Here is a 207,569-nt window from a genome sequence, read left to right as displayed (position 1 = left end):
GTGTGTGTGTGTGTGTGTGTGGTTTTGTTTTGTTTTGTTTTGTTTTTGGTTTTTCCAGACAGGGTTTCTCTGTTTAGCCTTGGCTGCCCTAGACTCACTTTGTAGACCAGGCTGGCCTCGAACTCACAGCAATCCGCCTGCCTCTGCCTCCCAAGTGCTGGGATTAAAGGCGTGCGCCACCACCGCCCGGCTTGTTTTATGTTTTTTAAGACAGGGTTTCTCTGTGTAGCCCTGGCTGTCCTGGAACTCACTCTGAAGCCCAGGCTGGCCTCAAACTCAGCGTTCCACCTGCCTCTGCCTCCAGAGTGCTGTCCTGCCACACCTGGCTCTGTACATTTTTTCCCCTAAAGAAACAAAGGAGCAGGCTGGGCGTGGTGGCGCACTCCTTTAATCCCAGCACTCCGGAGGCAGAGGCGAGCGGATTGCTGTGAGTTCGAGGCCAGCCTGGTCTACAAAGTGAGTCCAGGACAGCCCAGGCTGACACAGAGAGACCTTGTCTCAAAAAACCAAAAAAAAAAAAAAAAAAAAAAAAAAAGAAACAAAGGAGCTAAAGTATGTGATTATAATATTTTGATACTTGATTTTATTTTAAAGTTTAAAATTTTTTAAAATCTAGAATATGGACCCGGCTTCTGACCAAATGCAAAAAAAAAATTCCTGGCTAAATATTAATAAATAATTTTGGGAAGAATCACTGCTGTTCCTAAACACACTCAGGAATTCTGATCATGTGAAAGCAGAGCAGAGACTCAGAGTACGCCAGGTGAGAAAGCTCCTACTGTAAGACATAAGACATATAACACATAGTAGGTCACATGGCAACCATACAGTTCACGTAGAGGACAAAAAGCCCTGGGCTCACACCAGAGGAGCCTGCTCGGATATAGGTTTAAGCCAACAGAAAGTTTCTGTTCGCTGTTCAGTGATGGCATTGGGTGTTAGGATCCCAATACAGCACCGAGCCTTTCTCAGGATGGGCTTTTAACCAGGAAAACCGTGTCCTGGGCTGGCACACTTCAGTTAACAAAAACTGTTAGCCAGGAGTGGAACTGCAGAAGCTAAAAAGCAAGGTTAGTAGATTTAGAGACCTTTCCAGAACTATGAGCTTTGATGGATTGGACCTTTGTTTTAGTTTTGGCCAGTGGTGCTGTCTATGTGCTGAGTTTTACAGCCCGAATGGTGCCTCCATCATGGAGTCAGTTATGCTCAGGTCTGGGGCCCTGTTACATAAGGAAACCAGGAATGCTAAACACTCAGGCTTGTCTGCCCAGAAGGTCAGGAATGGGTGTGGTTACCAGCCTGGTGAACTCTGCATCACCTGTCTGGCCAGGCCACACTTGGCTCCCTGAGGATTTTACTAACTGGACTGGAGGTGGTTAATGGCTTGGTGGCCTTTGTGCTCTCTGTATGACCGAGACCACACCAGATCCTCCCCAGGTCCTCAAGGTGACACACGTAGTCTATTTATAGAACTCTTTAAGGAAGAGGTGACATGTACTTGGAAGAAAAATTCAGTGTAATTATGCCTTAAGCTTTATTGTACACACAGGATTGTGTTACACCAGGAAACTTTCTTCCAAATTGTAATGTACTTAAATGTGCCTAAAATAAACTGCACAGTGTCAGACTTTAGAAGTTTGAACCAACACTGGCTCCTGAGTCATGTTGAACCAGACTTCCTTCTGGCCTTACATGGATTGTTACTCTGCCAACCCTGGTGTTTGCAGAGACGCAGAGGCTCACACAATTGAGAAATCCACTAGCATTGGGAAAAATAAGAAAAGGAACGCCTAGAATCTGTAGGCTCAATTTTCTTAACCAATATATTTTATTAACAACTTAGTGACCAAGCATACATCACTTATGACCCGACTAACCAATGAGGATTAATGGACACAATAACAAAACCTTAAGGACATTAGTTCCGAGGAACGATTCTCCAGGCATTAGCTGCAGGATTTCTTCTGCTGGAACCTGGGGTAACCAGAACCCAGAACCTCAGCAGGAGCTGGAGCCCCGAAACCTTCCCTCGAGCAGTTCTCTCTAGGAGCGTCTTGAAGTGCAGCGATGAACAGCCAAATCTATCCCAAGTCTCCAAAACGCCCCTGCCTCCAGTTCTGGGCTCATTTACATATCTCCTCCCAGAGTCTGTTCACGGGATCTTTTCAGCTGGCACCAATTAAGCCCTGCACGAGGTGGTTGCTCTTCTAGTGAATTAACCTCGCCTGTTCTCTCAGGGGACCGTTCCGATCCCACACTTGGAATCCTAAACAACAGGTTTCTCTCTCCTTCAAGAATCAGTCAAGCTTCCCCTACAGTCTGATGCAGGTTTTCAACAATGATGCCACTGAGGACTAGCATGATCACAGATTTCTGCTTCCTTTAAACACTTGTGACTTGGTTTTGCATTTCTACAGGCTCACTGGCGTGGATGATAAAATACAGAGTCACCAACTTTAGTTAGCTTGTCCATCTCTGTAACAAATGGCTGAGGAAAGCAACTTTAGAAATATTGATTCAGGCTCAGTCCTTCCTGGCTGAGAGGGCTTCACAGAGCACAGTAGGTCTGGAAGTAGAAGGCAACAGTGACCATGGGAGGGAGCCTCCCCTTCCTCCCCTCCCTCCCCCCCATTCCTTTCCAGCCCCAGCCTAAAGCTACCTGCTCCCCACCCCCCTTCTTTAAAAGCACACGCACAGAATGCTCAGGGGTGTGCTTTGCTTCTCACCCTCATCAGATTGACAGTCAACACTATCACCTTGGACCAGCAAAGGAGGCTCGGCAGGTGAAGGCATTTGGTTCATAATCCTGGAAACCCAAGTTCAAGCCCTGGAACTCTCTCGCATGCGCACACCCACCACTGATTAGCCATCACACCAAACAGATGCTGGTTTCTTCTTCCTCTCCACGAGGTTGTTGGGACCAGCAGTGACCAGAGCTCCATATTGCCTTACTGGGCTTTAAAACGGAGAAGTTCTCAGTCTCCACTTAACAATCAGCAATCCTGTGCTTCTTGAAAACCAGACTGTGCTTCAGGACAAACGTCCACCTTGAAATAACCACAGTATCTGGTGAACTGGCCGTTATTTTTTTTTAATTCATATTACTTCTCAATTGTTAGCCCTTCCCTTGTTTCCTCCTATTCCTCCCTCCCTCCCACTTCCCTCCTTCTCCCCTCCCCTATGTCTGTGATTGAGGGAAACCTCCTCCCCCTATATATGCTCTTAGAATATCAAGTCTCTTCTTGGTAACTTGCTATCCTTCCTCTGAGTGCCACCAGGCCTCTCCATCCAGGGGACGTGGTCAGAAAAGGGGCACCTGAGTTCGTGTGAGAGTCAGATCTCACTCTCCACTCAACGGTGGAGAATATCCTGTTTGTCGGCTAGGTCTGGGTAGGGGTTCGAAGTTTACTGCCTATATTCTCCTTGGCTGCTGCCTTACTTTGAGGAGGACCCCAGGACCCAGATCTGCCTGTCATAAAGTTCTTCCTGTAGGTTTCCAGGACCCTGTGGATCCTACTATTTCCCCATTCTTCCATGCTACTCTCACCTAAAGTCTCAATAGGATGTTCTCCCCTCTGACCCATTTTCCTGGTAAGTAAAGTTTTTCTTTTCTTTTCTTTTTTCTTTTTCTTTTTCTTTCTTTCTTTCTTTTTTTTTTTTTTTTTTTTTTTTTTTTTTTTTTTGGTTTTTCGAGACAGGGTTTCTCTGTGTAGCCTTGGCTGTCCTGGACTCACTTTGTAGACCAGGCTGGCCTTGAACTCACAACGATCCGCCTGCCTCTGCCTCCCGAGAGCTGGGATTAAAGGCGTGCGCCACCACGCCCAGCTAAATAAAGTTTTTCATAGGAAGTATCCCTTGGACTAGTGTCTCGATATAAGTGAGTATATACCGTTTGTCTCTTTTTGCTTCTGGGTGAACTCACTCATTATGATAATTTCTAGTTCAATCCATATGGCTGTTAACAATGTATAAAATGATTTGGAAAATGCACAGACAACAGATAAGGAATTGTGGGATGGAAAGATGGGATGGCAAGATGGCTCTGTGGGTATAAAGTGCCTGCTATGCAAATGTGAGGACCTAGGTCCAGGACTCACAAAAAGCCAGATTCAATAGCTCATGTTTGTAACCAGAAGCCCATGGCCAGCCAGCCTGCAAACAAGAGGCCCAGTCTTAAACAAGGTGGAAGATGCGGGAGGGAGTGGCACCCACGGTCCTCTGACCCACACATACACACGCAGGGGGAGTGGCACCCGCGGTCCTCTGACCCACACATACACACGCAGGGGGGAGTGGCACCCACGGTCCTCTGACCCACACAGACACACGCAGGGGGAGTGGCACCCACGGTCCTCTGACCCACACATACACACGCAGGGGGGAGTGGCACCCACGGTCCTCTGACCCACACATACACACGCAGGGGGAGTGGCACCCACGGTCCTCTGACCCACCCATACACACGCAGGGGGAGTGGCACTCGAGGTCCTCTGACCCACACATACACACGCAGGGGGAGTGGCACCCACGGTCCTCTGACCCACACATACACACGCAGGGGGAGTGGCACGCGAGGTCCTCTGACCCACATATACACACGCAGGGGGAGCGGCACCCGCGGTCCTCTGACCCACATATACACACGCAGGGGGAGCGGCACCCGCGGTCCTCTGACCCACATATACACACGCAGGGGGAGCGGCACCCGCGGTCCTCTGACCCACACAGACACACGCAGGGGGAGTGGCACCCGCGGTCCTCTGACCCACACATACACACGCAGGGGGGAGTGGCACCCGCGGTCCTCTGACCCACACATACACACGCAGGGGGAGCGGCACCCGCGGTCCTCTGACCCACACAGACACACGCAGGGGGAGCGGCACCCGCGGTCCTCTGACCCACACAGACACACGCAGGGGGAGCGGCACCCGCGGTCCTCTGACCCACACAGACACACGTAGGGGGGAGTGGCACCCGCGGTCCTCTGACCCACACAGACACACGCAGGGGGAGTGGCACCCGCGGTCCTCTGACCCACACAGACACACGCAGGGGGAGTGGCCCTCTGTCCTCTAACCTACCAGATCCCCTGCCACACACAAAGAATTAGTGACCCGTAATCCCTAAGTGAAATTGATTGTTGAAGTATATCACCCAAGCAAAGCCTACATACATCATCTCTGGAGTCAAGATAAACATAAAAGTGTTGTTCCTGGAAGTTGTTGTAGGAGTTACGTTTCAGAGCTGAATTATCCTTATGACGACAATTTCTGTCTGGGAGACCTTGCCTGGGGTTAATGGTTGGTGTCTGTTGAGAGTTTCCTCCCCAGGGCTCCTTCAGGAAGGAAACAGATCTAGTCAATCCTTCCTTACCTCCTCCTTATGCAGCCTGTTCTCTCTTACAGGCCCTGCCTGTAGAACTGTAGAAACTACTAGAATAAAGACTCAAACAAACCAAGACAGGCATTAGCAGTAGAGTGATGATACATCTTGCCAGAGTTGTTGACCCTTCGAAAGCTCTGTTATTCTGCTCACAAAGCAAACAAACCGAAGAAAACCTAAAGAAAATCTAAGCTTGCTGGTCTGGCGTTCAAATGATAAGCTGTTGTGTATGAGACTGATCTTCTGCACATGTGAAAAAATTAACTGCTTCCTTAGACCTTTGAGACTAAAGTGGACCTCAGTAATTTACTTCTGATAGTGTATCAGTAATGCCAAAATTTTTTTCTTTCTTTCTTTCTTTTTTTTTTTTTTTTTTTGGTTTTTCGAGACAGGGTCTCTCTGTGTAGCCTTGGCTGTCCTGGACTCGCTTTGTAGTCCAGGCTGGCCTCGAACTCACAACGATCCACCTGCCTCTGCCTCCCGAGTGCTGGGATTAAAGGCGTGCGCCACCACGCCCGGTTTATGCCAAAAAAATTTTTTTTGGTTAGAAGTAAAGTAGGAGGTACTTTGATTAAACAATGCATCCCAGAGTTTTCATTCTCAAACGTTTTTAAAATAGACTTATTTATGTGGCTGTGCGCATATCTGCTTGTGTCCATGTGTGGAGGTCAGAGGACAATCTGTGAGTTTCTTCTCTCCTTTTACCTTGTGGATACCAGGAATAAATGCAAGTCGTTAAGTTTGGAAGCAAGTACTTCTACACATTGAAATAGCTCATCAGCCCCTCAAACGTTCCTAGCAATTAGTTTTTATGGGAGCATAAATGGAGAATTCCTGAAAGATAGTAGAAACAGAAACATACTTCTGAGACAAACTAAGTACTCCTTAGTGAACAGTTAAATATCAATATGTCTTATGACTATAGATAAAAAAAACTCTGTAAATAAACATAGCAAAAGGATGCTAAAGTCATGACTCAGTAAGGCACTTTCCTAACACAGACGAGGCCAAAAGTTCAATCTCTACTGTGAATAGAAAAACTGGAAGTGGCAAAACAAACCTATAATTCCAGAACTCAGGACTGGCAGGAGGATCAGGCGTTCCAGACCATCCTCAGTGAGTTTGGATATGAGGCCCATATCTCACTTTGTGTCTCGCGCAAGCACGCACACACACACACACACACACACACACACACACACACACACACACACACACACAACCTCCGGGTGCACTTGTAGTGTTTGCATTTTTTTTTTTTTTTTTTTTTTTTTTTTTGGTTTTTCAAGACAAGGTCTCTCTGTGTTAGCCTTGGCTGTCCTGGACTCACTTTGTAGACCAGGCTGGCCTCGAACTCACAGCGATCCGCCTGCCTCTGCCTCCCGAGTGCTGGGATTACAGGTGTGCGCCACCACGCCCGGCTTTGTGTTTGCATTTTTTAAAGGGCTGTGTATAATTTTTATTCTAGGTGGAAAGAATAAACAATGAAGGGTCCTTGAGGTGACTCAGCAGGAAAAGGTGCCTGACCTACACACGTCTGCTGTGACACATCCACCAGGCCTGGCCTCTACACATCCGCTGTGACACATCCACCAGGCCTGGCCTCCACACATCCGCTGTGACACATCCACCAGGCCTGGCCTCCACAGGTCTGCTGTAACTCCTTTGAGTGCCCACCACAATATATGTGTGTATATAATATTAAACCAACAACAAAAGAACCATAGTCCAGCTGTGCAGTGGTGCACTCAGGAGACAGAGGCCGGTGGCGCTCTGAGTTGGAGGCCAGGCTGTTCTATAGAGCACGTCCCAGGACAGCCAGGTGACACAGAGAAACCTGTCTGGGGTGGGGGAGGTGCAGGGTTGGGTGGGGAGGCAGGTCCATGCTCTCACCCTTTCTCATCTTGTTCCCTAGGTGCTAGGAACAGTGGTGCCGAGCGGAAGGCCTGAGGGTAAAAGTGTACACAGGAAATAGTCATTAAAGCAAACACTGCAGGCTGGAGAGATGGCTCAGCAGCTAAACACTTGCTGTGCAAGCGCGAGGCCTGGAGTTCGGCTCTCCAGCAGCCCACAGAAACGCCAGCGGGCATGGCGGCCCACTGCAGTTCCAGTTGTGGAAGGCAACAGAGGCTCTGCTGATGACTGACAGGAAACGTTAACACACCTGACAAGGCCACAAAAGCCCCACGGATAGTCTAATGTTGAACACAGTAAATGAGCTGTGCTTGCTCAGGGTCAGAATTTAACCTTGACTCTCTCCTCCCCAAGCCTGCTGCACAGGGTACCTCACAAAACCACCGGGTAACCTCATTTGCAAAAGGAAACAATTAAAGATGAGAAATAAACAAACCAGCTCATGTATGTTTGTTACTTAATTTTTAAAAAATATTTATTATTATGTATACAGTGCTCTCCCTGCATGTACATCTGCAGTCCAGAAGAGGGTGTCAGATCACATTACAGATGGTTGTGAGCCACCATGTGGATGCTGGGATTGAACTCAGGACCTCTGGAAGAGCAGACAGTGCTCTTAACCGCTGAGCCATCTCTACAGCCCCTGTTACTTAGTTTTTAAATGCTACTTAAAAATTTAAACTTTTCCCAATTTTTAACCCTTATGGGAGATTACAGGCTTTGAGCAATGTAATTTAAGAAGACACAGAATCGGGCTGGAGAGAAACACTCAATAGGCCTTTGTTTCCTAGCTCTGCATTCTTTGTGATGCATCATCTGGGGCCTTGAGCTAGCAAACCTGCTGACCTGCACTCTTACCTACTTGGGCTTATGAGTCAGAGAGCTCTGCTGTTCTGGTTGCTTTAATGCTAATTAAAAAATTTTAGCCGGGCGTGGTGGCGCACACTTTTAATCCCAGCACTTGGGAGGCAGAGGCAGGCGGATCGCTGTGAGTTTGAGGCCAGCCTGGTCTACAAAGTGAGTCCAGGACAGCCAAGGCTACACAGAGAAACCCTGTCTCGAAAAACAAAAACAAACAAACAAAATTTTCTCTCTCATTACCAGCACTCTAGAGGCAGAGGCAGGTGGATCTCTGTGAGTTCCAGCCTGGACTATAAAGTGAGTCCAGGACAGCCAGGGCTCTGTTACACAGAGAAACCCTCTCTCAACAAACAAACAAACAAACAAACAAACAAACAGAAATGTCCAGTGGGTGGCCTAGGATCCACTCTGGCAGGCTGGTCTGAGGCACTGCTTGCTTCCAGACAAGAACAGATGGACCTCTCAAGCTCAAAGGTCCCAAAGTCCTGCTTCCAGATGGGGCGACTCAGATTGCTCAGGGCGAGGCCAGGTTTCGAGGGTCTTACTGGAGGAGGTGGAAAATGAGTTTTCACCGAGTGTTATAGTTTAGCACTTTTAGGATGAGATTGCAGGTCTCCAGAAGGCAGTGGAGCCCCCAAGGCTGTGATGATACCAGTGTTACAGCCCTTTGTGCTGTGCTAAGCACGGCAGAGGAAGTGGGTAGAGGTTCGAGACCAGCGGGAAGGCAGGTCCTGAGGGTGCTTCAGCAGCAGTCTTGCCGGGATGGAGGAGGCTTCATGGCTGCCTTGACCAGCAGTCAAGCCCCAATGGCCAGCAGCAATTTTTCCTTATAATAAATGGGATCTCAGATGGTCATGGTGCAGGAACAGCGGGAGCACTCAGAGCCAGGCAACCTTTATAAACCTTGGGCAGTGGGGAGGGATTTGTGGGTGAATGTGTCTGATTTGATGGGGCTAGGGGTATCAGGACACTTAATCTATATGCAAAGTACCTCACTGACATGCAGTAGCATGGAGTCCTATCACAAGAAGAAACACAGTACTTAATTATCCTATGGTGGTGGTGGGGAACTTCTACATACTGTAAAAGGCCATTTGCTTAAGACTAGGATGTCCTTAGCATCGGGTGGGGTACTCTGGGAATCCCCAGGTGCTTGCTAAACTGGTTTCTTATCAGGAGGAAGTCTATCATAATGGATGGCACTCAGTTGGCTATCTGGATATGCCAGACTTCGACCTCCCCAGCAGTGCCCCACAAAGAGAGGAAAGAAAGAAAGAAAGAAAAAGGCACCTGTGTTTGAAAGTGCCATCTAATTGAGGCAGACAAAATCAACGCACCCAGAGAAAGATTTGACAGAATGAGTCAGGATCGGACACACCCAACTCTTACCAGAAGAGACAGGAAAAAGAGGACTCAGGAGAGCACGGTAGAGAGGGGGTGGGGGAGAGGCAGTTTTAGTGGGAGAGCTTTACAGAGACAGGTTGAAGAAAGAACAGGGTAGACACAGGTGAAGACAGAAGGAGCCAGAGAACAAGGAGCCAGAAGATTAGTGAAAGATCAGAGTTGGAATAGGCAAACTCACCTGACAGACAGCACCTAAGACTTGAAATTAGACAGGTGGGGGGCTGGAGAGATGGCTCAGTGGTTAAGAGCACTGCCTGCTCCTCCAAAGGTCCTGAGTTCAATTCCCAGCACCCACATGGCAGATCACAACTGTCTGTAATTCCAAGATCTGACACCCTCACACCAATGCACATAAATTAAAAACTAAATAAAAAAAATTAAAAAAAAAAAGAAAGTAGACAGGTGACTTAATGCATTCAAAAGGTGTGCCAGGGCAAGTTTTGGCCAGCCACCCTGGGTCAGCCATTCCCACCGCAGTCCAGCCATCCCACAGCTGCCAGAAATATCTATCTGCTAAGCAAACTACAACCATTACACTGGTTTAACATTGGAATCTTAGCGCTTGCTATTTCTTTTTGCCACAACTAGCTTTGAGTTCCCTCTCTCTCTCTCTCTCTCTCTCTCTCTCTCTCTCTCTCTCTCTCTCTCTCTCTCTCATCTGAACAAGCCCTCAAAGCTCATATGTTATATGTTAAAGCAACAGGTGGCCAGCTGGAGAAGCAATATAATTTTTAAACCGAGTTACTTTATTTCTACGTGCCTGTTTCATTTTCAGTAAAACTGAGGTAAGGATAGCGCTCCTCAAGATCATTTTGGGATTACAACGCTGACTAGTGCTTGGATATAGTGCCACACAATGCGGATGCTTGTCCAGCCACTTTATGAGTTTCTCAACAAAATAACCACAAATTTTATTGTGCCAGCCGGGCGTGGTGGCACACGCCTTTAATCCCAGCACTCGGGAGGCAGAGGCAGGCGGATCTCTGTGAGTTGGAGTCCAGCCTGGGCTACAGACCGAGTCGAGGCCAGGCAAGGCTACACAGATAAGCCCTGCCTCAAAAAACAAAACCAGAAATAAACCTCAAATCTTATTATGCCATCTTATTTTCTGCTCAGTGTTATCCACATATTTAGTAGTTTTTCCTCACTCCACACGTGTCCCCAAAGGACAACTGCACCAACCGCAATTTGTATCAATAGTCCTTTTCCCTCTTTAAACCTGCCAGTTTCGGCTCCCGAATCCGTTCCAGTTTCGAATTACCCCGGGAAATAATGAACAGAGACAGCCTGGCTTGAGCGTTCGGAGGCCTGGATTAATTGGATTCGGTCACTGGGAGGAAGGAACCGGAAGGCGAGCGATGCTTGCACGGGGAGAACCAGCTCGAGGAGCCAAACCCAACCCTCTCACAGGTGCCAGGACCGGGTCAACACAAACCCCTGCCAGCCGACCTTTGACCCCAAGGGACAGAGACAGGAAGTACGGCCCTCCCGGGGGACGAGCGGCCAATCAGAAGCGAGAGCTCCAGCGTAAAGGGCGGAAGAGAAGCGATTTAGTTCCGGCCGCGGCCGCCGCCGCCGCCATCTGTCACATCATCTCCGGCACCGGCAGCGGGTTGCCTGTGTCCCGCACGTCGCTTCGGCGGAGCCCGCTCCTCGTCCTGCCATCTCTCGGCTCCGTTCTCGTCTCTGCCTTCTTCCCGGAATGGATCTGGTCGGAGTGTCTTCACCTGAGCCCGGACCCGCTGCCGCCTGGGGACCCAGTAAGGTGAGCGGCGGTCGCGGCCGGCACACCTGCGCTGCTCACGCTGGATGCTGGTCTCCGACGCCAGGAGAGGTGACACGGGCGAGCCTGGGGGCGGGACCCTGACAGCTTCGCCTCGCCTGGTCCCGGGTCTGCGTCCTGCCTTCTCCCATCGCTGCCCGATGTGAGCGGAATGCTCTACACCCGACGCTGAGACTTGAGGGCGAGCAGCCGGCTCTTGTTTTTTTCATCTGCCAAGCGGGTCCGCCCATCCCCGAGAAAGCAAGCTTAGACAGCAAATCGCTTTAGGGAGCGGTTGCCTTCAAACGAATGCGGTTATCCCAAATTGGTTACTTCTTGTTTTTGAAATGGTAAAGATAAAAACATAGGCGCGCCTAACCCCGCTCCAGCTAATTATACTAAAGTGGACAGTAAGACTGTGGAATGAGCCGGGCGTGGTGGCGCATGCCTTTAATCCCAGCTCTTGGGAGGCAGAGGCAGGCGGATCGCTGTGAGTTCGAGGCCAGCCTGGTCTACAAAGTGGGTCCAGGACAGCCAAGGCTAAGACTAGGATTCTTTTCTGTTCATGTCTGAGTTTGAGCCTGTTCTTTTTCATATTAGGATGAAAAGACCGCTGACACTTGCTGAGAGTAATTGTGCTTCCTTTGGAGTTTGTATTTCTAAGGCCGTAAAGGAGTCCCACCTTTTAAAACCTCATAGTTTTTGCGTGCTAACACAGAACATTTACTTTGCTTATTAATTCAATTATGAATCATATTGGACCATGTTTTTTACAGAAAGGTAGATAATTAACTGTTAAATTTGGGGCTTTTTGTGGGGAAGGGCATTGGTTTTTTCAAGACAGGTTTGTCTGTGTAGCCCTGGCTATCCTGGAACTTGTGTAGTAGACCAGGCTGCCCTTTAGATCCATCTGGCTTTGACACTCTCTGGGACTAAAAACATGCACCACCACTGCCTGGCTCAACTGTTAAGTTTTTGAAAAGCTGGTTTTATAAGTTTATAAACCTGTAGAAAGGGTCAAATATTCTACTGGTAAATGTGGCTAAATCTTCATGTCCTTTTATCCATTTTGTGTGAGACCCTAACTTTGTTGATGATGTCAAGATTAACAGACATAAAAGGACAAAATTAGAGACCATAAAAATACAGGCCATATTCTTTCAATTTCCCCAGTTAAACACCCACATAGGTTATAGGAAAGGTCAATGAAAGCATTGCACCCTCAGAACATGTTTCACATCCTAAATTTGTTGTAATTTTTTGATTGAAGTTTATGGGGAAAATCCACCCCACAGATGCATAGACATAATAATTATAATTGAAGTAGACAGCAGAACACAGTAGGGGGAAATAAAATGGAGTTAGCCTCTAACTAATTCTAGTAAAGACACACATTTACATCCTAAACTTGCTACCTTAGAGTGTTTTGAAAAGCATGACTGTGCAAGCACACATCCAATCAGCTGGCAGAGTGATGATGTCATCAGATCTGATGTAGACTTTGGAAAACTCTATACTTGGGAGAATGAGAATTAAAAAGACAAAGCACCTCTTAGTAATGTTGAAATAAGTTTGCCCTCACAGTTCTTCTGATAGGGTCCCCGTGACCTGCTCTCCCGGGGTACAAGTAACAGAGTGCCATACTGCTTTAACAGGCAAAAGTTATAGGCCACAGCCCAAGAAAGAAGCGGAGAGGTCTCTAGCTCTGACAGGGAGTTGTCATAGAACTGCCACGGACACTAAGGAGGCAGAGAAACTCAAAACCAAGAGGAGCCTACGAAGACAATCTCGTGACAAATCTAGTGTGGTGTTTGGATATAATTGTACAACAGAAAAAGGGCATTAGAGGAAAACGTAAGGAAGTATTAATAATTAAGTATGGACCTCAGTTGTAACATATTGCCAGACATGACAGTGTGTGCTGTAGTACCAAGGCTGAGTACAAGATAATCAGGAGTTCAAAGCCAGCCTGGGCTACCCAGTGAGAGCCAGTCTCAAAAGCAGTATCTGTCAGGATTGGCTCACTAGCTGTGCCTGATGGTGCATGCTGTCATCCCAGCACTGTGGAAGCTGAGCAGGACCGAGGGCAGGTGGGGGGTGAAGTTTCAAGACCACAGTTGGCTATATACTCTGCCATGGTTTGCATATGTATCTGGGGACCAGAAGACCATTTCGTGGAGATGTTCTCTTCTCCAGCTCCACACTTGCTCTGCAGGTGACAATCAGCTGAGCCATCTCACTGGCTCACCGCCTCTTAACTACTCAGTAAAGAGTCTGATTTACTATAGAGTCACAAGAGATTGTCAGCAGACGTTCCACTGTCTATCCCTGGTGCTCGTTCATAGAGAAGCCTCCAGTATATTTAAGGACCCCTTCAGCAGGATGAGCCTTTGTGGAGTGTTCTTTCCCCAGAGCTGTCCCTCACAGAGCCCAGGAGAATTTACGAAAGACTTTTTACTAGCTTCTCTTAAGTGTTGGAATTTGATTTTAAACTGTGGGAGTCTGGAATTGTGACTGACTTAGCTGAGGAAGTGGCCTCAGTGTGAGGCAGCTGAGCTGGTTGGCAGAGAGAGAGGAAGTATAGCTGTAGTGTGAGGTTCTACAGGACACAGTCATTGTGAGTGGGCACTTCCTCTGTGGTTTACATCTATGCTCTGCGGTTTTGGATTTATCTTTTGGAAACAGGGATATTGCCACCTCAAAGTGACAGAATTACTGCCTGACATTGTTGGGTCTTCTGAGAAGTTTGTCAGTTAATAATTTGTATTTAGTGCCTTTTAAAATCTGGTGGTGACAGTAAACCATGAGCCTCAGAAATAGGCAAGCAAGGTGGAAGAAGGGACTTGAGATCAGTTTGAGGAGCTGAAAGTCACCAGCCCATGCAGCCTCCGTCTACATTTGGTTGTCTTTGCGGTGTTTCCGTGGCGTGTGTCATTCTATAATTACCTGAATCTTACTGTGTCTGGAGCTCTGTGCCGAGTCCTAAGGATGAGAGGGCTCTGCCCATCGGGGGCTCTGAGAGCGCTCTGTCCTGGCTGATGATAAACCTTAGTTGGTGAGGGTTCTGTACCAATGGAGCCTTGCTTTGTCTCCGTTTCTGAGTCTTTAAAATGTAGGCGCTATGGCCAGGTGGAGTGGCTCATGCCTTTAACCCAGCACGTGCGAGGCAGAGCCTGCTCTACATAGTGTCAGGACCGAGCTACCAAGTAGAGACCTGAATGAAAATGAGGACATGACCACTCCAAGGTACAGTGGAGGAGAAGGGCTTTATTACAGCTATGAACGAAAGTACAGCCAGGGGTGTCTGGAAGGGTTCTGACTGAACCAGGCCGTGGATGGGAAGAAGAGAGAGAGGCAAGAGAAGGGAGCGGGCAAGCGGGCTGAGAGGGGAGCCATGGACCACACGACCAACAGAGAGAGCGCATGGCCAAAAGGGCTGGATCAGACTGCAGTCAGAAGCTGGGGAAGGGAAGCCCCTGGGCTGAGAGGCTTAGAGGGGAGAGCTGTGGGAGGAGCCCTGTGTGCTGCGTGAGACTGACCAGACCAGCCAACCAATAAATAAAATAGAGCCACTCAGTTGTGGCATGATTTAAGTAGCCTAGGTACATTTTGTATACTTAGTTAGCTAAGTGTATTTCCTATATTTAAGGAATACATTTTTATTATATTTAAATATAGGAAGTACTGAAACGTTATCTGTTGGACTGGGAATGTAGCTCATGGTAGAGTAATTGCCTGAAACCGTGAGACCTTGGTTTCAGCCTCCACCACTGCAGAGGAAGAGGCAGGAGGCGCTTATTCTTGCTGCTTAGTCCTTGTCAGTTGTGGGGAGAGCCATGACGGGGAGGATATAGTCATCTGCTTTTGGAGCTTGCAGTTTGGAATTGATCAGATCAAAAATTTCTTTCAGTGATCTTATTTTTACTTCACATGCATTGGTGTTTTTGCCTGCATGTATGACTGTATGAGGGCGTTGAATCCCCTAGAAATGGAATTACAGACAACTGTGATCCTGTGTGTGGGTGCTGGGAATGGAACCTGGGTCCTCTGGAGGAGCAGCCAGTGCTCTTAACATTTCTAGGTTAAAGAGCAGAAGGCCAAAGGAAACCACGTCCTATACATTAGAGAGAGCTCAGTCAACACTCAGGAAGTCTCTGGTCTTGCTAGGCGGGCCCTTCTGTGAGGATGGCCCACTCCACAATGGCAAGTGGACGGGGGTGCAAGGGGCCGTGTGCTCCTCTGTCTCAGGCTGTGGACAGGGGTGCAAGGGGCCGTGTGCTCCTCCTCTGTCTCAGGCTGTGAACGGGGGTGCAAGGGGCCATGTGCTCCTCCTCTGTTTCAGGCTGTGGATGGGGGTGCAAGGGGCCGTGTGCTCCTCCTCTGCCTCAGGCTGTGTCCACACAAAGCTTGCTCCACTTCCCTCAGGCATAAATAGTGTCATTGTTGGTCACCCCAGGCTCCACCCAGGTCGGTTCTGACCCTCTCCACAGTGCGTCTCCTGCCCCGTTGCCTCACCTTGCTTAAACAGTTTTGTTAAGTCTCTAGAAGACACTCATTAAAAGGATGAGCTCAGACTTTATACCTAGGCAGGGAAAGGAGCACAGAGTTTAACTAAGGGAAAATAACTAGTAAAATCTACATATTGGTAACAACACTGTATTGTGGGAAATGGAATCAAGACAAGGAGGAGATGATGAGTTAGATGTTTTAGGAAAATGAGAAATAAGCCTAGAATCTGTCTAAGAAAGCTGAGACTGTGGCGCCAGTGAGGGGCTGGTGCTGACGAAGAGTCTCAAGGAGCATTACTCTTTTGTAATTTCACTTTGTCAGTCTGATTCTTAGATCCTGAAGTTGGAAAAACATTTTATGGCTGGTTCTGGGTTCAGTTTTAGCCTATACTTAGACATTTTAAGGATAATTGACATTTTTTTGTTTTTTGTTTGTTTGAGCCAGGGTTTCTCTGTGTAGCCCTGGCTGTCCTGAAGCGCACTCATTAGACCAGGCTGGCCTCAAACTCGCAGAGATCCTCCTGCCTCTGCCTCCTGAGTGCTGGGATTAAAGGTGTGCGCCACCATGCCCAGCTGGCTTGACACTTTATAATGAGCAACAATTTTATGCTTAGATTGGAATTAGGCGTAATTTATGATTGGGATTTGAATTGTATTAGTTGGTAGAATTCATTTATTTTTCTTTTCTGAGACAGTCTTGCTTTGGTGGCTCGGGCTGACCTCAGCCCCACAGCAGTCCTGCTCCTTCAGTCTCCTAAGCACTGGAGCGATAGGAGTAAACCATGCGTGTCATGACTTAGCCTAGTACCATAGGAAACTCTACCAGGGAAGTGAAGTCATCAGCAGAGAAGTGAGTGGGAACAAAGGGAACCCTTGAACTCCTTGTCTCCTGGGTGATGCTGTGTAATAATCTGGTACTCTTTTTTTTGTTTGTTTGGGGTTTTTTGTTTTTTTGTTGTTTTTTTGTTTCTTGAGATAGGGTTTCTCTTGTAGTCCTGGCTTTGTAGACCAGGCTGGCCTCGAACTCACAGTAATCTGCCTGCTTCTGCCTCCCAAGTGCTGGGATTACAGGTGTGTGCCACCACCCCTGGCAGTCACCTGGCACTCTTTCAGCCCTGAAAGCACACCTACCAGAAGGCCAGGTGCAGCTGTCTGAGTTTACTTCCCCTCCGCGGCTTGCACTGGGATGGTAGAAGGGGAACCTCACTCCCACGCATTGTCCTTTACCTAGCATGAATGGTGGTGCTTATTTACAAAAGTAAGTAAGTGGAAATTCAATTAAAAAAAAAGATTTGTGCTGAGAGATGCTTCCTTTAAGGTGAATTTTGTAAATAGCTAATCACTCATTTTGTTAGTTTTAACTAGTTTAATTCTCAAAAGATAACCTCATTTTTGAGTTATTTTGTTACTATTATAAAACTTCTTCTCTTTTGTTTAAATAGTGCCCGTGGGCTACTCCTCCAAACACAGTGTCCTGTTCACTGACTGAGGTGATGAGCGAAGAGTTGGCTAAAGAGCTACAGTTGGAAGAAGAAGCGGCTGCCTTCCCTGAAGTTGTGTATGTGACACAGCGCTTGCTGTGACAAAGCTTTAAAGTCTGAACTGGGGACTGTCTTTACAGATGAGTAAGAGCACATTCAGAAAGTGCTGCGGGAGAAAGAGCACTGCACTGAGTTCCTTCCTGATTCTCAGGGCAGATTGAATATCTCCTAAAGTTCTGGACATTCAAAAAGCACTCAGAAAATTTCAGATTTTAGAGTATTTCAAATTATAATAATTTTTTCAGGCCAGGAATCAGATCAGCTTAGGCTATGTAAATCATCCCAAAGTCTGAAAACTTCAAAATCCTAAGTACTTTTGGTCCCAAGCAATTCAGACAAGAGCTTCTGAGTTTGTATTTTCTTGGACAAATTACTGTTTCTCTGGGTTTTGTTCCTGTTAATGCAACAGTTGAACTATTGAGGTATAGTTTTCTAGTGTTTGTTATCTGTCTCTTCATTAGTTTTCTCTCAACTTTGGCTAGACCACAGATGAAAAGCATTCTGGGTCTCCATATGAATTTCCCGACTGACCCCTTAGGTGTCTCTCCCAGCCCTCTCAGTCCTAGCTGCGGCTCTGTGTCAGAGTTGGCCCTGGGTCTAAACAGGACATGGTAAATGCTTTGGTAAATTCTTGCCCCTCCTTCAGTGCGATTTTAGCATTGCAAAGATGCTTTCTACTCTCTAAGTCAGTAGCTGTTCGCACAGCACATCAGATCCGCTTATATCACCTTATTTTGCATAGTGTTGCTGAAGGACCATTTATTTCTGGAGAAAACGTTGACACTTCCAGTGACCTAATGCTGGCTCAGATGCTACAGATGGAGTTTGACAGAGAATATGACGCACAGCTTAGGCGTGAAGAAAAAAAGTTCAATGGTGATAGCAAAGGTACTGTGACCTTATTGTGACATTGCCAGGGGGAGGCAGGAGATACTTGTGTGTACGCCTAATCAACTGTCAACCATTTTTACCTTTAAGTTTCCATTTCATTTGAAAACTATCGGAAAGTGCATCCTTTTGAAGACAGCGACAGCTCTGAGGAGGAGGTTGACTGGCAGGACACCCGCGCAGACCCCTACAGGCCAGGTGCTTCTTGTCTCAGGGCACAGCTGAGGAGGGTAGACCCCTACAGGCCAGGTCCTTCTTGTCTCAGGGTACAGCTGAGGAGGGCAGACCCCTACAGGCCAGGTGCTTCTTGTTTCAGGGTACAGCTGAGGAGGGCAGACCCCTACAGGCCAGGTGCTTCTTGTTTCAGGGCACAGCTGAGGAGGGCAGACCCCTACAGGCCAGGTGCTTCTTGTTTCAGGGCACAGCTGAGGAGGGTAGACCCCTACAGGCCAGTGCTTCTTGTCTCAGGGCACAGCTGAGGAGGGCAGACCCCTACAGGCCAGGTGCTTCTTGTTTCAGGGCACAGCTGAGGAGGGTAGACCCCTACAGGCCAGGTGCTTCTTGTTTCAGGGTACAGCTGAGGAGGGCAGACCCCTACAGGCCAGGTGCTTCTTGTTTCAGGGCACAGCTGAGGAGGGCAGACCCCTACAGGCCAGGTGCTTCTTGTTTCAGGGCACAGCTGAGGAGGGCAGACCCCTACAGGCCAGGTGCTTCTTGTCTCAGGGTACAGCTGAGGAGGGTAGACCCCTACAGGCCAGGTGCTTCTTGTTTCAGGGTACAGCTGAGGAGGGCAGACCCCTACAGGCCAGGTGCTTCTTGTTTCAGGGTACAGCTGAGGAGGGCAGACCCCTACAGGCCAGGTGCTTCTTGTCTCAGGGTACAGCTGAGGAGGGCAACCCCTACAGGCCAGGTGCTTCTTGTCTCAGGGTACAGCTGAGGAGGGCAGACCCCTACAGGCCAGGTGCTTCTTGTTTCAGGGTACAGCTGAGGAGGGCAGACCCCTACAGGCCAGGTGCTTCTTGTCTCAGGGTACAGCTGAGGAGGGCAACCCCTACAGGCCAGGTGCTTCTTGTTTCAGGGTACAGCTGAGGAGGGTAGACCCCTACAGGCCAGGTGCTTCTTGTTTCAGGGTACAGCTGAGGAGGGCAGACCCCTACAGGCCAGGTGCTTCTTGTTTCAGGGTACAGCTGAGGAGGGTAGACCCCTACAGGCCAGGTGCTTCTTGTCTCAGGGCACAGCTGAGGAGGGTAGACCCCTACAGGCCAGGTGCTTCTTGTTTCAGGGTACAGCTGAGGAGGGCAGACCCCTACAGGCCAGGTGCTTCTTGTCTCAGGGTACAGCTGAGGAGAGCAACCCCTACAGGCCAGGTGCTTCTTGTCTCAGGGTACAGCTGAGGAGGGCAACCCCTACAGGCCAGGTGCTTCTTGTCTCAGGGTAGAGCTGAGGAAGGTAGATCCCTACAGGCCAGGTGCTTCTTGTCTCAGGGCACAGCTGAGGAGGGTAGAGGAAGACGGTGTTTCCCGTGAACTCGTTCAGACTTGTGTTGATATTTGAATCTTGTTTGGTAATTCACTCTGTTAGAGTCAAGTGTCTCTCCAGGCAGTGCTGAATGTAAGACTTTACTCTTTACTCTTTTTATATTCTTGGCTTTTCTTAATTGCTTTTAGCAAAGCCAGTTCCTACTCCCAAAAAGGGTTTTATTGGAAAAGGAAAAGACATCACCACTAAGCACGATGAAGTAGTGTGTGGAAGAAAGAACACAGCAAGAATGGAAAATGTAAGTTATAGAAAGTACTGTTTTCAACCAAGATGCTAAATAGATCTGTAAAGTAGCATTCTAGTCCAGGTAGTGGGAGCATGCCTATAGTCCCAACACTTGGGCAGCAGACCCCTGTGATCCATCTACATAGTGAGTTACAGGCCAGCCAGGGATATGGAGTGAGACCCTTTCTTAAAACACAGAGCAAACCAGCCTACAGCGTTCTAGATACAGTACAACATATTTCTAAAACTTGATTTATTTCTATGGCCTCATGCATAGTTCAGGCTGGCCTCAAGCTCATGATCCTCTTCCGCCCCTCTGCGCTGGTGGTGTTCAGCACTCGAGCTGCCAGGCGCTTTAGATGGCAGGATTACTGTCAAAAGCTCGGTCACGAAACACAATATAAAGAACCTAGAATAAAACCCTATGATGATATTTTCAAAACTAACTTGATTTACAAGATTCTAAAATTAAGAAATAAAGCTGAGCAGCTGGTTGGTGGTGGCAGCGCACACCTTTAATCCCAGCACTGGGGAGGCAGAGGCAGGGGGATCACTGTGAGTTTGAGGCCAGCCTGGTCTACAAATTGAGTTCTAGGACAGCCAGGGCTACACAGAGAAACCCCGTGTATAAACACCCCACTCCCCAGAAAAGAAAGGGAGTCAAGCATGGGTGGCCTATGCCTGCACTCTAGAACTTGGGCGGTAGAGGAAGGAGGACCAGGAAGCAAAGGGCATCCTCCGCTTCATAGTGATTTCAAGGCCAGCATGGGCACATTAGACCATGGGTGTGTGTGTGTGTGTGTGTGTGTTTGTACTTGGGAGGCAGAGGCAGGCAGATCTCTGTGAGTTCAAGGCCAGCCTGGTCTACAGAGTGAGTCCAGGACAGCCAGAGCTGTTACACAGAGACCCTGTCTCCGGGGGTGGGGGTGGGGGGGGTTGGGGGGGGGTTGGGGTGGGAGTAAAGAATGAATGAATTCTTAGTCCTTAGGGTTTTGTTTTTAAATACAGAATAGCATTTCTTAGGACACAGCAATGGTGATGGCACAAGAAATAGAAGGAAGAAATGCTTATACTTTTTAGACTTTGTTCCTTTGTGGTACTGGTCTTGTGTATGCTGAGTAAGCCACTGAGCTCCACTCCCAGCCCCATGCTTTTGGAAATTTAAAAAAAAAAAATTATGCCTGAAGTAACTCTGTAAAACTAAAAATAAAACATCATTTTTAGAAATGTATTTCTCAGGGGCTGCAGATATGGGACAGTGGTTCAGAGCACAGAATACTTGTCAGTTTTCCAGAGGATCTGAGTTTGATTCCCAGCACCCACATCAGGAGGATCCTGGAGATCTGACACCTCTGGCCTCCATGGGCACTCACATGTGCATGTGCATGTGCATGCACACCTACGCACAGTTAAGAACTGAGCAGCCAGGGGCCTGGAGGGACGGCTCAGCAGTGAAGAATGCTTGCCCCTCCTGCAGAGGGCTTGGGAGTTGTTTCCCAGCACACACATGGTGGCTCACAACCACCTTAGCTCTAGCTCCAGAGGATATATGTTCTTTTTAGTTTCCATGGGAAATAGGCTCGTGCGCGTGCGCATGTGCGCGCGCGCATGCACACACACACACACACACACACACACACACACACACACACACACACGTGTATATGAAAGACAGAGACAGACGAAAGTCAGACAGGTGTTCAGGTGCTGGTGGAGGCCGGAAGAGGGTGTTGGATCTCCTGGCACTGAAGTTAATACTGTGAACCTGTTGACCTGGGTGGTAGGAACTGACTCAGGTTCTCTGGAAGAACAGGTGTTCTTAACTGGGATGCCATTTCTCCAGTCCCAAAGACATACATTTTTTAGAAAGTATTCAGTAAGAGTGCAGACCTGAGTACACAAATGCATGCCAAGTAACTATCTCACTGAGTGTGGTTGTGTTGTATTCGGGCTGGAAATGTTCTGCGTGGCTCTGGAGCAGTGCTTCAGCAAAACTTAGTTTTGAGGGAAAAATCACCTAACCCTGTCTTCTGACATGGTAGCTGTCTTTGCTGTTGAGCACTTAAAATTGGTGCAACTAAGGAAGTAAATTTTAATCAACTCAGATTTAAGTATCCAGAGGGGGGGGCTAGCAGCTACGTAAGTGGACTGTGCAACCCTGTAATTGCCATGGACATGACTGGTATAGTTTGCTGTAGCGACTTAGTCTTCAGAAAGAATGGTGAAGTTGTATGTCTTTAGTAAGGTTCGGGGTTGGCTTTATATTGCATAAAATAAGGCACCAAGCAAATGCTGAGGCAATCACCTTTGATATGGTGAGGTGTTTTTTCTGCATAGATATTGCCTTCCTTTGGGCTGCAGTTTCTTCGGTGTTGCTCCTCTGTGTCAGGGAGCTCTGCCCCCTGGAGACCCTGTGGGTTCTGTTTCTGCATAAGGTCATCTGTTCAGTATGAAATCAGCTTCAAGACTGACTTCTCACTGCTGTTTTCAACATTGTCCACAGATGAGACATTTAACTGCTGATTTTCTGTCTTTGTCAGTTTGCACCTGGCTTTCAGGTAGGGGATGGAATTGGGATGGATTTAAAACTATCCAACAACGTGTTCAATGCTTTAAAACAACATGCCTACTCGGAAGAGCGTCGAAGTGCCCGTCTCCATGAGAAGAAGGAACATTCTACCACTGTAAGCATTTTTAGCATCTCCCCTACTTTGATGGAAAAGTCATTTAGAAACTTAATGTTTGAGGGAAAAAGAATAAAACAAAACTTCATGATTACTCCCCATCCCCTCCTCCTGAAACTGGTTTTCCAAATCAGTGCTACTGAAGTGACTTTGCTTTTTGGCATTTTAAAATTTAACAGAACAGGGGGCTGGAGAGGTGGCTCAGTGGTTAAGAGCACTGTCTGCTCTTCCCGAGGTCCTGAGTTCAATTCCCAGCAACCTCATGGTAGCTCACAACCACCTATACTGGGATGTGACGCTCTCTTCTGTCAAGCAAGCATACATGCAAATGGAGCACTCATACACATAAATAAATCTCTTTTTAAAAAAATTTAACAGAATAGCTAATCAGTTATTCAAAACCCACATTATGGAGTTTTCAGTTTCTAGAAGTAGTGCTGCTAGGCACTTAGGATTTGGTGTAGAAGGTGAAGGCACTCTCCCTGTGTGGCCCCTCACAGGAAAGCAGTGCTCAGGACAGCACCCATAGCTTAACCTCCAGCAGCGGCCACTGTCTACAGTTGGCTCACCTGTGGTTGTGTTCCAGGAGCCAGATGTGATGGCCCAGGTGGCAACTGGTGGTTTGGCTGCGGGATGCACTGTTAAACATACCGCAGGCCAGGCTGGCACCCAAGGCTTCAGTGGGGTAGTAATATTGCACCTTCAAGCCCTGGATTTGTCTACCAGGGCCTTTAAGGAACCTAACTGGCTAAGCAGAAGCAGCTGGTGGCCCTTGATTTCATGAGGTTTAACAAGTTTCAGTGTGTCCAGAACCTGTATGAGGTTAAGCCCCGCTAGTGTTTTAGTAAAGTGGAAACATTTCAAACCTGCTGGGGACTGGCTGGTCAAGGAGTTCAGATTGAGCTGAGGTGGCCCATGTCTATAGTCCCAACACTTTGGAATTGGAGGCAAATGTACAGCTATTGCCATGAGTTTGAGGTTAGCGTGAGCTTCACAGTGATTTCCTGGCTAGCCTGGACTAGTAAAATCTTACCTTAAAAAATTAGTTACACATTAGTTGCTTTATGGGGTAATGCAGTTGAAGAGATGTTTGAAAATTGTTTATAAAGGCTGGAGAGATGGCTCAGATGTTAAGAGTATTGGCTGCTCTTCCAGAGGTGGAGTTCAAGCCCCAGCAACCACATGTTGGCTTACAACCATCTATAGTGAGATATGGTGCCCTCTTCTGGTGGTGTGCAGGTACACATGCAGGCAGAACATTGTATACATAATAAATAAATAAGTCTAAAAAAAAGAAAAGGAAAGGAAAAAGAACTGTTAGCTCAGTTGATAAAGTGCTTGCCTAGCTACAGGCAAAGCCAACCTAAAATATATGAGACACAGTCAAATAAAAAAATAAATAGAAAATTGTTTATGAAAGTATAATGTGTAAACTGAGTTAAACTCTGGTGAAACTTGCTTGGTAGACCAGGCTGGCCTTGAACTCAGGGATCTGCCTGCCTCTACCTCCCAAGTGCTGGAACAAATATCGTGTGCTACTATGTCCAGCTATTTTTTTTTTTTAGTAATAATCTTATTGCTTCAGAATGTCATGTCTATAGAGAGGCTCACTGAGATAACAGAAAATTTGTGGCTGAGAAAATGGTTATGGCTTCCTTAAGCCATCTGAGTGATGATATTTGTGAATTAATTAGAATGAAGGTTTTTCCCCCAAAAGGTTATGTTTTAGCAACAATGACTTAGAGTGTATACTATACATTTAGTTAAATATTTCAGATGTTTAAAGATCTACATAATGTTTTGTGTATGAGAATTTTGCCTGTGTGTGTGTGTGTGTGTCTTTGTACCATGTGAGCACCTGATGCCCTTAGGTCCCCTGGGACTGGAGTTAGAGACGGTTGCAAACTGCCATGTGGGTGCTGGGAAGTGAGCTCAGGTCCCCAGAAGAGCAGCCAGTGCTCTTAACTGTTGAGGCATGTCTCCAGCGCAAATGTTCCAGTTTTTTTAAAAAAAGATTTATTTATTTTTATTAATTGTGCAGTGTCTCTCCTGTTATGCATGCCTGCAGGCCAGAAGCAGGCACCATATCTCATTATAAATGGTTGTGAGCCACCAGCTGAACTCACGACCTTTGGAAAAGCAAGCAGTACTCTTAACCTCTGAGCCATCTCTCTAGTCCCATGCCAGATTTTTAAAAGAACAGGTTTTGCCTATTACATTGACACTTACAACTTCTTGTAATTTAATAGTCTCTAATGTTTTACATTAATGAAGATAATATCTATTTTGAAAATAACAAAATGACTAGAGTCTTTAAACACTAGTCTTCTATTAATGAAGATAATATGTGCTATTCTGACAGTAAGTGAATGTACTGAACCCTTAGAAAAGCTATATGAGTGCTGGAGACACAGCTCAGTGTAATGTAAGAACGTGTATTTTTTTGCAGAGGCTTAGAATTCAATTACCAGCACCCTCATCAGGCAGCTCCAGAGGATGCCTTAGAAATATACAGATACACATAAATAAAAATAATATATTAAAAAAAAAACTCTGTCCAGGACAGCCAAGGCTACACATAGAAACCCTGTCTCGAAAAACTAAAAAAACAAAACAAAACAAAACAAAAACCAAAAAACCAAAAACCAACCAACCAACCAACCAACCAAAAGCAAAAAAATAAAATAAAAAAACCTCTAAGACTACCCAGAGACTTATTTAAACTTTGTTGGTAAAATAAGATTTTGATTAAGCCAGTGTTTGATTTGTTTTAACTTCCAATTTTTTGTTTTTGTTGTTGTTTGTTTGTTTGGTAGGTTGTTTAAGATAGGGCTTCTCTGTGTAGCCTTGGCTGTCTTAGACTTGGCTTTATAGACCAGGCTGGCCTTGAACTCACAGAGATTGGCCTGCCTGCCTCCCCTTAGTGCTGGGATTAAAGGTGTGTACCACCACGCCTAGCGGCCAGTTTATATTAAGGGCAGAATGAGGAATTTATAGCCAAAGAGCTCCCTTTCAAGGCCCAGGAGGCAGGGAACCACCTAGGGTACACAGGGCAAGATGGCACAAGTTTGATTCTGGCTCTGACTGAAAGGGAGAAGTTGTTGTCTTATAGCCTCAAACTATCTCTGGAGGTATTTATGAATTCTACATTCATAAACAAGAGACCTGGGTCCCTATTGGAGGGTACCTAGCTAAGTAGAGAAGATGCTACAGGTTAATCAAGAAAGCTCAGGGGTTAGGGAAGGAGAAGGACTTTGTGAATTAAGTCTAGAGATTTACCATCCTTACACATCTGCCTGGCACCCCAGTTGTATCACTTACCACCTGTGTTCACTGCCCCAATCCATGTTTGCTGTAATCTTGGCTTCTGTCTAAAGCACAGTTTGGGGGAGGAGCACATTGCTGTAACAGGAAGGAGACAGCAGGCAATGTGACCCCTCACTCCTCGGGTCCCTTCTCATGCTCTGTCTCTGGAGGGGAGCTGTGCTGATGCCTCCTACTCAATTTTCTCTGGGGCTGCTTGTTTATTTTGGGGGTTACCAGAGGTCAGGGGAACGCTCCAGTGGACAGAGTCCTGAACACTGGGTCTGTGGCCTCTGAGTTTAATATGAAACATTGCTGAAGCCATGGAGCCACCGAGGACCCATCACTGTCTCTGTTCCTTGTCTACTTCAGTGTCCTCCCTCGGAGGAGGGGAAGGAATGGAGGATGAATGTAAACGTGTGGTGCCGGACTCAAGGTTTGGCTTTCCCTGAGGAGACTCCTCCTTGAAGAGACCCACATCATCTTTCACCAAGCAGGGGACTAGAGCCATGAAGCCAAGAGTGCTGTGAGAGGGGAGGTGCAGCCCTTGGCCAAAACAGATGTTCTTTGGGAGGCTAGTTCTCCTGGTGCATCAGGACACCTCTGCATGTGCAGACTCATGGGGAAACTGGAGGAGAATGGGCTCATTTCTCCCTGAGGTCAGTGTGGAGGAGGCACAGCGGAGGAGTGCTCATCTGCAGATGCTTCCACAGCAGGTTATGGCGGGGCCAGAGTCACTGACACACGGTCTTTGCCTGTGTCCACGCTCAGAAACACTCATCTCATCGGCTCCATGTCCCCATCTTGGGCAGTGTTCTTCATTGGTTCACCCGAGCTTTGGCCATGTGTTCCTATGGCTAAGCTGTCAGCACTTGAAGACCCTTTGGGGCTATTTCTCAAAAAGCTCTGACCCTTGAGGTTGTCTGCCTCTATGGTCCAGACTTGGGACTGTCACCAAGCCCATGTCTTTAGCTTATGACACTGGAGTTGAAATCCAGGGGCCCCTGAGGAAGAAGTGCGTCTCAGTCATGCTTGTTCAAGCGCCTGCTTTGCATATACCCTTTAAAAAGAGACTCTTCTGTGATGATCATTTTCACTTATAGTACTTTATCTCTTACAGGAAAAAGCAGTTGATCCTAAGACACGCTTACTTCTGTATAAAATGGTCAACTCTGGACTGTTGGAGACAATCACTGGCTGTGTTAGTACAGGGAAGGAATCTGTTGTCTTTCATGCATATGGAGGGAGGTAAATAAACCACCACCACCACGGAGTGAACAAACACCTTCTCCTCAGGACTGATGGATTACATACGACCAAGTTTCATGCTGCACAGCAAGTAGAGTCATGTAGAAACCATTATTGTAGAAAGTTTAGACATTGCTTTTTATATTGTACGTAAAAGATTTAAATGCCTGTTGATCAAGTCTTTGCCTTTAGTTTTCTTAATTATCTTTACACACGCACTCATCACACACACGTCATATTGAATTGGATTGTTAAGTTCTGGCAAAGAAAAGAATAGAAAGTTATACTGCGCCAGGGGATGTAGTGTGGGAGCACATGCTTAGCATAAGTAAGACCCTGGGTTCAATCAAAAGGGAAGTGTGGGAAGGGGTTTGCATTTTTCAGCCTCTGAACAAGTTACACTTATCCCCTTACTTCATGGGATTTTGTAGGGCTCAAGGGGATCATAATTCTTGGCATTAATTTTAGTAAACATTTATGTCTTCCTTTATGTTTGTTTATAAATTTCAACCCAGGCTTCCTTGAAACTAGACAGATATGACATAATATGCAAATTATTGTAAGAAAAAACAAAACAGTGTTGACAGCCAAATGCTAGTTGAAGAAATACATAGCACACCATCTGCATCTGCTTATCCAGATGGATATTCCATGTGTGTTTGCGAGAGTCCTTTAAAGGAACAGCAAAGGTTGTGGTTAAGAATTACACACATGTACACATACATATGTATATATTTTAAATGGGGGGAGGCTGATTTATTTGAGTGGCTCAAAAGCTGTGTTCTGTTAGTCCAACAATGCTTGTCTCCTGATGAAAAGGACAAGAAACTGATAGTTGTTCAGTCCAGGAGACTGGGTGACCCAGGCGTCCCCATCTGGTGCTGGAGTCCCTGGGAAATCTGAGGAGCTGCTAGTCTTCAGTCTGCATTGGAATCATGAAGAAGTAGGTTCTCATCCCGGTGAGGGGACACCTCAGCAGCGGGACAGATGAACGTGCCATTGAGAGAGGGCAAGCAAGCCTTCTTGTCTCTTTATGTGAGCTGCTACCAGAAGAACGTGCAGCCAGGGTTAGGGTGGATCTTCCTCCTAAATGATCTGATCAAGAGTAATGCCTCAGCCAGGCAGTGGTGGCACGCTTGGAATCCCAGCACTCGGGAGGCAGAGGCAGGTGGATGTCTTTGAGTTTGAGGCCAGCCTGGTCTATAGAATGAGTTCAAGGGCTACATACCTAGTGAGACCCTGTTTGGGGGCGGGGGGTGGGGGGGCGGGGAAGGAGAAGCAGCAGCAGCGCTCACAGCATGCCAGCTGTTTGGGTTTGGGTTTCAAGTACTACGAAATCGACAGCCAAGATTAGTCATCACTCTACGGGTCTTTAACTCTAGATGTGCAGCACTATGCACTATGTGTGTTGTTGCCCTGGGTGAGGTGGGAGGGAAGGAGGGAGTCTGTTTCAGGTTTGCAGTCAAAGCTTTAGCTCTATCTGTAATTTTAGTACATATTTCAGTTTTGTGCTAATCAACAAATTTGTGCTTTTACCTGACAATAAGTTTAGAGATACAGGGAATAACATGGTATTAACAGAGAAGATGTGGTTAGGAAGGGCTTTAAGCTGGCAACGGAAGCCAGACCAGATGCACATAGGTAGTCATAGCCTTCTGGGAGTGTAGAGCCTACGGTACCACGGAGAGAAGGAGCTGGGTGTGTTGGTGCACACCATAATAATCTCAGCACTCGGAGGAGGCAAAGGGACTGGGATTCCAAGCTCATCCTCAGCCTCGCAGTAGAAGTGGGACAATCCTTTGCTGAGTTCCTGTCTCAGAAATAAAGACCAGAAACTTAGAGGAAAATGTGATTTGCCTAAGGGATTTGGACATGTTTTGCTTGGAGAATGATGGGATGGATTGTTGAATTGGACTCTGATTTTTGTTTAAAATAAGGTTTTGTTTACTATGTGGGTAAACTGCCCAATGGTGGAAAGCTCGTCTCAAGTCAGCCTGTTCTGTGTGTAACAGATTTAGGGTGTTGGGGACATTTCTGTGTACACTTTAATCTCTTCCTGACACCTGCCTCATGCACGTGCCAGTATTTGAGCAGCTTCCATGTGCTGGCTGCTGTAGGTCCTGCACAGTACACTGCCCATCGCCGATGCCTTCGAGGTTATGATAGGCAGACAACACCAGACTGCTATGCAAAGTTTAAGCAGGACAGTGTCATGGGATTGATGAGTAGAACAGGGCTGTCTGATGAAGGGACACTTGAGGGACATCTAGGACACAGGGAAGACCAGGTTGAACTCATTGCAGACTAGAGAGGAGGCCAGGAAGTGGGAGCTAGGACAGGAAGGACTGCGAGCCTGGAAGCGGTCGGTATCTAAGCACAGCGGGAGCCGAAGGTGGGATTTTTCTTTTCTTTTTTTCCTTTTTCTTTCTTTCTTTTTTTTTTTTTAAGATGTATTTATTATTATGCATACAGTAATCTGCCTGAATGCACACCTGCAGGCCAGAAGAGGGCATTAGATCACATTATAGATGGTTGGGAGCTACCATGTGGTTGCTGGAAATTGAACTCAGGGCCTCTGGAAGAGCAGCCAGAACTCTTAACCTCTGAGCCATCTCTCCAGCCCTTGGAATGATAGTTAAAAAAAAAAAATCTTAGCTGTGGATATAGTTCAGCACCGACGCGGTGTGCAGAGTCCTGGTTGAACCCCTCGAATCATGAAGTTGTACAGTCATGCTTTTGTCTCTGTGGTAGTGAAGTAAAGAGTAGGAAGCTACGCTTAGCAAGCGTAGTCAGCAGTCTGCTGTGGGATTGGCTGTGGGGTGCTCTGAGCCAGCGTAGCCTGCTACTATCTCCTGAGGGGAGAGCCTAGGAAAAGTAGGCCTAGGAAGCTGCCATTTGGTTTTGGTTTTGGCATGGAAAGTTGAAGACACCTGCTAGACATCCCAGCAAACCAAGTATGGGCCCGACGTTCTAGAGAAGATGAGGACCAGGTAGAGAAAGGTGAGTGTTCTCCATAGATAGAGGGCATGGCACCAGAAGGAAGGGGCCTGCTGAAGGACTCTGAGCTTTTGAGGCCGGATGGAGAAGTAGCCAGGAGAGTGCAGGATTCTGTGCTCTGGATGCACTTTTCCCTCCAGCTTAGCATGTCTGCAGGTATTTACAAGTAAGTGCTGCTGTAGTTCCATCCGTGTTCCTTCCTTCCCACTTAGCACCATGATTCAAACCTCTGGGGACAGCCCCAGCCTCTGCCTCCCTTACTCCCCCTGTTCTAACAGTCTGGCCCCTCGATCTTCACGAAGCGTGTCGTGAGAGTACCATGCTTACAAGCCTCTTGACTCCTGCTGCCTGTGGAGGAGTGGCCAAGCTCTTTGCAGTCTGTCTCCCTCTTGTCCTGTCAGTCATCTCTCCCTTTAGTTTTCTCTCTCTAGCCAAGGCTTACCTGCAGTGTGTCACATCCTCAGACAGGCCCTGTGTCTTTGTTAGTACTGCTCAGAGTCTGCCCGTGGACCTGGTTCTGTTTGCAGCGCTCCTCACCTTGTCCAGCCTCGCTTGCTCCCTGTCCGCCATGTGCTTCTTCTGCACCTCCTGCCTCTTGCACTAGCAAGGCAGGACCCCATTACTCACCCTTACGCATCTGCCAAGGAAGAAGCAATTATGTTTAAAAGGCCGCTCTATGTGTCAATTTTGTGGAGTTTTGCTCCCAAATCATCCACAGTCATAGTAGTTTGTTTTAAGAAGTATGTTTTCTCATACTTGTCAGGACTGATTCTATAGTTGTAAATACAGAACACATTAAAGGTTGATGAAAAGTATCTAACAGTTCCTTTGAAAGTATGTTTTAGTAAAAGAAACAAAACTAGGAGCAATAGTGTATGTCTCTAGTTCTAGATCCTGGGGAAGCTGAGGCAGGAGGATCACTTGGGTCAAGGAATTCCAGGCCATTCTGGGATACATAGCAAGACCCCTAAAACCTAATCTTTTATTAAGATATACAACTTGACTTTTTTGTAAAAGTGAAACAGATGACACTTTGAAACAAAGTAGGCCTACTTGAGTGGGCTAGAGTATTTTGAAATGGTCTGACTGTGAGCTGGCAACTTACATTGACTATGCTCTTCTTTCTTCTTCCCTTTAGCATGGAGGATGAAAAGGAAGATGGTAAAGCTATACCCACAGAATGTGCCATTAAGGTATTTAAAACAACCCTTAATGAGTTTAAGAATCGTGACAAATACATTAAAGATGATTTCAGGTTTAAAGATCGCTTCAGTAAACTAAATCCACGTAAGATCATCCGCATGTGGGCAGAGAAAGAAATGCACAATCTCACAAGGTAAAGAAAACAGTCAGCTGCAGGTGACCTTGGGAATTGCGCTTTGTACCAGGACTGCTAGCTAGGCCAAGATCCATGCTGTCCTCCAAGCTGATTACAGAGAGCAGAAGGCTTTGACTTTCTAATGCTTCATGAGGCTTTTTGTCAGAAAATATTTCCATGTTTTGAACCAGAATTCATGCTCTGTGAATGAAATCCCCTTTTCTTTCTTCATTGACACTTAAGGGAAACTAAGGCATCGTCTCCCTGTTGTATCATATATATGCAACAGACTTTCTGAAGAGTCACAGTGCACGCAGGGTGCCTGCACACCTATGCCACCCTTTACATGATGTCATTGTTCCTGTCAGGTTTCCCTTCAGGGCTACAGCTTACAGTTCTGTGTAGAACATAGTACCAGGGCCACAGGCCCTAGTTAGGTGTTTGTTGAATTAATGGCATATTTCCTCCTTCTGATCTTTATATTCTTAATTATTTCTTTCTATACAGGATGCAGAAGGCTGGAATTCCTTGTCCAACAGTTGTACTGCTTAAGAAGCACATTTTAGTTATGTCTTTCATTGGCCATGATCAAGTTCCAGCCCCTAAATTAAAAGAAGTAAAGCTTAGTGATGAAGAAATGCGAGTCGCCTACTGTCAGACTCTTCATGTAAGTAACGCCTTCAGAGCGTGTGCGTGGTGACTGTGGACACTGTGCCTTAGACCCAGCTGCGCGAGCCTGTCTCAGTAATGATGATAATCTTTTTAAAATCACAGAATCACCTTGTGAAGGTAGCATGAGAAGGATAAACAGAATCTTGTGAAGGACTCTTGCCGTTGAAGCTTTCTTTAGCCAGGCATGGTGGTGCGCACCTGTGCTCTTGAGAAGGCAGGGACAGGAGGAGAGCCACAGATTTGAAGCCAGGCTTGTCCATATACTAAGTTTCAGTCAAGCAGATACATAGTAAGACCCTGTCTGAGGGGGTGAGTGGGGAGTTGACTTAGGGACTGTGAGCATTTACTGCTCTGTAGAGGATAGGTTCAGTTCCCAGCGTGTTAGGTGGGTCATAGCCACTGCAGTGCTAGTCCAGAGGATCTGATGCCCACACAGCGCATACAGGAGCTCACACACACACACACACAAAGTAAAGATAAATAAGCCTTTAAAAAAAAATTAAAGCTGCCTGTAATCCTGCAATTTGGGCAGCTTTGGCTGAAGGGTCTTAAGCTCAAGACCAGCTTGAACTCCTTGGTGAAAGCCTATCTCAACAAAAAGAATGGCCTTTGTGTCAATCTGTTTGTGTGCTGGCTTTATTTATTTATTTATTTATTTTTACTTTATTACTTTTTTAGTATCTATCTTTTTTTAAATTTGTTAATTTATTCATATTACATCTCAATTGTTATCCCATCCCTGTATCCTCCCATTCCTCCCTCCCTCCCTCCCATTTTCCCCTTACTCCCCTCCCCTGTGACTGTGACTGAGGGGGACCTCCTCCCCTGTATATGCTCATAGGGTATCAAGTCTCTTCTTGGTAGTATGTGTTGGTTTTAGAAGAGATTGATGGAGCTAGAGAAAGCTTCATTCGTAGCATTAATGACTTAGAATAGGAAATCATTTTCGTTGGACTTCAGCCAAATTTAGCAGATGGGCTCCCACTGTGTCTGACTCCTTAAAAGTTAGGGTTCTTGAGCAGTAAAGAAATGGCCCATAGCTACTGTTGGGAGATCAGAGAGAAGCAGCTTGGTGGCATGGCAAAATGACAAAGAAAATGAAGATGGTAAGGAGTGACAATAGCAGAGGGTACAGGTGCTAGATTAGAGCGCCCGTGTCAAGAACCTTGACAGTTACTTTTGTTTGGGTATGACAACTAAGTTACACCTGAGGCCTCCAGCTTAAGAAAATGTCCCTGATGCTGTCATTACCCCTCAGCAGTGTTGTCAGTGAAACTGGAGAAACTTCTGTGCATGCTGCACTGTGTGGATGGAGCCTCTGTGTCCTACAGCAGCTGGTGTTAAGCCAGGCCTCTCTGATTATATCTGAAGTGGTGCAGGATCCACAGCCCTGGTCTCATCACAGTGCTTCTGGTCCCGGATGCAAACAGGGAACTTGGGGCAGGGAGTGGACCTAAAGCCAGTATACCTCTGTGCAAACCCAAGGCCGAGTTTGCAGCCCTAGGATCCCTGTAAAAAGCCTGGTACTACAGTATGTGCCTATAATCCCAGCCCTGGGGAGAAAACAGGAGCTGCCAGGGGCTTGCTGGCCAGCCAGGCTAGCTGGAGCCACAAGCTCTAGGTTTACAGGGAGACGTCGTTTTAAGGAGTAATGCACCCAACATGGACCTCTGGCGTCCACATGCATGCATATCCACACCCCATATGCGTACATTCATGAATACCTACACACAAACAGGAGACACAGTTAAAGAGGTAAACCACCCACTGCCAAGAGAAGAACAGTGAAAATAAAAGAAACCCTTTTCTGTCTGCTTTGGGCAATGAGGTGACTGGGGAGGAGATGAAGCGATGAACTTTTGTTATTTAGTTCTGTTAGGGGTTGCAAACAAATGGTTTCAAGAATAAAGTTAGGGGCTATCACCAATGATGAGTGTGTAGTGCTACTTAAGTTAAAGGGCTGTTAGCCACATGTGCTACACACCAGTAATAGGCAGTCTAAGGCAGAAAGTTCATGAGTTCAAGGCCACTCTGTGCTACATACTAAGACACTGGTTCACAAACAAGAACATCTCTCCACTGTGACTGGCAGGAAATATTTTTCACTTGGAATTGTGAATGCTCCATGGAGGTCAAAGTGAGACACTTGTCCTTTACAGAGCGACATGACTTGCTTTGGTCCCCTGCTTAGGCAACAGATGCAATTGGGATCTGACCCTTGTCCTCATATTGTTGTCACACCAAGGAAGTAGCATGTGACACTATTTCTCTGACAGTTTACTCTGACAGTTTACCTTCTGAGTAACACTAATAGCAGCGAAAAGGAAGGAAGATTTGCTTTGAGGCTATAACTCAGTTGTAGAGTGTGTATGTGAGTCAGTCCTTGGGCTCAATTCATTAATGTGATAAAACAAAAATAAATAAGAAAGAAAATGAGTTTTGAATTTGTTTTTCTGGGAAGTATTTGTTGAGGTGTTTATTTTAATCAGTAATTTAACTCATTTAGTAGAGGTAAGTTAGAACTGTGCCCTCGTTTCCTGAATGTTCGCCTCCCTTTTCACAGTTGATGCAGCAGCTATACAACGAATGTGCTCTTGTGCACGCTGACCTCAGCGAGTATAACATGTTGTGGCACGCTGGAAAGGTAAGTGGCACATCCAGTTAACATTGAGAGTACACGTCCTGATGTAAACAAAGAGTGCAAACACTTCACTCTGCGCTTTATGTTATCCAGGTCTGGTTGATTGACGTGAGTCAGTCAGTAGAACCAACCCATCCCCATGGCCTGGAGTTCCTCTTCCGCGACTGTAGGAATGTTTCTCAGGTAGGTGGGCATAGTGATGACTACTACAGGACCTGATGGGTTCCAATGTTTTCCTCACTCCTAAGAGGAGCGTAGTTTTAGAAATTGAAGGAAGGGCTACTGGCTACCTTCAGGATAAGGAGGTAAAGGAGAGTTTTCAGAATTCACTCCTTAGGGACTCTTGAGTCCACGGCTCACTGGCCTCCATGTCTAAGAGACGAAATTTCTGGCTTGGCTCCTGCATCCACTTAGTGCATGCGTAGTGCATTAGCCAGAGCTGGAAACACGAGAGGCTGCATGCTTCCTCCCACTGTGGTCCCTATGAGAAGGAGGACAGCCTTTGCAGTGGAACAGTGGCTGCTCACTGCCACCTTGAAACCCACTCCTTCAGGGCAGAGTTGGGTCGCCTCTGGTCCCCATGTCTAAGGGAGAGGATGCTAGCAACAGATCCAAGTGAGAGAATAACTTTGTACCGGAGGTAACCTGTGGGCCTGCTAGAAAATTGTAACTGTCCGTGTGTGGTGGCACACACCTTTAGTCCCAGCACTCAGGAGGCAGAGGCAGGCGGATCATTGTGAGTTCAAGGCCAGCCTGGTCTACAAAGGGAGTCTAGGACAGTGGGGCTATACAGAGAGACCCTGTCTTAGGGGGAAAATTGTAACTCATGGGATTCAGTGAAGGTATTGCATCTTTATATAAAGTAGGACCAAAGTAATTGTACACAGGGCACTGCATTTATCACTGAAGATGAGCTACCAGGAAGCAGATCAGCTGCTAATGACGGGCAATACCAATAGAGCGTGGGCTAGTTAACCTTGAGAAGGAGCCCGGATTAGGGCTGCAAAGTGGTGAAGGGGTTTAGTGGCACCTTGTGCGGGCTGGTTTCTGAAATCTTTGCTGGTGTCTCTGACGGTGTGCGTGCCATTGCTAGTTTTTCCAGAAAGGAGGAGTAAAGGAGGCGCTTAACGAGTGGGAGCTGTTCAATGCTGTTTCTGGCCTGAACATTTCAGCAGACAATGAAGCTGATTTTTTAGCAGAGGTGAGTGGCACACAGCTCTTTGCCTTGCTGCTGCTGGGGAGCTGCCCAGAGCAATGCTACACACACACACACACACACACACACACACACACACACACACACACACACACACACACACTTCACAGAGTTCACTGTGTTTAAAATAAGTAACAACAGCTGGGTGTGGCGCATGTCTTTTTTCTTTTCTTTCTTTTTTTGTTTTTGTTTTTCAAGGCAGGGTTTCTGTGTAGCCCTGGCTGTCCTGGACTTGCTTTGTAGACTGGGCTGGCCTCGAACTGTTAGTGATCCACCTTCCTCTGCCTCCCTGAGTGCTGGGATTAAAGGCGTGCACTGCCATGCGCCGCTTGTGGCACACATCTTTAATCCCAGCACTCAGAAAGCAGAGGCAGGAAGATGCCTGTGAGTTCTAGGGCAGCGTGGTCTACATAGTTTATTCCATGCCTGGGGTCTCAAAAGAAGAGATGGGTGACACAGTCCCAGCATAGCTTTATTTCTTCCCTTTGAAGAAGGGGGACGTTGGGTAATGTGAAAACAGTACCTCATGGAAACTACCTATCTGCCCTCAGAAAATGTTAGGACACCACATACAGAAATATTCCTTCGTTATAGAACCAGAGCCACAGGCACAAAGAGACAGAAAGCCAGATTCCTTCAGAGAGCTCGTGAAACCTTAGGACAGAAGCTAAACAGCAAACCACAGCTAGCTGTGGAGCATCCTTTGATCCCAGCTTCCAGGAGGCAGAGGGTAGTGGAGCTCTGTGAGGCTGAGGCCAGCCTTGTCCACAGAGAGAGGTGATATCTGTAAAAAAGGCAGGATGACCAGCATTTTACCTGCAAAACAGAGTGGTTAGTCTATTCTGGAGTTTTCATGTGAAGCTTGGTGTTTGGCCAAGCTCTGGGAGAGTCTAAAGCCAGGCAGGAAGTGGCAGAAAGCTGGGAGCTCAATCTGCTGATGACTGGACGCTTTGTAGAGCACAAAGCAAGCCTGACCTGATTCTAGTTGCTGGCTTCATGGAGATACTCAGGACTGACTTTGGTAATATCAAGTAAGAACTACAGGTGTATGTGCACACGTCACACACAGCGCAGAGGGTGTGGGGAGGGGGAGGGAGATGAGAGAAAGATTCTAACTCAAGATGAGCAACATAAGGACCGGCGAGGTGTCAGAGAGGAGTATGCACCTCGGCCAGGTCCGTTCCTATAAAGGCAGAACTTGATGGGGGGACTCGCTGTATTGGTTTTGTAGATAGAAGCTTTGGAGAAAATGAATGAAGACCATGTTCAGAAGAATGGAAGGAAAGCAGCCTCGTTTCTGAAAGATGATGGAGAGCCCCCTGTGCCGACTGCAGAATAGCACCAGCCCGCTGCTCTCCGCCAGCACGGCAGTGACTGCCTGCTGACACAGCCAACAAGTGTGGGTGACTTGAAAACCAAAGCAGGAGTGGACAGTGTTGCTTCTGTACTTCCCACTTGTAAACCCACGTGCCAGATGTGTGGAATTTTTAACTCGGCATTGAAAGAATAAAATGTCACTACCTCTCATCATACAGAAAAGATAATATAATTCTTTAACAGGTATTGATGTGTAGCCGAAGGAGTCTGGATTTTACACAACTCATGATCTGAAATGTCTGGATGAGGATTTTTAATAGGCAGAGTTTCCCAGCATGGGAGGGCAGGGGAGGCTTGACGGCTGCACTGTGCTCCCTCCTGCTTTCTCTGGTGTCTTTCTGCAGTTGTCATCATTCTCAGTTAGCCCTATTCTTGCAGACCGTGACTGGGATCCTGGAGACGCTAGTGGGTGTTAGAGATTGGCTTCTGACTGGATGGTGGGAATGCACATAAGCAATGTGCCGATGCGTATCATCAAACTGCATGGAACTCTACGTTTCCATCTCACCAGGAAAGATGACATAGGTCTCTGAAAGAGAAGTATAGAAGGGTCTCCTAACTAACTAAAATTTAAATTTTAACTTTTAGGTTTTCTTCATTTAGGTTAAGTGGTTGAGATTTAACTCATCTACATTTATAATGAAAATGCAAAGTATCTGGGTGGGAAGAATGTAAGAAGCATATTTGATACATTTTTAAAAAGCAGTGAAACAAATTTCAGTTTACATTTCCCTAAAATTGCTCATATATTGATTGCTAATCCTTTGGAGAAAAGTAGAGCAAAGTAACTGGAGCTATTAAGTAAGTGGAAGAGAAAGCCTATACACAGAATGACTCAAGCAAGGAGCTGACCAACACCTTAGCCATCTGGTCTCTTTACCAGTCTTTACACTTGGCTGGACTCCAAAAAGGTGAGCAGTGTCCTGGAAACCGTTGGCTGCTTGCTCTCACTTCATTGCCCCCATTCTGGGAGGCAGATTGGACCCTAAATAGCATAACTTTCTGTCTGGTTACAAAGAATAATCTAAATGTAATTTATATTACAAAGATTTTTAACATTATTTTAAAATGCCAAATATGTTCTTTCTAGGATTATTTATTTTTGTTTCTGTTATTCTGCTTATAGTTGCATTTCAGAAGCGTGTGGCTTTACCTGGCTCATCCCACTTCTGAGATGTTTGCTACTCTGCAACAAAGATTTAAATGATGACCAATTATTGGCTGTAAAGAAATTCCAGAGAACTCATTTGAAACAATCATTTAAAACTTTGTTTTCTTTCTTGACATATTCTTTCTCAAACTATTGCTTGGAGTGTGCTGTGAACTTGCCTTTCTAGAAATTAAAAATGAAGAGATCATTTTAGAATTGTTTCATTGTGTGGTTTATTCCTATTCCATATTGTAGTGTCCTGGCAGCCTTTCTATAGCAAAGTAAGCAGGGCTATTTTACACACAGCGCTTGCGTGCGTGCGTGCGTGCGTGCGTGCGTGTGTGCGTGTGTGTGTGTAGTTTCTCTGTGTAGCCCTGGCTGTCCTGGACTCGCTTTGTAGACCAGGCTGGCCTCCAACTCACAATGATTGCCTCCTCTGCCTCCCTGAGTGCTGGGCTTAAAGGTGTGCACTGCACTACCACATCTAGCTCATACATGACTTGTTTGAGTTTTACTTACAAAATACTTTACAGACAAGTTTTTTTCCTTCTACCTGGAAAATGATATAGGAGATACTAGTTTGATAAGTAATCCAGTAGAGTGTATATGTGTATGTAATAGGAATAAAATGTGCCTCATTTTATTGACAGTGAAACATAGATATGATTAGAGAGAGTTTCTATTTCAATAAGATATTCATTACCAGATCCCATCACTTGGGAGGCAGAGACAGACAGATCTCGGTCAGGTTGAGGCCATCCTAGTGTACTTAATGAATTTCAGGCCATCCAAGGATACATAGTTAGACCAAGTCTCCAAAGCAAACAAACATCCTAAAAACTTAAAATCTCAGCACTGTGGGGATGAGGCATGGAGTAAGGCAGGAGGATTGCTACAAGTTTGAGGCCAGCCATAGACTCTACCTAAGAAAACAAAACAAAATGCATAGACAAGGAAAATGAAGTCAGGCAGCTGATGGGGAGATGCTAAGTAAGGCTGACTCCTTTAGGAAGATGGTGACTATAGTGATTTGGATGAGAAGGGCCCCCAAAGGCTCATATATTTGAATACTTGGTCCAAAGTTGGTGGAACTCTTTGGGAAGGACTAGGGGGTGTGGCCTTGTTGGAGAATGTGTTGTCACTGGAGGTAGGCTCTCCAGACGGGCCGTTAGGAAAAAATGCTGTCTGCACATGGGGAAGTCCCAACATTTCTAGCACTTGAGATGTATGAAGACACTCAGATGAGACACTCATCTGATTATATTTTCAGGCCTTAGTTTATGGAGGTATATTTTTTAATTGGATTTTTGTAGGTTTTACATTAATATTTAGTAAGTATTCAAGATTTGGAGCTACAGAAATGGCTCAGTTGGTAAAGGCATTTGCCACCAAGCCTAATGACCTGAATTTGCTCTCTGAGATTCACATGGGTCTTCTAGAGTACAGCCAAACGAAGAGATAATAGTGCAACCGGAGTGTGGCCAAGTGTGGAGATAACGGCACACATTACGACACTATTGTGTCATAGTAAAATATAAGGTGAACTTGACCTTCTGGGAAGGCTTGTTAGGTCAGCTATGAGTAGCTTGTTCTAGGAAGGAAGTTAAAAATTTTTTAACTTAATTTTACCTTATGAACAAAGATGGATACTGAATAAAAATATGGCTTCAGCTATGTTACAAACAGGCCTGCTGGGCATAGTGGCGCAGTGTGCCTTTAATCCCAGCACTCAGGAAGGCAGAGGCAGGCAGATGCCGGTGAATTTGAGGCCACCCTGGTCTACAAAGCGGGGAGCCCAGGACAGACACGGCTACACAGAGAAGCCTTGTCTTGAAAAGAAACACACACACACACACACACACACACACACACACAGGAGAGCAGGCACAGGGTCCTACCTGAGTACCGTTATAATGTGGCAGCTGGTTTTCCCTAGAGCAGTGGAATACAGGACAGTAAGGAGTCACAAAGGTTTAAACAAAAATGTTTGCGATCTTAATATAATAACATCCTTGTCCCCCTTCCCTTTCCCCTCTCCAAAGCCTCTCACACTCCTCCTTGCTGTCTTTCATTACTGTGTCCTCTAGGGATGCCTCACAAACATGGTTACCCAAACACTAGCTGAACAAGTCATCAATAGATGTGCTAACGTGCACGGGGTAAAGTCTTTCCCCACTGAACTGAATTCAGTTAGTCACAGAGCTGAACAGAACATCTGTGTGCAGAGGTTGGACTGTTCTAGAAGCGGAGCCTTCTTACACTCCATCTTGGCCTGTCTTTAGCCCTCTCAGTAGCTGCTCTTAGTTTCTACCAATCAAAACCCAAGGATGTCATCAGACAGCAGCTGGGAGACTTAGCAGGGCTTCCCTCTCTTTTAGTCCACCTTCCTAATGCTTCCACCAGTATATTTTTAGAGTGTCTTAATTCTTGATTTTCTTTGCTGTTAACTACAAAAATGTAATGAAACTGCTTTCACATTGGAAAATGGAATTTGAGGTAAGCTACAACTGTTCCTGTACCATGGTCACTCATATTTGGGTTCAGAGTAAATGTTCTCATCCTACTAGAAGTTAGAGTTTTGTGAGTATGGCGTGTGTGTGTGTGTGTGTGTGTGTGTGTGTGTGTGTGTGTGTGTGTGAGAGAGAGAGAGAGTGTGTGTTCCCTATTAATGTCACCTATACTCCGAAGTTGCATTTTATCATGTACTATCCTCTTGGTTCATGAGTCAGCCTTGTGCAGCTTGGAAGTCCCTGTTTCCCAGGACTGCCAAGGCCGTAAGTGTCAAGAAGCAGACGGCACTGAAGGTGGTGTTGGATGCTGGCCATGGTGATAGCGTAGCTACCATTCCCTCACTCCCTCTCCTTGCCCTGATCTGTCTTTCCTGAGAACTTGGTTTTTTTCAAACCCACTGTCCTCATATGTTTATACATATTACACATTAACTGTCATGAGATAGTTACCTACTTACTTCACTGCTGTTTCAAGCATCATGACAGCTTGGAACATTTAGGCAGATGCTCAGTTATACTTTAAGTGTATGAAAGTTTGATCATAACTGTGTGGTTCAAAGGCGAACAAAACAACAAAGAAGATGAACCAGGGAGGACATGATAGGGAGCCATCTTTCTGTGTGTGTTTTGTTTTTGTTTTTTTATTTAATTAATTTAATTCAGATTACATTTTAATTGTTATCCCATCCCTGGTATCCTCCTGTTCCTCCCTCCCGCTTTCACCCTATTCCCCTGCCCTATGTCTGTGACCGAGGGGGGCCTCCTCCCCCACTATATGGTCATAGGCTATCAAGTCTCATCTTGGTAGCCTGCTTATCCTTTCTCTGAGTGCCACTAGGCCTCCCCACCAAGAGGAAGTGGTCAAATATGGAGCACCAGGGTTCATGTCAGAGTCAGTCCCCGCTCTCGACTCAACTGTGGAGAGTGTCCTGTCCATTGGCTGGATATGGCTAGGGGTTCGATGTTTACTGCATGTATTGACCTTGGTTGATCAGTAGTTTGAGCAGAACCCCTGGGCCCAGATCTGCCCATCATGGTGATGTTCTTGTAGGTTTTTAGGACCCTCTGGATCCTTCTGTTTCCCCATTCTTCCATACTTCTCTCATCTAGAGTCCCAATAGGATGTATTCACAACTATTCCAATCTCCTGGTAAGTGAAGACTTTCATGTGACATGCCTCCTGGGCTAGTGTCCAACTATAAGTGAGTGTATACCATGTGAATCTTTGTGCTTCTGGGTTAAATCACTCAGTATGACCATCTCTAGTCCCATCCATTTGTCCACACATTTTGGGATTTCCTTGTTTTTAATAGCTGAGTAGTATTCCATAGTGTAAATGCACCACAGTTTCTTTATCCATTCTTCAACTGAGGGACACTTAGGCTGTTTCCATGTTCTGGCTATTATGAATAAGGCAGCTATGAACATGGTTGAGCATATGTCCTTGTTGTGTGGTGGAGCATCTTTTGGGTATGTTCCAAGGAATGGAATAGCTGGGTCTTGAGGAAGCTTTAGTCTTAGTTTTCTGAGATAGTTTGGTTTTGGTTTTTTTGTGTGTGTTTTGTTTGCTTTTTGTTTGTTTGTTTTTGTTATTTTGGTTTTTCGAGACAGGGTTTCTCTATGTATCCTTGGCTGTCTTGGACTCTTTGGAGACCAGGCTAGCCTCAAACTCAGGTCTGTCTGCCTTTGCCTTCCCCGAGCTGGTGGGATTAAAAGCAAGTGATACCACACCCTGCTCCAGGGAATCGTCTTTTTTTTTGCTAACTGTCCTAGAAGAGAAAACAGTCAGAAGCAGGACTGAATTCCCTAGCTGACTTACAAATATAGGAACCGGAAGATGTTGAGGTGAGTTTGTTGTACACACACACACACACACAAAAGGTTGCCTGGGCCAGTTAGTCTTTGTAGATCTCTCTGTCTTCCTTCACCTCTCCATCCTCTCAGAGGCCCTGCTGAGTCCAGGAACTGATTTTCTTTCTATAAAGATTTATTTTTATTATTTTTATGTCTGCCAAAATTAGTGCAAGTGCCTACAGGAGCCAGTGTGTGAGCCCTGAGCTGGATTTGCAGGCAGGTGTGAGCCATTCATCATGGGAACTGAACTTGGGTTTCCTGAAAGAGCAGCAAATGTTCTTAACGTCTATTGCTTTGACCCCCAGGAATTAATTTAGCATGCAGTAGAAGAATAGGAAGAAAGCATACAAAGTTATATGTTTTTCATAGCCCAGGAGCTTGAATGTAAGTGAAGTCTCAAAAAGGCAATTAAGAGTTTGTTACTGAGCTGGGCTTGGTGGTGCATTCCTTTAATCCAAACACTCTGGGAGGCGAATCTCTGTGAGTTCAAGAGCAGCCTGGTCTACAAAGTGTGTCCAGGACAGCCAGGGCTGTTACACAGAAACCTTGTCTCAAAAAACAAACAAACAAAAAAGAGTTTGTTACTAAATCAGGCATGGTGACTCACACCTTTAATCCCAGTACTTGGGAGGCAGAGGTAGGCTGATTTCTGAGTTCAAGGCCAGCCTGGTCTACAGAGTGAGTTCCAGGAGAGCAGGGGCCACACAGAGAAACCCATCTCAAAACCTATCTTAAAAAGCAAAACAAAACAAAAACAAGAGTATGTTGCTGATATACTGAATTGGACAAAGAATAGTCCAAGAAGCAATTTAATTATGCAAAAACACTTAAAACATAATGGGGTTTTCTTTAGTTGTTGTTTTGTGGGTGAGGAGACAAGAGATGGCTCAATGGTTAAGAGAGTGTTCTAGCTGGACATGGTAGCCCACACCTTTAATCCTAGCACTCGGGAGGCAGAGGCATGTGGATCTCTGAGTTCGAGGCCAGCCTGGTCTATGAAGTAAGTTCAGAACAGCCAAGGCTACACAGAGAAACCTTGTTTCAAAAAAACAAAACTGTCGCACAGTCTGACAAAGAATATGCAACCAAAATCAAGACAAAGAAGAAAACAGCAACAGGAAAGCATGTGTGCTACTTTTAGGCTCCATAAAGTGTCAGAAGCACTAGGGTCCTTGGACAAGCATGTACAGCTTATCTCGCAGGTCCTGAGTGAAAGAACGGAAAGTACATAACCACCCAGGGAACCTCTCCCTCCCGCTCCCCTGGGGTGTCTGTCTCCCCACGAATCTGAGCTCACCTATTCCTAGGGAGGGACTCCCCCAGGGTCCTCATTAGAAAGCCTGACGCTTGCCAGCTTAGCTGGATAACAACTTAGCTTGTTTTGTTGCTGTCGTTGTTGGTTTAGTTTGTTTTTTAAAAAAGAAAACTCTTTGAGCCCTGTGTGTTTTGCTCAGCCCTTCAAATTCTTATCTTTCCCCTTCTGCTCTGTGCCTCAGCCCCTCACTTATCACTTCCAAAGCAGCACAGCCACGTGGAGCAAAGTGGCAGCCAGTGTCTAGCCCTCACTGCACGATCCTGGCCTCACACGTTCTGGCTGCCTTGGCTGCTCTCCAGGGTCTTCATGAGAGGTAAAAAGACTTTTACAATGAACGCAAGCTAAGATTTTAGATTGCTAAATTTTGTTCCATGTTCCAATACTTTAAGCTTCCAAACGAAACAAGAGTTGTTTGAAGTGTTTTGTAATCACAGGGTTTCTTTGTTTGTTTGTGTTTCTTTGAGACAGAGTTTCTCTGTGTAGCCCTTGTCTGTCCTGGACTCCCTGCTTTGTAGACCAGGCTGGCCTGGAACTCACAGTGATCCGCCTGCCTCTGCCTCCCAAGTGCTGGGATTTAAGGCATGCGCCACCACCCCTGGCTGCCAGGTCCTGTTTGTAAGCCTAGTTCTTGAGAAGTGGGTGGTAGAGTGCTTGCCTAGAACACACTCAGAGGCCCTCTTCTGGCCTCAAGGGGGACATACCCACCAACACATACACACACACACACACACACACACACACATACACACACACACACAATGCACAAGCACACATACACACACATACATGTGCAATCTCCTCTTTAGAAAAAAATCAATCTTTAAAAAAAATGAAAGAGAAAAAAAAGATATTTTCCTAAGTAGCAAATAAAATCCATAGACCTTCTGAAAACAGAAATACACGTTAGGCCAGAAGGAAGCAACCACAACCAAGGCAAGGCTCCTCAAATTCAGGTCATAGTCGGTGGTAAATGTCTTTACTTATAGAGCCATCTCACTGGACCAGGGATGTTTCTTCTGGGCTTCTCTGGTTTGTAGATGGCCACTTGGTTGGCTGGGAATTTAATGCCCTAATCTCTCTTTTTCTCTTCCTTAAATAAAGACACCAGTCACATTGGTGTAGGGATGACTTCGGTTTACCTTAATTACATCTTTGAAACTCCAAATGGTGGCATATTCTGAGATACTGGGGCGAAAACTTCAACGCATAAACTTTGGGGGAGGGGCAAAATTTAGTTCTTAACATCCTAGCAGATTACATGGCTAAGACAGAATGCGCAAAAACCAGTTTCTGCGCTGGACACAGAACCCCGTGAAGACAGTGAGTGAGGTCCTGGCTCGTAGGTCTTCTCTGTGACACGCTTACAGCCAGACTCTCCAGCCTAATCTCTCTAAACTGACTAAGCTGGCAGAGGAAGGAAGCCTGGGCGCAGGCGACGCAGACGCTGTCACCAACTGAAAGCAAGTTACAGAGCTACCTAGCCCAGCCATCCGCTGGCTTCCGGGTCACGTGACTCGCCGTCGCCCCGCCCTCCTGGGAGGGGGCGTGGCTTCGGAGGCGGGCCCCTCCTCGGCCCACTGAAGCGCCGAGGGACGCGGGTCACGTGAGAGCGGGGCGGAGCCTAAGGGCACCGGCCTGAGCTGCAACCGGGATCGTGGACCGCATCTCTGCTGCCGAGCTCCCGCCGGTCCCAGCCATGGGCGGCGAGGACTACTACCTGGAGCTGTGCGAGCGGCCGGTGCAGTTCGAGAAGGCGAACCCGGTCAACTGCGTGTTCTTCGACGAGGCCAACAAGCAGGTGAGCGGCGCCCGCTGCGACAGGGCCGGCGCCCTGACTCCTTAGCGTCGCCTTCCCGGCGGTGCCCGGTGATTTCTACGGGAGCCGAGACGAGTGTGCAAGTGCATGCGCGGTGCCTTTCAGATAGTCAGTCTCAGGGTCTGGCCTGCTCTTGCACCGTGTCCTATTTGCACACCTTTTGAAAATTCGTCTAAGCACCTACCTATGAGTGTGCCCTGCTAGTTTGTTCAAGGGTGTGGTACAGTTGACATGATTCTTGAAAGGTCCTTACAAACCTGTGGCCATTAACTTTGCCTCTTCTTCCTCAGGTTTTTGCTGTTCGGTCGGGTGGAGCTACAGGAGTGGTCGTTAAAGGCCCAGATGATAGGAATCCCATCTCTTTTAGGTAATTTGCTCTTTTCAGAATAATATCCACATGGAAAAACTAACAATTTTCTGATTCAGAAAGTTGAATCATTTTTTTCTCGGCCTCATCTGAGTGTCTTGTCGTGTGTGTGTGTGTGTGTGTGTGTGTGTGTGTGTGTGTGTGTGTGTAATCCTGTCTGTAGGAAAAAGTGGACACTTGGCTGGTGCAGTCTGGGTACAGAACAGAACAACGATTAGGGTGCTAGTTCATGGGGAACCAGCGTCTCCCAGGGCACCTACTTCCTGGTCCTTGAAGTCACTGAGTCCACCATGTATTTGTGTATTCGTTCCTGCTGTGCTGGTCCCTCAGCTCATTTGCTCATTTATCCCAGGTCTTCTAGAGTTTTTGCTGGGTAGAGGAAAATCCAGTGTTCCTTTGTGTAATGGAGAACAATCAGGTCTTCCAGCGAGGTTAAAGTGACAGATGATAGGTTGTCCCAGCTTACGTAAACTGAGTGAGAGTGAGTGACAGTAGCAATCCCTTTCACTTTCACTATTCCCTCAGGCTGGGTGATAAACAGCCCAATCAATTCTTAACTCTTTTGATTGTAGTGGCCAAGAGGTCTTAGGATGTAAGACCTCAATCCAGCAATGGCACTTTGGGAAGCTAAGGCAGGTAGTTTGCAGGTTATTGGCTAATCTGAGCAGCAAGCAGGACCCTTCTTCAAAACAAAAGAACAACAGAAACAACTCAAAAAAACGCATTGCTGTTTGAAGTAAAAAACAGCCAACTTCAGTTTTTTTTAAAAATTTTTTCCTTTTTTCGAGATAGGGGTTCTCAGTAGAAACCTTGGAATTCACTCTGTAGTCCAGGCTGGCCTTGAATTCAGAGATCTGCCTGTCTCTGCCTCCCAAGTGCTGGGATTATAGGCCTGTGCACCACCACTGCCCGGCTTGTTTTCTGTCATTGGGTCTTGTTCAGCACACACTGACAGCAGCAAACCAGAAGCTTTTGAGTTAGGCTGGCCCACTTCGGGGAAGGGAGAGGGGAGATCAGCAAATCCCATTTGCCATGTTAAGCTCTATGTTAGAGCCTTGTTCAGGCTGTGGGAGCACCTAAGGATGCAGCCGTGCCTCACTACGGGGCTGGCAAGGCTAAGGTATGAAGGGAGTGGTTTCTGGGTGGAGATGAGGTGTGTACGCACCCCCAGGAGCAAAGGCATCGTGTTGTGGGGACTCTGGGTCAAGGTATTTGTGTAGGGAAGGGGACATAGGGAAGGTGTGGCGCTTTTCCTTGGTGGTGAAGAACTGTCAGGTCAGATATGGTGAAGGTGCCTCCGCTGGGTTGTCTCTCAGACAGTGTTAGTTGAGCTATGTGTTGCCAACGCCACAGGGCTCTGAGGTGCAAACTGCCTTCCTGTGGGCAACCGATATAGGAAGAGGAAATTAGTGGGTGAGATGTGCCAAGGAGAAGTGGAAAAATGAGGGAGCTGCCTCCCTAAGCTACATTTCAGCATTCTGAGGAGCGCGAAGTATTGGAGGCAGACAGCATTTAACGGATATCGTGTGACTGTCTTTCCTTCTTTTTTTTTAAACACATTTATTTATTTATTTATTATTATGTATACAGTGCTCTGCTTGTATGTACACCTGCAGGTTAGACGAGGGCATCAGATCACATTATAGATGGTTTTGAGGCACCATGTGGTTGCTGGGAATTGAACTCAGGACCTCTGGAAGAGTAGACAGTGCCCTTAACCTCTGAGCCATCTCTCCAGCCCCTCCTTCTTGTATTTGAGACACCGTCTCATTGTCACACCACACGGCAAGTGATCTTAGGTGCCTCCTTGTCTGTGTCTCTGCAGTACTGGACGTACAAGTGCATGCCACAGTTTAGAGATTTTTTAAAAATAAGATTTATTTATTATTACATACATAGTGCTTTGCCTGCATATACACCTGCACACCAGAAGAGGGCATCAGATCACATTGTAGATGGTTGTGAGCCACCATGTGGGTGCTGGGAATAGAACTCAGGACCTCTGGAAGAGCAGCCAGTGCTCTTAACCTCTGAGCCACCTCTCCAGCCCCTGAAGTTTTTTGTTTTTTGTTTTTGTTTTTTTTTACATGCTTCACACTCTAGCAATCACACTCAGGTCTCTTTGAGCCAACTGAACCCTGCCTTTTTTTGTTTGTTTGTATTTTTTGAGACAGTTTGCCAGTGTAGGCCTGGCTGTCTGGACTGGCTTATGTAGACCAACCTGGCCTCGAACTCACAGAGACCCACCTGCCTCCGCCTACTGAGTGCCGGGATCAAAGGTGTGTGCAATCACGCCCAGCTAACTTTGTCAAAACATCTTTATTGAGTTATAATTGGCTCACAAAACATTGCACACTTACTATGATTGTGGTAATGAGTGCCTTTCTATCCTGCAAGGTGTTCGTAGTTCTCAGGTGACGTGTGTGACACTCTAGTTCTCCAACCACTTGGCCTTGTCCTCTGTCCTCTTCACTAGCAAGTGGTTGCCGCTAGGTCTCTGTTCACAGCTTTAGAAGGGCGATTCTAACATTAGGCCGGGCTGGCTGCTTCCCATAGGGTTACCTGGCTTTTTGTCGGCGGCAGTAAGAGCTAGAGTCCAGGGCAGTTTCTCTCTTAACATGGTCTTTCCTTTTTTCAGAATGGACGATAGAGGAGAAGTGAAGTGCATTAAGTTTTCTTTAGAAAATAAGATACTGGCTGTACAGAGGACCGCGAAGGCCGTGGTAAGTCACAGCTTAGAACAGCATCGAGAGGGAACCTGAGACATGTGCTTGGGAGAGGCAGAGCTGCCGGATTCTGCTTGTTTCCTTGCCGCCCTCAGAGGTTCAGTGCCGTGGGGCTGTTGAGAGCCTCCGCAGACGAGTAGACACAGGGGCTCAGCATCAGTCTTACCGTAAAAAACAGCATATGTTGACCATGATGAGTTTCATTAGGACATTTTTTAATTTTTTTAAGATTATTTATTTATTATTTATAAGGTGTTTTGTCTGGATGTACACCTGCAGACTAGACGATCTCATTATATGTGGTTGTGAGCCATCATGTGGTTGCTGGGGATTGAACTCAGGACCTTTGGAAGAGCAGCCAGTGCTCCTTACCTCTGAGCCACCTCTCCAGCCCGTATCATGCATCTTTATTTTGCTTGCTAACTGGCAACATGGATTATGTGGGGGTATATTTGTGACTGTGTGGTGAATTAATCTCACTCAAGTCACTTCGTCAGCTGCTGTTTCTCATGTCTGCAAGCTGCAGGGCTAGGAACAGGTGGATGGATGGACATGGTCGGAGCGGCTTGCTGACACTCCATCTCTTGGAAGTCACCCCCACTGCTGGCCTTGGCATGGGGTGCAGTGGGGTGCAGTGGTGTGCAGTGGTGACATTAGTCTGGCATGCAGGAGGTCCTGGGTTTGCTCCTACCGTCACTTTAATCAGTTAACCAGTCGTCAGGCAGTTACTCATGCAACACACTGTTGTGGAGAGGGAGCCGTCGGGAAGACAGGCAGACTCCTGTGTTTGCTGCTTCTTTCATGTTGTTGAATTTCCAGGAAGCCTGGGCCTAGTGAGCACATTCCCCCCACCCTCCTGAGGAGTCTCTCCCTTCTCTCTTCCCCATCCCCTTCCCCCTCTCCCTCTCCTTCCCCCTCCCCCCTCCTTCCCCCTCCCTCCCCCTCTCCCTTCCCCTCTCCCTCCCCCTCTCCTTCCCCATCCCCCTCTTCCTCCCCACTCCCTCCCCCTCCCCTCTTTCCTCTCTCCCCCCTCCTTCCCCTCCCCTTCCCCTCCCCCTCTGCCTACCCTCTCTCCCTCTCCTTCCCTCTGATCCTCCTTTCTTCTTTCTCCCTCTCCTGTTCTCTCTCCAACAGGGTCTCCTTTTATGACCCAGGTTGACCTAGAACTTACTACATAGCCCAAGTTGGTGTTGCACTTAGAGTAATCCTCCAGTCTCCGCTTCTTGAGTGCTGATTTCCTAGGCATGAGCTGCCATACCTGGCTTGAGGAATGAACTCTTAAAAGTCTGTTCATGAGCTCCAGCTGAGTATTTGGATGGACTGTTTTTAGTTGCTGATAAAGTTGGTGTCATTTGACAGGTGACCCTAATTGGCCTTTATGTCTTTTCTGTCTGTGGGTGTTTATCCAGCTATTTTCTAATCATTGTAAAAATCTGTTCATCTGGCATAGGGACGCACACCTTTAATCCCCCCAAGCATTCAGAAGGCAGAGGCTGACAGATCTCTGCGAGTTCCAGGCCAGACAGTGCTACCTAGTGAGACTATCTCAAACCAAAACTGTCCATTTCATTTCATAATAGGCTGTTTTATCTGAAATTTTCCCTTTGTGTGTTTTCTTTTTGTCTTTCAGGACTTTTGTAACTTTATCCCAGATAACTCTCAGCTGGAATATACACAAGAATGCAAGGTACAAGGGGGTGGTACGGATGGTGGCGCCTCGTCCTCACCTGCACCTTCCACCGTTGTCCTGTGTTGTGGCCACTTGTGGGAATTTATGTGAATGTTGGGGATTCGAACTTAAGTCCTCATGCTGTGCAGCAAGTGCTCTTACCCACAGAGGCATCTCCTTAGCCACTTGCTTTTTATTAATTAATTAATTAATTTATTTATTTTTGGAGATATGGAGTCTCATATAGTCCAGACTGAACTTGAAATGTAGCCATGGATGGCCTTGAATTCCCAGATGTTCCGCCTTAGCCGCCTGGGTGCTGGGGTTGTTGTAGTGTTGCAACCTCAGCCAACCAGAAACAGCTTTTCTGTAATTCTTCCAGACCAAGAATGCCAACATACTAGGATTCTGCTGGACCAGTTCTACTGAAATCGTCTTTATAATGGATCAAGGCATCGAATTTTACCAGGTATTCTACCGGTTATTAGGCTTGCTGGAGAAAGCAAAGGCAGTTTGGCAGCCTGTGTTGTACCAAGAAGGTCCTGGAAACAGCCTTGTTTTGAGGAGACATTATACAGAAAGCAAAGTTGCAACAGTCCCTGAGAGTGACTGCCAGCAGCGGTTTGCACACTGTCACACTTTTCCTCTGTGCACACGCATTAATTATTACCATCTTTTACCAAGGGGGGACTCTTGTGTAGGAACGTCGGCACCAAAGCAGTGTGCTTGGCTGCTGCCCAGACTCTGTTCTGAGAACAGCTCTGTTCTGTGGGTGAGCTGCCATCTCTCTCGCCACTTCCTCTTACAAGCTGTCTAGCTGGATTTCAGTTTTTTATTACAAAGTTCGGCGAGCGGCTCACATGCTTCTTCATGTTCATGGTGAGGCAGCCCTTGGAATTGCATAGATACGAGCAGACGTCATGACGTTTTCCAGAAGTCTGCACTTTCAGTAGCAGTGTGGGAATCTCTTGTCTGCACTGTTGCTGGGCCTGGACCTCAGTGGTCTGTAGACAGATGCCTCCTCGGAGGGAGAAAGTCTCACTTTCCTGCTAGGACGGAGGTTCTCACCTGGGGGTCTTTGACCCCTTCAGGGGTCGGACAGCCTTTTGACAGGGGTCTGTCTCCTAAGACCATCGGGAAACACAGATATTATGATTCATAACAGTTGCAAAATTACAGTTAGGAAGTGGCAATGAAAATAATGTTATGGTTGGGGTCACCACGCATGAGGGTCGCAGCGTCAGGGAGGTTGAGAAGCACTGCTCTAGGGAGAGCGGTCGTCGCGTTGGAATGTCTTCGTTTGCGTTTCCCTTCCTGGGACCGCCTCATCTTTCTTTGGCTTTGGAGAAAGTGTACAGTTGATGGCGTTAAGTGTCTTGTCCCAGAACCTAAGCTCTTCAGCCGTCACACAGCTCCTTCTGTCCTTCCCCAGCCCACGGCAGCAGTCCTCTGTCTTCCAGTAAGCTTCACTGTGCTGCTCGCCCCGTGATTGTGCTGTCATTTTGCATTGCTGTCAAGGTTCCTCCTTGTTGTAGCTTGTGTGCAGCTGGGATGCGGTCACTGGAGCGGATGCTTGTCTGATGCCTGGCCTTTGATAACTTCTCCTCCTGCTTTTGTGAGTCATATAGCTGGAATCCTGGGTGTGCAGATACATTTTCACAATGTTGTTTTCTCCTGTTTTAGATGTGTATTTTCCACAGTGGGATTGCTGACTTTTTTGTTGTTGTTTTTTTGTTTTTTTTCGAGACAGGGTCTCTCTGTGAAGTCTTGGCTGTCCTGGACTCCCTTTGTAGACCAGACTGGCCTTGAACTCACGGAGATCGCCTGCCTCAGCTGGGGCTACAGGCGTGTGCCACCGTGCCTGGCTGTGATTGGTGACTCTTACTGTAGTTCTGTTTGAAATTGTTTTTGGCTGCTAGACTCTCCCACGGTGGCTCATCATTCTGTAATTGCTGCAGAAGTGCGCAGGGTTCTAGTTTGCCCACATCCTCGCCAGCACTTGTTTTCGTGGTTCTGAGGATCTCACCATGTCCTTACACATGCTAGTGAACTCATGGCAATCCTCCTGCCCCAGCCTCCCAGCTGCTGGATTAGAGCTATCCCGGTGCCCTGGCAATCTGTGTTTGTAATGTCTGTTCTAATGGACATGAGGTACTCTCGCTGTGCCTTTGCCTTCTACTTGTCTGACAGTAATGTGGAACTCCCCTACTACCCACGGGTGCTAGAGTTCAAGTCCAAGGCCTGGCACTTGGTAAGGCTTCTGTCCGAGCCTGGGGCATCTTTTTTTTTTTTTAAACTGAATTATTTGCTTTTGATGTGTTAAGCTATAGTTGTTTGTATATTCTAGAACATCAAATATATGATTGATAAGTGTATCTTTCCAGTCTTTGTGGTTCTTCTTACTGTTGATAGCATCCTTTGATGTGCCTCCCTGGTCATCCCTAATATGTCCTGTGGCCTATTGAGCCTATAGAGGCTGCTGCCTCTGAGCCCTTAACTAGAACCAATGTAGAAGGTATTCGGATCTTTCAGGCTGTCAGCTTATTGATGTAATGAATGCAGTGTAAGTTAGAACTGATGGAGAAAATGTGGCTAATGTAAGTGACAGATGAGATGCCATGGCCTTTGCCCTCGGGCTGCTGTCAGTCATGTGGTGGCCATCACGAGGAGCACTATAAAGTGCAGATCCATCCATGCAGAGGGGAACCCTGTACACAGGTGACAGCGGCTCCCTGCAGTCATCTCAGTGCTTAAGGACTCTTGTCACGGGGCTGGAGAGGTGGCTCAGTGGGTAAGAACGCTCTCTGCTCTTCTGGAGGACCCAGGTTCAGTTCCCAGTACCCACATGGCAGCTCACAAATGTCTGTAACTCCAGTTAGTTCCAGGGGATCTGACACCCTCACACCTAGGCACATAGAATAAAATAATTCTTTTTATTTTTTTGATTTATCAAGACAGGGTTTCTCTGTGTAATAACCCTGGCTGTCCTGGAATTCTCTTTGTAGACCTTGAACTCGCAGTGATCCTCCTGCCTCTGCCTTCTGAGTGCTGAGATTAAAGGTGTATGGCACTGTGCCCAGCTGAATGAAATAAAATTTAAAAAAAAGAAGAAAAAAATCACTTGCTGCTCCTACAAGAACATAATGGGTCACAGGCATCTATAACTTTAGTGCCAAGGTATTCAAAACCCTCTTCTGACTTTCACAGGCGCCAAACATGCACATGGTCCATACATATGCATGTAAGCAAAACATTTGTACACATAAAAGAAAATAACTCAGAAAAAACCAAAACCAAACCAAACCCTTTCTCTCCAGAGAAAAAGTGCACCATAGACCTTTGGGTCCCCAAATCACAGGCCTGAAGATCTGAGCTCCATCCCCGGAACCCATCACGTAAGGAGAGAGCCGCCTCCCACAGTTGTGCTCTGCCGTCCACGTGCACCGTGTCATACCCTTGTCTACATGCACACAGTAACAGAAAAGAGATGGGTTAAAAAGAAGGAACTCTGGCGTGCTCCTGTGGTTCTCAATGTGTACGCTTGTGCCACTGTGCACACGTATGGAGATCAGGAACAACTCTGTGGAGGCATTTCCTTCTGTCTTTTTGTGGGTTCTGGAATCAAATTTAGGTCAGGCGGCAGGTGCCTTTACCTGCCGAGCAGTCTTCTGCCCCGTACACACTCTTCCTTTGTGAGGTGTGGGTGACAGGTTCATGCTCTGGGCTGTTGATTTCCACCAGGGTTCTTCGTCGCGTTGCTGAGGGAGCGTCAGTGTTCTTAGTGTGTCACAATATGGAGATGTGCCGCCCTTGCAAGCAGTCCTGTGAACAGTGGGCTTAGGAAAAGGGAGCCCGAGTCGGTCCAGTGCCAGCTGGAGTACAGAGGGGCTGGCGCCTAGGAGGGGTGGCTGACTTAATGCCTGGGCCCCGGCAGTGCTTTCCTTTGACTGTTCTCTGCTTGGTGAGAACTTCCTTGCTCTTTGATGCGTGGTGCCTGAGCATATGGAGGCTCAGCCACGGGTATAATGGCCATCCCCCTGCTCCCAGCCTCTGCCAGCCTCAGTTTCCTATCTGCTTGTTGTGCTGTCTCTCAGAGTGTAGGCGGTGCGGAAAGCACTCGGGACACGGTGCCATAGTAAGTGCAAATGGCCGTTACCTGTGTAACCCGTGGGCTGTTTGGGTTTCTGGGAGAGTTGGGGAATGAATTGGAGCCTCATGCGTGCTATTCAACCTCTCTACCACTTGGGTCCATCCCCATACCTCAGTGGACATTTGTGTTCTTTATTTACCTAATTTGTTTTGGCAGTCTTTTAATGTGAAGATCCTTTTTCTGGACCTTGGTCCTAGGTGTTACCTGAGAAACGAAGTCTCAAACTCCTGAAAAGCCACAACATCAATGTGAACTGGTACATGTACTGTCCCGAGAGCGCTGTGATCCTGCTGTCCACTACAGTCCTTGAGAATGTTCTGCAGCCTTTTTATTTTAGGGTAAGAGCAAGCCTCGGGCCCTTTTTCCCTGCCCAGCTCTGAAGCACAGTGAGTCACATGAACCCTGCGCATCAGACCACTAGAGGGCGCACATCACCAGCCCACCAGCTCCAAGAAGGCTACGGGAGGCTGCTTCTCAGGGAAGAAGCAAAGACAACACCATCATTGATTTAAGGTAGGCTAAACACAGAAGGAACGCCTAAACTTGCCTAAACTTTCCTCCTAAACAGGCTGGCACCATGTCAAAGCTTCCCAAGTTTGAGATTGAATTACCAGCCGCACCGAAGTCAACGAAACTTAGCCTTTCAGAACGGGATATTGCCATGGCGACCATGTAAGTCTGTCTTCAGAAGGTTCCTGTTTGTAATTGCCTTTAGTGACAGAAGCAATGGGGCGTGCTAACAGCTCAGAGTAAAAGGACCCTTAGGGGAAATAACAAGGACTTCCATATTTTGTTTTGTACTTGGCACTTTTATAAAAAGACTTATTTATTTTTATATGTATGTTTTATCTGTATGTATGTGGGTGCACCATGTCTGTGAAGTACCCTAAGTGGCCAAAAGAGGGCCGTCAGGTCCCCTGGAAGTGCAGTTACAGCTGGTTGTTAGCTTCCAAGTGGGTACTGGGAATTGAACCCGGGTCTTCTGGAAAAATGCAAGTGCGCTTAACTTCTTAACTACTGCACCATCTTTCTAGCCCTGGCATTTTCTTTTCTTTCTTTTTTTTTCCCCCCAAGGCAGGGTTTCTCTGTGTAGCCGTGGCTGTCCTGGGCTTGCTTTGTAGACCAGGCTAGCCTAGAACTCATATCGATCCGCCTCCCTCTGCCTCCCAAGTGCTGGGATTAAAGGCATGTGCTAACACACCTGGCCCTTTTTCTTTTGATTGTACTAGTTTGCTACTTTTTTTAAAAAAAACTCTCTTGTCTGACACAATGAGGACATTGAACCAATTTATCTTAGCATTGTCTTAGAATTAAAAAAATTCTGTTGGCTGAAGATTAGCAACAATTTTTCCTTTTTTTTTTTTTTTTTTTGTTGTTTTGGAAACAGGGTTTCTCTGTGTAACAGCTCTGGCTGTCCTGAAACTTGCTCTCTAGACCAGGCTGGCCTGGAACTCACAGAGATCCACTTGCCTCTGCCTCCCGAGTGCTGGGATTAAAGGCGTGCACCACTCCCCAACCCCTGCTCCCCATCCAACAAGGATTTTTCAAACTATATATACAAATGTTAGAATAAAGGCAATTATATAATCAGCTGGAAATACAGATATCCAAAATTTTAAGTTTCATACTGAAGATTTCAGAAACAAAATGAAATCTATACAAAGAAACAGCTTCGCTCCCTGTGTCTCTGATTCAGCAGTGTCTCCTCTGAGGATGTGACATAGCAGCAGAGTAATTAGCTAGATTTTGAGATTTTTCTTCCCGCAGTACCAAAAATCAAGCTTCTAAATTGTTTCCAGTTGTTCTCTGAGTTGTTTGTTTTCAGTAGTATGTACTTCTCTTCTTTCATTTTGGTCCTCTGTTCTGAGCGTGGCAATCCAGTTCAGAGAGCAGGGAAGGGAGTCAGGCCTGGTGCAGTGGGTGCGCACTGGCAGCCCCAGGGCAGATCGTTGCTGCGCCCGAAACTCACAGCAGCTCCCAGGAGGTAGCATCTCACGTGAGAAGCGACTGTCCCGCCGTGCTGCAGCCTCCAACCCAGAGCATCATGCAGTTAGGCAAGCCTCACTCTGCCAGCACAGCTGCCCCCCCAGCAGGGCATGGAGGGCTTGAGTGGCCAGCTCTGACTTGTGTATCCTCTCTCTGACTAGATACGGGCAGCTTTACGTCCTCTTCCTGCGGCATCATTCTCGGACCTCCAACAGTACAGGAGCAGAGGTGGTATTGTACCATCTCCCACGGTGTGTGCCGCTCTCCTTTGTTTGGCTTTAATTTGAACTGAGGCCTGCTGACCTCCTCCTCTGACCTCTGTGTTGCCTTGCAGAGAGGGCGCGTGTAAAAAGATGCACATTCTGAAGTTAAATAGGACGGGAAAGTTTGCCCTAAACGTAGTGGACAACCTGGTGGTTGTTCACCATCAGGACACAGAGGTACAGCCACGTGGGGGAAGCTGCGGGGACAGAGCTTAAGCTCCGGGAGTTACACAGGTGATGTGATTCCCTCACAGTTTATAAAAACTTTCAGTTTGGGGGCACAGCTTGAGTGTAGAGTGCTTGCCTGGTGTGTTCCGTCCCCAGCACGGTGCACACCGGTTACCCAGCACGTGGATCGGAGGCCCAGGCTTCCTCAGCTCTACAGTAGGTTTGAGGACAGCGTGGGCTGCATGAGACGCTGTCTCAAAAAAACCAGAGAAGGAAAAATTTTGAGAAAATATCATTCTATCTGTTGTTTGGAACCCTTACTCCGTTGAGCTCTGAGTGGGGACTCTGGTGCAGCTGCACACTGTCACTTGAGTCTGTGACCTTTGGTTCATGTGTGGGTACAGATAACAGTGCTGACTGTCATGCTCTGATGCTGTTGGGCCCGTCAGTCTGCGACAGGTCTTGCTTTTCCAAATGGTTAACTGAGCGTCTGGTAGTAGGAAGCCACTCCCTTGCTATCTTTGGGGTCTCACGGCTATGTCTCTGGCTAACGAAGATGTTTCAGGTTTGAGTTAAAAAGATCCACCTATATCTCTTTGCAGTCTTATGGGGAAGCAGGCCATAAGTGCAGGAGGTATTTGGGAAAGCGATAAGAATGGAACCGAGGGCTGTAACGTGAAGAGCAGTGCACCCCGTGACTGGGAGCCTGACTGGGAGCCGGGCTGTGGGTGGGGTACAAGCAGAGGCTTCCAAACTGGCAGCATTTGATGCGTTTCCCCTACTCCACAGACATCAGTGATATTTGACATCAAGTTACGGGGAGAGTCCGACGGCACGGTCACTTTCCATCATCCCGTGCTTCCAGCCCGATCAATTCAGCCTTATCAGATCCCCTTGGCAGGTAAGAGATTCCAGGAAGTGGCAGTGCTCTCTTTTCCCAGCAGGACCATATTCTTTCTTTTTTTAATTAATTGATTTATTTGTTCACTTTACATCCTAATCATAGGCCCTCCCTCCTCTCCTTCCTGTCCCACCCTCTCTCCATCTTCCCCCTCAGAAAAGGTACCCCAGCACATCAAGTTATGTCAGGACTGAGGGCATTCTTTCCATGGTGACTTGGTAAGGCTGCCCCACCAGCGGAAAGTGATGGAAAAGCAGGCAACAGAGTCCAGCCTCTGCTCCCCTTACTAGGGGACCCCATAGAGACCAACCTGCCCATCGGGTACATCTGTGTAGACGGCCTAGGTGCAGTCCATGCATGGTCCTTGGTTGGTGCTTCAGTCTCTGCAAGCTCCGTGGGCCCTGGCTACTTGGCTCTGTTGGTCTTACGGAGCTCCTGTTCCCTCCGGGTCCTTCTGTCCTTCTTGTCACTCTTCCACAAGGGCCTGTGCTCAGCCTAGTGTTTGGCTGTGAGTCTCAGCATCTGTTTCAATCCATTGCTGGGTGAAGCCTCTCAGGGGACAGCTATGCTAGGCTCCTGTCTGCAAGTATAGCAGAGTGTCCTTAATAGTGTCCGGTTGGCTCTCTTTCACGGTGTGGCCAGGGATTGGTTGGATCTTCCCTCAATCTCTGCTGTATCTTTATCCCTGCACATCTTGTGGGCAGAGAAAATGTTGAGTCGAACTTTTTGTAGGTGGGTTTGTGTTCTCCTCCCTCCACTAGGAGTCCTGTCTGGTTAGAGGGTGTCCTCTTCAGTCACCATGTCCCCTGCTACGAGGGGTCCCAGCTAGAGTCACCTCTGTAGGTCTCCAGCTTGTCTCAGAGATGCCCCCCCCAGTTCTCTTCTCTCCGTAAGCCTCTGTCCTCCTGCCCCCATCCCCACATCTGGCCTCCGCCCTCTTTTCCCTCAGCACACCCTCTTCTAGCCTGTTCCCTTTCTTCAAGCACGTCCTCTGTCTGTTCTATTTCCTCCGCTAGAGAGATTCATGCATCCTCCCTTGGGCCCTACTGGTCACTTAGCTTCCTTGGGTCTGTGCACTGTAGCATGGTTACCCTGTACAAACGGCTGATATTTGCGTTTAAGTGAGTACATATCATGTGTGCCTTTCTGGGTTACCTTACTCAGGATGGTCTTTTTCTGGTTTAGGGCCATATTCTTGCTGCAATCTTCTGGGGTCAGAATGGGACAAGGAAAATGAAATCCCAGATCTTCATTTTGCAGAGGGACATTTCTTTTATTTTCAGATGCTGGGGGTTGAACTTGGGATATAACATTTTCTGTTTCCCTGTTGCAGTAATCCTAGAATTGAATCCTGATTGTGGCTGTTATTTTATGGGGTAACATGCCCCTGCATTTTTCACATTCTGTATTAGTTATTTTTTTTAGATTTGCTTTTTATTTATGTGTGTTGTATGTGTGAGCATGTGTGTGCACACGTGTATATGGGTGCTGTCAGAAACCAGAGAGGGTATTGGATTCCCTGGAGCTGAGATATAGGTGGTTATGACAGGATACAGGATGCTAGGGACTGAATTCAGGACCTCTGTCAGAGCAGCAAGGGCTTTTAACCACTGAGCCATCTTGTCAGACCCTTGTGTTTGGCTATAGCAGATATGGTCGGTTACAGTGACAGCTTACAGGTATCGTTCTTGAGTTTATTCTAGATCATTCCTCCTACTAAGGTGGGGAAGGAAATCCAGAGAGTAGAAGGTCAGGAATTCAGAAAAGAAACAGTCCCATTCAGAACAGCCCCTCCAATAATATTGTGTTGCCGTAATTTTAAAGATACTACATTCCGGTTAGTTGATGCAGTGCTCGAGTCATCCATAGTTTGGATCTGTGGTAGCTATGTTGTACACTCGGCAGCTGACTTATGGCAGTTGCTCTCAGCCTGTCACTTCCAGTGCATTGTGCAAGGACAGTTGAAAGCCAAGCTCTAAGTGGTGGAGCAATTAGCAAGCGTTCAGCCTTTGGGCAGCTGCCACATCTTATTAGCTTAGCCAAAGGCACAGAGGAAACAAGCAGCTGGTACTCAGGTGTCTGATGGCTCAACTGCCCTCTGTTCCTTCTGGCATCTGGCTTGCCATGGGTGATAGCATCTGCAATAAGGAACAGATGACGGCAAATGATCGACATGGGTAAAACCACTGTAAACACGTAAACCCTCAACTCTGATCCAGTAATAAAGGATCAATAAAGGGGCTGGTTGTTTGATCAAGGTGCTAATTGAAGTGGGTTGGATTAGTCCAGGAGAAGACTGATAGGAAGAGGAGAATTCCATGGATTCCTGGTGTCCTAGGGAGTCTAGGCAGGTAACTGGGCATGCCTTTTTTCGTCATGTTTCCTGCTGGACCCGAGCCCCTGGAAAAACCTGAGACTGTACTGGCCACCTGGTACTGACACTGGCGAGTACGTACTCGGGAGCTGATTTTGAGTTATGGCTTGGTTTGCCACAGGCCGTGGCGTGTTCATCATTAGCCCAATGTGCAGTTGCTTTGTCTGAAACTTGTCTGCCTGCCCAGTCTGGGTGGGGCGCGTTCAGACGATTGTCTTACTCTGTAGCTTAGTAACACTGCCTTCTGATTGCATCTAGACGACACAGAATTGGGACAGAACTGGGAACCCTGTTTAGCTTGAAGAGTGTTCCCCATTGCCCCAGAGTGCATGGCACACAGGCAGCAGAACTGGTCGGGATGGGTCCCTGTCCTGTGAAGGTGGGGCAGCTGTTTAGGCAAGCCCTCCTATGCCTAGGCCTGTCCAGTGCAGTGCAGTGGGTAATGGCGCTCACTCACATGCCTTCATATGAACCATCGGTGAATTTGGGTGTTCCTTTTGAGCCATCCAGGTCAGTTTCTTAGGGCTCATGTACGTGTTTAAATGGTAACGCATTGTTTCTGGTTCAAAACACCCCAGGGCCTGGAGGCATAGCTCACTGGTTAAGAGCGCTTGCTGCACCTGTAGAGGTCCTGGCTTTGGTCTCAGCCGCAGGTGGTGGTGGGCAGCTGCCTATAGCTCCAGTTTCAGGGGATCCAGCATCCTTTTCTGGCCTCTTCAGGCACCAGACACGCATGTGGTGCACACACGTACATTTAGGCAAACCTCTCAACCCATGAAACACTTAAAAAGTGAACCTTAAGATCAAGGGCAGTGAGGGAAGCCTTGACAACACTTCCTCTTTTTAGGGACACGTTTTTGTGGGCTGCAGCTCACACCCTCCCCCCTCTTGCCCAGGTGTGTTACTAGTGAGACAGGATAGTCCACCTCCTCCTCACCTGAGTCGTGTCTGCTGGCGCATCTGTGCGAGTTCCGGCAGATTCCTGACTTCGTCATCACACCTGCATTCTCTATTTTAGGTCCTCCTGCCGTGACCAGCCAGTCTCCAGTCCCCTGTAAGCTCTGTATCCTCACAAAGGTGGTGGCACTATGAAGGGGAATGTGTCCCCAGCCCACAGCACATAGCCCTGGGAGCTGCTCCAGGGGGCGCAGTCCTTACGTGACCTCAACATTGGGCAAGTGCTAAGTGAAACGGGGCTTGCCTTTTATTACCTTATTTTCCCGGCTTGGAATTTCCTTTAACATTCAGATTCATCGTCATGGATCGTCTTTCAACCGGACATCATCATCAGCGCGAGCCAAGGTAGGGCTGAGGCCAGAGTCGCTTCAGTGCGAGCCTTTAAGATGACCCCTCCCCTCAGCCTTGAGAATGGGATTGCATCTCACCCTGTGCTCTCCTCTGTAGGGTTTTCCCCCATGAACATGTGTGATTCCTATACTAAAGTGACTAGGAATGTCCAATCTCCATTTTATTCCCATGGCCTGCATTCTCATCCCTGAACCCCACTCCTCATGCACCTCTGCATGAGACACCCAGCCCTCATCTCATCTCGCTGGTGACGCCTCCTTCTGCCTGCTGTCTCCTCTTAGGGATCGTCTGTGGCTTTGCATTTGAGAACTTTGTGCTCTTTAGTTATTTTGTGTGTTCCAGTCTCACCCTCTAGGGCTCTTAGGGGAGGAGTTACCCCAATGTCATAGGCACCCACTGCATTAGGCGAGTGCACTTCTCTTCCATACCTGGACAGTAGTGCCAGGTAACTGGAAGCTGAGGAGGCGGTCACTGCAGGTACTGTCCATGTGGCATGTCTTTCTCTATGAACCAACAAGTGTGGCCCCAGCCTGCCTGTAGTGTGCACATAGGCTGATGAGGGCATGGAGATTTCACTGACAGTGTGTGAGCCTCCCTGTTGCACCCTGAGTCAGTGCAGGAGAAACTAAAGTCCGTGGTACAGAGCCGATGAGGAGGCTAGGCACGCGGGAGGGGAAGGGCCATTTGGGATTGCGCTGCGGTCCTCCATGGAGACAAGCACTGGTGTGATTCTAAGTGCAGTTCATCACCTTTTGTTAGGAATCAGCCATGTTTCCTGAGATAGCCTGACTGTCAGTTCTTCCACAGTCAGCCACTTTCTGGATGTCCTGGCTCTATGTTGGTCCAGAAAGAAGCGCCACTAGCTGCATTTGCAGTCCTTCACCTGAAGGGGTGGGGGCGCTCTTCGCTGGCTGTGGTTCTGGCTTGCAGGACATTGCTGGACACGCTGCCTCTTACCATCCAGGTTACCTCTGGAACCTCCAGGTGAAACTTGAGCCCATAGTGAACCTCTTGCCAGATAAAGGGAGACTGATGGACTTTCTTCTCCAGAGGAAGGAGTGCAAGGCGGTCGTTCTGTCTGTCTGTTCACAGAGTAAGTGGACTGACATTTTCCACAGGTCTGTGGCCCCCACAGCCATCTTCTAATTACACCTGTGTGCGTCTGTGGACGGGCACATGCCGTGTACATGCCTGGAACTCAGAGATCTGCTCTCTTCTTCCCTCCTGTGAGTCCTGAGACAGCGCTTAGGCAGCCAGGCCTGCTGGCCAGTGCTCACTACCTGCTGAGCCACCTCACCACGGTGCCCCACCCCCACTGTCCATCTGGAAACTGACCATGTCCTTTGCACTCAGGGCTACATGCTTCAAGGAGGGGTTACTTAACCCATAGGGAAGGCTGGGAAATACACACATGACTTGTAGAGTTGGTGGAAACCAGCCAGTAGGCAGGGGGCTCCAGTGACGCCAGCTACACAGCCAGTGTCCTCCAGTGACACTGCCTCGCCTGTCTCCTCTTGTCACTGAAAGGGATCCTGACTGATTTTGAGGTGTCTTTCATGGGAATGTTTGTACTGGTCACCCCTTGAGATGGCCTTGTCGCTTCCATATTGAGATTCTGATTCCAGTGGGTCTGACCACGTGTTATGTCCTTTCCAGTGCTGAGTGAGTCAGACAGAGCCACGCTGCCAGTGATAGCCACCGTTTTTGATAAGCTCAACCATGAGTATAAAAAGTACTTGGATGCCGAGCAGAGCTACGCAATGGTGAGTTAGGCTGCGGTGGAGGAGCAGCTGAGTGATGTCAGGTTTGAGGCGTGGCAGAGGGCAAGGTGATGGTCGTATACCCAGTCCCCGAGTGCTGCTGGCTGGAGGCTTCAGCCTGACGTCATCACTGTTTCTACTTTTTAAGATCTGCTTGAATAGCCAGGCATGGTGGCGCACACCTTTAATCCCAGCACTCGGGAGGCAGAAGCAGGCGGATCGCTGTGAGTTCGAGGCCAGCCTGGTCTACAAAGAAAGACCAGGACAACCAAGGCTACACAGAGAAACCCTGTCTCGAAAAGCAAAAAAAAAAAAAAGATTGATTTGATCGTACATGTGGAATGTTCTTGGTCTATTTTGTAGAAAGAAAACTGGCCACGGCTTTCGCCAGAACTTAGCGCATTAGATGGGTGGTTTCCGCTACGGGCTGCACCTTCCACCTTTCACTTCAGCTAATAACTACAAACATAACTTACCTACAGAGAAGTTGGGCAAGGTGTGTTCTACATGTAACATGTACTTGTTGAAGACTTAAAAAGTAACTTTTATAAAGTTTGTCTTTAGCTGGCATGGTGGCACAACCCTTTAATCCCAGCAATTGGGAGGCAGAGGCAGGGGGATCACTGAGTTTGAGGCCAGCCTGGTCTACATAGTGAGTCCAGAACAGCCAAGGCTACACAGAGAAACCCTGTCTCGAAAAACAAACAAAACAAGAAAGTTTATCTTTATTTGGAAAAAAAATTTTTTCCCTTTTATTTTCTTTTTGGCTATGCTGTCTGTCCAGGCTGGTCTTGAATTTACACATCCACCTCCCTCTGCCTCCCACATGCTGGGCTAAAAGGCATTTGCCACTGCCACCCGATTTTCTTCCTTTTTCTTTTTAAAGATAGGGTCTCACTATTTACCTCTGGCTGGCCTGGAACTCAGCTATGTGGACTAGGTCAGCCTTAAACTCAGAGATCCACCTGCTTCCCAGGTGCTAGGGTTAAAGGTATGCGCACCACAGCTGGCTTTCCCAGGTGCTGGGGTTAAAGGTATGCGCACCACAGCTGGCCTTCCCAGGTGCTAGGGTTACAGGCATGTGCACCACAGCTGGCCTTCCCAGGTGCTAGGGTTACAGGCATGCGCACCACAGCTGGCCTTCCCAGGTGCTAGGGTTACAGGCATGCGCACCACAGCTGGCCTTCCCAGGTGCTAGGGTTACAGGCATGTGCACCACAGCTGGCCTTCCCAGGTGCTAGGGTTACAGGCATGCGCACCACAGCTGGCCTTCCCAGGTGCTAGGGTTACAGGCATGCGCACCACAGCTGGCCTTCCCAGGTGCTAGGGTTACAGGCATGTGCACCACAGCTGGCCTTCCCCACCCCTGGTCACTCCCTCCTCCCTACAAGCCTTCTTCCTATCTTGAGGGCTTTGTTTTGTGGCCCACTGATTTTAATGAGGGCTGTGTGTGAGCCTGGTGGGCAGGCCGTGACTGTCTGCCCTCAGATCCCATCAGAGGTTCAGCAGGGAGGTTTAGGTCCCTCGAGGCCCTCCCAGATTCCTGACTGACTGCTCTCAGGCCCAGTGCCTCCCTCGCAGCTGTTGTGAGGTCATGTTTGTGATGGCTGTGCCATGCTTTGTAGATAGTACTTTGCACCCTTCCTGTCTTCTGGCTTTTACATTCTTTCTGCTGCCTCTTCTACTGCGTTCTCTGAGTCTCAGAAAGGGCCGAGCATTCAACAGTCAGCTCTCCTCAGCATCTTGAGCAGTTGTACACCTTTCCATTCACCGCTATTTGCTGGCAGGCGCATCCTTAGAAACAATGGATATCCCAGGATCCTGTCGCCATGGTTACATACCAGCACTGTGCATTTTCATTAACAGACATCACATGTTCAGTGGAAGGTGGGGGTAATTCCTGTGGCTCATTACGCAGTATAGCACTTAGTACTTCTGGGTCTCTAAAGCAAGAAAGAGTCTGGGGCAAGTGGGAGAAATTATTTCACTTCAGGGATGTGATTAGCAACAGTGGGCATTGTTTTAAACAACCCCCTTTGCTTTGGCTATTTGAGGACAGTGGGGCTGATGGCAGCTGAAGACCAGGCTGCCTACATCATTTCTGTCCCATTGTTCTGTGTCAGCCCTGTCTGGTTGTCCCTCTGGTGGTGTCCTGGGCTATGGGAGTCAGTGGATTTGAGCCACCCTGTGATCATTAGATGTCATGAGGAAGCCACCTGCACTGAAGTTGAGCCTGCTCAGGAGGGATGCACCCAGCTGGCGCTCCCAGCTCAGTTGTATTTGGAGAGCTCTGGCTTACCCCTGATTAATCCCTGTTACACTGGGCTGTGGCTGTGACTTGGTGGTAGAACTGCTGAGATGGGTGAGGCCCTGAATCCCATTTCAGAGACTCCCAACATAGATCCAGTGTGTTCTGGCCTGTCTGGTAGAGCTTTATAAATGAGGATGCAGCTGGCCGAGCGTCAACAGAAAATCGGGTCAGTTACAAGTCATCAGAGCTTAGAGAAAGTGACTATGACTTGGTTATTTAATTCCAGTCTCCCATGAACCCTGGAGTGTTTGCCAGGGACCAGCACTGCCACGGGAAGAGGTTTGTCTTGGTAGTGTTAAGTTTGTGCCTAGGAATTCAAGTTAAAGGCAGCGGGTACTGTGTCTGTGGAAGGTGACACTAAGGTCATGATTGTCCCGCTTCAGGCAGTAGAAGCAGGGCAAAGCCGGAGCAACCCACCTCTCAAAAGGCCAGTGCGGACGCACGCAGTGGTGGATCAGTCTGATGTGTACACACACGTGCTGTCACCATTCGTGGAAAACAAGGTATGTTATGGTTTCTGGCCTCCTGAATGGATTCTTGTGGGCAGCAGCAGGATTAAACCAGTGGTACTTTCTTGGGAGCGGACCTGGGCTGTCAGGTTGGCTCCTGGTAGACTTGAGACCTGACCTGATCACGTGAGCACTTGCCTAACACCAGCAGGGCAGATCACTGGACAAAGTGGATGGGGATCAGTGGGCTGCCTGCCACTCTTTACAGCTGAAGGTACAGGCCCCTCTTCTTCTCCACAGGAGATGCCGCACAAGTTTGTGATAGCTGTGCTGATGGAATATATCCGTTCTCTGAACCAGTTTCAGATTCCAGTGCAGGTACCTATAGCGGGTATTTGCCAACCTAAGTTACAGGAAGGAGAGCGGAAGAGATGGCTGATTCATATGCTGCTAGAGTCGGCAGACCCAGTGCAGAACTCTGGGTGACTTTAACATGCCAGTTCTTGGGGGGAAATTTGGTTGAGAACACTTGAAGTGGATTATGGGAATCTGGACTGCTGAGGACCTGAGCCGGCCATGGCCCAGTGACTTACAGTGCTATTTACCTTTCTCCTGTGTTCGCAGCATTACTTACACGAACTTGTCATCAAGACGCTTGTCCAGCACAACCTCTTTTACATGCTGCACCAGTTCCTGCAGTACCACGTGCTCAGCGACTCCAAGCCTCTGGTCTGTGCCTCTGATTGCCACTTTTATGCTCACTGAAACCTTCCGGTGGGAGCCTCCCGACTGAACCTGGGTGAATCTTGTCTTTCAGGCCTGCCTGCTGCTGTCCCTCGAGAGCTTTTACCCCCCCGCCCACCAGCTGTCTCTGGACATGCTGAAGGTAACGGCCGCAGCACAGCCCCAGGTGTCGCCAGCACCCTTCCTGGCCTTGCCCTGACCGCCACCTCTCCCCCTTCCAGAGACTTTCCACAGCCAACGATGAGATAGTAGAAGTCCTCCTGTCTAAACACCAGGTGTTGGCCGCCCTCAGGTTCATCCGGGGCATTGGTGGCCATGACAACATTTCTGCACGCAAATTCTTAGATGCCGCCAAGCAGACCGATGACGTCATGCTCTTCTATACCATATTCCGCTTCTTTGAACAGCGAAACCAGCGTTTGCGAGGGAACCCTAACTTCACACCCGGTAAGGGAAGGCCCAGGGTGACCACAAACAGGAACACAGCCCTCGTGGGGACAGCCCATCCTCCCCTCAGGCTGGGGTCTGTGATGGAGCTGACTGCCATGCTGGTGGATCTAAACACTTTGAGTCTCAGTAGAGGAGTGTTCAGGATGGAAATCAGACATCTAGGATAGGAGTGCTAAGGGTGGCTAGAGAGCTTTAAATGGCTTGGGCTTGAATGCTTCAGTTTTGAGCAAGAAGCGAGTAGTGAGCAAATAGGGTGCAAGGGAGGATGAGGGCTTCTGCTGTACAGAGCAGGGTGTCAGCTGTGGCTGCTGAGGGACAGGCTCTGCAACAGAAAGAGTGACTTGAAAAGGTAGGAGGGTGAGGTATTTTATTAAAGAAAAATAAGTTAAAATTCAGTATACAACCCGAAAGCTTTATCTGCATGTCCGTCTCCCCATGCCCTTGGTGACGAAAGCTGCATTTCCCCTGCAGGAGAACACTGTGAAGAACACGTTGCCTTTTTCAAGCAGGTTTTTGGCGAACAAGCTCTAATGAGGCCTACAACGTTCTGAAGTCCCTCGATAGTTTTTTTTTTTTAATATAAAAATGTACAAAGTTAATTTATTGCATTAATAAAGCTCTTTAAACTACAAAACGTTGTAATAAAGTACCTACAACATCCTCAAATGTTGCTAAAAATAGGCTATAGAATGTGTGTGTGTGGTAGCTAACTCCCGAAAAAAGGAGACAGCATTGGCTTTTTTTTTAAAAGTGATCAGGTCATATTTGCAGCCATCCACCCTTGCTCTCGCCCAAGATGAGGTTTCTCTGTGACTGTTGCCTTCAGCTGTCATAATACTGCTCCACCAGTCACGGTTGTGGTCCTGAGTTCAGAAGCCTGGGTGGAGCTGCTCCTGGCACAGCCTAAGGCCTGGAACAGCAGCATGCAGCTCAGCCTTGACATGAACTTGACCTATCCGCAGACACACAATCACCAAGGCCGCTACAAGGCTAAAAATTGAGGAGCCGCTCTCGCTCTGTCCCTCTGTATCGCTCCTGAGTGCTCTGTCTTTTAGCTGTATTTACCGACGGTCCTATGTGAGGCAAAAGAAAAATTTAAACAATCTTTTAGGTATGGGAAAATGCCCTTGGTTTTATTGATTTTTCTATTTTATTTTGTATGTGGGTGTTTTGTCTGCAGTGCTCCAGAGCCCAGAAGAGCGTGTCAGATTTTCTCAAGAGTAGAGTCACACATAGTTGTGAGCTGCTCTGGGGTGCTGGGACAGACCTTGGTCCTGTGGAGCCTGCCAGTGTACTCTGTTAACTACTCAGCCTTTCTCCAGCCTCCCATTTTCTACATAATGCTTCGACTTAGTAACAAAGCTGTAAAGCAAGTCAGTCCTGTCTCCTTTTCACCCAGGAGCCATTTGAGGTGGAGTCACCACAGATGCACAAGCAAGCGTGCGGCCAGGGCAACAACAGCATCTTGCTGGTTCCCTGTTTGTCTCACTACAACTGCAGAGAGCCCAGGCCTGTCTCATGGAAGGCTTTGATGCCTCCAGAACCACAGGGCAGTGACTTAAGGAAATGATCTAACATGAGGCCCAGGGACGGCTACCCTTTTCTTTTAAAATTCTGTATGCAGTATGAATTATTAGGTGCCCATCAGTACAAGTTCATACTCCAAAGGAATGGTCAGGATTAAAATGTTCTCTCTGTGTGAGCCTCAAGCTCACTGGATGACCGTGACCTTTGGGGCCTTCCTGCTCCCCCCTTCCGAGCGCTGGGCTTCTGGGCTTGGGACACCATGCCAGCTAATGAAGGGTTCTTATGATAATGCTCTTCCTCCCACGTTTCTGAAAAAGAAGAACTCTTACCTATGTAGCTGAGTAACACGGGAAGAAATATGAGTCCGTGAGTGGCTCCGAGCAAGACCATTGCTAAGTACATCCTGAAGTAAAAGATCTCAAATATTTGAGATTTGGCGAAGGCCAACACCACAATCCCTCCAAATTTTGTAAGTGTGATTCCACTGAATACCTGGAAAAGTAGAAGTGACTTGTTAGCCTGTTTTAAATGAGCATCCAATGTCACACAAGCCTGCCTTAGCAGTCATTGTCCCAAGGGCTGTGGGGCAGCTGCAGGACGCAAGGCAGGATGCAAGGACGTTAGGCTGTCTGCCTAACATGTTTAGCCCACTGCTCTACGAGCCTGCATGTGTCCATCCAAGGATGTTCGAGTGCAGCTGAGTGGGCGCCAGGGGTAGCTTTCTCAGTGGCTCCCCCACCTTGTGTTCTGACCTTGTGTTCTGAGACAGTCTCAGTGAAACGAGCTCACACAGCTACTCTGCTGGCCACTGAACCCCAGGGGTCTACCCCTCTGTCCACTGGAGCTGGTGTTACAGGCGTGCACTGCTGGTGCACCGCTGTGCCCCCCTCCTCCTCTGTGTGCCAAGGACTCATGCGCAGGACCCCATGCTTAGGCGGCAGGCACCTCACTAGCTGAACCCTCTTAGGCCCAGAAGGAAAATCTTAGGAAAGGTCAGAAGGCAGCTGGAGGGTAAGAATGATGTGTTTTCCCAGAAAACTCTTCTGCTTCTGGGCTTCTTGGGTAAAGTCAGCAGCATCTGAACCAAGACGGGGTCTTACATGGAAACTTTCAAAACTATAAAATGGTTACTGTGTGTGCATGGGTATGCAACACACATGTTGTCAGAGACAGCTCTGGAGCTGCCATTTAAAGAATGGATCCAAATTGTTTTACCCATGGAATTTGTGTTTCTTCTGAGAAGCAGCCAGTCACTGGAGAAGCCCCGCCCATCCTGGGGCCAAGGATACTCACAGAACTACCCATGTGGGCCAGCGCCTCTTCTGCCCGGCTCACTCGGCTTCCCTTGGTGCTCATTGTGAATGCTCTTGTTATGTGGCTGCAGAACTCCACAGAAATGCCGCAGCTCTGGAACAGAGCATCCGAGAGAACAGGGCTTTTCAGCTAGGCAGTACCTGGTGCTCAGCTTTTCACAGCAGCTTGGCTTGGACTAGGGGGATTTCTGGAAACTTATCCCCCCTCCCCCACCGAGCCAGCATGCTGCCAGCCCTTCCTGCGGGCCTCGCTGTCACTCTGAAGGTTCCTTTACATCTTCAACACACTCTCTCCTTCTCTCGGGTTTTTCGAGGCAGGGTTTCCCTGTGTAGTCCTGGCTACCCTGGAACTCCCGCTGTAGATCTGCCTGCCTCTGCCCCCCCACCCCACCCCCAGGGCTGAGATGAAAGGTGTGCACCGCTGTGGCTGTGCCCGGCTGTCCCTTCAGTAGCTGTAGCTGGCGACTGTATGAGACACCTACTGAATAACCTGCTTAGTAACACTTGGGTGTCTTAATGTCATTAGGCTACATGGTTTTTTGTTTTCAGGCAGAATGTCACTTAGTTTTAACTGATCTAGGGATGACCCTGAACTTCTCGTCCTCTTACTGGGCCCCACTCCCACCCTCTCACCCCCACCCCTGTGCTGGGACTACAGGGTGCACCCCCAGAGTGCACGGTTTGCAGGGGACTACAGGGTGCACCCCCAGAGTGCACGGTTTGCAGGGGACTACAGGGTGCACCCCCAGAGTGCACAGTTTGCAGGGGACTACAGGGTGCACCCCCAGAGTGCACGGTTTGCAGGGGACTACAGGGTGCACCCCCAGAGTGCACGGTTTGCAGGGGACTACAGGGTGCACCCCCAGAGTGCACGGTTTGCAGGGGACTACAGGGTGCACCCCCAGAGTACACGGTTTGCAGGGGACTGAACTGAGGATTCATGCATCCTATGGAAGCACTCTAACAACTAGGTGAGCTACCCTAGCCATTGTTTTTGGTTTTGATTTGGGGACAGGATCTTAACTTGTAGTGTAGGCTGGTCTGGACTCAAGTGGCCTCTAACTTGCAGGGTCCTCCTAACTCCACACTGACTGCTGAGGTTATATGCATATGCCATTGCTGGGTCACGTGGCTTTGTAGTACTTTCTGAGCAACAGAGACAGCACACTCAAGCTAGACCACGGAACATCTCCACATCGAAGCCCTGTGAAGCACACTGTTCGCTTCAGCTGCCAAAGGAGTTAAGGACGCAGCCGTGAGCACACACCCCTGCCTCGGCCACCTGAGCGCTGGGGTTACAGGGCTGTGCTGCATGTCCAACTTCAGAGACTGCCAGTGTGCTTCTGCTTCCAGACACTCTCCAGCTCCCTGGGCCACCCAACTAGCACCACCCTGGTTTTCCCTGCGCACTAAGAGCAAAAAGCAGCTTCGTGCTTCAGGCCACTTTAGAACTTAAATGAAATCTACGGAACAACTCATGCAAGAGGCACAGGGGCTGGGGACAAAGCGAGGGTAGACCAGCACTCACCATCACCAAGTTGACCAAGGAAACAGCATTGAGACTGATGCCCCACAGCCACATAACACCGAACATGTTGACCAGGATCATGGCTATAGTGACACACATGATGACCGCAGACCACAACTCACAGCCCAGAACCACCAAGGTCACCAGAAATATGGAGCCCAGAGACACACTGAGGTTAAAGATGGTGTCGTCAATAATGGTCAGGTACTGTTCATAGAAGACGTAGAACACACTGGGGAGGAGAGAGTGTGTTAGCGCTTGTCCTCTGCTGCCCCTCCTCACCCAGCACTCTGCAGAGTTGGGAGAGTGCTGAGGTAAGACACCCCAGAAAACCACCCGAGCCCGGCACAATGTGCCTAGAGAAACCCAACTGTCTTTGATAGTCACTGACATTCAAAGAATGGCAGGACAGTAACCCCAGATGTGTGTTTACATAGACTTTCTACTTGTAAGTCCAATTCTTGACACTTATAAATAATCACTTCCAAAAAATTACATAGGGTATTAGAAAAAGAAAGAAACCATCCAGGGTGCTCTGGGACCTACCCTGCATTGTTTCCAGTTGTGCCTGGGAATTGATACCTACTCAGAACATCTGCACTGAGAGAGGCTGCGGTGCCACATCCGAGATCACACTTACACTTTGAGAAAAGCAATCATTTGCTTGCTCTGCCTTATTTTCCAAGGAAAAAGCAGCAGCAGCAGCAGCACTAAAGACCTCTAACCCCAGCAAATGAAAAATGTTCCTCAGAGCTCTGTCCCAAGTAATGAGCAGGCTGGCTCCCTGCTGGGGCTGACTGCAGGGCTGGCACAGCCTCGCACAAAGCCTGCTTTCCTGGGTTACCTCCCCATGTGTCTCTCTGGGCTGGGACAGCACACCGAGTTCTGTGTCTAGTCCTCAGAGCAGAGCAGAGCCCCAAGCTTCTGACCCTGATACCTTAAACACTGCTCATAAGCCAGCCCTGCCTAAGGAGAAGGCAGACTCAGAGCGAGCGCCCTCTTTACCTGTACGGGAACACGTGGCAGCTGCTCCCTTTAGAGCGTATGGTTTCCGTGATGTTGCTGGCTAGAAGCCGGGCTTTTTTCATGGCATCAATATAGTCAGCAGAGGTCTTAAGTACAGTGTGGTAGGTCATGAAGTAAGTGGCCCCAACGTAAGTGTCATCTCCCATAATGTTAACAGCTGAACCGTAAGCAGCATGCCCCCTGAGGAAGAGGCAGTGGCGTGAGAAAGGCTATGGCTTAGAGAAGATGGGTAGAGTATGAACATTCTGGGTGAAGTCATCTGACCTGGCTCCGAGGCCGCATGGGTGAAGGAGGCCCCGCGCGAAGGGCCCATGGAAGGCTTTGCCTTAGCTTCCTGCTGTGGTCTGTCTGGTGCACCGCTGCTATTGTTTCTCCTGCTGTGTGACAAGGTGAGACACGCCAAGGACCTGGCCCCAAGCCCAGGCCTCCCTGGCAGTGCCCTCACCTTAGCCCCAGCAAGGCCTCTGTGAATGGGCATGCTACCACAGCCACCTGCAGCCGGGGAGTGCTAATGCGGTGAGGCCAGAGAGGTGTCTGGCATGACACTGCACAGTGCTTCCTAACAACTGAACTCCCACGCTTTCACAGTGAAAAGGCCAGAACAGGCCCCAGTGTTCACAGGCAAAGCAAGCCCTCTATCTATTCTCACGCTCAGAGGTAGTCTTCATCAGAACTAGCAGAAGTCTCAGGACACAGACCCGACACACACACAGGTAATAAGACCGTTCATATGTGTATTGTGTTTCAAGACAGGGTTCCTCTGTGTGCCCCTGGCTATCCTGGAACTCACTCGGTAGACCTGGCTGTCCTGGCACTCAGAGATCCACCCGCCTTTGCCCCAGAGTGCTGAGATTTAAGGCGTGCGTCATCACTGCCTGGCTTAGATGTGGCTTCTTACTAAAGTACATACATGTGAGTTACATCATACACACGTGGTATGCAACTTCCCCCTACAAAAGCCTATAAATCAATTCTCTTACCTCTACTACTTCTGGGCCAGACCTTCTGCTCCTGTCCATGTGGGCAATGGGGGGCCTGGCTAGCTGGGGACATAGAGGCCAAGCCTAAGCCTCCAACTGTGGTAACAGCACCAAAGCAGAGATGCCCCCTAAGCCTGCTGGGACTGCCCAGCCTCTCTGCAGCGTGCCCCCTTTCCTCTGCTCCTTCATGATACGCGCAGGCGTGCCTCCATCCACATGCCCGAGGTACGGGACAGGAAGCACAGCGTGGGAAGCGAGTGTGCAGTGAGGGCTGGGCTGATGAGAGCTGGGGAGCTGTCTTGAAATGGTGCCTCTACTTTACAGACCTAAGACAACTTCCATCCCAGCCTTGCTTCTCACGTCAAGTTACAGCTGCAGTGGCTGCTTCGCTGACAGCTCTGCTGCACTTACCCTTTGCCACACTTGGGGTTGGGATTATCGGAAAGGAACATGGGCAGGAATTTCATGAATTCTTTGCCCTGAGGCCTCTGTTTGCCCTCTGAGGTCAGAGGTCTACAGCGGACACAGGTTGGGTCAATCACTGGCAAAAGAAAAGAGCCAATCATTAGGAAAACGGGCCTCAAGATTTAAACAGAAACAGCAGCAACAAGGAGACTTAAGGTGTTGTCTCGCATCATTCCCTCATCCAGAGGCTTCAGCTTGTGAGCTCACGGTTCACAGCCGTATAGCACATCCTCCTGCAAGCAGGTGCCGGGCTCTGAGGAACACCTAAGAGCCCAGGACTCTCGTATGTTCATGAACATCCTCAGCACTTACAAAAGGGTTGCTCACCAGTTGGCACGCTTGACAGAAGCAATGCACGTGGTCTGGACAGGGTGAGGTGTGTGACTGGGGAGCCAATCCCCTGATAAGCAGTCCTGAGACAGGGAAATGTGTGTGCATGACTGAGGAGAGGACAGTGACAAAGGGGAGGAGACTGACAACCAGGTAAAGTGGAATGGCTAAGCAGTGCTACCATCTTTCTTTCTCTTTTTGGTTTTTGGTTTCTCTGGGTAGCCCTTAGTGTCCTGGACTCATTTTGTAGGCCAGGCTGGCCTTGAGCTCAGAGATCTGCCTGCCTCTGCCTCCCGAGTGCTGGGATTAAAGGTGTGCGCCACCACGGGGGTTGGGGGGAGGGGGGAGAGGATCTAGAAAAGGAGATGAAAGTACCAGAAGCGTTGCAGAACTGGTGAGTGACATTGTAGAGTCTACAGCAGGAGGATTGCGGAGAGACCCAGTCAAAGTAATCATCGATCCAGGACGAGGGCGCAAAGCCTATGTGGGTACTGGAGAAAAGGAGAGGAAGTGACTGACTTGCTCAGCAACGCCTGCAAACTTCAGCTCCTCTTCTCTGTTTGACACTGATGCTGAGCGTGACTCACGCAAACCTTCACCATGAGCCCACCTTGCTCACATGAAACTTAGCCTGACAGACTTTTTGAAACAACAACAACAAAAACAACCTTCCCAAAAGACTATCTTGGCCTAAGCTGACTCTGGCCAAGAGACCCTCCTCCTGCCAAGCACGGTGAGGCAAACTGGTCTGTAATCCTAACACCCAAGAGGCTGGGACAGGCCGAGCTCCAAGCGCTAGACTGGCTTGGGCTACACAGGGAGACTGAATCTCAATAAACACATAATAGAAAAAAGAAGTACAAATGACAAGACAGTCCTGATACTGACTAGGTGTCCAGTTCAGCTGCGTAAAATATCTGCTGTACCAGGGAGTCATTGTCACAGCCCATGCCGCCGCACACCATGTTCTGCCCTTGCCGGGTGGTGTAGTCATGGCCTTCCTCCAGGACGAAGTAGACGGGCGGCCCTGAGTGCAGGTACTCACTCAGTGATTTGAAATAGTCAATCACGTAGGAATCCTGCAAGAAAGACCAAAGGAAAGAAAAGGATGGTTTGATGGGAACTGAAGGAGAAGAGACTGCCCTGGGAACCCGAGCTGCCAATCTAGAGGCACGGTTCTCTCCCAGCGTGCACCGGTTACTAAACCCCAGCCAGAAGGGACGCACAAGGTGACCTCAGGAGACTGGCTGTTTACGGCTTAGGCTGTGTCGTGAAGAGCAGTGGAATTCACAGGGCCGGCGGCCGACTCCTGTGGCAGGTCACTGTTGCCTCTTGCATGATTTGTATTTGAAGGTAAACTTAACACCTACACACGTGTGGTGAACACTATATTCATCACCGGCTAAGAAAGTTAAAGAAAAGAAAGCACCTCACATTTGGCATTGAAAGAGATTGATCCAACCCGATTTCTACTTTATTCACGACTGCGATACTGAATGACAGAACACCCACGAATACAGCTATCTGGAAGGAAAAGCAAATGACAAGACACCAATTGGTAAAGTAATAAATTGAAGATGAGATATAAAATCTAGCACACAAAAGACATGATCTCATTTTATTCTTTAGTTTTGGTAGTATCAGAGGGTGAGCCCCGTGCCTTGCCTAGGGCTAGGCAAGCCCTCTCCTGCTGACCTACACTCCCAGTCCAAAGCCAGACTGTGCTACAATAAAGGCACAAGAAAATCGAGGACTGCCCAGAGTTTAGGACAGCTGTGACAGTAACTGTGGGGCTTGGCCACCGCCTCTGGCTGTGAGCAGACACTAATGTCTGTTCTTTTAGTGGAGTGCTGCTGTGAAACCTCCTGTGGTTGCCAGGAGCAGGGGAGGGCGGCAGTGGGACAACCATGCATCTTTTGTTATAGGGATCTGTATATATAGTAAAAACAAAGACTCTCACATAGCACCAGCATCAAATTTCTCCTTCTGAGGTGGCAGGTATTACTCAGAAGGCCAGAGTGTTAAATGTGATGTGTTCTCACACACACACACACACACACACACACACACACACACACACACACATGCCACACAAACAAGCCTGAACTATAACTCTGTGTACATACTTATTATAATTGGGTGTGTGAGACACAGTACACCACTAGAAGATACTGGGTGAGAGAAACTGGGGTTCCACCTGCTAACTTTGCAGCATTCGGCAAAATTATAATTAATTCAAAGCAAAAACTTACAGTTTGGGCACAAAAACAAAAACAAAAATTCTAAACTCAAATCCAATGTTCCCAAAACTCTTGCCAATACCTGGGCGAGGTGTCGTGCACCTGTGATCCCAGCACTCGGGAGGCAGAGGCAGGCAGATCTCTGTGGGTTCAAGACCAGCCTGGTCTACAAAGTGAGTCCAGGACAGCCAGGGCTACACAGAGAAACCCTGTCTCAAAAAACCAGAACCAACAACCAAGCCACCAACCAACCAAGCTCTAGAACAGGACCGTGCTACTGCATATGTGTTTCCCCTGCGTTCTGCACTGTATTAGCTAGTTGGCATTGCTCTCCCAGGCAAGTGACACATCCGCGTGGGGAGGGGAGACAGACACCACAGAAGAGTCCGTACCACAATGGGTCGCAGCCAGTCCTTCAGCAGAAGTGGAGCAAAGGAGTTCTTGAAGAAGCGGAACAGGCAGCTTTCGGAGGCCTGGGTACCTCCTCCACTGTCTGCGCCTCTGACACAACACAGTATGTCCAGCCGGTTTTTCTGATGATGCAGAAAGGGAGAGATTGTGAAAACTCTCTGGTGTAATCTAGACTCTGAACTCAAATAGATTCTGGTTCTTACCTCTTGCCTCTTAATGTCTAACCCCAAGACGCTCACAAAGCAGGTAATCTGAAGGATGAAGTCAATGAAGACCGCCATCCCCGCAAACAGAGAGAAGGTGTGGACAGCAGGCATTGAGGACAGCGCCCCTACAGGGAGAGAAAAGGACTGTCACACCACTTACAGGGCTGCAAGTCTCCCAGTTATGTTGCCATAAACATATACCATTTCCTCTTAATGCACATTATGTTGATCCATTTTAGGAGGAAAAAAAAATATATATATTAAGATGTATTTCTTTATTATGTATACAATGTTCTGCCTGTATGTACAACTGCAAGCCAGAAGAGGGCACCAGATCTCATTATAGATGTTTGTGAGCCACCATTGGTTGCTAGGAAATGAACTCAGGACCTTTGGAAGAACAACCAGTGCTTTTAACCTCTGAGCCATCTCTCTAGGCCCTGCAAAAATATTTTTAATAAGTTTTCAGCATTTAATATGGAATAAGGTTTAATCAAAAATCAAGATTCACCATATTACTTGGCGCGCGTGCACACGTGTGTGTGTGTGTGTGTGTGTGTGTGTGTGTGTGTGTGTGTGTGTGTCTATGATGCTGAGCCACATGATCCTGTCTTTAGATGGGGCACGTGCAGTCCTGAGGATGTCACAGCATCCTGCCTCCAAGTTTGGTAAAGTTAGTTTTCCCCTGAAGCACAATGTTGGCTACTGTTATCAACATACTTGCATGGTTTTCTTAGAAAAAAGCTAAAAAGTATACTACTGCCCCTGTACCTGGGCCTATCTAGGGCACAATAAACACCACAGGTTTTAAAATCATGTCACTCCGTAGAAACAAAGAGTGACAAGATGCCAGCATGGCACCACTGAAAGCTTGTCACCTAAACCCAGCCTATGCTGGCCTGGGTAAAAAGCTGGTGGTCTCGTGGGCACTGCAGCCTATGACTCCAACAATGAGACGGCTGTTTTCTCTGCACAGATTCCCAGCCTCGCTCAGCCTCTAGGACATTTTACAATTAGGAAGGACTGGGCGGGTAGCATCACAACTCAGTGATGGCTCTGCACAAAAGAATCCCTGAGGACTTTTGTTCTAGCTCATTCTGGCTCCTAGTCCTGCGGCATGCACTACAACAAGCTCTGCTCACTAATGAGCCCGTTTCCCCTGGGAGCTTGCAGTCAGGGTAGGAGAGCACCCTGCAAGCCAACCTACATGGCACTGCTGAGGGGAGTGCCATTTTCAAATACTAATACTTGCCACAGGCACAAGAAGGGGAGGTGGCCGCGGAGCTCGAGGCTCTGTCATCCTGCATCCCAGCATCAGCACCATCCTGGGACATACAGGGTAGAGAACACTTGCAAACTCACTCCGGAGGCAATGTCGGTTAGCCAAGACATTGTGGTCCAGGAAGGGACACTCCAACCGCGAGACACAGCTCACCAAAGCGAGCAACAGGGGGGAGAAGGGAGGAGGCAGGGGCGGGGCTGGGGATAGGCAGATACCCAGCAAGCCATGGTTTACAGCAAAATTACCGAAGAAAAATGCTGAGGTCTCAGAAAAGGACGAGAGGAACATGGTGGGGGCCACTTCCCCAAGGATCCGGCCCAGCTGCTGATCCAGCGTCTCTTCCTGAAGACGCTCATCTCTCTTAAAGAAAAAAAAATGCACTATTAAATTTTCTTAGCAACAGAGCCATCTGGGTCCTGTCTTGTGTTAACTCGGGGGTAAAGGAAGTGGTAACTGGACGGAGGAGGCGCAGCAGCCAAGCCTGTGCCCGGCTGAGGCAGTTAACGCCGCCGGCAGTACAGTCAGACTGCTGACCTGGGCACCAGACAAGAAACTCAGCAGAGCTGAGTCATTCTATCAGATAACTGCTTGGTACACGGGATGCAGGGGGATGGACCCCAAAACAACACTTGTGTGTCACTGAGTCTCCACTCAGACAAGGATTTCAGGCAACTGAGGCCACATCCTACAATGGCAGAAAGTGTGTTGCCAGTGTGCCTTTAGCAGTGCCTCAGAACACACCGAATCCATATGTGTCTGTAGGGTGCTGGAAATAATTTTAATGCCATTCCTACCTGAGCCAATTCCCCTAAGTGTGTGAATTCTTATTGCACACTTGTGAAAATAAGGTTTAATACTAAATTCTCATCTTGTATCTAATCAAAGAGAAGGCTAAAATCCTTTTTTTCATGTAAAACTATTTATTCATAAATATTTTCCAAAATGAAAATAGGTTTACCAAAAAATGTCCCTCACTGGGGAGGGGAGGAGGGGGCAGCCACTGCCCCCAGGTCCCCAGGTAGGGCAGAGAGGAAGAAAAAACCTCCCTGCCCCTTCCCTGCTTGGGAGGAGGGGGTAGGCACCGCTCCCAGGCCCCCAGGGTAGGGCAGAGAGGAAGAAAAAACCTCCCTGCCCCTTCCCTGCTTGGGGGGCGGGGGCGGGAGGGTGCCCCATGACCTAAGGCTAAAATTCTTGGTCCCAAAATGTGTCAAACCAATCAAGATGCAAATGAGGCATGGAGGAAAAGGATGTGGAGCTGCTGTGTCTACAAAGGCAGCACTGAGCAGCCATTTACAAACCTGAGGGCTTGGAAAGATGCTGAGCTCCCTGAGAAGAGGAGGATTTACCTGGTAGGTCTGCACGAGAATGAAGATGTTGTCCACCCCTACAGCCAGCACCAGGAACGGGATGACCTCAATGACGATGAGGGTCAGCGGCATCCCAGCGTAGCTGAAGATGCCCAGCGAGCAGGCTACCGAGCTCAGCACAATCAGGATCCCTGCGATGCCCAGGGAGATTTTAGAATCCACCTGATGTGGGGCAAAGGCATGGGTCAGCAGAGCTTTCTGTCCTACCGCCACAGAGCTCTATCTCACAGAAGCATTAAGTGTACAATTCACCATTTAGGAGAAAACAGAAAAACTTCTAGATTTGTCCCTAGCAGAAGTTCATGCACTTACAGGTAGTGGTATGAACAAAAGAGGGAAAAAGTAGTTTATGTGAAGCAATCCTTAGGTATAAAGTAGACTAAAAAGCTGGAAGTGAAGAAAGTAGACACAGAAAACAGACAAGTTAATTAACATGGTGTTCACTGAAGGAACAACACACTTGAGGCAGCTTTGGGAAGAACGAATTAATAGGGAGAGGAAAAAAGCCCCATCAGTGGGCACTGTCACTTCTGACACCCTCCCTGTGAGCCTGTCACACTCACCAGAAGCCTGCTACAGCTCTGGATGTGTCCCAAGGCAAGGGAGATGTACAGAAACATCACAGCGTAGCTGATGACGACAGTGAACACGTCACTGTTACTTTCCCGGTTGAGCTCATCTTCAATGCTTCGCTCAGCAACGAAAGAAATGGTCAGATTTGGATTCTTGTAGTTTTTCACAAAATTAATAAACCTAAGGGGTAAGCAAATTTTTATATTTTTAATTAAAAACCACCTGACAGATGAGTGTCTCAACACGTATGACACAAAGGCCATCTCGCTTAACCTCTGTCCTGAGACATCACAGGCTACTCCCGCTAGGCTGACTGCTCCGCCGTTAGTGCTGGCGCTCGGGGTCAAACACAGGACCCTGGGCACCCCACGGTGGGCCCACTACCACTGAGCCATAACCCTAGCCCTGACTGTACTGCTCAGAACGTGTTTAAAGTTGATTCATGCTGTTTTCTTCTTTCAGTGACATGTCACTATGTGCCCCAGCTGGCCTAGAACTCTGAGCTAAGGTGGCCCTTCTGCCTCTTGCGTGCCGGCCACCGGCACACACTGCCGTGCTAGCCTTAAGTGGAGCATGTGCTAAGGAGTTCATTACTCACGGAACAACATTTTAAAAGTGGATATATATATAAATCCAACATAATCTCCCAGACCCTACCTGCGTTCTTTACAGGAAATGATGAGCTGCTTCTAGAACTCACACACAACTGCCAGGCCTCAAGCACACTCACCAGGCCTGAGGGGAACAAAGCATGACCCCTGTTCTAATTCCAAATGTATCACAGTAATCCAGAAAGTGTGGCTCTGGCACGAGGACACAGAAAAAGTGCAGAGGAGCCAAAGACACAGTGTGTCTGAGCGAGGTCATTTCCGGTAAGGGTACTACGACCACTTTACAATGGAGAGAAAAAAAATCATTTCAGTAAATGGTTAAAGACAGATGGATAGCCGGACCCTTACCTCATACTATACACAAAACTTAATAGGCTGAGGGGTAGCATAGGGCTGTTGAAGGCTGGCAAGACCTGGTTTCAAAAAACCAAGGGCCAGGTATACAGCTCCATGGCAGAGCATTTGCCTAGCAGGCTAGGGGCCTGGGTTTGAAAGATTTAAATGGATCAGAGGCCAAAAGAGGAATTAAAATTATAAAACTCTCAGAAGAAAACACAAGAATAAATGTTCTGTCATTGTGTCAGGTCACAGATACATCAAATGTACATTACAAGCAATAAAAAAAAAGGAAAGAAAAAGACTTTTGTGCTTCAAAAGTTCAAAGAGGAGGACTATAGAAATGGAGAAAAAAAATCTTGAAATTACATATATTTGATAAGGGACTTCTGTCTTTTAATCATCAGGAAAACGCAAATCCCAAGGTGAGGGATGCCCTCCCATGACGGAGCATGTGCTGAGTATACACCACACCTTAGGGTCTGTCCCAGCACTGCAGGAAACAGGCATGGAACCCTAGTACTTGGTAGAGGCAAGAGGATCAGAAGTTCCAGGCCATCCTCTGCTACAAAGCAAGTTCAAGGCGAGCCTGGGCCACACGGGACTGTTGCCAGGACGCACGGAATGGAAAGGTCAGGTAAAGCCTACAAGCACAGATGCGCATCATCACTCGGATCTTCTAAGACCCAGTGACTCTATTCCTATAGATATATATGTCTTCACAGGAAATGAAAACCCGTCTCATAGAAGTATGAACACAAATAGGTCCAGAGCCCTTCTTTTATAACAGCCAAAAGACAGATGCAGCCCAGACGTGTGCAAGGGACAAACTGCATGAATAAAGTGTGCCACACAGCGGAGTGTCTGGTCAGAACGAGAAACAAAGCGCTGACATGCCACACGTGGACAGCCCTGAACACATTATGGTACGCAGCGGAAGCCAGACATGAGAGTCCATATATGCAAAACCGTATTCATATAACATTCATGGCAGAAAAAAAGCTGTGAGGACAAAAAGCAGATTTGTGGTTGTCTAGTGCTGTGGGTGGGCAGGGCTGCCAAAGGGAACTGTGTTTATTCTAACATAATCAATGTTCTATTGGCTGAGGCCTTAAGTGAAATACTCAATATAAGTGATTGTACAAGGTGAACGACGCACAAGTAACTGTTTAAACTGTCTGCTTCTAGTAAATCTGTTCCAGGACCTCTTAGCCTAGCTACTACCAAGAGAAACAGCCCCGTAACTTAGATCTGCGGCAACTGAGTGAGGTCCGGGTACACGCACTGCCCAGTCCAGCCCCATGACAGACTCACTCTTTTTCCCAGGCCCAGGCCCTCTGGAGCTTCTCTGTGTCGTTATAGTAATTATAGACAGGGAAGGTAATCACAAGCGCGGTGGCATTATTGTAGTTCTGATCTAGAAAGCAAAAACATGACATCAAAAAGCGGAGTACTAGCACACACAGTCAGATAAACATGAGTCACCACGGTCCATGCCAACTCTGGCTGCCCGCTAGAGCGCTCTCTGTGAGCAGTGGGCACAGAGCTCATCTCTGCTAGCTCAGCTGGCAATAGCAAAGGGTTCTGACATCCATCAGCCAGGAAAAATAACCTTTCCATTGAAAAAAGAAACAACCACCTCCAAAAAACCCCCCATAAGCATAAACTCTTGTTTATTTTCCTCTTATATAATATTTTTCATTAATTATATATGACAACTTTCACTTTACTATTTTCATACATGTATATAATATATTTCATCACATGCACTCCTAGTCACCTCTTTGCCCCCCACCCCCACTCCTGCCGATCCTCATCCTCTTACCCTCTTCTCTTCTGGGGCCTCTTGTATTTTCTGGTCTTGTTTTGTTTTGTTTTGTTTTTTTGAGACAGGGTCTCTCTATAGCCCTGGCTGTCCAGGAACTTGCTCTGCAGACAATATGGTCTCCAACTCATAAAGATCTACTTGCCTCTGCCTCCTGAGTGCTGGAATCAGAGGCATGTGCCATCACGCTGGCCAATGACTGTTCTTACTGACACAGTGTGTGCATTATAAAATTTCAAACTTTTCGCTCTAGTCCTATTTCTCCTCCAGCTGTAACGGCCAGTTATTTCAGGGGCAACCAAGCAAACACACACAGCCAGTTGTGTCAAGGGCACACCAAGCAAACACACACAGCTAGTTGTGTCAGGGGCACACCAAGCAAACACACACAGCCAGTTGTGTCAGGGGCACAACAAACAAACACACACAGCCAGCTGTTTCAGGGGCACACCAAGCAAACACACCCAGCCAGTTGTGTCAGGGGCACACCAAGCAAACACACACAGCCAGTTGTGTCAGGGGCACACCAAGCAAACACACACAGCCAGTTGTGTCAGGGGTACACCAAGCAAACACACACAGCCAGTTGTGTCAGGGGCACACCAAGCAAACACACACAGCCAGCTGTGTCAGGGGCACACCAAGCAAACACACACAGCCAGCTGTGTCAGGGGCACACCAAGCAAACACACACAGCCAGTTGTGTCAGGGGCACAACAAACAAACACACACAGCCAGCTGTTTCAGGGGCACACCAAGCAAACACACCCAGCCAGTTGTGTCAGGGGCACACCAAGCAAACACACACAGCCAGCTGTGTCAGGGGCACACCAAGCAAACACACACAGCCAGTTGTGTCAGGGGTACACCAAGCAAACACACACAGCCAGTTGTGTCAGGGGCACACCAAGCAAACACACACAGCCAGCTGTGTCAGGGGCACACCAAGCAAACACACACAGCCAGCTGTGTCAGGGGCACACCAAGCAAACACACATAGCCAGCTGTGTCAGGGGCACACCAAGCAAACACACACAGCCAGCTGTGTCAGGGGCACACCAAGCAAACACACACAGCCAGTTGTGTCAGGGGCACACCAAGCAAACACACACAGCCAGTTGTTTCAGGGGTACACCAAGCAAACACACACAGCCAGCTGTTTCAGGGGCACACCAAGCAAACACACACAGCCAGTTGTTTCAGGGGCACACCAAGCAAACACACACAGCCAGTTGTTTCAACCAAGCAAACACACAAGTGCACTGTTCCTTTTCCTCCTTTCGCAAACAAAAACACAGAGCCTACTGTGGCTCACATCTCAGAACTCTGGAGAGTGAGGAAGCTAAGATTGCTAAGGGCCACCTGGCCAAGCTCTAGGCCACCTTGAAGCTAGAAAACAAAGTCTTGTCTCCAAACACAAACCAAAGCTCAAAACAAAAAAATGTGTGGCTTAGAAGATTGCTCCATTTCAGTATATAAAGACAAAATGCTTCCTTATTCTTTTGTGTAATACAATCTATCATAATATAATTTAACCGGACCCCATTGGGGAATATCTTTGCAATTTTTAAAAATCATAAACAAAGTTACTCAAAAAGATAGCTACAAATACTTTAATACATAAAGTTCATATTTGTAGACTCAGTTTTTGGGGTTTTTTTTTGAGACAGGGTTTCTCTGTGTGGTCTTGGCTGTCCCAGAACTCACTCTGTAGACCAGCTTGGTCTCAAAATCACAGAGATCTGCTGCTTGACTCTGTCTCCTCGAGTGCTGGGATTACAAGTATGCATCATCACAGCCGGCTTAAAATAGAATCAATTTTTACCTGTCAACTTTGAGTCAAAACTAAGGGCATTTCTAATTTTGGGTAAGTTCTCTCAAACTTTCCTCCAAATTTTTGATCCTGTATTTAACAGAATATTAACTAAGACCTACCTTGGGCCAGGTTACATTTTATGTGTTGTAGGTAACACCAGGAAGCAAAAGACAGAAAAGGCTGTTCCTGCCTGGGGACAGCTTATCCTAGTAACTAGCACACACTTGCCACATTCTCACCCACACAGGGCTTTCTCAATCCTCTGGCTTTTGCCAGTTTGTTAGGTACAAAGACCGAAGGGAGATGTACTTCACAATACGAGTAAACTGAGTGTTCCCTCAATGTAACTAAAGTCATTTGTGCGACTGCAGAGCACTTGGCAGGTAGGACACACTTGCTGTGCAAACATGCAGGCCTGAGCGTGGACCCTGGCACACAGTGAGAAGGCAGCCTGTTCCACCTGTTCCCCCAGCACGGCGTGGGGCAGGAGGGTCTCTACGGCTTGCTGGCCACCAGCCTAGTTCCAGGTTCCCTGCCTCAAAGTAATGAAGTTAAGAGGGATAGAGCCAGATGCCTGAGGTCTGCCTCTGGCCTCTGGATACACAGACCAGCACCTTGTCCCCACCCCTGCCATGTGAGCTACACACACACACACACACACACACACACACACACACACACACACGCACACGCACGCACACACGAAAGTCACCTACATTGCTTCCTTCAGCTTTCAACTACTAGGCCTGATCCTCCTTCCCCACCACATAGCTCCTTTTATTAATAGGAGAACGCTGTCTGTCATGAGTAGTAACGGGTGTGTGTGCGTGCGTGCGTTTCTTGCCTTTTACTTTTAAATAATTTTTTTGAAAGACAAGCAAACTTTATTGATAATAGCTCCCTGTAACCAGGAAGGTACTAAAAATGAATTTTCTTCTTGTCTTAAAACAAACAAACTAAAAAAAAAAAAATCCACTTTCAATAAAAACTAAAATTATAAAAAAAACCCAAACAAACTATATAATCTCTTTCACACATGACTTTAAAATTCTTTTTTTTCAAGATTTTTTTATTATGTATATAGTAATCTGCCCAAATGTATGCCTGCACACCAGAAGATGGGGCCAGATCTCATTAGAGATGGTTGTGAGCCATCATGTGGTTGCTGGGAACTGAACTGAGGACCTTTGGAAGAGCAGACAGTGCTCTCAACCTCTGAATCATCTCACCAGTCCCAACTTTAATATTCTTATGCAATCAAATTCAGTCTTTCCTTTTGTTTGTTTGTTTGCTGCTGTTGTTGCTTATGAATGTGTAATCCATTATAAAAATTACTTTAAAAACTTCCTCCTATATTTCCTTCCAGCTCTTGCTTTTCCCACACCCATCTTTGATCTCCTGGAGTTTATTCTGATGAAAGGAGTAAGAAACCAGACCAGATTTGTGTCCCCTGTAGAAAGGGAGGCCAGTTGCTGACTCCATCCTTTTCCACCATAAGAAAGGGCTCCCCACCCCCACAACAAACAGGGTTTCTCTGTGTAGCCCTGGCTGTCTTAAAACTTGCTGGCCTAGATAGAACTCACAGATCCTCCTGCCTCTGCCTCTCAAGTGTTAGGATTAGAGGTGCGCACCCCCATCGTCCAGCAAGAGTGAGCTTTTAGACACGAGGCAGAACACATCTCAAATACAGACCACAATTTCTCCCCTGCCTGGGAGTGAGGGAACAAAAGCTATCTGACCTCTTTAGCGAGTGGTCACTGTCCCGACAACAAAACAGTCCACTGGGGCTAGGAGAGGGCTCTGTGGTTAGAGCACTGGCTTCTTTTCCATAGGACCCAGGTTCAATCCCAGCCCCAACATGGTAGCTCTCAACTGTCTGAAACTCCAGTTCCAGATCTGACACCCTCACGCAGGCATGGATATAGGTAAAGCACCAATGCACATAAAATTTTAAAAAATTACCACCCACCCCCCCACAAAGCCATCAGCCCATTTCTTTTTGCTTTCTCGTTTTGTGGAGACAGGATCTCACTAAGTAGCCTAGGCCCGTCCCAACGCACAGTCCTTCTGTGTCTACCTCCTAAGTGCCGGGATTTTTTTTTAAGGTATGTACCTCCAAACCTGGCTCACTTCTTTTAAATCCAGAATAAAATTAAAATCCAAAGCTAAAGGAGATATTCTGGGGATTCAATAGGTGGGGAATTAAGGCTGCCTATCCTCCCAAGCTCTGCAGACACCCTTGTCGGCTGAGGACAGACGCAGAACAGCTGAGGACCAGGAACTTCTTACCATCATAGCCGCCCAGCACAAGCCACGGGAACACAGGGCCTCCAAATGTACCCAGGCAAGGACCGTGGAGCAGACTCGTATCATTCAGAGAGGCGGGAGCCCTGCCGAAAGTTCAGAAAAACTCACAATTAGAACCTCCAAGGCGTCATGCCAACCTAAAGACTTCGATGGCAGTGTCTGCCTTTTAAGTTCCTTAGCTGAACAGTACACTTGTCACCCACCTCTAGGAAACCAAGTCACTGGGCACCAGCCAGGAGAAGCTACCACCCCAGTGAGACCAGCGACACGGCACTGCGTGCATACAGGGATGAAGGGTGCTTTCGAGTGGGTGAAGGAGGTGGCTTACATGACAGCCTCTTCTCTGTGGGTGTGGGTCCACATGAGATCAAATAAATGTGGGGCTCACAAAAAAACCTGTCAACAATAGAAGTTTCTGGATGTTCGACATCTAAAAGTTATTAAGAAACCAAAGACGTAAAGAATCCAAGGTGTTTCTGGCGGTGTTCTCACATTGCATTGTGGGATTTGAATGCAACCTTGGCTCTAGACACATGTGTGGTTTGCACAGTGCATGCCATCACACCATACACCAACAAATGCAGCCAGATTCAAGACTACTGCATGTTATGTGGTGTTTTGCTGTGCACATACCACTTTCTGCTGTTCTATGGGAAACAAAACCTTTCAAGATTTCCCTCCAGAACATTCCCCAGCATGAATCAAATTATAATAGTATATATTTGGACTATATTGTGTTAGAATGGTTTGATTTTCAAAACTAATGGTGAGAAGTTTCATAAAATGTGTTGAAAGAATTATGGCTTAGGATTAAGTCAGAATTTCCAACAATTTCTAAATTGCCCTTCGGGGAGGAAGGCTAGATAAGAGGCTGTGGCGCAGGGAGCGTGAACCTTATCTCGGAGCAGGTGGTGTGCACAAAGCCAGCCTCCCAGGAGAGGAGGCGGGGCTGCAAAGGATGAGAATCCAGCTGTGAGGAAACACGGGTTCAGTGGCACCAGGCTGGGCACACACAGAACTCTCAAGATGCACTGATGAGCTCTGTGCAAAATAGCAGAAAGTGACCCAGACACAGGAAGCAGGCCAGCCAGCCATTTCAGGACAGTCACCAGCCAGAACTTAGCTGGGTGTTTGGGGGTGAGGGCAGGGGCTCAGATAACACTGTCCTTCAGGGCTGCCAAGATGAGCCCTGGAGGCAGGGAGCAGTCCTCCGCCTCCCAGCCTGACTGCAAGGGGCGAGGAGAGGCCCAGCCCAGGTTAAATTACACAGCACAACCATCACTTAAGGAAGGTGCCAACTGCGGACAGGCTCCAAGATCATGAAGTGAACTACAAACTAAGCCTACCCGTGGCTCACAGGGGAGCCATCACAGGGCGCCTCAGAGCCCAAGCCTCAGCTCTGACACTTGTGTATCTCTCATGGCTTTGAGTTTTGGTTTATAACAGAAAAAGTTTTACCTCCAAATAAAGAGAGGTCATATTACTGAATGTTGTCTCAGTCACCAACGGCTTTCCCGCCATCTCACAGGGAGGCATGCGGGCTTGGGACATGAGAACAACTTCGTTCAGCAGTGGTGTCACTGTGGTAGACTGAGCACAGCCCAGCCACTGCATGCACCAACCACAGACAGAACTTAAGGTCACGACAGTCCTGTCAGAGTGCCCTGCTCTGAAGATGGTTAGCTGCGTGGCATACGCAACGGAGACCTAGCCATTTCTGTTTCCATGGTGAACCATGAGGGGCTGCCGCTGTTCACAGCTGGACCCAGCCCAGGTCAAGAGCATTCAGGTACGATAGGCCCACCAGAAGTTATGACAAGCCTAAGGCTCCCGCACAGATGACTAATGCCAATTACAAAGATGCCCCAACTGGTTAGACGCACAGCCTCCAAAAGGGAAGCAGCTTCAGGGCCCTCCGACGGGAACTGAGTGCCAGTTCCCATTACACATGGATGTATTAACACTTACTAAGCACGACGACAGAGGGTTCTATTTGAAGAACAAGAAATAGCAAAATTGACCCTTCACTCTCAGGAGGAAGGTCGGAGCCCTGAGCTGCTGATGTACGCCATGTCAAGATTGAGAGGTACCTCCTGTTCCCATGGACGGACGGAGAAAGCTCCTGCCCTAGGGCCTTTGTGTTTCCCACCCATGCTGCTTGAAGACTTTGCTGATATCCACAGGCTGCCCCCTTTCCTTTCCCTCTGTGCAGCTCTCCACTCCAAAGCAGCACAAACCCCAGCCCTTTTCTGCTTAACCTTCGCTCTCTCCTCACGGCCCCCACCCCTCCCTGACATTACCAGCATATGCAGTCATGTATCAGGCAGCAGTTCCTTCCGCTGGCAGAGCAGATACAGAAGGTCCCATGGCATAATACTGCTTAATGACATCACAGTGTCATGTCTGTACTAATTTAACAACGTTTTCAGGATGTGCTCCACAGGGAAGCGCTGCTGGTCTCCCTCCGCTAGGACGTGAGCTTTGCAGTGCGCATCTTGCTCTATCTACCAAGTCTCTAGTTCTGTGACCAGAGTAAGCAACAGAGGTTCTCAAACGCTGACAGGGTACAGGAACGGCTGCTGCCCCTTACCGTACACAGTACAGGAAGTGTGTGTGGTAGTCCGCGTATACGAAGAAGGCGTCGCCTACTTGGCTGTCCAGCACTGAATGGCTGTTCTGGAAGTAATTTAGCACGCTCATAATGGTGCAGTTCTTGTTGTAAGGAGAGAGCGGAGCCACACAGATGTCTTCAAGTGTCACGGTCTTATTGTCGTAAGAAGCAGTGATGCTTTCAATGGCGATCTGTAAGTCAAGGACCTGAAAGACGTTGAAGAACTCAGTCAGCAGTGTCTGGTAAGGACACGTCACTTCCATCCCAGATCTCAACAGGACACCACACCGTCCTGCACCTTCTTCCAGCGCCCACCAACACGGCTCCATTTTGGGAGCATACTGGCAGAGGACTGTCTTTAATTGTTAATTGATGTAGCATGGTCTAGCCCACCATGGGCAGCACCATTCCCTAGACAGGTGGTCCTGAACTTTATACTAAGAAAGCTGGCTGAGCATAAGCCTGCCTGAATTAGCAAGTAGCACCCTCCTTGACTCCTGCTGTACTTTGGCTGTGAGGCGAGTTCCTTGACTGGGAGTCATGCTGTGTGGAACAGCAGGCAGGCTACCTCAAGCTCCTGACTTGTGCTCCTGCTTGACTTCCCTGAGTGATGAACTGTGTGATCTGAAACTGTAAGCCACATAAGCCCTTTTTTCCCCTATGTGGCTTGGGGTCAGGGTGTTATCACAGCAACAGAAATGAACTAGGGCAAGTACAGTCTCCTTGGGTAAATAGGTGACTGCAAGTGGCAGGTTACCTGGTGCAGAATCTCTTTGTTCAGGGGAGGCCCAAAGGGCACGTTGGATCCTGAGGGGTACGGCTCATAGATATGGACACTGGTGTTGGGGGCCTGGATAATAAGTTGCTCCGTGCGAAAGAAAGGCCCAAAGTGCTTGTCAAAGTACTCCTTCTCCAGGCGGGCCTGACTGTGAGGGGCTGACCAGAGCTCCACGGGATTGGTGGTGACCCGGACAAACACCAGGCCAGAAGAGCATGCAGCAATGAAGACCAATGAGAAGAAAATGACGCAAGTGGGATTGCGGACACAAAAAGCCCCCCACTTTGTGAACATGCGCCTCAGACAGTCATCAAATGCTGCACCAAGGGGGTCACAGCATGAGGCCTCTCCTGGAAGAGTGGGGGGGGGGTAAAGGAGACAGTTAAATTACCAATCAAGCTATTCCCAAAGGTGGGGATGGGGAAATTATTAACTGCTACAGCAGGTGCAGGGAACCTGGTCCCACGCCTGCTCCGTGCTCACAGGCCCCATAGGCCTCTAGTGACCTCATGCCACTCAACTCTGCCCTCAGGGCAGAGGCTCCTCCCTCAGCCCATGATTCTGTCACTGCTATTAATTACTTGGTTCTCAGGTGCCACGCTGATGCTCAGTCACTGCCACAGGGCAAGGGCTACGCCTGCCTTCATTATGGCTGTGTCCTCAGCAATAGTACCCTGCCTCCATAAAGACAGGGCTCTCAGCCCAACATAATCCGACCCCTTGCCCTCACACATATGCCTACCTTTGTCACTGGTGTTCACAGAAAAGGCTATATTGGTGTCAATGGGAGTGTACTCAGACACGAGATGACGCCTTCTGAAACAGAGGCATAGAAGTGGTGTTAGTGGGCTTCATTACGACGCAAAGCTCTCTTCCTCACCCTGTGTCCTGCTCCCTGTTGTCAACTTTCCCAGCAACACATGCGCAGCGGCAGGCTTGGTGATGCACACGTGTAATCCCAGCAACACGTGGTAAGCTCTGGGCCAGGAGAGACCTTGTGTCAAAACACAAGATGGAGGGCAACCGAGCAAACCTCACCTCTGTGCACACAAACACACACAGACATACTGCCTTAAAACAAGGTATGAATACAGGACTGCAGTACTGCACACAACTAGATGTTGATCAGATATGGTTTACACAGACCACCTGGGTCACTGTGAGGTAATCACACATCACTTTGAATAAATCAGTAAAACAAACTTCAAATGAGCCATCCAGGGGATAGTACCCATGTAGGTATTTACTTCCTGCCTGGATTAACTAATGTTACTGAGAGTTAGAGGTGCCGAAGGGGCTTTTTTTTTTCTCTTTTTGTCTTGAAGAAAACAAACAAACCTGCTTACCTGTGGCACCACAATGCCAAAAGTCCTCCAAAAAATACAAACAGAAATGCCATGTAGGTGACCCACATGATGACATACATGGCATCCAAGCCCAAGATCCTCCAGGGCACAGGGGGTGGAGGGGGCTGGGGCTTGGGACCACAGACGATGGAGCAATCCTGGCAGCTACACGGCCCCGTGACCTCATCTACAGACTCGTTGCAGCCTTTGGTGGCATTTCTCATGGGCTCCATCCCAAGGACTGAAAGGTCTACAAGAAGAAATTATAGGTTAGGACCTCACGAGACGATGTCTTGTGTTTGATTATATTTAAACCCAGTAGAAGGCGCACAGGAGTCCAGTGCGATACAGCTGAAGATGAAGAACGGAAGGCTGCTGCACGTGGAATGGCGCAGTATGCTCTGATGCTCGGTTTTTTTGGGGTGGGGGGGAGCGTGGATGGGACTGGTCACTGATGTGACCTTCCGCAGGCCAAGTTGGCCTGGAGTATACGTAGCTGAGCATAACTCTGAGCTTGTGATTCTGCCTTCGGACTCCGCCTCTATCTCCTGCGTGCAGGTGTGCGTGCATTGCCAGCCCCTGTTTTACTCGGGGCTGAACCCTGACGGCTCCTAGACAGGCACTCTCAGTTACAGCCCCGCACCTTAGTCTGCTGTGATGCCAGCAGCCCTGTGCACGGTGTGTGCTCTGACCTTCCAGTGCACCCGTGAGAGGTGGATCCTCAGTGTGCCTGGCTCCCATGCTGGACAGCGGGGCTAATACCACAGCATTCACTCCTCAGCCTTCACAAACAGACACAGACACAGACACAGACACACAGACACAGACACACAGAGACACAGACACAAGACACACATACACACACAGCCTGGTTCATTCTTTCACTTACACTCCTGGGTTTTAAGGCAAAATAATAACCTCAGCAAACTTGAGAGCTGCCATCCCTACCTGAGAAAATGGGAGTGATGGTAAATGGCACCTGTCCATTGTCTTTACTGAACATGTACTCAATCCAGTTGGTGGCATTGCAGGCGCTGGCTTCCCTTCCACACAGGAGCCCTAAGGCCTTCTCGTTGCTGGAAGGGGCCTCCACGTCACGGCAGGCATTGTACATTGCTAGGAAGAAGAATCCCGAGGGAAAAGATGAGACATTACGCTTGCTTTAAGTCACCTCTCAAGATCTAACTGAAGCCTCCGAATGGGAGCACGGGACTTCAGATGCACTGTGACCGCACGGCAGCCAGCAGGTTAGAAGCTGGGCCGCTGCGCACAGGAGGGAAGGCCACTCAGAACAGGAAAGGGTAAGAGCACTCCATCTGCTCTCCCCACAGCTTCGAGAAATCCCACCTAGGGCAGAGCTTTAAAAACAAAATCACAAAGCAACTCAGAGCCAGGAGCCAATTTTGAGACTGTCTCAAAAACACACAAAACACAAAACTCCCATCAAAACAAAAAACAAACAAACAAACCCTCCCAAATAAACAAAACCAAATCTCATTAAAATGTAATTACATATCCCATGATTATATCCACTTGAAAAGCATGCTGCTGGGTCACGTGACAAGCAGATGTTCAGTCTCACAAGAACCACCAAACATGTCTACACCATTTAAGATACCCACTCACAGTGGGTGGCGTTCCCGCTGCTGTGTGCCCTCCCAGCACCTCCTGCAGTTATTTTAATTTGAACTTCCCAGGAGCATCCCTTGGGTGCACCTCTCATACATTTTCATATATGCTTTGGTGAAGTATCTGTTCAGACTTCTTGACCATTTCTTAATACACGCTGCTCACTTTTGTAACCAGTCTTAGCAGCTCTCTGTTTTCTCTAGGTAACAGGTCCTAACCAGATCTGTCTTCTGCAAACGTCCCCTGCCAGGCCACGACTGGCTGTCTCTTCTCTAAATGTCTCCACTCTTTGACATCAGTGACTTTCTTATCTGTGTGTCCCTGCACACGTGCATGGAGGCTTTCTGTAGGGAGGCTCTACTTGCTCACACACACATGGCTTCTGGGGGCGGGGCTCCTCTTTGCTCACACACGCATATGTTCAGTTTCTATAGGGTCTCCCTGTTCACATGTGTTCATGGTTTCTGTAGGGTCTCCCTGCTCACACTGGTCACAATTCCTGTAAGGGAGGGCTTCTACACACAGAATCTCTGAGGTAAGGTGTGTTTGCTTTCAGCTTCATCCGGCATTGCAAAATTGTTTTTCAGATGGCTTCAAGCCTTTGCGGTGGCCTGAAGGGCAGCCAGGGTATTGCTCCATTCATGTCCTTACAAACTGCTGGAACCGACAAACTTAACTTGTGCCAGGCAGATAGGACACGAAGAGGAATGCACTGTTTTCATCTGTAGTCCACGGACTGAGTGTCAACTGCTCTTGGTTTCTGCCTATATTCTCTTGTCAAGAAATATTTTCTTACCTTAAAGTTATTTTTTAAAAATCCTATGTTTATTTGTACAAGTTTCCAAGTACTTTTAATCTACACAACTTTTTTGTTTTGTTTTGTTTTTTGAGACAGGGTTTCTCTTGTCTAGGCTTTCCTAGACTTACTTTGTAGACCAGGTTGGCCTCGAACTCACAGCAATCCACCTGTCTCTGCCTCCCGAGTGCTGGGATTAAAGGCATGCGCCACCACCGCCTGGCATCTACACAACTTTTATTATACATGCTAAAAGATAGATGAATATCAGTTTCATTGTCCCATTTATCAACACCACTCCCTTCTCTCAGTGGTTTGCAAAGATACAGCTGTAGGGCTCAATTTTGAACATGTGGTTGTGTCAGGCCAGAACACTGTCTCATTAGGCTGTTAGGGCACATCTTCTGGGAGATCCATCCTATCACCTGATATGATGTATCTAAGTCCAGGTTGTCCTCCATGTCAGGACCCTGTTGCCTCAGCCCTCCCTGTGCTAAGAGTAAAGGTGCCTAAGACCACATCCGGCTGTGTTACTTTTTAAATTGGTCATTATAATGACCAACTTTGCTGACCTTATCGACCCTCCTACATTTACACACTGTTTATTAAACTCACAGATGGAGAACTACATATCATTATGACATTTTCTTTTTTTTAAAAAAAAGATTTATTTATTTATTATTATGTATACAGTGCTCTGCTTGCATGTACTCCTGCAAGCCAGAAGAGGGCGCCATATCACATTACAGATGGTTGTGAGCCACCATGTGGTTGCTGGGAATTTTGAACCTTTGGAAGAGCAGGCAGCGCTCTTAACCACTGAGGGATCTCTGCAGCCCCATTACATTTTCAAACACAGTGTGCTTTAGTGTACCATCCTCCCCGTCCTTGCTCCCGACCTCTGCTGCTGCACTGGAAGCTCCCGCCCTCCCCCCTCCCCCCCCCCCCCCCCCCCCCCGGTTTTTGTCAGCCGTGTCCGTTCCCTGGGCCCCTCTTCAGCACCTCTTTTCAGCCTCTCATGGTTCCCATTCCAGCTTAAGTCTGTACTGACATTTGTACGTGTGCATGTGTGTGTGTGTGTGCACGCGCGCGCGCGTGTGTGTGTGTGTGTGTTTTACAAGCTAGGATCTGCATAGGTGACATAACATGCAATTTTCACCTTTTAGGTTTGGGTCATGTCGATTAATAGTCTATTTCCAGATCCAATCATTTTCTTGCAAATTTCATTTTTCTTTACACTGAACAAATCCCGCTGTGTGCATGTGACCCATTTTCTTTACCCACTCATCTGTTGATGGGCCTCAAGGCTGCTTCCAAGCTCTCGCTAGTGTGAACAGCGCAGCAACGAACTGAGATGGACTCAGGACCTCTGAGGACACGGACTCTGCTGAATCCTATTACGTTTTAGACTGCTCTTAGACAGGTCTTGCTCAGCCAGGGCTACTTTGCTACCTTTTTAAAAGCCCATTTCAATGACTACTCTGTTTTAAGATTCTATTGCTTCTATTTGTAAATTGTTTGTTTTCTTTTTCAAAAAGATTTACTTATTTATTATTTATACAGTACTCCACCTGCATGTGAGCCAGCAGGCCAGCAGAGGGCGCCAGATCTCATTATAGATGGTTATGAACCCCCATGTAGTTGCTGAGAATTGAACTCAGGATCTTTGGAAGAATAGCCAGTGCTACTAACTTTTGAGCCATCTCTCCAAACCTGTTTGTTACATTTCTATTTCCTTTTTCTTAAATAAAATAGCATTTTATTCTTTTCAGGATTCTTTCATTTCAGAAATTTTCTAGCAAATAGATGGCTCTCTTTATCGTGGTCTCCAGTGACTGATGTGTGGCACTTCTCTCAGGATGGGGACACTCCTGATGTATGAGGGTGCTCCTCATGCTATACGGGGACACTCCTGATGTATGCGGGTGCTCCTCATGCTGTACGGGGACACTCCTGATGTATGCGGGTGCTCCTCATGCTGTACGGGGACACTCCTGATGTATGCGGGTGCTCCTCATGCTGTATGGGGACACTCCTGATGTATGCGGGTGCTCCTCATGCTGTATGGGGACACTCCTGATGTATGCGGGGTGCTCCTCATGCTGTATGGGGACACTCCTGATGCATGCGGGTGCTCCTCATGCTGTATGGGGACACTCCTGATGCATGCGGGTGCTCCTCATGCTATACGGGGACACTCCTGATGTATGCGGGGTGCTCCTCATGCTGTATGGGGACACTCCTGATGTATGAGGGTGCTCCTCATGCTGTATGGGGACACTCCTGATGTATGAGGGTGCTCCTCATGCTATACGGGGACACTCCTGATGTATGCGGGTGCTCCTCATGCTATACGGGGACACTCCTGATGTATGCGGGTGCTCCTCATGCTGTATGGGGACCCTCCTGATGTATGCAGGTGCTCCTCATGCTGTATGGGGACACTCCTGATGCATGCGGGTGCTCCTCATGCTGTATGGGGACACTCCTGATGTATGAGGGTGCTCCTCATGCTATATGGGGACACTCCTGATGTATGCGGGTGCTCCTCATGCTGTACGGGGACACTCCTGATGTATGAGGGTGCTCCTCATGCTATACGGGGACACTCCTGATGTATGCGGGTGCTCCTCATGCTGTACGGAGACACTCCTGATGTATGCGGGTGCTCCTCATGCTATACGGGGACACTCCTGATGTATGCGGGTGCTCCTCATGCTGTATGGGGACACTCCTGATGTATGCGGGTGCTCCTCATGCTGTACGGGGACACTCCTGATAAATTACCATACAATAATGTACAATAAAGATTTTCTAAGATGTTTACTTCTTTCTTGAGATTTTATCTTTCTTTCATGTGTATAGGTATTTTTAGCGGCATGTATGCACGTGCATCACACGTGTGTCTAGTGCCTGCTGAGGCCAGAACAGGCATCAGCCAAAACCGGGATTGGTGTTATAGGTGGTTGTGAGCTGTGCACTCCTACCACGTGGATGCTGGGAATTGTACCAGGCCCTCTGGAAAAGCAGCCAGCTGAGTAGCTCATCAGCCCCAAGACTTTTATTATTAAAAGTGTGTGTGTGAGTGTGTGTGCGCACACGTGCGTGCATGTGAGTGATTTTAATGGTTGCCATAGCTCAAGGCTCAAGACAGAGCAAGACAATGACCAATGTACTAAAACTGACTTTCCACACAGTTGCCAGGATAACAACAAAAAGTATATAACCCAATGCAGTGTCCTGATAGCAGCTTTTTAAAAGGAAGAATAATTATGTTTACTTACCATTCGCAAAGCTCTGTCCTATATAGTACTCTAATTCCTTGACATTTGTTTTATTCTCCCGTGTCTCAGGATCAACATAATCTTCAGTTGCCGTCACATTCAGAAACTGACTCTGGTGAGGGCTACATGCTAGCTCACAAAACAGTGTCATCAGGTTATTAAAACACGATGGGCATCTAAACAAAAAGTAGGTTCTATGTTATGACTTCAGATAGATGAGCAAGAATAAAAGGTGTAATTTTAAATATTTAAAATATATTGAAAGGAGACAAATAAGTTATCATGAAAACATAGTAGGCTCAGAAAAATGTAAACACCCTTTCTTCCCAGACCAACAGATTCTTTTTATTTTATTTATCTTTATTTTATGTGCATGGTGCTTTGACTGTCTGTCTGTCTTTGTGAGCGTGTCAGATCTGGACTTACAGCTACAGAACTAGAGTTACAGACAATTGTGAGTTTGGAGTTGAACCCAGGTGCTCTAGTAGAGCAGCCAGCTTTTAATCACTGAGCAATCTCTCCAGCCACAGACTCACAAATCTTTAAAACCTTAGAGGAACATAAAGAAATAGCTTTTAAATTTGCTTTGATATTACATTTAATTTATTGAAAAATAATTTAAAAACAAAAAAAGGTTTTTCTGAATTCTGTGCTTTGTATTAAGAGATTTCAATCTTTATTCCAAAAATGTCACATTTCTGATTAAGAGAATAAGGGGTTGAAGTGTGTGTGTGTGTGTGTGTGTGTGTGTGTGTGTGTGTGTGTGTGTGTAGAAGGACCACTATAGGATTTATACCTTCAGCTTTCTTCTGAGAGCCAGATAACTCTGGCTTCTCCTGAAACATAGGAGGACTTCTGAAGATTAAATGAAAGGAGCCATCACTTTGTGAGGCTTCTGACCAGAGCCTGAGACAGGAAAAGGTAAGAAACAGAAGTGCCATGGCAGCGCCTGCTGTGTGCACTGTAGCAACACAGGAGTTTCCAAGAAGACCGCAGCTGACTGCTGCCCTTTGGGTTCAAAGTTGAAGCTCCTAATGTTGACTTTGTGTGTGTGGCAAAAGTGTCTCTCTTTCCCTTTTGGTCCACAGTTAGCTCACTGTTCCATGGAGTTCTAGAAACAGGGGCGACTGAGAGTTCTGTCTAGTCTGAACCAGTCCCACTGACCAGGCACGGCAGAGAAAATGAGGATGTGTCCTCAAGGCCTCCGCCCCACAAGAGGGGACACAGAGCTACAGTGGCTCTTCAGGCCTTGGCTGTGACTAGGTCCTCTCTAAGGTCAGTATGCGCTCTTTATTGTTGAGATACCTCTCCTGGCCAACATTAGAGGAATTTTAAATCAAAGACTTTAAAAAGACTCCTTTAATGGTTGTAGCTCCAGTCCTAGAGTACAGCATGCAGTAAAAAAGTCAGGAAGTACAGCTGCAGTGCTCTGGCAGGAATCACTCCAGGGATGCGCTGCTTTCCAGTGAGTTACAAATGTTCCTCCATGTTAGGTCACTTCTCTTGTTAGTGTAACGTGACCCCTGATGATATGGTGGGGGAGGGGGCTGACTAAGGTCAATGTTTTTATCCACAGCCCATCATTTGGAGTGGGTGGGAAATAAATGTGCTCTGACTAAGCGCCAAAGCTCTGATCTGGCTCCGTCAGTGCCAGCAGTGTAGCGCGGCCTGAGTAGATCTCAGTTTCTGACCTACTGTTACGTTCTGTGACATCTGCCAGAACAACTTAGCAGTGCCTTTCCACCCTGTACCCCACCCCCCCTTCTCCTAAGGAGCAGTGCCTTGAGCAGGCAGGAGCAGGGCAGCATCCTGCGGCCCACAGCGGCGCCTGCAGAGAGCATCTTGCCCTCTTCACTTCCATCCTCATCCACCTTTAACTGGTGTGCTAAAGTCAGGATAATTTACAGACAACAAAATCCGCTGCTCTAAAGACCACCACCAACTTGCTAGCATGCTGTTTCAGGACAGAGAGACAAGAAGGACAGCGGGACGCTGCCAGGCTTGATGACCTGGGTTTGGTCCTTGGGCCCCACATGGTGGAAGGAGAGAACCCCCAGAAGCTGTCCTCTGATTTCTGTGTGCATGCGCTTATGCCCACACAATGAGTATACATGGTGCACACATACAAACAATGAGTAAATAACTCGAACAAAAACTTAGAAAAAATGACAGGCAAAGCAGGCAACAAGGAACAAGAGAGAAGCAACTCAGGGATCCACACAGATGAAGGACCAGGGTCCTGAGCAGGACACCAGGGACCATGCGTCACCACTGTGCACAGAGGCTCCACTCTGAGAGGCCCTTGCAGGCGGGACACTGTGAAGGAAACCAAGTCTTCACTCTGAACACAACTAGGAAGAGAACTGAGCGGACCATATGACTTCGTTTTTCCCTCTAACATGCCTGGAGTGCCTTCTCGCAGTACAACACAGCAAAAACCCGGTGCCGCGAGTCTAGAAATGCACTGGCTGTTTGCCGGGGGTCAGCCTACCTGGACAGAAACTGCAGAGGCAGCTGCAGGTTGCTCTTCAGTGTCTGCAGCTGTTGAACATCACAGCAGAGACTGACATCGCCAAAGAAGAGGCCTGGACAGAGTTCCTGTGAGGAGAGAGAGAGAGGCTCGGGGAGCAGCAGTCACACGGGCGGTGCACCCTCACTCTTGTCACTCTCAGGTGTGGAAGGGTGACTTGGGAATCGCACCGTTCCAGTAGAACCCTCTTAAAAGGCTACCAAGTTTGCCATTCAGAAAGTGCGGAGTTTCCTGGTTGTGGTGGTGCACACCATCAATCCATCCCAACACCTGGGAGGCAGAGGCAGGCAGATCTAAGTCTGTGAGTTCGAGGCCAGCCTGGTCTAAGAGTGAGTTCCAGCACCGCCAGGGCTACACATAGAAACCTTGTCTCAGAAACAACAGCCCCAACCTACCCCCAACCACGAAAAGAAAGTGGGGAGTCACAGGATTCTCAGGAAGCAGTGGAGACAACTATTTATCTTGCCTCTACTTTACTGTTTGGCTTCACAAGGTCGCCTAGCTCAGCTCAGCTGCGACCCGTCCGCTCACCACTCCTGGGACAGTCCAAACTTGTGCTACTTCTGAAGACAGGAAGGAGGGTGACTAGAAGGGCCAGCGCCAGCTTGAGTTTTCCTAGTTTTTTGGTTTTTGTTTTTCCCTAACAGTTCTAAGAATCAAGCTAACAGAAAGCAGAGTCCTGAGAGGCAGCCAGAACTCACAGGCTCCCAGGGGAACAGAGAAATCATGAAGAGCAGGAGGAGAATGCGGAGCCCTGGTGTGGCAGGCTCTGAGCACAGGCAAGCCTGGAAGCCTGGGAGCAACAACAAAGCTAACTTCTGATACGGTTTGCAGGACTTCTAAGGCGCAGCATCTGAGGTACCAAGGTCACTCTCTACACAGTGATGCGCTGTTGGGAAACTCCAGGAGACCTACAGAGTCAGCACCGGCAAGATTTAGCCTGGAGCTGTTTTATGGGGTGCAGGCAGGAGACTAAGTTAAGATTTAAACGCCAGGAGCAACAGCTCAGCAGTTAAGAGTGGTGACTGATTTGGTTCCCAGCACCCGTGGTGGGCCACAGGCGCCTCTAAGTCCGGTCCCAAGGGATCCAGCACCCTCTTCTGACCTACTGGGCTCCTGGATGTAAAGGCTCCCATACATACACACCTTAAAAAAATCGTTAAAAAAAAAAAAAGATTTAAGCCTTTTAGTGTCACCTCAGCACCCCTGGTACCGTATCACAAGATACTGCACACAACTGAGTGCCTGCCGACCTCAAAACAACACGCTTACCTGCACCAAGTCATAGCCGTCCTTCGGTAGGGGTTTTGGTGGGCCAGAATATTTACAATTGTACCTCTTATCTCCAGGTGCAAGTCCACACTCTCCATACCAAACACAGGATTGTGAAGATACCTACAGAGAGTCAACAAGGGAAAGAGATTTTAGCAAGAAGAAACTTAACCTTCAAATGCTACCATATTTTTCAGACTATAAGACGCACCCGACACCCAGTTTTTAGAGCAGTAAAACAAGAAAAACAGTAAGAACAGCGTTCAGACCATAAGGCACACCCTAATCCCACCCACCCCCACGTTTGTGGGGAAAAGTGCATCTTATGTAAGTCCAAAAAATACAGTACCTAGCAAATGAAGTTAACAGACATTCTTGTTAAGCATGTCAAGAAATACTAATGAAGGCAGGCATGAGGGAGGGGCGCCTGACACCAGCAATTCCAGCACTTGTGAGGCTGAGACAGAAAAAGCATGGCTTCGAGGTCAGTCAGCTGGAACTACCGGGCAAAACCATGTCTATATACCAAACAAACAACTCCCCAGGGCTGGAGCCATGGCAGTTCAACTGCTGCTTCTCTTCTAGAGGACCCAGTTCCCAGCACCCACCTGAGAGCCAGCTCCATGGTATCTGACCCTACCACCACCACTGTACCTTTTAAAAAGCAAGCAGGCCTAATATCCCAAATGGATCTGTCAAGCCATTGATGCAGATTTGGGGATTATTTATAAGACACGGTCTTCCACTTTCTTAATCAAGGGTGTGGCTCTAAGACTCACAGCATAGGGAAGAGCTCACAGTCTTAGCAAGTTAGTGATTATTAAGGCAGTGGTTTGGGGGCATTTGCATACACACACACACACACAATTAAACAACAAAAAAAGGATATTTCCCTGAATATTCAGGTTAACTACTATCGGTACTTCAAAAGTATCCCGAAGAATAAATAAAGCCATAAACATCACTAACTTTACTTAAAAGGAGGTGCAAGAACGGCCAGTGTCCTCAAGGGCTAAGGAAACCCTCAAGGAGGGCATATGCTAAGCTTAAGGACTATTGCCAAGGCAACATTAACTTGTTAACATTCCTTATGAAACTGATGTCTCAAGTGCCACTCACATTCCCCATGTGACAGTCACAGGGCTTCCTGAAACTTAAGCAGGAAGGGTTCCTGTGAATCACCACCCTGTCCAAGGGCCGCAACAAGCCACACTTTGCATGACAATTGACTCAGCACAGATGACCCTGCATGACAGGACACTGGCTTAAGACTGCCCCACAGGGAAAACAGAAAACCAAGGGGCAAGCTGGATCCCAGCATGCCTTGAATGCACTGAAGGGCTAGTCCAGGTGCAGGCAGGGAGCTAAGCCAGAGCTCCTCAGTTCCCAGCCAAGATGAGATCGATGAGACTGTGGAACACAAAACATGTTATGGGGGAAGGAGGTGGAGCGAGCCCACCACCCGGCCAGGGTACACACTGTCAAGGGATCCAGAGCCAACATAACTTGCTTCAGAATTCATCCTTTAGATAGTAAAATTAAAAATTACAGTTTGCTGGATGTGGTACTACTGCATGCCTGGAACCTCACCCACCACAGAGGAGGGGTGAAACAGGAAGTAGGAGAGAAGCAGAGTTAGAAGCCATCCTGGGCAACTTGCAGCCTTGCCTTAACAGAGACGATGTAGCTCAGTGGTGGAGTGCTTGCTCAACATGTGGAATGCCCTGGGCTCAAAAAACAAAAATAAAGACGCCCCATACCAAGCATGAAGTGTGTGTGTGTGTGTGTGTGTGTGTGTGTGTGTGTGTGTGTGTGTGTGTGGGCACGAGCGCCTGTGCCTCTCATTTTGAGACAGGACAGGGTCGAACAGTGCTGCCTTCTTCCCCAAGCTGCTTCAGCGCTGGCTGCAGGCCCGTGGCACCATCCCCCTCTCTGGACTCACTGAAAGGCCTATGTTTAGGGCACAGGGAGGGAAATTGTCCAAATGGGGAAGCGTGGAGATTTTTACTAACCCCAGCAGCTGAAGCAGAGAACTGCAACTCTGGCCTTCCAGCACACAATAGGTACTCAAGTTTAAGAAGGCTGAAGTTGATCCCCCTGAACTACATTAGCTGCCAAACTAGTATCACAACAGATTATGGCCAGGCATGGTGGCGCACGCCTGTAATCCCAGCACTCGGGAGGCAGAGGCAGGAGGATCGCTGTGAGTTTGAGGCCAGCCTGGACTACAGAGTGAGCCCAGGGTAGCCAAGGCTACACATAGAAACCCCGCCTCAGAAAACCAAAACCAAAACCAAACCAAACCAAACCAAAACAACAACAAACAACAGATTATGGAATCCAGCAGGGCCAATCCCAGCAGGTTCTGAGCTGAGCATTCCAATAATATGATCAGATGGCATTTACCCCAGCAAAAGAAGAAGAAACAAGGCTGTCAAATGCTGCCAGGTGACCAGTCCCAGATCAACAGAAGCTCCTTGACTGTGATCAGATGTACACTGGTCCGGAGCAAGCGTCTATGGCAAGCCCATGGCACTCCTGTTTCTACGCTGTAACTGAGTTCAAAGGCAAGTGTGTTTTGGCCCCTTTGAAAAGGAGGGGGAAGGAGTAGAGTCAGCAGCTCTTTGGATCCCAGGAAGTCCATGCTTTAAGTCCGTAAGTAGAGCTCAGGACACCCAGAGGAACTCACTTAACCATCTGAAGTAGAACACAAACTATTTGAAGTTTCCTGGCCATTCTCAGGCTAGTGTCTCACAAAACCATCTTGCCCACAGTAATGGCCCCAGTGGGGGGGACACATGAGGGGGGTGCACGGGGGCGGGCATACTGTGAGTCACAATCCCATACTAATGCAGGCACTGTCTCAGGCATTCCACAAATGCACAGACCAAAGCACCAGCAGACTACAGCCGCAATGTGTCCAAGATCACACAAGCATTGGCCAAGCCAGGATCGAAACCGAAGCTTTCGGCTCCAGGCAGACTCTCCATAAAAGATAATTAACTCCACAATTAAGGCTGCTCTTTGCAGTTCCTGCCTGTCCACTCCCACCTCTGCAAGCCCATGCATCTCACCCAGTGCTGAGGCCTGAAGGGCGAGGCCTTATTTCCACCTTAAATCTCCCTGGCCCCTCTACACACCCACAGCAGGGACAGCCTCTAACTTCTCTTGCCCAAGAGCACTACCTCCCCTGCCTCAGATGGCTCCAATCTCTCCACACTGCGGCCTTCTCTGGCTGCCAGCCTCTGATACTAGTCTCTTCCAATGCCTCTCTACCCAGGGCCTCCTGCCTGTTTAACAGGGTAACTTTGAAACCTGCCTCAGCACCTGACCTCTGGTAGGGCTCCCTTGCTCAAGCAGCTCGTCCGCAGCCCGCACCCACCTTCTCCAGCTGCCTGTAAAAAAGGCTCAGCACCTGGTTCTTCCCTTTCTTCTCTTCTGTCCCATCCTGAGGGACCCATCTGTCTCACTTCCGAGCATGCCAAAGCACTTGACCCTTGTGCTAGTCCCATGAGGGGAGCACATCTCCCACCCTTAGTTTATGGGCACTTGGTAAGTGTGTCACCATTGTCACAGTCCACACCCAGAACAGACCTGTGACACATCTGGTACTGGGATTACAGATGCACAGGTAAACTGCCTCACCTGAAGGGCCAACTGCACCTACCTGTGGCCCATGATTGACCTAACTGGTGCCTCAGAGGCAGGATGTGCAATCTCAAAATCGCCACACACAGTAGGCAGCCACAGCATGTCTTACAAAGAGGACCGAAGTGTCATACGTGTCCCAGGACTGTGACGGCAGCACACGTCGAGGCTACCATGCTTTGGGAAAGAAGAACTCACTCAGGCCACTTCCCTTTTAGACAAAGAACCTGACTTCCAAACTTAAAGCGGCTGTCACTGTGTGTGTGTGTGTGTGGCAACACATGCCCCTAACCCCGGCACCTGGGAGGCTGAGGTTTGGTCTTGGAGGCTAGCCCAGGCTACACAGCAGCACTCGGTCCTAAAACCAAACCAATCCAACTGAAACCAAACTAAAAACATACCCTGCTTTTAAAGTCAGAAACATTCTCTTAGAAAAGAAGTATTCTGCGCAGTATTAAAATGAAACTCACTAGTGTTTGCGGTCTCCTGTCACCAAAAGGTGAGCCTGATCAAAACACAAGCTCTCTGGTGGAGAGGGACAGCAGTGAGGCATGTACACACGATGTACTGAGGCCACTGAATGGGGCTAAAAGTCCAAATCGCATGTGTATTTCACCACCAAAATAACACACACAAAAGTCCAGTGTCAAGGACGCCAGAGCCTCAGTTTCTGTCACCAGTGATTCTGGGGCCGAACAGAATCGAGGATCGTGGATCTGAGAGTCATAGCACACACCCAAGTCTCTCATAGCGCATTCCGCTGGCTGCAGTACTGGAGCTACTTCCCAGTCTCGTGCTGTTGCTGTATCACAATTCCTGAGACTGTGATTTATAAGAAGCAGAAATGTATGTGGCTCCCAGATCCGGAGGCTAGCAGGATGAGGTGAAAGGGCTGCATCTGGCGGTCTTGCTGCCTGACTTTTCAGAAAGCAGAGGGCAGAAGAACTGAAGACGGAACCCACTCAGGACAGCTCACTCACTTGCACAGGGTGCACTGATGGGTCTGTCCCGACAGGACACTGTTGCAGGGTGCGTGTGTTGGGGGCGTCCAGTGCGAGAACTTTGTTGGCATGTTCAAGCCGACAGCCAGGGGCAGCACTGTTCACACTCTTACAGTGATACTCTTAGCCGCAAGGGTAGCATTACTTAAGTATTACCTTTTTGTCCATTTCTAAAATATTTTTAAAGACTGTAAACCTTTCTTTAGTTGCAAATCAGCATACATCTATCACAAATATCCAGATATACTGAATTAAGACGGACAGGCCTCCTTAGATCACCACCCCTAACCACTTCCCAGACTGAACCAGTGCTGAGAAGCCAGGTCTTCCTTGTTTTGACCAACTCCCTTCCACAGAATTTGTTTTGTGGGCTCTTCTTACCCACTCCCAACTATTTTTATCTAACTCCTTAAGGCCAAACTCCAGACCCTGTCTCCAGTCACAGAAAAACAAACTTCATTGTTTCTTCCACAGGCATGAGTGTCACCCATCCTGTCTGTCCTTTCTAATGACCTTTGCCTACCTGCCCCTCCCAAGACTCATTTCCTCATTAAGCTGAACTTTGACTCCTCCCATCCGGGTCTAGTGCCTGAGTTCCCAAAGTAGGTGAGGTGCCTCAACTCATCAGAGGCAGCAGCAGGCTTGGCACTGGGGCAGAAGCCACTGCTCGGGACACCCAACTCCTTCCTTCCAGCCATGAGGCAGCAGAGGTCTCCTGCTATGGTGACGTGTTTTGGCCACATGCCGAGAGATCAGTTGTGGACTAGGCATAGACAAATTCTGCTTCTCAGAGCCAAACATTAGATAATGGAGGCTTTTTAGACTTCAGCTCTCTATGGCAAATACTCAGTCAAGCCTCCTGAAGCAGCTCAAATGCAGCCATGACAAAGGTGCATGTCCCAATAAAACTTTATTCACAAACTCTCTGGCTAGGCCACAGTTTGCTGGTTGTTGCTCTAGAATCAAGCAAAATTTGTTTGTCTTGATGCCCTCAAAAGACCATGAAATGCTCAACAGCGAGGCCCAGGTATAAGCCGTCCTTTGCAGCACCCTGCATACTGCACCCAACCTTCATCAACTCAGCAACCAGCAAGGCTCACAGTGAGGTGAGGGCATTTCAGAGATGAGAACGCACAGACATCTGGCTTCAAGCCAGACGTGGTAGCTGTGTGGCTGGAAAGATAGCTCAGGTGGATGTATTTACCAGGACTACCACTGACTCAGAAAGCTGCTCTCAGCGGTTACAGGGTCAGCAGAGGAAGATATAAGAAAAATGAACCCTTCGGCTGTCTGCCAGCAGCTACAGGCGCTGAAGCCCATCTTACTGACCATGAGCACAGATGGAGCACCGCTACCCAAACTGCATACGAGAACCTCTGAACCCCAGCAAGAGAAACTTGTATCTCTGGGGGCCTCTAGCGAACCTGCCAAGGCCCAAACTCTCAAATCCAGAAGGAATGCCAACGGCATGCTGGGCACACATTGTGTAGTTTCTCACTTACCTCGCTTATTTCTCAAACAGAATATAAGACTTTTACAGGCAAAGAAACTAAGGCCCAGAAGTGATAGTCCAAGGCCACATGGCTCCTAAGTGAAGTGATTTTGAAAAATAAGACAAATGTCCTCCAGCCCATCTTCTGAATCTTCCCATCCCCGCACAGATCCAACTCCAGCCCGGCTCGGGCACTGGCCCAGCCTGAGAACGGGAGGACGCAGCAGACAGGCCCCAGGCTGTGATGGTCACCAGCATTCTTCCCCACAAAGTACAGACGGAGGAGAGACAATGGCTATCGTTCACATCTCTAGGGGGCTGCAAATGACGACTCACTGCTCAGGGTGACCGACAGTCCCCAGCTCCATGCCAGAGGCCAACCCTGCTATAGTTGGTGTTACCACTTCTGTTACCACTGTGAATAGGTGAAGGCAACAGAGGGACCTGGAGACACAGCTAAGCTCCAGTTCGGGAAGGAGAGGAGGCCAGGCGGCTGCTGGTCAGCTTCACGGCCCAATGCCTCTCCAGGAAGCACAGACACAGGCATGTCTGGTCAGAACAAAGCAGGATGGGCTGGAGGGGATCCTGCCCAGAGAGCACATGGCCTGCTGTTCCTTTGGAATCTGGGAGACAGATTATAAACATGTAGGTGGAGGTTTCTGGGGTAGAAACTTCTGCTCTGTTTCAAAGCCACTTTGGCATACAGGTGAACACATGGGCACACACATGGCACGCGTGCACACACGAGCAAACAATCTGTGCGCACACAAGACTTGCCTGTATATATGTGATTGAGTCAAATATTTCTGAGATGGGCTCAACCATTCCAGCTCTTCATCTCACAGGTAACCCTCTACCTTGTAGTGTACGTAACTCACCAAAGGCCACACTACTAGTTACTATCAGACATGGATGAGCTTTAGTATGCACACAGTATGCACAGGGTCAGTAGAGGCCCAAAGCCATGGCTCTAAAACAAAACTCTGACCTGAGTGTTGCTGTGTATCTACAAAGTCCCTGGTCAGAGACTAATCACTACGCTGACAATTGTCAAGCCACGGTGAGACGGGACAGGTGCTGGCTGAGGAGCCTGACTGGCCAAGTGGGACAACTGGCGAACACCCATTCAACTTAGGGTAGAAGTTCTGGTCTACCACTTAGCCATGTGACCATGAGACAAACATCAACTTTAATGTTCCTGTTGATAAAAAACAAAGAAAATATGGGGCTGGAGAGGTGACTCCTGCTCTTTCAGGAGTCCTGAGTTCAATTCCCAGAACCCACAATGGGGCTCACAACTGTCTATAGCTACAGTCCTATGGGAACCAATGCTCTCTTCTGTATGCAAACACAACATCCACATATGATTGATAGATAGATAGATAGACAGATAGATAGATGATAGATAGAAAGATGATAGATAGATAGATAGAAAGATGATAGATAGATAGAAAGATGATAGATAGATAGAATTTAAAAGCAGAAAAATGTGCTTTGATTAAGGGAGTTCTGGGAGGATAAATAAAGTTAGCTGTGTGCTCATAATGACACTGGATACTCTTCCGTAACCCAGAAATTTTCCCAGTGCTGGCTAGTAGACATGGTTACCCAATGCCTATGACCCCAGCTCTTAGTAGGCTGAGGCAAGAGCATCCAGGTGGAGGCCAGCCTTGTTTACACAGCAAGTGTGGCTCAAAGAGAAAAAGATCCTTGCTATCGTATTAACTTTATGAAGGCAGATTTTGTACTGTAATTCACTCCTTCGTTACATTAATGAAACGGTTTTTGTTAGCAACTAGATTACTTTCTACCGTTTACATTTTTTGTTATACGGTATGTGCGAGCATGCACCATGGCTCTTGTGGTCAGACGGCAACTTCTGGGAGTTGGTTTCCTCCTTCCACAGCGAGAGTTTCAGGGACTGAACTCAGGTCGTCAGGCTTGCACTGGAAACACTTTCACTTGCTGCCCTGCTACCAATTTTTGATAAATATTTGTATGTTATAGGATACGGCATAATTCAACGTAAGTCTATGACATGAGATGGTTAAATTGGGGGTAATCAGTATTTCCAGCTCCTTGACCATGAATCATTTCTAAGTCTGGTCTCCATCTTCTCAGATGCCCCTTGGTTACCTGGGACCCAGTTCACTCCCAGAGCTCAGCTCCAACGCGCCACACCGTGTCCTGGTCTTTACTTGAGCACTGCTCACTTCGTTACCATTTCCGCCCACTCTTCCACACACTACACATACACAGTAGCTAACATTTATACAGTGCTTTATAGCACAGACACTGCTTTCCCAAGGGTAGGGTCTTTGCACTGTTGCATCCCATACTGTGCCCAGAACCTCTACTTTATATTGAAGGAGTTCATCTGAATTCTTGTGACCTAAGGGAAGGATAGTAAAAAGATCAAGAAGAAAGTGTTAAAGTGTCTGTCAAATCTTTCCAGGAGGTCCTTCACTGCATGACAGGGTTTAAAAAAAAAACAAACACTCATTTTTCCAACATAATATTTTTATTGGTTATTTGAGAATTTCACATCATGCACCCCATCACACTTCCCAGTCCTCTCAAGCCTGCCCCCCCCACCTTATAGCCTTGCCCTCTGGGGGTTAAAAGAAAGAAAGAAAGAAAGAAAACATGTCTAATTTGAGTTATCCATATACTCACCGGAGCATGGTCAAACTCCCAGTGGCCAGTCCCTTAAAGAGAATCAACTCCTTCCCTACCCCCCCACCCCACCCCTGCCGGAAGCCATCAACAGTGGAGAGCTACACTTCAGCATCCTTATCACAATTTTTAAGAGTTCTCTTCAATGGCTCCCTGCCTGGGCTATTACTTGGTGGGAGGTGGGGAGGGTGTCACAGAAGCCTTCTATGATTTCTTTTTCTACTGTGAGTCTGCCGTCATTGACATCACTGCAAAAGTAGCTTCCTTGCCCTTTTTCAGTCAGCAGGAACACAGATCATGGACCTCCACATGGTTTCTGGTGACAGCACAGACCAAGGACACCCACATGGCCTCTGGCATCAGCAACATGTGCCACCGACCTCAGCATGGTCTCTGGTGGCAGTACAGATCATAGATATCACCATGGCCTCCAGGGCACTGGCCAGACATCAGTCAATATGGTCCCTGGCAGCAGTCCAGCTCATGGGCATTAACATGGCTTCAGGCAGCAGCATGGACCATGGAAAGTTATTTGTGAAACATTCTTTGCCTAAGCAAACCACCCAAAGACTAAGGATAAAGAGGCAGAGGCTGGAAGCTGCAGGATGTGGCTGAGATGATGACTTAGTGCTTGCCACACACATGTGGGGACCAGAGTTTCGGTCTCCAGTGTCAGTGTCAAAAGTCAGACACTGTGGTGCATGCTAAGGTACAGAGCTAAGAAAGCAGAAGGGCTTATTGACTGACTAGTCTGCTGATTCAGGGAGCCCCAGGTTCAATGAGACACCCTGTCCCAAAAAAATTTAAAAAAAAAAAGTGAAGAATAACTGAGGCAGACATTCGACCTCTGTCCTCCACACGCACCCGTCACCCTCACCTCCCCCACCTCAAACGCAGGCACAAGCCAGGCAAGGAAAGCCTGGCTGGTCACAGTCAGCCACTGGCATCACCAGAAATCAACTGCACATACACCGTGATCGCAACGAACCTCTAAGTCCCTCTTCAAGATCCACACCGATGCTGGAAGACTTAAAGAGTCACAAATCAAGAGTTCTGGCCCCATTTGGAGGCGATAATATATTGTCCTTGCTCTCAAGGAGCCTGCAATCAGGCATTTCAGTCACAAAACAAACAAACAAGATTTACACACACTCCGGTAATTTGGCACAGTTAATCTGACTTCATACTGGGGGAAACTCAAGTTCCAGTGGGAAGAGATGTGGTTAAGACCTCCCTTCCCAATGCACGCATGCACACACGCATCTTTTTTTTTTTTTTTTTAAGCAGAAAACGCCACTGCAGAAGTTTAAGCAAAAATCAAGAACTAGAGCGGGAAGGCGTCCTGGCTAGGGAGCGGCAGGGTCTCCAGTAAGGCTCCACCAGTCAAGGGCCTGAATTCTGGCCAAGACTCTGTGTGGTTCTGACAGGAAAGGATCTGGAGAGCAGCTCACTTCTGCAATGCCATCGGTGCCAGGATGAAAGGGTCCCTGAGGGGGCCTAGAACAGACTTCCAAGAGGTGACAAGCCATAACTGAAACAGTGCGTCTCTTTTAACGCTGGAGTGAGGAGGTCATCAAGGCCAGTGCACATGTCCCTCCCTCAACAGAGGGACTCTTTGTTCCGGGTAGTATAATAAATTTGGAGAAATAAAAAGTTCTATTCAGCAAGTCCTTTACTTTTTACCCACTTGTAAAAACAGAAATAAAGAAAAAAAAAAAAAAACAACCAACAACAACAACAAAAAACCCCACAAAACCAAACCAACCAACCTTCCCTTTACAGTTGATAATGTGGTATCAAATCTTACTCCATCAATCTGGCTGGTAAGCAAGGCTAGGAAGGATTACACAAACTCCACTTTCACGGGGTTGCTCATCCTGCCTGCAGGCCAAAAGGTCAGCCCATTCCAGATTACCTCTGAAAAAGGCACTTAAGTGTTCAGTGAGTGCTGCCCTCAACAGATTGCAAGTTCCTGAAGAGAAAACATCCAGGAGAGACAAGATTATCTCCCCAAACTTGGATGAAAATGGGGGGCGGGGTCATTTGCTTTAGACAGGGTCTCACTATTTACCTGACCTGTTTAGAACTTGCTAGGCAAGGTGGCCTCACACTTACAGAGATCTGCCTGACTCTGCCTCCCCAGGGCTCAGATGTGCACCACGAGAACTAGTAAACACAGGTATTAAAAGGAAGCTGTGTGCGTGAGCGCCAGATGCCGTGGTCAAAGCTGTAATCCAGCACTTAGGGGGCTGAACAGGATCACAATGAACTCACACCAGGGCAACAAAGTGAGAGTCAGAAGCTGGGCCCCTAACACACACACACACCCAACACAAGAGAGGAAAACAGAGCATTCAATCTGGCAATCCCATCTTCTGGAAGTGGAAAGACTTAAGAAACCCAAACATCTCTGCAATGTCCAAAGGACAGCTGCCTCTAACCCCCAACCAACCTGATGAGCCACAGACCAGTGTGAGTTCCAAACCCAGATACCCTATTTGCTCAGCTGTCCTGGGAGCCTCTGGGTAGCAGGAAGCTGGTTTTAAAACAACAATGGGAAGACTTTCAGGCATTCTGCAATAAAATCAACTTCTGGTCACTTCACAAGCTCTGCAAGAGGCACTCCCAGCTCAGGAGCCTTGAAGGCTACCTTGAGATAAAAGAAAAGCAGAGATAAGTTTAAGCCACTCTGCTGACTAGGTCCTGACTTAAAACTCTAGGGAAAAGAGATTGCTGACTTTTTCTTGAAGGTTACTACCTTAGGCAGGGAACTCAGCTTCTTATATGCTACGTAACTTCAATAATGATGAGGTATTTACCATCTCAAACCACAACAACAACAATAAGACTGAGTCAAACAAACAAACAAACAAAAAACCCTAAAAACACATACATGGCAAGGGTAGCTGCACCCCAACACCCACCACCCACACTTTTCTGCTTCCCCTCACTTTGGGTTCAGCCTGCTATCTGCATGTGTACTCTGCAGAGATTTACAGTTCGAGGGGTAAGCGTCTTAGACCAAGTAACCATTTCATCTGCGCACTTCTGATCCACAGGTCCATTAGAGGGGCGTTGGTGGCCACAAGTGCACAGCATTTCCACTGACTTGGTCATTCTGATCTGGTTTAATTAGTACCCCTCCATAGGGATCCCCAAACACACACCTACTGTTTCCAATCGGAAAACTGCAGACACACAAACAGTAGGGACACACCCATACCCAAGTCGGCCCCAGCAAGGAAAAGCCAGGTGAGCAAGTGAGGACGCTGTGCCGGGTGTCGTCCTGTCCCAAGCTAATTGTGGGAAGGGGAAATTAAACTATTGCACGTGTGGGCCTCAGTTTCCTGAAACGTTGAAATGAACGGGGTCAGAGGCAACCCACAGTCTTTGAGATCAGGATGATTTACTTAAAGTACTCAAGACTGCTTCAATCTGGTGACTGAGTTTCGTTCTCCAACCTCCATCGCCTGAAGATATGGAGCAATAACACGGTTGGAGCCGAGTTAACTTAAGAGTGCCCGTGCATGTAGAATTTGTTTTGTTAAAACGGCTAAACCCAAGAAAGGTGCCCAATCCTCTGCACCCATTGTCCCTCCGCACATGCTAAATCAGGTGACCACAGCTGGAATGAGCTCAAAGCTAGCCAAACAGAGGCCCCAGCTGTCACCCTCTCCCACACCACAGGGCAGCGCGAGGGTGGACAGACACCGGAGGGGAAGGCGACCGCCACGGCTGCACTCGCAGACCAGCTTCCCCCCGACGCCTGCGCTCTCAGCTCCCGCGACTGGGGTCTCTGGAACCGCAGCACAACCCCGCCGCGTCCCGCCTAGCCCGCCCGGGTTCTCTGGAAGCCACTCACCTGCGCAGGGTCCAGCAGCAGCAGCAGCAGCAGCAGCAGCAGGCCGAGGGCAGGGTGGCGCCCGCTCATACTGTCGCCGCGCGGGGCTACAGACCTCAGCTCGCAGCGTACAGCCACCGGAACGCTGCAGCACCGTCTGGCCGGTTTCTGGACCGGCGCCTGACTAAGGGACGGGGTAGGCGCAGGCGGCGTGCTGCGCGCGCAAGTCAGGAAGGATGATGGCGGTGTCCCGGCTGCTGCCTCCCGACTCCCCCAAGGGGGCGGGGTTAAGCACTCAGGGGCGGGGCTTAGGGCTCAAGGCCAGGACCAGTCGGTGCAGAACGACAGCTGCTGACACGCCCCTTCACCCGGAAGTCTACGTAAGACGCCTTGGGGGCGTGTCTTAAAGCGCAAGTCTGACAGCCTAACCAAAGCCACGCGGGCAAATGCCCTTGCTGGACGTTTGTCAAGCTCTTTTGTGTCCTGCCATCCCTGCGCGCCCCTTGGTGCTGGCGTCTCTCACGCCTGGGAAGCTGCACTTTAAAAACCCATCCTAAGATAGTATTCTGGATTCATTCCAACATCTGATTTTGAAGTTTTAACTGACTGTTCTCTTCCTTTTTTTTTTTTTCCTGCTTGAGTTGGAGAGGCTGGGCGAGGTTTTGATAGGTCATACTTCGAGGCAATTTTCATGAAGAACCCGTTCCTCCAGCCAGGGGCGCTTGTGCACGCCTATAATCCCAGCACTCAGGGAGGCAGAGGCAGGTGGATCTCTTGAGTTTGAGGCCAGCCTGGTCTACAAAGCAAGTCCAGGACAGCCAAGTCTACAAAAGAGAAACCCTGTCTCGAAAAACAAAACAAAACAACAACAACAAAAACCCAGTCCTCCGATCACTTAAACATTTAAGCAATTTTTTAAATTAGTAATCCCCCCTCGCTCTTATCTTCCTGGTCCCACCCTCTTTCCCGTTTGCTTCCTATTCCCCTCCCCTAGGGTCCTCCTCCCCCACTGTCTGCCACAGCCCACTGGAATATTTCAACTTCTGGGTTTTTTAGGCCCCAATAAGTACTCTGGTCAACCTTTCCCAAGCCCAGTTACCCAAAAGGAATCCGTGCTGAGGCACCTTATAGTCTAGCTCGGGGTGGGGCGGGGGTGGCGGCGGCGGGGGGGGGGGGGGGGGGCGGGGCGGGGAATGAGGAGCAGTTGCCTGACCCCACTAAGACAATTCTCTGCAATTCATTTGTGGTTCTCAGAAAGTGTTGTAAACAAGGGTTTACTGCTGTGAATAAACTAATACGTTTCAAAAAAATGTAGCAGTATATTTAATATTTTTCGTCGTAAATATGGTTATTCAAATATTCCTGTTTTCCTCCACCCTTAGATGTTTACAATTTAAAAAGAAGTCAATGTTTTACTGATTTAATGTTTCAAATAATTTTATTTGAGAATCAGTAAGACAGCTCTGTGGGAAATTCTGTGGTGTGCAAAGTTGGCAACCTGACATTAGTCCACATAAAACAATGATCAACGTAGTCCCCACAAAGTTGCCTTCCACTCTCCACATATACATTATGGCCTCATTCCACACACGAAAAACAGAAATGTTTTCTTTTTAATAAATGTCATTCAGTTACAATATCCAGCATCTCTAGATAATTCCATTAGAAGGCAAACACAAAAGTGAAGTGCCAAATGGTAACTAATGGGAACATGAAAAAGCATGGAACATCAAATAATATATATAAATCTATACCAATTAAGCTATGTCATAAGATACGCAGTTGACTGTTGATTATCCCACTACATTACATCTCGAACAGATAAATGAAGATGGTGATTTGGATAAACATATGAGGTTTTAATGTTTCTTATATTCTCTTCTATTAAGCATTTTAGTATTAACATTGTTATAATGCATTGACAAAACAGGCACATCTATGCTTGAACTTGTACTGAGGAGGCTGGCACATGAAACTCAAGACTTAAAATGTAGCTCTGACCAACGAGTGACATCCAAGCCAACATGTGAAGGTCATTTATTGAAAATACGAAAAACAAAACACTACCCTTTCACATGCACACTTACTGGAAAAGTATGACCACACACTGCCTGATATTTAAACACACAATGAGCCACTTAGATGATGAGCATCCATTCTATATAGCGCAGCAGAAGAACACCTATCATCAAGTGAAAACACAACAGATGAAAAGAAGCCACAGAAGGGATGCAGGAATGACGTCATCAACTTCCGTAAGTGGATTTCCCACACATAGAGCAACTTCAATACCTACGCCTATTATTTCTAAATAGAAAGCACAACCACAGTTGCTGAGCTCCATTACACTTGAGTGAATATGGTAAATAATTTACCACCATCAAGGGGACGGTAAAAAAAGTAGAAGATGAAACAATATTTTTTCTTGAAACCTAAAACAATGATTTTAAAGTCTTTCTCAATTTACATGAATAGGGTTCTCCAGTTGTTTTCCTTTATGATTCATAGATAGCTGTGTTGTAAAAAGGCTTTATCCCATTGATTACATTTGTAGTGTTTCTCTCTAATATGTGTTCTTTTATGTACTGAAAAATGACTATGATGTGCAAATGTTGGGAACAAACCAAAGACACTTGTTCTAAGCATTACCTTTTTGTTGTTGCTCTCAATTTAATACAGGGTGAAACTAACACCAACTTCCAAGGCCCTAGGTAAGATGGGGAATTCCCAACAGCTGAACAACTTCAGCTATTTATCTTTTTTCCCCATAACATAATGACTGTTCTTAGCCATATCTTTTGTTATTCATCTTTTGTTCCTCAAATATATGCCTGTAAAATAAATAAAAAAATTATATATATAATATAAATATATGCATGCTTGATGCTAACCTCCAAAGAATAGATGATTGGTTCAATTGCAAAACCTACATTGTGTTTCAGTTGACATAGAAAACTACACAAGGAAAGTCCCTATCTGTTAATCCTTGATTGGTAAAAAAAAATGTAGCTGTAACTTGGCACAGATGTTTCTGGTTTACAAGCTTAATATTCTGTCTCAGGCGGGTGGTGGGATGAGGAGTAGGGAGTGCAGGTTACTGCAGCCCAGCTTCTGAGTTTGCTCTATGTCCCTGATCAATCAGTAGTGGATTGATGGCAATAAATTCTTGTCATTTGCACTGACATGAGTTTCTGTTGGATGTCAGTGGGCTCGATAACACAAAAGGCTTCACCACATTGCTTACATTCAGAAAGTTTCTCTCCAGTATAAATTCTTCCTTGATGATAAAAACAATAGAAATTAATTTTAATTAATTAATTATAATTAATTCATTAATCATATAAAATAGACTCAGGGTTTGTTTCCAGTATGCCTCTGAAGATGAGTGCGACATGTAAAGGCTTTACCATACTGACTACAGTCAAAGGGTTTCATTCCATTACTTGTTCTTCTAAGGAGTCAAAGATGAAAAATATATGCAAAGGCTTTACCACATTGATTCTATTCATAGGATCTCACTGCGTATGTGTTCATTTATCCTACTGAATATTACATTGATGTACAAAGGCAAAGACATTGATTACATTCATAGTTTCTCTTTAGTATGAATTCTTCCATGACTTTTGAGAGCAGTGTGTTGTGCAAAGGCTTTACCACATTGAATACATTCATAAGGTTTCTCTCCTGTATGAATTCTTTCATGACTTTGAAGATTACAGTGTTGTGCAAAGGCTTTACCACATTGATTACATTCATAAGGTTTCTCTCCTGTATGAATTCTTTCATGCCTTTGAAGATGACTGTGACATGCAAAGGCTTTACCACATTGAATACATTCATAAGGTTTCTCTCCTGTATGAATTCTTTCATGACTCTGAAGATTACTGTGTTGTGCAAAGGCTTTACCACATTGATTACATTCATAAGGCTTTTCTCCTGTATGAATTCTTTCATGCCTTTTAAGATTAATGTGTTGTGCAAAGGCTTTACCACACTGATTACATTCATAAGGTTTCCCTCTTGTATGAATTCTTTCATGACTTTTAAGATCACTGTGACGTGCAAAGGCTTTACTACATTGATTACATTCATAAGGTTTCTCTCCTGTATGAATTCTTTCATGTCTTTGAAGATGACTGTGACGTGCAAAGGCTTTACCACATTGGTTACATTCATAAGGTTTCTCTCCTGTATGAATTCTTTCATGACTTTGAAGATGACTGTGTTGTGCAAAGGCTTTACTACATTGATTACATTCATAAGTTTTCTCTACTCTATGTATTCTTTCATGACTTTGAAGATGACTGTGTTGTGCAAAGACTCTACCACATTGATTACATTCATAAGGTTTCTCTTCTGATTGAATTCTCTTATGCCTTTGAAGATGACTGTGTTGTGCAAAGGCTCTACCACATTGATTACATTCATAAGGTTTCTCTTCTGATTGAATTCTCTTATGCCTTTGAAGATGACTGTGTTGTGCAAAGGCTTTACCACATTGATTATATTCATAACGTTTCTCTCCAGGATGAAGTCTTTCATGCCTTGGAGGAAGTCTGTGATATGCAAACTCTTTGTCAAATTGTGTAAAGCCAGAAGCCTTCTCTGCAGTATGGTCTTTTTCATGCCTGCAAAGAAAATTAGCACATGTAAAGATTTACCACATTCACTGCACTGATGAACATTTTCATCTCTATGAATGAATTTTACAATTTGCTAAATTGTAAAGAGGACTTAGATCTTAAGATATCATCACTTTCTTTACATTTAAACCCCTTCGTTGAGGGGTGTTTTGCATATTTGATGATACCTGTGATGCTAGAAGCATTTATTACATGAATCACATTGATAATATCCCTTTTCTATAACAGCTTCTTCACATATTTTTTAACAATTGTAACTATTCAGATCTTTACCATGCTGTTTGCATTAATAAATTTTCCTATATATTTGCAATGTGAATCAAGACAAACAGAAGAATTTCCACACTCTTCTTCTCATAAGGATTTTGTAAGCTGTGAACTTTTGGATTCCTCCAATAGAGTTGGAAAACCCACAAACTGTAAACATCTCCTTCAGAAAGTCCACTCAGCGTGGGGCTGTTACCTATCTTCTAATGTTCTGGGTTACGGAGGGCTATGTTGCTTTTTTCACCATGCCCATGTCACATGGCTCATATTCATTGTAGAATATGATATAAACGTTAAAAGAAGAATAACAAATGAATGGGTTCCCCACTGCATTCACACAGTTTGACATTTTTTTCCCTCATAAACATATAGTATAAGCACTATAGTTTCTTCACCAAAATCTTGTTGACTCTCACTAAACTTAGCAATGTTACTACAAGATCATGAGTAACCCCAGCTCTACTATTTGCTTATTAGCAGGTTTTGGGCATGCACATATCACCTAGTCAATGTGTATTCCTTCTGCAATATTGAAGCCGTAAGGAACTAAACTGATTGGCAACTCCACAGCCTAGGACTGATGAGGACATGATACAAATAGTGATGTCCCTTATAGCATTGTGCTCTTCCTTTTTAGGGAAATACCTTGCAAACACAGATCAGATACCTGATATTGAGGTACATGTTTCTCTGAGAAATTAAGAAACATCAATCCATCAAAAGCAGTGCCTTATTTCACTGTTGCTTTTCTCTACAACTTGCAGGACACATTAACATTTCTTCAGAGGCATATTCGTATCAACTTGCACATGAAAATTACCTTCCCTTTCTTCTGCAACTTTGAATGTGTTCTTCAACATTATGGTCTTCCCAATTGTAGCCTAAATATAGTAACAGAAAATGTGTGATATATTTTTGGAAATTAGGCAAAATGTAAGTTACTATCTTCATTCTCAACTGAAATTACAAAAGCCAATGAAAGTAGCAGAGAAACAGTTGTCCTTACATTTTAAACAGAGACAGAATATTCACTGTCTTACCTATAGCAATAAGGTTCATATAGGTCTCCAGCATCACGTCTTTATAGAGACTCTTCTGGGAAGGATCCAGCAAAGACCACTCTTCTTGAGTGAAGTTCACGTGCACATCACCACAGGTCACTGCCTCCTAAAATATCCAGTACATGTGGACAAAGAGAACATGACACTGACAACACTGCACATGTATATACTTCATTGACAATATACCCATAAATTCTGCTACTTCCTCTGCTTACTTCCTGACACACAAGTTCTAATGTAATAGCCAAGTCCTTTGGAAGGAAACTGAATAACGAGGGTCACTTATGTCATTTCTGCCCCCCTTGAATAGGATAGAGCCTTGGAAGAGAAATGACAATCAACAGACATAGAGCGAGAGGGAGACAAGCAAACAGATAACAGCCCTGAGCTCACATCACAGAAACTATATGAACAATTACTAACTAGAAAATGCTGGGCACCTGGTTGTTTTTTCACACGCCTTTAAGCTCAGCACTCTGGAGGCAGAGGCAGGTCTATCTCATTGAGTTGTTGCCAGTCTGGTCTACGCAATGAGTTTCAGGACATGCAGAGGTCCATAATAAGACCCTGACTCCTTTGCAAAAGTCAATCAAACAAATGAAAAAGATAGAAAGAACTCAGAGGTCCTTCTTGAACTTCCTACAAAAAAATTGTACATTCACTCCAGCTTCGTCTTCATCTTCCAAAAACCTAAGTGCCGCAGGTAAACTATTACATTAATATGATCTCATCAAAAAGGAACGCATACCTAAAACTGTACAAATGGACAGATGCAAATATTACCAATGTAAATTTTGGTCATAATAAAGCAGCACAGGGCAAGAGATCTGGAATATCAGAGCTACTGCTGGTCTTGCAAATAATTGGAGTCGATTGCGACTAATTTCATCAAGGTCACAACTATCTATTGTACCAAGTTCAGGAGCTCTGAGGCCTCTGAGTACTGTGTGAACCAGACACACATGATGTACATAATCATGCAAGCAGACAAAATACCCATATTCATTCAAAAATATTTCAAAACAAATACAACAAGTGGGAAGAATGTCACACTCCTGCAATCTAGGATTCAGAATGTGCAGGCAGTATTAATTTCATAATTATCTGCCATCCTAAGAAACAGAATACACTCTGCAAATTACACTATTCAAGATGTGCATAAAGATCAACCCAATACTATATGCTCACAATCACAAGAGCATACATTTCAAGCTCATAAGCAAATAATATGAAAACAAAACAAGCAAAATGTTTTAACCACATCTAATCCCAGGATTCTGGAGCCAGAGTCAGATGGATTGTTAAATTCAAGGATTGTACATACCAACTTTCAGGACACACAAGGCAATACAGCAATACTTCAAATTGAAAAACCACAAAATCAAATATATTAAGATATCAGGCTACAGAAATATCTTAGTATTGAATAGTTATATCTCTCCACGCTACAATGGCACAGAATACCCCTCCCCTCCACATTCCAATAGAAAGGAATGTGTGCTTAGTGATGCAGGAGTGGACCCAGGCAAGAAACCCGCCCAGGGAAACACCACATCCCGTAGGTCTCTATGAGACGCACGAGTCTTCAGTTTCAAGGAGCTTCCATGGCCCTATCCCTAAAACTTCTTATGCGTCTTTCACTTTCGTTACTTCAGCTCCCTACATGCATCTCTCCGTGGCACACTTCATCCTCACAGCTTCATGCAATAACTCTCACAGTCTCCTCACTGGGGTTCTGACTCTGCCACACATACGTACCTGGAACAGAGCTGAAAGGACACAACAGAAAAAGAACCCATGACCTTACATCGTGCATCTTTCTTGTTTCCAGAACCAACACAATATGGGTGGTGCTGTCAGGTGCGCCTTCTAAATTGAGTGGGACGCTACCACATTTAAATCATATTATACACGGTGCCATCTGAAGTTCCTTCCTAGGACTAGGAAATCACTTTGCCTTCTCCTTCCATTAGTTCAAGGCTTAGCAGGAGGGAGTGCTACCCTCAGGGCAGCTTCTTAGGGTTCCAATCCAGAGCAAGGGCCTTCTCTCTAATGGTGATAATCTCTTTGAAAGTCCCGGCCTCTGTTTCATCACTTTACCACCTCCTGTATTTACCCATTGGTGTTTTCCTCAACAAACCACAGACTTTTCATTTATTTCTGCTCCACTGGTGTTCACTGTTGTCCTGAAAGAGGCACAAGTAGGAACCATCCAACAGATTCACTATTCAAACTAAGAAACCAGCCCATTATTTGGTAATTCTTCCTTACTCAGTTCTTTAGGGCATGGGCAGAATAATTAAGAAGGTGGGCCAAAATATCATCTAAATCGCCTCTAGCTAAACTTTTCATGGAGTTAATTTTCCACCAAAGCCCTCTGAGCATGGTTTCCCCTGTCTGCGTGACTCTGGAGACTGCATCCTCCATGGGCTACGGCAGCAGCGGGTCAGGCTCTGTGGACAGCTTCCTGTGCCCTGGGCCATCGCAATTACTTATGTTTTCCACATTCCTCTGAAAGAGAACACTCCAAAGTTCTGTCGAGCACCAAACTGGCTTTTCGTGTGTTTTTGTTGTTGTTGTTGTTGTTGTTTTTTTTTTTTTGTTTTTTTTTCTTTTCTTTTTTGTTTTTGTTTTTCAAGACAGGGTTTCTCTGTGTAGCCTTGGCTGTCCCGGACTCGCTTTGTAGACCAGGCTGGCCTCGAACTCACAGCGATCCGCCTGCCTCTGCCTCCCGAGTGCTGGGATTAAAGGTGTGCGCCACCACCGCCCGGCTGTTTTTGTTTTTTTGAGACAGGGTTTCTCTATGTAGCCTTGACTGTCCTGGACGGGCTTATGCAGACCAGGCTGGCCTTGAACTCACAGCAATCCACCTGCCTCTCAGACCTCTGAATACCTCTCAGTTCTGCCCTTCCACCCTAGGTTCATACAGAGCATGAGTCTGGTCTGGGAAATTTGTAGTTAGTACAATTATACATTCTCCCAGAGCACTTCCTGCTCTTCATCCAGGCATAGGGTTCCTTGTTTGCTCATTCCATTACCCAATCAATGTCCAGTGCAGCCATTGCTACTTCACAGCTAGAAAGTCCTCCAACTTACCTTCTGTCAATTTCAAACAATAAAAACAATTAAAGAAAAAATTGGCCATGAATTTGAAAGCAAAGCACAATTAATGGAAAGTGAATGAAAAAATAGAAATAAAAAATAAAGAACATGGGGGTGATTCGAGCTGAGAGTCATAGCAGTGGGGGGACATAGAGACCTAAGTGCCCAACTTCTATCCAGCAGGACTTCTAGTGGACGGAGGGGAACACCAACTCACCCATAAAGTCTTTGAGCCAAAATTTACCCTTACTATAAGAATTGCAGGGATAAAGATGGAGTAGAGATTGAGGGAATGACCAACCAATGACTGGCACAACCTGAGACCCACCCGATGGAAGATCCAACCCCTGACACTATCACTGATACTCTGCTAGGCTTCCAGACAGGAGCCTAGCATAAGTTTCTTCTCAGAGGCTCCACCCAACAGCACATTGAAACAGATACTGAGACTCAGAGCTGAGCATTACAAGGAGCTTGGGGAGTCACGTGGAAATGTGGGAGGAAGGCTAGAAGGACCTGGAGGACACAACTCCACAAGAAGACCAACAGACACAACTAAGGTATAACCACAGGAGCTTACAGAGACCGGAGCACTGACCAAAGAGCATGTTCTGGACATAGAGCCACACACACACATGTAACTTAAGGGGATGCTAGGTTGTCACATGGGTCACCTCAGAAATGGAGTGTGGGTAGTCTCTGATCTGGACTCAGTTGCCTGTTTTGCATCATTTCCCCCCAGTGGGGCTGCCTTTACTGGCCTCAGTGGAAGAGGACACACATTATCCTTATTCAACTTGATATGAGGTTGGGGGTTCCCCTTTTCTGAGATGGATGAGTGGAAGGAGGAAGAGGGTGGGAGAGTAGGACTGTGAGGAGAGGAGGGAGGGGACTGCATTAGGAATGTAAAGTGAATAAATGAATACATTACAAGAAGACAAAAAGGAAAAGACGAGGTAAGCAAATGATTGGATTATGTGAGGATGGGAAGCTGGAAGAAGGCTGGCCCAACCTATGGGCTAGAGTTCAGGGCGTGCCAAAATGACCATGGAATAGTTGACCATGTAATAGTAGGGACTGAGGGATGCTGGCAGAACATGACAGCCAGGTTGGTGTTATTTATTAAAAATGGAACCTCAGATATTTGACTCAGGAGTTCAGCCTTAGAGTAGCGAGAAAAAAGAAGGGTACAATAATTTAACTATAATCTCAATCGTTGTTTTAAGTAGTTGAAACAGACGTTATGGTTCAATATTCTTTGTGAACTAAACATATGTACTTCAGCACACCAAGGATTTCTCACATCTTTTCTCTCATATTGTATATTTTCAGATAGGAAAAATATCATTTAGGTTAGACACAGCCACGCTTGTTTGTTCAGATCTTCTGTATTGGTTGAATTAGTGTCATTACAGAAATTTGGTTTTTATAAATAAGTTCTGTGGCGTCTGCTTGGGGTTATGACTGACAGACCCTAGAATTTTGGGGAGAAGAGGCTGTTTCTGCACCCTGTCAAATCAGAGGCTCATGGCCGCCTGGCGAGTGTGTGACCACCCAGGAACTCCAGTAGTTGTTTGGCCCACCAGAGTTGAGGATGGTTTTTCTTGCTGGTCTGTGGTGCGATCCAATACTGTTCTAGTCTGTGGTGTCTGCTCGGGGTAAGGACCCACCAACCCTGGAGACTTTGGGGACAGAGGATGTTTCTGAACCCTGGGAAATGAGACTCTGCCAGCTAGCCCCTGGCTATGTGTGTGTCCAGAATCTTGGTGGCTGCTTGCCCAACAGATATGTGCCTCTAACATTGAGACCTGTGGGGATGTGGGTCTTTAATGAGACGATGCTCCACACTATTTGGAGACCCCTCACCTATGGGTTCCTGGTGCTGTTGTTGTCTGAGTCTCGGATCAGTCTTTGGGTTGCTGAATGTTCACTGCTGGCCTGCTGCTCAAACAAGGTGTGCGTTAGGCGCCTCCATCTTGGATCATCCATCTGACTACAGACCAGGTAGAAAACACACAGATAACACCAGCGGGCTAAACAACCACTGGAGTTCCCGGGTGCCTGAGACTCCCCAGCCTGGCAGACAGTGTCTCATTTCCCTGGGCATAGGGAAAGCCTTTACTCCCAGAAACACCACTGTCTGAGAATCCTAGCCCAAAGCAACAGACTAGAACACAAGTGGATCTGTCCACAGACCACCCAGAAAACTCTGAGTGCCCAAGTATCCAACAACCAAGGCTCCATACAGAGACATCACAAAGGGAAGAGGCAGCGTAGGAACACAAGTAACAACAGCCATGTCCATTGGACCAGAAATTTGCAGTCCCACCACCACAACAAGCCCAGGAGATCATACCACAGCCAAGGCACAAGAGAAAGATTTCAAATCTGAGGCTATGAAAACGATAGAGGCCTTAAAGGAGGAAAATAAATCCCTCAGACTAGAACTGGAATACACAAAGAAAGAAATGCACAAATCAATTGAAGAAACTGCTATCAAACAGGTGAAAGAAATGAAGAAATAGTTTTATGACATGAAACAGGACATCCAAGCTATGAAGAAAATACAATCTGAGATAATCCAGGAAATGGAAACCTGAGAGAAGAGGACGGGATCTACAGACACAAGTACGAACAACAGAATTCAAGAAATGGAACAAAGAATATCAGAGATAGAAGATATGACTGAAGAAATGGATACAGCAGTAAAGGAAAATGCTAAATCTACAGAGCTCTTGACACAGAATATCCAAGAAATCAGGGGCACTATGAAAAGACCAAACCTGAGAATCACAGGGAGAGAAGAAAAAGAAGACTCCCATCTGCAAGGCCAAGGAAATATTTTCAACAAAATCATGGAAGAAAACTTCCCTAACCTAAAGAGAGAAATGTCCATAAATATACCAGAAGCCTACAGAACTCCAAATAGATTGGACCAGAAAAGAAAATCCTCTAGCCACATAATAGTCAAAACACTAAATGTACAGGACAAAGAGACAATATTAAAAGCTGCAAGAGAAAAAGGCCAAGTCACATATAAAGGCAAACCTATCAGAATTACACCTGACTTCTCAACAGAGACTACGAAAGCCAGAGGGGCCTGGACAGAAGTCATGCAAACAATAATAAACCACAGATGCCAACACAGACTACTATGCCCAGAAAAGCTCTCATTTACCATAGATGGAGAAAACAAGCTATTCCATGACAAAATCAAGTTCAAACAGTACCTAACCACAAATCCAGCATTATAGAAGATACTAGAAGGACAACTTCAACCTAAGGAGGGTATGCAGGGGTGATTCGATATATGGAGACCCATCAACTTAATCCATCATACAAGTGAACTGAAGGAAAACAACCACATGATCATCTCCTTAGATGTTAAAAAGGCATTTGACAAAATCCAACACCCATTCATGTTTAAAGTCTTTGAGAGAGTGGGAATACAAGGCACAAACCTCAACAAAATAAAGGCAATATACAGCAAGCCTATAGCCAACATCAAACTAAATGGAGAGGAAATTACATCTATTCCACTGAAATCAGTGACAAGAAAAGGCTGTCCACTCTCTCCACATCTCTTCAACATAGTACTTGAAGTTCTAGATAGAGCAATAAGACAACTAAAGGAGATCAAGGGGAGAAAAATAGGAAAGGAAGAAGTCAAACTGTCACTCTTTGCACATGACATGATAGTATACCTAAGTGAGCCTAAAAGTTCTACCAAGGATCTTTTGCAGCTGATAAACACCTTCAGTAAAGTGGCTGGATACAAAGTCCACTCAAAATAATCAGTAGCCCTGCTCTATACAAGTAACAAATGAGGTGAGAAAGAAATTAAGGAAACTATACCCTTCACAATAGACAAAAAGGGTATAAAGTATCTTGGTGTAACTCTAACCAGACAAGTGACAGACTTATATGAAAAAAAAATTCAAGTCTCTAAAGAAAGAAATAGGAGACGATATCAGAAGATGGAAAGATCTCCCATGTTCGTGGATTCTGAGAATCAACACAGTAAAAATGTCCATCTTACCAAAGGCAACCTATAGACTCAATGCAATTCCCATCAAAATTCCAAGATGATTCTATACAGACCTTGAAAGATCAATTCTCAACTTCATATGGAAAATCAAAAACCCAGAATAGACTGATAGAATAGAAGACCCAGAAATGAAACCACACAACTATGGGCATTTGATATTTGACCAAGAAGCCAAATCCACACAATGGAGAAAAGAGAGCATTTTCAACAAATGGCGCTGGTCTAACTGGATGGCTTCCTAATGTTGTTCACTTCTACCCTGGTGAGATGGCCTTGCCAGGCCACAGAGGAAGAGGTTACAGGTAGTAGAGAGGACATTGGATAAGCTGAGGTCAAATGTTAGGGGAGGAGGGTTCCCCTTGCAAAGGACTAGGGGAGGGAGCGAAAGGGAATGAAGGAGGGGATGGGATCAGGAGAGGATGAGGGAGGGGTGGGGTCAGGAGAGGATGAGGGAGGGGGTGGGATCAGGAGAGGATGAGAGAGGAGATGGGATCAGGAGAGGATGCAGGGGGAGGTGGGGTCAGGAGAGGATGTGGGAGGGGGTGGGATCAGGAGAGGATGAGAGAGGAGATGGGATCAGGAGAGGATGCAGGGGGAGGTGGGGTCAGGAGAGGATGAGGGAGGGGGTGGGGTCAGGAGAGGATGAGAGAGGAGATGGGATCAGGAGAGGATGCAGGGGGAGGTGGGATCAGGAGAGGATGAGGGAGGGGGTGGGATCAGGAGAGGATGCAGGGGGAGGTGGGATCAGGAGAGGATGCAGGTGGGAGCTTCAATCAGGATGTAAATCTGCCCCTTCATTGGAAAGGAATTATTTACTAGATCAAGCTAATGTACCCAAATTTTACACCTACCAATATGGTCTGTTTTTATACATGTGCATGAATTAATACGTTCAGGGAAGTTACAAGATGCCTCACCAGGCTTAAATCGGGTTCTTCTTCATAATGGTGACCCCTGCAGCCTACTGCCTTCAACTTTAGTCTGTGATCTAGCTACTGCCTACCAGGCATTGTACACAATAAACTGTTCGCCCTGCTCTTCTGTAAAGGCAGAATCCCTGAACAACATGCCAACCCTTTTCCAGTTACTGAAATGGATAGCTCATTATATGACTCAAATGGGTAATTTTAAGATGCAGTCTTTCAGCTAAAGAATTTAGGAATTTCCATCAAGAGGAAAGCAAGGTCACTAGAATCAAGGCAATCAGAAACATTTCTGTAAAAGCCTGCAGATGCAGCTATCCTAGAATTAATATGCCTTTCCAGGGAGAAATCACTCCACACACAATGAAAAGAGTAATAAGAAAAATCTCTTTAATGACAGCATGCATTCAGCTCTGGATAATGCTCAAAGAAGAACCATCCAAGAGCCGACTTTGCATTCTACATGTGCTGTCACCATTAAGTCTGTTAGGTTCAGGCCCCAGGTTATGTTGGAAGTCTGGCCACTTAGATGAGGGATTTACACAGTGAAGATATCCCAGATTTATTCAGTACACTGGCGCACTGAAAAAGGAGGTCACCACTCAGTGACAGGGTTCTGGGTTGGAGGAGCCAGATGAATAGAAGACAGAAGAAGTAGAAGATAGAAAGGCTAAGAGCTGGCTGCGGAGGTCTTGTACAAATATGTCTTATGTCAAGTGCACTTTTGAAGAAGAATAGCATCTTATATACTATTTAGAGGAGGGAAATGGAGGGAAATCGGGGGCCTTCTATCAAGGCAGCAGATATTTATCACACAATGGGACAAGCTCAGGAGAAGAATAAAACAATGCTGCATAGGAGGAACACAGGGCATCTTTAAAACATTACTGAACAAGCCCACAGTGGCCTTGTGACTTACAAACACAGCTGTATGTGGTGGGATGAGTTTTGCTCTCAGGATCTGAAGCAACACCTCCCCAAAGGCCCTAGCCCCAGACCATTACTATCCCTTGCTTTAGAGTAGGAGCTCTATTTTATTCTCAACACATCAGGGCCTTAGGGAAAGCTCCAAAGACTTAGACCCCAGGCTGTTACTGGCTCTGCCAAGCATGTTCTAGGTTTGAGAAAGAGCTAAGTCATTCTCCATACATGAGGGATATCCCTCAACACAACAGACTTTTTCCTTTCAAAGACTTGTCACCAGGTGTAGTCTTCCCCAAGCAGTCCAACTATGGATTTTTCAAGAAAAATACTAGACCTTTCTGGCACACCAGACCTTAATGTTGGTTATGATGCTGTAATGCTGTAGGGAACATGTAAAGCCAAGAGGAGAAAGAATAGTAAAAGAACATACGTTGGTAGTGAGTGAAACAGTGCGCTTGGTATGATAAGAAATGCCCTGAGTTGTCCACCTGAACATAAGAGTGAGCATAGGGTAAAATGAGGGACATAACCCAATAGCTCATTAGTTAAGACGGGGTGCAACTCCTCCCAACATAGATAGGGTATATAAGCTGAGTACAAGACCACTGCAGGCTGGCCGTGATGTTTACTAAGACCACACCACCATGCTGATCAAGTTGGACACAGCTCACCAAGTCCAAAGACCTGTCAGAGACCAGACCAGACCAGAGCAGACTCGGACCAAGAACAAGAGAAGGAAGCCTGCTGTGGGCCACCCAACAACTCAGCACACAAACACAGATGGCGAGCAAGGCTTACCTGTGAAGCCATCAACCAGGCTCCAGCTGTACTCAGCAGACTAGGAGAGGTGTTGGGACGTCTCAGTGAAGTGCAATGCGTGTGTGACTAATAAAGCATCTGTAAAATCTCAATACTTTTCTCCTTCAGGGTCTTCCTTCCCTTGACTCCTGACAAATACTCCCTTGAGCAGATGGTTAGAGGCCTGTTCTTTGTGATGACACACTCTTCAAAAAGGAAAAGCTCTCTTCTGTTCAAGGCTGGCCTGATTCAGCAAGGCTTTCTGAGGCCATCACCTACGGAGAATGGCATAGGTCTTTCTCAAATCTAGGGGCATGCTTGGCAGAGCCAGTAACAGCATGGGGCCTAGGCCTATGGGGCTTTGGTTGTAAATGACAGGTGTCTCCTTGGTCATGATTGGGAGACAAATGTCTGGACAATCCTGGTGAAGAAAATTGTGTAGCACAGCCACCTCATTTCTAGCAGGCCTGGGTAGCACACGACAAATCACTAGGGTGTTTCAGAGGCAGTTCATCCTCAGCGAAATCCTACTTGATGCCTCTTACTATTTTGTAAGCACTGGAAATCTTTTCCGTCGTCACTCTACTCTCTACATCGCAGCTTAATTTTGAACTGCCACCCAACGCGTAACATGCCTTTTACAACCTCCACAAATTTAACTCCAAATGGATCTTAGGCCTAAATGTTAAATGCTAATGGTAGAACTGGTAGAAGATCCCGGAGACACTAGGCTTCTCTGAGGTTAGCATCCTGACAAGGAGGTTCTGCACACAAGCCCATGCTCCAAAAGCTTTGCCCAGAAGCAGCCTCCAAGGCTACCACTTTGAGCACAAAATCACTCCCATGTGACCACCTCTGGCCTCTGTTTACCACTCAACCCCAGGGACGACCCCGCCACACAGGCTCCTGCTGAAAAACAGCCTATTCCTTTCCGTTTCTGGCAGTGACCCTGAGCTCACCATGTTGCGGCTTTGGAGCTTGGCTGACCCTCACAGCACCCGGTAACAATGTTGAAAGCACTTCAATCCAGACCATTCAAGCCTGCTCAGCAGCAAAGAGGAACCTGCAGTCAGGCACCAGAAAGACACGCCTCCTCCTCTTCTGAATGGCTGGTCCACTGGAGGCCCTAATTGGTTCGGGAGTCTTGAGTGACAGGAGCATAGGGTGAGAATGTGCCGAAGGGTCCAAAGATAGCAGGCTGCAGTACTGGGCCAGACCTTTTCCGGGTCTGCAGAGATTTGCATTTCTCTTTTGCATACCCGCCAGTTTTGCAGCCTAGCCCTGGGGAAGAAACACTATTCCGGCTCCCACTGCTCAGCCCCTTGCTCCTCCCCTTTGTGGGCAGGGACCTTTGGTCACCTTCTTGGAACTGCACAGCTTGTCTGAGCTCCCCTCCCCCCTCACACAAAGCTCCAGAGTTCTTACTTCCCCTGCCCGCTCCTGGAGTGAACGGAGATTACTTGCAGAGCCCATTACTCAACTTTGAGTGGGGTTATCAGTCTGTTCCACAGTGGAAGAATGCCCAGAGTTTCAACAATTAAAGAACGATTTTAAGAGCAAACGTTTTATTTTGTGGCTGCATGCTGGATTCAGATAAACTGCAGCTACTTTTCACCTGGTAGGTGTGAGACAACCCTGGGAGAAGCAGCGAACACATGACAAGCACCGTGGAGCCCTGTTGTTAGCCTGCGCATCTTCCTCAGTGGGAAAGTGAAAAAGGAAACACAGGTCAGTAATAGCCAAGGTTCTCTAGATGGACAGAACTGATAGTGTGTGTGTGTGTGTATGATTTATTAAGTGGATTTATTACGATGTCTCACAGGCTTTGATCCAACTCGTCAAACAATGCCTGTCTGTCAATGGAAAATTGAAGAAGCCAGTAGTGGTTAAGTCCACGTGGCCCGAATATCTTAGGCAGTCTTCATTATATTCCAGAATTCCAATGAAGTAGGCTCTAATGCCAGAAAAAAAAAAAAAAAAAAAAAAAAAAAAAAAAAAAGAACTTTGTAGGCACAGGTACAGCAAACAAAATAACCAAACAAAGAAAAAAGCTACCATAATGCATGTCATTTATAAATATAGGCTGCCATCAGAATTAGTGGCTTAGTTTAAAGGTGAATATTATTATCTCAGAAGATCCAGATAAAAGAAAGTTTTTCCCACTTCAAAAGCTAATATTTGAACCCTTCACAAACAGTACCCAACCCTTTGGGTTTTAGTAATTCCAGATGTAGTCAGTTTAAGTAACAAGAACAACCACCACATGTGACAACACAGAATAGATGAGCAAGATTTGTGTACCTGCTGGCAGGCAAGGAGAGCGTGGAAGTCATTTCTGAAGCAATGCTTTTCTTCAACGAAGCAAGTACTGGGAGTTTACTTAGGGACTCTCGATACATTCACAGACAGGTTTGTCTAGTCCTAAGCATACTAAGTAAAATCCTCTTCTGAAGGTGCTCACACTGTAAAAGCAGAAATATTTAAGGACACCTGAGCTCAAAGTCATGCAGAAACATTATAAATTACACAAATGATGGACAGAAATGCTTCTGGATTTCTCATCTTGTCCCACAAGGTGTTAGGTAAAAGTCAAGTACATGACACTGTGAAAGTAGATTACTCGGGAGCCAATGCTACCTGGTAATCATAATGAATAATGCCACAGACAGATGGATCAGTGCCACTATTCCCACACATACAAAGGACAGAGAACTCAAATTCAGGGAACATCATGGAAAAGTCACCTATCAGCACTGTGGACACTGTTCTTAGAGGAACAGCTTTGCTGACCTGTTCTAACCTCACAATAAGGCTGCTTTTGCCTCTTAGAAAGCTGGTTCAGGGGAAGACAAAAGCTGCTTCCAGGCAGGACCAGAGCAGTCATACAGAAGAGAAACCTTATGAATGTAAACAGTGTTGTAAAGCTTTTCACAACCGAGTATTTTCAAAATATACACAAGAACAAATTCTGAAGAGGAACCTTATGAATGCAATGTATGTGGTAAAGCCTCCGCAAGGAACCATCATCTTCATACTGGAGATAAATCTCTTTGTATGTAAGTAATATGGCAAAGCCTTTGCAGTTAGTAGTCATCTCCTAATACATAAGAAACACATACTGGAGAGAAACTCTATGAATGTACCCAATGTAGTAAACCCTCTGCACGTCACCATGGTCTCCCATGTCATAAAAGAGCCCATTCTGGAGTTAAATCTATGAATGTAATTAATGTAGTGAAGACTTTGCACTTCAGAGTAGTCTCTGAATAAACGAAAGGAAGCACACAGGTCTAAAAACACTAAAAACTTTAATCAATGTGATAAAGCCTTTGCACAACACAGTATTCTCCAAATGCACACAAAAACACATTTTGAAGAGAAAATCTATGAAAGTATTTAATATGGTAAAGTCTTTTCATATTATTATGGTCTTCATTACCATGAAAGCATTCATATTGGAGAGAAGCCCTGTGAATGTGTATAATACAGTGAAGCCTATGCACATTTCTTTGGTCTTTATCATCAGGAAAGTGTTCACACTGGAGAGATATCCTATGAATAAGCAATGTGGTAAAGCCATTGCACGTAGTAATAGGTTTAGAAAACATGAGAAAAAGACATACATTTCTATGAATAAAGAAGATCAGTGTGGTAAAGTTTTACACTTCATGGTATCGTCACACAAGAGTAGAACCTTTAGTGTGTATTCTATCTGTTAGAGACTGTGCATGTCACCGGCGTCTTTGAGAATCTTAAAGAATCATACAGAAGGGAATCTAGGACTATAAAGGAATTGGTAAGATCTTTAGCCAACATACAGCCTGCTACATGTGATCATGTGATTACTATTTATTTTGAAAAGACATGTGACATGTGTTGACAGTCTATTGAGCCATTATTATGTCCCTCTTTATTTTGTTTGTACAAATGGACAAAACCCTTATGAGTTTGAATAACAAGGTAACACTTTCAATGTTCACAATTCTCTTCAATTACACAAAACTACTATTCCAGGTGTCAGATTTTATGTATTAGTGACTTTGTTGTTCCTGTCATGGAACACAATGTCTATGGTAAATTATAAAAGAGTTTAATGTGCCTTATGTTTCCAGCAGGATACAGGAGACCCTGAAAATGGCAACACAGCAGCTGTCACACATGGCAGCTGACGCAGGAAGCTCAAAGCTCACATCATCAACCTGCGGCATGCAGCAGAGAGTGCGAACTACAAATGGCCTGTGGATGCAAACTCTCAAGCCCAGCCCAAGTGACGTAACTCCTCTAGAATAAACACTTGTTCCTAACACTTTCTCACCAATGAATGCAGAGAACTTTCTCAGTAGTTAAAGTTAATTGCTGCTAACCCTGATGACCTGAGCTCAATCTCTGGGAGACGCATCCTCCTACAACTCTTTCTTTTATTTCCACCCTGTGCTGTGGCTTAGGCATGCTCACCTACTAGCATATACGGAAATAATTTTAAAAGCCGATACAAATCAACGAGCTCATTTCAATCAAATCAATCAAATGACTCCCTGGGTTTTTTTTTTTTTTTTTAAGATTTATTATTTATGCAGTATTCTGCCTGCACATACAACTGCAGGCCAGAAGAGGGCATCAGATCACATTATAGATGGCTGTTAGGCATCATGTGGTTGCTGGGAATTGAACTCAGGACCTCTGGAAGAGCAGTCAGTGCTCTTAACCTCTGAGCCTTCTCTCCAGCCCCGACTCCCCGGGTTTTATCTCTAGAATTCACACAGGTAAAGTGGAGAGTAGGCAGCAATAAGTTGTCCTTTCTCTACCACATTGCATCACACAGTACAGATGTATACACATGAACAATGTCCAAATATTTTGAAATGGATGAAAAAAAGATAAAGCAATTATTAAGAACATATGAAAAGATCTGCTAGTTTAAATTATTGTTCTAGAATTACTGGACACATTACTCTGCATGAAAACTGTGAAGTTTCTTTTTAAAATCTTTTATCCTTTCATTTCTGATTCAAGGATAAATAATTTTAAAAACATATCTCAGCTAGGCTTAGAAGTTTATTCCTTCTCAGGCCTCTGATGGAGCTGAAGACCAGGTAGCTTAGTTTTACAATGAAGCTTAGTTGTTTAGGTGTGAAGATGTTTTTAAGCCTAGATAGATGTTTTAAGTTCATAATGACAAGATGTGGTGGAGACTGGCTTACATTCAGGGTTTTAGACTCAACAAGATAGAAAAGATGTTTTCTTCAAGGCTGTCAAACACATATAGCTAAAACACTAAGAATGTAACATTTATATAATTCCTGATTGTGTCATGGTTCTTCTTGCTGCAGGTAGTTTATTGTATGTATGTGTAATAATATAAATGTATATGTAAAAAATAAAAATGTTTAATTTTTTAAAAGGTGCATCCCTATAACCCCAGCATCTGCAATACAGTGGCAGGCCAATCTCTCTGAGGCTGAGGCCATGTTTGTAGGCTTTGAATTTTTTCAAACCTACTTTAGTTGGGGTTCTTTAATGCTTACGCCTCCCTTCCAACCCCCCTACCCTAGATAGGAGAGAAGAGAGGTAACTGGGAACAGAAGAAGTAGAGCTTTTTACACTCAGTGCCTTGGAGCGATTGTACTCAGGATTTCAGCAGACCCGTTAAACAGCAAACCAGCAGTTCAGCAAATGTGACTGCAATCACAGGAGCAGGAATCCAGAGCATCAGCCAGTTCCAGAAACCTTGAAGTGTTCTCTGGAGTGTTTCTCTCTAGAAACGTGTCCAATTGGAATGAAGAACAGACAAAGGATGGGAAGCAATATCAAAACCAAAGAGGCAAGTTTTGGGGATATATAGATATATATATATGTGTGTGTGTGTGTGTGTGTGTGTGTGTGTGTGTGTGTGTGTGTATGCATATATATGTGTGTGTATGTATGTATATGTATATGTATATCTCCTCACAGAATCCATGCTAGGATGCTTATCAGTGGGCAAAGACCATGCCCCTGAAAGAGGCAGTTCCTCTTCTAGCAGACAAACACCATGTGTTCTTTCACCATTCTGTTTCTAGCAGATAAACATGGCACACCTTCACACAAGTCACACTGGGGATCAAACACATGTTTACACCGACTACACAGCTTTGTGTACAAGGAGGTCTAAGAAAGACATGGGTATATAGCAATATCCTATCTCAATAAGATTCCAAAAATGAAGAGTGTATCTCAAATTATGCACAGTTTCCTAATATAATATGATTGGACTCTGGTTTCAGCAAAACCTTTTGTTACTTTTCCCCACATGAAAAGAACTGTGTTAACAATGAAAATAAGCAATTTGAACAGTCCATTCACTGAGGGTCGAAATCCATTGACTCCTTCAAGAATAATCTAACAGGAAATTCATCACTTCATGTGATAGAAGACAGAAGGATTATGGGAAAATCTTTCTCCTCTACAACATAATGACATATTTGTTAACGGGAATACTCAGTTTTGCTTCCTAGAGCTCACATCATGTGGCTCAGAACTGTCTGAATCTCCAGGTCCAGAACATAGGATGCAATCTTCTGCCTCCTAGAGCATCAGATGTGCAAATGGTGAAAAGACATATACATGTGATTTCTTATTATGAAAAAAGATATCATCGTGTATATGCATTTTTTAATTAAAATTGATTTAACTTATGAGCATCAGTTTTGTGTTTATACCAAGTGCATGCCAGGCATCAGTGGAGACCAGGAGAGTGTCTGATCCCCCATGATCCCCCATGATTGGAGTTACAGGTGATGATTATCTACCAGGTGGTGTCTGGGAATGGATCCTGTGTCCTCTGGACCAACACTCAGCACTCTTAACTGGCATTCTATCTCTCTGGCTGATTTTTTAATTTAAAAGTTATTCTTATACATTTAATTAAAGTATATCACATTCCCCATTCCTCATCCTTTTTCCATTCCTTTCCAATTTCTTCATTTAAATATGTGCGATTAAGTATGTGCAAGTGTATGAATAAAGCCTGTTGGGTTCTTTGATGTTGGTTGTATTATACGATCAGGGCTGAACACTTTGCAGTGGATAAGCAAGCAGGGAGCTCACCCGTGCCTGAGGCTAATTCTCCCACTCGCAGGGCAATTCTTCTATGTAATGAGTGGCAGGAATCTGACCCTGAAGTAATTTAGGCTGCTTAGGCAGAAAACCATATGGAGAATTTAAAATAGGGAGTGGTAAATCCCTTAGCTAACACCTGCTGGCGCAATGACCCTGAAGTTCTGGAGCTGCAGGGATGAGAAGGACATTGGCCTGAGCCAATCACAGTGTCCCTTGGTTCTTGGAGCTTTCCACCACAAGTCACTGACTGTTCTTATTCTGGATGACATTGAAATCCTGAAATTCCTGAAACCAGTTTTCTTCTTTTCTTTTCTTTCTCTCTCTTTTTGTTTTTGTTTGTTTTGCTTTTGTTTTCTTGCTTGCTTGTTTGTTTTTGTTTCCTTAGACAGGGATTCTCTGTGTAGCCTTTACCCTCCTGGATGCTGTAGACCACACTGGCCTCGAAATCACAGGGGTCCACCTGCCTCTGCCTCCCTGCCTCTGCTTTCTAGACACCATGATTATAGACCTGTGTCATCTTGACTAGTTTAGGTGGTTGCAACCTCATTTAGTCATTTATTAGAATGATGGGGTGAGTAAGATGAGCAGTTACACTCACCCATATTGAAAACCCCTTTCTTTCTGGGAGCCTGGGTGTCGCCACCTGTAAATTATGGACAGAGCTCTGCTCTAGACTTTTAATGAGTTAGAACGACTTAATGTTCATAGTTGGATGAGAGCAGACTTTAAGGCAGGAGGGCTGCACTTGATAGAAGCCTTCTTCTCTTACTAGAGTTAGGACCAGAGCCTGTGACCTGGCTACTCTAACCAGCCAGACTCAGCTACTCATCCTCAATAATCCAATTAAGAGAAATGAATTATCTAGCTGTGACATGCCCACCTATAATGCAGGTACTCTAAGGCAAAGTGGGCATAGCACTCTAATGTCCTAGAACAGCGTAGTATATATAATGGGTTCCAGGCCATTCAAAGACTTATAGTAGGACTATAATTTTTAAAAATATTCCCTCTTCCATTCCTGGTAGTTAGTCAGCAGGATTTCAGCAGCCCAGCAATTCCACCATGGCTGCTGCTGGAACCTGGCAACCAGAACCTGTTGCCTCAGCCAGAGCCCAAAGCCTGAGCCTTCCCTGGAGCAGTTCTCTCTAGGAGCATCTTGAAGTAGAGAGATGGACAGATAAACAATACCAAGTCCCAAAAAATCCCCGCCTCCTGATTGGGGCTCATGTAAATATCTCCTCTCAGTGTCTGTAGTAGGATGTTTCTCAGCTGGCTACAACCAAGCCCCCAGATTGGGTGTAGTTCAACTTCTAAGTGGATAAACATCGCCTGCCCTCTCACAAGTCTGTTCCCCATCCCACACTTGGGGTCAAAACAAAAACATGTTTATCTCCCCTACATGCCACTGTCTCCCAAGTATTAGGATTACAGGAAGGTACCTCTAAGCCCAGCTGAGATGTTTTTTTAAATGAGCTATATCTGAATCATAGAACAAAAGGATGAAGTACAATTTTAAAAGGAACCATCATTGTTTTGATGAATAATAATAATACTTCCCGAAATTCTACAATAATAATTTAAGCTGGCAAATCACTTCATTGTCTCAGTAATGGTTATTTTTGTTGCTATGTTAACTTACTCTGTTCTAGAATGTTTGGACTGTGTCTGTGTGCCATGGTGTGCATGTGGCAGTGAAGGCACAACTCACCGCTGTCTACTACCTCCTTCCTCTCCGTGAGTTCCAGACATGAAACACAGGGAGGAGTTCGCTTCAAGTGACCTCATTGGCCCTGATTTGGATTTAAAAATTATGTATGTGCTGGTGTGTGAGTGTGCATATGCCACAGTCAGGGCAGAGTCAACGGCCAAACTCTGCCAACACAGGGAAAGCATGTCCTCAATAGCTCCTGCGTCACAAATATGTTAGTCAACTACACTGGGCCCGAAGACTGAGGATGATGCTTCTCCACGTTAGAGAGTTATAGGTGACTCTCCAGGCAGCAAACTGTCTGTCAATTGTTTTTTAATTTGGAAGCTGCTAACTTGCACTTCTTATTTACTCAGGTAATTAATTTTAGTCCTTTTCAAGCCTCTGATGGGGTTGAAGACCAAATAACTTAGTTTCACAATTAAGCATAGTTGGTTAGGAGTTAAGATAATTTTAGATCTATATAGATGTTTTAAGTTAATAGAGAAGAAATATGATAGATATTGAGTTACATTCAGAATTTTAGACTCACTGAGATAGGAAAATATTTTCTTCATGGTTGCCAAATACAAACAGCAAAAACATTATGAATGCAACATGAAAATAGTTCCTGACTTTTCTGTGGTTCTTCTTGTTCTATGTAGTTTATTTTATATTTGTGTAATAATTTAAATGTATATGTTAAAAAAGAAATAAATAATGAAATAAAAAGAGACTAAAACTACTGGTAGCTTCCTAGGAAAAATATCTATGTAGAAATTTGAATCTTCTATAGAACCTATTATTTAGACACACACATTTAGATCACTCCTAAGTGGTATTAGTAAGCATGAGACACGGGATGTAGAAAAACCATTAAAGACTGTTGGGGGTTGGTCTGATGCTATATATTCTAATGCTAATGGATGGCTCTCAAGATCTAGTTGATGTAACCAGAACACATTCCCATGTATACTTGTCCTTGTGTAAAACTTGCCTAAGAAATTATTCCCCTTTGACCAATAAAAAGCCAATATATGGGCAGAGGCAGGGAAAGATAGGCCTGGTGAAGGAAGGTTCTAGGGCTTTAGGGCAGAAGGTTTATGGGAGAAGCAAAACAGAAAAGTGTTCCGGCCTGCTGAGTCTTCAATGGGTAGCTTTGGAGGGGGCAAACACGTGGGGGCATGGGGACAAGAGACACAAAGAAATGAGGGGAAGTCTGGATTCTGATCAAACCCCATTGACTGAAAAATTTCAGAGAGTTTATATAGGCACAGAGGCATGGGTATTTGCATAAGCAAGGGTTGCTATGGATACCTAACTCTGGAATGCTCCAGCAGGTAGGTATCTACCTTTATAGCTGCTATAATTGCAGGAGAGAAATTCTAGAGAGAGAAAGGGAAGTTGTGAAAGATCTGGTTAGTCAGGAAAAAGTTCCCGGAACTGCTGCTTGCATGCATCTGGTCTTTAATCTGATTTTACCAGTAGTCTTACTGGAAAAGCTAGTTTATAGCCAGAAAGGAGTAGCTTGGGGGATTTAGAATGACCAGCCCCCACAATAAACCACAACAGGTGTCTAACTGCTGAACCACGACAGGGTCAGCTGGTTTCTGGTAAATGACAGACTGCTGGAGAAACAGGAACCTAGGCTCTGACAAGATGGAAGAACATTGGCCATTAGCACGTCCCCTACAGAAAAGCCACACTGAGGCTAATAATAAGCATTAACCATAGTTTAAACTAATAGCAACAAGAGAAGAAAAACGTAGGGAAATTCTAGAAGCTGACAAACAGTAACTGAATCATTAGGTTTTCGGGTGCAGCTTCAGATTCATGGAACCAATATGGACAAGAAAAGATTTTGGTTGTACAACTAAAGGAAAACCTTGACACCCTCCTGAAGGAAAAGCAGGAAGTTTTAGGAATCCTGATGTTCTCCTACCATTTACAGGATTGTAATAAAGACAGGGATGATACTGAAACAAGTGTTTATGACAAAGACATAGAGGAGGACATTTTGGCTCAGTGAGCTGCCTGCCTTCTGGAGCAGACTGGTCTGACTGCGACTTTTCAGATATTGTAGAAAAAGAAAGAACAGATCACCTTTGCGCAAGCAATGTTTATATACAAGTGTTCTGCCTGCATAGAGAGACCTGTATGCCAGAAGAGGACATTAGATCACATTACAGATGGTTGTGAGCCACAATGTGGATGCTGGGAATTGAACTCAGGACCTTTGGAAGAGTAGCCAGCACTCTTCACTACTGAGCAGTCTCTCCAGCCTCCGGAAGATTTTTTTAAAAAATGTACCCCAAAGAGTTTGAAATCAGTGACTAATCTTCTTAAGGACATGATTTTGTGTTTAAAGCCCTTGACAGATCGAGGTGCTTCCTGTCTGTCCTTCTCTCATAATACAAAACTAAAAGGTGTCCCACATTTGATTCTTCCCTGCCATCCCTGCAGCCCTGTCTTTACCGAGAGCTGGACTCTGGCACATATCCATGAGTCAAACTATGTTGTGAGATTGACAGTTGATTATCCTATTTCGTTACCTTTCTACCAGATCGATGAAAATGCTGCTTTAAATATAAATATGAGGTACTTAATGAGGTACTAATATTCTCTTCGAATAAGTTTAACATAAATATTGTTAAAGTGTATTGACAAAACAGGACACATTGGGGATACATCTCTTTTCCTTGGTCATTGTACTCGGGAAGCTGATACATGAAAGTCAAGAGTTCAAATGTAGCCTTGACTAATTACTGACATCCATGCCAGGATGGATAAGAAACAAGATCTCAAGGGAATTGTGAAAATATGAAAACCAAAACCAGAAACAACCACTCACCACACTTTCACAGACACCCTTACATGAAAAGTATGACCATACACAGACTAATGTATAAAGAAACAGTGGACCACTTTGATAATGGGGATCCCATCCTATACACTGCAGCAGAAAAATACTTATCACCAAGTGAAAGTGCATTTATCACTAAGTAGGAAAATGTGTTACAACTGGATATCATGGAGGCATTTTCACAACTGTGGTTCTTTCTATCTGATGACTCTAACTTGTATCAAGTGGTAACACAAAACCAACCAGTCCAGCCTCCATTCAACCATAGGTTAAAACTAAACTCAAGTTCCCAGCCCCTAGGAGAGCTGTGAACTTCCACATAGCTGACCAGATTGTATTATTCATCTTTTGTATGCCAAAACATAATGACTCTTCCTACCTACAGCTTCTCTTATTCATCTTGTGTTCCTCAAAACATAATGCCTATTCCTAACAACAAAAGATCGAACAGATATGATTGGTTAGAATGTAAAACCTACATACTGTATCAGTTGACATAGATCACCCGCCCAAGGAAAGTGCCTATCCCTAAATCCTTCTTGGTGGGGAAAAGTAGCTGTAACTTGGCACAGATGTGTATGGTTTTCAAGCTTAAAAGCTCTGTAACATTCCGATTCAGGGGTGGAGATGTGTGTGTGGCCATTTAGCTCCCAAGTATGTTCTATGGTCCTGATCAATCAGTAGAAGAACCTTGACTACAGTAAATTCTTGTCATTTTCATTGACTTGGTGTTTGGGTTGTGGTGGATCACAGTAGACCCCATTAACACAAAGATCTTATCGTGTTCCTTACATTCATAGAACTTCTTTCCAGTATGGGCACTTTCATGATGATAAACCCTATAGAAATGTCCAAAGGCTTCACCACTTTTACACATTCATATGTTTTTCTCCCATATGAATGCTTTCATGATGTTGAAATGTACAAAAGCTTCACCATATTAAGTACACTCATAAGACTGCTTTGCAGTATGAATACTTTCATGCCTTTGAAGATGACTGTGGCTTTACCACATGGATGGATGAAGCAAATTCCAGCAACATTTATTGTCTGGTCATAGTTTCATACTTCTGAGACAAAGCTTTCTTTGTCAGAAAAGGAATTACTTCATAGTCAAAAAAGGATAATTATAAAAAAAAATGCAACAGGATAACAGGTTTTACATGATTTTTAATTAAAACTAAGCAATTGTTATCTATGCATCCATTATATAAGTTTATAGTGAGTTCAGAATGACAAAGGTTGAGAAGGCCTGAAGGTTAACAGGGTCCAAGAGGTTACAACAAGATGTATGTCTGTTCAATTAGGACTGGCCTGCCTGGCTACACATTTTCTAGCTATCTCTTAGTGAGTTCAGGAAAATAACTTAATCTGTCCTCATTCTAAGATTAGTTAAATGTCTATTTTCAGTGTATACAGAGACTTGTGACTTATTTCTAGAGCTACAATGGAATCAGACCTGAGTCATAAACCTGTCTCTGGCCTGTTTCTATCGTAGTGGAGTTTATTTGTGAATGAGAAGTGAAAAACCACAGAATTCCTAGCAGATTTGGTTATTTGCAGGAGGAGCTGAAAAAGCTACTTGAATCATTTTAGGAGCCATTATCAAGAATTATAAAATCATCCTCATAATGATGCTGCAAGAATGTGCCTGGCAGAGAAAAGCAGTTACATCAGAGTATAGTCAATGGAGAGTTTATACACACACACACACACACACACACACACACACACACACACACACATATATGAAGAGTACAGAAAAATAAATCATGCAAAGGAAATCAGCAGCAAGAAACAATCCACAGATGAGCTCCCTAGGGATTTGCCTACTAGGGCAATACCCATTACAGATATTGCAGTGGTGGGCCACCTTCAGAAAGCTCACTTGCTTGCCTCAAGTCCATATTGAATGAATGGCTCCTGGCACTGTAAAAATGCTTTATCTCATTGATTACATTTGTAGGCTTCCTCTCTAGCATGTCTTCTTTGTGTATTAGAAGATGACTATTACGTGTAAATATTTACCACATTGGTTACATTCATAGGGTTTTTCTCCAGTGTATGTTATTTTAAACATTTGAAGAATAGTGTAACATGCAAATTGCTTATCACATTAGTTACATTCATAGGGCTTCTCCACTGTGTATTCTTGTAAGCATTTGAAGATGACCATGTTGTGAAAAGTCTTTACCACATTGGTTACACTCATAGGGTTTCTCTCCAGGATGCATTCTTTCATGCCTTGGAAGAAGAGTGTAATGTGCAAAGGCTTTACCACATTGATTACATTTGTAGGTTTTATTTGCAGTATGTATTCTTTCATGCCTTTGAAGATCACTATGATATGGAAAGAATTTCCCCATTGGTTACATTCAAAGAGTTTCTCTCCAATGTGAACTCTCTCATGCCTTTGAGGATGACTGTGATATGCAAAGGCTTCCTGTGGGAAAGATTAAGCTTTGTCACAGGTGGAAGCATTCTTGGAAGGCTTTACCTTTGGGGCACCCGATGAATACCTTGTGGCAGACTGAGTGGAGCCATCCTGGGCCTGGAATTCAGGAAGCAGACCTGGGAACCCCACCTGGTCTATTGTTTTTCTAATTGACCCTCACAGGGAGAAGGTGACTGCCCTTCCCACGTGACTCAGACAGGTGAGGAGGAGAAAACAACAGGTTCAGACCAGGCTTGGATGCCTGTGGAGCAGCGAAGAGGCTGGACCAGCACGCGGGCCAGAGAGACACCTAAGGACCCATCCTGTGGAACGGATACTGGAAGGTTCACTCTTTTTTCCCTTTAACGTTTTTTCCCTCTTGTGTAAGCTAGTTGGGTTGTATAATAGAGTTTAATTGTTAAGAAACAGAGCCAACATCTGGCACACGACGTGGGGCCCAATGGGTTCCACAGTCCCTAATGGTATGAGGGAAGATTCGGTATTTGAAGGTGCAGAAATGCCATTTCAGGGATCAGCAAAGTTGCAACTGCTGTTGCAAAATCCTTTCCTGCCTTATACTTAGAGGGAATTCTCTGTTTTTTCATTGTCCTTTTATTACAATATTTCATGCTTAGAAGGGTTAGAAGAAAGGCTAATGACATAAAAAAGCCAGAAGGGTCATCAAGTTCTATCCTTTTGGAAAATATTGCAGATTTGACTGGACAGATGGAAAGGCTGAGGAAAGAAAATGAAAGGATGGGAAAGCAGATAGTATCCTGTCCAGCAGGACCAGTAATTACGGGGTCGCAAGGGGAGCCATAGCTGAGGGATGAGACGGGAAAGAAAGAGGCGAGACCAAGTAGTGTTCCTATCAAGGTCCGTTTATTGAATCAAAAGCAAAAGCTTATATGGGGTGGAGGCAGGAGCTAAGCAGCAGGGGGTGGGCCTAAGAATGTCTCCAGATGATGCCATCAGGGGGACATCCTGTGGTTCATCTCAGAACAATTCCTATCTTATCTTAGCTAACTATCTCTCGGAAAGTCCTGAGCTATCCTGCTGAACAACATCTGCAGGGGGTGAAAGGAGGAAGTTATGCAGAGACTGAAGGAGGAAGTTATGCAGAGGCTGAAAGGAGGAAGTTAGCTTTGGAACGGGGCATCAGTATCTTTCCATAGCCAGTAGACTCTTTTAGCTTTGACTGACCCCGGGCTGGCTCCGAACAGGATAGAATTTTTGGTAATTGGTAGTGATGAAGGACAGAAAATAGAGAGACTGGAAAGCCAGAAAAAACCGGAAGTGTCAATAAGCTCTATCCTTTTGGAAAGAATTACTAACTTGACTGAACAAATGGGCAAAATGCAGAAAAAACTGGAAGGGCTAGAAAAGCAGAAGGCACCTTTGGTTAAAAAGGGTGGAGAAGGTCAGAAACCAGAGGCAAAGGAAGCCAGACAGCCCAAAAGGTCTTTGGAGGAAAATGTCCCAGTGGAGGACACCTCCACAGTTGCCCAGACACCTTCAGCTTTTCCAGTCACTGTAAGACATGAGCCCATGCAAAATGGTGCTGAGTGTTATGACAAAATGGCCTGGCATCCTGTAGACATGATGGATTTAAAACATTTTAAGGAATCTGTCGTCAAATATGGTATGCACTCTACCTTTGTTAAATAAACGTTAAACAGCTGGGCCACTCAGAATAGACTTGTTCCCCAGGATTGGAAAAATTTAGTTTCAGCGGTATTGGAAGCAGCACAACAGTTACAGTGGTTATCATGGTGGTGAACAGAGGCTATGAAAATAGAACAAGAAAATACGACACAGGAAATAAATATTAATAGAGATCAATTGCTTGGTGAAGGACAATATACTAACATAAGAGAACAAATTCAAGCTGACGATAGAGTGATTGAACAGTGTCGTAAGGCAGCCTTGAGAGCTTGGGAGCTGGTAGAGGAACCTGGGAAAACAACTATTCCATTTACTGAAGTGTTCCAAGGACCTCTTGATCCCTTTACAGAATTTTTGCAGAGATTAGAATCTGCTATGGGTAAGGTGAGGCCAGATTCTGACAACAAACAGGCATTAAAACTTATCATGGCTTATGAGAATGCAAATACTGAATGTAAGAGGGTGCTTAGACCATTAAAGGAAAGAGACACTCCACTAGATGACTGGGTAAAGGAGACAGTTAATATCAACTCTCAGGAATATCAAAATAATATTGTGGGACAAGCTTTAGCCAGAGAGCCCAGATATCATAATACTCGGTGCTTCAATTGTAGTAAAATTGGTCATGTACAAAGAAACTGTAGAGATAGAAGGCACAATAACCCAGGAGAAAACGTAACTCATAGGAGAGAACAAGGAGGTTCTGGTCATGATGCTAATGAGGTACCAAGACTCCCAGGGTACTGTAGTCGCTGTAGAAAAGGGAAACATTGGTCTCAGGGTTGTCAGTCTAAGAGAGATGTGCAAGGCAATATCTTGCCGACGGGAAACGACAGGAGGGGGCCATCGGCTTGGGCCCCCATAGACAATGCCAGCCAAATTCCTTTGGCCAGTCAGAAAGTGACAAACCCGCAGAAAAAAATGGGAACTGAGTGTTAGTGATCTAATGCATGCTACTGAAGGCAGTGAAGCCTTGGATCTGGCTTCAAATATGTCTCTTACCCTATCTCCCCAGGTTGAATGTTACAAATTAAATACTGGTGTTTTTAGACCTTTGCCTTCAGGCACAGTAGCAATGGTTCTAGAAAGAAGTGGGCTGACTTCTCATGGTTTTATTGTACATCCCGGTATTATAGATGGAGATTCTAAGGAGAAAATAAAAATCATGGCATGTGTAAAAAGGGAGATGAAAATTGATGCTGGGAATAGAATTGCTCAACTCCTACTGTTTCCTTACATTAGGGCAGAGTTGCTCCAGTAGAAAGGACTGGTGCGTTCAGAAGCACAGGGACACATGTGTTCTGGCAAATAGTAATTAATGATCAGAGACCTAAGTTAATTATACAATTGAATAGTGTTAAAATAGAAGGCTTGGTAGACAGTGGAGCCGATGTCTCCATCATTTGCCAGAAGTCTTGAAACCAAAATTGGCCCCTTAAAAAGGTTTATACAAAAATGGTAGGAATTTGTAAGTTATCTCAAATAAAACAAAGTGTACTGTGGCTTGAGTGTGTGGGACCAAACGGACAGCTAGGGAGGCTGAAACCCTGTGTGGCTGACATTCCCATAAATCTATGGGGAAGAGACCTCTTACAACAATGGGGTACTCAGATTACTATTCTTACAAATACCAAGATAAACAAGGTTGAAACTATGGGTGAATTGGTATGCACTTCTGGGGAAGAGATTATTGTAAGTGATCAGGGGTGACCACCAGCTATGCCCACTGTCCAACCTCAGAACGCTTCAGGTTTAGAGTGTCAAAATTTATAAAAGGGGCCACTGCTGAGATACCAACCACCCTGCTCCTAAAATGGATTCCAAACAGACCTGTATGACAGGAACAGTGGTCCTTAACAAACAAACAAACAAAAAAGTTACAGGCGCGTCACTGTTTAGTGAAAGAGCAGCTGGATGCTCAACACATCGAAGAATCTTCCAGTCCCTAGAATTCCCCTGTGTTTGTGGTAAGAAAGAAATCAGGTGGATGGAGAATGATAACAGATTTAAGGGCCATAAACAAGGTGATTCAACCCATGGGTTTGCTTCAACCTGGAATTCCTTTGCCTTCCTTGCTACCTAGGTCTTGACATATAACTACAATTGATTTAAAATATTATTTTTTAACCATACCTCTACATGAGAAGGACAGGGAAAGGTTTGCTTTCTCAGTACCTACTCTGAACAGTAATTCTCCAATAAAGAGATATCATTGAAAGGTACTTCCACAGGGAATGTTAAATAGCCCAACTTTATGCCAGTATTTTGTACAACAACCTTTAGAAATAATTCGTAGGCAGTTTCCTCAATCTATCATATACCATTACATGGATGATATTCTGCTAGCTGATTCTAATCCTAGTCTTGTAAAAAAAATGTTTCAGGAAGCACAAAGAATTCTGCCATGCTGGGGATTACAGATTGCTGTGAAAAAAATACAAAGAGGAGATTCAATTACCTATTTAGGCTATAAAATAACTGAACAAAAAATTCGACCACAAAAGGTACAGATCCATAGAGATCAATTACAAACTCTTAATGACTTTCAAAGACTATTGGGATATATTAACTGATTAAGGCCTACAATCTGGTTAGCTACCTATGAGTTAAGTAACTTGTTTCAAACATTACAAGGGGATTCAGATTTAAACAGTCCTAGGTGTCTAACCACTGAGGCAAAAAAGGAGTTAATTCTGGTGGAGCAAAAACTTCAAAAGACATATGTGAAGAAAATTGATCCTAAACTTGGTTGCATTCTGGTTATTTTGACTTTGAAACATTCTCCTACTGGGCTTCTTATACAAAGGAAAGACAGGATCATAAAATGGATATTCCTAGCAAATAAACAAAACAAAAAATTGAGAACATACATAGAAAGCATTTCTGAATTAATTAAAAAGGAAAAAATAAGGTTGCGCCTACTGTCAAAAATGGACCCAGCAAAAATTGTAGTGCCTCTTACTGATTCTGAGATTATGTCATTATGGGTAATTAATAAAGATTGACAAAAAGCTTGTAGTAACTATTTAAGAGACATTAGCAATAGGTACCCCAAAAACAGTTTATAAAAAGAACTAATTGGATCCTTCCAAGTATTGTAAAGAGGTCACCAATCTCAGGGGTACCCACCTTTTTAACTGATGCAAATAAATCAGGTATAGCTGGTTATAAGTCTAAAAAAATGACTAAGGTGATAAAAAGCCCATTTACATCAGTTCAAAAATCAAAATTATATGCAATCCTTATGATATTGTTAGATTTTCCTGAATTTCTTAATATAATTACTGACTCTCAATATGCTAAAAGAGTTGTTTTACATATAGAAACTGCTGAATTTACTCCTGATAACACAGAATTGATTACCTTATTTATAGAACTGCAACAGGTGATCAAAAGCAAAAAGTATCCCTTGTATATTACTCATATTCGATCCCATACAGGTTTACCAGGTCCATTGGCACAAGAAAATGAAGAGATCAACAAATTATTGATAGGTAATGTATTCGAAGCCTCAAAATTTCATAAAAAACATCATGTCAATGGTAAGGGGTTAAAGAAAAGATTCTCTATCACTTGTCAACAAGCTAGAGAAATAATTAATAAGTGTCCTACATGTTCCTTATATAGTCAAATACCATTACCTGCTAAAATTAACCCTAGAGGTAACAAAAGGAATGAAATTTGACAGATGGATGTGTTTCATTTTACAAAATTTAGAAAAATGAGGTATGTGCATCATACCATTGATACATATTCAGGTTTTCAATGGACCACTGCCTTAAGTTCTAAAAGGTCTGACTATGTGATTACTCATTTGCTGAAAATAATGACATTTATGGAAATACCTACACAAATTAAGACTGACAATGCTCCTGCATTTGTGTCCCTTAAGATAAAAAACTTCTTTATGTATTATAATATAAAACATGTTACTGGTATACCTCACAACCCCACAGGACAAACAGTTGTGAAAAGAGCTAATCATACCTTAAAAGAAATGCTTATTAAAGAAAAGGAAAGAGTAAAGACACCCAGGGACCAATTAAATAATGCTTTGTTGACTCTAAATTTTCTTAATGTAAATGATGAAGGGACATCAGCTGCAGAGAGACATTGGGTGATAGAAAAAACTGAGGAGTTGGGACAACCAATATTCTTCAAGGACTTGGCAAGTATGAAATGGAAACCTGCAGTGGTTTTGAGATGGGGTCATGGGTATGCGTATGTTTCCACAGGGAGTAAAATAATATGACTACCAACTAAACTTATAAAGATTAGATCTGACCATATAGCGAGTAAATCTTAAGAGCTACGTGGTTCTTAACAACTTGACATTGTTTCATACAGCTTGGAGAACTAATGCCCTCTTCTGTCCTGTTGGTGTATATGCAGGTAGAACCCTGTATTGTTTACAAAAAGCAGGACAATGCTAAAGACAAAACAGGCAACATGGGTTATTTAACCCCAAAAGCATGCCTCTGGCACCTCGAACAAGGTGCCTCAACTGATGTTTCCTTAAAAAATTATATATGTACTAACATACTTGTACTAATGATTTCAAAAGTCAGCTTACTTTCAGAACAAAAACACATGACAATTATGAAGATCAAATTTCTGCCTCTGGAACTACTGCTTCTTCCAGAAATTGCATACATATTAACAATAAATCGGCTAGCCGAAAGGATCAATCCCAAAAGGACTGGACAAAAACAGCTAGCTTTTCCAGCACTTGGCTAATATATTATTCTTCTACGGTACCCAAAAGAGATTTTTCTCCTAAACAGCATATAGTAATTTTGAGAACATGACACCCCTATTCCCACTAGGTGAGATGGGTGTTTTTGGTGGGTTACCAATGCTCATTTTTGCCCTAAGGGGGTTAGTTACAATTAATAAAAATTTCATTTGTGGATTTCCTCTATCTTTCTTTCTCTCTTACTTCCTTTTAATATTAAGGAAAAGGGGGGGGGGTGGGAAGGGAGGATACAGGTTTGTAGAATAAAAGGTAGATTATTGAATCTACTAGCTTCAAAAATCCTACATTGGTATTGTAGATTAATGAAAATTTAAGACTTTTGATTGATGAAAATTTAAGACTTCAACTTTTGCTTCACATTGATAAGAACTTAAATTGTATATTGTCATTCATTTTTGCCTTATGTATTGTATGTTATATGTTGACCAAATATTATATATTGTATGTTAGAAACTTAAGTTCATTTTGTTCAATGTTTATTTAATGTCTTATTCATGTACCACTAATGTCTTATGAAAAACTATTAATAATCTGTTCAGGAAGATCGGGGATAAAAGTTGGTATTTAGTTACGTAGAAATCGTACTAGATACTAACTTACTTTGTCATAGAGCAGGTTTGTTTAATTTCTTGTATATGTCTTCAAAGGAATAGATTGATAACTGTAAGAATAGATAGAGTTGGTCTTCAAACTCTTCAGAGATCCACAGAATATGACATTTAACGATGAGGGCTTTCCTGACAGAGAGAGACATCGGCTCCTGGCTGCATCTCCATCTGCATCATTGAAGATGGGGGCTTCAAGAGACGCGGGTGACAGAATGGTCACTGGACTGAGAAACTGCTCTTATCTCTACTGCTGATGACAGGCTGACTGTCTGCAATGATCAACAGTGTTGCTGGAAAGTTGACTGTCCAGCTTTGAAGAGACTAGATGGACCAGACCGTCGGATTTCCTGCTTCAAAAAGCAGTTTGTTGGATGTTTTGGGCCGATAAGGCTGAAGACTGATTGCCCCAGTGAAAGAGAGAATCCGGTGACTATCCAGGCGGTCTGCTCTCTCTGTCCTATACAACTTGGAAGTTGCCTGCCAGCACTTCCTTTATTAGATAGATTTTCCTTCTTGAGTCTCTGATGCGAGTGAAGACTAGATAGACACAGTGTTACTAGAAGCTTTAATTTAAGAATTAAAAACACATTTATAGATTGATAATTGCAATTTCTCATGAAAGAAAAGGACTCTCTTTGGTAGGAAAGTGGAATACCTTCTCTCAGGTTAACAAGTATAAAAGGACTTGGTTATGTACTTGATACCTAATGATTATGTATATATGTATATGTGTGTATATAGTTCTGTCATAAACATGTAAGGGCCACCAGCAGGTGCCCAGAGTAGATAAGATAATGACGTCAGCCATATGCTGAACGAGCGTGATAAGAGTGACGTAGAAAGCTAGATTAACAGAAACGTGTGAATTAGAAATGATAAGGTTAAGTTAAGTATAAAAACCCTGAGAAGAAGCAGTCAGTCATCTCGCCTTCACCATGACTGCCTAAACACGGCCAGTTTGTGAATGAGATCCACCAATGCAGACTTGGACCTAACCTCTGACGATCTGAAACCGGAAGCCAGAAACCACATAACTTCGGACTAGCACCGAGCAGTCGAGCAAACAACGTCGCGGCTCTGAACCTGACGAGCTGGACACAACTCTTCGATCAGGTTGTATACTCTTATGCTATGAAATGTTAGATGCCACTCCCATTAGTATTAAGATAGTGTTAACTATAAGATTGTAATGGAATGGTATTGGTGGTTTGCACTAGTAGTGCCCACCATAGCTTTAGTGTGGTGTTGTTTTTGCATTGCTTTCTTACTGGAACACCCAGTAAGTTTCAATAAAGGCCTTTGCTCCACTATCACTAACGTGTCACAGACTGAGTTTCTTCGGGATCCTGAGTGCGGAGTGCTCAGTGCTCGCGACAAGTTCTTAATTTCTTTTTAAAAGAGAAGGGGGATGTGTGGGAAAGATTAAGCTTTGTCACAGGTAGACACAGTCTTGGTGGGCTTTACCGTTGGGGCACCCCATGAATACCTTGTGACAGACTGAGTGGAGCCATCCTGGGCCTGGAATTCAGGAAGCAGACCTGGGAACCCTACCTGGACTATTGTTTTTCTAATTGACCCTCACAGGGAGAAGGAGACTTCCCTTCCCATGTGACTCAGGCAGGTGGGGAGGATAAAACAACAGGTTCAGACTGGGCTTGAGTGCCTGTGGAGCAGCAAACAAGCTGGACCAGCACGTGGACCAGAGAGACACCTAAGGACCCATCCCGTGGAACAGATACCGGAAGGTTCACCCTTTTCTCCCTTTAACCTTTCTTCCCTCTTGTATAAGCTAGTTGGGTTGTATAATAAAGTTTAATTGTTAAAAAAACAGAGCCAACAGCTTCATTACACAGGATATTCAGATGGCTTTTCTCCACTTTGACTTCTATAATGCCTGCAGAGATAATGGGCACGTGTGAAAGTTTATCACATTCATTACTTTGTTGAATCTTTTTATCTCTATGAATTAATTTTACAATTTGGTCTAATGATAAGGCAGAATCAGGTCTTAAGGCTGTGTCATTTTGTTTACACTCATGGTATTCCTCTACATTGTGCATTGTTTTGTGTCTTGAAGATACCTGTGATGGTAACAGCATTTATTATATGGCTCACATTTAAAGAACACTTTTTCTATAGGAGGTTCTTCACAGATGTATTGAAACAGGAAGTACTCAGAGCTTTACCACACTGATTGTGTTCATAAATTTCCCTATAGTGTGAGTCATACCACATTTGAAAGATAAAGGAGGAAAAAAAGAATTTCCACATTCCTAGTATTCATAGGGAATTTCTTCAATAGGTTACCAGTGAGGTAGCAAAACCAATTAACTAAAAACTTATATCACATTCAGAAAGTATACTCAAAAGCGGGGACCACTACATATCTTCTGTTTGTTCTGTGATAGAGAACCGTGTTCATAGCAGCCTTATTTATAATAGCCAGAACCTGGAAACAACCTAAATGTCCCTCAGTCGAAGAATGGATAAAGAAACTATGGTACATTTACACTATGGAATACTACTCAGCTATTAAAAACAAGGAAACCCTGAAATTCGCAGGCAAATGGATGGAACAGAAATGATCATACTGAGTGAGTTAACCCAGACCCAGAAAGACTCACATGGAATATACTCACTTATAATTGACCACTAACCCAAAAGGGATGTCCCATGAAAGTCTTCACTTACTAGGAGATTGTAATAGATGCAGGACCTCTTATTGGGACTCTAGATGAGAGAAGTATGGGAGAATGAGGAAATAGAAAGACCCAGAGGTCCTAGAAACCCACAAGAAGAACATCATGACGAGCAGATCTGGACCCAGGGGTGTCTGCTCAACCTACTGCACCAATCAAGGACAATACATGCAGTAAACATTGTACCCCTCCTCAGATCTAGCCAATGGACAGGACATTTTCCACAGTTGAGTGGAGAGTGGGGACTGACTCTGACATGAACTCTGGTGCCCCATATTTGACCACTTCCCCTTGGTGGGGAGGCCTGGTGGCACTCAGAGAAAGAATAGGCAGGCTAACAAGATAAGCCTTGATAGGCTGTGACCACATGGTGGGGTAGGAGGTCCCCTAAGTCACAGACCTAGGGGAGGGGTATAGGGTGAAAGAGAGAGGAAGGGAGTAATGGGAGGATACCAGTAAGGGGATAGCAATTGAGATGTAATCTCAATAATTTAATTTTAAAAAACACACAGAAACAACATCTGACTTTTTTTTTTTAAGGAAGGAAAAGCAACAGAGACAAATTGGGAAGTGTATTAACTTTATCTGACGTATAACATGGTATGTGTTATCAAACACATGGATGTAGTAGCAAATTTTCGAGTTCAGTCACAGATTGTTTACAGAGGAACTTCTAGTGTTAAGTCTTTGGATGGAGGGTGACTGGATTGCTAATGAGACTAATATAAAGTAAGAGTCCTTTACAAGTGTGCAAACCAAAACATGGTTCCTGAAATAACAGACCTTTTGTTCAGTCTTTGGTAGATTCTTAGCCAAATTAGTGGGCAGGGAAAACATAATAATTGCATCTAAATCAAATAATAATTCTGATTCTTGTTTCTTACAGTACAAAGGTCTTTATCAAGTATTGCTAAAGGTACTGAATTAATTTTATGTTCATAAAATTGTTCATATAAGGGACAAGCCAATGGCAACAGGTTTGAATGGACCATGTGAAGTTCTTGATACTGTTTTATTTTTTTTGGCATTTTATTTTTGGAACCTGAAATACTGTTTTGTTTTAGATTTGTGATCACAACTGGCTCTGGCAGAGAGACAAATAAATGGAAAACACGCAAAGAATTTAAGTCTACATTATTTTCTTCTTCAAGGCAAATATAGCATATCAAAATCCCCATGAAGGAAACGTATATTTGTATAACTTTCCTGAATAAAAGGGTGCCAATGGGAAATTGACACTGATCTTTAGCTACCAAAATATTTGTATCTGGTATTCTGTCAATGCATATTTTTCTCATTCTTTACCTTAATACTAGACTGGGCAATTCTGTGAGGCGCTCAGGCTTTATGCTTCTCTGAGAGCATGTGCTGTCTGTCACTGGCTTTATAAGCAATGCTTACCAAAATCTGTTCATTCTGATTGCATTTATCACAAACAATTTTAAGAGACCATCTTCTGATTTCAAAAGTTCCCTCCTGGCATTACTGACTTAAAGGTAATGCTTCTGGTACAATTACTTGTTAGTTAAGCAAACCTTAATTTAGGATTACTTTTCCTTCCACTAAACATGACTTGACATAGAGACTACTGGTTAGAAACAGGAGCAGTATACAAGCAAGAACAGTGACTGTGTTTAACCGTGAGAAGTTCTACTAGTGTCTCATGCGGTGCATTACAGAGGAATGCCTGGTTTCTGGATGTGCAGTTAGGCACTGACAGAGGAAGTTAGACACCATTAAAAGGGCATTGAACACCAACTTTAGACCCCTGCAAAGAAATGGTTTGGTGACTTGGGTTCTTCCCTGGAACCAATTCACCCATGAACATGCATAAAGGAGCCCCTGATGAGCACTGCCTTCTACACGGATACTCCCCAGTAGTAACAGTAACAGTGGCAGGACGTATGGACATCATGTTTCACCCAATGAGCTCAAAGTCAGTGTCTGAGACTACACTGCGGGAAGCTCCAGGTTCCCCTGCACACTGTGTACTCACCTGTGGTTCTCAAAATGGACGTCAGACAATACAACCAGAATCACAATTCAAAGAGACTTGATTCTGGATTTGCAGCTTTGGGGGTTTTCTTTTTCCCACTGCTTTCCTCCTGCACTGACAGTGTGGACTGGGAAGGAGATGAGGACTTTACATGTCAGGAGTAAGACAGGGTTTTACCAACAAATACAGTGTATCTTCTCTGTGTGTTAATGGTCTGTCTTTGGATAGCACATTGTGGAATGTCACAAGTCAATCTTAACGAACGCTCATGCATGATTGGTTCATGATAATTATGGCTATCTTTGGGTGGTAGAAAATATTTTATACTGAAGGGACATATGTAACTATGATGGATGCAATGGGTTTTATCATGGCTACATTTAACACAAAAGCAAAAATACATTGATTAATTAAAGGGCGACCTTTGACTCTTAAAGAAAAGGCATTTTATTTCACTTTTTAGCACTAAAACCATGTCCACCACAGAGTTGAAGTAAGGGGCTCATGTTAGCATAGTTGCAGATAAGTTCCTGTGGAATCTGTGAATATCCATGTCCCTGAGGCCCAAGTTACAGGGCAGTGTGAGATGCCCACGGTCACTAAGGGGATGTGGACCCTGAGGCCTTCCTTGATTTAGCACAGTGTGAAAACCCACAGGGCAGACATTCTTTCTTCAAAGAATTTCCAACATTACTGAAAACCATTTCTTTCTGAACATTGTGGCATAAATTTCTATCTGTCTAAGACGGAACACAGTTCGTTCTTGCCAGGCCCTTCTTTCCTTCTTAAGAGGTTCAGTATGCGTTCATTTGTGGTTAGTTCTGCTGGAAGCTCATTGGCCTGAAAGAAGATGAGACAGGCATTAGGGCATCCCCTCCCTGGTATGGTCCTAGGGACTCTAAGGAGGTGGCCACCCCAGGCGTTGTCTGTCACTGATGAAAAAGCTTTATTGGACATACTGATTTGTAGTAGGCACCTGGGGTCTCCTTTTAATATAGAAGTGCACCTGCTATTTTCTCACCTCAATGTTAACTTTATATCTAGCCTGGAGAGCAGGGCTATGCCTTATAAATGCTGGCATCCTCACTGCAGCAGAACAGTCTCCACATCTAATACCTGGTCAATAAATACAGGCATTTAATTTTTTTTTAATATTTAGATTATGACATGATTTTATTATTGTCCAATATAAGGACTCAAGACAGGGATTTTTTCTGCCATGTTTCTATTTATTTGTTTATTTATTTATTGTTTTTAACATTTCTCTAATTTCTGTGTGCGGGTATGCACGCACATGCTCATGTGCACGCCACAGTGGCATGTGCATGAGTCAGGTCTCTCCTCCCTCCACTTGGTTCCAGGCCTTGAACTCAGGTTCTCAGACTTGTTGCCAAGTATCTTTACCTGCTGAGCCATCTTTCTGGTCCTTCATTTACTATTTTCACTTATGCATATTTATGGGGTACAATGTGATAATTGATACAGAGATATAAAATACAATTACTGAATCAGGATGTTTAGCATCTCCATTAGCTTAAATATTCACTGCTGCTTTGTTAGGGAAGCTTTGACCATCTTTTAGTTTCTTATAAAATACACAACAAATTTTTGTAAAACTGTATCACCTGGTGTGTGAGTAGAGTTTATTCCTTCCATCTATCCGTATTTTGGCATCTGGTTTCTGACTTGCCTAGACTGCCACCCTCCTCCTGCTCTGAGTTTTGCCTAGGACCATACTCTTTGTTCTTTGCCTTTATGAAGTCAACTTTGTCTCTTTCATATGTAAAGAGGAGCTTGTTGCAATAAGACAGATGCTGTCTGATGAGAAAGCCAAGTCAGGAAGCATGCGGGAATGACACATCCCAGGAAGGCAGTTTCTGTGGCTACATCTTCCTAGGGGACCCTGCAAGTCATCACTCTGCTGGTCACCGTGTCACCTGCTGAGACACATCATTAAGCATTTATGGAGCTAGTTTCTCCCACAGGTATCATGTGTTATAAGGAAAATACTTCTCGAACTTCCATGACCTCAGGACTGCTGTACACTCTTAAATATTATGGGGCACTCTAACAGGTTTTAACTTAGAAATATGAAAAACCATATTTCTCTGTTCATGAAAAATAAAAAGTCTACTACAGATTGGTGTACAAAATGTACTTCTACAAACACAACTGCATTTTCAAAAAATGTTAGAAATATAGAATGGCTTACCAGTCTTTCATTTTTTTTAAGTGAGAAGATTAACAGGGGCGGCTGGATTCTTCTATGTGCCTCTGCACACAGGATATGGTGATGTCTTGGGTCAACCATGTGATGAAAATGCATCTGCGCAGGTGTGGGTAGTTTGAAAAGGAAGGGGGAGCCTAGTATCCACACAAGTCACTGCAGATAGCCTTCTGTGATAAGGCACTGCCACTTTCCAAGAGTCTCCTGCCCTTCTTTCTTCCTCACCTCTCTCTTCTCCTTCCCCGCCCTTCCCTTTCTCCTCCCTCCTCCTGTGGTGCAGCAGTTCCCATACCAGAAGGAAGCCCACTAACACACATGAATTTCTAAAAGGAAGCTCCTTCATCTTCAGAAGTAAACAACACAAAGTCCCAACGAGTCCCTGAAACTCCCAAGACCAAGGCCCCTTTCCCTACCAAGGCTATATAAACACATGGTCTAGGATAAGGAGAGCACTTCAACCTGTAGAGCGACCTGCATGTTGAACAGAGTGCTCCAGGGCTCTGCCTTTCATAAGTCTTCACCCATGCTGGCCTGGGCTTCTGGAAACCCGATTGCCTCAGTGTCCTCCCTGCTGCTACAAGCGGACCCTCACCTAGCCTCCTGTGTGTAAACTCAATAGACACTTTGGGTCACTGAGTCTGATTTTGGTGGCATCATTACTTTGCTCTGTTGTTAGTTCCTTATGTGGGAGTGAGCAGACATTTTTCAGGCATCTCCATGTCAAACTCCTCTTCTCTCCCTCCTCCCTCCTCTCCTGTTCTGTCTTCCTTTCCCTCTCCACCTCCCCTCCCCTCTCTTCTTTTTTCCCTCCCCTTTAGTACTCTCCCCTCTCTCTTTTTTTTAATTTTTAAATTTTATTTTATTAATTTATTCTTGTTACATCTCAATGGTTATCCCATCCCTTGTATCCTCCCATTCCTCCCTCCCTCCCATTTCCCCTTACTCCCCTATGACTGTGACTGAGGGGGATTTCTTCCCCTTGTATATGCTCATAGGGTATCAAGTCTCCTCTTGGTATCCCCTCTCTCTTTCTGTGGTTTTTTTTCTTTCCTGGTTTGGTGAAAAGTTCTTGCGATATAGACAAGGATGGCACATAATTCACAATCCTCTGCCTTCATCTCCTGAGTACTGAGATTACAGGCATCTGCCAGGGTGTCAAATCTAAGATGTAGTTTCTTGTTAACAGTCACATGGAATCTGGAAGTGTGTCACGAACCGTTTTGTACTTTGTTACACGGAAACCTACAGGTTCTATGATTAATCACAACAGTTGGAACATATTGGCTTACTTAGCCAGGCTCAGTAAATACCGCACAAACATTGGCTCAGTTCTTTGTGTCATATCAAAAAGTCACGTTCACTACAATTATCACTAATTCACCAGACCCTCTGGCCTGGTAAGATTTTAAGCCCAAGTGCTGTTCTTCCAAATAAAACTGGAGTTGCTCAGCAAGTAGAGGAAATTGCATGCAGGCCTTTACCTATTGAGTCAATCCCCAGGCCAGTGCTGGGTCCCACAGAGCAGCCAGAGAGAACGGATCCAGAGGTTTGACCTCTGACCTACACACACACACACACACCTTAGCAAGATGTGTCTGCACTCTTTCACACATATGTATAAAATAAATAGTTTGAACAGAAATGGTGATTGATTTAAAAAGTTGTCATTCTGTCCTGCAATTTCAACATCTGCCCAGGAGACAATCATTGTCCTCCAGTACATAGCAACTTGCATTATTTATTTCTCTCTGTTTCAGGGAGAATATGTAGCAACGGTCAAAACTTAATAAACTTAGTATTTCTGCTGTTCTACCAGGTAAAACGATTAACAAAGCTTAGAAAAGAAGAAGCTCAGCCACTCCACTCTTTGGGAAATGTCAAAGCATTTCCTGTGTCCATGTTATGGTTCACTCCATTCTGCACTGTGATTCCTTACTTGCCCTATGCCTCCTCTGAATTCTGCACTGTGATTCCTTACTTGCCCTATGCTTCCTCTGAATTCTGCACTGTGATTCCTTACTTGCTCTGTGCCTCCTCTGAATTCTGCACTGTGATTCCTTACTTGCTCTGTGCCTCCTCTGAATTCTGCACTGCGATTCCTTACTTGCCCTGTGCCTCCTCTGAATTCTGCACTGTGATTCCTTACTTGCCCTGTGCTTCCTCTGAATTCTGCACTGTGATTCCTTACTTGCCCTGTGCCTCCTCTGAATTCTGCACTGTGATTCCTTACTTGCCCTATGCCTCCTCTGAATTCTGCACTGTGATTCCTTACTTGCCCTATGCCTCCTCTGAATTCTCAGTTCACAGAGAGCAGAAACTGTCAATTCTGTTCCCAGAACAGAGCACAGTGTGCAATATCTGACAGGTGTTCCTTAGAGATTTGCTAGCCAAAGTCCTTTTGTAAAGCTACTGTGGGGATTTGCCCCTGTAATCCTCGACCTAAGGAGGTGGTCAGGATGATGAGAAATTTAAGGACATCTCTAGATGTAGGAGACAAAACACAAAACAACAGAACAACCCAATCAACCAAATAAGATAAGATACGAACTTCCAAGAGTTCTGGGTTGCTGTTAGAATCCAACTCCCAAGCTTGCTACATGAGTTTCGGGATCCAAACTCAGGCTCCGACTGTTGTGCAGCCAGTTCTCTTGGCAACCCTGTCACCTTGCCAGCTTCCATGGTTAGTTCTAACTGTCAACCTCACACACCTGCAATATCCTATGAAGAGTTTCAGTGAGAGAGTGCTGCATCTGGCTGGACTATGGGCATGTCTGTCACAGACTTCCCTTAAATAGGATTAACTGAGGTGAGAAGACCCATGCCACCTTGGGCAGTTCCATTCCCTGGGCTTGGGTCTGTTAAGTTTCAACCCCTGGACAAAGAGCTGAGGTGCCTATTTAACAGATCAAAGCAGACTTGACCTCCGTGTTCTCCCGGTATCCCTCAGTCCCTACCTGTTCCAGGGTCTGGGCTGCCATCTCCCACAGAGGCTCTCTCCTGTGTAGCCCAGACCTTTTGGTTACCTGTTCTCACTGCCTCGCTGTAGCTCCTTTTGTACCTCTGGCCTCCTGGCTGCTGTACTTGATTCTGTTCTTTTACTTCCTCTTCTGCTCCTCCTACATGGTTCAGGGTCATGAGCAATCAGGACAGATATGTCTGCCCCTGGCTGTGTCCCCCCACATATCTATAAGAAAAACTTTCTCATCCACCATAGCTAGGAGCAATCATGCTCTTTCCTTTCCCTTTATTTCTTTTTTTTTTTCTTCAGGGTCCTGGACTGTGTAGGAGTGGAGAAAGGGAGCTAAACTCTACATGTGAATACATTCCTTGTTCTGTATTCTTGACTGTGGGTATGATGTCACTCTCTGTTCTTAAGTCCCACTGTCTTGATGCTGAGCAGTGACGGAGTGTAACTTGGAACTGCGAGCTTAAGTAAACCCTTCCTTCCCTATATTGCCTTTTGTCAGGTTAATTTTTTTAAATTACAGCAACAGCATCCAAAATGCAACACCAGCACTAACAGGTTTCTTTTAACTTCCATCTGTACACACGGTAACTTCAGCAGACACCAAGGAAGAGGAAGTAAAAGGAGAAATCTTTCTGTTGTGATTATAAACTCTCCGGTTTCCAAATTTCATCCAACTCTGAGGACTTAGGATAATAAAACTATAGATTGGTGTTATAACAGCTTTTCCTCACCAAATCCTAAAACATACTCTGGTCATTCTCAAGATCTAACTCACAGCAAAGGTGACAGCTCTTGGGACACTGAAGTTTCTAGAGCACATACTTACGACCTCCTTCTCCATATCAGGAAGCCACGCCATTGTAAGCTTCCGATTCCTTGTCACCACCTCTCGGATGATGGTGTTAGCACCATGCACTACCACTCTTGGGTTATGTCATATTGGGGGATCCTGCACATTAGGCGCGCCCTCTGCCAGCGGAGCTACATCCCCACCCACAATGTTTGCACATTTATGTGAGTAAATAGCTAGAGAAAGCCATGGAGGATAGAGGGGACTTTTTTTTTTAAATCACAATTCCATAGGTCTAAATGCATTGGCTCAGAGTAACTATTAACTGCTGTCCTCCATGCCCTGTGTATAACTATGAAAATCAAGACAGGGGCCCAGGAGATGCCTGTCCTGCACAGGGGCCCAGAAGATGCCTGTCTTGCACAGAGGCCCAGGAGATGCCTGTCCTGCACAGGAGCCAGGAGATGCCTGTCCTGCACAGGGGCCCAGAAGATGCCTGTCTTGCACAGGGGCCCAGGAGCTGCCTGCCCTGCACAGGAGCCCAGGAGATGCCTGTCCTGCACAGGGGCCCAGGAGATGCCTGTCCTGCACAGGGGCCCAGGAGGTGCCTGTCCTGCACAGGAGCCCAGGAGATGCCTGTCCTGCACACGGGCCCAGGAGATGCCTGTCTTGCACAGGGGCCCAGGAGATGCCTGTCCTGCACAGGGGCCCAGGAGATGCCTGTCCTGCACAGGGGCCCAGGAGATGCCTGCCCTGCACAGGAGCCCAGGAGATGCCTGTCCTGCACAGGAGCCCAGGAGATGCCTGTCCTGCACACGGGCCCAGGAGATGCCTGTCCTGCACAGGGGCCCAGGAGATGCCTGTCCTGCACAGGGGCCCAGGAGATGCCTGTCCTGCACAGGGGCCCAGGAGGTGCCTGTCCTGCACAGGGGCCCAGGAGATGTCTGTCCTGCACAGGAGCCCAGGAGATGCCTGTCCTGCACAGGGGCCCAGGAGGTGCCTGTCCTGCACAGGGGCCCAGGAGATGCCTGTCCTGCACAGGGGCCCAGGAGGTGCCTGTCCTGCACAGGGGCCCAGGAGATGCCTGTCCTGCACAGGGGCCCAGGAGATGCCTGTCCTGCACACGGGCCCAGGAGATGCCTGTCCTGCACAGGGGCCCAGGAGGTGCCTGTCCTGCACAGGGGCCCAGGAGATGCCTGTCCTGCACAGGGGCCCAGGAGGTGCCTGTCCTGCACAGGGGCCCAGGAGATGTCTGTCCTGCACAGGGGCCCAGGAGATGCCTGTCCTGCACAGGGGCCCAGGAGGTGCCTGTCCTGCACAGGGGCCCAGGAGATGCCTGTCCTGCACAGGGGCCTAGGAGGTGCCTGTCCTGCACAGGGGCCCAGGAGATGCCTGTCCTGCACAGGGGCCCAGGAGGTGCCTGTCCTACACAGGAGCCCAGGAGATGCCTGTCCTGCACAGGGGCCCAGGAGATGCCTGTCCTGCACACGGGCCCAGGAGATGCCTGTCCTGCACAGGGGCCCAGGAGGTGCCTGTCCTGCACAGGAGCCCAGGAGATGCCTGTCCTGCACAGGAGCCCAGGAGATGCCTGCCAGCACAAGGGCCCAGCATAATTGAAGAAGAGGTCGAGAGGGTACCTTGTTTCTCAAAGCTGGATCTGCCCCTGCTTCCAGGAGCAGTGCGACTGTTTTAATATTCCCGCTGAGCACTGCTGCATGGAGAGCCGAAGTCCCATTCTAAGAGAAACAAGAGTTTGTGTCAACGGTGAGTTCACAGCCTCCAGAGTTTTGCTGAGCTCTCATCATACACCACCTGAGTGATCAGATGGCAGCTCCGCAGTCTTACTCCTTTGTATCTTCCCTTGTGCTTCTTAAAGTCACATCAGTGCCTACAGCAGTGTCCTCAGACACACAGCTAATGGCTAGATATATAGTCATAGACTGCTAGAGCAAGAGAGGGACATTGGCTCCAGTGGGCACAAGTATCTGTGAACAGCACTATGAAGCAAGCTAGGTTTCCTACTTGATGACTCATAATCACCATGATTTGGTAAAAGTTAAAGAATAGATTACACCTAGAAAAAAATTCTAGTAGAAAGCTCTGGTTGCTTTCAGACTTTGAATGTTAATTTGCTAAGCTGGTATTAGCTCAAAGGCCTACATGTTAGCCAACATGCATGAGATAGCCAATAAAGGGTGGGGAAAAAAGGAAGTGTGTGAAGCATCAGGAGACACCAAAAAGTCCACTTTAAAGTTTCTTTTGTTCATCTTCACTTTCGTAGATGAATTCTATTCCCAAATGATTATAAGTGCTACTTCCGATTCCCAAGTTCATGGAAGATGGGAAATAGCTCATTATGGAAGGGGCTGGGACTGACACACTGAGCACAGTGATTCTTTAGTAAAGGTCAGCAGGAAGCGGGTCTGAGAATGGGAAGAGCAGACAATGCTTCCAATGTGGACAAGGCACATTTGTGGGGTCATCCCAGGGCAAAGAGTTTGTATGTCTTGGTGTATCCTGAGGGCACAGCCTCCAAACTGCTAAGCCACGGTGTCAACTTAGGAGACACTTAGTGTCTTTTGTGTAACAAAATAAAATGCTTCCAGTCAACAAGCTGCAGCTTATGTCCACTGAAAGCTAAGAAAATCTTGTAACATTCGCAAATATCATTTTTTTCAGTATATTTTTCATAAATTAAAACTACTGGTGGCAGCCAAACTCATTTGTTGTTGCCACTTTCTCTAGAGACCCTGAGATGGCAGACTCAGAATCAAGAAGCTGCAGCAGGGATTGTGGGCTCCCAAACCCAAATTCACCAGATGGTTCGCAGCGGTTGACTTTATGTCATATGCACTACAGCACAGAAATATATCCATGCAAAATGGCTCCAACTTAACGAAGCACTTCTAGTCTCCAGAAAGACACATTTTGTGAGGCGCCCAGATGTTTGCAGCTAATTTTATACTTCAGCTAACCAAGCAGAGCAGGCCATTACTGAGGATGATGATGGGAAAGGTGTGCTCTCTTTTGAGTGCACAGGTCTTCAAACGATATCAATGCTTTACAATTTTTAATGTCTCAATTATACTATTTTGTCCTGGAAGGCTGGGTATTAGGAGAATGTTCTATTTACTGTCTTACCATTTCCATCTGGACCTACGTGTTGCCATCTAATGACAACCCAGTTCTATCACAGTATTTCTTGTCTAATCTCTCTCTCTCTCTCTCTCTCTCTCTCTCTCTCTCTCTCTCTCTCTCTCTTCTTACCTTCAAAATACCAAGAGTAGGTGAGAATTTGAGCAACTCCTCTATGACGTCATTATACCCTTTGTTGGCCGCTTTCAGCAATGCTGTAGTACCATCCTGAAGGGTGAGGAGAACATGGGAGTTATTACACACACTATGCTGGCTGAGACCTAAACGTCAGCTGACAAACCAGCAGCGTCTCCCTCTAGGGCAGGCTAGAGCACATCGGGCAGTAGGTCAGCATGAGGGTACCATCCGTAGTGGGCGACCGTGTTGCCTTAGAAGCCTGCCGCTCCATAATGTAGATGCCCCTTCTGTCGCTGAGAAGACAGGGTCAGTGACAAGGGGATTTCAGGACCATATCTGAAGGTTGTTGGTGGACCCAAGAGGCCTTCCCTGTTGTTCATGACTTTAGCAGAGATTGCTTAACTGTCTTTAATGTTTTATTTCTGGCTTAATGTTCATGTGGACTGTGTGTAGTTTACTCTTGTTCATCCAAATGCTGATTTCTCTACCGGGCTCTATGGATCAACACAACATCAACATTGTGATGTTTATTCTAAGTATCTCCAGTTTCAAGTTTGAGTGAACATGTCACCAATTGTTCTCTGTTATGTCAATAAAAACAAACTAGCCAATGCTGAACAATAACAGGGAATAGGGTGGGACATCCGGATCCAGTGAGGGGAGGAGGAAGCCACAAGAGAAGACCAGGAAACATCATGAGAAATGAACCCCGCCTAGGAGATGATTTAAAAGCAAGTATAAAGTGGGAAATCAGAATGCTGGAAGCCATACTAGCATGGAAGTTTAGGATAGAGTAATTACTGCACAGCATCGTGTTGTAGGCTAATCAAATAGATACTGGTCTCTCCGTGTGGTAACTTGGGTATAAATCCTGTTAATGAGTAACTGCTGATTTCATTAAAATAATAATTCAGATTAAATAATCCATCAACATCCTATTGTTGAACTGCATTTAATGCCTTAGAAATGTATGCAGTCTGGATTCACCTGCCTCATGTATTTATTCACCTATGTATGGTGGTGGTAATGTAGGAGGAACAGGTCAAAATTTGATTAACTTTTAAAAAAAATGCATAGATAAAATTTAAAAATCCATCTATGGTGATAATTATTTTGGCTAAAAAGGAGACTTTCCCAAATTGTCAGTGCTTCCTGCTTTAAGTATCAGTGGCTTTGCCTGGAGGCTGGCTTCTGCACTGCCGCTGCCTGCCAGCCTCTGCACCGCCGCTGCCTGCCAGCCTCTGCACTGCCACTGTCTGCAGGAGAACTTATCTGCCATGGGAAGGAGGAGGATGCAATGGGGGATTTTTCTTTTTTGAATTCAGAGGTAACAGGAAGACAACAGGAAAGGGGGGTAGGGTAGGAGAGCCGGGAAAGGGCAGGATAGTGCCTTCAGGGGTTCTGAGTTTAGGCTTGGTAGGCAAACTTGAGCAACACAAGCAAAGCTGTAAGGGCAGACGTCAGATACAGCAGAACACAAGCCTCATAACTTAGTGCTGGTAGAATCTCAGCAAGGTATCTTCCCTCCAAAGGCATAGGCAGGCAGGGTTCAGCAACACCCTCGGAAGCTGAGAGTGGGAAGAGCAGACGCTTGAGGGATGTAGCACAGGGGTTTGCGGCAGGGAGCTGGAGTAAGATGCAGCAGCCCAAAATGGGCTCTCCTTGAACCCACTTCCTTCTAGGCCTGCATATGCCCTTCATGCCTGAGTTCAAGTAAACAATAGCCGTCCCCAGCTCCTCCAGAAGTCATCTCAGATGGAGGCTGGAGAAGCCGACAGCACCTGTGGAGTTTCCACTCAGTTGGACTTTGTCTTTGTGGTTGGAGGCCCAGTCAGTGGAAGGGCGCTGTCTACTCACATTGCGCGCAGAGTCACGGTCAGCTCCCCGTAAAAGCATCACTCGCACCACCTCACTGTGGCCCATCTGGGATGCGATCCACAGCGGTGCGGTTCCATCCTGTGGGAAAAGGAGGTGGCCAGTGTGACAGGGGTCTCACTCACTTATTCCAGAACCTCAGGAGCACCACCACATCAACAGCCTGGAAAATATCCACTTTCCAGCTGGTCTGCACATCCGAGAGGGGTGTGGAGAAGGGGAGGCGACCTCAGCAACTACTCATGTCCAAACTTTTGTCCTATACAACCTTTCCCCTTTTTTTCTTTAGAGATAGGATTTTTGTGTATTTTAGGTTAGATGCAAACTCACTATAGCATGCTACTTTCCCATTTTATATAGTGTTATATGGAACCTAAGGCTTTGCGCATGGTAAGTAAGCACTCCACCGAGACACATCCACAGAAGTCTGGTTCTTTAATGCCAGAATGAAGAACAGATCAGGAAAGGCTCTGTGGGCCTCCTGCTCAAGCAAGCCCTGCTATGCACCACAAGACTGCAGAACTGAACTCCCCTAGCTCCTCTCTGCTCTCCTGAGAGCCGTACTAGGATGCTACAGTGCACCCTGCCAGCACACGTCCTTCATGGAGGAGTGGGGTCATGCCTTTTACACTTGTATTTGGTACCCAAACCCCCCATGGCTACATCGGGCTTTAAGGAAGCATGGACTTATGGAGAAGAGATGCTCCTCCCGGGAAGGGACACAGCCTGACTTGTGTGGCAGGGCACTTGGGGTGACATTTCTGAACATTGTTTGTCACAACACCCCTTTTCCCACAAGGATGAGAAGGTGAAGTAATAGAAGAAAAGGAAGGGGGGAGAGTTTGGCAGCAAGTCTGTCAGAGAGAAAACAGGAAGCCTTTGTAATGTGGGGAAGAAGTGCAGGAGAGGAGGGGAGCTCATGTTTTCTCCCTGCCTGGCTTGAATCTGGGTGTGAGGAGGGCACAGGGGTGGGGGGCCGTGCAATACAAACGCCTAGATAAAGCACTGGGAGGTGGGGTCAGATCAAAAGGGAATCTTCTCCCTTTCATAGAACAGAGCTCAAGAACACTGCAAATGCCTTGAAGGAAGATTGGGGACAGAAGTTGTCTGGACCATAAGGGTACCTGAGTGATTCTGCCAACAAATAGGATCCACATCCACCTAGCATCTGGTTATTCCGGAGCTCACCATGCTAGTGGGAACTTGGAAGTGCTGAAATAAGCTTGACGTGGAGGAAGATAAGGACACAGGGAAATGACTTCATTGGCAGAGTCAAGGGCAGAGCAGCACACAGGGCGGAGCCACAGGGACTATCTAGGAACCAGTACTGCTGGAGGACCAGAGAGGCCAGCCCAGATTCAAGAAGGAGTCATCACGCACACACGCACCCCCATACCTGGGTAGTAGCCTGACTTCTGAGAACTAGTTCATTTTGGAAAGAAGAGCAGGAGGATGGTACCAGATCCAGAACTGGAGCATTTTAACTGCTGAGGTCATCGTGGTAATATGTCCAAGAGTCTGGATTACATATCTACCCATGGGAATGAGGGCTAAAGAGCAAGATGATACCATGGGGGACTATGACATCACATCTTCTGCTGCAGTGTGGAATTTCAATCCAAGCACAGCAGCTGACGTAGGCACACAACCACTGTGGATTGCCATCCTGACAAAGCATTAGAGGGTGGAATTTGGAGCTACGTAGCTGAAAATGACAAATTGAAAGGCCAGGGGGATCTGAGATACAGAGAATGTTGGCACTTGTGTCCTGGTAGAGGTGGAGAAAGGAGCTTTTAAAAAAAAAGGGGGGGGGAGGAGCAGAGGAGAGCTAAAGATGCTGAGCCTGCTTCCCACTTCCTTTACACACCTCTCTCAGTTTCCTGGAACTACTCTTAAATGTGGATATGATCATCAACAAATAATTTTTACTAGAAGTACAAAGTAAAAGCATAAACTAAAGAGTTGCTTATTATTTATAAGAGAGCCTCCACAGTTTTCATTAGATTCTCCCAACTGAGGTTTAAGTTAAGTATTCATTCATTCAAGCAATGAATTATGAAATCCCTTCTATGTCTCAGGCAAAAAATAGAGAGAAGTCTCTGTTTTCAAAGGAAAGTCTAGGGGAGGAGGAGATAATGTTGAGATGTCTGTCCAACTACAAATGAGAGTGAGAAAAATGTGCACAGTGAACTAGGAGAGGGAGCCTCTTACTTCCTAGGGGGTTGGGGCCAAGCTCGTAGATGGGGTCATAGCTGAGGTGGGTCTTGAAGGAAGACCACAATTTTGTCAGGTAGCGGGACAAGCTTGCACTTACAGTGTCTTGGACAGGCATGGCGTGGCAGGCAGAGTGAATAGTCCCATTGCTTTGTCACATGGATGTAGGTAGGACGGTGAGAAACAACAGAAGAGATCCAGGCTTGAGACCTGTTTAAAGTGACTTGGCGCTGAGAAACCAGTATGCTTATTCCTTGCCACTCTGCATCTATTTTTGTCCTTAGTGGATGTCTCCACGAGAGGGCAGCAGGGAAGGGAGATGGCTGTCTTGTGAGTGTGCTCGTCTCCTCCACCAGAGGGCAGCAGGGAAGGGAGATGGGCTGCCTTGTGAATGTGCTTGTCTCCTCCACCAGAGGGCAGCAGGGAAGGGAGACCGGCTGCTTTGCAAATGTGCTTGTCAAAGGCTTGGCTGTTTTTAGTAAAATCGTCTGTGGGAAAGTGCTGAGACATCCACACTGAGAACAATTATCACTGCTCTCAATTTATAACAGTCACAGCAATGCTCAGACCTATCACTTTAATTAGAAACAAAATAGAAACAAATAAAACAAAAGACAGTCAGCACTTCCTGCCAGGGAGCCCTTGGGCAGCATCTCTCAGCCTCAGTATCTTCTGCACAGGGAGCCCTTGGGCAGCATCCTTCAGCCTCAGTATCTTCTGCACACCTTACAGACACACGTACTACCTTGCTGAGCAAGCGCAGGCAAAGCTGAGGAGCACAAAGAGGACGGGGCCTTAGAAAATGATTACTAGAGCTGAGTGCTGTTTACAATAAGCCCCTGACCTGCACAGATTCTGCTTCCTCAAGCTCTACCGACCGATTTCTTTTACCAAGTCTCCCGGTGACCCCCATACAGCAAGTGGATAGGGAGCAGGTAGCCCTGCTGACTGGTCGAGGACATGTGGGGCCCCTCGTGTACCTCAATACAAATGATCGTGCCTCCAGATTTGACGATGGAACCCAGGGAGTATGTGTCAGACCATACTGTCAAGTCCAACTATGTAACTATCTAATGGGAGTAAGCGATTCCTCTTTTTGGCTATCCTGGAACTCACTACGTAAACCAGGCTGCCCTTGAACTCACAGAGATCCACTAGCTTCTGCCTCCTGAGTGCTAGGATTAGAGGTGTGTGCCACCACACCCGGTGCCAACTCAGGTCAAGGGAGAATGGGCCACTTGCTCAAGCGCATGGAAAAGTGGGATGTTTCATTTCTTAAACATGCATATCTTTATGACTGCCAGCTTCTCTCCACCTGAAGACCTGCGCTGGCTTCATAAGCCACTCAGCTTCCTAGAGCTTCTGTGTTGGCCACAGTATGGGCTCGCAGCTTCCTGGCCGCCCTGGTGCTTTGTCCAAGTCATGGTGCCTTTTCTGGCAGTCAGTGGGCCTTTCCAGGTGCCTAGCAGGTGCCGAGGGACTGAGAAGGACCCCTACCGGTGTTCCTACGGGTCAGCCTCAGCATCCAGTGCGTGAACTCTCATACCAATCTGGGAAGCTCTTGTTTCTCCGATTTCAAGCCTCCAAGCTTGTGAGCCAACAGAATATTCACTTTCTGGGTTCCAGAAATTCTGTGTCCAAGGGCTTTTGTTAGGTCAGTGGCTCTCAACCTTCCTAATGCTGTGCCTTTTTAATACAGTTTCTCACGCTGTCATGATCCCTGACCATAAAATTAGTTTCATTGCTGCTTCATAACTGTAATTTTGCTACTGTCATGAATGGTGATGTAGCTATCTGATGTAGGATATTTGATATGGGACCACTGTGAAAGGCTAAGTCACACGTACCCCATCCCCACTAAAGGGCTCCTGACTCACAGGTTGAGAACCACTGCGTTAGGAAAGAACTAAGACTCATTAGACGGCCTTTCTGGCAGATTCCATACAAACACTGACAAGTAAAGGAGAAGTCTGGTGGAGATGAGTGCGGACAGGCCATTCTAATGCTGGGTAAACAAGGCCAGGCTCCAGTAATGTGAGTGAGCTGACCTGGGGAAAAGTGTGTGTCAAGGCATTTGGTTGAGAGGACACTGGATAAACTTGATATCTCTGCCAGTGATTAAGAAGGTTTGACTCCTGTCAGGTTCTCCTAGAGAAGGACACATGGAAGAAACAAAAAGGAGTTTTCCAAGCTCCTGTGGACTTCAGGGATCCCTGCGAGTCCTGACCTATTAAATAGGACAATGCTGAAGGGACATGCCCAGCATCACACCATCCCAGCACTGACTGTGGCTTGCTCTCTGACCATGCCTCCTCGGCACAAAGCACTAACAAGCTTTCTTCTCAGGCACAGAGTTACAAGGAAAAGCCATTCAGTCTGCAGTCCTGATTCCCTGACGTCACAGCGAATGTCACCCTGATGTCACAGCAAACGTTCAGCTGAGAGATTTCAGAGCTGTTTCATTAGCAACTTGTCACAGATGCTAATGGCAAGATTTTGCAGAATGGCATGTGTACACATGTGTGTGCATGTGTGTCTGTGTGTGTGTGTGTGTTTGTGCATGTGTACGTGTGTGCATGTGCATATATGTGCATGTGTATGTGAAGGCGGGTGCCCATAGAGGTGAGAACAGGAATGTGCATGTGTGTGCATATGTACAGACAGACGATCACCTGAGCTTCATCTTCAACATCACTTAAAAGCTGGATGTGTGACATGTGCTTCTAAGCCCGGAGCTGGGGGCCGAAGGGGAGGGGAATCCCTGGGGCTCAGTGACCAGAATCTAATAGAAAGTTCCAGGTTCCAGGGAGAGACAGTCTCAAACCAGAAGGGGGATGGCTCCTAAGAAGGACACCTGAAATTGGCTTCTGGCTTCTGTACACATTACACTTGTGCGCACACACACACACACACACACACACACACACACACACACACACACGTCAAGTTTATTTAAAAATATTAAGAATTAGAGAATCAGGCGCACATTCTTGTCCTCGCTTTATCAATGGAGACTTTCCTGATGCAGACAATGAGCTGGCGGGGACAGCAGAAGCGAACACCAGCCCCAGACACCCTGCTGTAATGTTCTGCCCTGTGCAGAACGCTTTTAAATAATGCTTTTCTTGACCTGCTAAGTAACTTGTAACCAAGTCAGCCATGCTTGTCCTACTTTTGTCATGTCTACATTCATTTTCTTAGCCAGAATGACGTCAGCAGAGGTTGTTCTTCATCCAGCGCAGAGCATGAATGGTTGACCTACACAGGGAAGTCGCTAACAGAGAGTTGCAGGCTCCCGGCAGGGCATGAAACTGGGCACTCTTTGAGGTGAGTGCATGCAACAAAAAAGGAAGCGTCTCATTGTTCCCCCACCTCAGGGAATTCTTCTTCTTCTTATTTTTAATAAAATACCTTTCCTGAATGACAGCCTTTTCAGAGCTGGACTCTTAAAGTCACAAAGCAGTTTGTTAGGCACAGCCTGGAGGGGTGGCGTGTCCCTTGCTTTTTGAGCACAGGGCCAGGTGCACCGCAAACAGCTGTGAGGTGCTGTAGTCACTGCTGCTGTGCTGGTTTACACTTTAACTTCCTGGTTTCAATGACAACAGGTGACTCAGTTCAGGTTGAAGTGCTCAGGCATCCGTGCAGGCTTTGAAATATCAATTCCTATCAACTTGGGTATTGTTTTTAAGCAAATATGACTGCAGGAATGGGAACAATAAAATGTATTTTACAAACAGACTTGTTAAAGAGGCAAAACTTATTTTGCAAAGATACAATGAAAAATAAATAAATAAAACCTTTCAATCCTCATCGTCTCTCACTTCCAAATTCCCTGGGAACCTGTGGCGATAAGGGCCTCCAAATCAAACTCAACGCCAGTGCCACTCAGAGACCACCAGCTGCTTTCACTAATTAGTACAGAATCCTTCTGAGTCAAAATAAGAAGGGTTAACAAAATATTAAATTCCAGCTTCTAAATACTAACCTTGGCAAGCCTGATGTACAATTGTGTTTCTTTTTCTTTGTGTGTGTATGTGCTCATGTACATAGATGTGTATGTGTGTATGTGTGTGTGTTGTGTATGTGTATGTATGTATATATATATATGTGTGTATGTGTTCATGTATATTGGTATATGTGTATGTGTTCATGTATATAGTTGTGTGTATGTGCTTATGCATATAGGTGTGTGCACGCACATACACACACACACACACACACACACACACACACACACACACACACGTGCACACAAACGTTGATGTGGAGGCCGGAAGTTACCTATGGGTGTGATTCTTCAGGAGCAGCTGACAGTGTTTTCTGAAACAGGGTCTCTCACTGGCGTGGCTCACATATTAGTTGAGGCTGGCTGGCTGTGAGCTGGAGGATCTGCCTGTCTCAGCTACTCCAGTGTTAGGGTCACAAATGTATTCCACTATGTTGGGCGTTTTCATATGTGTTCTGGGGTTCAGATACAGGTCATGCTTGTTTTACTGACAGCTACATCTTCACGACGGATGTGCAACTTTTTCTAAACTGCTTCCTTCCCAGGAGCATTTCTAGAACCATCTAAAGATGAAAAAAATCTTTAGAAAAATCCTAAAGTGTGTAAGTTTATGCTTGAGCCTGGTAATTGCTCCTGAGATACTAACAGAACAATTGTCCAAGTTCTGAGAGCGTGAAGGGGCGGCCAGGCACCCTCTTCCTAGCCTGACGCTCAGGTGAAGGCTCAAAGTGTAACTGTGAGAATTACACAGCAAGATGGCTGGCTGGGTAAAGGTGCTTGTAACACAAGCCTGACAACCTAATTTCAACCCCTAGAATCCAAGGTGAAAGGACAGAGCAGATTCCCGAAAGTTGTCCTCTGCTTTCCACACATATTCTGTAGCACACATGTGCACACACACTCACAAATAACACATTTAGTGTAGTTAAATGGCTCCACAGAGCTAAGCAGGTGCATGGCCGCAATCCCAGATGAATCATAAGTGTGGGGCAAGCCTGGCCTCAAAGACGAAAACCAGTCCCCACAACCAAAGCACAGTTATTGGCAGAGCTGGTGTAGAAGTCTTGATTGCTGACAGCAAACCAACTATACCCACATTCTTTTATCATTCCCTAGGCACTGAGGCTAATGAGGACCCAGGAAGCCTATGGGTCCCATAGCTGTGTGTTATTCAAACACCCAGGCTTCCCACACCAGACCCATCATAGCAGAAACCTGCCTTGGGGTGTTACTGCTTAAGAAACAGTAACTTGACTTTCCAGCTTGACTTTTCTAAACAACACCACCACCAAAAACCTTCACAGCAATGTTTTCTTAAGCTCAGGTGCAATGAATTAATCAGCACAGATAGTTCCAACAAAAATAACAGAATAACGAGCTAACTACCTTCCATTTATCATATATAAATCACCCCTTCTGTTATCTTGCATTCCTGAGCTCTAAGTATCAGCCAATTGAATTGCCTGATGTCAGCAGATGCCAGATATCAGATACTGGTAGGTGAAATCCCAATGGTAGCATGACTGTGAGCAACGAAGGCACAGAACCCACCCCTGATATGCTGATTTCAATGACAACGGCTCCTCTTTGGTTGCTGGAACCAGTGCTAGGCGGGAGCCATGGCAGCCTATCAGGAGAGAGGCGGGAGCTATGGCAGCCTATCAGGAGAGAGGCGGGAGCCGTGGCAGCCTATCAGGAGAGAGGCAGGAGCCGTGGCAGCCTATCAGGAGAGAGGTGGGAGCCGTGGCAGCCTATCAGGAGAGAGGCAGGAGCCATGGCAGCCTATCAGGAGGGAGGCGGGAGCCGTGGCAGCCTATCAAGAGAGAGGCGGGAGCTATGGCAACCTATCAGGAGAGAGGCGGGAGCCATGGCAGCCTATCAGGAGAGAGGCGGGAGCCGTGGCAGCCTATCAGGAGAGAGGTGGGAGCCATGGCAGCCTATCAGGAGAGAGGTCAGTTGGGATTTGTCTCTGTTTACCTATGTCGCAGGCCAGCCAACACTCTTTACTTCAGCACAATCATAATGTATTTGAAGAGGAGGTGGCAGAGTGTGTACTTGACCTCAGACATTAAACACGTTTTCAAAGTGCTGACTGGTGATGTCAACCTGAGTTCAGAGGCATCCAGCTGAGCTCAAAGCACGGAATCGGAGGCATCTTAACCACTTCTCCTCACAGAAGCAGGGTTGAAGGATGCCTATGGCGCCAGCTGGTGACAGCCACGTGCTGCTCCAGACACCTGGTGCTCCCTGCCTCATGCTCCGCGGACTTCAGCAAGGGACATTACCTGCCTTGGCTGGTTGACTTTGGCTCCTGAAGACAGCAGTAGTCGAATGACATCTAAGTAACCACCTTGGGCAGCTAGGAAGAGGGCAGTGGCTCCGTCCTAAGAGATAAGTGTTCAGATTCAGGTTTCATGTTTATTTTAAAAGAAAAGAAAAGTAAAGGTACATAGCTTAATAAAGCTCACTATTTACATTCTTCTCTCTCTCTCTCTCTCTCTCTCTCTCTCTCTCTCTCTCTCTCTCTGTCTCTCTCTCTCTGTCTCTCTCTGTCTCTGTCTCTCTCTCTGTCTCTCTCTGTCTCTCTCTCTCTCTGTGTCTCTGTCTCTGTCTCTGTCTCTGTCTCTCTCTCTCTCTCTCTCTCTCTCTTCCCCCCCCCCCCCCCCAATTAAGAGCTGTTAGGTAAATCACTAGCCTGGGCCCGCTTGGCCAGAGAAGCAGAGGGATCTGCCTCTCTGTCTCCCAGGTGCTGGGATCCTATGCATAAGCAGCATTTTAAGATGTATTTTATTGTATGTGTGTGAATGTTTTGCCTGCACATATATGTATACATGATGTGCATGTCTGGTACCCTCAGAGACCAGAAGAGGCTTTGGATGCCCTGGAACTGGAGTTACAGATGGTTGTGAGCCTCCACGTGGTGCTGGGAATAAAGCTTGGGTCCTTTGCAAGAGTGGCATGTGCTTTTAATAGCTGAGCTATCACTCCAGCAGATGGCGATGATGATGATGATGATGGTGATGGTGGTGATGATGATGATGGTGATGGTGGTGATGATGCTGATAATGGTAATGGTGATGATGGTTCTGGTGATGATGGTGATGGTGATGATGGTGTTGATGCTTTTACATGAGTTCTGGGGGTCAAGTTCAGGTCTTCAAGGCAGGAAGCAAGCACTTTTCCAAACTGAGCCATCTCCCCAGATTCCATTTTCTGTGACTTTATGAATTAGGAGTTAGTATCTTTTCCTTGGCATCCATCTTGCTCCTTTATGCATGGCCCCTCAACACATAGTTTCTCTGAGTATTAAAGGGCTTGGTGGCTCAGTGGTGGAATGTTAGCCTAGCATAAAAATGATTTCAGAAAAACTTCCTTAGAGAGACTCTTCCTAGCCTGGCGTGGTGGTGCATGCCTTTAACCCCAGCACTCAGGAGGCAGAGGCAGGCGGATCTCTGTGACTTCCAGGTCACTCTGGTCTGTAGAGTGAGTTCCAGGACAGCCAGGGGCCAGGGCTACACAGAGGAACCCTGTCTCAAAAAAACTAAAACTAAAACTAAAAAAAAAAAAAAAAAAAAAGACTGACCCTTCACTTGCTGCTCCCTGCCAGCCCAGCAGCAGATACAATACTATAAACACAGAGGACGAACTGCACAGAGGCTCTACGAGATTTTCTATGTTGAAGGGGAACTTCTTTTCTTTCTTTCTTTCTTTCTTTCTTTCTTTCTTTCTTTCTTTCTTTCTCATAAACATGTCTACATGTCTTTCTGGTTTCAGCAAATTTACAGGTTGGACACGGGACAAGCCCTGTAGCTTCTGCTCCATAGTAGAAGTCCTGGCCACCTTCATGTGAAGTTGACACCTAGCTAATTACCACACTGCATGCTGGGAACACTAATGACAAGCTGAAACCCCAAACATTTGCAGCACAAGCCCAGCCGGGTGTGTCACCTGGAGCAGGCAGGATTTCCACTGAATGTCTACTGAGCTACCAGACTACCCTCAACGCAATCACTAAAAACAAACCTGCCTGTATGCAGTTTTAGGCAGATATTTGATTATGCCTACAAATTTTAGCTGCTTCTTCATATACCAGCGCAGGAAGCTTCCCCTGCCCTTAGCTGTGGCTAGCTCTGCAGACTTCTCTGAGACAGACTACACATTGTGTTTCTTACTGTGTAATACAACATTTAGTTTTGATGCGAGGTCTCACTCTGTAGCCCTGGCTGACCTGGAACTCACTATGTGGCCCAGGCTGTCCTTGAACTCACACAGACCCACTTGTCTCTACTTCCCCTAGTACTGGGATGAAAAGGATACACCACTACATCTAGATCGATTGTTTTTAATAGAAATATTTGGGCCATTTTACGAAAGCAAAAAGGAATTTACAGCATGTGAAAACTCCTAATTCGCCTTATAACAGAGAGGAATTTGCTGTGAACAGGAGCTCTGAGAGCCTTCTGTGTGGACACTGTCTGATGAGTGCAAATTTTATATCCACTCTCAATTCAGACTGCTAGCTCAGGGTCGTACTGTGAAAGTCAAAATTAGCTTTCTAGTCCCAAAGTCTCTAGGCCTTTTGGGTCTTACCCACCCCCCCACCCCATATAATAATCTAGATTCTTAGCTTTTCCTTGCTTGCACAGATCAACAGAAAGTTAGCCAAAGCTTTAGACATGCATTTATTCCCCTCCCTTTTTTTTTCTCTGTATGTGCTCAGCTGTGCACACAGGAGTGGGTACAGGTGTGCATGCATGGACACTCAAGGGTATAGGTTGGAAGTCAACATTAAGGATCCCCAGTTGCTCTTCACCTTATTTTTGCAGATGGGGGTCTCACCAAACCCACAACTCAGTGCCTGTTTGGCAAGGAGGGCTGGTCGGCAAGCCCGGAAGTCCTCCCCTGTTTCCTTCACCTTCCCAGTGTACCTGCAAGTGCACACCACAGAGGCCAGCTTTGTGTGCTGGTGCTGGGGGGCGGTGGATCCCAGCTCAGTCAGGTTCTCAAGTTTGCACAGCAAACATCTTTCCCACCGAGCCCTCCCCGAGTCCTGCCGGGGTTTCTCAGGACTCACGTCAGAACCTCCTCATGCTGCAGCTGAGACCCCAGAGATGGGCTCCGCTGGTCTGAGGGGATGTCTGGGACCGGCAGTTTGGAAAGCACCGCAGGTGCGTCTAATGGGCAGCCCGGTTGAGAGGCGCTTCCTGAGAGTGGGACTGAGGAGCTCAGTCATCCCGAGATCAAGGCTTAAAGCCTTACAAACTTTGAAGTGCCAGAGGGTTAGGCTAGTTGCTATGGACTTCAAAGAGGCCTGTGATTTGTGAGCGTTAATGAGGCAAGCTCTGGAAAGGATGCTCAAATGGAAACGTGCACACCTACACAGCCCATTATGTGGCTACGAAACCCTAATGCCTTTGGCAGAAGGCCTCACAGTGTACTTGAAGGATGGCCTAAAATACAGTCCCTGGATAAGTGGAAGCAGGGCTCTCTCCTTCCCCACCCTGAGACCTCATCCCCCCATCTCTTATGTTTCCTACAAAATCAGGACAATAACAGTTTTCATGAAGCCTATGGAATTACAGTGACAATTACAAGGGCCCGAGGTTTATGCACTAATTGCCAATTAGCTGCAAACAGACCCACGGTGGCAGCGGATGCCCTTCAGAGACCTACTTTGTGCACACATCTCTAGGCTTTTCACCCCCCATTTCTCTCCGGCATGACTCGATTTCTTCTCTTGGTGCCATGCTGCACTAGGAGTGGCAGGACACTATACTAGGAATGCGCTCTACTTTACAACAGAAGGTGATGTCCATACACTGGACCATAGGGCTTGCCACGGTGTGGGTGAGCTTGTACCAGAAGACAGCTTAACTCTATAAGGGGACTGTTTCAGATGAGCAACAGATTTAACAGAGAGAACAGAGGTGAGGAAATACATGGGTTCTATGACAGGGAAAGCTCATCTGATCAGCTACTTTTCTCTTGGTATCTCAAATGAAAAGCCCAATGTGTTAGGGGTGGAAAGATGGCTTAGTGGTTAAGAGCAGACTGAGGACTTGAATTCAGTTCCCAGCACCCACATCAGGTGGCTTACAACTGCCTGTAACTCCAGCTCCAGGGTATCTGACACTTCTGACCTCTGTGAGTACTTGCATTTATGTGCACATACACGCCCCCCATAAATATAAGTCAAATAATAAAAAATACATCTTCAAAAACAGATGTGTGCTCTTTTTAGTGCGCTAAAGAATACCTGAACCTTGGCTGGTACCATAGTTTGAGCAGGACCCCTGGGCCCAGATCTGCTCATCATAATGTTCTTCTTGTAGGTTTCTAGGACCCTTTGGATCCTTCTATTTCCCCATTCTCCCATGCTTCTCTCACCTAGAGTCCAGTAAACTTTAAACCCCTACCCAGATCTAGCCAATGGACAGGACATTCTCCACAGTTGAGTGGAGAGTGGGGACTGACTTTCACACCAACTCTGCTGCCCCATATTTGACCACATCCCCTGGAGGGGGAGACCTGGTGGCACTCAGAAGAAGGACAGCAGGCTACTAAGAAGAGACTTGATACCCTATGAGCATATACAGGGGGAGAAAGTCCCCCTCAGTCACAGTCATAGGGGAGGGGAGTAAGGGGAAAATGGGAGCGAGGGAGGAATGGGAGGATACAAGGGATGGGATAACAATTGAGATGTAATAAATAAATTAATAAAATATATTTAAAAAATAGAATACTTGAGCCTGGAGTTTCTGACGTTGGAATTTAGGTTGAATGTTAGCTGTGGTCAAGGCATAAGCAAGTGCCCGCTTGAAACACTTACATAAAGTTGGTCGTGGATGTTGGCTCCGTGCTTCAGCAAGGTCTCCACCACTGGCATGTGCCCATACTGACTGGCCGCCAACAGGGCAGTGCCACCATCCTATGGCAAGAGAGGACATGCGCATTAGGTCATCATCTACATAGAACTGGCTGAGGCTACCCCCAGAGATAAAAAACTCACTCTCCTTCTGTCATCATTTTTACCTTGTCTTTACTTTTTAAAGACTTGTTTTATCTCTTATTTGTACGTACGTACGTATGTGTTTGTGTGTCTCTGTAAGTGTGTGCCCTGTGTGTGTGAGGGTGCTCACAGAGGCCAGAAGAGAGTGTGGGGTCCCCCAGAACTGGAGTTACAGGAGGCTGTGAGCCACTCAGTGGGGTGCTAGACACTAAACTCTCATCCTCCAGCAGAGCAGCAAGTGCTCTTCACTATGGAGCCATCGCTCTCCACCTTTCCTTCACAGTCGTTAAAGATGTATCTTAAGGACACGAGCGTGCGGTACACCTGGATAACCTGCTGGGGACATAATGCAGTTAGCTCACCAAGTTCCTACAATTACAAACCTCCCTGTACCAAAGGAGGAGTCATCCACTCTCCTCTCAACAGGGGAAGTGCAGGACGCACTTCCAAGTATTGTCAACTCCGTCTTGGAATCACCAGGAAAGCCTTCCATGGCTTCTGACCAGGGGGCCCTTCGGCAAACACCGGCTTCTCTCTGTGGTGCCATCTGGCCGTAAGCCACTGAGGTCACGATGCTTAGCTATCCACAGCCACCGTTTCCATGTGGCGAGATTCGCCTCCATTAAAAGAGCAGATGACAGCACCTCACTGTCTTAATCAGTGCTTTCCTTTGAACACGCGCCAGTGTGTCTGGGTCTCTTTTAAAGCGTGGGCCTGAGACTGAGCAGAGCGCTGGAAAGTAATCGTGCTCTAATGTGGAGTGGGGATCCCTTTGTGGCATCAACCCCACTTTTATCTCTGCAGCTGAAATTAGAACAAGCACTTATGCCAACCACATCATTCCACCGACTTGCTGCGTCTGTGGTCAAAGCACCACTAATGGCTTTCCCCGGGCACTCCTGGTAAGGCTCCTGGTATCTTCCCACCTTGGATTGTTTGGTGCTGTGAACTGTGATGTGGGGATATAAGCTAATTAGGAGTAATTCAACAGCATGTACCTTAACTAAAAAAACACTAACTATAAACTGGGCATAGAATTTTATTTTTATTTTTTATGCAAATCCTATCCTAAGAGGGTTTGATTCAGAATGTATTGGTGAGGCCCAGAAAATAAGCCTTTTAACTAGCTGTGTAAGATGTGGCTGTGATAGGCAGGTGGCAGGTGGCCCCCTGTAAAATATCTGCTATAGAGTTATTGTGGTCATAGTCAAAGCGACATCCTGGACGCATGGCAGTAGCTAGAGAGGGCATCACTGAGGGAGGAACTGCCTGGGAAGGAAAGTGTTGGAGCTGGCAGTAAAGGGTGGGGAACAGAGAGGAGAGGGGCGAAACGCTGAGGCTGTGGCATGACGAGAGACATCGAGACATTGCTTAATAACAGCAATGGCTATGCTCTGTCCTGTCAACTTTGCGCTCTCTCTGCCTGACTAGGTAAGAGAATAGTAAACATGCTGAGTATGGCAGAAGGACTATTCTCTTCTATTAAAAACATTTCCGGGCTACAGATCTCATCTGCTTCATAACAAAGAGGGTGATTATTAGAACCAAGTCAGTTTTGATGACAGGTTCACATTGAAACTCAAAGCTTCCTGACACCCCCTTCTTCCTATGGGAAGCGCTTAAGACACCTGCAGTTGAACTCAAGGAATCATGGGATTGCTCATCATGGGATCTGTGTTCTGTGGATCTGTAGGAGCACAATTTGGTTCCAGCATAAAGGTGTTAATGAGGTAGGAACTTGTTAAGCAGGAAGGTGACTGGAGCAGCCATATGATCATGTCCAATGATTCTGATTTCATTCTAAGGTGTTGAGATTTAGGTTCAGTGAACTTTAGTTATAATGTGTGTGTGTGTGTGTGTGTGTGTGTGTGTGTGTGTGTGTGTAAATGTGCATGTGTGTGTGCCTGTCTGTCTGTGTGTACACACGTGCATATGCTCCAGTGCATGCATGTGCATGCCCCCCCCCCCATGTGGAGGTCGAACGTTGCCATCAGGATGTCTTCCTCAATTGTTTCATCTTATTTTCTGAGGCAGGGCCTATTAGTGAACCTGGAGGCTGCCATTTTGTCTACACTGGCTACCTTCAGGGTCCTCATGTCTCCCCTGCCTCTCCCCCTCAGGGCTGAGGCTATGGATGCGTGCATGCATGAGGTTATGCAGTTAAGCACCTGGCTTCTGCATGGGCCTTGAGGATGTGAACTCAGGTCTTTGTGTTTTTGCAGCAATCATGTACCCGCTGAGCAGCAACTCAGGCCTCTGTTACCTCAGGTTTACAATAAAAAATAGATAATTAGAATAAGTATGTATATATTATATTATATTATATTATATTATATTATATTATATTATCCAGTATGCTTCGAGACATGCATACAACTTACCAATGGGTTTTAGAAAAGACAAAATTCTATATGACATCTAGACCATTCGATAGTATTTCATTAGGGGAAAAAAATCCAGTGGGAACTCCCTTGATTATATACCATTAGTTAAGAAAATCTAAGATTTTTCAACATGGGCTAAAGTTCATGGGATAAAATTCAGGAATAAATACTACAAGTAGACCTAAAACGAAGTGAAAATGACAAGAATATTATATCAGCTCAAAATTCCCTGGTATAAAACATGAAAAACCATGTGAACAAAAACACCTCATCTTTTTTGGCACTGTGCTTTCTTACCTGAATACAAAAAGTGAGACTAGAGACCCCCTGTAAAGGAAGAACGACAATCCCCACTCAACGCTACAACCTGCAGATTGCGGCTGAGTTTGTCTTTCCTAGAGAATAGCCTGGGAGTGCAGGCCACCTGCCAGCCAGCCAGCTCAGAAGCACCCTAGGCTCACTAGGACAAGTTAAGTACTTCAGATAACTTCTATTACTGTCCTGGAACTAACACAGAAAGAAAATAAAACACAGAAATAGGAACTGTTGGAGAGATGCCTGCTTATAAAGTTTAGGGTCCCTGAGCAAAAAACAAATGATGCAAGAAACAATTTAAGTAGTTTCCTATGATATTCTCCAAGTGCAAAACTTAGAAGGAATCCCCCAAACTAATGAATCCAGAACCTTCCACAAGCGTGAGTCTCCCAGCAAGAGACGCACGCATGATGTGCCACAGACGAGGAGAAAAGGAACGGCGTGTCTGCCCAAGCGCTTCCCCAGGGTGTGAAGTCAGGACTTCAGCTCTCTTACTTTGGTCCGGCACTCAGTGGATGCTCCAAATCCGAAGAGGAATCTCACGACATCATTGTGGCCTTGCTGGGCAGCGAAGAACAGGGCAGTTGTACCTGACTGGGAGAGAGGGAATGCCTTTAAAGAGGTGTTTAGTAAAATTAACCTTCACATAAAACACAGCAATCTCTCTGCACAGACACTTCCTAGCTCCAAGAGGGCCACATTTGATGTGTTGCAACTTTCTTTCTTTTTTTAAAAAAGTATTTATTTATTTGTTTATTTATATGACTGCTCTATTTGCATGTATGCTTTTATGACAGAAGAGGACAATAGATCTCATTATAGATGGTTGTGAGCCACCATGTGGTTGCCGGGAATTGAACTCAGGGTCTCTGGAAGAGCAGCCAGTGCTCTTAGCTGATGAACCATCTCTCCAGCCTGTAAAATTTACTTTTTATATGTGTGGTGTTTTGTCTGCATATATGTCAGTGTACCATGTGTGTGCAATGTCCGTGAAAGCCAGAATAGCACATGGGACCCTCTGAAACGAGAGTTACTGAGAGTTGTTGGCTTGCAGGTGGGCGCTAGCATGGAAGAGCAGGCAGCGCTTACCACTGAGCTACACTGCCAGCCGCCACTGCTACTTCTTGATGAAAGAAATAACATGAAAGAAAGACTTGGTTTTTGTTGCACTAGAATAATTGGTCCTCCGAGAAAAGATCAGATGACAGCCTGATTCCAGAACATACTACGTCTTTATGTAGTGAGGGATGAGATTAAGGATCTGGAGAGGAACTCATTGTCTAGTGGGCACGGGCTCTTGGGAAGACTTACAGAGAAAGACGGGAGCAGTGGTTGCACAGCACTGAATGTATTCATGTTATCCTAACTATATATATTTTAAATGGTTAAAATAGTAAAAATTGGTGTAGATTTACCACAGTAAAAAGAATAATTAAAAGAAGATGACTATGGATATTTGATATATTGATGAAGAGGGATATTTGACGGGAAAGGCAGAGACCACAGACACAATGATCGGAGTGCTGTAGTCACAAGCCACAGAATGGATAGCACCAGGTCTTGGAGTGGCAGACAATGGAGGCCACCTGGTGGTCTCTAGCAGGCATGCCCAACCTTGATATTGTAACCCTACACTGTCAGCTACAGAATTCCTGCTTGGGCACTGTGTATATGAGTTACCAAAAGTCTCCTAATGTTTTCAGTAGATTTATGCTTTTGTGTTGGGCCCCACTTATGGTTACCCTGGCTTGCATGTGACCTAGAGGCTGGGGACCGACCAGATAGGCCTGCAGGGAGAATGAGACCCAGACTACACTCTGAATTTAGATCTCTGGCCTCCAGATCTACAAGATAATTACTCCCTCTTGTTTTAAGCTGTCCAGCTCATGGTGCTATGTTGCAATACCATAGGCAACAAACACGCTTGGTACGGAGTTTGAGAAAACTAGAATAAATCAAAACATAGAAGAATTCTGATGGTAGAAGTCTAAATTCACATTTTAAGCCAACCAACACAAAAGAATATTTTCTTCAAAGTCACTTGTATAAGCCTACTCAAAGACCGGAGCCATGATCATAGTATCACATGATCAAAATCATCACAGCTATGTACATCATTCCTGTGAAGATGCTCATTATGGGAAAGCTGGGAAGAGGGCGTCAGCAGCAGGAATGGGAGGGGATGAGAGAGGCCAAGGAGAGTGGATAGCATCATGATACACTGTACAGGGAATTGAAAAGGAGGAGGAGGAAGGGGAAGAGGAGAAGGAGAAGAAGGAGGAGGAGGAAGAGGAGGAGGAGAAGGAAGAGGAGGAGGAAGAGGAAGAGGAGGAGAAGGAGGAGGACGAGGAGGAGGAGGAGAATGAGGAGGAGGAGGAGGAGGAGGAGGAGAAGAAGAAGAAGAAGAAGAAGAAGAAGAAGAAGAAGAAGCTGCCGCTGCCACCCATCATTTTCATGGTCTGAACTTCCGGCGAAACCAGCACCCTTCTTCAGGCACCGTGAGCAACCCCCCTCTCCACAGCTCACCGGGAGCATATGGGTACTAGATTCTGACTCAGGCACGAGGGACTAAGGGAGGACAGCAAGTCCCGTGGACTGTACTGACCACTCTAACACTCATTCTTAAGGGGGCAGAAGCACACGGGATGGGGGAGCAGCGAGGCCCACTATGGAGGCAGAAGATCTAACACCTTTGCAGATTTAACCCTCTCCCTCCAGCTGTGAGACGACCTGACCATTCTGAGAGCCTTTCCGCACACCACATGTGGTTTCCTGTGGTCCTCACAGGTGCCAACCTGCAGTGCCTAGCCACTGCTCTGTGACAGTGAAGGCTGCTAAGTTCTAGAATATCTGTAAAGAGGTTTTGATGAAGAAACTTGGGCAGAATAAAAGGACTTGCTTCTGAAATAAAGTCTAGAGAGTACCCAGAATTCTTTCTGGTGTTTTCTTTATTAACAGAAAATATTTATTTTTCATTAAGTTTTGATACATCAACTACATATGATGATGTGAGTAGTTTGGGCTAATTTTTACATATAAACCAGTCCTGTGTATGGATACAGGAATCTTTAGCTAATAGGATTTAGACTTCAGTCTGAAAGGTGAATAAAGTCTTCAGTGTACATTCTTTCTTCCTAAAGCCCAGGGCTTCAGGCCGGCTTCCTGGTGGTCTCAATCAGCCACCATTGCTGGGTCTCTACAGTGACTGCCCTCTGGCTGGTCACTCTAGCAAGCTCTGCATATCTAGGAAAACAACGTTAGGAAAGTTCTATGGAAACATTCTGATGCTGCGAGTGGATTAGCAGTGGGACATGGTGTAAGTCTGCTGCAAAAATGCATGCCAAAGATTCCTGATGCAGTTGCTGCTTTGCAGCCTTAGGATTTGTATTGCCAGGGCCTGGCATGGGCTCAGGAAACTTGACGGACTACTGGAAACTTACATAGCATCACTACTTGAGACATAGTTTACCTCTGGACTGAGTGTACTTGGCTGAAGTCCTCAAGGGCTATTGTTCTTGGGGTTCAAATGTTTCCATCTGCTGTTTGAGTTGAGCCCCTGGGACCCAGTGTATGAATAAATATAAAACCACAAAGCCACACACTAGCTAGAAACCCACTGTTTCTCTTTCCTCTGTTCTTTGCAGTTGTTTGCCAGAGGTTTTTGTACACAGTGTACCTACCCTTTGGGATCAAATTTTTGAATAAGCAGATCTGGACTACATTGTTTTATTAGAGAAAAATCTGTTTTTTGTTTATAAGTTATAATTAAACAAAGACTATAAAGTGGAGAAAGGAAAAGATGAGGGTAATTTGAAAATATATTTCTAAATGGGCTTAAACATCTTTATCCCAGAGGTAAATTTTACTTGAGCTGCTGATGTGAAAAGTGGTCTGGAGCAATGGCCTGATGTTGTGAAGACCCCCCTACCACCCCCCCCCCCCCCCCCGCAAAGAATCTGTATTTGAGATGGTGGATTGAATTTACGACCTTCTCTACTCTGCTTCTCTCAGTATACCAGCCTCGATCAGGCTGTGGGCCTGTTCTTTCATGGTCTACAGACAAGCTTAGAGGCAGATGGACAATTAGAGGTAAGGCAGGTTGTGGGACCAGGCCAGATGAAGCAAAATCAAGCATCCACTGTGGCTAGGAGCTGTCCTAGGATGCCCGTCTCATTCCTGGGTCTGTGGGAACGGAGAGGCCAGACTTACACTTAGAGTGAGCAGGGCGCACGTCTCCATAAACCTTTGTTTAAATAGATGCTATGTCAGCTTGGGAACCTATGGGGCATCCTCAGACCAGGCTCCCCAGAGTATGTTAAAATGCCCTGGCCGTCTTGCTGCCTACTCTAGACTGGACCAGGATCGGAGCCTCTGCTGAGACCACACCCCTAGGGTTCTACCTGTGATTATATATGCTCATGTTTTCCTTCAATGCTCCCCATGCGACTCTCTTGGAGAACTTACTTAATACATGGCCAGGCAGAAAAGAGCTTTGTAAATGTGGCTTCATGGGGACCAAGCTGCACGATGAATAGGTTGCATACCAAAAACAAACAAACAAACAAAAACAACAACAACAACAAACCAAAAACAATGACCAAAAAAACAAAAACAAAAACAAAAAAGTGACATTTGGGAAATTCCTGTAAATTCCAAGGCATCTTCTTCAAGAGAGGAAGAAGTACTCATTCATGCCTGAGACAAAAATGTCTGCCTGCCTAAGGAATGCTTTAAGGGGTGGTACCTGGGGGCCATATATGGCTTGAATGTGTCTTCCAATGACCCAGTGCTAGCAGCTGAGTGTCCAGTGTGAGGACAGTGGGGTAGACGGTCCTTTAAGATGTAGGTGACAGACTAAGGCTGCTGGTGGGTCCAGATACAGAAAGGACTAATGCTGATCTCTTAGAGTGTGTTAGGGCTCACATGCGCGAGTTGTTAAAAAGTTAAGAGTGCCAAATGGATACAGTTCCCCGATCTTAGAGTTTCAGTCCCTAAAACTGAATTAAACAAAACTCTATTTTTAAATAAAATACCCAGCACCAGTTATTTTGTTATAATAGTACAAACAGATGACCACGGCTGAAGATGCTACATTCCTAGATCTTATTTCAGGCACAAATACACTCTGCAATGAGCTTTGCGAGCAAGGTAGTGACAGCATTTGCCCTCTTAAGCAGTTCATTACCATAGAGACTGCAGATCTCTCAACCCGGTAATTTTTATTCACGTGCACAACCTTCCTTACCTCTCGCTGGAGGTTGATGTCTGCCCCCTGCAGAACCAGCTCCCTCACACAGTCTATATGGCCTGCATAGGAGGCAACCATGAGTAGTGTGGTGCCGTGCTGCATGGAAGAGAAAGAGATGAACAGTTATGCCCTCGGGGGAGAGAGGGAGCCCCGAGGAGCCACAGAGATGTTAGCTTCACCCAGAAGATGCACATGTGACGATTGGTAGTGACTATACTGCGGACTGAGTGGGAACAAGCAAACCGATAACATTGTCGAGGCTGGAATTTGAAGGCTACAAATTCACTTACACCCCTGACCCTCAGAAGCAGCCCAAGCGAAACACTGCTATTGCCTGTTAGCCAGCAACGTACAGTGTTCTCATTTAATGAGTCTCACAAAACGGTCCCTCATCCAAACTGCTGCTACTAATTCAAAAGTGAGTTGAAAGTTACCAGCTGGTCTTCTGGCTTTGGAACAGTCTTGTCGTTGGTTGTTTTGTTTTGTCCTTGTCATATACATTTCCAACGTAAGTTGGTCGTTTTCACTCCCAGACTTTCCCTCCCTCGCTCTCTCTTCAGAACCCTGTGTCCCTTCATCCCTTCACGGCCTCTCCTGTGTCCTCACTGAATCCAGTGACAGCTGCCTGCTGCAGTGTTGACTGGTTCTGTTGATCTTGTGCCGGTCCACGCAGGTGACCACACGTGCAAGGTGTCCCTGAGTGCAGTGACCATGTATTGCCCAGAAGACACCATTTGAATGTAAAAGCTTTTCACATTGTTTTCTTTCCTTTTAAAGCCAGGTAGGGAGGCCCCGGAAAGGGGATCATGAATTCAAAGCCATCATGGGCTACATAATGAGTCTGTGTCTCAAAAACCTTTTATGGCTTTATTTAGCTATCTATTGAGGAAGAGTTGGAGCTTATTTAGGAAAAGTTTTAACTCAGATTTAAGCATGGGTGTTCGGGAAAGAGAGGGAGTCTCCCCAAAAGGACAGATGCCTCTCAACTATGGACATGGACTTCTCAAAAGAATCAAGGTATTTGTAAAAACCTTTCTTGAATCCTTCTTTGACTCTTTCATTGTTCAGTAATGTGTTGTTTGATTTCCATGAGTCCCTGTAGTTGCTAGAGATTCTTCTGCTATTGACCTCAACTTTTATTACACGGTGAGGTCAGATAGTATTATTTCATTTTTTTCTGAATTTGTCTTGTGTCTCCGAATGTGGCTGTTACAGAAAAGCTTTCCTGAGCTGCTGAAGAGAAGGTGTATTCTTGGTGTTTGGGTGGAACGTTCTGTATGTATGTCAGGTCTATTTGATGTGTGGTGTCAGTTAATTCTGGTTTCTCTGTTTATTCGCGCAGTTGAACTGCTTTCCTCTGTAGAGTGGCAATATTACTACCACTTTCTTCCTGGACGTGGACGGCTTTTGCTTAGACAGGAAATGGGAGAATCCTTGGTGCTGTGGTCTGAATGTGCCCCTTCCAAATTCAAGCTGGAATCTGTTTCCCATTGTGGTGGTGCTAAGAGACAGGCCCTTTTAGGAGGTGATTAAGACATGATGACTTGCCTTCCAAGTGGCACCAGTGCTCATACGAAATAAGTTGAGGTGAGTTCTACTCTGTTCTGAGAGGCCTCTTAGCAGACACCAAATCTGCGGGCACCTCGATCTTGATTCCTAGCCTACATGACTGTGAACAATAAATTTCTGTTGTTTATAAACCATCCAATCCAAAGTTTTTTATTATAGCACTGCAAGTGGACTCTTGGCTTAAAGCCAATTTGTTTAAATAAGCTCTAAATACATCCTTTTACTGAGATGTAAGATATATATATATATATATCTCATAGGTCATGCAGCTTCCAAAATAAAAGCCAGCCATGAGCTGAAGAAAGTACGAAGTACTTAATTTGGACATTTAAAAGAGAAAAAGAGGCAGGAGAAATGGCTCAGTGCCTAAGGAAGCAAACTGCTATTGCAGAAGACCCATGTTTCCAGCACTCACGCTGCACAGCTTACAACCACGTGTAATCCCAGCTTCAGGGTTCCTGACCCCACCCCCCACTCTGGCCTCAAAGGGCACTTGCACTCATATAACATAAATGTGCATAGACGTGTGTGTGCACGTGTGTGTGCACGTGTGTGTGCATGTGTGCAATTTTTAAAAAAATAGCCTTAAAAATAAAAATTAATAGTCAGAGATGGTGGTGCACATCTTTAACCCCAGCACTCAGGGAGGCAGAGGCAGGTGGGTTGCTGTGAGTACAAGGCCAGCCTGGTCTATACAGTGAGTCCAGGACAACCAGGGCTACACAGAGAAACCCTGTCTAAAAAAGAAAGAAAGAAAGAAAAAAGAAACAAAAACTTTAAAAGGGGGGGGAACCCTTTAGGCTAATTTTTTAAAAAAGATGAATAAAATAAATACTATAAATACTCTTATGGATAATGTTTTCATTCTATGCTATGATTAAAACAAAGATTGATTCACTAGAGAAAGAGCAGTAAAAGTATCACAGCACAATATACAGCACTTCCCTTATATTTCAAACCCATTACCTTGACTGACTTTTGATTCCTGAAATATTAATAGTATTTCATTTTATTGATGAAAGTATATTTCAAAACAAATTAGTTTTGAACAAAGCATAAATAAACGTATATAAAGGTAGTGAAGTCCAAAAGAAAAGACACTGAAAAGCATACATTCATAAATTACGCAACTTGTGAGTCACAGCAATATGATTAAATAGGTTAGAGAGATAAGCAAAGCCTCTCCCCCCAACCAAAAGCAAAGCATGGCATTAACTTAGGATTCCCCAAGCTCTGAAGTACAAGGCTGTAATTCCAGCAAAGCGAAAGATGGAGGCCAGTCCGTGGATGTAACAGCCTGGGCTATGCACTGAGATTCCACCTCAGAAGGTCTAGGAATTCCAGTCAACAATGTTAGCAAATCAAAGCTTTGAGTATAGAGCGTGTGGTCTACACGTGCAGTATTTGTTCCTTACAATCTGTTGGAAAAGTTTGGAAATGGATTCTTTGGTTGAGAACAATTTCCAGAAAGCCCTCTGGGGCTTTTTTTTTTTTCATGCTAAAGTTCCCTTAGGTTTCCTAGGTGATCCTGTACCTTAGTCCCATAAGCTAGGGTAGTGGCCGCCCACATATCAGTCATCACCATAGGTAACAATCCTAGAACCCAGATTCCATGCCCAGGTGCCACACGGAAGAGGCAGGTGCCCAGCCAGGACATTCCAAGATGAACAAAGGCCTGCATTGTCTCCACATCTCCCTTGTCCTCCTGAACCACTAGCTGCCCTTTCAAAGCAGCAAGATGTCCGAAGCAGCCATCCTTTAGAGATGCCCCTTGTGCTAAGAAATAGTTTCTCCAGGAACTTCCTGATTAAGGAAATACTACATTTATTTTATTCATTTTTACTCTATGTAGATGGTGCTCATGGGTTGCAGGGGGGGGGTGTCTGCATACTACATACTACATACTACATACTACAGCACACCTGCGGAGGTCAGATGACTTATGCAGTCAGTTCTCCCTCTCTCTGCCTTTATATGAGTTCCTGGAATCCCAATCAGTTCATCGGCTTGTGTGGCAAGCATCTTACCTCCTGAGCCATCTCACCAGAGGGGTGATTTATAAACATACCCTTTTATTAGTCAAATATGTATTCATGGGGACAAGAACTTTATCCAAAACATCTGCTGGCCAGATAGAGACACAGTGTAAGCCCTCTAAGAAGGGACGGTAGCTCAGATAACTGAGGGTACCAAAAAGGGCAGGTCCGTGACTTACAACAGGATGACCTTCAAAAGCTAAAACTCAAAGGATGTCACAGGAGTGTCTGAACAGGGATAACTTGGGGGGGGGGAAAGGGGGGAAATCAGTCACTAACATGGTCAGAGACGAAGGTCACAGGTGGCAAATGATCCCTGCCCCATGGTGTTGGTCAGTGTGGGGCACGGACTGGTCCACGGAAACACAAGCAAGACCACGATGGCCGTTCACAGATGCCTGGCATCCCCTGTAAGTCTGGGTTCTGACAAAGAGCAGATGCTGTATTCAAATTGGATAATTGGAGGAGAATTTAATAAAGAGACTATTCATAAAGAAGAGGTCTGCCAGTGTAGTTCTGGGGCTCTGTGGCTGGCCAGGCTTGAAGGTAAACTGATGGCTCCTATGCAAGGCTGAAGGGCAGCATGGGGAGGCTACTGGCCTCTGAGCGCTCCTGCGGCATCTGCTTCTAGCAGATGCTTTATTATCCAAATTAAAATGAAAGTCTGAGGGAGGTAGAATTCTGGGGCATTTCTTAAGGAACGGGATGGATTTGGATGTTCCTGGTGACTCAGTGAGCAAACTAGAGCCAGTCCTGCCATTTCCTCCTTGGGCTGCTAGTGGGTTTTACACACAGATTTGTGTGTCAAAGCTGAAAAATGGCACACCCTGTCTCAAGGAAAACAGTCTTTTCTGAAAACATTTTATTTCAAGCCACAAACCCATCTCCTTATTTGAGGCCCTCCTTGTCCCTAGGGATGTGGAAAAAGTCTTGCTAACCCCAGAGAGTTGATGGCTTCCAGCTGAGGAGAGGATGTGAGCCCCAGGTAGGGTCTGACAGTGGCAGTAGCACCTGCTTTCATTTCACTCTCTAGCTCGCCACTTCCCCTCTTCCAAAAACAAAAGGACAGGAAGCTGACAGAGGTGCTAATTTCTCAGTTTCTGCATTCATGTGTGAAAATCACAACTCCTACAATCATGGCAGCCCGCACGAGCTCTAAGTTATCCCCGCCTTTCTTGTTGACAGTTGTGAACTAAAGAGCCCTTTACTCTTGGAACTTGCCAATCTGCTTCCTAATGGAAGCCTTGCAGTCACCATGCCAGAGGCCTTCTGTTCTTGTGTGCAACCATTTGACTCCTTACTTCCTCAGTATGTCCCTAGGTCTGCCATTCCACTTTAGGATTCTGGGAAAAGGATAAGGCAAGCAGCCATGACAACAGGCACACGTGCGTGTGCAGGAAGGGCACTCCCAGGGAACCCATGCCTGCAGGGTGCAAGGCGTGCTCTGGGCATGCAGATACCACGTCCCTCCGTACACTGTCTCTGCAGTCCACATCCACACGACCGCTGTTTAACAGTAGCTTCAGCAGGGCCAGGTTTCCCCTCCTGGCTGCCCAGAACGCAGCGTTGGCAAGCGGAGTTTCCTTCTGCAAGAGTGGAAACAAACAGGGTCTTAAAGCAGAAGTCAGTGGTCATGGCTGCTTCTGCGCGCACAGATGACCTCTTCCAAAGGATGAATTTCTAGACTAGAGACAGTCATTTGCAAGGTTCTAGAGTTCCAGGCTGTGAGAAGTGTTTGCTTGCTATTAAACCTCTGAGCTCAAGGCTGTCTGCACAGGATCGCTCTGACATGCTGCAGCCAACGCCTCACTTCCCACAAAGCCTTGTCTTCCTGCCTCTGTTGGGTCTTTGTTAACAGTTTCCTTTTCATTTGGAATGGGTTTCCCCATTCTAGAAGGACACGGTTCTGCCCAGATGCCGTTTCCTCTCTGAAACATGCCAAGTAACTCCTTGCTTGTAAGTGGAGCAAAATGTCTTTCTATTCTGACCCCCAAAAGGAGTCTAGTGGTGCCTTTTCTGTGTCCCCAACATTTTCTAGCCAATTCCAGCTATCGGGGTGGCAACTCACTTTTCCCTCCACCTAATACTTTCTTCCTTCATCTGGAACTTTCCAGAAGTTCCAGGAGAGAACTAGGGACTTTGGGCAGGGGACACTATTTTGTGTCTGAGTTTCAGGCTGTCATGCAAAAGTACCTTGGTTCATGGGAGTCAAAATATCTGTCTTGAAGTTTTCAAAAAAGAAAAAGTGAGCTAAAACTGAGGTAAGCAAACTGCATAAAACAAAACAGTAACGACAAAAAACAAAACAGTTACTATTGTTTGTTTTCTGAACTGAAACGCTTCCTCTTGGTAGGAGACTCAGAAGACTCAAGAAGTAAACAAAACTTAAAGGGCCCAGGAAGCTCCTAAAACCTACAAGGTTCACATGGCTCCTCCCACCAGGTTGTAAGCTGTAATAAACGCTGAGGAAAAGAAGCTCTCTTATCAGCCGAGCCTCTGCCAATTGTGCCAGGAGCTCCAGGGAGGCAACTTTCTGGGGTCACCTATGCTAGTGGAGGCTGGTTACTAATGTTCTCATAAGTAACCCCACTATCCACTGGTTCACTAAGCCAGACTTGGATGGAACTGTTTCTTTGGTCTGTCCTCAGTGTCCAGTGTGGGGCAAACATATGCAGCAAAGGCCCGCAACACCAACACATCACGAATGCTAACAGTGCGCATCTCCTTTATGAAGTTAGAGTAAGAGGAAAACGTTAAATTCCAAGTGATAGAACTATTATTACAGAATGTTGCTGCTCTCAGGGCAGTTTATGGTATTCGCACTATTGAATAAAATGATTTGGGGAATGTGTAAAAGCATCTCTTGGTAGAAGCCTATTTTGAAATGCCTTTTAAGTACAGCCACATGCCAAGTGACATTAGGTCAATGACAAGCTGTGTCTGCCTAGCATTATCCTGACCAATGGCACCAGCTAGCTTAGACTGTACGCACACATTCTCTAGTGTTCACCTTTTGGAATCATCTAAGACCATTTCTCAAAACATCTATTGTTAGGTGAAGGGCACCAATCATTTATTAGTATTTCCTAACTATGGCTTGATTTTCTGTGGGTGTAGTTACTTACAGTAAACTTTGGCATGAAAATATTCAGGGAAAAGTTCCAGAAATGAGCAATTCATAAGAGTTCAAGTGAACACTGTTTGGAGTACCGTGACAAAACCCTGCATTCTCTTTCCTGCCCAGGATGCATTCCTTTGTACAGTGGATTCACAGTGTATGCGCCACCCACCCTCTGTTCACTTGGCCACCTCAGTGAGGGTGATTCTGATGGTGCATGTGCCCAGGCAGCTCTACTTTACTTGGTCACAGGCCCCAAAGAGCAATGTAGCAATGTGGGAGTTTTATTATAGTATTTCAATATAATTGCTCTACCTTATTAATTTTCATCATTCATCTTTACTGTGTCTAGTTTAGGTAGTTTAGAAGCTATCATAAATATGTGTGTATAAAAAAACAGAGTATTAAAGGACTGGTAAGTTCCTGTGGTTACTTCTTGGGAGGATGGGTCTTGAGTAAAGGCAGGAACACCAAATTTGATTAAATACAGTGCTTCCCTGAGCTAAAATGATAGTACCATTACCCCCGGCTACTCAAGAAAGCCATGCACAGTGAGTGAGTGTGTGTGTGTGTGTGTGTGTGTGTGTGTGTGTGTGTGTGTGTGTGTGTGCTAGCAGATGATGACAGCATCGGCTGGTACAAGGATTTCAGTTCAGAAGTCTTTCATCATAGAGAAGCTTGTGTTGGCGCGCAAACCTGAACGCGAGAGGCAAGGTGGAGAGTGACAGACACATCACAGACATGCTTTGAATAGTTTCCTGGAGGGTGGGAAACACTTCAAATTCCAGGCTAACCATTTGCCTGCCCGGAAAGCATAGATATGAATTGCCTGAGTTTTCAAGCTAACCTGTGCCAAGATGCTCACACCAGAGCCTCCTACATCTGTCCCAGGCTGCGCCTAACTTGTTACAGTTACTATAACTCCAGTGAAGCCATGAAGGGAGGTTTGGTATGAATAACAGATCATGAGCTGATGCCCTTTTAATACAGATTGCACAAGGCCTGGGTGAAGCCTGGGGGCAAGTGAACTGAATGAATGCTTTAATGTCACCAGGGAATATCTCTACAGGCTTTCCATGTACACACACACACACACACACACACACACACACACACACACACACACACTCACACGTGAGGGGGAAGGGAGGAGGAGGGAAGGAAGGAAGTGAGGGGGAAGGGAGAGGGAGGGAGGGAAGGAAAGAAAGAGAAGGAAAAGGAGAAGAAGAAGAGGAGGAGGAAGAGGAGGAAGAGGAAGAGGGAGATGAAGAAGAGGAAGAGGAAGAAGAAGAAGAAGAAGAAGAAGAAGAAGAAGAAGAAGAAGAAGAAGAAGATTTTACTTAGTGACTCTGTTACTTCAAACACCTGAACCTCGAATACCTAGAAAAACTACCTGCAAACAGCAAATGTCTCCTGTCAGCAGGGCCTTTGGAGCCAGGGCCTTTTCTCACTTTAAGATGGTTTTGGAAGTTCCTCTCTGGTTGGGCTGCACAGACTAATTTCCAAGACACTGGACAGTGAATTTAGTAAAAAAGGTCCCTCCAGGTCTTGGTTTTCTGAGAGTCATAGAAAGGTTGGACAGAACAGTTGACCGGGGATAGGGAAGAGCCGTGTTCTGAAGCCTTTTCCAGCTCTGTATCTGAAGTGAGTTACATTCTCCTGACCCCAGTAAAATGGGGTTGGACATAAAACACAGCACCTCTGTCCTGTGCTGGAGAAGCAAATGAGACAACACACACACACACACACACACATGCTCAAGAAGTCCTCTCGACAAATGCATAGCCAGAGCATGATGTATTTTTCCAACAATATGTTTACGTGGTCACTATCGTGTCGGGCGCCTGGAGAGCAGTTAGGAACAGAGATACAGCGTGACTTTGATCTCTGCTTACAAAGGCTGTATAGCCTCATAGGGAGGTAAACTGTGTGAACAGGCCTGAGTCTTTATAGGTATCAGAGGAGGGGTGTGGCTGCCTATGGTGAGACTAGGGACCAGATAATGATCACTGCTTTCCAATTCCCCGCCCCAGCATCACTCCCCGAAGAGCAGGGTGGAGGCCGTGAGGGAGAAAAAAAGGAGGGAGGTTATGGGGTGAGAGGTAGAGCAGATACATGAGCTTAGACTTTATCCTAAGGGGGGCTGTTTGAAGGTGAGTAGTATCAGTTTTGCATTCAGGGAAAGTTCCAGTGACTACACCACGGAGGAGACTAAGATGAGGCGCCAGAGTGACACTGGTGTGTATGGAAGGCAGGCGATGGGAGGCAGTGCTGGAGCCACAGCCTCTGTGGGAACAGGAGTGGGAGACTGAAGACATCTAAAGAGTGTAGTGGCTGTTATACGCAGGGCAGGAGGGACACGGAGAGGGTACTGACTGCCAGGCTTCTGGTTCAAGCGACTGTGGGACTGTTGCTGCCACCTATGAAACAGAAGTGACGGGTTTTAGGAAGAAGTAATGAGCTCAACTTTGAACATGCCAAGTTCCACTGCCTTTGGGGGCAACCCAATAGAAGTGTCTAGCAAAGAAATGGCTGTGTGCTCCTCCGGCACCGCAGCCGCAGACTGAGTGCGGGCCAGACATTGTGAGCTTATGAAGTACACACTCGGCGTCACATGGTACGCCATCTGCACAGCTCGGTGAGGCGGGGACATGCCATTTCAGACAAGGTAAGAAAGAAATGGCAAGTCGGGGACCAGTGGCAGGCAGGCTGCTGCTTCGGGCTGCCCCTTTTGGGAAGCCCCACACTGTTCTGCTGCCCACAAACTCTTCTTCAGTAGACATCAAGGACTGAGGCTGCAGTGACCTCCAGTGACCTTTCTACCCTCCCTTCATGTCTCTTATGCTGCCAACACAGAAAGTTCCCCCAACTTTCCTTTCGTTGGGGAGTCAACAGACATGACAACCCCTGGATGACTCCCAAATCCTCTCTGTGTTTATTATGCACAGAACCATAAAAGGTGTGGAGAAGGCTGGAAAGTCCTGAGGCCTTTAAAGGAGACAGCACGCCTCTCTGTCTCTCCCCTTCCCTCCTCCCTCCCCCCCTCCTTTCTCCTTTTCCTCCTGGATTTCCCAGTCATACAACCATACATACATCATATATCTTTATAAGAAAATTAAAGAGAACCAAAGAGATGATACTTTAAATGGATAAATTATATGATAGGTTAAAACATTTATTTTTGATTACTTACTTTACTGTGGCTTATCCAAGTACTCTAAGATAAGTGAACTGAGGTTTATTATGAGGTAATTTATGTTTTGGGGACTTGGATGAAGCGTGTGGCTATGTAGCTCGGTCACAGCTGGCTTCAGCTATGATCATAAAACTCAGCACTGAGATACTTCATCTTCCTGGCTAAGATTTGCTCAAGGAGGTTCCAGAAATTTCTGTTTAGCTGGCAGTGGTATTTTCTCTGATCATAAACTTCCCCCATCCCAAAGTGAGTAAGGCTCTTGGCAACCTCAGCTCTGAAGACCAAGACTTGAGTTGTTGGAATAGAAGTTATAAGACCAAAAAGCCAATGTATCAGAATCCACAGACCTTATTATACACACACACACACACACACACACACACACACACACACACACACACACACACACAACCCACCACCACCACCACTACCAACAACAACAACAACAACAACCAAAAAACAACCCCCCCCCCCCAGTCTTCCACTGTGTCTTAGTTATTTTTCTCCTCATGTGGTAAAACATCATGACCAAAAGCAACTTGGGAAGGAAACTTTATTTAACCTTATACTTCCAGTGGACAGCTCCTTGTTGAGAGCAGTCAGGGCAGAAACTGCAGCAGAGGCCATGAAGGGGTGCTGCTTACTGGCTTGCTTTGCCTGCTCTCTTATACCACCCAGGACCACTTGCCTAGGTATGCCACACCCATCATGAACTGGGCGCCCCCCCACCTCAATCATCAATTAAGAAAATGCCCCATAGGCTTGATGATAAGCCAGTCTGGTGGGGTTGTTTTCTCATGTGAGGGTCCCTTATCCCAAATGACTCTAGCCTGTGTTTCCTTGGCCAGGACAAATTAGGAATTGCAATAAGGAAAGATAGATTTCTACACAAATTGGTACCTAAGGGAAGTGAACACTTGTAGGGCTGTGCAAGGCCCTGGATGTGAAAAGAAGTGACTGCTGACCACCTGATGGCACTGTAACAGAGAGCTTGGGGACCGCATGCAACTATTCCAACACAACACAAAGGACACAAACTATGGTATATGGTGCCTTGCCCTCCCCCAGGGTGCATCCCACACTACACAGGGCTTGAAGGCCCAGAGACTTGGGCCGAAAATAAAAAAGTTACTCTTGGCTCCTAAGTTAAAGTTAACAAATGTTCAATCATTAAAGAACACAGCATGTTGTCAGGTTTATTATGTGCTGAATTTGGTAAAATAATAATACCGATTCCATATGAAAGCAGTGTGTGGGCCTGGCCGCTTTTGCCACAGTTACTGTGTACAGAGGCCAGCTGTAAAAAAGGCAGAGTTTGAAGGTCAATTACTAAAATAGCTTAGAGCCCGAATGTCAGAAAAATCCCCTAAAATTTTACAATAAATTGTCTACAGTTGTGGGCCACTGAGCATGTTTTACTACATTTGCTCTGATGGGAGGCAGGTGAGGAGCATAGCTGAAGTTAGCCTTGGCTGGCCTGAAACCCTGGGCCGCTCCTGCAAAGTTCTCCACATTGCTCCTCGGGGAATGAGTTTCTTCTTCGCCCAGCACAGGGTTCTCCCCTCTCCGTCTGTTCTTCTCCCACTCCAACACAAAATGTACCCGTCTGGCTTCTAGACCAGACGCACGTTCTTTGTTCCTTCAAGGCTCAAGCTCTCCTTTTTTTATTTTTTATTTTTTTATTTTTTGGTTTTTCGAGACAGAGTCTCTCTGTGTATCTTTGGCTGTCCTAGACTCACTCTGTAGACCAGGCTGGCCTGGAACTCACAGACATGTGCCTGCCTCTGCCTCCCGTGTGCTCCGGTTAAAGGCGTGCACCCCCATTCCCAGCTTACCTTTTTTTTAAAAAAATAATGATATTAAAATGGAATTCTTGGGCCTCACGTGGGTAGCTCATGCCGTTAGTTCCTACAGGACGCAGAGGCAGGCAGATCTCTGTGAATTCCAGGACAGCCAGGGCCACACAGGGAAACCCTGTCTTGAAAAACCAACAAAAAATTTTTTTGAGATTATAATTACATAATTTACCCCTTCTCCTTCCTTCCTCCAAACCCTCCCACACACCCCTCCTCGTTTTGCTCTTTTTTCATTAATTATAAACTATATAATACATAGATACAACATGGTTTTCTGTAATGGTCTCACTCAGCATGGAGAAGAATGCAAAGTACCTCCATCTCAATTCATAACCCTCTACCCGACGTCACCTAGGAGCCGCCACCTAACCTACCAGACAGCTTCTGTGTGGATGTGGTGTGGATGTGTTTGTGGTGTGGTGTGTATCTGTGTACATGTGGTGTGTGTGTAGTATGTGTGTGTGGTGTGTGTGTAGTATGTGTGTGTTTGTGTGTGTGGTGTGGTATGTGTGTGTGTGCATGTGTGGTGTGTGTGTGGTGTATGTGTTTGTGGTGTGGTGTGATTTGTGTGTGTGCGCATGTGTGGTGTGTGTTTCTGTGGTGTGTATGTGTTTGTAGTGTGCTGTGGTATGTGTGTATGCATGTGTGGTGTGTGTGGTGGGTATGTGTTTGTGGTGTTGTGTGTGTGTCTGTAGTGTGTTTATGTGTGTGGTGTGTGTGTGTGTGTGGTGTGTCTGTGTGGTATGTTGGTGTAGTGTGTATGTGTTTGTGGTGTGGTGTGGTGTGTGTATGTATGTGTGGTGTGTATCTGTGTACATGTGGTATGTGTGGGGTATGTGTGTGGGGTGTGTGTAGTATGTGTGTGTGGTATGTGTGTGTGTGGTGTGTGTGTATGGTGTGTGTTTGTGTGTGTGGTGTGTGTATGTGTGTGTGTGGTATGTTGGTGTGGTGTGTATGTGTATGTGTTTGTGGTGTGGTGTGTGTCTGTGTACATGTGGTGTGTGTGGAGTGTGTATGTGTGGTGTGTGTGTAATATGTGTGTGGTGTGTGTGTGTGTGTGGTATGTTTGTGTGTGGTGTGTATGTGGCATGTCTGTGTGTGTGGTGTGTGTATGTGTGTGTGGTGTGTGTGTGTGTGGTATGTTGGTGTGGTGTGTGTATGTATGTGTGGTGTGTGTCTGTGTATATGTGGTGTGTGTGGGGTGTATGTGTGGTGTGTGTGTGTAGTATGTGTGTGTGGTGTGTGTATGTGTGTATGTGTGTGTGGTGTGCGTGTGTGGTGTGTATGTGGTGTGTGTGTGTGTGTGTGTGTGTGTGTGTGTGTGTGTGTGTCTGTGCAAATGCATGTGGAGGTCAGAGGACAGTCCTGGCTGTCATTTCTTGTGTGCTGTCCATCCTTTTTTTGAGACAGAGCCTTTCATTGGCCTGGAACTCTCCAAGTACAGGGATCTGCCTGTCTCACCTCCTCAGTGCTAGGATGGCAGGCATGTGTCACATGCCTGGCTGGAATAGCACTCAGATCCTCATGTCTGTAGGACAAGCACTTTACCAACTGGGCCCAGGAGCTTCCTTTTCACTTACCCTAACTCTGGAACTTATTCTAGGAAACAGCAAGTAGCGTTCAGCTTCTTTTCAGCTGAGGTTCACGTTCTCTCTCTTCCCTTTAATCCTCATGGAAAAGGTTGCGGCCACTTTTCCAGGTCATTCCTCTGCCTTCCTAATGCCGGGATCCTTTCATCCAGTCCCTCATGCTGTGGTGACCCCCAACCTCAAAGCCCTTTCATTGCCACTTCATAACTTTGCTACTGGTATAAATCATAATGTAAATATTTTTGGAGACAGGACCTTGTGAAAGGGGTCATGACACACACGCTGAGAACTGCTGCTAGGAGCCCCTGCTCAGGCTGTGTCACCTCTGTCTCCTGTGAAGGGGCCTGGGCTGCAATTGTCCCTTCTACGTCCAAGCACTCAAGACACTCCCCATTGTCACTTCAAAACACATTCTGATTGAAACACAACTCACATACTATATAATCCTCTCAAAAATGCAACCATCACCACTATTCATTCTGGAACATTTCATCGCTCTCCACAAGAAACTTGATACCCATTTCCATGTTAATATCCCCCCTTACAACCATTAACTACTTTCTGTCTCTATGCATTCACCTACTCTTGACATTTCATTTAAGTGGAAGCATACGTTATATCTGGCTCCTCCCACTTACTCTGTGTCCAAGTTTCCTACATTGTACCATGTTCATTTCTTTTGATTAAACAACTGTATTACATACTTATATTTGGTGTCAGTGTAACAAAATAAGTGACAGAAACAACTTAAGGGAGGATTTATTTTGACCCTTTAAGAAAAGGAAGAAGGCAGGCTAGCTGGCTCAGCAGGTGCCTGCTAAGTCTGTTGATCTGAACTTGATCCCTAGGACCCACAAGGTGGAAGGAGAGAGAGCCAACTGCAAGGTGTCCTCTGACCTCTACAAGAACACCATGGGCACGCATGTGCCCTGCCCCTACACAACACACACACACACACACACACACACACACACACACACACACACACACAAATCAATAAAATTTAAAAAATAAAAAGAGACACCAGAATTGCATCTTCCATCCTGCAAATCAGATAGCGAGTAACAAGCTGCAAGCTAGGAAGAGAACCTCACTAAACAGCTCAGCCAGTACCCAGATCACAGACTTCCTAGTTTCTGGAACTTAAGAAAATTAATCTGCTGTTTAAGCCTCCCAGTCTGCTATTTACACTACAGACTGTATTGCCTGCTGATGGACATCTGCAGTGCTTTTACTTTTTGGCTATTCTAAACATCATTGCTGTGAATGGCTACACCTATTTTTATGTGTACATGTCTCCATTTCCAACAGGTACATATCTAGGAGTGCAATCACTGGGTCTCGTGGTAATTCTATGCTTTAAAGGGCTTTGAAGGCAGACTAGACTTTTTAGAAACTGCCCCTGTGCTGGGGAATGGCTCAGAGGTTAAAGTGCTTGCCTTGCATATGTCAGGAATGACTGCCCACTCACATTACAGCCTCAGAGAGGGGAGGGAGCTCCAGAGCAAGCTGGGTAGCAAGACTAGCTGTATTGGAGGCCTCTGCATTTGCCTGCGGGACTCTGCCTCATTGAATATGGTGGAAACACAATCATGTATGATTTTTTTAAAAACCCAATTTATTTAATTTTATTTTATGTGCACTGATGTGAAGATGTCAGATCCTTTGGAACTGGTATTACAGACAGTTGTGAGCTGCCATGTGGGTGCTGAGAATAGAACCCAGGTCCTTTTGAAGAGCAGGCAGTGCTCTTAAGCAGTGGGCCATCTCTCCAGCCCTCAAGTATGAATTTTGACACTGAACTCAGGTTTCCATGCATACCAGCACATATGTGTACTCACACCCATTCACGTGCCCCCTCCCCACTCTACAATGAACAAACATACAGGTATATGCACACACATACAAAAAAATGGAGAAATAAAATAAAAAGGGCCACACCAAAGGCTCCAATTTTTGCACATCTTCACCAAACAGTTTTGCCGTTGTCTTGCTGATTAGCCATCCTAGTTGGGGGTGTGGTGGGGAAGTAGTAGTGCCATGTGGTTTTAGTTAGCATGTCCCCAGTGGCAACTGATGCTGGACATCTCCTTAAGCACTAATGACCATCTCTGTATCTCACCTATTTGCCGGTTATCATTTAAGGATGCTCAAGTTCGTATCATCATAAAGCAAATAAACCTTTGTCAACTCTGGCTCCCAGATACAGCCATGGCTGAAAGAGTTGCCTATACCTGTGGGTTCCACCTAGTCTCTTTGCATGCTATTGCAACCTGGCTCCTGAATTAGTCCTTTGCAAAGAGCCCAGTGGCTTCTTTGTTATGAAATCCAGTGGTCCTTTTCATTCTTAGCTCAATTTCCCTATGGTATTTAACACTAAGGTCCTCTCATTTTTTTACTGAAAGGCTAGAGATCCTTGGCTTGAGTGATGGCATATGCTTCTGGAATTTTTTCCCATCCATCTCTGGTTATTCTTTCTCAGCCTTCTCATTGGGATTCTCTTATTCTGTCCATTCTAAATTAATAATAATAATAATAATAATAATAATAATAATAATAATAATAATAAATATTATATATAATATATATGTATATTATTATTATTACTTGTGTGTATGTGTGGTACATATCTGCTCACAAGTCAGATGACCTGAGTTTGATCCCCAGGAAACACAAGATGTGTGTTCACACAGGTGTGCCTGGTGTGTGCGTCCTTCAGAGGTCAAAGGTCAATTTCAATGTCTTTGTCTATTGCTCGCCCACTTTATTATTTGAGACAGGGTCTCTCAGTGAGACTCTACCTGCCTTTGCCCTCCTACCCTGAGCACTGAAGTTATAGCCTGAACAAGCCCTTGCTCCAGTGCTTACCCATGGAGCTGCATCCTGGTCCCTAATTTAAACGTTGATCTTCTTCACAGAGCAACACCCTTGAGTTCAGCTAGCACAGAATTCTGCCCACTGCAGAAGTTCATCTCCATTGGCTAAATTCCCACTCTGGGTATCTGTCTCATCAGTACCTTTGGTATTCCAAACCAAACATGTCACCTACATTTCTCTTGCCTTCCCTACTCATGATTAGTATTAGTTACTAAATTCTGCCTCTTGAAACAAATCTTAAGTCATTTTGTCTAATTCCTTCCATTCTCCATGCCTACACTCTGGACCAAATCCATTTCTTTTCACTTAAAAAAATTTTAAACTATATTTTCATTAACTCTTCAAGAACTTCATACAGTGTATTTTGATCCTATAGCACACACACCCCAACCCCTCCCAGCTACATCTGCATCTCCAAACCCACTAAGTAACCATAAGGTCCTGCTGATGTTATGGTTCCCCTACCCTGCTTCTTCCAGCAGTACCCAATATCTTTCTAACATGCACATCTCATCCTGCTATTCCTCTGCTCTGGAGTTGGATGCTCTCAGATTTCAAGCTCAACATCATTAACTTTAGAGCTGCAAGTGGTAGGGGTATTATTTAACTTCTCTATGTCTTTATTGACAGAGAAGAAGAAGAAGAAGAAGAAGAAGAAGAAGAAGAAGAAGAAGAAGAAGAAGGGAGGAGGAGGAGGGAGGAAGAGGGAGGAGGAGGAGGAGGGAGGAGGGGGGTATTAGAACATCATCCCAAAGGCCTCCCTGAAGACTGGTTCACCAAGGAACCTTTAAAATATTCAATCCATTTGACTATCGTTTTTATTAAAACCTTCCAACTGGGGCAAATCAATGAATCCCACTTTCATCCTCAAGAGTGGGGATTAGCTAGAAGGACTTTAATGAATGAACTCTGTTTTAAAAGACAAGAGTCCTTAGGACGCAGAAGGCGGCTTATCAAAAGCACTTCCGCCTTGCAGATAGAGTGCCCTGAGGTGGAGGCGGGTGACGGAGGACCCGGAGGGCCTGGCTGGGGATGCTGCGGGGAGGAGGCCCTGACCTCCACTTGCTTCCTCCTAGCCCCGTCCTGTTACCATGGCTACAGTCCCCGCCGCCCCGCGGTGCTCCTCGGATCCCGGCTGAAAGTACGGAAGCTGAAGGGAAGCGGATAACTCACGTCCCCACTGGGGAACCGCCCAAGTCCTCCCGTCCCCCGCTGCACTGCTCACCTTGAAGGACATCCTGCACATGTCCGCACCCTCCGCGCCACAGCCCGTGTCTCCCGCTCCCGGTGCTGGGCACCCGCCGCCGCCGCCTGCCGCAGAGGGGCGGCCCCGCGCGCGCTCCCGAGGCCGCTGACTGACAGGGCGGCGCCCCACGCGCGCGCACAGGGGCGGCCCGGGCCAGGCTGGTGCGCGCACTGCGCCACCCACCCCCACGCCGCCCCACCCCTGTCCTGCGCTGACACGCCACACCGAACTCCTGAGCTCTCCACGCTCAGCTCCCACATAGAGTTCTCTACACTCCACACATCCACACACACAGTTCTTCACACTGCACCCAGAATGCGCTCCGCACTGACATCCTACACCACACACACACACACACACACACACACACACACACACACACACACACACACACACACACAAAATGTTCGTAAAACACCCAGACACCTTCCACACTGTATCCTACACCACACATAGAGCTTCCATGCCCAGTGTCCACACTCACACACAGGATGCCCTTCACGCGATCGTCACACTTCACATAAGTTCCAGAGAGTTCTTCACAGTCACATCATACTTCACACAAAGTGCTTCCATACGCAAAGTTCTCCACATTTCACCAGTGGCATCCTCCACACTCATTCTCTGTTCTCACGGTGTCTCCACGCAGATGCCCTCCACACAGATGCCCCACGTGCACCACACACATAACTTTCACACACACACAAAGTTGGTTGAAAAGTTCTTGAAAAAAAAAGCTTTGATTGCATGAGTAGTGACATTCTTTTCTGGAGTAGATGAGTCATTTTTATTTTATTTTATTTTATTTTAATAACATCCTTTTCCTGTACCTGTGCTGCACACTTGTCTACTCGTCATATAGAGTATTTCCTATTGGGGTAGGCTTGGGGTAATTAGTATTGAAATGTCAATTTTTAAAATTAAAATATATTCTTTTTAATGTATAAAAGTAAAAAAAAAATTCTAATGTAAAGGTAAAAGGCAGATGTTTTATCTGGAGGATAACTGGAGGACTGGAGAAACCCATTTAATTAATTAATTAGTTAATTAATTAATTCTCATTGACCTGTTTGTATCTCCCTCCCTCTTCTCAACTGCACATTTTATTTTAAAGTTGTTAAAAATACAAGGACAGCTGGGCACCTGTCATCTGGGGTCACTGACTAAGCCTTTCTGCCACCTTGCTTTAGGAACGCTGCCTAAACAATCTTTGTGTCACACAGACACAGGAAGAGCAGCCTCGCAGGAGGACTGAGCTCTCTCTCCACGGCTCCTCCTGGCAGCCAATGCTGGATAACTGGTCTGTACATAACCCTCTGCGCTGCACAGCAGCAGCCTGTCCCATCTACTCAGGGGACAGATACAGTGGTGGGGCATGGCCCAGTGCTATATGATGCACA

The 207,569-nt window shown here is 46.1% G+C and overlaps 5 protein-coding genes across 12 annotated transcripts; 2 read left to right on the top strand and 3 right to left on the bottom strand.

Moving 5' to 3' along the window:
* Positions 1–9,456: 9,456 nt before the first annotated feature.
* RIOK3 (RIO kinase 3) lies at positions 9,457–38,843 on the top strand. 2 transcript variants are annotated; one of them, XM_084780731.1, is made up of 13 exons: positions 9,457–11,398; positions 17,277–17,392; positions 18,118–18,263; positions 18,354–18,461; positions 19,931–20,040; positions 22,568–22,711; positions 27,135–27,262; positions 31,398–31,595; positions 32,085–32,244; positions 34,813–34,893; positions 34,984–35,073; positions 35,984–36,091; positions 37,338–38,843. In XM_084780731.1, the coding sequence occupies exons 1-13, from the start codon at positions 11,267–11,269 to the stop codon at positions 37,443–37,445; spliced, it is 1,629 nt and encodes a 542-aa protein (XP_084636857.1). In that variant the 5' UTR covers positions 9,457–11,266; the 3' UTR covers positions 37,446–38,843. The 2 variants fall into 2 exon arrangements, with proteins under 2 accessions (XP_084636857.1, XP_084636858.1); XM_084780732.1 differs by having other exon boundaries at positions 10,272–11,329.
* Positions 38,844–45,907: 7,064 nt separating this feature from the next.
* RMC1 (regulator of MON1-CCZ1) lies at positions 45,908–68,327 on the top strand. The gene is made up of 20 exons (XM_084780728.1): positions 45,908–46,110; positions 46,419–46,495; positions 49,134–49,218; positions 50,852–50,908; positions 51,273–51,359; positions 55,238–55,378; positions 55,609–55,712; positions 57,188–57,277; positions 57,361–57,466; positions 58,247–58,358; positions 61,751–61,795; positions 61,981–62,034; positions 63,005–63,133; positions 63,697–63,803; positions 66,495–66,614; positions 66,861–66,938; positions 67,185–67,289; positions 67,378–67,446; positions 67,526–67,751; positions 68,226–68,327. Exons 1-20 carry the CDS (start codon positions 46,009–46,011, stop codon positions 68,303–68,305), a joined length of 1,974 nt encoding a protein of 657 aa, XP_084636854.1. The 5' UTR covers positions 45,908–46,008; the 3' UTR covers positions 68,306–68,327.
* On the bottom strand, positions 68,105–115,055 carry NPC1 (NPC intracellular cholesterol transporter 1). Of its 2 annotated transcripts, none has more exons than XM_084780710.1 (25): positions 114,823–115,055; positions 102,144–102,266; positions 100,833–100,939; positions 98,342–98,517; positions 93,581–93,748; positions 92,633–92,882; positions 92,029–92,102; positions 91,266–91,636; positions 90,488–90,714; positions 87,880–87,980; positions 83,264–83,366; positions 80,993–81,182; positions 80,409–80,591; positions 79,308–79,422; positions 77,778–77,905; positions 77,556–77,696; positions 76,358–76,447; positions 75,812–76,002; positions 75,299–75,414; positions 74,540–74,669; positions 73,128–73,328; positions 72,123–72,354; positions 70,575–70,688; positions 69,611–69,773; positions 68,105–68,827 (listed from the first exon to the last, which is right to left on the bottom strand). In XM_084780710.1, exons 1-25 carry the CDS (start codon positions 114,889–114,891, stop codon positions 68,745–68,747), a joined length of 3,846 nt encoding a protein of 1,281 aa, XP_084636836.1. In that variant the 5' UTR covers positions 114,892–115,055; the 3' UTR covers positions 68,105–68,744. The 2 variants fall into 2 exon arrangements, with proteins under 2 accessions (XP_084636836.1, XP_084636837.1); XM_084780711.1 differs by having other exon boundaries at positions 92,029–92,099.
* A 1,165-nt stretch (positions 115,056–116,220) lies between these two features.
* On the bottom strand, positions 116,221–131,857 carry LOC311596858 (uncharacterized protein). Of its 5 annotated transcripts, XM_084780735.1 has the most exons (6): positions 131,527–131,857; positions 130,568–130,842; positions 125,741–125,867; positions 120,752–120,878; positions 120,532–120,592; positions 116,221–119,429 (listed from the first exon to the last, which is right to left on the bottom strand). In XM_084780735.1, the coding sequence occupies exons 4-6, from the start codon at positions 120,783–120,785 to the stop codon at positions 118,388–118,390; spliced, it is 1,137 nt and encodes a 378-aa protein (XP_084636861.1). In that variant the 5' UTR covers positions 120,786–120,878; positions 125,741–125,867; positions 130,568–130,842; positions 131,527–131,857; the 3' UTR covers positions 116,221–118,387. The 5 variants fall into 5 exon arrangements, with proteins under 5 accessions (XP_084636861.1, XP_084636859.1, XP_084636860.1 ...); XM_084780733.1 differs by lacking the exon at positions 125,741–125,867; XM_084780734.1 differs by lacking the exons at positions 125,741–125,867; positions 130,568–130,842 and having other exon boundaries at positions 131,527–131,856.
* A 24,945-nt stretch (positions 131,858–156,802) lies between these two features.
* ANKRD29 (ankyrin repeat domain 29) lies at positions 156,803–206,320 on the bottom strand. 2 transcript variants are annotated; one of them, XM_084780738.1, is made up of 11 exons: positions 206,149–206,320; positions 193,763–193,873; positions 188,680–188,778; positions 183,930–184,028; positions 180,556–180,654; positions 176,012–176,110; positions 167,489–167,587; positions 165,626–165,721; positions 163,996–164,094; positions 158,586–158,737; positions 157,095–157,213 (listed from the first exon to the last, which is right to left on the bottom strand). In XM_084780738.1, exons 1-10 carry the CDS (start codon positions 206,167–206,169, stop codon positions 158,615–158,617), a joined length of 945 nt encoding a protein of 314 aa, XP_084636864.1. In that variant the 5' UTR covers positions 206,170–206,320; the 3' UTR covers positions 157,095–157,213; positions 158,586–158,614. The 2 variants fall into 2 exon arrangements, with proteins under 2 accessions (XP_084636865.1, XP_084636864.1); XM_084780739.1 differs by lacking the exon at positions 158,586–158,737 and having other exon boundaries at positions 156,803–157,213.
* Between the last annotated feature and the right edge of the window lie 1,249 nt (positions 206,321–207,569).

The sequence above is a fragment of the Acomys minous genome (assembly GCF_964271855.1).
Source record: "Acomys minous genome assembly, chromosome: 4".
NCBI classification, from domain to species: domain Eukaryota; kingdom Metazoa; phylum Chordata; class Mammalia; order Rodentia; family Muridae; genus Acomys; species Acomys minous.
This window is presented reverse-complemented; position numbering and strand designations above follow the sequence as displayed.

What these genes read in the sequence shown, in the direction of transcription:
- LOC311596858 (XM_084780733.1), bottom strand. An exon ending in TATGAACCTTATTGCTATAG is followed by an intron (nt 120,593 to 120,751) that starts GTAAGACAGTGA and finishes TACTATATTTAG; the next exon opens with GCTACAATTGGGAAGACCAT. An exon ending in AGTTGCAGAAGAAAGGGAAG is followed by an intron (nt 119,430 to 120,531) that starts GTAATTTTCATG and finishes TTTTCTTTGCAG; the next exon opens with GCATGAAAAAGACCATACTG.
- NPC1 (XM_084780710.1), bottom strand. Translation starts at nt 114,891, where the DNA reads ATGAGCGGGCGCCACCCTGCCCTCGGCCTGCTGCTGCTGCTGCTGCTG. An exon ending in GCAGCTGAACTGGACACCTA is followed by an intron (nt 75,415 to 75,811) that starts GTCAGTATCAGG and finishes CCTTTTCTCCAG; the next exon opens with TACCCACATAGGCTTTGCGC. An exon ending in CCTTGGTCAACTTGGTGATG is followed by an intron (nt 70,689 to 72,122) that starts GTGAGTGCTGGT and finishes GCTCTGTTCCAG; the next exon opens with AGCTGCGGCATTTCTGTGGA.
- RMC1 (XM_084780728.1), top strand. Translation starts at nt 46,009, where the DNA reads ATGGGCGGCGAGGACTACTACCTGGAGCTGTGCGAGCGGCCGGTGCAG. An exon ending in AGGAATCCCATCTCTTTTAG is followed by an intron (nt 46,496 to 49,133) that starts GTAATTTGCTCT and finishes TCCTTTTTTCAG; the next exon opens with AATGGACGATAGAGGAGAAG. An exon ending in AGAGGACCGCGAAGGCCGTG is followed by an intron (nt 49,219 to 50,851) that starts GTAAGTCACAGC and finishes TTTGTCTTTCAG; the next exon opens with GACTTTTGTAACTTTATCCC.
- ANKRD29 (XM_084780738.1), bottom strand. Translation starts at nt 206,169, where the DNA reads ATGTGCAGGATGTCCTTCAAG. An exon ending in ATGTGGACTGCAGAGACAGT is followed by an intron (nt 188,779 to 193,762) that starts GTACGGAGGGAC and finishes TCTTCCATGCAG; the next exon opens with CACGGCACCACACTACTCAT. An exon ending in CCACTGAGTGCCGGACCAAA is followed by an intron (nt 180,655 to 183,929) that starts GTAAGAGAGCTG and finishes CTCTTGCCATAG; the next exon opens with GATGGTGGCACTGCCCTGTT.
- RIOK3 (XM_084780731.1), top strand. Translation starts at nt 11,267, where the DNA reads ATGGATCTGGTCGGAGTGTCTTCACCTGAGCCCGGACCCGCTGCCGCC. An exon ending in GGTCTCCGACGCCAGGAGAG is followed by an intron (nt 11,399 to 17,276) that starts GTGACACGGGCG and finishes TTGTTTAAATAG; the next exon opens with TGCCCGTGGGCTACTCCTCC. An exon ending in TTTCATGCATATGGAGGGAG is followed by an intron (nt 27,263 to 31,397) that starts GTAAATAAACCA and finishes TCTTCCCTTTAG; the next exon opens with CATGGAGGATGAAAAGGAAG.